We start from the raw sequence: 276,563 nt of genomic DNA on the forward strand, positions 1-276,563 counted from the left end.
GGGAGGCAGCAGCATCCAATCCCCCAGCTGGCATCACCTACAGCAGGCATACATACCTGTACGCATAGGCTGCAGCTGCATGTCCTGTGCTCTTCCTGCTGACCTGGCTTTTAGAGAGAGATGAACTATAGTCACAGCAGTAATAACCAGTGCAGATAAGGGAGAACACTGCCTTTTTGTAGGGTGGGTGTAAGTGCTTCCATGTGAAAGGAGGAACATCTTTCTCCTAGGAATTTATTCCTCAGTGTCATAACCAAAAATGGAAAAACTCACCTTTGCTTCTGGTCTGGGCTCCCACATAGGTCAACTGGATCATTGCTGGCAGCTGTGAATTCATTGTCCCCAAGAGACAGGCCAGCTGTTTTCCTTGATCTCCACAGGGCCCACATGAACCCTGTGATCTTTCTCCTCCAAGGAAAGAGTAAATCTGCTGTAATCAATATATGCATCACAGAATGGCTGAGGTGGGAGTGGACCTCTGGAGGTCATCTAATCTAAACCCCTGCTCAAGCAGGGAGCGTAACCTACACTTGGTTGTCCATGTCCATGTCCATGTCCGTCTCCATGGATGGAGAGTCCACAGCCTGTGCTCAGTCACCCTCACAGTAAAAAGATACTTCCTCTTTTTTTTCTTTTTTTTTTTTTTCTCTTTTTTGGCCGGGGGGGGATGTGGAAAGGGAAAAAATGAGCACAAGGAGCATGATTGCTGTTACTCCATGCTGGCTGAGACAGAGGAGGCATAAAGCTGGTATGGCCTTCACCCTTGAGTTTCTCAAAGAGCTGGCAGTTTAGGATGCATGATTGCTAGAAGCTTGTCTTTCAAGTACAGCACCAGACACTGTACTGGAGAATCCCCTACCATATGTTAATGAGAGTGTGTATTTTAATATATGTGTGATAGGTTTTCAGCCACTTGAGATTTTATTTGGGACCCAGGTTTGAGAAGGATGCCAGGCACTTGGAACAGAAGATTGTTCAAACATGGGAGAAACAGACAAGCTGTAAGCCAAGCCCTCATTTGCACAAACTCTGTTTGTGCAAATGTTTGCTGTACTGTTTCTAGTACAGCAAATTATTCCTTTCACTTTTCTCATTCTTTGTGACTTTCTCTTTTTGCTGGAGAGTAGCAGAAATGCCCCATGACCTGATCCCGTGGGTGTGTGGGGTTGACATAGACCCCAACCCCAGAGCACTCAGATCATTTACTTGGTGAGATGGGGACTGATTTTGACTCAGCTTCTGTTGTGTGCACTGAGCAGAGGGTGGGTTTGATGTGTTTGCATTACTTGACATTGCTGACTTGCACTGGCCCTTTTAAACCCCCTGGAGTTCTCATCCCTGCAGGTCTCATGCCCACAGAGCTTGTGCTGCCACCCATGAGTCATGGTGGCACCATGCCAGCTTTTCTGGCAGGGAGCACAGCAAGAAGGCAGAAGAGCTTCTTATCTTTTCAGATCTACCACTATGGATATGTATGACCCTTTCAGGACATAAGTATTAAATATGTCACTTAGTGCCAATATAAATGGTGCTTGGGAAGTTCTCTGTTTTAATTAAGTGGATGAGTTTGGTCCTCAGAGAGCTCAACATGTCCTTGGGTGAATAAATGTTTTAATAATTCAACTTTGTCTCTCATAATCTTATAGTTGCAACCCACAGAAAGCTTTATGTTCCTTGACACTGAATACCAAATGAAGAACACTCCATTTAATTCCTCTGCTTTTTGCTTTCTGCCCTCAGATCCAAGCTCTCAGCCAGCCTCTCAGACCAAGGGAAGAGCCCCACCACAGGACCCACATGCAAAGCAGCCCTGTGCAGAGCTCACAGGGCACAGCCATCAGCTGCATCCTCCTTGGCTCTCCTCCCTCCAGGTGCTGCCTGTGGAAGCAGTGTCACCTCTGAGCCTATCTCGGAATAACAGCTGTGCATCTTCCAGAGTCCATCTGCTTCACTGACCATCACCTTTCCCTTGCTGGTGGAAAAGGCATTCAGCTTGCTGGCATAAAGCACATCTTCCCCTCCAGCTGGCTCCTCCTGTCAGCAACCCGAGACACTTTTTGGCGCTTTAGTTTTTGGCACTTTAATCTCTCTTCTTTTTTTAAATTCATAAGATAGCTAAGGAGGTGACAGCAGGCCCCCGGTGGGCTGTGGGACAGAAAAGAAAGAAACTCAAGAGTCTGAAAGTTGTGCATTACCAGAACTCATCTCTCACTACAGAGGCTATCCTTTGTGTGCATTCATCTGAACATACCCATCAGGCAAGGAAAGGTGAACAAAGGCTGGGCACTGTTCCCTTACATGAGAGGGTCCTCAGTCTATATGGGGAAAGGGGAGGGCAAACAGAGGTTCACCAGACTAGAAGTTGCCCTCTATAGCATGTGCCCAGGGCTGTATCAGCCCTACACCTATTGCTGTCCTTGTAGCTTGAACCGCAGCCCATGACAGGCCACCGACCAGAGCCCCTGGTTTGCTCCATTACAGGAGGGTGCCTGTGGGTGCAGGCTGGGGCACAGCAGGGGTTAATTTCAGCTGTGGCCTTACGTAACTTTTAATTGCCTGCATTTGACATCTGTGAGGCAAAGGTGCTAACAGCCGCAGTGGAAGTGCCAAGGAATAAGTCCGTGAATAATTCCTGGTTTATCCCCAGCTTGTATCGTTTACCTCATTACGGGACTGCCTGCAGCCTTCAGCTGCTCTCTGCTCCCCCAGAGTTAATAGATTTTACATGCCTCTGTGCCATGTCCCTCTCTCCGCTGAGCTCTCCACACAGACACAGCACAACCTCCCCCTATGCCTGCGACGGTGAGTTGGTGTGAAGACAACCCAAGTGCTCTGTCACAGGGATGCAGCAGCTGCTGTCCGAAAATGAACGATGTTCAAAGAGCAACCCTGGCCATGGTGCTTTGCTGTGATGCAGCAGTGGCTGAGACACGAGTGGCAACGCAGGAACAGCTGCTGCTTTCAGAGAGCAAATAACAAAAATGCTGCCCGTGCTGGAGAGGGACAAATTGCGAGTGTGCTGCAGCTCACTCAGCTCAGACTACAATCACCCTGGGCAGGACATTTTGGGCCCCTCAGTACTACACAGTCATTGAGATGCTGGAGTGTGTCCAGAGAAGGGCAGTGAATCTGGTGAAGGGTCTGGAGCATAAGTCTGGTGAGGAGCAGTTGAGGGAGCTGGGTGTGTTTAGCCTTGAGAAAAGGAGGCTCAGAGGGGACCTCATCACTCTCTACAGCTGCCTGAAATGAGGCTGTAGCCAGGTGCAGGGTGGTTTCTTTTCCCAAGTAGCAAGGGATGGGACAAGAGGAATGTACTTGTGCCAGAGGAGGTTTACTTGGATCTTAGGAAAAAAATCTCTACTGAAAGGATGGTCAGGCATTGGAACAGGTTGTCCAAAGAGAAGAGTTCAAAAGGCACATGGACGTGGCACAAGGGGACGGTTTAATGGTGGACTTGGCAGTGCTGGGTTAACAGTTAAATTCAGTGAACTAAGAGGTGTTTTTCAACCTAAACTGTTCTATAATTCTATGAAACAGCCCCTGTGTGCTGGTCTCTGCCTGGGTTTGGGGGAAGCAGATCCTCACAGCCAGCATAAGCTCGATCATCTGGCACCCTCCTCTGGAATCCACGTCTTGGTATTAGGGGCACAGAATGTGTGGCTTTCCTTAGATCCCCCCATTGCTTGTTGCCTTTGTGCTGCAAAGGGCTGTGAGACATCATGCAGCTCCCAGAGAGGCAGCTTCTGCCTGGTGGAAACTGCTGTCTCCCTTGATGGAAACCCTGGTGCCTTCCAAGGAGCTCACGCTGGCTGAGGAGGTGGTCTCTGGCATCTCTGGAAGTGTTATGGACCACTTTTCAGACCAGAAGTACCAATTTAAAACTAATTCAGGATCCTCATCTGGGTAATTGTGGAAGTATTTGAAAACCTAGAGAGCACAAAGGAAAACCTACTTTCACTGCTCAGAGTTTCCTGACATGACACTGAAGGCTAACTACTTGTAGCTCTCATGCTATGATGTTCACTTGGCTTTCTGGGGACATATTTAGCTAATCATTATAATTTAATACATTTGTATCTCTAGATATTGCTGCACCACTCTTGTGCACACTCATTTCTGCTACTGGCTGCTATCAACTCTCTTTCCATTTAAAACAGTGGAGTCTGCAAACTACAGAAATTTCAATTTGCACTTTAAGAAAATGCAAATTTTCTTCTCTACTCCTTCAGGTTGTGAAGCAAACTTTGAAATCATGTCCTGGCTGCATTGTGAAAAAGCTCAGCAATGAGTGTACCTGGTGGTTTTTAAGCTAAGCTCACAGCTTCGTGGGGGTTTACATGCAATTTTGAATGTGAGTAGCTATGAATAATAATAGTATTCTTGAGGCAACGAGGTATAATAGGGCAAACAATATGAGATTTTCCCACTGCGTTGAAATGAGACTCTTTCAAATCTTTTGTGAAATTTTGACACAGCTCAAAGAAATGTTTTCTGAGGAGCATGTGGGCTGTAATATTGGGAACAAGTTCTTCCAGTGTTAACAAGTAAGGATACCGCCTCAGAAATTACATCCAAGCATTTTTAGAGTTGAGTATCTTATAAATATATTCTTTATGTTCTGACGTGTGAGATCAGGCACTGGAGGGTGCATCTGTTTTCCAGCAGAGAGGATCTGAATTATGTAGTGCAAAGAGAGGAGCTAGAGCTCAAAGAAGAAGTCTTGCTATGATGTATCCTACAAAACAAGAAAGCTAGACCAAGATTCAGAGATATTTGGGGTGAGAGGAATGCAAATCACACCGGACACCAGTGACTTCAATGCAGTGGCATGAATACGAGTCCCTCACAGAACTCACGAGTGTCCTTTGTTTCAGACACTTTTTGCCCACATAAAGACTACCTGAGATGCAGGCTCTGAGTAAAAATCATCTGGGGCAATCAGCAGAATTTCCCCTTGCTATACTCTACCCATTGCTTTGGCATTTTGGACCAAATGTGTTACAATATTTCTAAAATCCCATCTTGAAACTATCAATAAGCAGTTCTTCATTGGTGCTTTCAAGACGCCCAAGTTCAGCTGGCTGCCTGTGTGCACACAGACCAACTGATTTAAGCAAGGATATATTCTTGCTTGCACCTTCTCCTCCTCTGTCTTTTCATGCCCCAAGTTGGAAGCCTAATGTGGCCAACTGTGTCAAAACTGTGTGAGGTGCTGCACCTGGGTGAGGGCAAACGCCATTACCAACATAGGCTGGAGGATGAGCAGATCAAGAGCAGCCCTGCTGAGAAGGACTCAGGATTGCTGGTGGATGAGAGACTGGGCATGAGCCAGCAATGTGCACTCACAACTCAGAAAGCAAATCCTGTCCTGGGCTGCATCAAAATCAGCCTGGGCAGCAGGGTGAGGGAGGGGGTTCCACTACTCTGCTCTGCTCTGCACTGCTCTGCTCTGCTCTGGTGAGACCCCACTTGCAGTGCTGCATCCAGCTCTGGGGTCCCCAGCACCTTTGGAGCAGGTCCAGAGAGGGCCACAAATATGGAGCATCTGTCCTACGAAGACAGACTGGGAGAGCTGGGATTGTTCAGCCTGGAGAAGAGAAGGCTTCAAGGAGATCTCAGTGCAGGCTTTCAGTACTGAAAGGGGGCTTATAAGAAAGGTGGGAACAGGACCTTCTGGGATAGGACAAAGAGTAGTGGTTGTAAACTAAAAGAGGGTAAATTCAGGCATGATATAAGGAAGAAATTTTTTACAGTGAGAGTGAAGAAATACCAGAACAGGTTGCCCAGAGAAGCTGTGGATGTCACATCCCTGGGGACGTTCAAGGCCAGGTTGGACAGGGCTCTGAGCAACCTGGTCTAGTTGAAGATGTCCTTGCTTAATGCAGGGAGGGTATTAGATTAGATGGGCTTTCAAGGTCCCTTCCAACCCAGGCTATTCTATCATTCTATGAAAAACATCATAGGCCCTGAAGCTGAGCTTCTGCACCAAGTTGATTTGAAGCATAAATTTTGAAAATATAAAAATAGGCTTTTAGCAGCCTGCCTGACAGAGGCAGAGACATTGTGTGGGCAAACTGTTCCAGAACACGGCTGTGCAATGGTTATTAAAAGCTGTACTTCCATAATAACAGTGCTGGGAGCTTTCCATAGTAAAGAATGATAAGCAAGTTTCAACTTCTTCCTTGCTGAGACCTGGAGGCAGCACTGTGCTTGGTTAGGTCTGGTGCATTATCCCATAATAGCTAAGCAATATGCTTTGAGTGAAGGTTGAACAATAGAGTGTTTTCTCTCCCCTCTCCCCCCACACCACTTTACTTTCAGAATAGCATCTTCCATTGTTGGTTATTGTCATTATCAGCTGATTTCCCCAACAACTACTCTAACCATCATTTCCTAGCTTCTGGGCATTAAGCAAAGATCACTGCAGCATAACTGGATTAATTTAGAGACTGACTTTGAACAGCATAATTGATTTGAATTTTATTCTCTTTTCTCTAGCCACTTCTTTCGCTAAGAATAACAGTGCCTGTGAGCCAGAGAAGACTCGAGTCTTCTACAGGCAAAGCCTTCATGAGTGGGAGCCCCTTCTTGCTAAGGGGGTGCCTTCACCTGTGCTCCATGCACCCCTCCACTGGGGAGGGGTTCCTGCTGGGCTTCATGCTACTTCCTTCTGCCACTCTTTGCAGGGATTTGGGTGGGAGGGGAGTCATGAACCAACTCACTTATCCACCATCCCTGGGGGGTTGCTTCATGCTGCAGGAAGGTTTTTGTTCTCTGGCACAGAGCCTGTCACTGCTGTGTCACGGGGTGTGGGTGATGCTGCAGCCAGGGCTGGCCTGTCCTGGCTTCAGGGGTGCTTTGTGGCACACTTGGTTCTAACACCACAGGGGCATTTCCAGGCATTTAGCTGCTGCCATACTCAGCACCGCAAACCTTGTGTCCTGCCATGGTTTCTAACTGGGTTTGATTTCTGTGTCTCATAGATGCAGGTGTGGAGGGGGACGCTGCAGATGCTGTACCAGGGCCCATGGGTGCCTGGTCAGGTCCCTGAAGCAGCATGCATTCACCAGGGGTCCCAAAAATACTCCTATTGTCTCACTCCTGAAGCTTTCTTTTTCTATGCAAAACATCTCTTGGTTTTCACCACACAACTTCACTGATTGTTACAGAATGAAAAGACTTTTAATTACAAATTAGAATAATTATGAAAATCTCGACTGAGCAGCATGGCTGCAGTCCATCCTCCTGGGTATCTCTGAGGTCCCTGTGCCATTTCAGCTCCTCTTGGCTGCCTGTAGAGATTGGCAGAGGTGCTCAGTGTGTGCCCTTCCTGCTATGGGAAGAGGTTTGTCTGGGACATTTGGGCAGTTGTTACCTGGAAGATACCTACCCAGGGCTAGGATAGGATCCCAGCACGAGTCAGGCTTGTACTACCTGTCACAACTTACAGTGCATGGGACCTTTGCATTCCCACCCAGCCCAAGGTTGCCATTCCACTAATTTCAGCAGAGCTGGGATGTTCCTGACATGCCTTTGGAGAGCACCTGGCTCTCATATTCATCTTTGGCAGCACACTGCTGTGACCACATCCCATCACGCTGTCTCAAAGTAGAAAAGGTAAAGGGATACAACTCTGTTACTGCTTCCCACTCCAGTGCCAAGGAACAGAACTAAAAGCAGTGTTGGTACTGAGGGCTACTGACCTTTTTCCTTCCTATTGTTTTAGTGAAAGTGAGTGACAACATACAATTCAGTTCCTCTGAAAGCCACCGCATTCTGTGCCTACAGCAACCTGGTATCCTCTTTCCAAATAAATCAGAGATGGAAGAAATGGAGACAAGCCAAGTCCCATTGCCCAGTGATGCAGGGCGGTCCCTTGGAAAATCAGCTGCCCCTCAGCTGTCAGCATCTGCTTCAGGCATCAGCCTTGGGGTGCACACACCCTACCTGCACTGCTGCCTGCAAGTGCCACAAGACAAAAAAACACCTGCCCTCCTGTTTTTCCATACAAAACTGCATATGTGGACTTGCAGGTGGAGTTCACGTCCTTTAGCACAGAAAGGGCATGCTCACTGTTGAAATGTTCATAAAAACATAGTTGCTACAAGGCACACAATAGATTTCCCACTTCTTCTCCTGCTTGGTATTGTCTTGTAATAAATTTCTCAATGATTTCGTTGCATTAGTGGAAATCCACACCAACAGCATTAGCCTTTTCCTTAGAGTAATGTTTTGGTGGAGTAACATCGAGCAAACTGAAGCCCAGGAAACTTTTCCTTCCAATATTTGAACAACAGTTCTTAGGAGTCAGTGTTGCCAGCTTTCACTAACCTTGCTGGTTGTACTCCTCAAATGCCAAGAATGTTACAAACACTTCAATCTTCTGTGCTCTTAGCTCTCAGGCTCTGGTAGGAGACATGCCTTTAATCATTTGCCTTTTGGGTTTTGCATCCAGCTTTCCAGGTTCTCTCTGATAGCACCAAGCCAAGAAGAGAAAATGGGACTGCAGAAGTGATGCTGTTGGGTACATGCAGTGCCCCACAAAAATTCCTCTTCCCAATGCCTGGAAAACTTTATCCCTTGCTCATATTCACCTACTCCTTCTCTTCTGTATCAGTGTGTTGGTTTGAAAACAAACCAGTGTGAGATCACAAGTCAAGACTGAAATTAAAAATAAGTGAAATAATACAAGGAAAAGCACTGACAAAGTCAGATACAACCTAACACCCAGTTAGGGTGGTAGTAGCAGTCCAACTGAAGTAGTCCAGTTGAAGCGGTGATCCTGTGAAGGTCTAGTCTCCAGCTGAAGATCCAGTGGTAGCTCTTGTCCTCTGGGAACCCAGTAGACAGGGCTAACTCAGGCAGTTCCAAGGCTAGGTTATATCCAGGTGGGAACACCTGGCTCCTCCCTCCTGGGCAGAGCATCCCACAGTGAGATGAGATAAGTCCATGAGTCATACGGTGGGTCCCTGATGGCCCATTGCCTGTCATGCGGGGTGGGTCATTAGCAGCTGATAATAGCTAACGGATGGCCCATTGCCTGTCATCCGGAGTGGGTCATTAGCAGCTGAGAGCAGCTAACGGCCCACAGCTGGTGGTAATAGAATACTTAAATACATCTATATTGCAACCTAGGACAATCAGTTAGTCATCCTCACATGCACACTTCTTCCATGCAGATGTTACAATTGTGCAGGCTGTAATGCACTGGAAGATTTCTTTTCCCTCCTCCACAAATATCTAAACTTATCCCAAGCTACCTAGATAATCCGTTTGTCAGATACAAATGTGCCCAACATTTGGGGGTGTTTGGGTTTGGGATCCTCATTCAGGCTTATCTAGAGAAAACATTGAAAGGCCACTGTGTTTTAATTCATCCTGCAAATGAAGGTTGAAGGCACTCAGTGCTACTGTAGGAATGTGCTGCCTGAAACCAATATATACTTGCAAACCTGGTGTGACTAACTCGGGTCTGAAAGAATTTTATATAAGTATTGTTTTAATATTCTCTTTACTTTTCATCACTTCTTTAAATTCCACCTAAGTCAAGCTTTCTCACAAGATGATGCCTTGGCACACTCACTCAAAGATACTGACTTCCCAGTGGCAGCAGGAGAGTAAACCAAAAGATTAAACTGCCCAATCAATTGCCCTCCTGCCTGTGTTCTGTGTGTTATTTCCCACCATGCGCATTCAACATCACACTCTGTGACCATTAGCGCAGTGGGTGCTGTTAGACAATGAAATGTTAGACAGCAGCACACTAATAAAAGGTTTAATGAATAGCATGATATCCTTACCAGCAGCTACAGAAGAGTTGGTCTGGGGAAGCAGGGACTGTGTGTGCTGGGGCATGCTGTACATGAAACAGGCATGTCTGTGCTAATAAGCGAATGCTCCTTTATCACAGGGCTGGTGTAAAACGTCAGCCTGGAGAGAAAACTGAGTTTGAGGGAAATAGCCCCCTGGATTAGAGAGGTGAACAGAGCAGGCATTACCTCTCAGCAACTCGCTTTTTGATGCCATATGGCTTAACATCTCAGCAGGACATTATTGCCAAGAAATTTAACAAGTGTTTTTCTGCACTGCCAGGTTGCTAAGTGCTACTCCTTGCTCCCCAAATTTGCCATTCAAATCTTGCCTGCTGCTCTCCTCTGCTTTGTGAAACACAGCACAAAACTGCACTTCTTCCCAAGGGGAGGTTTCAGCTTTGCAGCTGCCCTGTTAGGGCCTCTCACTTCCAACAGACACCCTTTCCCACTGCTGCTCTTGTACTTGCCAGGCTAGAGAACTCCCATGGGCATCTGCTGGACAGCCTGGCTTTGGCACAGCTGCATTTGTGAAACAAGCAGTGCCATTCTTCCAGCACAGACTCATTGCTTGTCCAGGAAAGACTTGAACCAAGGAAGGTGAAGACTGACTTCTGGTGGGATGGAAACTAACTCATGCCTGAAAGAGTCTCATAGGGCGTAAGCAGCAATTACCTAGCCATAGGCAGGGCAATGGCCTACAAATGCCACCAACCAGGGTCTGTGCATACAACTGACTTGGTTCTGCCTCGTGACATCCCTCTGGTGAGAGCTGAAGGGCTGAGGAAGGGCAGGTGGACATCAGCCACTTCCAGCTGGAATCTGCCCACTCTTGACTGCTCTCTCTTGCACATTTTTTCTCAGGTTTTCAATGGGCCAAGTGGAGTTTCTTTCGTTATGTCTCCTGCGAGATCACTGTGCAAGTTAATGGTGTGCTGTTAGGAAAGGGACTTTTGACATATAGCCTGACCTCTTTTCCTAGTTTCATCTATTCATTTATGTTTGCTTTGAATTAGCTGGTGAAGTCCCTTTATCAACATTATTTATAGGTTTTACGCATTTCAAGACTGCTGCTTTGTTCCTAGGCTGTACTTTTCCCTTAATCTAACTATCATCTAATACGTTTTGAAGTCTTTTCATTCTTCCTCATAAATCAAACTTTGGACCTTGATGAATCCATTTGCTGTGCTGATCTGAGTTCTCTCTCTTTCATCAGATCTTCTTCATCTCATAAAGCAGTGAACAGGCTATTCCAGGTGTGCCTCTGAAAAGATTTCATCTATATACTCCAGCCTCATTACATGTTTTTCTGACTATTTTACCTTGTTACCCTGCATTGCAAGTACAGCCCCCTAAGATTTTTTCCATATTGTTTCTTTGCAGGTTTATTTGATAGCACATGTCTTAGATTGTTCTATCCCCTTGTGAATTAGAATAGCTTTTCATTTTGATTGTGTTTTAATCCATAAATAGTATCTCATTTTCTCACTTTCTCCCTGTATTTTTTATCTGGATGAGTTCCATCCTATTTTTTTCACATCTTCTTTGTACTAGTAATTTCCCTCAATTTAAGATATCTGGGACTTCAATTAATATATACTTTATTCTCTGCTCTAGATAATTAGTAAAAGCGTAAAAGAACAGATGCATGTTATTTAACAAATGTCTCTGCTAATGCCCCTGCTGACCTTTAAGTGGTTACTTCCAACATTTGTTTCTAATGTTTAAATTTCCTTATAAAATATGTGTGATCATCTCTTAACCCTAGTAAATTATGTTGAGATGAAGATTCAGTGGACATTCGCATAAAATATTCTACAAATAACTCCAAATATAACAGTAGGTGGAGGTCATATGAGATGAGCATTGCAGTCTCGTCTGTATTACATGTATTGTTTTCCCAGAGTTGTTTGTTCTGTAATTTTGCTGTTATCTATTAACCTTGACAAAAAGGGTACTCAGAAAGGCGTGGCATTTCTGTGCTTTACATTGTTGACTGTTGTTTTATTTTTAAATTAAATTTTGTGGTTCTGAAAGGACATTACCTTTCAAAGGAAAAATAGATGGTCTTTCTTCTGTGACAAAACTACACCAAACTACTGGAAACTTAAAATTACTTCTTCTAGCCTCAGAAGCTCAGGAAAGCCTTTTCATTACTACCTTTGCTTACAGTTGTAGTTTAGGAATTTAGGGCTCCCACTGAAACCACATGCCACTTACTCACTTCCCCTCTCCCCCTCCAATTCTCCCCTGTGGCAACTGGAGAGGAGAATTGGAGACACACAAGGCAAAGATCACTGGTTGAGATAAGAACAGTTTACTGGAAACAGCAATGAGATAAGTGAACAAACAGTAACAGCAACAATATTAATAACAAAAGTGTGTGTGTGAGAGAGAGAGAGTGATTCACATGCAAAATGCTCACCACGGAATCCAACCCAACTGTTCCATGCTTCGACACAGAAAATTGGCATAGAATAGTCTCCAGGCCCTAGCCAAGCCCCCTCCTGGCTACTGCAGAAATCAACCCTGTCCTAGCCAGAACCAGGACACTGCTGAAATGAGTCAGAAATCCATTCCATCTGCTATGGAATTCACCCTCATGAAAGGTAAAATACTGAGGTTTACGGCATAAATCAGGGTCTTGGTTTTTGAAACATGATTCAGTTCTTCCAATAACTTCTTGGAAAACTATTTAATCCCTCTGTAGATTTTCTTTTTACAAATCTTACATACAAGCATAAAAAAATTTTGGAATGCACTGCAAGCATACTGTCCCAGAACTGCAAAAAGGGGTCATTTTTCTGCTTCAAGAGGAAAAAATTGTCTCTGTTTCTCCATTAATCCTTTTTATAAACAACGAACTGGTGGATAAGAAATTACTCTTATATTGCTTCAGTTTATCTCCTTCTGATTTTGCGGCACTCCCTTCTTACAACATCCCAGACTTCACACTAATCAGAAATGGTCTTTAACCTTCTAGAAAGCCTTGGGCCTTGCCAAATTTCTAAAGTTTACATCTGTGATACAGTTTCTTAGCCCATACTACCAGAGACCAGTTGGGTTTCACTGATTCTCACCATCTAGTTGGAGAAGTAGGATACTTTCAGGTCCCTAGGACACACCTCCCATCCCAATTCCAAAAGACTTCTGCAAAATCTCTAAGCACTTGCAAAACAATTCCTTATAAATATTTCTTTAAATAATGAGGGGAGAGGGGGTCTTGTTCACTTAGAAACAGACTAAAACAGCCCACACATCTCACATTACTATTATTTGCTTATTTAGAAATCACACCTGCATTTTGTGGAAGCAGCGCATGGATACCACACCTTTCCTTTGCCCCTTTTTCTTTGCTATGGAAGATTTTTCTATGCAGCTATTCAGCATCTCAGCCATTCTCCATTAATTTTATATCCTTTGTAACTTGTAAATAGCATCACAGAATTGTTTACACAAACAATGTAAAAATGATGATTCAAAGTGCATAGAAGTCTCAACTGAGTATTCCCTGTCTGTAAAGACAGTTGTGCTGAGGGTAGTTTTGTAGGCCATAAAAGAGCATCAAATATTTCCAAATATTTGCTTCTGCAAAATCAAACTCACTGCAAAAAACAGTGTCAGAAATGCCTTTAATTAATGTAAAAGAAACAGTGAGACTGAAAAAAAATGTTATTGTAGCACATGATTGTCAATACACAACTAAAGTGGTCCATAGGTAGTGAGAGACTGTCAGGGTACATACATTTGTTTTAGACTTCAATTACACAGACCAAGTGGATAGGTTTGACAAAAAAGAGAAAACAATTGTTCTCACTCAATTCAGTGAGTATTTCCCACTGAAGAGATGTTACTAAGTGATAGTGCATAATTTTGCTAGGGGAACTTGACCTTTTTGCTTATTTCTCCCTGGTTATAAGCACAGCCAATTAATCCTACATGTTGAGCTGATGAGTAATGGTTCTTTGTAGGTACAACGGTGTCATATGCCAGTGCATACATCAGCATTGATCTCTGTTAATCACACAGAGAACCCTGACAGTTCATTGAATTTCATTGTTCAGTAGGCTCCACACCAAGCCCCTAAACTGCTAAAACATTGCTCAGGAAACAGAACACTGTAAGTTCAAGAAGTAGATGGAAAATCAGCCATACTACACACAGACCTGGCTAAACCTGTGCTGAGCTTCACTTCCAGCTCCACACAGCTTAGTGACTGATTTGATTGGAAATCTGAATCCCTCTTCCTCTGAGGTGCCATCTCACCCGTCTGCAGGCTGTCTTGTAAATGCAAGTGCACTCCTTGGCACACAACTTTTTTTTATTGCTCACATGCTATCCTTTTTGAAAATAGTAAAATATTTAAGCTAGAAGAAAGAAAATAAATGGAAGCACATTCACTAAAACTCCAGGAGCTGGCATATTCCTCTTGCACATTGGCAGATATTTCCCTTCTTACCTCCACTGCAGTGAGCTCCTTTCAAATGTGAATCCTCTTCTGGGTGCAGGGTGCAACTACTGGCTAATGCTCACTTGGATGGCTCTTTCTGGCAGAGCTGCAAACACCAAGTCAGAAACACCTGCAGGATCTCAGCTTGTTGTTGAAAACACGGGGCATGGGAAAGTGCTCTGCTAACCTGGAGTCAGAGAAAGGAGAGTGGTGGTCACAAAAAGAAGGACATTTTAAGTACAGTTGATAACTTTGCATTGCACATGGAAATGGCTGGTAAGTCCCTTATTCCCCCAAGGGATGTTGTGAGCTGCTCCAGGCACACTGCCGACAGCTGCTGCTTCCCAAAGCTCATCCATTAACTCTGTAAGACCAGCAGCGAGTGGCTTTGGAAGTGAACAGTCAATTTGCTGTATCAGTTGCCCTGACAGTCTGATAATTGCAAAGGTGAAAACTGAGCCAGGGGATCCAGAAGGGATTTTGGAATAGGCTTTCAGCAAGTTTCTGACTCCTGTTGTGGAACACCTTCAACATTCACAAAAGAGAAGTGACCTAATTGTGAAAAGCTGCTCTCAAAGGCCCTGTCTCCTGTTTGCTGTTTCATGTCATTTTGGTGAATTCTGCTTTAAAGGCATTTTCTTTCCATTCTCTTGTAGCACTACTCTGGCTTTGTACTTATGCCAACAGCCTTTGGGCTTTGTCTGCACTGAGTCTAGAAATCTTTCATTCCCCTCTCCCCAAGCCAGCCATGTTCAAACACAGCCCTTGTGGAGAAGTGGTAATGTGCTTTCCCAGGCCTCTTCAGACATGATCTAAAAGCTGGTAGTTAAAAGCATAACACAGAGAAATGCATTTGCAAAAGGATACATTTTTCTTCCATTTGGAGCAGAACTATCTAATTTTCTCTGAGAAACTGAGCCAGAAGTCATTTGACTTTGTGCATACTAGCTGAGTTATAATTTATTTGAAGATGTATTTTATCTTTTTTTTCACTGCTGTCTGTGATGGCTCTACTTCAGACTTTACCAGGCTCACCTCATGTCCTCTCCACCTGTGGATCAGTTGTATGACTAATGTGTGATGCATACTGAAACTGGAAGTGGTTTAGACTCCATTTGGAAGATGGTGCTTTTCATTTCAGAAATAAAACTTTATCCTAGTTTTTCACTGGCAGCTCTAGATTTTCTGTACTATTCAGCTCTTCAGATATTTCATTCTTTCTTCTGAATAACTCTTTCAGACAATACATTTTTCTGTCTGTAACTACTTTCCTGTTTAACTCATACCTTAATATTCAGTTTTCTGCAGAAGAATGCTATTCTATGGTCAAGTGTTCAACTTCCAGAGATTAAATAATCCATTCTTCCTTACTTCACTGAAGGCTTGGTACGAAGTGAATTCCTTTCTTTCCTTCTACACCTTTGAATGTGATGACACTATTTTTTCTTGGGCTGAAGCTGTTCTTTTGCATTCTCCCAGCTGCAGTTGCACCTACCTCTCTCCAGATCCTTGATACATTGTGCTGAGGAGTTGAGCCAAGCGGCCACTTAATGACATCTGTTTTGGTGACTTAGTATTTTCTTACCTGCCTTTAGCTTTTGGAGATAAACCTGATTCCTTTCATATTCAGCCAATTGAGTCAATGTTTTGGTGACTTGCTACTGTCTCAATCTGGCTAACCCAGCAGACTGAATACAGTTTAGCCTGTGCTGGAGCTTGAGACAGTGCCTATTAGGTCACAAGCATCTTGTGTTGCCACAGGAAAACCACTTAAAATGAAGAAAATGAGACACCTATTGTTGCGGTTTTGAGGATGTTACAGCAGACTTTACCCTAGAGCTTCTCTACCCAGCCCAGTTCAGCGCCTCAGTGCTCCAAACCCTCTGTCCCAGGGCTGGACACTGCGCTCTCACCGGCCGGGGAGCCATATGGCTAGCTCTGGTTCGTCTGCTTCCACAACCGGCGATGATAAAGGAGGCGAGGAGGGTCTATGCGTTGTGTCCATGGAAGATGCTTATTCGCATGGTGCAGCAGAGGCCAACGACCTCCCCGAGGCAGAGATGCCTCGAGGGCGAAGGCCTCACACGCACAGCCACATGTGGAGCATAAACACACGTGGAGCATAGACAGCAAGATGGCGGAGGGTAAGGGGTTTTATAGGGAAACAGAGAGGGGCAGGGACAGCACACAGGCCCAGTGACCTCTGGGTACAGGGGAGGTACAGGGGTGGAGTTAGGAGTACAGGAACCAATAGGGGAAACCTGAGAGTGTGGCCAGGGCCACGTGGGGTTAGGGTATAGGAACCAATAGGGAAAACTGGGGGCGTGGCTAGGACTATGTGGAGTAGGGAAGGTAGGACAATAGGTGACAAGTACAGTCGTTAAGAAAGGGGTGTGGGGAACTTGCAGCCATTATCACAATAACCTATATGTTTAGGTGTCTAAATCTCAACACAAAACCATCAGCTAGAATCCTCATCTGAAACTCTTCTGGCAATGAGCAGGTCTGAAGGGCCGGTGCTGAAAAGTTAAGCTGCAAATGTTGTTGTAACACTTTCCCTGAAACTAGTTTTCTTCAGGTTCCGGAGTATGTTGAGCCTGGAATAGAATAGGTTGTACTTCCATATTAAACACTTTGTAATGCAAAGTGGAACAGTTTGGAGACGATGCCATCTGTACATCTGTACACTAAGAAGTGATGGAGAAGTATCTTCCTGCAGCCCCTGTTTCTGTAAGCTGGTTAATCAGACTTGCTTGACTGCATGAATTTCCCAGGCATTCTCATTAGGCAAGCATCTCCACTGTCCCTTTTAAGGTGGCTACATGGCACATATGTGAGCAGATACTGCTTAATTGGGAGTTAATATCCCATAACTTGTATGCAAAAAAGAGTTACTACAAAATATTTGCAGATAGAAATAATTTTCCCTGCTGTAATGATCTTCATGGGTTTATGTCACAAATCATACAGTACCAGGGAGAGTGCCTTGAGTGCAAGGTTTTAATACAGATGTCTTTTGTTTGATAATGGATTGAGTGGATGTTATTCTCAAAGGAAAAAAAAAATTGTTTGGTTTAGTCAGCAATTTACAGAGTTAAGTTACTTCCTGTATATGAACATGTTCATGATCCTGGGCAATTGCTACATTATTTTAAAATGAATTAAGTAATGGAATGAAAAAAAGGGATTTGGATGTGCTTTAGATGTGCAGAACATACAAGAATCTTGAGCTTTATTATGCTGCATTTTTTAAATTGCTATCCCCTCCGAATGGTTTATTTTTCCCACTGGCAAGTGAGTTGCTACGTGCTGTAGTGGCACAAGGCTGTCCAGCCATGGGGCTCTGACCCATGATGTTCTTTAGATTTAACAAGGTGGTATCTCCTAGGGCTTTGGGTCAGTGAGAAGATTAACACCTGACAGACTGATAATGGCACAAATTCCCAGTCAGATAGCTTGGACCCTCTTCCTCAGCTGTGGGAAGTCTTTTTTTCTCCCACAGTAATGTCCTAGGCAGAATGGCACAATGAGAAACACACAGAAAATTGGTATCACTCCTCAGTGTCAGCTGAGCGAAACCTGTTGGCTTCAACAGGGTTATAGCAGAGCATGGTATTTATCTCACAAATAGAAAACTAAATAAGGAATAGTATCTTTGGTAATACCATAAATGCAGGGGAGAAAATTAAATATATTTGTCTTAAGTAGAAATTATCATTAACTGTGGCTTTTTTTGGAATAAGCCATGGGAAGATGGGTAGGAGGAAAAATTGTAACCCTGGAGGGCGAGTGCATTGAGGTTGTCATCTGATGGCTGACTGACAACCAGCTACTGTAGCTACTTCAGCCCTTTCCAGGAACAAAGTCTGAACCTCAGATCATCATGGTAAATTCCTGAACACCTCCAACTCCCCTGCAGCTGACAGACTTAGTATGGCATATGAAGAGCAAAGGGTGTCTTTTTCTCTGTGCTACATTGGGGTAGCCCTTTCTCATAGCAAGACCTAAATGCCTTGTTTTCTCAGTATTTCAGCTTCAAAGTTAGTGGGTACCAAGAGATTAAAATGCAACTGTTTGCTATTAAGAATAAAAATGAAAAAAAAGAAAAAAGAAGAAGTAGATGGAGATAATTGATCTACAACCTCCTTGCTTACAGTTCAGGAATCCCTTGGAGAATAAAATAAGGGTGTCTGAGTAGTACTGCCTTGAGAAAATAACAGAATGCGTGCACTGAGTAGTCACAGAAATTACAAATATTTGGAGGATGGATGTAGAAAGAAAAATATTGTCCTTGTTCCACTGCACTGACTCCCCTAGCAACACAGGAGAAGTTTCCAGCACCTTAGCTGGCTTTCTGTTCTGCACTGGAACAATACTAATAGTCTCTCAAAATCACCAGGACTGTCAACCCAAAGGTGCCTCCCACCCACCAGCAAGGCATTGATTCTAGAGCTTTGACCAGGGAGCTCTAACCATCCAGCTTCATGTGTAACATGGGAGTGAAGCCTGCTCAAAATCCCCAGTCAGCATCTTTGTAAACCAGGACATCCTTCTCTGGACTCCCTTAGGGGTGAGAACCTGTCAAATTTTTTAGACCAGCATTTTTAACTTCTGAAACTACTCATGCTCAATTTTCATGCAGCTTTGGGCAATCTATCAGGTGTTTCATTTATTTTAATTTCTGGTTGGACTTTGAAAGGGTGTTTTGCAAGGAAGCACCATTGAGCTAAAATAGTGAAATAGGATTTAACAGCAAATTTACTATAATAAAGATGAAATTTACACATCTGCTGAGTCACTTCAAGAGACAATTATTTAAAAGGAAAAGTGCAAAGGTTGCTGGTGACATTTAATCCATCACCTTGGTTTTAATGAAGACAGATAACTAAGGACAGGAGAGAAGACCTGATGTTCTTCAGCCAAGCAAACTCCCTACTCCCATGCTGTACCCAGAGCTGTCTCAGCTGGAACTCATTTGAATGTTTCACGCATGCTCTTGGGCTCTAATTGAGCTGCCACTTCTACATTAAAACCAAAATTCTCAAAAAATGAGTATGAAAAGGATTGTTGGGTTCTGTTTAAATTAATAAAACTTCATGTCCAAAGTATCTGAAAGAGGGCAGTGGAAAATGAGTGATATTTTTTTACCTGCAGTGATTCATCTCATGAAAACCCCAGTATGAAGCATAGTTAGATCTGCCTGGTGTGAATGCAGGCAATCAGGTTATAACATGGATAAGTAAGTCCATTTTGTGCTCCCAAGCAGTTTTGTCTCTGTCATGATCATTACATAACAAAAAGTATTTTGCCAGAAGCAGCCTTATATTCTGGCTCAGGTAATTATTGGTCAAGGAGGAGCACCTCCCAAGCAGCACAGCACCTACTTCTTCCTGAGCTACTTTCCTCTGAAACTGGCTGCACTTCAGAAAATGAGCTGAAGACACCCAAAGAGGCTGCTGCTCCTTGACAAACTGCCTCCCTCCCTCTCCTTGCTTGTCCACCCTTCTGGTCTGAAACAGTTTTTTTCCCCAGCGTGAGAGTGAGAAGCTTCCTTCATCACAGTGAAGGAGAAGGAGCTGAAGGCAAACAGCTCTTTTGTGACATCCCCTATTGATGCCACCCCCACCAGTGCTTCTGAGGGATCACCTCAGTCCTGTGAATTCTGTAAATCGTTTTGTTTTGGTTTGGGCTTTTTTGTTGCCAAAAATACCATTGACAACTCTGGGCATTCATTTATTTGTAATTCAATCACTCAGCTTTCCTGACAATCTTTTGTTTGCTTGCTGTCAGCAGCTCCATTGCTATTAAGCAGTAAATGTGATAAGCAGCGCAGCTAAGACATCAGTCTTGTTCCTATCAAGACTAAACACTGTGAGAAAAGCTCCAGTTATCACACAAATCTGCTTAAAGAATTCTGCAGGTCCCATCCCATCACTGAAATTACTCACGTTCTTCAATGAAGTGGCTTTGTTCAGCTTTGTGCTATAGCTCAGCCACTGGCATTGAACAAAAATAATAATTTAGAAATCATTCAATTTAACAACTGATGTAACGTACACCAGACCTCCCTTTACATCCTTGGCAGCATCCTATTTTATTTTTAAAGACATACTGCTATTGTGAGCCAGGATGGAATTAATGGGGTAACCACATTACCTCCCTCTCCTCCAAACCACCCTCCTGTGGACGTCAGCACCTGCACCATGATCTGCAAATTCTAACTCTCCCTTTTTAAAGAAATCCACAACTGACAGAGTTCATGGATGACAGTGGCCATATTGCTGCCCTAACCTCCTCTTTCCATCAGCCACTCCCACCTCTATCCTCTGCTATTTTCATAGGCAGTAAGAGGTTAGCATCCATGTGAGTAATTTACAAACAGCCCACTGGTTGTTCCAAGGCCACCTGAATCCCAAAAAGTGACTGTGCCTTGGGTGGATATTTGAGGTTTGTGTACAGCTGCTTGAGACCCACCTGTAGCCATCTGTTTTTCTCTCAAGCTTAATTGCTATGCAACGAGCAACAGCACTTTGGCAAACCTCACTGTTTTCTCTAAGCTATGTTGCAAACCGCTGGAACGGTAGCTATGTTGTTTTCTTATGAAAGAGATACCACGTATACTAGCAACATTATACTAATAGCAACATGAGCAAATCATTCACCTGATTCCTGTCTGTTGGGTGGTTAAGTGGAAGCCAAAAATAGCACATCCCTTCCTGACCCTTGAAATCTGTTTCTAAAGCTCTTCAGTAACTTCAGCTCCCACTAAGAAGCTGGAAACATTATTAATAATATAAAGTCTTTAAAAAGAACCAGTCAAATTCACTAAGCCCACTGACCTCTTGCTTAGTGAATTCTTTGGGCTGCATGCTCATTACACACAGGAGTCTGGCGTTTCCGATGCTATTTAATTTACTGTTTGTCATGGCAAACAGACTGGGGCAAGAACAGCTTCAGGGCCAGTTCTCAATACAGGCTTTATAATGTGGCCTTCGCCACAGAGTGCTGTGCAGAGTTAGTTCTGAGTCAAATGCCGTGACAGACTGAATGGTGACATAGGCATCAATCTGATGAGTGCTTTTCTTCATCCTTTTTTCCATAAAATGAAAAATACTGACCTCTCTGCTAACTCAGGGAGTCCCCCAGCCACTCTCTAGTAGGTCCCCAGGACACTCACTGGTCACCCGAGACTCACAGCACACCCAGGTTGCCATCAGATTAGCCCTTCTGTGAAGCCCTGCTCTGCTTCAGAATATTTACACTAGCATTGAAGTTCAGATTTTTCTTGATTCTCCCCATTTAGTGTGAGTTGCTCCACACTTCCCAAGTAGGATCTTTCTGCAGAAGCAAAACTTGAAGCTGTGCTTCAGTCACTAATGGGCTTTGAGTCCCTGGGAAAAAACTGCAGCTACTCTGGAGAAAAAGCTCCTGAAAGACAAATGTTGGACCCTCAGCACCGTTTGCTCCTAAAGCAGACATAGCCATCCTTCACTGATTGGGCTCTGATCCATTTTGTAGCCCAAGTGCTGCAATATGTGCACAGCAAGATTAACAATACATGAATTCTACCAACCTGTATGCAAGCCTACAGAGGAAGTTAGTGTGAAGTTAGTGAGTGGGACTGGGAATTTACTGTACCCTAACTCTTCCTGTACACCACTCCTAGTGATGTCACTCTTTCCTGAGAAAGGCATATTTTCCTTCCAAAAAAATTTAAATGCTATTTTATAGACATTAAGATTCCCATGCTCATAAGCCTCCAGACAACAGGAAGGCTGGATGATTAAACATTAATCTGAATGAACTTTCAGAGTGATTTCATTAAACTATTTTAAAATTCTGTGTATTGACATTCAGAATTAAAGGGGATATAATATTTTTCCAAAATAAGCTACAGTTTACTGTTGAAATCTTAGTTCTGAATCAGACAGCCAACACAAGAACTTAGACTGGTTTAATGATCCATTTCAAAAATCTGAAACTAGTGAATTTGGCTTAATTTTTTTTCTGAAAACAATGATGCAGATTAACCCCACAGAAATCATTCTGATATTATTTGTCTCTCACTGTCCTTGATTTTCAGCCAAATGGATTAGGAGAACCCTTCAGACCACAAGGCCTGTATCGAAGCAAATATAATACTTTGAGGTGAGATGTTAAATTGACACAATGAATTGTATTTAAGAAGCAATTTTTCCCAAAGCAGGGCAGGATCAAGCTTAATACCACTGAATTCATTTTCCATTTGTCTGGCTCCCTGACTATGTCTTTATTCAGTAAGTATGGTTTAATCTCAGAGCCTTGGGTGCTTACATTTGGCTTGAGAGACAAAATATTATTTCCAAATTGCCTGCAGTTTATGGTCTGTATTTCTTCCCATTTATAGAATGTTTTCTGCCTTGGTGTTTTGAGTGGGCAAACCCCCACACTAGCAAAATGTCTTTTCAGCCTGAGCATGGCAGCTGGGATTTGTTATACCAACATGGAGGCAGACATACATTGATTTTTCCTCCAAAGCTTTTGTAGACAAGCAATTTCTGAGCACGTGGCCTGCAGCCAGTGCTAGACACCTGGGTTTGGCAGTTGGGTCAAATCTCTACACAGGGGCAGTTTAATATTACAGGTTTGCATCTGATCTGGAAAAAGCTGAAATCTTTATATATATGTTATTGTCATAAGGCTCCTCTTTTGGTAAGTGTTAATATGCACACCAGGGTCTCATTTGCAAATTGAAGAGCCAGGAAGCTGAGAGATTCTTGCTTGGCAGAGTTACTCTCCCCTCCACCAACCCCAGGACTCTGGCAATAAACAGACCCAGAACATAAACACCTTTGTGCCTAAGAAGCTTAGTGAGGTTTCTGGTTTGGGGTAGATTTGCATATACTATCTAAAAATTCAGTTTAGCTGTAATTGGAAGGTGACTTGTATGCTGTTTGTTATGACTGTGCTCTTGCAACTTGATGCAAAAGATTACAGAGATACTAATTCATTGCTCTGATTCTCAGCAAAGCTACAAAAACATAACCTGATGTCTAATAGGAGAGGAAATGCCAGAGCTGTAACTCACAGGAATATTATTTCCACACAAAAAGGATTTAGAGTGTTTATAAGCCATCAACACACTAGCTTTACTACATCTTCGGTTACTTTCTTGATTTCCCTTTTTTTTCTTTAACTCTTGTGATTTTCCAACCTGGGTAAATTTCCCCTAAAATAATTTGAAAAATCAGCTTTAACATAAAAGTACATCTCTAGGATTTAATTCTGTGATATTTGGTTATGAGGATGGGATGGAAACAAGAGATCTCTGAAGTCAGGTTTTAGAGCATGGGGGTTTATTGTGAAAGAGCATGGATGTGAGAAACTTGCTAAGGCCGCACGACGCAGCTCAAAGCAGGTCAGAGAAGCAAGAGAGAGAGAGTGAGATGCCAGAGCCAAGAGAGATGTAAGAGCAAGAGAGCGATTTGCCATTTACAATACAATAAATCATCTGTGTTGAATATTCTAATTCTCATTAACCAATCTAGAACAAGCTACAAATCCTACGACATTTACATACAACCTATAAGAATCATTGCATTACCATACGGGGTTATATTTTAAACTCTAAACACTGCTTTTTGGACCCTCTGCCAAGCAGGCAGGGTCTGCTTTTACCCTTGGACCTGCCTGCAGGCAGAGGGTATTGTTCCATCAAGAAGGAGGATTACCTTCAGTCAGCTATACTATTGTTTTCTAGCTGTTCAGTAACTCAGAGCTTGTTTTCAGCATCTTTTGCCAGGTAATCATAAAAGCAAATATATTATAAGGCTTTCCTATTTCATCTTCCCCACCATACATCCTGCTTGCAACAGGTCATATAATTTATATAAATAGTTGGCAGAAAATTCTAAATTCTCCTTCTTATACAGAAGAACATAAATGCCGCTGTTGACCCGCTAGCAGAGAAAAGGACCCAAGTTCTCAATGTGGCAAGAAAGAGGGTTTATTATTTTGATTTCAATATATATATAGACTTTTCAGAGGTCGCCCAGATTGTTCAGCCAGAAACCTCCCCCTAGGCCTGATTGGCCAGGCCTGAACTGTCCAAATCTCGAGACACTGTTTTAAAAAACATCCAAACTTTATCTTTGTTTATAAAACACAGCAAAATGTTCTCACGAGAAAGACCTGTGCTAGCCACACATAAATACATAGAAAATATTATATTTATGTAATATATACACATGGCCATATTTATGTAATGTATACACATGGCCACTGCTCTAATAGGTCATTAACATTTTGCACACACACACGACCACTTTACTCACAAATAACTTGAGTGGAAAACTACTGCATCTTCTGGACTGCTGTCATTGATACAATTATATTATCCTTCCCTACTGCATTGTTACCTGCAATTTAATTTCTTAGCTCTGAGAACTTTGTTCCCATCAGCTGCCTCGAATGGAGTTGGCTGCAGTCATGTGAATAGAAGTTCAGCTTAATTATTTTCCTGTTTGAAAAATCACTTTTACCTGAAGCAAGAAATGCTTCATTTCCCTTTCTTGTTTTCCCACTATCCCCTTCCCTCCCTTCAGCTACAAAAATAATCTCCATGACAGGTACCAAAATTTTGCTATCTGCCTCTCTCTCCCTTCAAAAACACACTCAGCAGTACTTTGTGACAATCGATCAAAAGTATTACAATAATAATGCTCAGCACAGTCTTCACAGACACATTCACTCACCCATCTCTGGGGTTTCTGTCTGCTATGAGAGCTGCAGAGTGGGAGTCAGGCTTCCAGGAGCTTCCTGTTGTTCATGCCACCGTATCCAAGGACGAAGTTTCTATATCCATCTCCCCAGTCTGCTCAAAATTCATGGTCACCATCACCTTTTTCTCCCTTTTCGTGACACCTTTTTTTAACTAGACTCCTCATTTTAACACACAGAATTCACCTCCTGCCTGATGCCACTGTTTTTAGGCAAATCCTCTGCAAAAGCTTCCAGTTCTCCAATAGGTCCCTTCCAGACTGATGGAGATGACTTTTTATACCAGTTTGCGGCTAAAACAACTTGGCTGACTGGGGCACCAGGGTGAAACTACAAAATTGCAACTTTAGTACTACAAGTTCTTACTGCCTCCAGCCATGTCCTGTTTCTTCGGTCATTGGTGAACTAATTTAACCATGGTGGTTCAGCTTCTCCTTCTGTAAAACACCTGTACTAATATGTGCATAAACACTTATCCTTAACATTACTTATCCCAAAAGAGTCCTGAGAAGCTGAGTGTATTTGAAGAGTGCTTATTGACACTCAGCTGAAACATCCTATTGACCTGTAAAAGCCTTTCTGGATTAGATGACACAAATCCTAAACCAAATTCCTCATGGCAGTATAACAACTGAGGTGCTAAAATAATTCAAACAAATCAACAACAACACAATGCTAGGAGTTATTCTGCTGTGAGTCGAAAGGAGAAGGTATCCTTTCCCCTCTTCACAGCCAGCTTTTCTCAGATTTCAGATTTTGAAGAACCCTTAAAGTATTGCACTTAAATCTGCTTTTTTTGCTCTATGAAAGTAGGTCTTGGTGAGAAGGGCAAGCAAGTGGCTTTGTGCTTATTACTTTTTAAAAACATTTAGACATTATTTAAGAAATTTTAGACTAATTGAAGAAGTTAAACTGAGGTGGGCCATGTCTTCCATGTTTGCCATGTCACTGCCACTGACGCTGCCATCTGTGGAACAGAAGCAATAGCAACACTAGTGGGATGGATCAGAAAGAAAGGGGTAAACACACCTGCAAAGCATTTAATCATATTCCTCTTAAACTGCTTGGACTTCAGGGAGTGATTTCATTTGGAGCAGGACCAGGTCCAAATAGAAAATGAATTTTTTTAACTGGAAGACTGATGAGGCTGCACCCACACTCCTGTACAAAGAGAGCTCCTTAGAGAAAACCATATTAATGTGTTTTTAATTGGAATAGAAAGGCTTGATTGTAGACCAAACTAAATTGTATTTACTCCAAGGAAGCCTAGGAAGAAGAGTAAAAAAAGGAATGGTAGCTGTCCCACTCTTTTATAGGCAAGGGCATGAAACAAAGCAGCCAATTTACCATTTGTGGCCCACTTCTGCTGTGAGGGTGTTCAGGAGGATTGGAAAGGTGCCTGCAGCCTCCCTGCTGCAGCTGTGGGTGCTGTGTGAGTTGGTAATGGAACACATGAGATGGCCTTCAAGGAACAAGAGCACGAAGCACCACCAAAGCAACAGCACTGACTGAAGAAGGCTGGTGCCAGAGACCCAGTTTTCAACATCAGTTCTGCCAAGACAGTACCAATTTGATCCTGTCCAAACCAGTTAACTGCTCCATGCAACCATCTGTTTAGAAAACTGGAATTGTATTTTTTTTAATGGTAAGTGGTATGGACCCCATAAATAGCATTCTGCTATTGACCTTCAATATTACTCTTCACTACTATCAGACCTAGTGCACCTAGTAAAGAAATTACAACTTAGTGGAACTGGGAGGTGGGGGAGATGGAATACTGATTCATATTTTGGCATTATTTAAAAGTGGAATTACACCTGTCCAGTCATGCTCACTATTCATTTCTGGGGATGTACAACAAATCTCCAGTTCAAGCTGAAAGGTAACTTCTGAAGATAATAGTACCACATTGGTTTGTGAATAGAAGTGGGCTCCTAAGCTCCATAGCCTTGTCAAATTATTTATTAGGAATTAGAGGGGGGAAAATGCATACATCTGTGTATTTTAACATAGATTATTTTGAGGAAGTACAAGCTATATATAGGTGAAGGTAAATGGATAAACAGAACTGGCACAGAAAAGTAAATGCATGAAAATCTCGTGCCAGTGGAAATATGTTCCAGGCTATCTGTGCTGTCAAGCAGCAAAAAATGAAAATAAAAAGATCTTGCTCTATGAGAAAGACAAGTGGTTTCAAATAGTACTTTAATACTGATACAAACAAGGTCAGATGTTGTGATGCCTGTCTCGCTTCCAGACTTCAGTGGAGAGCAGAGGGGAGTGATTCATGGAGAGCATGCTAGAAGCAGTGCCGAGATGGAGCTGAGAAGCACAAGAGCAAGGTCCTCTTTGTTTGTCTTTTCATAATGCAAGAGAAACAGAATATGATATGAAATTAGAAGGCAATATACTTAAATTGGCAATTACTTTTTCACTGCTTACTTGAAAACCAAATCATTCAAGAGCAATGGATTGTTTCCTTGAAACTTCATAGATTTTGTAGTGCATGTAAGTAATAATAAGTAAAGACCATGAAATGTGTATATATGTACAAAGACAAGCTCCCTAATAGCTACAGATAATACAGGCAGAACTATGTCCTGCTTTCTCTGAGACAGAGCTGGCTCCTTGCAGAGACAAGGGCCTGCCTGAGACTGACAATTCTTACCAAGTTTGACCTAACAAATTCTTGCATCGAGTCAATCCACTAACTGAGAAAAGAAACTAATTAATACACACATAATCTTTGCTTCAGTATTAAGAGGCAAAACCCATGGCAGATGCCAGAACTAGCCAGAATTTTCGCCAAGGGGAAGGAAAGGAAATATTTTTAAAATATACAAAAAATTAAAATTAATGAATGCCAGAATCCACACTAAATAAAATAAACCAACATGTGTTAAGACTGACAAACATCTGGAGTCAGGTACTAGCCACATAGGCATTTTGAAGAAGATGGCAGGAGATAAAAGAGGCACCTCAGGAAATATATTTCTATCCTTACAAATAGGTTGTAATTTGGTACCGATGGGGGATGGGAGGGAGAGAGCGGGGGAGTTTGGATAGAGCATCCTCCTTTACTAAAAACATGTAAGTTATAGGTGTGATATGCTTTTCTGTTTGCCTGGTGGAGCGGCATCCTGCGGCGGTGCACACGCTGTGTACGCGCGGGCACAGCCCGACCACACAGACCGGCATCCAAAGACTTGACACTCCCCAGAGCGCCCGCTCGCAGCTCGGAGACATCAGGCAGGGTAGCGATGTCTCTGCCCGACCGTCTGTGAACGTCGCTCCCCACTCTGCCCGCCGAGGGGTCCTGGCAGCCCCGGCACATGCCCCCCGGCGCTCGGGACAAGGTCCGAGCCAAGCCGCGTTCTGCCGGGGCACCAGCCCTGCGCGCTGCGGGCTGCCGGCGCCGCTCCCGCCTCCCAGACAGGCTCCCGGCTGCAACCGGGCTGGGGCACAAACTCGGGGAAAGGACTCTCCCCGCCTTGGGAAGCGCCAGGCACGCCCCGCGAGCTCGCTGACAGCGCTCACCTGCCGGCTGCACGGAGCCACCCGCGGGCTCGGAGCGGAGCGGGACACTCAGCCGGGACCGCAGCGCGGCCAGCACAGGTCCGGCCCAGGGAGAGCGCGTTCGCTGCCCGAGAGCGCGGCACGGTCGGGCTCGGGCTGAGCGCTTGGGCAACTCACGGCCCTGCCCGGGCGGCGAGGCCCGCGTCGCCCCGATGAGGGGAGGGGGCTGCTGGTTAAACACATGAATGAAAGCCGAACGCCGCTGCGCGGCCAGCACGGTGCCCCTCTGGGGCTCCGCGGGCGGGCTGGGGCAGCGCTGCCCCGGCGGCAGGCGGCGCTGCGGGGCTGGGAAGGGCCGTGCCCCGGCGGCAGGCGGCGCTCCGCGGCTGGCGCTGGGGCTGCGGCAGCGGCGAGCGGGGCCGCGCCAGCCGGAGCGAGGCGGGAGCCGGGAGCAGGGTGCGGCGATGGAGCGGGGAGCAGCCTGCGCCGTCCCCGGTCCCGGTAGGGAGGAGGCAGTGCCTGAGGTGAGAGGAGCTGCGGGCGGGGGGACCAGGGGCGCCCGCTGGGCGAATGACTGGCGCTGGCCGGCGGCACCGTGCGCGAAGTTGTCGCGTCCCGTCCCTGCCCTGGACCGGGCGCGGAGCGAGGAGCGCTGCCGGAGCCGGGGCGAAGCGCGGCCACCTCAGCCCGTCCCTGCCGCCCGCCCCCGGCCCGGGGCGCTGCCCGCGGCGGGTTCGGCCCTGCCCTGCCCTGCCCTGCCCTGCCCTTGCAGAGAGAGCGCCTGGCGACCTTGCCCGGCTCCGCGCCCGCGGGAGAAGGTAACGGGGCTGCGCTGGGGCGGCGCCGGCAGCTGTGGCGGGGCGCAGCCGCTGCCCTGCTCGGACTGCCCCGGAGCGCTTCTTTGTTCGCTTGCCTGCTTGGGGTTTCGGGGTGGCGATTCGCTTTTGTTGCAGAAGCGGGATGTGCATAGCTGTCACTGGAATGACGGTGGTGTGCCCGTGCATGGAGCTGCACAGGAGCCCAAGATCCTGTCGTTTTTGCTTAGGCAGAGCTCCCGCTGGCTTCCCCAGTCTTTCTCAAGGTTTACACAAAATTAAGTCTTTAGTCGGGCTGCAACATCTCCTAAATAATACGTTTAGCTGAAGTGGTTATGGATTTCAGTTTTGATCCTAAGCAAAAATTGCTCTGAATAGGCATGGCAGTCATAGTTAATGTTTGCTAAATGCATTACTATCAATTTGAGTGCATATTATTAGTCTGATCAGACCATAAATTCTGAAGGAATATGAAGGAGCTGTCTTGATTCAGATCTACACCGTGTGAATTCAATATTGTGGCTTCAGTACTGGCCCTGAAAATAGTTGTTAAGGTTTGTCCCAAAGAAGAAGGTACTTGGCCGTAAGACCCTTGACAAGCCTGATCACTTCTGGAGGAGTCTTTCTGAAGAGGCAAGCTCTCCTTTCTTTGAAGTGCTTGTGCAGGAGTTACTTTTGCAAGATGAACTTCGTACCGCATCTTTCTCCCCAGGGTAGAATTGGCTGGGTACATAAAAAGTGGCAAGCCTCCACCTGAGGGCATTTTTTAGTTTAGCTTGAAGCACCAAAGTTACTTGAGAAGAAAAGCTGTCTTTTGAATCTGCTTATCCCTCCTCTGGCTATTTCCACAGTTCTGAAATGACTTGAGGATGACCTTCAGAGAAATAAGTCAGGTTTGCTCAGAGGATTTCAAACCTTCTACTTGCCCCTCTTAAGGTTTCTCTGAAACAAACAAGCAGAGCATTTGGATGGAAACCTATGACTGAATATTCAGCAATGCATTTCCCTTGGGTAAAAGCTGATAGATGTTTTCACTTGTTTTGGAAAGGTTTTTAGCCAAGCAAGAAAGATCTGATTTGACACTGCTGAAGTAAAACATGAGGTAAGGCAAAGGAGGGTAGTATTTTTTTGGTACATCACTCCTGATGTGGGGAAACAGGGATTAGAAACAGGGTGAACTGTTGCAAGGCTTTTTCCATTACACTTTTATTTTGGTGAGTTAATCAGTGTACCAGTTTCTGTGAAAACTCAAGACTTCTGCCTTTTAAAAGACATTAGCAATATCACCGGATATTTTCAGGCAGTACATATCTGAGACACTATGGCACTCACCAGGAGATTAACAGCACTTGGCCTTGTGCCTCTGGGCTTATGCCTAATAATACATCGCAGGAGCACTGCATTAACTGTCGAAAAATGTTTGCCATCACTTCGGGCTTAAGTACGGAATGGCTCTAAAACAGCACACAAAGAAAAGTTTCAGCTCAATTTTTAAACGTGACACAGGCCTTTGTATGAGTAACTCTCACAGTGCCTGGATCAGTTATCAGGGTCCCCATTAATATGGCCCAGCTTTGCTTACGTGGCTTTGGTTTTGAAGACCTAAAACACGAGTTTATTTCTTTAATTTTCCTTTAGCAGCTCCATGTTGATAAAACAGATGAAAGAAGTTTCATTAGAATTGCATTTCTTTGCTGAACAGGATATTTAGGCAGGACTGTGATGATCTTCAGATACTTCTTATATTTCTCTTTTCTTTGTCACTGTGTTTGATTCTGGGAGAAATCCTTTAAAACACCTGACTGCGATTTCAGGACGCTCTAAGAAATTGCACCCAGGTAATCAGATTGTTCCTTGCACTGAACCCAGCACTGTCTGCAGTCAGACAGGATCAGTAATCAAGCTGGTGCTGGATGGAATTTCAGACACTGGAAACCCTTGGACTTCTCTAGCACGAGACCAGTCTAACTGGAGAAGCTAGAGCCAGGAAAGCTGGTGGGAGCTGACAATGCTGTAGCTGTCCCTGTGCTAATAATGTGCACTGGTACTCTTGGTACTGGATAAGTACCCAGGTGGGGAATTATTCCACAGTATTATCTTCTGAATGCTCAGCATAGCTTTTGGCTTGTGAACTTGCATGCATGCAGCCATTTGATTGCTTGTTTTGAGCAATCAGGGGAAAGACTGAGATGGATGTGATCCCTGTGTCAGACTGTTTGCAAGGAAGAAAAAGAGGCAGCATTTTAAGACTGAATGGATGATAAAAATAAATGTTTCATTTAAATGGCATTAAGAAAATAACAGAAAACTGGAAATAGGCTCCTCACTCACTTAGACCTTTACAAACTTAGGAGTTTTCACTTTCTCTTATTTTAAAAATTACATTGGCAGTCAAGGACCAGAGTGTTAAATGTATGGTACAGATGGGTTTCGGTAGAGGCTTAAAAAACTTTCAGATGCATTTAGGTGATAAAGGCTGAGGTTATTTCTTATCAAATATTTTGCAGCTCTGCTAAAGGAATGAAAAAGCCTTACCAGCTCTGGTGAGGTACCTCTTAAATACTCAGTGTGCCTCAAATTGCATGGAGTAACTTATTTGCTCAGATAAGACATTAATTTTGAGTTACCTGACTTGCTTGTTTCCCTACTCAGATGCATGTCTTCATCGAGTTATAGAAGGAGTCATAATCAATCGAGTTTAATGCTTTGTTTGTGTCAGGGATTTTTAAGAATCAATTAATTAAACTTGATAACTTCAAGTTACTTGGTATTGCTTTCCTGCTGTATGCTGCTTCTGCACCACACACAGATTCCATTTCAAGAGGCAGTTTAGCCCTATGGAAAGTCAGACTGTTGCTTCTGTCCCACTTGTGTAGTGTTTTGCCTGTGGAAGACTTTTTTCTTGGTCCTCACTTTTTTTGTTGTTGTTGTTCTTCAGTGGACTAAGATACAAATGCAAATTAAGATTCTGTGCAGTGTAGTTATATGGTGAGCTGAATGGAAAAAATAACATTTTTGAAGGCTTTGGTGCTGATCATATTGCCTGATGAAAGACAAGTCACTTTTCCCTGACTTCCCAGCACAGTGGGTGGACACTCCCTATGTTTTTTAAGACGACAGAGGGGCTAGAGTCACCCTGCTTTCTTAATATTGTCCTTCTGCCCTTGCCAACTCAAAAATCATCTGTGATGGTTTACTGAATGCTTACGTGCTTTAGGATGAGTGCTTTACATCTACAAACTTCCAGTGCTTTCACTGCATGAAATTGCATGAAGAGCAATTTCTGGAGCATTTTTCTTCATATTAAATATTTAAAATCTGTTTTTCACCCTGGAATTAAGATGAGAAGTATGCAGTCTCCCAGCTTCTTGACACGAACTGGCATCTCTGATAATTGTTCAGGTTCTACCAACAAATTTGCCATTTCACAGCCATTCAGTGATAAAATCTAAAGCTTAAAAGCAAGTCTGAGATTTGTGGTATTTTTTCCAAGTGACAAAAAAAGGTAAGGAGAAACTACAATTACTGTAATTGAATCAAGCCATTCTAGTGTATTCCTCTTACTGAGTAGAAAAGATCCCAAATGATTTCTTTCTTCTTCTCTTTCAGGGCTCTAAATAACTACTTCAAAAATAAGGATAATTAAAACTGTAAAATGTGATGCCAGCTATTGGTCAAAATAAATGTAAAACCACTATGTTTGCAGGATATCTGCACAAATAATGGTTCTCCACACACTGTACTACTTGGTTAAACAGTGTCTTTCTGAGCTCTTAGTAGAATTTGTGAAGTTTGCTGAAAACAAGAGATCCAACTAAAATGGGTTAAATTAGAGTTCTGCACAAGTTGCAGGAGGAAAATCAATGTTTCACAAATGGGAAAGAATATGAGCATTTAAAATAAAAAATGTACTCAAGATTCTAGGGATATTAAAGCATCTGAGATGAAACAAAACCAAAGTATTAAAAATTTATCCTTTCAGTGTTGTTTCAACAAGAATTACACATGTTGGTGTTTATGGAGATTATTCTCATCTTCTTTTTCAGAGCTTTGTGTTTCTTGGAGAAACAAAGCGTATTTAGACTGAGATGGTACCCACAAAGAAGCACTTTGTAAATATTAATGGTGTGGGGGATTTTTGGCAATTGAGCTAGAGCCGTTTGTCTCAGCCTTCTGTAAATGGTTCTGTGAACACAATAAATAGAATGCTATCAACTGGGCAGGGAGTAATGGGTGAGATCCATGTTTATCTGTGTGCAGAGTTGTGCCAGCATGCCCAGTGCTCACCCTTTGTGAGTGACGCCTCCATGGGAACAGCTGGGGCCATGCTGGTGATACCCTTCTCTGCCTGAACTCCATCACTCCTTAGGGAGAAAAGGCAACTGACACAGCAGAATCATAGAATCATCTAGGTTGCAAAAGACCCTTAAGATTCTAACTGTTAACATTACCAAGTCCTGTACTGCGCTGGCTTTGTTTGTTACACCTGGGATTTGCGCATTGTCTTCTGGGAACTTTGGAGAGGATTTTTAAACGTGTTTATTTGTTTAATATATATCTCTTGCTATCTTGTGATGTTTGTTGGGGTTTCTTTTAATATTTCTAGTCAGACTCATTCTTGGCATGGACTGACAACAAAGTTTCCTAGTTGTACTGTAAAGGAGTTGTGTGTTGGCTGTGAAGCAGATTCCTCACATCATCATTTTATGCATATTTGCCCCACTGTCTGAGTTACAAGACAGCTGTGATTTTAAAATGTTTAAGGAGAAACTGGACAGATTAAGGGAAGAGCAGGAGAAGTAAACTAGATTTAGGATAAACCATCCTCCAGGGATTTGGTACAGCTGTGAGAATAATTTTTTCGTGCCTAGCCTTGTACCCCTGAAAACTAAACCTAAGTTCTTCAAGTCTAGCACATTTTTGAGACTTTGGGATTTAATCTATCCAGGGTGTTGAACAGAACTGAATCCTAAACTGGAAACTTATTTCCACTCACTTTTTAATTTCTCAAGTTAGAACTGGACCTAAGCTACTGCTTTTAAATGTTTGTCACATCAAACCAGCTTTGAGTCGAGGAAAATACTGCTTGGATACTCATTTGTCTGAAAACAGGTATCTCTTAGTGCAGATCTGCTTACTGTGGTGACTTCGAGGGTATGAACATTTGCATCATCAGTCTCTCCCTTTTGCCTTCCCTTCCCCCTCAGTCCTTCCCTTCCTATGGTAGCATGGATTGTGAGCCCTGGTTTCTGTGCTGTGTACCACTCCTCGTTCAGGTGGCTTTGGCATTCCGGGGCTGTCACTGGCCTGAACTGCAAGGAGTTCATTCACGAGTAAACTGTTTACAGCTGAAGCAGCACTGAACTGCATGAGCAGTAATATCAGGACACCACATTCAGAGTCAACAACAATGGGAATGTGCTGGTTTAACCACACAAATGATGTAGATTATTGAAGAAAACAATATATGATTCCCATTAATGGGTCGAGGTCATGTTGTTTGCACAAATGGTGTGAGACAGTGTCAACCAGGGACCTGCCCCACTGTGTGAAGGTGGTTATCATAATGATGGACAGATTTTTTCAGTGTATAGAAAAAAGGCTACAGGGTTTTGTTTGATTTTGGACTTCAGGGGTGATTTGGGGTGGGGGGGTAGTTAATATGTTTCTAAAAATAGGAACATCCTGCTTTGGAAATGAGATGGAAACAATTGCTAGAGAAGTGCATTGTCAACACTGAATAGTCTAATTAATAGGATGAAGGATAGACTGAACTTGAGGGAGGATAAGGGATTTTTGAACTTCTCAGAGTGAAGTGTAAGAGAATCCTAGGTACTCCATGCTGAACAGATTGTAATGGACAGCAGAAAAACAGCTGTTTTCGTTCAGATTATCAGTGCAATTTTTTTTTGTCTGGTAAAACCAGGAAGCTGGAGCCTCTATGGAGACTCTGCAATCACAATATAAATTCATTCAACAAAACTCTGAGGGAAACCCAAGCCTCTTTAGAGTTTTTCAAATATTATCCCAAGGCTAAAGTCTGTATGGGTTAGAATTCTACTTTATTCTGACCTGTCAGGATGAAATTTTTACTTGGTTCTCACAAATGAATTCTCTTCCCTCACAAGCTGCCTTTGATAATGTTCCAAAGTTAAGGAAGAAGTACTTGAAAAAGCAGATATTTCCCAGGACATGGAGCACATCTCATAAATTTTAGTTTCTAATTATAGTATCAGAAATGATTGCTTTTAGAGATCACTGTAATGTGCTTCTATTTAATGAAGATTATGGTAGACCATGAAGACTGATTTTTGCAGTGAAATTGCAGTTATACTTTGATGGCAGAGACCTGCTACATGTCTCAATGGACAGTCTAGTACTATTTTGTTGCCATCACTGGACCTTTTGCCATCTTTTCATACTGCAAGACATTGTTCAGTTGAGCTGTTAAATTTGATTACAATAATGCATGCTGATGTACCATAATGCAGGTTGATTGCAATAATGCATGTTGACGTATTTCTGAACGTACCTCCGTGCTCAGAATAGTGACCAGCCTTACCTGCTGGGCTTAAGCAATTGGCTTGTCTGTGCATTCTGTTGATGTGTATGTGTATGTGTATGTGTATGCTAACTTTGAAAGGTATCATTTGTGTGGTGGCTTTCACAATACAGAAGCACACAGTAAAATCGTGATCCTGTTACATTAAATCAGATGCAGTTTCTGTGGCAGTCCTCAAATGAATATATTCTAAGTTCCCAGCTAAATTTTAGGGTTTATTTCCAGCTTGCATTCAGCTGAACATGTGTTCATTGTTTAAGGGAAAGTCATATCAATTCCTTAGGGCAGTCTCCTCTATTCAGCCTACAAGAAGGGAGGAACAACTCTAGTCACACCAGTTCTGGTTCAGATAAAGTTGATTTGCTATAAATTTTGTACCTAGAATAATCTTATTGCTGTGTTCTGGTCTGTTGTGTTTTTAAAGGTAATTTATTCAGACTTTGAGCAATAGTTTTTAATGTTACTATGTTTGTAAAGTCTTTAAAGGTGTCTCAGGAAGGACTTTTCTAAGTATGACTTTAAAGTCTGCAAAAACCTTCACAAATATATATGAATTAAGGAAGCTGATCAGGGTTACATGTGAAAGAGAGAAAAAAGAAATTTAAAAAAGTCTTTTCGTGACAAGTTTAAGTTGTCTAGAAGCAGATTAAAGGCTCCATTTCATATCTGCTGGTTTAGAAACAAAAGGTTGAATTCTGTGAGGCTTGGAAATGCACAGCATGCACAAACTTTTTTTTATCCACCAGGAGCAGAAGCAGCATATTCTCCATTCTTTTGAGAGTCCCAGCATTTAGTGATTGCAGATTGTGAATATCCCATTTCACGCGTATATTCTTCAGTGTAGATGTCACTAAAATATTTCTCAGTTTAGCATTACATTTAATGTTTCCCTAAAAGCCTTACTTTGAGTTCAGCCTGTCCTAATGGTTGTATGAGGCTTCACACCATGAAGGCTTCCTCTAGCAGTGGAAGAACTGAAATTTGTTCTGCAGACTGCTGTTCAGGGCTCTTCAATGGGAGCAATTTCTGGCTGCATAGCAGGGAAATTGTTCGTCTTGGCTGTGTTGAGGTAAATCAAAGGAGTCTGTCCAGAACTACCTTTGTGTAAATGAGAGCATGCCTCAGTCATAGGTGTTTGTACTTGTATTTCATTTTACTTGTATGGTGGTCTAGCGTTAAAACCCTCAGAGTTGTGGATGAATAATACATCATCCTGAGACTAAGCAAGAGTGAAACTTCTGATTTTATTTCTTTTCTAACTGAAAAATAAAAAATTGTGAGAAGAGCTTACATTCAATGTCTAATCCTGCCAGACTTCACCCTTGGAATCATAGAATCATAGAATATCTTGAGTTGGAAGGAATCCACAAGGATCATTGAGTCCATGGCAACAATTTGTTCTATGGCTTCTCAATTTCCACTGCAATCTGCTGGTGTTCTTGTCTAATTACTTTTCAATTAAAATAGGTGATTCTCACTTGGCTTTCTTCCTCCACTTTGAGTTCCAAGATGATGGTTCCTCACTTGGGCCAAGCAAGAACCACCTCAGGACTGCCCAGCTTGGTCTGTTTGTAGACTTGTATGATCAGGGATGCACGTTCCATCTGGAAATCACTTTGGCAAGCTCTGCTTTGCTATTGCAGGAAGGGAATCATCATAAATATCTCCAAAACATGCACTAACTTGGGCTTGGCACAGCAAAACTATGTTTTCTGTAGGTGAAAATTTTAATTGAGCAATTGCAATCAAAGATTGGCTGCTTCTCTGCACTACCCCAGTGCCACCAGATAATAGAATAGTATGAGGGAAGGGACCCTTCATGAGTAATTCACACAAAGCAACTACTGAGTACATCAGTGTCCTGAAGCTGATGGACTCAGGAAGAGCAAGGGGTTTCAAGAGTGGGTCCTTCTAGAACATTTAAAAGCCTTTTATTTATCAAATCTCATACATTCTAATGACTAGTTCACAGTTCTTGTGCTTTGTCATGTTAATAAGTGTGGTGAATCATTTTTAATAACCACTGTGTCTCTCTGTAAGCTCTGATAGCATCTGTGGGAGACTGTGACCAATAATACCTGTTCAAATGCTGCACATGTGGATAAGCATGCTTTTTTGTTTCATATCAAACATGGCTCCTTGTTCAACAACCTACAACAATTCTAAATATGGGAATTTATGTTCTTTTTTTAAGACTATCTAGAATTCATTTATTCCTCAAATGAAGGGATCCACCTTTATCTTAAGTGAGAGAAGATTGGTGTATGAGCCAAAACTCATACTTTGATACTTTTAATAAACTGGATTTATTGCGTTTCTTATTAAAAAGTGTTACAAGGGGGGCACATTGGTATATGTGTCAGTGTGAAAACCAAAGTCAGATGAGGATTTGTCATGTATAGTAGCAGCCACCTGATTCTTTTCTGAAACCTCTGGAGTCAGCATTTCTCTGGGTTCTTCTTTCTTCCTTCTTGGTCAACAGTATTTTTCAAGCAACTATTGAAGAAGTTCAGCGACATGATTCCTTCCCCACCTTTTTGCTTCCTTGGCATTCTTTTTACCACTCATGGCATTCTCAGAAGTGGATCATTATTAAAGAGAAAAAGTAATTGTAGCACAGAAAGATTCTACTCTACAATTTTTAATTTATTCTATGCATCACTGTAGATTTCAGGGGAAAATCTTGAAGCAAGAGACACAGCTGAAATTAAATTAAATAGCGTAAGAAAAGTATAAAAGAAATCACACCATTTGTTTTCAGATGTAAGTGAAAATACAGTGTTGGGGTTTAATGGCGAACTGCTCCCAAAGCAGGATACATCATGAATGTGCAGTATGAGGTTTTTTAGAACTTCCAGTGAAGTGTTCTATTAACTACTGATTTTTCTATCCTATTTCCACTTATGAAAGCTAGTAGCCATGGTCCAACTTTGAGCCATGCATTGCTGGAATTTCAGCTGGCCATTAAATGTATTCAGATAGTCATAATATAAGTGTAATGATCCACTTTCATTTAAAATAAATCAGTGTAAAATTACCACAGGCTGGTGTTTTGACTTAAAGTAGTGCTAGGTCAAAGCAGAACAACAATTTTCAGGGGTTTTTTATTTGTACAGTTGGCATTATTTTCTGTCCTCTGTTGTCACAAGCAAGAGTTTTGCTCTGTTCATTTTGTACATTCCCCTATGCATTCACAGGGATAACAGAGGTCACCTGAAGTAGTTTCACAGTCACCAGCTGCAGATTCATAGCACTGTCTCTGAATTAAGGTGTGGGTCCTTACCAGCTAGGATCAACAATGCCTGATTCATGTTTCTGAAGGAACTCCTCAGCGCCAGGTAGGGGCTGGATGAAAGGCAAATGCGAGGAGGGAGCATGACATTGTGCTCCGCACTGGTGGTGGCACGGAGCTTGTGTCTCATACAGTGATAGTGAGGATGGAAGATAATGAATGCATGTGATAAGAAAAAGAGTATCCCTCTGCCTTTTCCATAACTTCATCCAAGCCAACTGGCTTGGAATGCCAGGAGACAACATGTGGGTTTCCAGGGATCCAGTGGCAGATTTTAAAACATTTTTATGTTGCTTGTTTGCCCATGTTACATTTTTGCTACACCAGTGGGTTCTCAACAGCAATAAGTATATTAGTACAGTTACCGTTGGGGCTTTGTAATTATGTAAAGGCAGTCTCATTGACATTGACATTATTTCTCACCCACATTCCATCCTTTCTTTTTTATTATTTTCTTGAGTGGAGTGGCAGCCACGAGTGTAAGAGGCAAGGCCTTTTGAGATTTGCAGAGGCAAAATGTGCAGCAAGTAATACCAAAGTCCCTTTGGAGAGGAGGACCTCAAGGCAGGCAGCCGCAGAGGTGATATTAGGAGTGTCTGCTGTGAGCTGGCATGCCGGATGTGGCCGGAGAGAAGGCTTAGGTGAGGCTGCAAGAGGGAGGTCTTGGCTGGAGCTGCATTTTAAAGCTTTTTGATCCCAGGGATGGGCTGGGAAGCTAATGGTTGTGTGCTTCCTTAAGCCTCTTCCTGTAAGAACTCTATTACTGCACTAAACAGTGCTGACTCCTTATGGGCACTGGTGTCACAGAGCTCTACGAGGAGTCTCTCTTTGTGCAGGAGGTACTGCTCAGCCCTAATGACACGTGCTGAAGCCATTGTTCTTTTTCACATGTTACAGAGATAGATTTAGGTTGGGTCTAGCAGAGCTCTTCTCCTATTGCCTATCCCCCTTCTCCCTTGATGCAGTGCAAGTGAACAACACTGTGGATTCCCTCCACCTCCTCAACCCTGTGTGCTTCTCACAAGAAATCAGAGACAAAAAGAGTGCCACACAGAGAGCAAAAATCTGTCACCTCCCCCCATCAACTGCTTCGTGTCTGTGACTCAGCCTGCCACAGACCCTCAGAGGATCATATGTCCCTATGGCATCACCTGGTGCAACGTGTGTGGAAAAGAAGCATCTGCTCCTTCGAAGGGTGCCTAAAGCACCAAAAACGAATTTCAGCACCTTGGGGTGGGGTGAGAAGACATTAGCCTGCAACTAAGTAAAGTGCACACCATTTTGTGGAGGGCTGAGCCAGTGGACTGAAGAGTGCAGAGCTGGTTTCCTTCAGAGAGGATGTGAGTGAAGGAGGGATAAGGCAGCAGCATATGGCAGTTCAGCCTTGAAAAGGCACTGTGGAAAATGGCACCTCCATATTTAGCAGACCAGCTTCCTCTGTGGGTGCCCTGATTGGATTTTGTAGAACACCTAATTCTTTCCTTGATAACTGAATCGATTTGGTCTGGAAATAGAGAATCTCATGGTGCCTCTAACTGAAGGTTTTTTCCGAAGTGGAAAGACACTATCAACTTCAAGGCAAATAACATATGTTTGAGGAGAATTTTAGGAGGCAGCATATCAAGATTTTAGGCCAAACCCCAAGAAAACATTTGGGAAGCATTTCAGAAGTAAGTAAATGCAAAAGATAGAATCATGGCGGGGAGGGGGGCAGGGGGGCATGAAATGCCCATTTACTTTCATCTGCTCCTTAGCTGGACAAAATCAAAGGAGAATCTTTGCTTGATCATGGACACATCTTGGAAACACCTGCAGGCTGATGTTTCAAATAACCTCCTTCCTCCTGCTCTAAATGTTCTGCAGGCTGGAACGGGAAGCACAGGTAGGATGAGACTGGGGCTTAGGAGGAAGAGGAATTATTTGGTCTGGCAAGTTGCACATTTTATTGTCATTAGAAGCTACCTTAAGCTCAGCCTCATGCTCTGTGAGTCACATAGAAGTCATGGAGCACTGCCAGGAGTTGACAAGCAACTTGATAGTAAGTCACTGACTTAACTAGAGTGATGTAGTTGAAATAGACCCTGAAGGCCAGATGTGACAAAAATTGCTCAATGTAACTGAGAGATTTTATTTTCCTATGCACTTCTATGGCCATACGCAATTATTTTTCACATTTCAAATAAACATAAGAAGTACTAATTTTCAAAGCAAAAATTGGAGCAGAAGGCATGCAGAATATTTCTTTAAATTTTGACTTTGCAGCATGTTGCTAGTCTAGTATAAAATTTGCTGGCCTAACCCTCCAGAAGAAGAAAAGAAAAGATGTTGAAATAATCTATATCCATTTGCCTTAGGCAAAGCAGTCAGGTAATGTCACTAAAAGTAGTTGGAAAAGTGATGAGGAGAAGGAAAATTTAGAAATGTTCAGGAAATGGAAAGAAGTATGTATTTTTCTAGGGAAAGAATTCACTTTTGGTTTTAGGGTTTGTACAGTACACCCAAGTTCTACTTCTAGGCATTGAATGACAGATGAAGTAAGACTGGTCAAGGCTAACTAGAGAGGTGTGCTCAAAATTTGTGGTTATCTCTTGTCACGTGAACCTTACTTCCTCTTGCACTAGTATTGAATTTCAGCAGTCCAAATTTTGAAAGGTTTTAGAACTGCCAAGGATAATGAAATAAGATAAATCTGTGGAGGGAAAAGAAGTGGAGGGATCATAAAAAGTGCTGACAGTTAATTTAGAAAACTGAAAGCCTAAGGGGTACACGTGCTACCTAGCAGTAGGAAAGAAGCCTAATCAAAAGAAAGGAAGTTTTATACCAGTCCTTGTCCTAGAAGGTAAACAATTATATGAGAAAGAGGGCCATATGGAAGGTTAATATGAGAAAGAGGGCCATATGGAAGGTTAAATGTAACTATTGCAGATAGTTGTTGGAAGTTTCAAGTGGTGAAATACTCAGAATTAAACAGAAAGAAATGGGAGATTTAAGATAGCCTTTATTGGAGCATAAAATAACACATTGGAAAATGTTTTGAAAACAATAGGAATATGTCAGCAAAACAGAATGACTGAAATAAATTATGAATATATCTATTATACAGGTTTGCTTGTTCTTTTTGTGGAAGCACTTTCTGCATTTTATAATAGCCTCTGACCAGATTTATTTTCAATGGATCAAGTGTTACTCTTTTCATGCAGAAACTGAAAATGTATAATGGGATAGCAATAATTTACACTGCTGCAACTTAGAATACATTTCTTAATATGCAATATCCTCTAGATTAAATAGCCAAATCTTCATTTGGCTTGTGGCTTGTTTACTGTCATTCAGGTATGAAAAATCTACATTTTAAAAGATGTTTGAATAGCTGCACAGTTAATTAGCTGATACAGGTACATGGACATATTTTGTACATACAAAGAAGGAGGTGGTGAAAATGTAACCTTAAATATAATTTTTTTTGCCACTGTTTTGATAATTGAAAGAGCTATTAGTAACTGCTTATTGAAAGCATCAGGAGGACTTCATCTGTCTCCCACGTATTCCCAGCCCTGTTACGCTGGCACACGCAGCAGTGAGCGAGGATGGGCATCACTGCACAGACCCAGACATGAAAAGCCAGGGTCAATCTCAGCTTCTGAGCCAAGCACCAAAGAAAGTTTGCCAGATGGAAAGGTAATTAAAGTATTGCTTCAAAAATCAATTTCAAGGCCTGTGGGGATGAGATCACAATACCTTTGAAAGTAGGACTTAGGTGAATAAATTACAAATTATTGTTTCCAAAATGCAGCTTCAGTAATCCGTATTCAGTCAGCTTTTGACTTTATGGCTCAGATTTGATGGCTAAAAGTAATTGGGATGAAGTTTTGCCATGGATAACAATTGCAGGTCAATTCTTTAGAACGTATGACAATGATGGCTGATTTATATAAGCTATCTCACATAATGTAATTATGTAGGTGTCTGCAGAAGAAAAAATGGACCTGGTAATGTGGAGCTGGAACTGATGCATGGTGGGTTGATACTGCAAGACATTTATTTGGGTTGAAAGCGTCCTTAAAAAGGGGAAAAGTATGTTGGTCTAGCAAAGTATAGCTTGGAGAGACAGTAGAGAAACTACTCAAAAGAAGAGATCTGCCAGATTATGGGAGGTAAGAAAAGATACCACAAGTGACTCCTTTGCCTTTTCAGTATTAGGAAAGTAGCAGCAATTAGGCTACTGGATGAAGGTGTTTTATTTGTGCTTTAGGAAAAGGCGGAGCTCAAGATTTGATTGAGGGGATCACTCATTCAACACTGGCACAGGCATAAGAGCAGACATCTGTAAGGGAGGTACTCAGCAAAGACTATGACATTTTCAGGAGAGTTTGGAATGAAAATGTCTGTAACTTGTATAAAATTCCTCCCCACTATCTGTCTGTGATGGCTTAACTGGGGTTGTGGAGTCTTCACTGCTCTTGTCTTTCTGGGTTGGAAATAGAGGTGTTAAGGAGTGTGAAATGGGGTGGAGATGAGGCAACATGTTGTGTATTCTCTCACCTTGTCCCCATCTTTTCCTTACAATCTGGGACTCGGTGCTTGGGAAGGCTCCTTTGCAGTGGTTTCTACTTCCTTGCTTCCTCTTCTTCCTTTCATTTGGTGGAACCACATGGAATCCACTAGGTCTTGCTGAAGCAGAGGAAACACTGGGTCTCTGTGTGTGAAATCACTGTCAGTCTGAAAATCTTAACAGGTTTACATGCAAAAAGACATCCTGTATTCCTCTGTATCGAGAATTAAAACACCTTCTTAATTTAGATTCATATTAGCCTGGCCGTACTGCAAGACTTCATCTATAGTTTGTAGCTGTGTATTTGTAACACTTGATGACAGTCTGACAAACACACAATATCCAGGGATTCTGACACAGCTACAAAGAAATGTTCACATAGTGCCTGTACACATATTACGAAAAGTAGCTTGCTTAAATCTCATAGACTGGCGAATTAAGTGGTGTGATTTTTCTGTCACTGTAACAAATTCCCAGTTATCTCAAGTCAGTGGGAATGCAGACTGTGTGTAAAACAGAGGCAGGAGGACAAAAGCATAAGATTCTAGCACAGCAAAAGGATTTCTAGGTGGTTAGGTTTCATTTATTTTTTATAGCCAGACTTTGGTTTTGTATAAATACCATGAGTAGTAGAATTTCTAGGGTTTGGAGGAAACTGGGACTTTTTTACTGTGGTTCATGGAGAATGTACTTTAGTTTAAAATCCTTCTATTTTACTAGTCCAGGATCAGGAAGGCTGTTCGCTGTTTTTAGAAAACAGTATTTATCCAGCAGCAGAAGAGGTAACACCAATTGACATTAACCCTTTCACTGGCTTCTCTTTTGCTATTTGGCTCTTGGGTGTGTGTATGTGCCTTGGAAGGGCAAGGACATAAGGTTTTCCATAATGACATTGTGTGACCAAGGTATCTCCCTCTGGAAATAGGGAGTAATGTGCTGTTTTTCAACTTGTATATGTGTTCATGCACACATTATAACTATGCACAGACTTATTTCCAGCTGGTCCCCATCATAAGTACCTTTCTGTGAGCAGACACCTGATCAAGCTACAGACACTGGAAATTTGCATGCACAGGCTAGGTACGTGCAAAACCAGGATCTACAGTGATCACATTTAGCTTGAAAATTAAGGGGTTATGCTCCATAATGCAAATGGCTGAATGTTTTCAGCTTGGGTAAAACAGGGAACATACAGTAATAAATATAGCTGCCTAATGTGAATCTTACGGAAACTTTTTCCAGGATAGTGTTTAACTATAATTACAGAAATTTTCAGGTTTGCGTGCACCAAAATATGGTAGAAATCCACTTTTTTTTTTTTTTAACAGCACCTCTGCTGTTTCAGTGAGTATCTTATCGCCATGGAGAGATCAGTTGGATCTGCAGCACTGACTTTTGATGTAAGAGTGCCATACTTTAAAAAGTTATGAATATGGAGGATCTTTTGTCGCTGCCAAGAAATTAAAAATAAATCCCCAAAGGCTCTGTGTGCAAAGATTCCCAAAGGACCTGTTTACCTAGGGCAGTTGTGGTGGTCCAGAGATGGCACTTTTAGATGTACTAGCACATCATGCTTGGCATCCAGCTGTTGCGGATGTGTTGTGTTTTGTCACATCTGCTATCCCCAGATACCCCAAGGTGTCTCAAATTTCAGTGGGTGCCTCTGTACAGGCACCAGATTTGAGCTCCTCATTTCCACTGGAAGCCAGTGAGAGCTGATGAGTGATTTGACCCTCCTTGGTGCTTCCTGGGCTTGTGCTCCTGAGGGTTGGTTTTGGAGACCCACATGCAATTCATGTCACAGATCTCATGTCTGTCATTTCCCTGCCTGATGAGGGGAATGTATGGAAATCTGCATAGATATGCATATACATGGGGGAAAATGCAGCATTGTCTAGGGCAGTGTTTATATATATTTTGATATATTAAAGCATGGGCTTAGTACCAGTTATGTATTTACTTGGTAATGGTTTTCTTAGATGATACAGCAGACTGGGATCCTGATTCTGAGAGAAGCTGAGAGCTTCTTACAAGCTGCTTGGCACTTGCTAACTTACATTAAAAGTGTAGGGATTCAGCATATGCTTAAATTAGGCTCTAAAATAATGAAGTATCTGCTTTATACCATATTGGTCTCAATACTTTTATCCTTCTCCTCTTCCTTCACACTGTAAATTACATGTTTCTTTTTGATTTAGTAGTTGTGAGCATAAAACCACCAACTGATTTTTGTTTATTATCATATTTTATCTTAAAACAGTACAATTTACATTTCTTAGCTGACCACAAGAGGTTTAGCTAAATGCTTTCTCTCTCCCACTCTCTTTCTCTAAACCTATCTGTGTTTGCTTATGTCTCATATTTATTTCACACTTTGCTTCCCTTCTTGATCACAAAGCTACTCTTTACAGCAACAAAAACATCTCTATAATGATGACAGAGACACAGAAATTCATCTTATGAGCTGGGTAGCTGTACAGCATTGGTAGGCTCTTTCCAGTTCTGTCCAGCAAGCCTTCCCAGGGGCACCCTCTACTCCAGCCCCTCAAAAGCCTGAGGAGGGACCTCTCTAGAACCCAATCCCATAGGCCCTCAATTCCTGTTGATTCAGTTGAAGCTAGGTCTTGTGGAGTATGATGATACACTTCAGAACAGGGTTTCTGAGACCAAATGGGGCTTCAGGTTGCTGTAAGAATGTAGAAGTATTCACCAGACAAATAAAATTTTGCTGTTGGGAAGGGAACTGATGGAACTGAAAGTACAGCTGCTTATCAGAGTTCAAGCAAAATGATTCTGTATCAGTGAGCTACTGAGACTGAATGCATTAACTAAAATAACGTCATTTGAAGTGTAAAATAAATAATACAAAAAAAATTATGCAGTACAAATCAGATTACATGCATTCCTTTTGAGCATCTTCATAAAGTAGCTGTTAGCTACTTATTTGCCAATCTTAATTCAGATTTTTTAGATGCTGATATCTGTGCTTACTTTTTATTTGATGAGCAAGCAAGTTGGATATGAATTAATATTTTGTGAGCTGTGTTTTAATTAAAAATTTTCAGGAGGAGAGAGAATGGAAGTTACTTTGTTGCTTATTTCTTCAGTGTGTCTTTTGTGTTAACAATAAAGGTTGGTTGTTGGTAAAAAACCGGTAATAGAATAATGAAGTTTTGTTTGAAAAAAATGCTGTAGGATAAGTAAAATTGAGGTAGATAAATCTAAGGTGTTCTGCTGTATTGCAGGATACAAATATTCAGAGCTGCTGAGCACAAAAGCCTTATGCTGTAGAATCACTTCTGTTCACTGCTGTCACTGTGGAGGGAGACAAAAGGGTTTTTGTAGAGACCACGCTCCAGATTCTTCAGTGTAGTAGATAAACCTAATATCTACCAAAGTACAGGCTTGGAACAGAGCTGGAGCCCAGTTTTTAATTAGTACCTATGAAACTCCTCCAGTCTGTGATCTTTCTCATTTAGTTGAACATCCAGCCTTGCTTCTCTGACTATGCCAGTGCTGCAGTGCCCTAGCAAACATGACCTGATAAGTTAGACCAGGTTATTCTTCTGTAGATCACCTTCCAAGGCACCTCCTTTGGCACTCAGGGAGCATAGTTGGAAAGAAAAAGAGGTGCAAAATTATTCCTACACTTGCCAGTCCCTAGCTTCTTTGAGACCGTGTCAGATCTTATGGCAACACAGGAAAGTAAGAGCAGCTTTCCATTCCTCAAAGTGAAATAGTCATGGATATCCTCTTAGCTGGACAATGAACTGGCCAGTCAGGTAACGGTGGAATAAAGAAGCAACCTCCTCAACTCTGCTGGCCCTGATCACCATCTTGGTCACCTTCCTCTTTCCATTAGTAATGGAATTGCCAGAGCCTGCTGCCCTTTGTAGGCGGAAGTTACAACCAATGAGGCAACCATAAACAAGGCCTGGAGTGAAGTCTTAAACACCTCCTGAGCAAAGCCCTTGGGTTAATTACTTCCTAGATGAGTTTTTTAATTGTGAGCACCACAGACTGTGCAGCTCGTGGAGCCTTCCTCATGGAAGGGAAAAGCCAGCTGGCAATGAAATGAAGTAAATGGAAATTCCTCATCAGCTTTCTGATGGTAATAAGATTTAAAGCATGACAACACAGGGGAAGAAACCAGCAGCTTTGGAGTGTGCCAGAGATGCTGGGATCTGGCAGTGATTTATTGTTTGTCACACTGGCAGAATAATGTATGCCTGATGAGTAACAACATGTCCTTTTGCTGCATGAAAATAACTGTTCAGAAACAAAATCCTGTTGGTAGTGGCAATGCTGTAAAATTAATTCCATGGTGGTATTTTATCCCAATGTTTCTGTGTATTTGCTGGTATTGCAAGTAGAATGTTGGTGAGCAATCTGGCAGAAGCTAAAGGAACTCTGAACAGAGGAGAGCTTTTTCTTGGAGAATAGGAGTTGTTCATTTGATAGCCCAACTGCAAAAACAGTGGATAAATAGCCACCCTGAGCATCATGTAAAGGTTTGGATTGTTTTTGTAGTGTTGATGTTATTGCCCCAAGAGCTCACCTTACTCAATGCTACATATAAACCTATTGGGTCAAAAACCTATGGACAGCAGGGGCTGGTCTTAAAATTGAGGTTCTCGCACTTCAGTCACTATAGTAGTGCTCTGGAAATACTATATCAGAGTGTGTCTTCATGACATCTGATCTACCAGGGTTTTCCAGCAAGATGTCAGTTGAAATGTTTTCATCTATTCCATAAATGAATAATTAGCCTGTCAGCATCCCTCTTGTATCTGTTCCAGTGTTTTTGAAAGAAGAGGTGATTTATGAAGGATTCAATATGATTGTTGAAGATATTGCACATAACTGCATCAGTCATGTTTTACCTGATTTTAAAGCCATCATCTTCACAGTGGAATCCATTCATTCCCACTGCATTGTGTAGATAAGTCCATTGAAATTTTGTAGAGAACAAGGTCTTAAAAATGCTAACATCCTCACTCTGTGAGCTGACTGAAATAATTGCATTAGAGTAAGTGCAAAGTTTTCTGGTAGTTTTGATTCATTATGTAACATTATCAGATGATCCTTTAAGTGAACGAGTGTGTTCAACAAATTTAAGTGTTTCTCTAATGAAAACAGCAATGGCAATTCAGTGGAGGGGGAAGTGGGTTGCAGGTGAGAGAAATTACAGAGATGCCTTAGACTATTTCAGGTCATTTTCATCTTCTTCAATAGCAGGGTAAGAATGTGCAAATGTATCTGTAAACTCAAACTGCAAAAGGCCTCTACTTATTTGAGGGGGAAAATATGAACTGTCTCCTGCCTTTCCAGGAACTAAAAGAATTTGTGCTCCCACAAAGGTGCTGTGGCTTTATCCTGTCAGCTTTTGTTGGAAAGGTTGATGTTGCTACCACGTTTATCTAGGAGGAATTCAGGACAGAAAATTCTGTGAAATTGACATTTCGAAACAGAATTTTGTGTTAAATTGATATAAATACATGAGGGGTTCTTTGTTAGCCCTATTAATTTTCCTATTTAATTTAGCACAAGTTTTAAATTTTTTATTTACTTCAAGCTGCTGCTCCAGTTCACCAAAACTGCTATTTCCAGTTCACCACAACTGAAAGCTGCAAAATATAGATGTTCCTGGGCAAAACCTGCATAGAATAGAAGTGAAGGGCTCGGCGAGCTTCCCGCTCCAGGTAGTGATGGTCATTCCTTGTGGAAATGCAAGTTGTGTACAGGGAAAGATCTGGAGCACCTTCTCATTTAAAAACACATCTGGAGAGCAGGATTCCTGAATTCTGTCCACGGCGGGTAGGGCAGGTAATGCTTGCTGCACCAAGCAGCAGTTACTAGCACTGTGTCAGTATTCCCAGTGCTCAGTGTGGGCATCATGCCAGAGGGTTAAAAACCCCCCATGTTTAGGAGTCACCTCATCCAAGGGCTCTGGAACCACAGCCATATTAATCTCGTGTCACTGTGAGTGTGGGTAGGGATATTGGAACAAACAAGGCAGAACAAGCTTTGGAGAAACCAGATGTGCACAAAGACAGTGATAGGCTAAAGCGGACAGACTTTAGACCAGGAGCTATCCTTTAACCAGAGTCTGAGACAATTCTACTGCATGTGGAGTTTTGTTTGATCCAGTTCCTGTTAACTGCAACCATGGATTAAATACACAGTCTTAATGAGTCAAAATTTAAAAGGTATTCCGTGCAATTATGTTAATAATTAACTAAAACCATGTTAAATTCAGAGGCAGTATTGTGTTTAAGTAGAGAGGAGAATATTTTTGAGGTCAATGCACAACTGACTTATGAAACACACATGAGAACAAGAACATCATCTGCAAAAAAACAGTGAAAACACATAAAATGCAGTGTTCACTAATTCAAGCTAACAAGAGAAGCAAGATGCATCTGTATACAATTGTCTTGGTTTGAAAGACAGGTGTCTGCCAAGAGAGGTTGAACCCTCCCTTAGAACAGAGAATGTGATTTTTTTTTTCCCTCCCTCCGAATTATTTAATTTTGTCAATCAAGGGCTTTCAGGCAAAGGTATGGGAAAAAAGGAATATCAGTTATTTACTAGTATCTATAAACAAACAATAACAATAATAGCAACCACAACTAGAACCAGAAAACCAATAGCAGATAACTTGTGAGCTGCCAAGCCCTTTCCCGTGTGGTGTAATCACGGTTGCAAGCAGCAGGGGCGCTGTTGAGCTCCCGGCTGGGATGGGCAGGTGCGATGACTGCCGAGCGGCTGCAGGTGGCGCTGTGGCGCAGCTGTGCGTCCGGCAGCTGCAATGGCGGGCAGGCTGAGAAACACGCAGGGCAGCGAAAGCAGCTCGGAGCAGTGAGAAAGCAGGGCAGCAGGGGCGGGCGCTCTCTCTCTCCGGCCAGCGAGGCAGCGAGGATTTCTGCAGTCACAGCAGACGCCGCGGTCTCGTGCGGCAGAGGGCAGGGGCAGGCAGCAGAGGCCGCGGGACTCTCCCGGCAGCAGCCGCGAGGAAACGCGGCCCGGGGGAAAACGTGCCCTTCCCCGTGGGGAGAAAGGTTGAATCAAAGCTCACCCAGCCAGGAGAAGAGAAAAAAAACAGGGCACAGTTGGATTCCCTCTGGTCGCAGACGAAGAGCAAAAAAGAGCAGCCTCTCCTCTCAGCGTCCGAACCACAAGAGAGAATTCCAAGGGCTGGCTCTACCCTTACCCTGCCCTGCCCAAAGCCCAGCTTTTGTCTTTTACAAAAGACTTGATCGCTCTAAACATCTAACTATTTGTTGCTTAGTAACAGGAATGGGAAGAAATTCTCAACCCCCGACAACAATTTACCTCTTCTGCAAAGGATTTCATGTGGAAATGAAAAGGAACAGACCTACATCTAAAATCTGTGAGCAGTTAATAAGAGCATTTATTCATAGAATCATTTAGGTTGGAAAAGACCTTTAGGATGATGGAGTCTGACCGTTAACCCAGCACTGCCAAGTTCACCACTAAACCATGTCCCTAGGTGCTGTGTCTGCAAGATCTCCAGGGATCTTGACTCAACCACTTCCCTCAGCAGCCTCTTCCAATGCTTGGTAAGTCTTCCAGTGAAGAAATTTTTCCTAATATCCAGTCTAAATTTCTCCTGGTGCAATTTGAGGCTGTTTCTTCTCATCCTTTCGTACTTAATCATATGTATCTAACAACCATTCATACAAACCTGTGAATGGCCCTGAGACAGACACAAGGACAGGTACAGTTATTAGGAAAAGTGCCCAGCAAATCTTTAGGAAACTCTGAATGTGAAACTGGGCCAAGAGTGGCATCACAGTCAAACCTTCTTATTTCTAGTCAGAAATCTAGTTGCTATATTCTGTACAAAATCAAGCATATTAATCATCTGGGTGGGAAGCTGCTAAGTATAGAATTGCAAAAACCAGTAGGATGGATCAGAAAGAAAAGATCAGTGTTAGAAGAGGAGCAGAGCTCATGTTAAAAGCTGCTTTTCCCCCCTACAGTGATCTGCAGACCAACTGGAACACCTGACAGATAATTCTGTGATTTTCAAAGACACCAAAACTTGTTTGGTTTTTCATGCTTCCAGAATTTTGGCAACAGAAAGGAGACAATCTGTTTCATTTCCTCAGTGAGAGGGATAAACAATGCTGTTTTAAAATACTACACAGTCTGTCGCTTTTGCATTTGATAGTACCATTCACATTGTACCTTAGGCCAGCGGTGGGTATGTAATTATGACAGGAACAGGCCTTTTATAAACTGGATTTTGATGATTTTTTTATTCTGAAATACAACAATCTAAGAACAGGGAAAGAAATATTTCAGCTCAGCAACTAACTCAAATTGCAGTACCTTATCGGAGTCTCTTAGACTGGTTGATTAAACAGGATGCTAAAGGGATTAATCAGTAAGGCTCCTAAAATAAAGCTATGTGTGATTCATGGAAGAATAAATACTTCACCATCTAGTGGCTGCCAGTAAGGGTCAAAGGTACCTTCTTCACAGGGCTCAATCACTGACCAAACAAGTGCAGACAGAACACATTTTAATTGTAGGCTCTTGACACTAAACATTTAATCTAACACTGCAGTTAACAGGAGCTGGATCAAACAAATCTCCATATGCAATCTCATCTTCCCAGAGTCTGGGTGGTACAGCTCTGCTATGAAGTCTCTTCTCTTTAGCACATCACCCACATGGTGCACATGTGGAGTCTGTTCAGGTGTTCAGGAAATACGAACTGAGGGTGAAAGCACATTTTACAATGCTGTTTTTCTTGTAACCAACTGAGGGTCAATTCACCTAAGCAAATACAGCATGGTTTGAACATGATGCTCCATTTTATTGTAATAATTGTGGGGAAAAGCTTTTTTGCCTAATCCTTCCAGTCTCTGCTTCTTTTTTATTTATAGTTCTGTTTAAGTGAAATACATGTTTTAGGACCTTTGTGAAATATTGAAGCTCGCTAACCTGAACAGAATTCTGTAATTCGGGGAAGAATGTATAAACAAGCAGTGCTTCCTGTGTCTGTATTTACCTGGCATGTCTGCCTTTGTCTGCTGTGCAACTGAAGTGTACAAATAGCTTCATAGAAATAATAGTTCAATTCTATTTAAGGTTCAAAGGCACCGAAAGCAAGCTTTGGAAGTGCAGAATAATATTGGTTTTAGCCATGAAGATACAGGATCCCGTACCTTCATGTAGGTAATTGAACTTAATCTCTGATTTCTTAAAGATATCACAATGTTAATACTTTCACTGGAGAACACTGGCAAGTGCAGTGACACAAGATAACTCATAATCTGTCTAATGGAGACAAATAGCTATGGATGCATGTCAAAATAATTAATGTTGAGTCAAGTTCATTTTTTTCATTTAACAAATTGAATTGTTTCAGCTAATTATGTAGTATGGCATAAATGTGATGAGGGATGTTCGGAGAAGAAAGTTATTACTTTTTTCCTCCACTAAATTAATGAAAATATTAAGGAAAATATACCCTCAGAGTGTGCAACAATGTCCAGCTTCATATGCTGAATTTTGCAGCCTTCATTACAGCATGAGAATCCTGGGCTTCTTGGACTGACTAATTTAGTGTCCTCCTCAAGGCCCCCAGAATACTCTCTGGAGAAGACTATCTTGGATATTGTGCTCCATATCTATACAAGAAACTCTTCTTTCTCTGCTAAGTGGGGTCATCTCAGCTAGGTGTGTATAGTGGTGTCACTTCTTCCTGTTACTTTGATGAAGGAACAGACAAAATGAAGTTTTGTTGAAAGTTCTAGTACCTTTTCTTGGGCTATTGCCTTCCTTGAGCAGTGGCTTAAGAGGTTAGGGATATTAAAGTTTACTCATAATAAATACAGAAATATGTAAAATTCTACTTTGTCTGGGTTGTAGTTCCCTGAAAGGATGTTGTAGCAAGGTGGGCTTCAGTCTCTTCCCCCAAGTACCAAGTGACAGGACAGGAGGAAATGGCCTCAAGTTGTGCCAGGGGAGGTTTAGATTGGATATCAGGAAGCATTTCTTTGCTGGTAAGGTGGTCAGGCATTGGAAAAGGCTGCCCACGGAAGTGTGTGAGTCACCATCCCTGGAGGTATTTAAAAGACCATAGATGTGGCACTTTGGGACATGGTTTAGTGGTGGACTTGGCAGTGTCAGGGTAATAGTTGTACTCAATGATCCCCTAAGGGTCTTCTCCAACATAAGTGATTCTGTGATAATGAGTATGTATATCATGTTAAAATATCAAATAATTGTGTTCGGTGTGGACAAACTCAGAAGCTAATTCATCAAATCCCATAGAGTCTGCCTTCTAGGCTAAGCTGCATCTGTTTTACCGTATCCTCCCAGTCTCCTTTTCAGTTTTGTTTTGTTGGGGCTTGTTTTGTTTTGTTTTTAAATATGTGTTAAATGTATTAAATTTCTCACACCCATCTGTTCTGCATTTTGTAAACCTCATCGGCAGGTGCTGTCTCCATGTTTCCACAGTGACTGCCAGGGACACATTATTGGGAGTCTAAGTTCTACTAGATTATAATAACTACAAGAGTAACCTAGATCTCCTGAGCCTCTTTGTCCACAGTGTTAGCTGTAATATCACCAAATGTATGGTCAATTGCATGTGTACAATTTAGTATTAAAGTGATGTTGTGTGCTGTGATTTATAAATCACGTCACTTTAAGAAGGGGTAATTGCTTTGGTCCCAGGCAGTGATGTCAGGTTTCAGCACATCTCGGACCACAAATGGCTGAGCACTGCAGAGTAGAATCACTGACTCAACTCTAAGTGGAATTGAGAGAAAAAGTCTTGTGGTCACCCTAATATATGTTTCATGTTTGTGGCTTTAAATTATGACACAATTACCTGTTCTCTGTCAAAATGTGTTTCATTTCACAAAGGAAATCTTAAAACATTAATTACTAAAAGGTCTCATGGCTTCCTCTTGCTACTGTAGCACAAATGTAAATCTTCAATACTTTGCAATTTATAGCAGCAGTTAAAAAGAGACTGTTCCCGAAATCACGGACTAGTTGAAGTAGAAAGGCACCTCTGAAGTTCATCTGATTTATCTCCCACTGCTCAAAGTGGCATCAGCTGGAAGAGGTTACTTGGTACTATGTCCAGATGGGTCTTGAATATCCCCAAGGATGGAGACCCTACCATCTCTAAGCATTCTGTTTCAGAGTTTGACCATCCTCAGAGTACCAGTTTTCTTCTGCGCAACCGCACAGAGACCTCTGAATTGTTCCTGTTTTCCCCCCTGGCTGCCAGCATTAGTGTACAGGCCCTTCAGAGCTGCCTCGTCAGGCTGGTTTCCCAGAAAAGGTGTGAGCACTCTGCCCATGACACTTTCCTGTACCCTCATTTATCAGCACGTGCTTTATGTGGGCACCCTCAGGAGGTCTCTCCTGGCACCCTGCAGTCTTTGCTCTACCAGTGCCTCCCCTTCATCGCTGTTTTCAAACTCTCCTCACCAGGCTGGTCAGACTGTTGGTAGGGATGATTTTGCCCCGTTTCTCATTCTTATCCAAGGCAACTTGAGGCCAGAGGAGCCTCATGCAAAATCCCATATGACTTAGATGCAGCACTACTGATAGAATGGGATGAGTAATGTTTGTGGGAAGAGCAGTTCTGGGAGCAGGCAAAGTGAAAAGGCAGTAAGCAGGGAAATAGCCCTCTCTCCATTGAGGAAATAATTCAACAAAAAGAAGAATATGAAGCAGTTGTGAGTTTCTGACACTGAATCTTTAAAATCTTTGATGAGAAATACCTGTGTTTTGAAGATCTCAGCTGTCTGCTGTTGATGGAATGTGGCTGAACTTGTGCGTGTGTAGACATATACATGTACATACACAGATGGCCAAGGAAAGTACTTAGTGAATAAAAATTGTTTGACTATACTTAAAAAAAGAAAAAGAATTCAGACTGTGTATGACCCACCCTGTATATGGTCCTGAAACTGAAATATTCATACAGCATTTCTCCCACAGCACTTCAAAATTATGAACAACAAATATAGAGTCAAATTCTGTCCTTCATCCCTGTGATGGGCATCTTATTCCAGACTGTGTTTTAATAGTCTTTCATGCACTCATGTGTCAGATTAAATAGTAAAAATGCCAACTGGATGATAATGTTGTATCATTTCTGGAAGTATTGGCTTTTAATGTTAATCTTCAATGGGATGCTTTACTGCAGGCATGTGCATACATTAGATAACCCTGGAATGCAGAGAGTATTTTAAGACCCACATAATTTTGAGACACCCTTTAATATTTAATGAAAGTCATGATACATTCCATGCACATAAGATCAGAAGCAGACCTTCCAGGCTTGTTTTACTTCTCAGGATAGATGCCAAATTGGGAGCCCACAGTATTTTGTTTTTCTGTAGGACAGTTAAAGTGGCACCACAAGCTGTTCCACGGACATCTGAGCCTGGTCTTGGGCAGCCAGTGCATGAGGTGGATGTGCCAAGGAGAATAATAAATACAACTGTCTTCACATGCTTATCTTTTAATCTGAGATTAAATATGAGATTTCCAAAACAAATGCTGCCAGCTATTATGAATTCTGGGATGTTGAAATGTGATGTCAGCTGTAGATTTAACCAACATCATTTTTTTTTCATTTTATATCCACAAAATAAAAGACTAACCCTCTGTAATTCAGAGATTTTGCAGCAGATAACATGCTTACAGATTTTCACATTGAGTTGGCTGCTAGTTAGAAGGAGGAAGAGGTGCATGTAAGATTAGATTCAAAACAGTTCTGTGAAATGTATATAGCCCCTCTATGCAACAACTTGCTACACGGGGGAGAGGGGAAAAACAAATCCTGGCATTAATGTCAAAACAATGTAAACTCCTTTTAGTATGTTGACTTGTGGAAGAAGTGAGGCACAAAAACAAAAGCACAGAGCCCTCAGTAGTGACTGAATATTTTATCTTACCAAGAGAAAGCAACAAGAGACCAAATCCTTAAAGCATATGCTGTGCTGACAGTGCGCTCTCACTGTGACAGTAATGGTATTTGCAATCCCAGCTGCACTCGAGCCTGTGCTGTAAAAGCACCCATTCCTCAGAGTGCATCTTGCCCTTTACTGGCCCTTAGCCAGATGAAGGAGCTTTTCTCTGTTGCCTTTGTTGCCCTGTAGAAACGGATGTTTAAACAATTATTTCTCTTCCCCTAACTGAAATTGGAGAGATTTTGGCATCCTTAGCTCTTCTGAAATTTTCACAGTGCTGAAAAATATCTTTAAGTGACTGTAGCTTTTTGTACATAAAACCAACCATTCTCTGGCTTTTTACAAATATCCAGTGTAAGTGTTCTTCTGAAATTCGGGGACTGGATCTTCATAGAAATGTTGAAGGAATACCACGGTTACTGCAGTGTTTTTGTTTAAGAGTGATTTGCAAGAATATTTAGAGGGTGATTCAGGGCTCTGAGTAAAAGGATTCACCACTCTCTTTCATAGATCGTTTTGACTAAGTCTAATGTGTTAAGAGTTAGTGAGCTGATTAAAGATAAAGGAAGATGCTCCTCTGGGAATGTGTTTGAATGTGTGTGCTCTTCAGTTTTCCCTAGCACCCATTTGTTTGTTGTTCTCTCCCAGCTGAGGCATGAGATTCAGAGGGAATTGGAGAATGTTGCTTATAAATTATGCAGTTACTGCCTCATGATTACCATTCTGTCATCAAAAATGTCAGTTTATCCTTCACTAGTCAGCTCTTTCTCGGTTTCTACATCCCCTGCTTAAAATTGTTCCCCATCACTGCATCCATTCCCAGTCCTGGTGTTTGTGTGGATACATAATCATCCTGCACTGACTTCTTGTTTCCTACTTAGTATTTGAGCAATTCAGGAAGTTTTGGGTGATTCTCAAATGCGATTACATACCAGCATTTCCAGACATTTGGAGAGACAGCTTTGAAGAATGCATGTGATGAGCTTTAGAGAAAGCAAGGAAGCAATGTGGATTGTGGTGTGGTAAAGGAGGGGTAAGCAGGAGGCACAAATTAAATCCTGGAATTATACATAATTCCATCTGAGTGTGACGAGTTGGGTTCTGTGCTATCCAAAAGCAAGAGCAGCAACCAGGTCACTTCCAGCTCAGCTTCATTCTGAGGTTTTGTCTCCTGTTTCAGAGCTGCTCCCAGGCTGCTTGGAACCCTATTCACCACTGCAGCCAAGCCCACAGCAGAGCCTCCAGCAGCTCCAGGGTCCCAGGCAAGCTCTGGTTTCACCTCAGATCCAGCATGCTCTCAGCTCCCACATATTCATTGCTATTGCTACCTAGGCTTGGTGAATTTATTTTGGGAATTACCCACATTTCTGCCATCACATTTCTGACTGTACTATAAAATACCCATTTTATCGTCACCCTATAGGCTTTTGTAATAGGAACATTATGTAGATGGACCAAAATAATCAAAAAAACATTTGCAACTAAGTTTTTGTATTAAGTTGCTAAAATGTAAATTGCCATTTATCCAAATGCCTAAATTTCTCTTCCAGTATCCTGGGTGATGTCCAGGATATTGTGGACATCAAGTGATAGCTTGAACTTCCAGAAATTTCTGACAATGCTGATACACTGGTTTTGTTTCTCTTCAAGCACTGACTAAACCCTCTAGAAGTATCAGCATGGCTTCTGAACTGATTGTAGTGTAAGTTCTTTCCCCAAGTGACTGTCAAGCAAAGGTAGTCCTAAAATAATAGAGGGAAAACTAATGCCATAGAGAAGAGTTTCTTGGGAGTCACAGGATAGGATTGTTTATCATCTAACAATGCCTTACTTTCCTTGAAATTCTAAAATTCTGTTTTACAGGTAGACTTTCTGGTCAAACTCCAGATTCTTTTGTTTGAGTAGCCTCAACCTCCCTATGGACTCAACAGATGTACCACGAAATGGCATTGCTTACTGGGAATGCAGATCCTGAGTTCAGCTCCCGCTCCTTCAACAACTTGGAAAACCTATGTGAAGTGCAAACCAAGAAAGGATTCTTCTACAAAAAGGCCAAACTTCTGCATCCTGGAGAAGACTTGTGCTGCTTAGCCCGCTTGGATGACCGGTCCAGGTTTGTGATCATCAATGTAGGTGGTATTAAGTACAAAGTTCCCTGGACCACCTTGGAGAACTGCCCCTTGACCAGGCTTGGGAAGCTAAAATCTTGCAACAATTACGATGAGATCATGGACATCTGCGATGATTATGACGTTAGCTGCAATGAATTTTTTTTTGACCGTAATCCTAGTGCCTTCAGAACGATCATGACATTCCTGACAGCTGGGAAGCTGAGGATTCTCAGAGAGATGTGCGCTCTTTCATTCCAGGAGGAGCTTGTGTACTGGGGGATAGAAGAGGACCACCTGGAGTGGTGCTGTAAAAAGAGATTGCGACAGAAAGAGGAAGAGGCAGCTGAGGCCAGGCTGTTTGAAAGGGAGATGGTGTTTAATGAAGCTATGCAATGTGCCTTCCAGGACAATAGCCGACTGAGTTTGTGCATGAGAAAGCTCAGGGATATGGTGGAGAACCCCCACTCAGGGATCCCAGGAAAGATCTTTGCTTGTATTTCAATCTCTTTTGTTGCCATCACTGCTGTCAGCCTCTGCATCAGCACCATGCCAGATGTCAGAGAAGAAGAGGATCGGGTAAGTGCAGCTTTTCTTGGGGTAAAGGGTGTTTTGCATTGTTGTCTCCTCAGAAAAGGTGACAGGCAAAGTCACTCCAGCAGATATGCAGGTCTTGTGTTCAGTACATTTGATATAGAGGGCTGGCTGGGTAGAGCACAGAAAGTGTTATGTCACTTAAAACTGAGGGAAGATTAGGCCAAACTCTGCCCTGCCAGCCCAGCTTAGCCAGTTCACACCAGCACATAGCTTTACCCAACAGATTTGTTTTCTGACATATCTAACCAGATGACAAACTAGCTACTCTGGGGATATAAACCAACCTTTTTTGTGGCTTAATGTTTTGAGGTTAGGTTTAGAGCTAACAGATTGATTTTTCCTAAAGGTACTTTAACAATTTGAATGAACTCTCAGTGCACCAATATAAAAACCACATCTAAAGTATTTTGATGCTATAGGGTGATGTAAAGGCCAGGGAAGCTGAGGCAGCAACTTAACAGCCGAAACAGAGTAACCCAATTTTCAGACCTGCTTAGTATTCTTAAGCATAAGCTGTGGATGATTCATGCCCCTGAAAATCAAGTCTTACAGATATTTTGTTATTTCTTTAGTTCATCAAATTTCCTAAGGGTTTAGTCCCTTTTTTGTGCAAGCAGTTCACTTTCCTAGGATTAATTGATGTAGGCTACTGAGAGCTCATCTGATAAACTGTAGAGGACATTCACGTTTTCTTCACCTATGTGCTGAAATGCAATCTGAGGGGTTGGGGGTGTTTTGAAGAGTTCATGGCCTTTCTAGTTTTACCCAAGTCCAAGCTTGACACTAAATGTTTGGGCTTATTTCCCAGCCCCACAGTCATTAAATGTGGCTGTGAACTTCAGCTGCCAAGACAGTACTTCACCCCATGGAGTGCTGCCTCTGAGCTGAAAGCTGAGCTCTCCTGGAAGCAACTCCTCCTGTGTGCTGTCATCTGGGGGCTGGATGGCTTGTCCCCCACTGCCACGAGCAGAAAAGAGGGTGATCATCGTCAGACCAGAGGCATTTACTGTTATGTCACCTTGAAAATAAAATGCACGCTGATGGAGAATGGATCCAGCCGCACCAAAGGGCTCCCTGCGTCTGACTTGAGCACCCGGTGTACAGCAAAACACACCCTTTGCTCGCGAGGTCTGCTCAGGTTACATCTCAGCTGAGTAGTTTCATCTGGAATCAGACTCATTCAGGAGCAGACAGGAAAAAGATAAAATGTTTGGTATGTTGACTGATGCGTGATTTATTATTAGATCTTCATTTTAAGGGCTTTTTCTGATTTAAAATTTGAGGAAGTAGTACTAGGTACTAGTAAACACTATGTTGTCCTAATAATTTTGTTCTAAATATAATTTCCAAAACACATGCCTTTTACTGTAATGAACCATCAGGGCTCCAGTATCCTGAATTCTAAGCACAAGAGATATTTTACTGTTGAAAACTGAGATGTATTTAGTGTTTAATTGTTCCTGGGTTTAAGTGAGAGCTGAACAATTGGTTTTAGAATTATGAGAGTTTAGGAACCTTGTTTTTACTAATGGTCTGAACAAAAATAGGGGCTCACAGTAACAGACTAATAATATTTTTTGGGTGGAGCAGGATAATAATGAGGATAAAGCAAGCACATGAGAGAAACCTGGATTTCTTGGTAAGGTGGAACCATTAAAAGGAGCACATTTTCATAGTCAGATGCAAAATTGTGCAATAAAGATGAATGCAGGCTTGCTCTTGTAAAAGGAGGGACTCTTGTTCCCAAAATTAGGCTCTAAATAAGACTTAGGATACAAGAAACCATAAGATCCTATTGCAGCATAAAGTCAGAAGGTTTAATGCCATCCTTGAATATCTAAGCTGGGGAGTATTAATTAGAAGCTGGAAGACTTTTTGTGCCTGTATGCAGCATTCGTGACGCTGACACTAGAATACTGCAGTCAGTTCTCACATCCATATTTTTAATGGTATTTTGAAAAATTGGGAGAGCGTGAAAAATTGATAGATTATTGGAAGGAAGGTGAGTGGATTAGGCACATAAGTGTTATTTTATGAGGGGAGGAGAACTGTATCATCTAAAAAACCTTTAAATTAAGCAGGGGGATGATGCATAGATAAAAGCTGAATCCTTATAAATTCATATGGGAAACTACATGCCAGTATTTAATACCAAGGTAATTAATTACTGGGACAGACTAGGAAGAGAATCAGTGGATTTTGTACTTTTAGATATTTTCGGTTATAAGCTCAGTACCCTTTTGGAATGTAGCCTTTAGCTAAACACACTCTACTCCAATCAAAAGAAAAACACCAATTGCAGATTAAGTTGCAAAGGTGAAATTATTGCCATACCAAGAAGATCAGGATAAATTATCCTACATTCTTCAGTGCCCTTAAATTCTAGACGCACAGAGCTCCTGCAAATAATCTTTGTTCTGTCCTTTGCACACGGAAGGTCTGTGGACAGACTGGAAATGGTTATTTTGTTTGAGACAAAGGTGTCTCTCTTGACCAAGGGACAGGTGAAGGATCACTTCTGGCAAGGCAAGGAGTCAGGCATCTGTCCACATGGAATCATTTGTAGGGTCAGAGACCGTGGCTGCAGACTCCCTGTGTGTTCTCCCTACACAGCTTAGCGAACCAAGGCAGCTCTTCAAGTAGCAGATGTGGAGAGCAGAGAGCTTATATGAATTCAAATTCATGGGAATCATCCTGAGCTGTATCCCCAGTATCTAGATTAAAATTTGTGCCCAGGGATAGCTCTTTGGTCTGGCTTTGCAGTCTCCTAACAAGCAGAAAAAGGATGGGCATCCTTCCTGACTAAGGAACAAATAAATAGTAAATACTGTTTCAAAGACTCACCATACTCAGTGTGCACATTTTCCCGGCTTTCTGGCTGGCATTACTGTTGTTATGGTTCCATGTCAGAGCTGTCATAGGTACTCTGACTAACAAACAGTGGCCTTTTCCTTGAGCTGGCATTACTACAGAAAATAAAAGCTCTACATGCCGTCCATCTGTCCTGTTACTGCTTCAGGAAAAGACAGAGAAGCCGATCATGAAAAAAACCCCACATTGGGGAGTAATTTCCATACCCTGATCCTTTAATGCCGTCTGAATGGACCAGCTGTTACACCCAGTGATGTCCTGTAGAGGTGTAAATGACCTCACACAAGATGTAAGTGTGGGATCTTAAAAGTTAGAAGTAATTACCAGGTGGGTGAGGAAATTATTTTAGGTGCCTGCCTATCTCTTTTAAAATAGAGCAGAAGACTCAGTCATACATTTTGTTAACTTCATTAACTGCTCCAGGTGTTCTGGATGACAGTGGCAATTCCTAGTGGTTAAACAAGAGTGGGAAGGCTCATGCTCCCCTGTACAGTAGATGTTTTGTTCTTACTAAAGGTCACCTTGATTCAGCTTGCGTGTAACTCTTTTTTAGAAGTAGTATATTTCAGATGCTGCACAATTGTCACTAAAGTTAACAGAATCAGATCCTGAACTACTTTTTACTTACCAAAGCAGGATATATCTTTAGTAATTTTTTTCTCATTTACCTTTTATTTACTGATTAAATGAAATAAAATCCACCAATCCAGTAAGGTGTATAATAGCTCCTTCTGGAAATTTCAGGAAAGGGATACTTCAAGTATGTGAAGAAAACAAAAGTGTAGATGGTCAGATTCTTCCATGTAAAGTAACAAGATAAGGATAAACTTTTTATTTCAAAATTTTCAGAATGGGAGATTTCAATGCAAGATTTAAATTTAATGGTGAAAATTCTCCTCTAAAGACAAAATCTGCTGAGACAAAATCATTGCAGGAGCCCTCAGGCACCAAGCTCTTTCAAGACCACCACAGAAGTGATCTCCAAGAGACATAAAAATGGCCAGAGGCATAGAGTATCCTCAAGGCATTTTAGGCATATGCTACCTTTAAGTGGACTTCTCACCTGTCTAAACAAGTGGTGGGCATTAGGTGATTCAAGGAAAGCAGCTAATACATCAGAGGAGGCTTAAACCAGTTGGGGATACATTACAGCAAAAGCTTCAAGCACACAGTAAGAGCTGAACAGCCAAAAGACATAGATTCAGCTGAAAGCCAGATGGTCATCATATTAAACTCTTCATTTTTTTCTTGGTGAAAACAGAAATGTCAACCATTGCTATCTGAATAAGAAATCTCTTTTTTTGTTAGACAGCAGCCTTTGTCATCACAGAAGACAAGGTAGAACTTAGAAAATAATACGAAACATTCTGTCCTGATTCACAAAAGTATTTGTAAGGCTGAGTCTCCCTGAGCTCAGTCATTTGTAGCAGCTGTCCTAGGTTGCAATATAGATGTAGTTAAGTATTCTATTACCACCAGCTGTGAGCCGTTAGCTGCTATCACCTGCTAATGACCCACTCCGGGATGACAGGCAATGGGCCATCCATTAGCTGTTACCAGCTGCTAATGACCCACTCTGGATGACAGGCAATGGGCCATCAGGGACCCACCGTGTGACTCATGGACTTATCTCATCCCATTGTGGGATGCTCTGCCCAGGAGGGAGGAGCCAGGTGTTCCCACCTGGATATAACCTGGCCTTGGAACTGCCTGAGCTAGCCCTGTCTACTGGGTTCCCAGAGGACCAGAGCTACCACTGGATCTTCAGCTGGAGACTAGACCTTCACAGGATCACCGCTTCAACTGGACTACTTCAGTTGGACTGCTACTACCACCCTAACAGGGTGTTAGGTTGTATCTGATTTTGTCAGTGCTTTTCCTTGTATTATTTCACTTATTTTTAATTTCAATCTTGACTTGTGATCTCCCACTGGTTTGTTTTCAAAACAAGACATATTTTGGCGCCCAACGTGGGGCTCGACCTGGGGAAACTCAGAAATCCCATCACCATGATGCTCAGCTTATCTATATGGGTACTGTATCTCGCTCTCTATATTTTTCCTCAAATGGGATACTATCTGCCCGTCATATTGCTTCTGTTGCGACCAGGGAATGGCATGAGAATTGCTCTATTGGTTTATTATGCCTATGGCATGGTTACCTGTGAGGCAATGAACACCATTCGTTATATATACTCGACTTTGTCTGCCTGGCCTAACCTGAGCTGCTTTGTCTGGGACCTCCTCAGCAATCGCACCCACCCTCTGGGGCTAGGAAGAGAGAGCGGTTTCTTCCAACATTTCAGGTCAGGCACAGCCGTCCTTGACAATATTGAGTTCTCCCTGGATGCTAAGGATGGCATAATTTTCCTGTCAGTTCTGTTTTCTTTTTTCTCTGCGACCAGCACCGTGTACCTCATGCTGAAGATCAGAACAATACTTTGTCTTCTTGAGGAGGAGAAACGAAGCAAATCAGCAGGCAAGAGGAAAAGAACCAAAGGAGCAGTCGACGTCTCAACACAGACCATCACCAAATCAGAACAGTTGAAGCCGGTAGCAGTTGCCCCCGTCCAGAAAAAGAAATCCAAGAGCAAATCAGTCCGCATAGTGACTGACGAGGATGCGGCAGGACCATCTCACCCAGCAGAAGAGACAGAGCCGGAGATCATCACTCGCTCTCTATCCCTGGGGGAGCTGCGGGACCTACGGAGGGAATTCACCCGGCAGGCAAACGAGTCCATCTTAACCTGGCTGCTCCGCATCTGGGATGCCGCCGCTAATGACACCATTCTGGACGGAAGTGAGGCCAGGCAACTGGGATCTCTGTCCCAGGATGTGGTTATTGACCAGGGGATTGGGAAAACCCAGGAAACTCTCAGCCTCTGGCGGCGATTGCTGGCGAGTGTACGGGACAGATACCTCTGCAAAGAAGACCTCCAGATGCACCAAAGAAAATGGAACACAATAGAACAAGGTATCCGATGCCTGAGGGAATTGGCCGTGCTAGAGATCATTTTCTCGGACAATGAGAGATTCCCCAAGAACCCAGATAATGTCCAGTGCACTTCACAAATGTGGCTAAGATTCGCACGGCTCGGACCAGAGATATACTCTCGTTACCTGGCAACACTGCAGTGGAGGGAAGGCGAAGACAAGGTGGGCGTGTTAACAAACAAACTGAGAATTTATGAGGACACTGTCACCGCTCCACTACGCACCCAGGTCTCATCAGTGGAAACAAACCTGGCCGAGCAAGTCCGGAGCTTAATTGAAGAGAGCCTCCAGAAACTAAGGAAAGAGTTCAAGGAAGGATTTTTCCATGTCACACCGAAACCAACCCGAGTCTCTGCCATCAGGAGCAGACGTCCCCCAGCCAGGGAAAGAAGACAAACTCCACAACGTGACCTCTGGTTTTTCCTTCAGGAGCACGGGGAAGACATGAGAAAGTGGGATAGGAAACCCACCTCCTCCTTAGCAGCCCGGGTACGTGAATTGATAAAGAAACATCCACTTCAGGAGGCTCATCTAGGTACAACACTGCCCCAGTCTCTTGTGGACAGAACCCCCGACAGAATGGAAGTGATAATATGACTGATCCTCTTGAAGGGACCTCAGGAACACATTTACAGGAGAAGAACATCGTGCACCAACAACAGGATTAGAGGAGCCCTGCCTCTAGCCAGGTAGAGGAAAGGGATAATCGGATCTATTGGACTGTGTGGATCCGATGGCCTGGCACGTCTGACCCACAAAGATACACGGCTTTGGTTGACACCGGCGCTCAGTGCACCCTGATGCCATCCAGGTATGTGGGGACCGAATCCATTTCTATTTCTGGAGTGACAGGAGGATCCCAGCAGCTGACTGTACTGGAAGCTGAAGTGAGTTTAACTGGGAATGAGTGGCAGAAACACCCCATTGTGACCGGTCCAGACGCCCCATGCATCCTCGGCATAGATTATCTCAGGAGTGGATATTTCAAGGACCCGAAGGGACATCGCTGGGCTTTTGGGATAGCAGCCGTAGAGACAGAAGACATAAGACAACTGAATAGCCTGCCTGGTCTCTCAGACAACCCGTCTGCTGTAGGACTACTGAGAATTGAAGAACAGCAGGTACCAATCGCTACAGCAACAGTGCACCGCCGGCAATACCGCACTGACAGAGACTCTGTGGCCCCCATCCATAAGATGATTCGGGATCTGGAGAGCCAAGGGGTGGTCAGCAAGGCTCACTCACGCTTTAACAGCCCTATATGGCCGGTGCGTAAGTCCAGTGAAGAATGGAGACTGACGGTGGATTACCGTGGCCTGAATGAAGTCACACCACCACTGAGTGCTGCTGTACCCGACATGTTGGAACTTCAGTATGAGCTGGAATCCAAGGCAGCAAAGTGGTATGCGACCATTGATATTGCCAATGCCTTTTTCTCCATTCCTCTGGCAGCAGAGTGCAGGCCTCAGTTTGCTTTCACCTAGAGAGGTGTGCAGTACACATGGAACCGACTGCCCCAGGGGTGGAAGCACAGTCCCACCATCTGCCATGGACTGATCCAGGCTGCTCTGGAAAAGGGTGAGGCTCCAGAACATCTGCACTATATTGATGACATCATTGTGTGGGGGGACACAGCAACGGAAGTATTTGGGAAAGGAGAGAAAATCATCAGAATTCTCCTGGAAGCCGGTTTCGCCATCAAGAAGAGTAAAGTCAAGGGACCTGCCCGAGAGATCCAGTTCCTGGGAGTAAACTGGCAAGATGGACGGCGTCAGATTCCTTCTGAGGTCATCAATAAGATCATTGCGATGTCTCCACCAACCAACAAGAAGGAGACGCAAGCTTTCCTAGGCGCCATAGGCTTTTGGAGAATGCACATCCCTGAGTACAGCCAGATCGTGAGTCCTCTCTACCTCATAACCCGCAAGAAGAACGATTTCCACTGGGGCCCTGAACAGCAGCAAGCCTTCACCCAGATCAAACAGGAGATTGCTCATGCGGTAGCCCTTGGCCCAGTCAGGACAGGACCAGAGGTAAAGAATGTGCTTTACTCTGCAGCCGGGAACCATGGTCTGTCCTGGAGCCTTTGGCAGAAGGTGCCTGGCGAGACCCGAGGTCGACCACTGGGATTCTGGAGTCGAAGTTACAGAGGGTCTGAAGTCAACTACACTCCCACCGAGAAAGAAATCTTGGCAGCTTACGAAGGAGTCCAAGCCGCCTCAGAGGTGATCGGCACAGAAACACAACTTCTCCTTGCACCCCGACTGCCAGTGCTGGGGTGGATGTTCAAGGGAAGGGTTCCCTCTACTCACCATGCCACCGATGCCACGTGGAGCAAAGGGATTGCCCTCATCACACAGCGCGCCCGTATTGGAAACCCAAATCGCCCTGGGATTCTGGAAATTATAACAAACTGGCCTGAAGGTGAGACTTTTAAATTATCTTCAGAAGATGCAGAGGAGCAAGTAGCACGTGCCGAGGAAGCACCCCCGTATAATGAACTGCCAGAGAGTGAAAGACGCTATGCCCTCTTCACCGATGGTTCCTGCCGAATTGTAGGCACAGATCGGAAATGGAAAGCTGCAGTATGGAGCCCCACACGACAAGCTGTACAGGCTACCGAGGGACAAGGTGGATCGAGCCAGGTCTCGGAGCTTAAAGCCATCCAACTGGCTTTGGATATTGCCGAACGAGAGAAATGGCCAAGGCTTTATCTCTACACTGACTCTTGGATGGTAGCCAATGCACTGTGGGGATGGTTAGATCGCTGGAGAAAGGCTAACTGGCAGCGCAGAGGAAAACCCATCTGGGCCGCTGAGATTTGGCAGGACATTGCCACCCGGGCAGAAAAGCTGACTGTGAAAGTTCGACACGTGGATGCACATGTACCTAAGAGTCGGGCTAATGAAGAGCATCGTAACAACGAGCAGGTGGACCGAGCTGCCAAGGTGGAAGTGTCACAGGTGGATCTGGACTGGCAGCACAAAGGAGAATTATTTCTAGCTCATTGGGCCCATGATGCGTCTGGTCATCAAGGGAGAGATGCGACATACAGGTGGGCTCGTGACTGAGGGGTGGACTTGACCATGGACAACATCTCACAGGTCATGCACAGCTGTGAGACTTGCGCTGCAATCAAACAGGCCAAGCGGGTGAAGCCTCTGTGGTATGGGGGACGATGGTCAAAGTACAGGTATGGGGAAGTATGGCAAGTTGACTACATCACACTTCCCCAAACCTGCCAAGGAAAGCGCTACGTGCTGACCATGGTGGAAGCAACCACGGGATGGTTAGAGACCTACCCTGTGCCTCATGCTACTGCCCGGAACACCATCTTGGGTCTGGAAAAACAAGTCCTGTGGAGACATGGTACCCCTGAGAGAATCGAGTCTGACAATGGAACCCATTTCAAGAATGGCCTCATAAGCACCTGGGCTAGAGAACACGGAATTGAATGGATATACCATATCCCCTATCACGCACCAGCTGCCGGGAAAGTTGAACGGTGCAACGGACTACTGAAGACAACTTTGAAGGCACTTGGCGGAGGAACCTTCAAAAATTGGGAAGTGAACTTAGCAAAGGCCACCTGGATGGTTAACACAAGGGGTTCTATCAATCGAGCCGGTCCTGCCGAGTCCGAACCTTTGCACACAGTGGATGGAGATAAAGTCCCTGTGGTACACGTAAGAGGTTTTTTAGGAAAGACTGTTTGGATTAGTCCCACCTCAGGGAAAGGCAAACCCATCCGTGGAGTGGTTTTTGCCGAAGGACCTGGTTATACTTGGTGGGTGATGAAGGCAGATGGGGAAACCCGTTGTGTACCACAAGGAGACCTTATCTTGAGTGAGAACTCTGTAGATGGTAATAGAATAAGGGGTGGATAATGTCCTAGGTTGCAATATAGATGTAGTTAAGTATTCTATTACCACCAGCTGTGGGCCGTTAGCTGCTATCACCTGCTAATGACCCACTCTGGATGACAGGCAATGGGCCATCAGGGACCCACCGTGTGACTCATGGACTTATCTCATCCCATTGTGGGATGCTCTGCCCAGGAGGGAGGAGCCAGGTGTTCCCACCTGGATATAACCTGGCCCTGGAACTGCCTGAGCTAGCCCTGTCTACTGGGTTCCCAGAGGACCAGAGCTACTACTGGATCTTCAGCTGGAGACTAGACCTTCACAGGATCACCGCTTCAACTGGACTACTTCAGTTGGACTGCTACTACCACCCTAACAGGGTGTTAGGTTGTATCTGACTTTGTCAGTGCTTTTCCTTGTATTATTTCACTTATTTTTAATTTCAATCTTGACTTGTGATCTCCCACTGGTTTGTTTTCAAACCAAGACACAGCACAGTGCAAAACAGGAGAAGCAGATCAGAGATTTCATTCTTCACCTTGCTTCCTAACGTGTTGGGAAAAGCTAGCCTAATTAAAGATGCTGTGATAGGAAGTTACAGTTCAATAACCTTCAGCTGAAGAGCATTACAACAAAGAGAGAGACTTATAAATAATGAAGTTAATAATAGCTCATAAAGAAGCTGAAACTATTTAACCTTCTAAGCTCAATTTACACACTGTGCTTCAACTTCCATAATGGTGAGGATGGGGAATAGGTAAATTGTGAATGTGCGTTTTAAACAATCTTGGGACTAAAGGTTTCATTTTACAAAGGTACACACAAAAGTAATCTCAGACAAGGTTAAGAGAGTCTTGTATAATGATTCTCAATAGCTTTTCATAGACAAGGTGTTCTGTAAGAGGCTGGATGAGCAGACAGTGAGGTAGACTGAAAACTGGCTGAGTGGCCATGCCCTGAGCATGGTGGTCACTGACACGAAGTCTAGTTGGAGGTCAGTAACTAACAGAGTGCCCCAGGGATCTGCACTGGGTCCAGTCCTGTTAGACATCTTTGTTAGTGGCCTAGAGGATGAAGCAGAGTGTACCTTCAGCGAGTTTGCTGATGACACAAACTTTGGACAAGTGACTGACAGACCAGGCAGTTGTGCTGCCATCCTGAACGGCCTTGACAGGCTGGAGAAATGGGCTCAGGAAGCCTGTGGAACCTCAGCAAGCTCAGCAAGGAGAAATGCAGAGTCCCGCATTTGTGGTGAGGAACAGCCCCACAACCACTACATTTTGGGGGCCACCCAGAAGGAAAGGAGACTGGTAGAAAAGGAGCTGTGGGTCCTGGTGGACACCAAGTTTGCCATGAGTCAGCACTTTGCCCTCACTGCAATAAAAGGTACCCTGGTATCAGTATCCTGGGCTGCGTTAGGCAAAGTGTTCCCAGCAAATCAAGGGAGGTGCTCCTTCTCTTCTGCTCAGCGCTGGTGAGGCCACACTTGGAGCAGCATCTTGTGCTGGGCTCCTCAGCACAAGAGAGATACGGGCATGCTGGACAAAGTCCAGTGCTGCTTGTTATCCTAAGATGGCACTCTGCTTGAGACTCTGGAATTACTGGAGAGCTCATTTTTATGTCTTTCTCTCTTTTCTGACTGTTCAGTTGTTGTTTTGCATGTGATACTGAGACCTTAATTTTAACTTACTGCCACATGTGATGCATAGATGGTTTGTTTTCATGAATGAAAATATTAATAAAATTGCAGCTTGTGTTTTTACTTTCTTTGTGGAAGAAAGTGTTCTAGAAACTACAGCACAGTCAACAAAAAAACGTGTATTAAAAAAAAAACAACTCCCTGCTGGTATTACAGATAACTATTTATAGTATATGGGCACTGAGGGTGACTTTTTATAAAAAGAATCTTGGGGAATTGGACTCACTAATTTCCGTGGGGATCATATGAGAATTTTGTATGCCATTCTCTCAGCTCTGCTGTTTAAATGCAAAAATCATAAACTGTAACAGTATCACCAGGTTTTGCATCTGAACTGATCTGCCTTACTTGTACCCTATATTACTGTGTTGGTTTGAAAACAAACCAGTGGGAGATCACAAGTCAAGATTGAAATTAAAAATAAGTGAAATAATACAAGGAAAAAGCACTGACAAAGTCAGATACAACCTAACACCCTGTTAGGGTGGTAGTAGCAGTCCGACTGAAGTAGTCCAGTTGAAGCAGTGATCCTGTGAAGGTCTAGTCTCCAGCTGAAGATCCAGTGTAGCTCTCATCCTCTGGGAACCCAGTAGACAGGGCTAGCTCAGGCAGTTCCAGGGCCAGGTTATATCCAGGTGGGAACACCTGGTTCCTCCCTCCTGGGCAGAGCATCCCACAATGGGATGAGATAAGTCCATGAATCACACGGTGGGTCCCTGATGGCCCATTGCCTGTCATCCAGAGTGGGTCATTAGCAGGTGATAGCAGCTAACGGCCCACAGCTGGTGGTAATAGAATACTTAACTACATCTATATTGCAACCTAGGACAATTACTAATTTGCATTTTGTGTTTGCTCCAGACTCTTCAGGCCACAGCTGGCTGGAGGCCAGAGAAAGACCAAATGACTGAGTAGCAATTGTCACCTGCCTTTTCTATATCATGCACAAGAAAGTTCCTGTAGGCACATGAGATTTGTATTCAGTTTCCCATTCACATGTCCTTGGGATGTGGGACTCAGAGCACTGCAGAACTCTATTTTAACTAAAAGTAAGGTGTTTCTTCTTTTTTTTTTCCCTTTCATAAGCCTAAAGTAGGTTTTCTCCTCAGATAGTACTTAAATCAAAATTATAACATACACTCCAAATTACAAGCTTTGAGTGCATCCTTCATTCACAGCTTCAGTTATCAGCAATAAGCAAAAGTTTGCTTTCTTCTTGTAGTTCTCAGCTGGCCTCATTTAGTTCCATCACCTGTTCTGTGTAGTCCTGCCCTTAGATTGTGAAAGCTTTGGGACAGAATGTTTTAAACACAGTGTCTATGGCCATCATAACAACATAATAACTCAAGTCTGAGTTATCCTAGTGTGGTCTCCCAACTGCTTTCTGATGGTCAGAGACATATGCTATGCAAGCTGTTTTTCAGACAGCTCAGGTTTGTCTGAAAGAGTGGGAAATTATGAGGTTTGGTTTTGGTAAGTGATGTTGCTTCTGTGTGTCACACAGACAGCGTTAAAATCACAGAGCAGCCAAGAATCTGTGCAGTGCTAAATCTAAACCTTAAATGTCAAGTTCTGTGGGGCTTTTTGAGTGATGTGCATCTTTTATCTGACTCCCATGGAATTTATAAGTGTGAGACCAATGGCAAAATGTTCTTTGCAAATATCAAGAAGTGGTGATCATATCCTCTGATCATTTTCCTGGGAACTGTCTGTGAACCATCTGAATGATACTGTCCCTAATGTAAAAGGAGACATTTATTTATTTATTTATTTTTGCTTTGTGAATCTGAGTGTAAATACCTCCTTTCCTGGCTGTCCAAATCCAGCTGTTATAGGAAGCATATATCAGTATCACTTTATTTGGCCAAGTTCAGGATTGCTGTATTCACACACTGAGACACATTGGGTACTGGGAGACCCCAGCATCGCTGTTGCACAGCTCACTGCCATCTGCACCATCTCTGCTCACCACTGCCCAGGACCCCAGCTGCCTGCAAAACCCCTGGTCTAAGAGCACAAAATGTGCCAGCTTTGCCAGCTCTTTAAAGAGAAGCTCCTTCCCCTTTGCAAGGCTGCCTTAAGCTGCTAATTAATAGAAAATGTTGGAAGGAATGATAGGTTGTTCTTGGTATTGGTTGTGTGGACAGAGTGCTGGATAACAACTGGCTGCATTTAGTCATTACTACATTTGGAGGGTTCTCACCATTTCTTCTCCTTGGCTTGCTTGCTCCTCTTGGGAAAAAAAGAAACTGCTTTCTGCAGTCCTCCCACCCCTGAACAAAAACAAAAATCCAGCCTTCCTCCTTCATTGAAGCTCTCTAAACTTTAGCAGGCATACATAGTTGTTCCATCATGGCAGCTGCTTCAACAGAAGATAAAGGAACCATGGTCCCAGTAAGAAAATCATTCTCTGTTGTATCAGGAGGATTAGCAGGAATGTTGTATTTTCTTTCACTAAGAAATGCTGTATTTCTTTCACTAAGAGCTCTACCCTTAGATTGGGAGTGGGGACACAGCACTGTGTAACAGCTTTTCACTGAGTCCTTTAGTGATCATGCAGACCTTCTGCTCAAAATTCCCCCTCTCAGCAAAGCCACCACCTGAGCTGTCCATGCCTGGCTCTTCCCAACATTGGGTCTCACTGCAGCACCTTTTATTGGGTTGCTTTTCCCAAGTAAAGAGAGAAATCCTTATGGGTCAAGGAGCTTACCTGGAAGCTTTTGAGGACAGTTTACAGTATAGACTTTGGAAGCCACCTGAGACTCTCTGCAGTGTTTTAGGCTTAGAAGTTAAAAAATGGGCAGGGCTTCTCTGCACTGTGTGGGAACATGGAAGAGTTGACTAAGATAGAATTAATTTTGACTTAATAACTTTATTCTGTGCCAATGAACTCTTTCAGTCTGCAGGATATCTTCTCATTAATAAACAGCAAGCTTGGGTCTTCCTTTAAATATTATATAAATATGCTGCAATGTAACATTAGTGATAAATAATTAAACAGCTAAAACTGTTTCATAAAAGCATTGGTAACTTTGTCACATTGTTAACTGGTTTATATTTGGAGCAGTGTGGCTCACCCAGCAAAATATGGACCATGTTTAATTTCTTTTAATATCTCTCTGGTTCTACCGCCATAACTATCTATACCTATACCTATCGGTGGGTTTATTCTCCACACTTCCATGTAAATCATCCAGGGAGTCTCTGAAGCAATCTGATGATAATAGTTGCTTGGCTTCCAGATATGTTTGTAAAATTACTACAGCTACTCATCAGAGCCTAATATCCTGGGGGTACAGCACAGTTCCTGTATTCCATAGATCGCTCCACTTCCTTTTGTGAGAGAGCTTGGGCTCTGTGGGCTTATTGAGTACTGTCCCAGTGTTCTGAAAGAGAGAACTCTTTCATTTATTTGAAATGAAAATATCATCTGGAAATTTCATTTCAGAGCTCCAGGATATGTTGCTATCAATTCTGGGGGTTTGGAATGAAAGAAAGCAGGCAGATTTACATTTGGCTAGACCTCATATAGCTAGGCTGAGGTAATGAGCTGATTCATGTGTACGGCACTTAGAAGAATTGCATTAAATCATTCAGCATTATTAATGCTTACATTTCATTGCCTAGAGTGTGGCAATGGAGATGAAATATAAGAGTTTTTGAAATTGGGGGATTTTGCACTGTCCATGGAGACATTTAGATTCAAGACAAATTGAGTTAGAAGAGTGGTATACAAATGAAGAAAAAAAAGGTTGTAAGATTTTTTGCAATTTTTTTTTAACAAAGGCTTGAGAAAGGACCAGGAGGAAACTGTAAAGCTGTTGGATTTTCTAAAGGTAAGCATGATATTAGTTCCAAGTAAAAACATCAAAAAGATGATACTGAGTACATTCAGTCACATTTTTGAAGACACCAGCATATTTAATTCTAGTCTGTGTGGAACACCACTCATTATTCAAACTTAGCATAATTTTTTTTAGGTTATACAGTTTTCAGAAGAAAAGAACTTCTGATGTAGGTACTTCTGTAAGACATTTGAATTAGTGCCACGCAACATCCTTCCTTAATAAAAAGGCATTTTTTAAAAATTAACTTTCTTATTGTTTAAAAACTTTCTCTCAGGTCTCATAGTAGCCGAAAACCAAAAAAAGACATTGTGCGAGACTTGAGATACAGTGTCCAGATTGATATCCATTTGGCAGGCAAATTGAAAAAAAAAGTCTAAAAAATTGTTTAAAATCTGAAAGTTCTGCTTTATAATGAGACACTAGAAGTGAGTGAAAACCATAATAAGAGAACTTCTGTGAGCAGCAGTGAACTGAAATAACTGAAAGCTGCAGTTGGACAAACTCATGCTCTGAATTAAAGTGTGTTACAGTGTGGGTAATTAACAATGGAAACCATTTATCTAGACGTGCTTGTGGGCATCCCACAGAGTTTTAAAATACATTCTGTCAGTCCTTCTAAACATTACAACTCAGCTCGGTTGAAGCCATGCATATGATTCATGAGCCACTTGGCAAGGTCCTCTGCTCCGCAGGGGATGAGCTCAAGAGCCTCTTCTGACCTTCAGGGTGGTGAGCCATTGCCATCCTGTCCCTGACTCGCTGGTGCTGGAGGTGCCAACAAAAGGATGCTGTATATCTTCTTGCTGTCTGGGACTTCCTTGGCCCTCATGAATATTGAGATCTGAAGGCATCAGTAAGATGGAATGAGAAGTGCCAGTTCATAATTGTGATTAAAGGCAAGGGCAGCCAGAAAAAGCTCAGAAGCCTGGAAGCTCTCTGAAGAGTGAGATGGCATGATTCTGGTCCCATGAAGGCAGCATCCTAACCCGGGTGTCTTGTCCAGCACTGAGTGTGTTTGCAGGGAGTGCCACAGGGGCTGGGACACGCTACCGGTGGAGCTTAGCCACAGCCAGAAGAGGCTGTTGACCAGGACATGTGCCCGCCCACCCCTCTGGTCATTCACTCACTCTGTCCTCACCCTTCCGTAAGTCACACACACAAACGCTCCCTTTCCCTCTGCCCCAGCTCATTTCCTGAGCCTGGATTCAAATAGTTTCGAAATACAGAGTGTAGTGTGAAGGTCCCAGCCATCCAGTAGATCCTGAGCTGTGTTGGGAACTTGGCACATGCTACACGGGGTAGAGATGATGACAAGAGAAATTGCAGCACTCTCCCGCAAAGTCGCTGCACTCACTGACTGAGCAGATGCTGCAGATTTTCCCTCAATCTGCAGCTCATTGCCTTCATACACAGTAGAAATGTTGGGTATTTTAAGGTAAGTTCTTGTATGCTGCACTGCTGTCACAGAAAGTACTGTTTTTAATATTGCCTCGAGCAGAAAGAAAGAATGTGAAAGCATGCATGGTTTCGCCATGGTCACATCCACTGGGTAAAAATCATCACAACTTAGAGCCTTTCCATTCAAGGGCACTGTGGGAGCTCACTGCCAGCTGTGCCTGAGCTGCTACCAGCAGGAAAGCAAATTTTCCCACAGGCAACACAGGCAAATCCTTCCCTTGCTCTCAGATAAGAGAATAAAGGGAAACTGGGGGGGAGGAGGGGCGGCGAGATACAGATTTGGAAAAAAATGTGAAAGGAAAACAGTAAGCTTGACTCTGTCCTCCTTTACTCCAAGGGAAAAAAAAAGCCAAAACCAAAAAACCAGACACCCCCAGATCTTATAGCAGGTTACAGAGTTGCAGGACCAGTAAAATTAATATGGGTCAGTAAAACAGAGGTGAGTGGCAGGCAGGAAGAGAAGTGTTTCAAAAACTGCTTGAAAGAAGGGAGAAACAGGAAAATAAGAGAAAAAATGCACTTTAAAATGTTATTAAGAATCAGTTCTTTTAATATGATTAGCAAGTGAGAGAGAGAGGGAGAGCAAGTCTGAGATTCATTTTTAGTGTGAGGCAAGCTTGAGGAGAAGGAGAAAATGGAGAGAGTATCTAGACAGTGTATATCTGCAGATACCTATGAGCACAGCCAGGTGCCACCACATCATCTTTTCCCAGGTATTGGGTAGGTGTGAAAGTGTTGGCAATGCCACTGCTTTGTCACACACCCCGGTCTCTCTTGGGCTGGTCCTTTCAGAGGAGCTGGTCCCATTCCGTGGGCGAATTGCTCGAACTGCACCCAAGTGCTGTTGGCAAGAATCCAGCCCTGCTCTGGTTCTGCAGATTTATGCTGGTTTGGTTTAAGGGAGATAGCCCTCATCTTTATTTCTGTAATCCTGCCCTGTCTGTGAGGAGCAGGTGTGCTGCAAGTTACATTGCTCAAGCTTTTCCAGGTGACAACTGAGTCTGTCTTGTTTTTAGAACACTAGGATAAAAAATACAATCCTTCAGAAATCATGTTAAGTTGCAATGTAACAGGGTTTCTTCTTCACGTGAAAGCTCAGCATCAGGCATTTGGTTAGATTTACAGATACTGGAGTTTTTTTTTAAAGCATTGTAAAGTTCTAATGCGTCTATCAGAGCTAGAAAAGAGTGGGGCTGAGGAGGAAGATTTCTAGTTCATGTAAAATCAGGGGAAGAGGGCAACACTTGTGAGCAAGGATGCTTCTGGTGCTTTATTATTCTTTTGGGGTTATTTTTACTTTCAATTTCAGTGAAAAAATGGGCAAAACCGAAGTAAAACATTCTGGAAATCTCGAAATAGAAAATTCCAAGGTAATTTTAGTCAGAAATACTAAGAACATCTGTGTTTCTAAATTGAAGCTGCACTTTGGAGAACACCTTGTCTTGGTGAAATTATCGTTCTTTTTCCTGCCTTACTGCCTCTGTTGGTGGCAGTGACTGTCATAAAGGAACCCTCTGTGCTGAGCTGCCTCCTGAGGCCAGGCTGGGCAGGTTGTGCCTGGTCCAAGCACGGCAGGCTGTGCAGGAATTGTGGGCATACCTGGACCCCTGTGTCACCCGTGGGTGTTTCCCGCAGAGGGGTCAGCTGCAGGGTAAAGACAAGCAAGCCATATGGGCTGTAGTCTGTGAAGTCCTGCCTCAAATGCCATGGGAGTGGATGAGTTTCAAATACAATACCTTGTTCTGCAGGACATGTGTCTTCCTGTGTAGCTATTTGTCTTCAGACAATTTCCCAATGGCACTGAGTAGTTGTAAAATTGCCAAAGCAGACCCCAGGTACAGAAGTAGTGTTTTGACTAAGAATATTTGTTGATGCAAATGGCAGTAAGCCTATTCTTGTACATAGAGATTGTGATTCTCTAAATATTAGTAATAGCCTGCTTATGCAGGCTTACATTCATGCACAGACAAAAGCTGTGCACCAGCCAGGTGGGGATCTCATCCCGAGGGCCAATTCCAGCAGCACCAAGAGATCATTTCCTTTGCCAGCTGAACCTTATGGGCAGCTAGGACTTGGAGGGGTCCTCTGAGGTGAGTGCAGACCCCTGTTGCCATGGGAATTTCATCGCACCACCAGCCATAGAAACTGAGAAGCTTCATCTTAAAAGGTCTCTGGATCTTCCCTGTTCTTGCATGGGGTCTTTTTTGGAACCTCACATGTCTTCTAAAGTCCAGGTTCTGAAATCTGGTGTGGCTATTTCTTCTCTGGCCAACATTGTCGTGTCAATTAGCGATGGCTTCCCTTTGCAGGGAAAAAGGTGTCAGTTAAATAGGTCTCAAAACTCAGCATTTATGGCAGAGAAACCTGAGGCCTAATTACGGCATCTAATTTTGGTTGTGCAGTTTGGGCTGAGATGGTCCAAAGCAGTAGCTGCCTGTGGATTGGGCAGAGTAACTCAAGGAAACACAGCTGGTTCCCTCTGCAGCTTCCTGGATCAGGAGTGCCATCCGTGTCTGCTGTCTCTTTAGTGTGCAAGGGTAGTCATAGGTAAAGTCCTCATGCGTGTGGTCTTCTCTTCCTTCTCATTGACTCCCAGACCCTTTTCCAAGCTTTCCACAAACACAGCCATCTGGCTTCACAGTCACAGGTCAGAGGAGCAATTTGAGACAGAAATGAAAGGCACATGCAGGTATCTCAGTATAACCCCTTGGCTGCGTGATTGCAAGCGAACAGCACAGCATGCAAATGCCACAATGATTAGACTCTGGCTGGGTATTTTAGCACACCCTGCAGTTACCTTCTAGCAGTTGCCATAGTCTTTTGGCATCTCACTTGTTCCTGTTGGTGTTCCATGTTTATTTGCAGCTTCACTGGCAGGATAAAAATGGTGTCTGAGAGGTTTTGAGAAGTGGTGATTTGAAGCTGTGCTGTCTCAGGATCAAGGGAAATCCAGAGAGGTAAGCAGGGGTAGCTCCTGCCCATCTCCTTTGCCCTTTCTCCTCAACAGACACAAGTTGTGCAGGAGCTGTCTTGTGTCCATAACGGGGCTGCAGAAAGTTAGCAACACCCCTTACTTCGGAAGGCCCTGGTTACCTTTGCTGGCAGCTGGGCTGAAGATGAAGCACGAACTAAGCTCGAGTTACGGATGAAAGTGCAAATAGCAAGAAGCAGAGGACTCTTTCATGGCCTTTAGTGACGTTAAAAACAGAAACTGGTACTTTGACTTCACAGCCAGGCAGCTTAGAGGACAGGCTGCGCAGTTATCTGAATCATCTTTGTTCGGGAGCACAAGGAAATATTCGGAACAGGCTGACTGCAAGTTCAGCCTGACCCCAGCGTTAAGGGCAGAAGTATTGAGCTGCAATCAGCGTGTCTGTGGGTGGCCAGAGCTAGTGGAGCGTGCCTGTGCCCCAGGGCAGGGTGGGATGCTGCCCTGCCAAGGTAGGTCACATCGCAGGAGTTGTGCACTCATCCCTGCTGTGAAAATTATCTGGATGTTTTCACCAGAAAATCACTTTTCATCAGAAAATTGCCTTTCATCAGAAAGTGCCAGCATGAGCAATATCTTTGAGTTTCATTGGTGAGGCATGTTTCTGGGAATATTGCTCTTTTGCTGGAATTTTTCTCAGGGAAGGCTTCTTCATTTTACAGTAACAGGAGAGGGCAAATGACCCAGAACCTGATGTTCCAGGCACTCCCACACACTGGGACAGAGCCAGGTGCAAGCTTCCACCCTGCTCTCATAGCAGTAGGAGCTGGGTCTGTCCCAAGCCCAGCAAAGGCTCCAAGTGTTGGGCTGCTGAATAATTGGCAGTGGAGGAGTGTCTGTCCTGAGTCACCCTGCAGATGTCCATTGAAACACGCAGCTCAGCCTCCCACCCAAATCCGAGGGAAACACCCGAAGCCTCTGGACTGGGAACTGTGGGCAGATTTACCAGCAGCCTCAGGGACTTTGTCTGCAGGTCCCTTAGCACAGATCTCTGATGCATCATAATTTCAAGTTCCACATTGTTGTTAAAAAGATTTTGATCTGATATGTGCAGAGAAACACTTGAAATGTGTGACCCGAATGGTTCAAGTAACAAGGGACAAGTGGACGTGAACAAAAATACCATTTTAGAAATGTCACTATTTTCAATCTTATGTAAGTACTTTTATATGCAGTGCCTCTCAGATTGGGTTTTTTTTTCCTTAACATATAGATTTGACAGGGAGGGAAATCTTCACTATAGCGTCAAAGTGGGCAGCATTGAAACTTCTTCCTTGAAAGTGCTGTGGAGCTGCTGACCTTACAAAAAAGCACATGGAAAGCAACACAGGAACTGGGGCAGTTAGAGGTGACGTGGCTTTTGACATCTTCTAATGCAGAGGGATTAGAAGATGGCGTCAAAGCCTGCGAGAATCTAAGGAAGAGTCACAATTTCTTCCCAGGAGACCAGAGGACAAAGGCAGGGCCAAGAAGTCACACAACACACCGTGGAGAATTTTTCTGAGGTTCACTGTGGGGAAGTACAAGTGAAATGGACCCTGCAAGCCAAACCGAAATGTTTCTGAAAAACATCTGCAACTTTTAGACAGGCCATACAGAACAATGGATACAGGTGGGTTTGAACTCCAGTGATGCTGGTTTTTTTCTTTTTGTAATTTTCCTTTTGCCAAAGGAATTTTTGGCTAAGAAAACTTTTCTCCAGAAGAAAGATGTTGTGGTTGGATTTTTGACAGCAAATTTCCATAGATCCTAATGAAGGGGACTCACTTTAATTTGACTGTACAGAATTACTCACTGACACCTTTCTTACTTTCTTTTCTTGTGCCCTATGTTGACATTAGTATGTAGCCCCAAAATCCTGTGCAAGTGCGGATTTTTCCCTACTCAAGTAATTTCTTCCGAAAAAAAAAAAACCAACTCTATTCACTGTTTGAAAGAAACAAATGTACACAGATAAATAAATATACCTTGTGAAAAACAACTGTTTTCCCTGTGGCTCATCAATCTAAATATGGAAAAGTAATGATAAAAATGTATCCACTGTATTACAAGGTGAAGAAATCCAGTTCATTGATATGAGAGCTGGCTGTTTTAAAAAGTAAAAAGCAGTGTGTAGTTGTTAATGGACATGTTTATGGCCACAAGTTGGTATAGCTTGATAATTTTTGAGAACATACATATTTGATGAAGACCTATTTTGGGCAGGATGCCCCATTCTGTTAGGACTTGTTTTTCTTATGTTCCAATGGCTGATTAATTCCTGATTTATTTTTTTTTTCTATTTGTGTGTGTGCCTTTCTGAGAATTTTTGCTTTGTTTTCTTGAACGGAAAAAAACTCAAAAGCGTAAGCAGAGTTACCGCATCCAGTTGGACTGGAATACATAGTTAGAAGTCCTAAAAAGAGAAAAATTGCCTTTTTTTTTTTTCCCCCAATTAACCAGTGCTGTAGTCAAGTAGGAAGAAACCTGCAAGGAAAAGCAGCTGCAGGTGAAAAAACAAACAGCTAAGAGCATGAAATACATTTTTGCTGTTGCTGTTTTTGATATCATGTGAGGAAAATAATAGGTCACACCTAGATGACATTGAAACATGGTCCAAGGGACAAGAAGACATTTCATTAGTGGAAAAAAGAAACCTCTAGTAGGTTGATTGATACACAGATCTGTTTTCTAAAAGCCTCTTCAGACCCTCTTTCTCTCTCAGGACAGCCTTTGGACAGAATTATGGTTTCAGATTATGGTGCAGATTACGATAAGTTAATAAGGATACTGAGCAGTTCCAGCACTTTGCTGGAGATAATTATGCATTAGCTGGAAGGGGGGATTGTTTCATTGTGTTGAAATCAACTCTGTGTAGCAGAGCATTATCACTCCACTCTACTGAAAGTTGTCGTAATAGTTGTCAGCTGTGGAGAGTGGGAAGAATGGAGAAAAACCAGGGCCCAGCATTGGCTCTGGATGGAGGAGATTCATCTCCTCATTATCTTGATGGGCAAAGATGCAGCTTGATTCTGCTGCATTGAATTATCCAAGCTCCAGATTCCACCAAGCTTCTTGAGCTTGGCTTAACAAAGGTTGCCAGGCTGCTCCCGCACTTGCATTTGGGATGATGCAGGAAGATTGAAGACATAAATAGCAATGCTTTAGTTCTGTGAACCTACACAGGATAAGCCTGTCAGAGTGTGGGAAAGTAGAGTCTTCAGACAGTCATATTCACTGGTAGCCCATTAGTGAGGAACAGTTTTAAGCCCTGTTTGCTCTTATACCAAAACGCATACACAGAAGCACCTTGGAGAGTGTTCTCTCCATATGCAGCTGATAGAAAGTGCTGGGGGAATTAGGTGCCAAATTAGCTATTAACCACCTTGTAGTGACTTAGTAGGGCTATTTCAAGGCCAAATTCTCCATAAGCTTCATGGACTTGCCTAAAACTTTTAGTGGCACGAAAATTCTATACATGTACATCAGAATCCAGAGCCAGATAGGTCTCTTAAGGCAATATATGTCCAAGGTTCCATAGATGGTGGTCCAAGTAATGGTGCACCAGTCAGAGAAAGCAATTTTGCACATTCGATTATTTACCTTATTGCTGATGCTTTGCTCAAGCCATAGCTAGTGTTCTCTGCGTTGTCATCTAACACTCAACCTGATCCTTTTGAGCACCTGCAAGGAGAGGATGAAGATCTGCAAATCACCTGCAGCCTCTGCCCTTAGGTGTGAGAACAAGCATGTCCTGATGAGAGATTCCTGGGCAGCAGAGCTCTGGGACACTGTTGGTCTGATGGCTGGTTTCTGGGTCATAAGGAGAGAAGTTACAGTGCGACAGGCAGAGTCCTTCCACTGATTTTGGGAGCTTTGTCTCTGGCTCACAGAGCCAGATTTGTGCGGTGGTGTGAAAGCATCTTGATTCTGTATTTGATAGGAGAGCCTGACAGCTTAATTATACTGTGATAGGAGCAAAGTTCTGAGAAACAAAATTGTATGTGTTACGATTGTGACAAAAATACTTGCTTAAGACCAAATTAGTTTGGTGAGGCAGATATAAATTAAGCTCCTTCTAGTGTTCACACCTATCAAAATTAGGAAGTTAAAAGACAGTCTATCTGAGCTACGATACTGGTAAAATAAGACTTATCATTCTTCCCTGCAATATGCTTAAAATCTTGACAGTAATTTCAGTGGGACAAGTAGTTTTTCTCGTCATATCAGCATGACCCCCTGGGAAACAGTAGGAGGTACATCATATGCCAGTTGAAAGTGGAATACAAAACAAAAATCCATAAACACAATGCATTACAACTTTTTTACTGTGGTTACTACAAGGACCATAAATGCTGGCTCTGAGGATTCCTTTTCACATCTGTTTTTCCTGTTGACATCTCTTTAGTTACTGTCTCAATCTCTTGTTACGTGTAAGATGTGCAGGGTGTCTCAGCATTTTGGTTATCATATTGAAGTAACTCAAGGCTTTGTATTCAATGTGATGACACTGCTCTCACTGCTGGCAGTGCAATAGCCCTTGAAATGTATCCAGTCCCTCCACAGCATTTTGGGGAAGGCTGCAGTTAGCAAAGAGGGCAAAAGCCTCATCACTCTTTTGCTGCTTTCTTTCCCAGCAGGGGAAAAGCCTCTGCACTTCAAGAGGGATAAAGTTAGGATGTGGTGCTGTGCAGTAAAAGTTTTCTTGGTTCTTTGTAGCGAAAGACACCTGTGCTTGAGCATGTGGGCAGAATTGTTAATAGACATGGCAGTTCCAGTGGAGAAATGACGACCAGCTTGACACAGCCTCGCTGCTCTCAGCTGGTGCTTTATTGCTATAATTTGGCATAGGCAAGTAAAGTAAGGTTGGACATTGGGACCTAATACCTGTTACATCCAGTGGGAGTCACATACCCTACTAGCATGGATGGACTCCTTACAAGAGTTTTCACAAACTGTTCAACCTGGCACACTGATTATACACTTCCCTGCAGTAAATATACACTTGCCTTCCACACAAAGCCCCCAGAGCATTCACACTTTTATGGGAGCATTTACAGAGGAAACAGCACTAGCCCTATAATTGTCTACATCAAAATCTGTTTCTTTAGAGCAGTTGTTTATTATTCAGCTGGAGGTACCAACAGTGATGTAGCAGAGAATTGCCATGGCATTAACAACCGAAGAGTGGCCATCACCAGCATTATTGTTTATTGCTTTTCCAATGCACTGAGGCTGACTTATTTACAAGCATCATAACCAAAGAGCCAGAGTTCTCTTTATTTGCCACCAAGTGAGCCTGCAGGGAAGAGCATTGGTCCCAGTGTCTCAGAAAGCTTGGGGAAGGCATTGTGGTCACTAGTTGTTTCAGGTGAGGTAACTAAAAGCACTTATCTCTCCATACCCCACTCTATCATGTGGTGCTTTTTCTTTTAGAAATGCCTACATTTATCAGTACTTTATATAAGCTTTTCACTGTAGGGGTTGTGTGTTAATAAATGTTCACTGGAATATAAAATGTGTACTGTATTTAATGAATAATAGATCATACATATCTGCAGGCATATCACTTTAAATGCTGTAGGTGTTTAGGAGCCATTAGTAAGCAATTTGTTATTGATCAGGAAGGGAAGGAAGGATCACACATTTATTACAATCCATGAATCCAATATTAATCCTTTTTAAAATGTGTTAAAGTCTTGGTTAGTAGCAAAGTGTGGGCCACTGGCTGTGGCTAGCACAGGTCTTTCTCACGAGAACTTCTTCTGTGTTTTATAAACAAAGATAAAGTTTGGATGTTATTAAAACAGTGTCTCAAGATTTGGACAAGTTCAGGCCTGGCCAATCAGGCCTAGGGGGAGGTTTCTGACTCACCAATCTGGGTGACCTCTGAAAAGCCTGTATAGGTGTGTTGGTTTGAAAACAAACCAGTGGGAGATCACCACAAGTCCAGATTGAAATTAAAAATAAGTGAAATAATACAAGGAAAAGCACTGACAAAGTCAGATACAACCTAACACCCTGTTAGGGTGGTAGTAGCAGTCCAACTGAAGTAGTCCAGTTGAAGCGGTGATCCTGTGAAGGTCTGGTCTCCAGCTGAAGGTCCAGTGGTAGCTCTTGTCCTCTGGGAACCCAGTAGACAGGGCTAGCTCAGGCAGTTCCAAGGCCAGGTTATATCCACGTGGGAACACCTGGCTCCTCCCTCCTGGGCAGAGCATCCCACAATGGGATGAGGTAAGTCCATGAGTCACACGGTGGGTCCCTGATGGCCCATTGCCTGTCATCCGGAGTGGGTCATTAGCAGGTGATAGCAGCTAACGGCCCACAGCTGGTGGTAATAGAATACTTAACTACATCTATATTGCAACCTAGGACATTATCCACCCCTTATTCTATTACCATCTACAGAATTCTCACTTAAGATAAGGTCTCCTTGTGGTACACAACGGGTTTCCCCATCTGCCTGCATCACCCACCAAGTATAACCAGGTCCTTGGGCAAAAACAACCCCCCGGATGGGCTTGCCTTTGCCTGAGGTGGGACTAATCCAAACAGTCTTTCCTAAAAAACCTCTTATATGTACCACAGGGACTTTATCTCCATCCACTATGTGCAAAGGCTTGGACTGGGCAGGACCGGCTCGATTGATAGAACCTCTTGTGTTAACCATCCAGGTGGCCTTTGCCAAGTTCAGTTCCCAATTTTTGAAGGTTCCTCCGCCAAGTGCCTTCAAAGTTGTCTTAAGTAGTCCATTGCACTGTTCAACTCTCCCGGCAGCTGGTGCATGATAGGGGATATGGTATATCCATTCAATTCCATGTTCTCTAGCCCAGGTGCTTATGATGCCATTCTTGAAATGGGTTCCATTGTCAGACTCGATTCTCTCAGGGGTACCATGTCTCCACAGGACTTGCTTTTCCAGACCCAAGATGGTGTTCCGGGCAGTAGCATGAGGCACAGGGTAGGTCTCTAACCATCCTCTGGTTGCTTCCACCATGGTCAATACGTAGCGCTTTCCTTGGCAGGTTTGGGGAAGTGTGATGTAGTCAACTTGCCATACTTCCCCATACCTGTACTTTGACCATCGTCCCCCATACCACAGAGGCTTCACCCGCTTGACCTGTTTGACTGCAGCGCAAGTCTCACAGCTGTGAATGACCTGTGAGATGTTGTCCATGGTCAAGTCCACCCCTCAGTCACGAGCCCACCTGTATGTCGCATCTCTCCCTTGATGACCAGAGGCATCATGGGCCCAACGAGCTAGAAATAACTCTCCTTTCTGCTGCCAGTCCAGATCCACCTGTGACACTTTCACCTTGGCAGCTCAGTCCACCTGCTCGTTGTTACGATGCTCTTCATTAGCCCGACTCTTAGGTACATGTGCATCCACGTGTCGAACTTTCACAGTCAGCTTTTCTGCCCGGGTGGCAATGTCCTGCCAAATCTCAGCGGCCCAGATGGGTTTTCCTCTGCGCTGCCAGTTAGCCTTTCTCCAGCGATCTAACCATCCCCACAGTGCATTGGCTACCATCCAGGAGTCAGTGTAGAGATAGAGCCTTGGCCATTTCTCTCATTCAGCAATATCCAAAGCCAGTTGGATGGCTTTAAGCTCTGCGACCTGACTCGATCCACCTTGTCCCTCGGTAGCCTGTACAGCTTGTCGTGTGGGGCTCCATACTGCAGCTTTCCATTTCCGATCTGCGCCTACAATTCGGCAGGAACCATCGGTGAAGAGGGCATAGCGTCTTTCACTCTCCGGCAGTTCGTTATATGGGGGTACTTCCTCAGCACGTGCTACTTGCTCCTCTGCTTCTTCTGAAGATAATTTAAAAGTCTCACCTTCAGGCCAGTTTGTTATAATTTCCAGAATCCCAGGGCGATTTGGGTTTCCAATACGGGCGCGCTGTGTGATGAGGGCAATCCATTTGCTCCACGTGGCATCGGTGGCATGGTGGGTAGAGGGAACCCTTCCCTTGAACATCCACCCCAGCACTGGCAGTCAGGGTGCAAGGAGAAGTTGTGTTTCTGTGCCGATCACCTCTGAGGCGGCTTGGACTCCTTCGTAAGCTGCCAAGATTTCTTTCTCAGTGGGAGTGTAGTTGACTTCAGACCCTCTGTAACTTCGACTCCAGAATCCCAGTGGTCGACCTCGGGTCTCACCGGGCACCTTCTGCCAAAGGCTCCAGGACAGACCATGGCTCCCAGCTGCAGAGTAAAGCACATTCTTTACCTCTGGTCCTGTCCTGACTGGGCCAAGGGCTACCGCATGAGCAATCTCCTGTTTGATCTGGGTGAAGGCTTGCTGCTGTTCAGGGCCCCAGTGGAAATCGTTCTTCTTGTGGGTTATGAGGTAGAGAGGACTCACGATCTGGCTGTACTCAGGGATGTGCATTCTCCAAAAGCCTATAGCGCCTAGGAAGGCTTGTGTCTCCTTCTTGTTGGTTGGTGGAGACATCGCGGTGATCTTATTGATGACCTCAGAAGGAATCTGACGCCGTCCATCTTGCCAGTTTACTCCCAGGAACTGGATCTCTCGGGCAGGTCCCTTGACTTTACTCTTCTTGATGGCGAAACCGGCTTCCAGGAGAATTCTGATGATTTTCTCTCCTTTCCCAAATACTTCCGTTGCTGTGTCCCCCCACACAATGATGTCATCAATATACTGCAAATGTTCTGGAGCCTCAACCTTTTCCAGAGCAGCCTGGATCAGTCCATGGCAGATGGTGGGACTGTGCTTCCACCCCTGGGGCAGTCGGTTCCACGTGTACTGCACACCTCTCCAGGTGAAAGCAAACTGAGGCCTGCACTCTGCTGCCAGAGGAATGGAGAAAAAGGCATTGGCAATGTCGATGGTCGCATACCACTTTGCTGCCTTGGATTCCAGCTCGTACTGAAGTTCTAACATGTCCGGTACAGCAGCACTCAGTGGTGGTGTGACTTCATTCAGGCCACGGTAATCCACCGTCAGTCTCCATTCTTCACTGGACTTACGTACTGGCCATATAGGGCTGTTAAAGCGTGAGTGAGCCTTGCTGACCACCCCTTGGCTCTCCAGATCCCGAATCATCTTATGGATGGGGGCCACAGAGTCTCTGTCAGTGCGGTATTGCCGGCGGTGCACTGTTGCTGTAGCGATTGGTACCTGCTGTTCTTCAATTCTCAGTAGTCCTACAGCAGATGGGTTGTCTGAGAGACCAGGCAGGGTATTCAGTTGTCTTATGTCTTCTGTCTCTACGGCTGCTATCCCAAAAGCCCAGCGATGTCCCTTCAAGTCCTTGAAATATCCACTCCTGAGATAGTCTATGCCGAGGATGCATGGGGCGTCTGGACCGGTCACAATGGGGTGTTTCTGCCACTCGTTCCCAGTTAAACTCACTTCAGCTTCCAGTACAGTCAGCTGCTGGGATCCTCCTGTCACCCCAGAAATAGAAATGGATTCGGTCCCCACATACCTGGATGGCATCAGGGTGCACTGAGCGCCGGTGTCAACCAAAGCCGTGTATCTTTGTGGGTCAGACGTGCCAGGCCATCGGATCCACACAGTCCAATAGATCCGATTATCCCTTTCCTCTACCTGGCTAGAGGCACGGCTCCTCTAATCCTGTTTTTGGTGCACGATGTTCTTCTCCTGTAAATGTGTTCCTGACGTCCCTTCAAGAGGATCAGTCATATTATCATTTCCATTCTGTCTGGGGTTCTGTCCACAAGAGACTGGGGCAGTGTTGTACCTAGATGAGCCTCCTGAAGTGGATGTTTCTCTTTTCAGTTCACGTACCCGGGCTGCTAAGGAGGAGGTGGGTTTCCTATCCCACTTTCTCATGTCTTCCCCGTGCTCCTGCAGGAAAAACCAGAGGTCACGTCGTGGAGTTTGTCTTCTTTCCTTGGCTGGGGGACGTCTGCTCCTGATGGCAGAGACTCGGGTTGGTTTCGGTGTGGCATGGAAAATTCCTTCTTTGAGCTCTTTCCTTAGTTTCTGATTCTCTTCAATCAAGCTCCGGACTTGCTCGGCCAGGTTTGTTTCCACCGATGAGACCTGGGTGCGTAGTGGAGCGGTGACAGTGACCTCGTAAATTCTCAGTTTGTTTGCTAACACACCCACCTGGTCTTTGCCTTCCCTCCACTGCAGTGTTGCCAGGTAACGAGAGTATATCTCTGGTCCGAGCCGCGCGAATCTTAGCCACATTTGTGAAGTGCACTGGACATTATCTGGGCTCTTGGGGAATCTCTCGTTGTCCGAGAAAATGATTTCTAGCACGGCCAATTCCCTCAGGCATCGGATACCTTGTTCTATTGTGTTCCATTTTCTTTGGTGCATCTGGAGGTCTTCTTTGCAGAGGTATCTGTCCCGTACACTCGCCAGCAATCGCTGCCAGAGGCTGAGAGTTTCCTGGGTTCTCCCAATCCCCTGGTCAATAACCACATCCTGGGACAGGGATCCCAGTTGCCTGGCCTCACTTCCGTCCAGAATGGTGTCGTTAGCTGCAGCGTCCCAGATGCGGAGCAGCCAGGTCAGGATGGATTCGTTCGCCTGCCGGGTGAATTCCCTCCGTAGGTCACGCAGCTCCCCCAGGGATAGAGAGCGAGTGATGATCTCTGGTTCTGTCTCTTCTGCTTGGTGAGATGGTCCTGCCTCATCCTCATCAGTCGCTATGCGGACTGATTTGCTCTTGGATTTCTTTTTCTGGACGGGGGCAACTGCTACGGGCTTCGGCTGTTCTGATTTGCTTTGTTTCTCCTCCTCAAGAAGACAAAATATTTTTCTGATCTTCAGCATGAGGTACACAGTGCCGGTCGCAGAGAAAAAGGAAAACAGAACTGACAGGAAGATTATGCCATCCTTAGCATCCAGAGAGAACTCCATATTGTCAAAGACGGCTGTGCCTGACCTGAAATGCTGGAAGAAACCGCTCTCTCCTCCTAGCCCCAGAGGGTGGGTGCGATTGCTGAGGAGGTCCCAGACAAAGCAGCTCAGGTTAGGCCAGGCAGACAAAGTCGAGTATATATAATGAATGGTGTTCATCGCCTCACAGGTAACCATGCCATAGGCATAATAAACCAATAGAGCAATTCTCATGCCATTCCCTGGTTGCAACAGGAGCAATACGACGGGCAGATAGTATCCCATTTGAGGAAAAATATAGAGAGCGAGATACAGTACCCATATAGATAAGCTGAGCATCATGGTGATAGGATTTCTGAGTTTCCCCAGGTCGTGCCCCACGTTGGGTGCCAAAATATGTGTTGGTTTGAAAACAAACCAGTGGGAGATCACAAGTCCAGATTGAAATTAAAAATAAGTGAAATAATACAAGGAAAAGCACTGACAAAGTCAGATACAGCCTAACACCCTGTTAGGGTGGTAGTAGCAGTCCAACTGAAGTAGTCCAGTTGAAGCGGTGATCCTGTGAAGGTCTAGTCTCCAGCTGAAGATCCAGTGGTAGCTCTGGTCCTCTGGGAACCCAGTAGACAGGGCTAGCTCAGGCAGTTCCAAGGCCAGGTTATATCCAGGTGGGAACACCTGGCTCCTCCCTCCTCGGCAGAGCATCTCACAATGGGATGAGATAAGTCCATGAGTCACACGGTGGGTCCCTGATGGCCCATTGCCTGTCATGCGGGGTGGGTCATTAGCAGCTGGTAACAGCTAACGGATGGCCCATTGCCTGTCATCCCGGAGTGGGTCATTAGCAGGTGATAGCAGCTAATGGCTCACAGCTGGTGGTAATAGAATACTTAACTACATCTATATTGCAACCTAGGACAATAGGTTAGATTCAAAATAATAAACCTCTCTTTTCTATGCTATGCTGAGAATCCGGGTTTTTCTTCTCTGCTAGCGGCTCAACAGCGACAACTGGCTTTTTAGCTGTGGGCTCTGTGCAACAGCTGATGAGATCCCACCAAGTTGTTGGCAGCTTTGGGACACTCCAGAGCATTGTTGACCTGTCCTGCAGCTAAATGTGTAGCCTCTGGTTTTAGTACCTCTCACCAGCCATGATTTTACTTTGCTACATCGCACTTGGTATCAATTTTACGTGGTGCTTTCTTTTAAGAACTGACACTTTCTTTGTTTTACTCCCTGGCTAAATCTCTTCCCCCTTTGATGTGTTTCCTGCTCCTCTTCTCCCCAGGGTGAATGCTCACGAAAGTGCTATGACATCTTTGTGCTGGAGACGGTGTGCGTGGCATGGTTTTCCTTTGAGTTCCTGCTGCGATCCATCCAGGCAGAAAACAAGTGCGCTTTCCTGAAAACCCCACTCAACATCATCGACATCCTGGCCATTCTGCCTTTCTACATCTCTCTGATTGTGGATGTGGTTTCCACAAAAAACAGCAGCAAGCCCAGCGGGGGAGCTGGGAACAAGTACCTGGAGCGAGTGGGGCTGGTGCTGCGCTTCCTGCGGGCGCTCCGCATCCTGTATGTGATGAGGCTGGCGCGGCACTCGCTGGGGCTGCAGACGCTGGGGCTCACCGTACGCCGCTGCACCCGCGAGTTTGGGCTGCTCCTGCTCTTCCTCTGCGTCGCCATGGCCCTCTTCTCACCGCTGGTGTACTTGGCTGAGAGTGAACTGGGAGCCAAGCAAGAGTTCACCAGCGTCCCCACCAGTTACTGGTGGGCTGTGATCTCCATGACAACTGTTGGCTACGGGGACATGGTGCCTCGTAGCATCCCTGGACAGGTGGTAGCCCTGAGCAGTATCTTGAGTGGAATTTTGCTGATGGCTTTCCCGGTCACATCCATCTTTCATACCTTTTCCCGTTCCTACAGTGAGCTGAAGGAGCAGCAGCAGCGAGTGGCCAGCAGGCAGGTGCGCCAGTGGCAAGAGAACACTGAGCTCCCGGGTGGTGACAGTACAAGGGGGCTCAGTGCCACATACCCGCCAGGTGGTGCTGGGCGGGAGGGTCTGCCTTTGGTGGATCAGTAAGCCAAGAGTAGTTCTTGACCCTGAACAGCTGAGAACATATATTGGCAGCACAAGAAGCAGTGGACAAGGGATGTCAGTTCTGCAGGAAGAACCCCAAGAACTGCATAAATGAGGGGCAGACACACATATGGTTGTCTCTAAAGACCAATTTCTGATCTAAGAGACCTCTGAGAAGTACCCCCAGAAACTCTGCCAAGTACAGCTCTGCTCCATTGCTTTTCTTAGGGCTTTTCTATTGAGCAAGTATTTTTGGGTACGCCCAAGGAGCAGCCATTGAACATAGCCAGCCAGCAGAATGTAATGTGAAGCACAGCCTGTGCCAGAGTGCCATGTGGCAGAGCAACCAGCATGCCACCTCCTCCCTGCCCTGCTCGATGGCACTCCTGTGTGAGGGGCTGAGCTAGAGGCTCACCTTGCTGCAAGTCCCCACAGCATGTTTGTTTTGGCAGCCCCTCCAGGAACACAAGGAACACAAACCTCAGACGAGCCAAGGGGTGAGGGCAAGAGAAGAGCAGAAGCATCCCTTCAGCTTTACCAGGGGCTTGGTTTTGTCTTCTATGGATAAAGAAGCGCAGCTGGAGGTGCCAGCTCTGCATTGTGTGTGAGCACAGTTTGCATTATTTAGTAGAGATGCATATTTACCATCCTAAGCTTTGAATCTTAGCCCCATGACGGAAATATACGTACAAAAAAGTCTTTCTGACTGTGGTACTGAATGTTAACTTGGTTTTTTTCCTTTGCTAACAGTCAAATATAACAAATACCATTACCAATTATGATGTTTCTCCACTTTCCGTTAACTATTTCCATCTCTCATGTATCAAGATATGTATTTAACAGGCAACTGAACCAACCTGAACTACACGCAGCCCAAGAAGGGGAGGGTGATGTTAAACCAGCAGTGACTCCCAGCTCCCCATAGTCTTCCTCAGTGGTGGTGGCACTGACTGCTTTCATGTGCAGACAGGAGCAGAGAAGTAATCCAAACCCAGTGAAGCCAGCAAGACACCTTCAGTGGCCTCTGGCCTCGAGTTGCAGTGCAGCTGCTGTTCTCTGCATTAGGAAGTAGCCTTTTGGTTTTGCCCTCCTACTGAGAAAAAGACAATCCTGTCATTATAGTGTTCTGGCTCTTCTTCCTAGTTCTCAAAGGATTTAAGTCAATTTAAAGGGAAAATGAATCATATGGTGGCATCTGCATGTTTTTTTATTGATGCCAGCCCCATACATGAGCTTTCCAGCCCCCACCCTCGAGGAGCTGTGTAGCTGGTCCAAGTCAGGATGCTGTGTGGGTCTTTCAGTGCTCCTATAGGTGGGATGTAATTAGGGAATGGAGGGAGAGGGAACCCAACAGTCTCTTGTACCTACACCTCTATTTGTACTAAAGCCATGCAGTCTCACCCTCTATATTCTCCTCCTGCTAGGAACGGAACAAAACCTGATGTATTGAAGATGGGATTTATCTGGTCTGTTGTTTGGGGTTTTTTGTCTCAGCCTATCTTGTAAAACCAACCGTACATTAGCAAACACTCATATTAAGCCATTCCTTATAGGAATGAAGCAAGGGAAATAGAAAGGTTACACTCTTATTTTAATAAAAGTTAAAAGCTTTGTTGCTGACTGTGTCTGGTGATTTGGGCGTGGCGGGTGGTGTTTCACCGTGCTGATGTGAAGTAACTCCTGCTGCTGAGCACTGCAGGAGATGGAGGCAGCAAAACTGAGCCCCCCTACTCTGCAGGATGCACCTGGGTCTGCAGAGCCCTGGCTGTACTGAACTGAAAGCAAACCAAACACAGGTGCTCACACCAGGGCTCTGCCCATCCTTCACAGCCCAGCAGCATTGGAAATACATCCACTCCTTGTGCCGGAGAGGAGGGCCAAGGGCTGGTGGCTGGTGCCTGGGCTGACTCAGACTCTGGCAAAGCAATGTCAGCACTGGGTTGCTGTGACCCATTAAAGATTTTAATTTTATTGTTTTTTTATTCCTGATCCAGGCATTTCTTTCATTAAGGTTTATTAAAGTCTGACATCAGGGATGCAGCTTTGCAGCCGGCTGATTGCAAACCATCAAGGGAGCAGTAGCAGGGGGAGAGTGTGGTGTAGTGCTGAGGGCCAGCACTGCATTTTCTGGTGGCATTCAGATGCTCAGTCTTCAGATGACACCCAACAGACTCACCAGGTGAACTCACAAGTTCACTCCTCATGATGCTTTTGTTCACGCACACTCTTATAAATTAGGTCTCAAAAAGCCAATCAGAGACGTGGATCTAATTAAAGAATTTATTAATTAAAAAGCAAGCAGATATCAGCCAAACAGCGCTGGGCGGGCTGGGCGAGTCTCCTGCTGCACCCACGGCACCGCGCCCAATAGTTACAAGTAACCATCTTTTATAGTCCTTTGCATTCTCCTCCCTTTGTGTCCCCTTGTGGGCTTTGATTGGCGTCTCTTTGTGAGTCTTGATTGGCCGCTGAGTCGTCTAGGCTGGTGTGCTCTGCATTGCGGTTGTTGCTGGGCATAGTCCTCACTGTGGGGTTGCGCAGGCTCCTGGTGGGGGCTGTGCCAAGGCTAGGCTGCCTTGTGGCTGCCTCGTGGGGGGTTGTGCAAGGCTACTTACAAGCATAACAGCTTGGTTTAAAACAGAAACTATCTTTATAAAAGCAGAACTTAACAAAAGTAGAGAACTGCCTTAGAGAGGATTAGAACTTATTATCTTTCTTAAACGATTTGTGAACTACACCACCTGTGACTTATCACACACACCAGCTGTGTTTTATGCTCCAATGTCAATGAAGTGACCACTGCTAGTGTGCATGGAGGGTGCAGAATGCATCTCCTCAAGATGGTGAAGCCCACAAACTGTCAGCACCCTTACCTTACTACTAGAAAAGCCACGCTGGAGTAGACATCTTCGAAGAATGAAGAGTTTCATGCTTGCAGTGCTAGCAAATAACCATGAATCAATGCTGCTTTTGGCCTTGCAGCATGAAAAAACAGCACTGGGACAGCAAACTGCAGCTCAGCAGCTGTGTGGAAAAACAGAGTGATGACACACACCATATTATTGCTGTTCTCCATCAAGTTGCTATTGTTTTACAATGGCAAGTTCTTTGTATTTTTCAAAAGGCACATAATTAATTCTAGCATGCACAGAGTTTTAATAAAGTGACAAAACCCACTCATTATGTCTCCTCGTCAAAGCCTGGCTTTTAATAAAGTTTCATTTCATCTATTGGGATGACAGATGAGGAAACAAATATAAACCAGGAACCTTTTAAACAAATTATTTTTGGAAGCTGTATAAAGTTGTGATGCACAATTGCCAGACATAAAAGATACTCAGAGGAGAATGAGTTTCACCCAGGGCAGCTGTTGTTATGGGTAATGCTTATTACTTTTGATGAGCTGCTGGAGAATGTTGGTTTTGTTGTGTATGGTGGATGGTTTTCTTTGACATAGGTCACAGATGATTTTAAGGCCATTTATCTCTAACTATAATAAATGCCACACTGCTGTCTGTAGGCACACCAGTGCCAGTGGTAGTTACCTGTTTCTTTGAACAGCTTAGTGCTTCACAATTGTAGCACACTAGTTTTGCCTCAAGGAAAAAGAAAAAAAGGAAAAAAATATTCCTCTCTCTCATATGGGACAAAGACTCAAAACAGGTGAGCAAAGCCACATCTTCTACATGTCCACTTTGGTGGCAGCGTGCATGGACCTAGAAATACAAATTCTAGCAGCTGGCAACAATAATCATAAAAACATAAATCATAAAAACAATAAAAATCAAAAAACCCATAACTTAGGAGAGTTAAGGATGTGTTACCAGGTAAAGGGACACAGTTAAAGAGAATGGCACAAAGTCAAACACAACTTCAGCTCATACAGCGCATGTGCACAGCTACCTCCTACCTCACAGCAGCCTCAGGTAAGAAAAATCAGTAATGGGTAGGAAAAAATATGACACTTGTGTCATCTCCTCAACTGTAAGCCAGAGGCTGCTGTCCCACATGGCTGAGGCCAGAATGGGCAAAGGCTATGGCAGTCTCACAGCAGATGCTTCAGGGGACAAAACATCCTTGGCTTTCCTTGGCACCTACAAGCCACAGCCTTTGAGGACTGTGAAGCATGAAAGAGAACAGAGGTGCCTGGAAGGGCTGATGGGCAGAGAAATCCCTGTGTGGTTCTGCTGGCCCATCTGAGGCTGACTGAAGCCCCTCAGTCTCCCAGCCTGCACATACATGAGCCAAATGCACATAAGCCAGGACACAGAAGGGCCAGATGGGAGTCTGAAACGCTGTTTGCTGTCAGGGCATTTCTAGATCCTGACATCCACTTGGGACTGGCTGCCTTACAAGGCTGTTTACAGGAAGATCTGCCCCCTGCTCCAGCGTGAACGTCACATTGTGTTCTAGTCCCTGTCTCTTATTTACTCCTGTTGGCACAGGTATCCAGGCAGTGTTTATTGGCATTGTTGACTCACACATTGATGTCTTCTTTCTTACAGAAAGCCTCCAACAAAGCTACAGTTGTCAGGTCCTTGAAGCCTGCTTGGCTCTCAAACCTAAGCTAAGGATCACAATCAAATTTAACAAACAACCTGTGGGCCAACTTTTGCTTTAATACCCAGTGCCGAATGTGAGCTTTATTTTATGCGTTAAAATGTTTTCAGTAGCACCTAACTGCATGCATCTCAAACATCTAACCATGACGTTTCTCCCTGTACGGAGCTGCAGTGCAGACCACTGCCCGCCATGCACAGCAGAGGGAGAGATTTGCCGAGGGAGGCCTGGGGCAGTGCAGCACCAGCCAGCAGGACACAGGCCGGGCCGCTGCTCTGGCTGAACCCAGAGATAGAGTTCCCCATTGTTTCCTTTAGGGCCAGCCCCACCATGGGCTACCCCACAGTGAATGCCAAGCAGCAGCCACTACTGTCTGGGAGAGAAGGTGCAGCCACTGCGAGTGACCAGCAGACTTGACTGCTGTGAGAACTGCTTGGGTCTGCACTGCCAGCAGACAGCAACAGAGCAGGCAGGGTTTACTTCCCATCCTCACATTCCTCCTCCTTTGTCCCACACTTCACCCTTCAGGTTTTCATTTTCCTTCTTTCCCTCCCCTTCAGGAGTCTCTCCCTTCAGCCCTCCATTTGAGCAAGCTCAGTCTCTCCCACATCTCGCCTCCTGCCCTTCCCCACCCTCTTTCCTGTGTCTCCAGCCCTCTCTCCTCCACAACTCCTCTTCTTCAGCTCCCACAGCCATTGCACACAGCAATAGCAAACCACCTCCCCATGCCAGCCCCACATCCTGGATCAGCAGCCTGGCAGGATCCAGGAGGTGCACAGCAGCTGCAAGGCTGCTCCTAACAACATTGGCTTGTTTTCCCATCCAGAATGAACAGCGAGGGTGGCCAAGACTCCTCTTGGGGCAGCAGTTGGCCACAAGATGACAGACTCAGTGTCCCCATCTTCTGTGCTGCAGCTGCCAAGAACACATCCCTCATCTATGTCCCATCTTCAAACCCATTCTGCAGTTTGCATGAAACATGGTTTTTTAAAAGCTATGTAATAATCTGTTAGTAATTTGTTTTTTACTGTGAGCATTGCAAACAAGTTATGTGGTCATGAGGGTTAAGTTTACCCTAGAATGTATGGAAAAGCAGGGGACAGAAATCCAGAATCCCCGTTGTGCATCATGACTTCAGGACAATTTATGCCTTGTGCTTACCCACTCATCAGAAGGAAAAAGCATACTAGTTATTCCTATCAACAATGCTCCTCGACAATATGAATTATAATAAGAGTTAAGAAGCACACATTTTGTACCTGAACAAAACAAAGCAACACTGCAATTCATATATAACAGGTAATTTTTATTTAAAAAAACATTGCAACTGACAGAAAAAATAAAGTCCATTAAATGTGCCATACATTCAAAGAGATGTATTTAAAGTAATTGATTTCTTATTCTCTGAGGCGATCATTGAAACAGATACTTCCTGACAATTAGAGAACAAAATAGAAGTTCTGTAACACTTTGTCCCTAAAGTACCTTGCAAGAAGTTCTAGAGTTCCTGGCCAAGAGTCCTACTTGCAAAATGCCACACATACAGAAGATGACTTGGACGTGGTTCCACTGACTTCTCTTCCAGCATTTGCTACTCTGGTGTGAATGAGACTAGTCTGCAGAGCTTGCTGGTTTGGGTACTGATGACGAACTCAAAAACTGACCCAAGGAAGAGTCCCAAAAAGAAAAAACAAATTGTTCTATCCTCAGTAATACCTATAGTTCAAAGCCAAAGAGGTCAGAAGTGTGCACTTGCAGGTGAAGCTGTAACATACAGAAGTATGTTTCTCATGAACCATTAATTTCTTACATGCCCGTTTCGCAGAATGTTAGAAAAAGACCACCAAATACAAAAATCTTACCATTACAAGTTATTAAAAAAATGCCTCAGACCATTAAAACACACAAGAAAGTGTTTGTTTTCAAACAGTAGAAGTACAATCCTCATTAAAGCAGCATACCAGAGAAGCCAGTTGTTAAGCAAGTTTTCAATTAAAAAAGACAAAAGCCCAGATGTTCCTGTAACGCAACCAGAACACTGGAGAAAAGAGAGGAACAAAACATTCATAGTCTGCCATGCTGAGTACATTGTCTTTGTAAGGTCACTTCAGGCCTAGAAGAGTATGGTATCGAACAAAGAGCATGGAGTCATTTCCTGGACAGAGTGTGATTCCCCTCCACTGGACAGTTTGTCACCAGTGAAGACAGTCCAGACTCAAATCATGAGGTTCCCAAAGAAAGCACAGTAGGGGAAGTATCTGACACACTGAAGTTATCAAACCTCAGACTTGCTGCCACTGGTAAGAAAACAGCAGCTCTTGGGCTATTATTGGAGAAAAAATTATTCTGAAAAATCTGTCCAACACTTTGCCTGTAGCCAGACAGGGTTCACCCAGCAGAGGGACGAAGCCTCATGAAAGAAGCAGTACAGGCATAGCTGTTCCTGGGACCAAGAGCCTTGCTACTGCCTACTCACATCACCCAGGACAGTTTCATGACAGCAGCTCCATGAGGAAGCCCAGGGCCTTGGTCACAGCCCCCACACATCCACACCACCAGCAGATGCATGTAACACACAGCGCTCAGACAGAGCACAGTGACCTGTGGTGGCAAACAGCCTTTAGAGATAACATCTATGTAAACTCTGCTCTTTCAGCTTTCTCAGTCCCTCTAAGTACAGGCTGCTGATGCATCTAAAAGAGAAGACTCTCTTCTTTAAGAGCCTAAAAGTTCACAACGGTGAAAGGAAAATGTGGACTCCTTCCTTGTTGGGCCAATGCAGGAAACACCCCAAAACATAAAACTGGTTCTTGTTTGGCATTGAACAACATGAACACAAATCTCAGCCTCAGCAAATCAACCTGTCACATGCTGGTCCTACTCCAGGGGATACAGCTTTTTCTCTGTTTCAAACTTTTTCATTTCTGAACCAATGAAAGTGGACCTGCTTCTATCTTTGTGGCTCAATCACCACCTAGAAATACTTGCTTGACAATACTGGCAACAGCCATCTGCTGGCCCCTTGGTTTGGCAAAGACACCCTGAAGCCCAGCTCTGTCTTGTGCACAGCTGCAGGGGCAGTGCTGCCCCCCAAGTGCAGACCAGGCTATTCCTGCACCCCACAGTTTCAAAGCACGACTGCCTAAGTTCCCTGCAGTCTCCTGCTGGCTCCTCCTTTTGCCTGGAGACTTGACTGGCTGTGCCAGCTCTAGACATGGCTCCAGCACTAACAGACCCCCTCCATCATCTCCTCCAAGTATCCTCCTGCATCGGGGGTAAACATCTGCTCACTCTTTAGCTTTACACCATCTGTGGCTGACTCATTTCTGGCTGTTCACCTCTTTGCAGGGGCTCCCACCCCCACCCTCTCTGCTCACCAGACACCCTTATGGAGAAGAGAGAAAGCTCCTGGATTTGATCTTCAATACTTCTTCCTCCATCGTGGAGACACTCAATGCTAGTGTATGCCACAAACTTCCCAGCAATATACAGACTTTATATTATATAAATAGGTAGAAGTTTCAGACAAAATATCCTATAATTTCTGTGGTGTAATATTTTAAATAGCATTAAAAACACAAACCATCCAGCCCTTGTGATTAAATATACAAACATTTGTGAATTGATAAGGCTCATAGGTACATATGCAAAAATAAAGTGCCCCTCCCCCCACCAAGAAACAGTTCTGTACAGCTAAGTCTGAAAACAGAGTGAGCAGGTTATTTAACAGAGAACCTCCTGAGCTGGAAGCGCAGCCATATTTTTTATCCTTGTTCTAATTTCTGCTTTCAACTCAGCAACACAGGAGTATTTACAAGTGGAAGAAGAGATGCCATGGCTGACTCTGTTGACCTGCAACCTGTCCAGCCTAGGTCCTCACAGGGCCTTGGTGCTGGCTGGGTGTGCAGTGTGGGACACAGGCTTCTGAGGGTAGTTACTGTACAAGTAAACCTGCAACAGGATAGCGATGTCCACGAAAACCTGCAAGAGTCCACAGATGGAGAACTGGAAAGGGGCCTGATTCAGGATGAAGTAAGCAGTCTTGAATGTGTCCCCACTTGTCCACATCAGCACCATCTTGATGCTAAAAGAAAAAAGGAAAGAGTGTTTACTGAGAAGAACTTGGCTTTGGATTAGACCTACTGTGCCAGATGATCCCACATACTTCAGCTAGGATTTATACCCAGCAGTGGGTTGGGACTCCCCTTGACATGGACAGATAGCGTGCCTAGCCAAGACAGGCAGCCCTGTACTTGGAAGGGAGGATCAAATTCTGTGCTTCACAAACTGCAGTGCTCTTATCTCAACAATTACAGCTCCAAATACCTGTGGCTATGAAGGTATCCAACATTTTAAAATATCCAGCTAGGACGTTTGACTCAGTGGTGCTCTGTAAACATGACTGCCACATGCTGACAGCATTGACCATAAACTGAAGTAAAACAGTGCATGGAAAAGAACATCAATTTATCCCAGCAGTTACTTCTTGTGCATGGCATTCTGTGCTCATGCAAGGTGAAGCAACACACAGATTGCTCTCTCATGCATACCCACTTTTTAGCATCTGCTGAAACAAACAAAATAGATAGAAGAAACCACTCCTTATTGCAGAAAATACATAACCAAACAAAGCAGAAAGAAAGATTGTCCAGTAATACAGAAAGAGGAGCAATTAAATGCCTGCAGCTGTTACTGGAAGTATGAACAGCACTAGGGATTTTTATCAAGAACACAGATCAAAAGCAATGCTCAGAGTTCCTTTTAAATAGCCAAACTTGCTTTCATCTTGCTCATCTGCTGAGCATTCCTTATCCTGTGGTCCAGCTCCTGCTCCCCTACATCAAGAGAAACTCTGGGGAATAGAACCAAGTTCTTCAAACAGACCAAATTATTTTCAGTGTCCTCAACAAAATGTGAACAGCAAAACCTGGAAGGCTGTTTCTGAGCTTCATGCACTTTATCAGGAGAGCTTTTTAAGTAGCTGGATAAGCAGCAGTGGACAAAAGCTTTGTAGTTCACAGTATGAGCACTACACATGATTTGTCATAATTACAAGCAATTTACATTTTGCCAGCACAGACACACATTATGGCCCATGCAGCAGGGGAGGATTTAATGTTCATTTTTCAAACACTGAGGCAGGAGCTAGCAGGGTTTGTGTTTTGGACACAAGCGTACAATGCCATTGCAAGCCAAATGCTGCAGCCCATTCTTTGCCCACGTGGGAAGGCCAAGAGTATCATTTGTACAGCCCTATCACACTGTGGAAACACAAGCCTTTTGTAACTCGGGTCATGTGGCTCAGAGCACAAAACAGGTCTACAGTCAGGACCTTCCAAAGAGTCTCTGCATGGAAGTGCAAGCAAGGACATGGGGTTGAATGAGCAGTCATTCCCCACTCAAGTTCATTCTAAAAACATAAATAATCAGAGAAAGAAAACAACTGCTGAGCTCTGCATGTCATTTGTGCCTGGTGCAAACACCCTGCACCACCTGCCGTGTGCATGTTCCCAGTCACACCAAGTCACCTTACGTGACACTTACAGGACATTTATAGATGCAGGTGGTGGTCAGGATTGATTGAGATTTTAATTAGGAGGGCAAGAAACTGTGAGGGTAATAAAACTGGCACTTTGCTTGCTGGCAGTCAGTTTTTCTTCTTTGATTTTAAGCTTATTAGTGTGTGCTAGGCAACTGATCACAATTTAATTGTGAATCTGTCCTGGCATGGTTGGGAACCCTCACTAAAAGCACATGCTCAACCAGGCCAATCAAACTAACTGTTCACTGTTGACAAAAGGGCAATTCAGGAATACCATGAGATAGCTGAATAGAATGGAATGGAATTTAATACGCAATGGATATTTGCCACACATTCCCCATGGAGAAAGCCAGCTGGGTTTTTTCAGTGACCCTACAGTGCAGCGCAGGTGTGGAGGAGAATATACACAGTCAGAAGATGTACAGCCTACAAAAGAGTTAACCCCCTCAAAGAAAGAACAATCAATCACTGAGGGAAAAATTAAGGACACCTGCAGTTCAACAGTACCACAGGAGCCAAGCACACCTCAAGCTGTGCCACATGCTGTGCCAAGTGTGTCAAAGCAAGTCTGTGTTTTGCTTGGAAGCCACCTGTGCACTCAACAGTCTGCAATACTGGCTGGAAAATTTGGTGCATGTTCTGACAGCTTTTGCACGTTCCAGAGCTCCCGCTTCAGCTTATACACCTGACACTCAAGGACATCATCATCATGCCTGGAGTTATCACTAGGACAACGTTCTACATATACAAAAATTTCAACTCATCCTTCACAAAAATGATCTTTAGAAGTGCTACAGACAGTTTAAAGAGCTAATGCCACTGGTCTGTCACTGTACCAAATAATATACATCCCTCTATGTCCAGTAGCTTGGACAAAAGAGCAGAGAAAACCTACAAATCACCAATGTACAATAAAAAAGTAAACACTTGACATCCCACAAAACTTAGCACTGCAGCTGCACCAAGCATCTCAGGGATGATGCAAAGTAGTGACTGTGGGAGTGTCAGCTGCTCTCCCAGAGAAGAGGCTGAGACTGGACAAATGGATCATGTCCAGTACAGACAAAAAGGTGGATGGGGCAGTCACAAAGAGCTTAGCAAGGAAACTGGGACAGTGTCGTACAAGAGATGAGAAAAGGCAATGAAGGGCCACAGAGGAAAGCAAAGGAGACAGCAGAGGAGCCAAGAGGTTGGTCAGATGAAAAGGGGATAGAAATAAAAGACTGGAGCAGGACAGAGAATGACAGAAACAGAAGAGAACTGGAAACTTGATGCACAAGTCTTTGAAAATGACCTGAATTTGGGGTGGAGAGATTGTGTGGCAAGGTTTTGGTAGCAGGGGCCAAGGAGGCAGGCTACAAAGTGACTTTAGTGAGAAGCTGCCAGAAGCTTTCCCTAAGTCCAAGAGAGCCAAAGCCAGCTAGCTCCAAGATGGACAAGCCACTGGCAAAGGCCGAGTCCATCAATGATAGTGGCAGCACCTCTGGGATAATGTATTTAAGAAGGGGAAAACACTGCTGCACTACACAGCAGCCAGGTCAGAGGAAATGAGAACATATGAGTGGAACAGCCCTGCAGACACCAAGGTCAGTGCAGAAGGCGGGGGAGGGGGTGCTCCAGGCACTGGAGCAGAGATTCCCCTGCAGCCCATGGTGAAGACCATGGTGAGACAGCTGTGCCCCTGCAGCCCATGGAGGTCAATGCAGGAGCAGAGATCCACCTGCAGTATGTGGAGGAACCCACCCTGGAGTAGGTGGATGCCCAAACGAGGTTGTGACCCCATAAGAAGGCTGTGCTGGAGCAGGTCCCTGGCAGGACCTGTGGGCCCATGGAGAGTGCAGCCCAATGCAGCAAAGCTGGAGCACATTTCTGTCAGTACTTGTGATCCCAGGGAAGACCCATGATGGAGCAATCCATTCCTGAAGGACTGCACCCTACAGAAAGGACCCATGGAAAGGACCCACACTGGAGCAGTTCAGGAGGAACTGCAAGCCATGGGAAGGACCCACATTGAAGAAGTTCATGAAGGACTTTCTCCCTGGGAGGAATCCCAGACAGAGTAGGGAAAGAGCATGAAGTGGATGGAGTGGCAAAAACAACGTGTGATAAACTGACTGCAACCTCCATTCACCGTCCCTCTGTGCCATCTGTGGGGAGGATGTGGAGAAGATAAAATAAAATTGAGCCTGGGAAGAAGGGAGAGGTCTGGGGAAGCTGTTTTAAGATTTGGTTTTATTTCTCATTATCATACTCTGATTTTGACTGATAATAAATTAAATTAATTTCCTTAAGTCAAGTCTGTTTTGCCTGTGGTGGTAACTGGTGACTGATCTCCCTGTCCTTATCTCAACCCATGAGCCTTTCGTTATACTTTTCTATCCCCCTGTCCAGTTGAGGAGCAGAAGTGGCACAAGTGGCTTGGTGAGAACCTGACATCCAGCCAACATCAATCCACCATGAGGGTAAAGCTAGGGAATGAGCAAAGAGGTGTGTGCTGGCCCAGGAGCCCACATCATCACTCTAAGCACCCCAGAATGCCCCCAGCACCCTCTCCAATTCAGTACATGTCTCACTTCTCCAGTGCCCACTCCACGGAAGTGAAGACCTACAGGTGCTGTTGGCTCCTTCCCATCTCAACCAGCACCCATTTGCACAGACAGCCCCAAAGTTTCAGTTTGCTGAGAAACCTTTCATTGAGTGTCTGTATGGCATCTCGGGGGAAACAGAGCTAGCCCTGCCCCCACTGCCACACCACAGGCCTGTGCTCCAAGAGGCTGGGAGATGGGCTGGATGAAGCTTATACCATCAACACAGCTTCTGTCAAGTCCTAGTTTTCAGATGCTCAGTGCAATAGTAATGGTGCCCCCCAACATGAGATTTGCAATTTCTCTGTCCTTGCTGCATATGCAGATGTCACTTGCGATGATGCAGCCGTGCATGTATGACTATGAGTGATGCATGGCATGAATACACCATCACTGTTCTCATACTTCCAGCTATTGCATCACTTCAGGATGCCACATTGCACAGAAAAGCCAGTTTTTGTCTGCAGCTTCTCAACTTTACCCAGTCACCTGGGGAAGAGATGTAATTCTTGTATTTGTTCTTACTTTTGGGGCAGACAAGAAAGACACCAATCTAGCTTGGGCAGACAGCTGCCCCTTACCTGCCCTGGTGGAGAAAAGAGCAGTGTCTGTGAGTAAGGGGGTGTTTTATTGCCCAAAAGAAATGGGAATTTTCAACTGATTTTGGGGAAGAAAGAAAAAGGGGAGAGTACACCTAAGCCCTTGCTGTTGTAGCCTGTATTTGCTGAGTGAATCATAGAATCATTAGATTGGAAAAGACCTCTAATATCATTGAGTTCAACCCTGAACCTAAACTCACCCAACCCCACCAAGTCCACCTCTAAACCACGCCCATAAGTGATCCATCTGCACATCTTTTAAGTATCTCTATATTCAGATGGCTATCAACCAGCAACCCCAGGTCCTTTTCCGCTGGGCAGCTCTCCAGCCACTCTTCCCCAGGCCTGTAGCTTGGGCTTGTTGCAACCCAAGTGCAGGACCCAGCATTTGGTCTTGGTGATGCTTGCTCAACCAGCCTCAGCCCATGGATCTGCACCTTTGCCACGTGCCAGGTGTTGTGGGATGGCAGATCATAGCCCACTGGTGCACCAGTCTGGCCCTTGGCTTCACAAAGAGAAAATGCTGCACTGCTAATGCAGAGGAGGCTTGGCTACAATAGGCAGTCAGGGCCCACCATCAACACTGCCTGAGACTGGAGAGCATGGCACAAAGAGGCTGCATGTAGCAAAAATTTCCCAACCTGTCTCACAAAGACCAACTTCATCTTCCTGATATCTGCAAAGTCACACAAGCCAAGCTGTTCTGTGCAGTGCTGGCTACACAGCAAAGCAGGACTTAGGAGTAAATATTTCTCTCCTGAAATAGCCCAAAGCTCAGCTGGGGAGATGAGGAAGGCGGCAAATGCTCACCTTGTCTATATGGAAGATACACTCTAGTAGGACAGCACAACTGCTCTGAGCACAATTGAGCAAGCAGGTTAGGGGTGAGCAATGCCAGAGAGCAACCTGGGGATGCAATAATAAACAAATGGCAGCATTTGTCTGTGTGACAACAGAGATGCCAACTGGAGAGGCAGGAGGCAGGAACTGCGTTCAAATAGCTGGTATTGCCAGAGGCTGAGGCAGACTTGCAGTAAAAATAGCACTTCCCAGTAATATACATCAGCACCACAGTATCCAATGACAACAAACTTCCTAAAAAGCGAGCTCCTTCCTCACAGCAGAGCTCAATAGAAGGAGTTGTTAATGTAGTAACAGCCAGTGCCAGGTCTGTGTAAATTGCAAATGACGACAAAGAGGAAAAGCTGGTATTTTTTCAACAGTTTTTAAAACCTGAAAGAGCACTTATTTATTCTACTGGAACTAATTCTCAGAGAGACACCAGCCCTTCTGATCAGATACTAGACTAGGAGTGGGTTGCTAAATGCTGGTTTTTCATATGGTAATATGAAAATGCCCTATGGCGCTGCTGTTCTCTACCACTGACAGCAGATTTGATAAACAAGCTGTACCCATCTTCATTTGCTAAATAAATAAATTACATGCTAGACAACTGCATTCACTTTTCTCATGGAACAGCTTGCTTCATTCAGGTTCCCTGTATGTTGTATATTAGTCAGGAAGTGACAGCAACTAGAGGTAAAAATCAGCTATCAGTAACACCGTATCTGTAGTCAGCCAACAAACCATAATTTTTACAGAATTATTTCTAGAATTATTTAGATGTAGAAAGAGCTTGTGAAGTGCACTCAAAAAAGAAAAAAAAACCCCTCAGATAATTTTCTGTTCCTTCTTTTTGTGGAACTATACTAGAGGCTAAGTAATTTACAAAACAATGATATTAGCCAGATTTTCAGGTTCAATCTGCCTTATCCAGGAACAATGCTATTCTAATCAAAGCTTTCAGCATCTTCATTCCTTCTGCTCAAAACCTGTCTGCAACAGTCTCAAGTCTCTGATTTTCCATCGGAGTCTTTGCACATTCTGCTCAACGTTAGTCACTTCTGGGTCGTTACACCTTTCTTCTTCCTTCATCTGAAAGAAACTACCAAAAAGAAGAATCTTGTAAAAAAATATGAGATATGAAGCTCTCCCACTAGCCTGGTGAACCAGCCTGTCTTTAGTTGCAACCCTCCATCCAAACACCTTACAAACAGCAGCAGGGCTGCAGAGCAGCAAGCTGCAGAACACAGGCTGGCACTGAGCACAAAAGCTGTAGAAGAAAAAAAGTCACAGCAGTCCTCGCTTCCTGTTTGCACAGCAGATTTTCTCACACTGATGTTATGACTCTGCATGTTGTTAGCTTAACACACAAGCCCAAAAATACCCTGCATGCTGGAAGACACAGAAAGAATCAGACATTAGATGGTGACTTCCATTGAAAATCCTGTAGTGGTTTGAGCAGACGTTTCAGCACAAATAGCAACAGGAGGTACATGTTGCCCTGATGTAATTACATCCTGCTACAGTCACAAACTTAGGGCTAACTGTGCTCAGACACTTAATGAACACAAAACTTCTAAGTTATTTTCAATAATAGAAAAAAAAGATAATTTATTAACCATTATCTACCTTGAAAGTTTTGTTGTTTGTTGTTTTTTTTTTTTTTGTCTTTCTGTCTCAAGCAAGAGGAACTAAAAAGAAGAGAATTAGCCTGGACTCTTTGTTCAAGAATCAGTGGAAGTTGTCCACAACTTCCACATATCATGGCCCCACATTACAGCCAACTTCCCCACATCTTGGCCATGACAAAGGTTTTACCAAATCAGAAAATCTGATTAGACTGTGACAGTTTCAGACATTTCATGTATTAGCACTTGACTTTCATACAGGTTAAAACACAGTGACAGTTCTTTGAATGATGGGATATAAAAGCAGAATAAAAAAAATCTAAGACCTGAGAATATAGTATTTCATTCAGGAATAAAGTCCACATGAAAACAACCTGTCAGTGAGTATTTTCAACACTGCATTTGGTTTTGGGAAGTGAGGAAGAAGGTGCAGAAGGTATCTCTCCTGCAACCTTTTAAGCTGCTACCGCCCACAGGCCATTTGCATGGCAATGTCTGGAAGAGAAAGCACATTCAGTTGTAACATCCTGTCTTTGGAAAACTTTCAACTCCCATTTGCAGCTCCAAAATAGTCTACTTAGAAAAGACAGCAAGCATCCATAACACTGCACTTCAATCAGAGGCTGGCCTGCCTACAGCAGTGAAACACAGACCAGAAAACATGAAACACGAATGCCATGTTATTTTTAACACTGCACAAAACAAACAAAAATTAATAAATAGAACATTTGTTTCTAACAAAATGCCATATGGCTTAACAAAAAAGGAGTTCTCATGCTAACCAAATTGCTTAGTCGCCAAAAATTACTAAAAGCAAAAGAGGAAAAAGAAAACACAGGGATCAGATATCCAAAGTGTCTGAAGTTTGAAAATATGGAAACTAAGTGTGAATACCCTAAGACAGGTCCTTCTGTGGGAACAAGCAAAGATCTTGTTTTAAATATTGCACAGCCAGCTGGGAATCCAAGCATGAAACTCTTCACCAGTCGTACATGCCCTGCTCGGTGTGGGTGCCTTACCTCACTTCTCAGCAATTCCTCTGAGGCTGGAGCAGCACTGACCATCTCCAGAGAAAGACATTTGTCCTGCCCAAGACTCCTAGCAGGAGTTAAGAGGAGCATGCAGCAAGAGAGATCCAACATTTATTTTGGATCTCTGTAACCAAGCTGAAGCAGTTGAGCTAAAGCCATATCCACAAGCAATTGATACCCCAGTGGGCTGCAATCCAAGAGCAAACTGTCTGAAAGTTCTTGTGATTTTCAGGAACTGTACTTATCACTGAGGAAAGATCAAATGCAGGATTTCACTCTCAAACACCATCAGACAAACAAACACAAAAAGGTGCAGTTAAATAACAGAGTTTCATGGAAGAACAGGGTAAATGGGTATTTGTCAATTTTTTTTCCTGAGTATCTGTTTCCTTCACTCCCAAGAATGGCAGGATGTCATGCATTTTGACCCCATGTAGCATGCCCACCCAAAAGCCAGTATGTGTTAGAATACATCTATGAAATGATAGTCAAGGGGAAACTACAAGACATGCCACACAGGGCCACTGGATAGTCCAGATCACTAATATGGCCTCTGGCTATGCCAAGCAGCTGTACCTGAAGTTTAGTCTGTAGAGGCTCAGAAACTGGTAAGCCTTAACAGCTACAAAGTACTTCTAGTACTCTACAACTTGTGCTGCAGAAGGAAGGGCAGCAGGTCTTAAACAGCCCAAAACACTCCAAGTTCTGTGAAGCAGGTATGAAAATAAATCTCTTCTGTGGATCAGAGGAGAGATTTGAGCCACAATTCACACCAGTGCCCTTCCTGCCAGGAGACACAGATGAATGGTAGCCAGACTGCAAAGCTCAGGTCTGCTCAGACATGTGGTATGAACACAGATCAGATAGGGTCTGCTTCAGCTGCTGGTGAATTGGGAAGCTTGAGACCTACTGCTATGGCAGAGAACAGATTTCCTCTGGTGCAGAAAACCAAATCCTGCACTTCTTGCAATAATATCAGCTGCCAACACACATGGTACTGTCAACTTAATGAGAATGGTGCAGAGCACACCTAAATTACACCATCCTTCAACATCTCACTTGTGAGGCTGTTCCTGAGATCTGTCCCTGCTTCCCTGTCTCCCACCACCCACTCAAGAATTCCAATTGGTGGAGCTGCAAGCACAGCTGCTGGCTCATGCTGCTCTAGATGCTCTCATGCTGCCCATCTTCTCTCCAGCCACTTGGCACAGCCCACCCTAGGGGGTTGCACTGAATCACTGCACATCATGCACTGAGAGGTGGGTGATAAAAAGACTTGCTGCCATGTAAGGGCACAGGGAAACAAATCCCAGGAAGCAACGTTCATTCCCATGGCTCACTTCCCTGAATGGCAAGATGACCTGCCACATCCCAGTTGTTGCAGCCTGCCTGATGCTAGGAGGGACATCACTGCTATGTCCTGCAAGGCCAATGCCAAGAGATGGCAACATAATGCCCCTGTGCAACACCAGTGTATTTCCTGCTCTAGTTCTAAATAACTTGGGACACATTCAGTTTGAAAGGTAATAAAAAGACAAGAGAGAATAGAGGTTTGCTTCAGCACAGCTGTGTATCCCAGGGCTCAAAGCAATGCTTTTAAATCCTCCTTTCTTCCTGCCCTACACAACGAAGAGATCATCAGACTCTTCACCCACATCAACTTCAGGTAATTTGAGCACATTTTCCCTTCATAAAGTAACCAGTACGTAGCCTGAGCACATTTCTTGTATTCCACTTCAAGAACTGCAATTACCTCTTTGGTCAATATACACAAGGTAACAGCTCCAGCTCTAGTGCTTTCTTTGTTCTAGATGGCTGGAGTTCAGTTGTCTTCAAAGCCAGCATCCACACGGACAAAATCTAATGATGTTACAGTCATTACCGTTAATGAATAATCACATCCTTCAGTTAGTAAAATGCTTCTCACATGCTAGGAAAACACTGGGGAAATGAAAACCTCAAACACACTAAGAGTGATCACTCAGGGACAAAGTCCAGGTTACTGTCTGGAAAGAAGTTACAGATATTTGCAAGAACAAAGCTTGCATTCTCCTCCAAGAAACCTTAGCACTATAAGGAAATAATGGTGGCACTGGCAGTTTTAGATCAATGGTTGGACTCAGTGACCTTAGAGGTTTCTTCCAACCTTATTGATTCTATAAAATAACCCCTTGCAAGCTCTATATGAAGGTATTTCACCACCTAATTCTTCATCTGAAATACCAGGTTTATCCCCTTCCTTCCACATGCTTATGTGCACACAGAGGTGCAGAAGTGAAGTTACTGGTTGCAGTGACTCACCATGCACCTGCATGCTGTTTCTCAAAGCAAAGCCCAGTAAGAAGGCTCTGCCACCACAAACCAAACCTTTCTGAGCCACTTCCCACATGCAGCATTGCCACTGACCCACAGTGGCTGCAGAGCTTTAAAGTCCAGCTATAGGCAGAACTGAATGCTGTAGGGGGGAAATAAAAGCATCACAATCACATCCCACACATACTAGCATGAAACAAATCTTAATGTTTCAGCCCAAGTAGGGTCTTTGCTGTTCAACAGGGATAGACATCCCCTAGCCCATCTTCATTCCCAAACTCTTGCCATCTGCTGCCTTGCACACAATGAATTCTGTTTTAGAAAATTCTCTAATACAAGACTTAGTATCTGAAAGGACAAGGCTTCCACAACTACCCTGAAAGTCTGCCGGACAATGCCAGGACACCCAGCTTGACATGTAATACCCTTATGTGATGCAGACATTCCTAGCCTTTCTTCCCAGAACAAATAAAAACCCTACCTTTCAGCCTTGTTAAAACAGGTTCTTCTGACATCAGTATTTTTTCTTCCTATATTCCACTCAAGGATACTATGAGCACTTCCTCCCCTGTGTCAGTTTTTGGGCAGTTCGTTCAGTATGTCAGTCTCTACACTTCTCACTCCTCCTGTTTGCTTGCTCCTCTGTGTCTGAGGACCAGGGGACCAAATACACCATTACAGGTCAAAGCTGAAACAGAAAATCTCTCTAGTTGACCCACTCGGATCTGGCCTACTCCCATCCTCTATCAGATTCTTCTTAGTAGTCTTTCTGGACCACCCTGCAAAGTCACTTCCTGGCCTAAGGTCCTTTGATCTTTTATTCCTGTTGTTCTGGCTCATCTATTAACTACTTAAATTAATCAATGCTCTGCTGACTTTACAGATCTTCATCACAGTCAGTATTACCATTATGGTTATTTGCATCCTTGCATCTCAACCTACATTTCTTCAAACTGAAATCTCAGTTTATTTCCATTCCATATTTCTAATCCCATTCAGTCCTACTTCACTATGGAAGACAGTTCTACAAGCACATAAGCAGGTAACACATCCCACTTACACACCTGGCTTTGTGAACTCTGACAAAACAATACAGGTGCTGGAATTTCAAGAACTAAGGCACTTTTGTTCCCAAATTTGTTAGGTAACAGAGGAAGGAACAACATTTTTAGAAAACTTTCGTCTCTCGGATGTCTTCATGACAGGTTCATTTCCCACCTTTTGTGCCTTGACCTGACCTTAACTATGTAAAACACCTTGCATGACACTTCCTTGCCAGAGGAAGATGGAACACCTAAACTTAATGGAATGGTTTTGTAACAGAAGTACAATAAATTTTTTCTTGTAATTCAAATTTTCAGGGCACAGAGAAAAGCACCAACTGAGAGAGCACTCATTAAACATGCCAGCAGAGCTTTATTCCTATTACTGTACAGAAGCCTTGAACTATTTGTAAAAGATGAATGTTTTTGGTTTGAAGTCATTTGCTTTGAATTTACTTTTTGAACTGAAGGGATGAGGTGCCAGGGGAAGAGAAATGAGAAAAGGTTCAGTATGTGCAAGAGCTTTAGCAGTCCACACTGTGCTACAGCCTCAGAGAGGCTTAAGGGAAATGAATACTACTGCTCACGCTGTCAGAAGTGCTGGGAGAGTGAGGGAAGGAAGGTCTCCCTCCTGGATTTTTCCACCTGCCTCTTTCTTCAGTTCCTGAAATTCTCAGATGTGTTGAGTGCCCAGGGCACAAAGAACTGTCTTTGGAGCCTCATGCTGTGCTGCTGCAGGTCTTGAGAGAACAGCTCTGCGGAGACACAGCAGGTGAGCAAAGAGGTGACTGCAGTGCTGACCCCGGCACGGCAACCCACAGGTCATGGATCTGCAGAGAGTCAAGCAGAAAGTGTAGGCCCTTGAACCTGGGGCATTGATCACAGGTCTGCTCCAAGGGAAAGGAGGGTCTGGAGATGAGGACATAATCCACTTAATTTCTAGGAGTAGAACAGAATTGTTTCAGTCTATCTGTTCATATGCTGATAGGACTCTGCCCTCATCCTGAGTGCACTGAGATCATGCGTGTTTATCTTCCTGATATAATAAAATTTCCAAGGGAGAAGAAACTAGAAATCTTCTGAGGACTACAGATGACTTTCTTCAATCACATAGCCTTAAAACAGTAGATTCGGGAAGGGAATCTGATGTTCCTATTGCCTATTAGCACCACAAATGAAAAGGTTAAGAGAGAAGACAAGCTGTTTGTGGTAAGCCTTACAGTTGCACAAAAACCTGGCTCATCGAGTAATGAAAATTGTTCACTGACTACTACGCAAACCTGGATGTGTATGCAAAGTCTGTAAATGAAAAACTTCTGAATATTTTATATAAAAGCCACCATAAAGGACAATAGCAACCAGTTGATCAGTGCCAGTAGCAGAAGAGAAAATGTCAGGAAAGTAAAACAATGAAACAAGTAAAACTTCCCCAGAAAACTGTATGAATGCTGGCTGGAGCCTCAGAACCAATGACAACAATTTTTGTAGACCCACAAAGAAAACTAAGGATCTGAGCAGGAAGAGCATTTAGGAAGACAAAAGAATACAATCACAGAACTACAATATATTATATATATAGTTTAAAATAGGCAATTTCTAAGCACAGTGACAGTTCTGATTAACTTAGTGCAATAGGAAAAACAGTGAAACTAAGGAATAGGCTATACAACTGTAAGTACAAACCACTTTTAAATAGAGCTAATAATTATACATTTACCCAATGTAGTTCTGGCTCATTCTTAAGACCTAAATTTCTTTATTTGCCACAGTCCCAGATTGAACTTTTAGGTCCTAACTAGTGCCTTGAGAACTATTTTCTCTTTCATAATGGTGTCCCTATGATTGTCTGCACAATGCTTTTATGCAATGAAAACCTGCTTCTAAGTTGGGTCAGATGATTTGAATCCACAAAGCTATATTGGGGGAGTGGTTTTCTGTTTGTTTATAGCTAAATGGCCCTCACCTCCCATACCCTCTTCCATGTTCTCTGTTTTGTCTGTTAAATATATAAAGCAGCTGCTATTTTAAGAATAACAGTAGACACTGCTTAATCAGCACCTGAAGGGTACAATTCCAAAGCCTGAGGGAAACAGTTCCCTCTCTATTCAGCATCTTCCTTGGTGGTAGTTCAGGATCGGACACCATGTACTCCTAACTCAGGTTTCCACTGTACTGGCCAGTGTCTGCTTTGTCTACGTGTCATACTCAGAAAAGGAAATCGTTCACATAAGCATCCATTATCCCTACTCCTATTTCTTTGATTTTGCTCTCATCCATGCAATTTCTGACAGTGAGAAACAGAAGCTGGAGGGAAAAAAAAGTAACATTCAATATTGCCATTGCCTGCATTATTCTCTTTTAACTTCCCTTATTTTTAGCACTTTTTAAGTTCTTTTCCAGTTAATTTCTCTTACTCCTTTACTGAGCCTCCCCAAAGAAGCACAGATGTGTAACAAAGTTGCCATAACAGATGTGAATTGCCTCTCTTTTTAATGGAAATAAATTTATTCTTAAGAAGCTAATACATAGTTAGTGCCTGAGCAGAAACATCCACAACCCTTGCTACTTTCCTCTAGCACAGGGTTTTGTTTTATTTTAAATAGCATAAAGGAAGTAACTCAAAAGTTACTCCAAAGGAAGTAACTCACTGAAGCTGTTTTACATATTCACAAATAAAAAATTGCCTCAGGCTAGAAAATCCCAAGAAACCACAGCAGTGGCGTTTTTAGAGCACTTGCCTGATCTCCTTAAATCTAGAATCTCACTAAAGGAGGTGACCAGACATTGCCAGTCCTGAATAAAGCCTCCTACATCTGTTCATCACAGCACCTTAGGTTAATCCAAGACAGGAAAAAAAAATGTAGCAGCTTTCATTAATCTTCACAGCATTCGAATAAACTGAGGATTTGTCTCTGGGACAAACACTGTTCTGAGAAGTCAGAATTTTCTCCTGAAAAATGATATAAAGAGCTGCATGTCTCATAAAAGAAAAAGCTATAGAGCAGTATTCAATAAAAGCACACAACAACAAAATTTTATCTCCCTAAGAAACACTGCCTTCTAGTATTTTTTAATATTATCTATAGAGGAGAAAAGTAAATAATATATTTAATATATACACATAATAGAATACATTTAATGTAATTTATTTCTTTCATACATATTTACACCACACTCATTTCACTGGATACATTTCAGATAAACACTTGCTCATAACTAGCTCACAGCTGCAGCACACCTTATAAAACATTTCTGAATGAAAATGCCTTCTTAAAATTTGCAGCTCCTGACTCCAGCAGCTTCTGAGACAATAAATGCCAATTGTTTCTCCTTCAGTGATCTGTGCTCTTTAAAACAGGATAATCACTGTGACTCACCCAGCACAGCCACAGGAGGAGCCAAATTAATATTTTCGTTCATAGCACAATAACCTGATTGAATGAAATACTGAGATTATCCTCATTCAGCCTTTTCAGACTAGATTTCTCGATCTTTCTCTGTCTCAAGACAGTCTCCTATCAACATATAAGCAGAGAGACTGATTGTGTTGGCTATCTTCAGGCAGTGAAATTCTGAGCCCCTGACCCAACATCAGCCAAACATGACAGTCGAAGTCATGCAGAAAGGAGGTTCCTTCCAAGCAAACTGAGAACTGTCCATAAGCAAGAAAAGAGATCTGGGAAACTGCTTGCAGAGGGACGACACAGGCCTTCCCTGGTTGTGCCCTTCTGACTCTGCAGCTGCATGTGCAGCCCTGAGGCAAGCACAACAAGGGCCATCCCATGCCCAGGATGCAGCCGGGGAAGAGACAACAGTGCACATGCATCAGGACCTCAAACACTGCTGCAAAAAGACCTTGCTTTACTGAACCCACATGTTTACAAGCCAACAACTGATAGGCACATTTGGGTATTTAATGGACTGTGGCTTCCGAGATTTCAAGCTCAACTCTGTCCTACTGCCAGACCTCTTCCTTAGACCTGGGGAGATTCTGCCATGCAGCAAGCTCTGACTGAAAACAAACTGCTTCTCCATGGGGTTGCAGCAGCTGGCAGTCAAAAGGGCTTACTGCCAGGTGATTTTGAGAAGCTTTTGCAAAAAACTTTCAATTAAGGGCAGTTATTTCTTTCAGGAGCAGGTCAGGCCAGCAGACAGGAATGAAATATTGTCCTGGAGCAAATCAAGCCTCGTGCAGTCCCAAGGTTAACATGGTCCTTGGGTAGGACCACACACCTACAACTTGGTCACAGACCTTAGAGAGGAACACCCTCCATCCTCCTCCTTCGGTGGAGGGTGGTCAGATGGGACTATGATGAGTGCATATTAACAGCAGTGCCTCCCTCAGAGGCTCTCCCCACACCAGCACAAAAGCACAACAGCCCCCCTACAGGAGCTCCACAACAGCTGTTGTCCACACAAGGATGTGTTTATCTCAATGCCCTGATCTCTGTGTGCAGCAGTGCTGCTGCCAGATCCAGAGCCAACCTTCCCACCCTCCCCACTGTCTAATGTTGAACATGAGGCCCATGTTCACACATGCCTTTTCTCACAAATGCAGTTTTTAGAAAATGACTGGGAGGCAACTATCCTAGAAGGAGTGGGGATGCAAAGATAAATGACAAAGTAAGTTCCTGCCTGTATGTTGTCACAAAATAAAAGCAGTTAATAACACAAGGAGCATCAGATCCCAACTAGCACTCAGCAGCTCTGCCTCCAAAAAGGTGATAGAGGGGAGGTGTTCTGGATGTCAAATCTTGAAATATTTTGCTACATAATATAAAGAAAATTTACAAGTGATGAACAGTCTTTTATTGTCATAATGCCTTTTTTTCTCATATACTCTAAAGCTCTCTAACTTTGAGGCAGCTTTTGTCGTTTTTTCTGCCATAATCACTTATAATTCTAATCTACCCCAATAATGAAAGTAATTAAATTACTCTTTTATTAGGTGACCTGACAGAACTAGTTTAGTTCTTGAAAAGAATGGAAATTAAGTGATTATTTCTTTGATAGGTATTAACACAATTCATTACAAAAGCACTTCTGTCAAGGTTAGTACCATAATTTATATAACTGCTACTGTACTATTTAGGTTTGCAACCATTTAAAAGTACTTAAACAGAGCTCCAAGTTTCCATAAAGCACTCACTCCAAAAGTAATCAGGTGAATTGTCAAAGAGAACATGATAAAAATTTCTGTTCCTTTGACTAGCTTAGTTGTTTACTTAATCATAGGAAAATTTCCACCCATCAATCATCAGCCCACCAGGACATACTATACTATCTTCACAAAAGCCGTTACTCAGCAGGCATCTCCTTTCTACTTTTATTGTTTCCATTTCTTTCCTGCTTCTCCTTTGGTCTTCCATTCTCTCAGAACAGAGGAGGAAGCTACAGGACCTAGAAGTAATAATCCTACAAAAATAATGAAAATTACAGAAGAAGGGAAAACTTAAACATAAGATCTGAGGAGCTCTATCCAGCAGAACAGAGATATCAAAGAACCAGCAGACTCATTCTCGGGAGCACTACAAAGTACGTAACAGTGATTCCTTCACTCCAGCCATGCTCTATTACAATAAACATAACTGACTAAGCTGCAGATGCCCTCTGAACATTTACCTGAGACATGGAGGACATTTTCAGTAGGGGACTTTTCAGGCAGTAGCAGATGGAAATACAGAGGTGAGCTGATAGGACGCTTACCACAACAAATTCCTAAAGGGTATCCTGCCTCCCACTGCAGCCACCTGTCCTACTCATCTCTCCCACGGCCCCTGGTCTCCAAGTCTGTTTATTAGGAAATGACTGCTACCTCAAATATGAGATGTCCTCAATTTTTCACCTGAACAGGTGTGAGTGAGGGGGAAGGGTTGCGGGTGGTGTGGCCTTTTTTCAGAAACAAGAGTATCAGAGGAGTCTGGCAGGATACTCTGATCAGATGGAGTCACATACTGTAACCTTATTCTCCATTTCTCTTCCATCAGTTAACCTTTAGGAAAGGACTTCTTTACTAAATAGGCTTAATGTATCAGCTGTTCTGTCCCATTCTGTCCCAGTTCAGAGATAGATGCATGTTACTGCTTTTCTCAGCCAAGCCATGAGGACCTGTGAACAACCCCTTCTCTGGCAGTAGTAAAGGCTATGATCTTTATCAGGGACACAGACTGCACTCCTGCACCAGGTGACAATTACTGCGGTTTAAAAAGTTACCACCTCCAACCAGGATGTGATGATTGACCAAAAGGTCACTAAATAGAACAGCTTAATACTCATTGCTCTCCTCCTTATGCCTAAAGTCATAGAGACACTTGAAACTCACCTCTTTTACTTTGCCACTGAGACTTGCTAAGAGCATGTCTGGCAACCAGCCATATTGGCCCAGATCCCCAGTGCAATTGCTTCTGACAGTGTAACCATCCACACACGTGGTTATTTCTGCTGTGAGTTGTAAATAACTGCATAGAGCAGTAGCCATCTCTGTAAATACCCATGCAAGTAGCCTGGCTGCACTGTTACACACTCCCTTCAGCGTTTCCATGACTGGGGTCTCTTCTCTGTTGTGCTTTTAGAGAAGTGGGCACAGGAAGGGGAGTTCAGGCGAAATACTTCCAACAGCTCCTTCAACAGAAGGCAATACACTGGCAGGAGTCACTTAGCCTTACAGGAAGAACACCCAGTAATGCTTGGAGAACATCCAGTCAATTTAGGATTGCATGGTACTACAAAGTCTGTGTGGTACCTGCAACATATATAAAACTGCAATTTAACCTGAAAAAAAGGAAGAGCACCAACACGTGCATGAACATCCTCCCACTGCAGCACAGCAGCACAAAGTTGTGCATTGCCTCATCAGTCCCCAGATGCACTGAGGTCCAATGCCACACAAAGTACTGCTTCAAGAGTGGAACCAGAGAGAGGAATGCATTCTGGAACTGTGTGCACAAGTGATTAGGAGTGTGGATATCCTTGACCTGATTCTGTTCCACAGCAAGGGAACACAAGCTTTTGTGCTATTTTCTCTTGACAAAACACAGCACTCTTTTGCCAAGCAGTCTTAGGTGAGAATTCTGCAATTCTATGCTTAGCAGTTTACTAAGAACAAAGGGGTTTTTTTTAATCCTTTTGCTAATAGCATAAACAGGAAATAGGAAAACTGAAACTCAGGTCCCTAGGAAAGAGTTAAGGAAAAGCAAAACACTACCTGCCAGTGGCCATCATTAATAAGACACGATTCACAGATGAAAAACAGAAAGGGAGAAGTCAAACCAGAGCATAAAAAAGGTCTAGCAGATAAGTTGCCTTCTGGATATCACAAGTACAGAATTTTCCAAGAGAGTGGGTGCATGAAAAATACCCCAATATTTTGGAAGCAAATCCTGACTCATTCCGTACCAAAGGGGCTCCCAATCAGAAAATGCCTGAAGCATCAAAGCAAATTACTGAACATTTCAACATTTCAAGTTAGAAAAGATCTCAACAGTAGCTAGTACAAGCATGTTCAAGCCAAACAAGTAAAGGGAACAATGTGAACAGAGGACAGAATTCCTTTGGTTTGGGGATGGCATGGTTATTTGTTTTGACCAAAGTAGAATTTATCCCAGCAAATTCAAAAGCAATGCACAGAAGTTGTAACAAAACAATGAAAGAGAAGACAGTCACAAATGATCACAGCACTCTGTGAACTGAATTTGCTACTGTATTTTTACAGACCAGTGAACTGATGCACCACAGTGAAGCTTTCCTCTCTCAAAAAGCTTCTCAAGTTGCCTTTGGAATCTTAGTGTTATCATTTGAGTTACCCAGTAAACAGTGTGAAAAGATAATCTGATTTAATGACTCAAGGGTGGGCACAAGATTAAAGTTTTCTGTCCAACATTTTTTTACAGAGGGTTTCCCAGTCATGACTGTAAAAGTTTCATCTGAGGTTTCTTAAATGTCAGTTTCAAGCTTTGACACAAAAATAAATACTGATGTCATTTGCTACAAATGTAATAATGGATTATGAAGAAGTGATGAGTAGATGTGAGAAAAAGCTAATTATACGAGTTACACTGAGTGTTATAGGCTGCAGGCTCAAAATATTTTCACCCTCTTTATTACTTTTGATATGCAAGATCTCTTTAGTCCATTTCTAATTACCAGTGTAGCACAGCTTGAGCTGAACTGAAACATGTTGCTAATGGCAACAGCAGACGTTTCGCATGTTTATTTCACTAAAACATGTTTCACCTTGGAACTGTCCAGCTGGGCTTGGATAATAGGTCAGACCTCAGAGGTGTAATGGACCTCCCACTGCCTTCAGCAGTGCTGCACCAGCTCCTACTGACAGTCTATTCTGACTGCTGCTGTGTTTTCAAGTAATAATTAGAGAGATGACATTGCCCTTCCTGGAAAAGCATTCCCACACTACACAGACACCCCACATGAAGGCACACGCACGTGTTTGATGTAGGACAAGCACCATACCTCATTCCTTCTGTAGATCTGTTCTGGTAGTTGCGGTACAGCTGGGGGACGCCCAACATGGCCTCAGTGAACACAGCAAGGAAGCCCAGTGTTTCCACAAAGAGGGAGGAGTCCAGCCACAGGTAAGTGATGTAACCAGCCACACCAGTGAAGGTGAGGACGCACTGTATGTAGTCTGTAAACTTGCTCCAATGCCAAAAATAATTCAAGTCAAAATCTGCAACAGAACAGGAATGCAAGAAGAATCAAACATGCTTTCCCAACCAACTCAAAGTTAATCAGGGTGGAACTGAGAACTGGAAAGCATGAGGGAGCCACAGTCAGTCTTTGGAGGCAGGGTGTAGTATAAAATAAGGGATAGGATTTTAAAAATCAAAACAAAACAACCAAACAAACACTCTCACCACTACGCCACCACCCCCAAAAATTCCCCGCAAAAACTAGAAAAATAAAGAATAACAGTCCTGGTTTCAAAAACATTTTTTGGAGGGTGTTCAGTAAAGAAACAATTAAACAAAGGCTTGCATGCCAACAAAATATTTACAAAGTTAACTTTTTAAAAGGACGCATTTTAAAAATACCTTCGTATATCAAATATGAAGGACTCTGGATACTGCTCTAGTGGAGCATGCATAGGAAATGTTTTGCAAAAACCTTCCCCATACTAATAACATGCCCCAAGCACAGCAGTGCAAGTGTTCTTTCTCTTAGGTCATTATCTCTACCTTCCAAGTGCTTCAATCCAAGCTGCTTAGAAGGTCACCTGAAGTCCACAGCTCTGCTCCCTGGTGCAGTGCAGATGCCTGTGGTGAAGGGCAAGTTGCCAGTGCAGCTGTTACAGTTTTACTAAGACAGGTACAAGACTGTGGCAAGATTTTCCCTGGAATAAAAGCCTCCAACAGACGTCACCACTTTCACTCCGAGGACAAAACGCACTTTACTGTTGCCTTTGCCAGCACCAAGGAGGGCAGGGTGAGCACCCATTTCTGCTTCCATCACAACAAAATGCTGAGCCACAAAACACAATATCCTCACTTGAGGGGAGTCAGAACGAACCAACCATGGCATTTGCTTGGCACATTACCAGCATATCACTGGAAGATATGTAGCTCTCTTACTGATGAATAATAAAATACACAACCCCATAGCCATTGACTGTATAGCAAAACAACTTCATTTTTAACAAAAATGCCACCGTAACTGTTCACTAGCAGGTGCTGTTACTGCCTTCCTCTCTTAGAAGCACTTTAGGTTAAAAATACCTGTTTCAGACCAACTGGACTCTGTTAACTACCAAGGCAATGAACTTCTGTCCTAACAGGTTTATTACAACCAGTCCAAAGCCGTGCAACGCACAACACATCACTGGAAGATTTCTGTTGCTGCCACCTCAGAAGCAGTAGATAAAGTTACAGAAAAGTCCCATTGCTAACTCAGGCAAGGAGGACATCAACCTCCACTAACACGAACCGCAAATTCAGTGAGATGGGAATACAGGCACTTAGCTGCCTAAGGATACATACACATGCTAAGTGATAGTTTCATTTTCTGCCTCTCTTCATACCTTTATATCATTATCAGTCTGGCCCTCAGACACCCTTTACTGACTAGTCTCCTCTTTTTAGTACTTGGCAAACCCACACCTCAGGATACATCCTGACTGCACTCAGGTGAATCATTTTACTTTTTCATCCAAAGGGGAAGGAAAAACTGGCCAGGAGCCATACCCAATCTGCAGCATTGCCAGCCATCACCCAAAATTGATTAAATGACCTGGGGCAAAACCACTGTCAATGTAAATGTTGCCTTTCAGTATTTTATGGTAGTGGCTCCTCAGCCTCAGAATTCAGGGACACAAGACTAAACAAAAGTTAGACCCAGTGCTGGCACAGGCCAAAGCATGTGAGCTTCATGCATTTCTAGAGCTTTTTGAAGGCTTTCCTTTCTGGAGATGAAGGGCTCATGGCCCTTCACTCATTAAACCTTCCTACCAGCTGTCAGATCCGCTCTGCATACACTGTGTTTTCCCTCCTGTCTTCTACACATGCTCACGGATCCTTTTTCAAATACCCATCCCTGGACACCAAATCTATATTTCCCCAGCTCATTTTCATAACAGAAATCAAAGAACTACAACTACATGGAAGGAGCAGAAGTTTAGGAAGTTCATGAAAACAAAAAAGTAAACATTCCCACAGCTACCACGGTGCAAGCTACAAAATCCATGGATCCATGCAAACACGTGAGCACAGATGAGAAAAACACTGTGTGAAACAGGACTTCAGCTGAAGCAACAGAACTAATTACTAGCACAGAGATTCTCTTTTGCTCAAAACTATCATTATGCTAGATAACCTCCACTGTAATAGTTTGTAAGTTCTAGTTTCTGCTATAAATTTTGCTTGGTAATGTAATCAAGAAAGAAGGGAAGACAAAAGAGGTAAGAGCAATCATAATCTTGGTAATAGCTTTGCAGAAAAACATTTGAGTTACTGTAAAAACATCCCAATATATAATCACTAATTGCTCTACTTAACAGATGTATTTTCCAGATGCAGAAGTCTATTTTGGGGCACATCATGACACTCTGCATTACATCAAAAAAAAAAAAAAGGGCAGAGAGTGACATACCTGACTTTCCATAAGGGTTGTAATTTCTCTAGCCCTTATTTGAACTGCTAAAATGTTTTGCCACATGATTGCTTCTTTTTAACCAAGGCTAAAGTTTATTGTCTTTAACAAATGGTTTCAAAAGTTCAGAGGGGGAAAAAAATCACATAACCATCACTGCAAGGTCTGGAAATAAACTGTGACTCATTTTTCCAAGTGGCTCCCTTCTCAAGGGGCTCCAAACACATTACATGCAAAAAAACCACCTTTTAAATGCTTAAGAAAAAAAAAGTAGCTTTAAAAACAGAACAAAATTCATGTGTGTGCAAACCAGTCCCATTCCAAGAAGACAACCAAAGGACACCAATCAGTGTCCCAGATCATGTCATCTGAGAACTGAACAAAGCTATAAATACTATTGCAAGCATTATTCATGTTTGAAGAAAAATATTAATAAAAAATGTTATACTGGGATTTTTCAGTGGCATCATCTCTTTTCCTTAAAAGGACAAAACAAGAAATTCCACTGTACCACCATTTATTTCCAGAAAATGTCTTAAAAACTGTCTAAGTTAAATGCGGAAGTATATCTTCCTACTCCCTGAAATGGGAAGGCACAGCTTGCACAGCTCACTCCATCCTGCCCAACGAGAAATCCCTGACATGGGTTTGTAACCACACTCAGCTGATGCAGTTCAAGCACTAACTCCCAGTCACTAACATCCTGTGTGGATCAGAACTGGCATTACTGTGGTGAAAGGTACTGTATTTTATTACCCATGGCTGAGCCCTTTAATCTGCCCAGTGAATTGCATTTTAAGCATGTTAATCCATTGATAGATGAGAGATTTATGTTGGAAAATCCTATTAATGCTGGGGGAAGGAGCAGCTTGGTAGGATTTTTCTGGAGAAAACTCTACACATCTTGAGGGTGAAGGAGGATGAGATTAAAAGACCTCCTCTGGGAGGCACTTTGCATGTCAGATCTGAAAAATGTAAAGCAGGCAGAGATGGCATTGTAAATAACAATGATTATTACCAGTTGGGCTAAGATGCAAGTAGTAAATTCAAGATTCTGGTGTGGGATAGATGTCAAGTGATATAAAGAGTCCACAGTGTCAATTTTCACTTGAGGATGACACAGAGGTCCAAATAGTTACATTATTTTTAGTCAAGAAACATTTTATACCAAGCCAGCTACCATGCTAGTTCCTTTTGGGAAAGTGAAGCAAAGATTTTGACATCCTAAAAATTATTTACTGTAGCTCTCAATTTCTCTTACTAGTTGCAACTTATTTTGTGCCTTGACCTTTCTAATTTTTTACCTAAATACTTGCACTACATTCACTTACACTTGTCCTTAGACATTTCACCCAGCTCCTCCTTTCTGGCTGGTTCCTTCCTAGTTTTGAGGTTAAGGAAAAGCTTGCAATTTCCATTGCTTGCCTTTGCAAGGTGGGAGAGTTTGCATTTGAGCCCTCTGTATAGCTCTGTCAAGGAAATAAACTCTTTTCTTCTTATGAAGGCTAATGGTTTTACTCTCTCTCCCACTCCTTATGAACGCCATTACACTCCAGTCACTCACCCAAACTGCCTCCCATAATTAAACTCTTGACCTCCTGTATGAAACACACTGCTCACTACCTCCTTCTAAGAGCATGCTGGACAGTCTCTACCCCTGAGCACCCTTCTAAACAGATGACTCAGTAGCTAATCCTCCCACCCCTTGGTACACAGCTAATTCTTATGTTTTGAGAGACTGTGGTGCTGTTCAAAGGATGTCCAATTTCCATCATCTGGCAGTGAACCACAGTGCGTGCCCACCCGACCTGTTCCTGCCGCATGATCAAAGGGGTCCAGCCCAAGTAGTCAGATGTCCAACATCTCCCTTAACAACACTGCAATCCAAAACCTGAGGGCTTAGATGCTGTGAAAGAGCCTGATAACAGTATGTACTGGTTTGAAAACAAACCAGTGGGAGATCACAAGTCAAGATTGAAATTAAAAATAAGTGAAATAATACAAGGAAAAGCACTGACAAAATCAGATACAACCTAACACCCTGTTAGGGTGGTAGTAGCAGTCCAACTGAAGTAGTCCAGTTGAAGCAGTGATCCTGTGAAGGTCTAGTCTCCAGCTGAAGATCCAGTAGTAGCTCTTGTCCTCTGGGAACCCAGTAGACAGGGCTAGCTCAGGCAGTTCCAAGGCCAGGTTATATCCACGTGGGAACACCTGGCTCCTCCCTCCTCGGCAGAGCATCTCACAATGGGATAAGTCCATGAGTCACACGGTGGGTCCCTGATGGCCCATTGCCTGTCATGCGGGGTGGGTCATTAGCAAGTGATAATAGCTAACGGATGGCCCATTGCCTGTCATTCGGAGTGGGTGATAGCAGCTAATGGCCCACAGCTGGTGGTAATAGAATACTTAACTACATCAATATTGCAACCTAGGACACAGTAATATATCCAACCTGGAACAGTTACAAAATGCAGCCATGGCTGGGAATTATTTCACATTATTATCCATGGTCTGCTTCCTGTAAAATGTACACACTTTGAAGATGCAGAAGCTTCAACCTGCAGCTCTCTGTGCTGCCTGTGGGTCTCAGCCACTGGGCTACAGTACAACACTCTCCCCCACATTAGCTTTTTTGCTCATCTCCAGAACTTGTGGTCTCTGCTGTAAAAGGGGTTCAGCTCTGAGCTGCAGGCAAATATGATGCTGCTCCTCATCCCAGCCCAGCAGCAAGGGCAATTCTTTGGACAGTTTGAAGAGGCAGACTTGTATCCCCAGGCTGACAAGAGAAACTATCTCAGACACTTCACATCTCAAATGAGTGCTCTAAGCTATACACAGGTCCTGCACTCAGCAGTGACATCTTAAAATTAAATTTTGCCACATTCTCTGAAGAGGACTTGTGAGGCACCTGCCACAGGAGTTTGGACCCAGGCACTGGATTCTGGAAAGAAGACTTTTACACTTACAGTTCTTCAGCTGCGGCAAATCCTCAGACATTTGCCTCAGGCATTATCTGTCTCCCTGGCAATCCTGATTTCAGCTGTCCCATGTAAAAACAGCAGCAGGATTGCAGAGAAGCACGCTGGCTAGCACTCCTCACCTTGCTCATTCTGAGCAGCTCCCAGTCAGAACCTGGATTTCTCTGATGCTCTGTTCTGCAATTTCTGCATACCCCACAGGGCACCCAGGAAATAACTGGGGTGACAAGAGCAGCAAGGCTCTGCATGACTTGTTACTGGGTCATCCAAAACCTTTTCTCTCACTCACATCATCCACATATCCAGCTAGGCACTTTCTTCCTTCCTTCCAGAAAGAAGGAAGGAAGCAGCATTACAGACAGACAGTGAAAACTGATACATTTAGATTTTCTTTTGTCCTTTTTTAAGAAGTGATAGAAACCTGCAAATGATGTCTGAAGCCAGCATTTCTTTTACACTCACTGGGACTGAGAAGGGACTTGTAATCTTTCACTCATGGTGCAAAAGAGAAGAAATAAGAGCTTAGCACCAAAAAGTTCTGGCTCCAATCCAAACCACTGTCCTTTTGAAATGACTCTGTTTGCAAAGAGACAATGTTCCTCATCTCCCTTCCTTCAGGCCCATGACCAAGGAACTTCTCAAATTCTGAGTACTTTTACCTATCTGCTCAGCCCTTTCACTGCAGTACTTCAGCATCTCTCAAACATTCCCTTCTAACTGGCCTTCACACTGGCTTGTACACAAAAATTGTCACTTTTTACTCTCTAGTCCATCCAAGACGGGAGCAAAATATTCCAGAGGGTCTTGAACATCTTCTGAAAATATCACCCCAGCCTATACAAAACAAATTACTCTCCTCCAATGAAATCCATTTTTGACATCCCTTCTCTTGGCTACATCAAGACTAATGTCAGATCATTAAAGCAAATCCTCTTAGTATTTGACTCTCATTAAAGGCCCAGCATGACTCCTTTAGTTAACAAAAAGTAACCAGCAGATTTTCATATGAGAGGGGGAAAATGTGAAATCTTAATTGCAGAGAAAAAGGCTGAAAGCCTGACCCCCACAAAACTTGAAGATTCATACAAAGAACTTTTGTTTTTAACAGGTCAGTGGAGCTTTCAGTACTTCAGGGGGACAGAACACCTGAGATAAGAAGTTCAAGTCTGATGAAACGTCCTCTACATCAACATTATCCCCATCTCCCCTCAGTTATCTCCTCTAGTTTGAAGTCAAGTACTTGCCTTGGTTTTCTTTCTTTTGTTTTATGTAGTGTCACAATCTTCTAAAATCTTTTATGGTGGGTCTCTGTTTTGTCACATCAGGTTCTTATTTTTTCCCTCCCATCAGGATTATTACCCACTCTTCTTCCTCCTTCTAAAAAAAACTACCAATCCATGGGCTGACATTTTTTCAGCACTATCCTGCCCATCCAGGGCTTCTCACTCATATTCCATACTGTCCCTCAGCACATACCTACAAGCATCAGCAACTGCTCTGTCCTTCCTCTTTGGGTCCTGCAGGGTCCACTCTACCTCCTTGCCAAAGAGAATTAGCAATTGCCTTGTTAAGAAACACGTTAGTTACAACTACTTCAGAAAAATCTGACACAAATGCACTAGTACATATGAAAATGCCAAACAATCCACACTATTTCTCAACACCCTGCCTTTCCCAATAATGTGCTGTTTCCCTGATTTTACTGCCTTTAGTTTAAGGGAAACCTTTGAATACCATTTAGCACAGTGGTCCTCACCAGAGATAATTAGCAATAACACCTATCTTGACCATTTTTTGACCATTATAGAACAGCAATTTAAAAGTTACAATTTAGTCTGAAAGTTTTACCCCTGCTGCTAAAAACACACAGGACAATAGGAATAAAAAGCTAAATAAAAATATTCATACCCTGGGCACCTTCTGTGCAGCTGACAGCCTTTACTGTGCTAGCTGCAGTGTAATTTGCTTTTTTATACAGCTTCAGTTTATGGGAGACTCACAGTGAAGAAGGAAAAAAAATTAGAGAAAAATGCAGTTATATAAACCCACAAAATTACGCTGACCTTTACCTCATCTTTCAGAATTTTCACTGTCTTACAAAAGGATGTAGAATTGTTTACATCACTTGTGCTGCACTGATACCAGCCCTGTCAACATTTTGTTTGTTTATATATATCCCTAAATATACCTGCATACACATACATGCCTCTTCCTCACAGGACTGCTGATGTTATATGCATTAAAAAGAAAGCAAAATTATAAAGGGCAAGCATGGGAGAACAAATATTTTTTTGTTCTAATACAGAGGAAGTTTTAGCAAGTATGGTATCCCTGAATAAGGTTCCAACTGTTGGGCTCAGAGACTGCTGGTGAATGCCAGCTGAGCTGGGAAATCCACATGGAGCAGTACAGCTCAGCCCGGATGTCTCTACACATCCCTGCAGAATGAGTGTAACCAACTTGGGGACAGCCAGAAGCAAAATCCTACCCCAGTCCCTCCCACAAAAAGCATGCAGAAGAGTACTCTGGACTAATCTTTCCAAAGCAAAGACATTTCTTGAGGTTCTCCAGATGGAAGATGCTTCTGATGCAATCTTGCAGCAGGTACACATGCAACCCCCCTATAATGTACCTTGTGCAACATGAGCTAACCAAACTGTTTGCTTCCCAAGCCCAGCTGAGAGAAAACACCAGGTCTCTGCTCCTGGTGTACTAATAGGCCAGTAAGATTTGGAGAAGACAAAAAGACAACCACCACCACCACAGACACAATTGCTACTAGGGCAAGGCACTTAACTTAAGGCTAGACATATCTAAATCAAGGTAGTTATAGCAGTCTATCTGTAAAGACTGGCTTCCCCAGTAGCATCCCTACTGAAACTCCCAACTGTGTTACTGCTACTCTTGGCTGTTCAGTATAGAAGTCTCTCCCCTTTCCATTCCAATGTATTGATTGTTCTCAGTCATTGTGTCCATGAGATTGTCTCAACAGCAGGCAAAAGCAGAAATTAGCTGACTTATGACCAACAGAGGAAAACAGCCTAATAACTAGGCAGATCATGTGGCTTGGAAAGCCACTGGAATAAGGTAGCTGTGGCCCAAAGAATTTAGTGCCACAGAAAATAAGCTCTGTATTTGAAAGGTGGAGTGAAAGCAGCATAAGCAGCTTTAGAAGCCACGTGACTCAGAGCAAGCGTGGACCTTAGGAGGAAATCCTCCTCTAAAGTTGCAGCATGGCAGTGAAATGGGAAGCCCAGGGAATGCCACAACAGAGTTTTGACTCTGGGCAGCCTTCGCTTTCACTACAAATACTCCTAATTCTGCTCACCTCCTACACCAAGAGCATCAAAAACCCTAGAGTAAGTCAAACCAAAGAAGTGCCCCAACCCTTCACCCACAAGCAGAGCTGTGAAGTCAGGCCTTTGCTCCCAACTGTGCCAATGATGGAGACGGCAGATAAGAGATAAACTCACTCTTCTTTTGGCCAGATACGCCTTCCTATGCTAACTATAGAAAGAGACTTCTTATTCTGACAGCAAGATAAGCAGGGATCACAGCAAGAAGAACTTGTAGTAGCAAGTTTCTATTTTTACAATAATTTTAACAATATTTTACACTGTCCTCAGCATGGTTTATCAAAGCTATCATCCACAGCCCTACAAGGCAGTATAAAAAGGCCTCCAAAAAAGACTAAAATGGAGTAAGTTAAGCATTGCAGAGCAGGCAGCCTTGACTCTAAAATTCTTGCAGTTGGGAGTTATAAACTCTCTATGAAAACAGTTTAATTTATTTTTAATAGTACTGAAACTTATTCTTTGCAACTTAAGTCTCAGAAGATATCAAGACTACTATAATAGAAACAATATGTCCTTTCTCATTCAAAGACTGTAATTAAAGAGATGAATAAAAGTTCTAAACATTACAAAACCAAGCTGTGCATTAGGCCAGATGCAGGCTGACTCAGATTCCACCACGCCAGGGATTACAACACCAGGTTGCACTTATAATGCAGCAAATTACTTCCAGAAACTCTGCAAGTAACTGCCAGGAAATACTTTACCACCTTTTGAACTACACATCTCTGAGAAAAATGCTGATAAATGATCCCTCTCTTTTCCAGCCTTGTCTGAACTTGACTTGCCTGAGACCCTATCTCCTCTATTGTGAAGACAGCACAAAAAGAAGGCATTTCTGATTTTTTTTTTCAGATACCAAAGTCAGACATGCATAAATGCATGTTTAAGTATGTATACAACACAAAGCTAAACACTCTTCATAAAAATATAAACGCATCTCCTCATTTAGGATTTTTGGGGGCACATTGTTTCCTAGGTAACCCACCACCAGCCAAGACAAATTCTAGCCCCCAAACTGGCCACTAATTAAGCATCCAAACAGAACAATGCCTTGTGCCGCTGCCTCCTTTGCTAAAACAATGTGATACGACCTGCTAAGCATCTCTTGGCAATTACCTCTGTTAACCTCAGAATACCCCATTTTACTATTGATAGTTGAATGCTTCAAAGTCATCACAAAACATGTAGGAACTTGCAGGAAGCTTCTGCCTCTTTTTTCACTCACCTCTCTCCTCTGCCCAGTCCCTGCTACACACACGAAAATGTCAGACATGTTTTCTTTGATTGTCTGAACTACATTACAGATACTAATATCTCAAAATGATGGCACAGTCTACTCCATTTCATGCAGCTTCCTTTCAAATATCTATTATAGGTAATAATAATAGGGTAGGCTGGTGAACAAGAACCCCGCTTTCAAAAAAAAATTGTATTTCTGGATTTTTGTTCTACACTGAAAAAAAACCAAAGACTTTGGGAAATCTGAGGGAGGATGAAAAGAGAGGCAAACATACAGACGGGATCTGGGAAATAAGTTTAAACTTTTAACATCTCTGACTTGAATTATGGACCTTCCACCTAGGTTTTCCCATACCCTATGGCACCGGGTCATGAAGCTATTACCCACTCAGGTCTGGAAGCATCTCCTACATTCTGACCAAATTTGACCAAATTAATTAAAATAATTTATCTATGTGTGTTTGTGAAGATGTGACCATTCGTCAGTGACAACCTTTATCACCAACAATCAATTCATAAATTTCTGGCCAGCAGTAGCAAAAAACCCTCAACTTATAACTTCTCCATAAATACCATAAACATCATTTAAGTACATAGAAACATGTAAAAGTGACTATGGAAATTCATCTACTGTTAAGAAAAAAATAGGTAGATAAAGTTCGCAATAATTCCAATCTCCATGCAACTTTCTAGGGAAAGGGGAATAAAAGGACTTCTGGTAGCAGAAGGTTTTCCAGAACCTCCATGCCTGCAGTGTCTCCTCACAACCATTAAACAAAAACCCATTCTATTTACAACACGTTTGCACAGATCTAAATTACTGTATAAGGACATCAAACAGCAGGAATTCCCACACAAATTACTGCATTAGCAGAAAGAATTTATAGGATGGGAGACCAGTAGAGAGTTTCACCTGAGTGCTTGCAGACTGCATTACTGATTACAGCACTTGAAACTGGAGGAGCCAAGCAAGACAGAGCTTCCCTGAAACAGAATTTCCCCTTCAACTTCCCAGCTGTTCAGTTTGACCATAGATAAATACCTGTTTTGACAAGACCAATGGTTTTTATGTAAGGTGCACTTCTGAATACCACATTGTGCCTGCAGTTTAATGCTCCAGAGTTAACAAATCTTGAAGTCAGAACAAAAGGTAATGGTAATTGATTTAAGTAAGTGGGCTCTGTCATGAAGAGTTTGGTGGTGACATAGGTGTGCATTCACAAATTGTTCACATTTCCCAGCAGAAGTTTAAGCCCCTCTCATGCCCCTAAATCTATAACAGGACAACTGTTTAGCTACCTAAAGCATTTCTCATTGAAGCCACAAAATGTGGGCTTTTCTCCTTCTTTTTTTAAGATTTTACACACACAAAAAAAGAACAAGCCTGAATTTTAAACCAGATCTGTTCATTTATTTGGTTCAAAACATTATCCCACAAACTGTTCTGTCAGCACAACTGAGGGGGCAAGAATGAGTGGGGGGAGAAAAGAGGATCAAGAATATCTTCAGCAATGCTGCTAAGCATCCTGGCACCCAGCCATTGCTAGAGGCAGAAGACTTTGGCTATTATGCCCCTTTATAAATATTTTTACATTTAAAAAGGACAACAAAAAACCTCCAAACCAAAACAGGCAGAAGACAGCGCACTACAAGTGTTCACCAGTGAGATGACTTTACCACGACAGAGCACCATCCTTTTTCTCCCTGGCCAAGTGATCCTGGGATTTTCCCTCCACTGCTGTGTCCCTTTCACATCGTGTACTCAGGAGTGCAGGGGATGTGGAGAACGACAACAGGTGAACCATAAACAATGAGCTGTGAACAACAATTCTCTCCATAAAATCCTCATGACATTTCTGAGTTCTGCTATGAAGAAAGAGTGAAATTTCTTTGAAGACTGATCAGCTCTCTGACATCCACTGTACACAGAAATTAAATGAGGAACTTGTGGATAAGACTATTTTAAGCCATTTCAATATTAAGTTTGCTCTATTCCTTAAGTGCACGGTTACTTGTTCTACTACAACCTACTCTCAACAGGGGGTGAAGAAAGGCATTAGGGAGTAAATAGCATCTCTGAAGGCACAGTAAAAAATCTAAGGCAAAAGACATTTTCTCAAAATAACTGCTCCTGATTTTTACATGCCAAGGGGTGCAAAGACAAGAAAGAGCAGCAGTGGAAAATACTGACATAAGCAAGGAGTTACTGCAAGTTTGTCATGGTTTGTGTAAATGGACCAAAAAAATAGGGGTGATGGGAAGCAAGGAATTTCAAGACAAGCAACTGTTTTTTCCCGAAGGCTACACAAACTGGAGATAAGGAGGGGAAAAATTTACCTAGCAACAACTGCAGTTTGTGACATTCACCCAGCAATCTCCTAAAAAGCTACTTTAAGAAAGGAAGGGATGGCATAATTTATATTATCATAAATAATCGTCAAGTTTTAAAGATTAACTATGCACACGTGCACACACAAAAAATGCAGCAAGCTTGCAAAGGCTACTGAAGTGTGTGTCACACCAAAGCAGTCTATGTATTTTAGAAACAGCAGGAGTGGTCCTGATTTTGATGGGGAAATAATCCTGACAATAATATCTTAAGCAAAAAAACAGAGTTGTTCTGAATATTTAAAATACTCCATCTACCAAATTCTCTTCAGACTTTTGAGTTGCAATGGGTAATAGTAAAAAAGACAGCTTTAAGCAGCCTTTAAAAATAAAAATGTTTCCCTGAAATACTCAGGCTCTGTCCTCCTTTCACAGATTTCTATTTCTCCACGGAATCAGTCAGGATGAACAAGACCCTTTTTTGTAAATGTACAATGCAAGTAAAAATAAATCTGTCAGAACTGAATTCTGGGATTTGGATTTTTTCCCCTACCCATGGGAGGGGACATAGGATCCCAATGCAGTAGATGTAGTGCATACTGATCACGGAGCAGAGCCAAGAGAAAGTAGGGCGTATAATAAATGCATCTGCAAGGAAACCTTCATAACTTCAGGAATAATGCTGGTATAGTTGTTCCCTCCACATGGAGGGAAACATGCTGATTCCTAGTAATCCAAATGTTTGGAGGGAGACTGTAAACACCCTGCCCCTCACCATAAATTCACGATTCACCAAAAAATAGCACCTTTTCTGCTGCTGATTCAAGATGATAGAGGAAGCAGCTTCTCAAGAGGAGCCAAGTTACATCCTTTCTTCCCAGCCTCACTCAGTGTCACCTCCTCCTCCAGTCAGAGACTGTACACCATTCTCTTAGTTACAAGATGAGATAACATTCTGAAGCTAAAAACATTTGCTCTGAAGCACAAAACAAAATCAAATTTTGAAATGTGATTGTGTACACTTCTAATGAGTCCTATATTTGCCAACCTATTAACATCATTTAAATCACTACTGCATGGCTTTAACGAGTCAAATACTACATCTGAAGAATTACTAGCTAGTGCACTGGAACCAAAGGTTAGAAGGCTTTGTCTGCTTCTGCAAGAACACTTTATTTTTTCAGTTTTGCTTAGTAAAAATATTTCATTTATTCTAACAAGAAGAAACTGATTAGAGCTGAATAACACCTGCTTTGTTCTCGTGTTTTTGAATGGTGACTAATAGATAAAAGAATGAGAAAAAAAAAGTAAATAAATTTTACTAAAAATCTATCTAAAAATAATATCCACTTGATTTGTTTTTAAAAAAAAACATTTCCACAAAATGAACCTTCAGAACAAACATTCCAGTTCATTTACTTTTTTATAATTTAAATTATTTCACACTTTCATTTTAAATAAATTTTCAACCCAAACGGCTGGCTACAAGTAAAGCAATATTTGATCATTTAATTTATTTTTAAAATGATAAAAAATGTAATTTGAATGGATCATTACTAAAGTATAGTTATTCCATTTACACGTATCACCACATGAACCAAACGTTCTTTAGTAAAGACACAAAATAATTTATTTTACTCCCATATTTCTTGCTGGGTAATTTAAATCATTATTTGCAAAGGCAGCTCCAACAGTAACCTTTCTTTGCATATGGAGAAAAAAAACTTTTAAAATATAAGATTTCCTCATCACAGCTTTAATGAAGTGGTGTTTGGAAGTCAAAAGGAGATAATTTAGGCCTTAAAATGGGAACACTTGTTTGTGGGACAAGACTCTGATGTGAATTCAGGAACTGGTATGACTTGTAAAATAATCCTTCCACCTTAATTCTGTCTCTTCCTTGACACAATGTCCTATACAACCCTCCAGCAGTCCTGCTTGCAATCTGGAATGTGGCTGCAAGCCAGCACTGCTCAATATTACTCTGTGCTGTCACACCACTAAATGTCTACATAACTTGTCCCAATATCTAATAGATCTCCTCTCCTGAAATAATCTATTTCCGGTGCATGCAACAGTACAAAGTATCAAGCTGGACGGCAGGTGTACTGCCTGTCTTTGAAAGTTGACTGTCACGGCTCAGTGAAGATGAGCATAGTCGATCCATAGGCCAAATCCGCTCCACTGCAGCATTCCCATCAAACAGCTCTCACACTTACACCCAAGGTCTGTGCCATTTTCCATAACAATGCACACCTCCCCAACACTCAGGAACAGGACTGACAAATAATTGGTACACAAGTTTCTTTTCTTCAGCATTTGTAAGTTACTCTCTGGGCACCTGTTAACTGCCAAACATCAGAAGTGGCAACTTGGCATCCACACCAGAAGGGTGTTTGGTTTGGCGTTTGTTTTTCAGCACACCTTGCACCGGCAGGTTCATAAAAACTTATTCAAAAAATAAACACAGATAAAGCCAACTGTGAGCTTACTGTTACAAAAGAAAATCAGTCAGTAAGTAAAACTTAGTAAGGCAGGCAGTTTTCCCTGACACAGTGCTGATCTCAGCACCACAGAAGGCAGCATTCATCTCATCAGACTTGAGATCTGGAGTCCAACTCAACAGACTGAGCCTGGGATTCAGGCCCTTTGCAATTCATGGAGAGAGCTTGCCTTCGTCTTTTGCAGGCCACTCAATGAGTCACACATAGAACCAGACAGGATGTTTTTTTCTTTTATGGAAAACACTGAAATTTCAGATGTTTCTCCATCCAAAGTCAGGAAGAAATCACAATCACACTAACATGAGAAGAACGGCAACCAGCAGTACCTAAACAGCCTCAGGGTTAGGATGCTGGCTTCAGGCTTCCATGAGGGCTCTCTCTCTCTCTGCCTGCAGCCTGGGTTACCAGGAAACCATTAGAGCCACTTCGCTCACACTGATACACTCAGAGTTACCTGTGCGAACAGTAGCCTCCACCTCAGTCTCTCATACCCCACGTTAGCACCATGATACTGCTTTGCAGCCTGCATAACTGGAGTTATGCAGGCTGCAAAGTCTTTACATGGCTTTACACGGCTCAGCTCCAGTCTTTACACAGCTAAAAGCATTCAGGGGCAGAGGCAGACACAAACTAATGGGCAATGAAGGCTAAACTGAGCCAACTGCATGCACCTTGTTGTGGTGGCAACAGGGGATCAAGAACACACCTAAGCCCTCTGCCCTAACTCATACTTGCTCCTTAGCACCTAAGCCTTCTGCCCTAATTCATTCTTGCTCAGCACTCCCACACAATACTGACACAGAACACCTACGTTCTACTGCTTCATCTTCTTTCTTCAGAGCTGGTACACAAAACAAAACTTCCTATGTCATCTCTCAAAAGCAAACAGCCAAGGGAGACTGGCTAAGATCTCTCTTCTCTCTCACTTAAAACATCCTCCTAGAGTTTGAAAACCCTTTCCCAATGAACCTTTGGTGCATCACTGCTTGCAAAGTGGGAGTGTGGAGTGGGGAGAATAAGGGAATCTTTTCATCAGATAAAGCTATCATCTAATTGTTTTCAGTCCAGGATGGTCAGTGTACTGCATTACAGGTCAAAAGCATGACATTTGTGTTGAAATATAAAAGGGTTTATTTTGTTTTCCCTTGATACAGCAATGAAAATGGCAAAGCACTGATGCTTCAATGATAAGTGCCTTTCAATCTCCAGCAAAAAGAAATGTCTTGTTAAAATGGTATTATTTATAAGAGCTTCAGAAGCATTGATTTATTAAATATATTCCCTATTTCTAGCTTACTAGAAACTACCAATTTTATATTCCCAGTGAATTTTAAATAATTAAATGAAGCTAATAAAACATAAAGGACACAAAATGTAGTGAAAAAATAAATCAGGCTGTGTACAACAATCACGTTGTACCTTGAGCATGACCTCCACATGCAGTTCCTGGAGAAAATTCTGTCAGCTTAGACGTCCAACATGACACCTGCCCCTTGCAGCATTTTAATTGGGATCAAGTGAGTGCTGCCACCCAGCTCAGCACCTCAGGTCACCCCATTGTCCATTCCTCCCACTGCATACAGCCAGTGGGTATGGTTATCTCAGAAGGTTCATTTCCAACAGGAGCAAAACTCCTGAGTAAATAATGTTCTCAAGGCCCTAACATATCAAATGAGCAGCTTTTCAGAGTGACAAAATCCACCCTTCCAATGCAGTGCATGTTGGAGAGTCAGCAGCAGAAAGTGAGTGCAAGCTGTGCCCCATCTCCTGCACAGGACATAACTTCAATGTTGACAGATGTTGACCCTGATGACAGGCTCATGTGTTGAACTGTTGATTCCATACCACTTACCTAAATGCAGAGATAAGGTTCTTTAAGAATTCATGAAACCTACAAAATCTGCATGTACCATAATCTATAACAAGATCCTAAAAATGTGCTGCAACCAGAATTTTTTCCCCTAGCAAGCTGTCTAGACAATCCATTATGTCGGAGCAGGCAGCACTGGGCAACAGTGCTTCTTTAAGCACACACCATGCCAGCCAGTGCTACAAGCCACTTAGGAAAATAAAAAGCAAGCAAGTGTATTAGTACAAACAATTACAACCCCCTCGGCTTGAAAATTTATTCTGAAATCTGTGGCGAGTTGAGTCACACTTTAAATATTTCTTCACTTAAATCTTTTGCACTGAACTGGCAAATTGGCCATCATCTAGAAAATCATTGTTTCTCTTCTCACCTTTTTGCTTATAAAAACTGAAAGAGACCTGGCATGCAGCAAAGCTGGACATCACAGTGAAAGCCAGATAACTAATTGTCACCATGGCTCTTAAATCACCTCTTGCCTTCTTGCATTAATAATGCTTTAAAGTGTTTTCACTGGTGAGGTCTGCCCTCTACAGCTCCTTAGCCCTGCTAGCAAAGCTGAAGGAGTGAAGCAGTACCCAAAACAGGAAAGTAGGAGTCTTGGAGTACCTAAATTTATGCATGTGACACCAATGGGATGAATGTGGGGGTGTTGAGGGTGCAGGCTGATGTCTTTGTAAGGCTACTCTATCATCTCTGAAAGATCATGGTATTGGGAGAGATTTTCTATTACTGGGTATAGCAGGAAGAAAAGGTAAAAAAATCGCAAGGAGGAGATCCAGAGAACTATAGGCCAGTCAAGATAACCTCATCCATGGGATGGTTATGGAAGAAGTCCTCATGGAAGTCACTTCACAGCACAAGAAGGACAAGAAGGTGAACAGGACAGCCTGCACGGCTTTAACAAGGGCAAACTGACTGACCTGACTGACCTATATTGTGAGATGGTAACCTTTCAGTATCTGAAGGGAGCCTACCAGGAGCTGGAGGAAGACTCTCCAGCAGGAGCTGTAGTGATAGGACAAGGAGTAATGGGTACAAAGTGAAAGAGGGGAAATTTAGGTTAGCTACTAGGAAGAAATTTTTTTTACTGTGAGGGTGGTGGTTGTGGGTTTTTGTGGTGGGGTTGGGTTGTTTTGTTTTTTTTGTGTTTTGTGTTTAGGGCAAGAGGAGAGCAGTGGATGTTGTTTACAGTGCCTTTAACAAGCCTACTGACAGTCTCTTGCAGTGTTTTTATTAACAAATTACTGATTGGTAAGTGGACAATAAAAAAAGGTAGAAAACTGGCTGGATCATCAGGCTCAAAGAATTCTTCCTATCAAAGGAAAAACAATTTATGACCAGTTACAAGGCAGCGCAGAGTGATGAATACTAGGGCCAACACTCTTTCATATATTTTATTAACAACCATGATGATGTTGAGCTCATGAATAACAAATTAGGGAGAGTGAGCAATAAACAACTTCCTCACAATGGGAAGCAGAAGGGCAGACACTGATATCATCTCTGCTGACCAGTGTCAGCCTGATGAAATGGTGTGAAGCTGTATCAGGGGAAGTTTAGGTTGGATATTAGGAAAAGGTTCTTCACCCAGAAAATGGATGGGCACTGGAACAGGCTCCCCAGAAGAGTGAGCGGTCACAGCATCAAGCCTGACAGAGTACAAGAAGTGTCTGGACAACACCCTCAGGGTCACAGTGTGATTCCTAGGGCCGTCCTCTACAAGGCAAGGAGTTGGGCTCCAATGATCCTTGCGGATCCCTTCCAACCCATGATATTGTATGATTCTACGAACTGACGACAGTACTGCTATTCAAAGGAATCTTAGTCTGGGGATATGGGCTGACAGGAATCCAGTGATGTTCAGGGTTACTGTGCATCTGGAAAGGAGTAACCACACACCACAGTACCCATGCAGAGGGTATGCATGGAGGGTTATTCTCACTGGAGAACAGCTTCATAGAATAGCAGAGGGTAGCCTGGCAAGCAAGTTGATTGCCTTTACTATGGGAATACACTTTTTGACTTGTGCTCAATCACTTTCCAGGCTGTATAGTTGAGCAAACATGCGGCAAGCAGATGGATGGAGCGTTTATTCCTCTCTATTTAATGCCCACAAGGCACATTACCTGAAGGGTTCATTAACCTTCCAAGTACAAGAAAGACTGACCTCCTGGAGTTACCCACTGAACTGCACTCTCAGCAAATGACACCAAGTTGGGTGGGAATGCTGACTCACTGGAGGGTAAGAAGGCTCTGCAGAGGGATTGGGGTCAATGGGCCAAGGCCAAGTGCATGAGGCTCAACAAGGTGAAGTGCTGGGTCCTGCCATTCAGTCACAACCACAAGCAGTGCTACAGGCTGGGGGATGAGTGGCTGGAGAAACAGCCAGCAGAACAGGACCTGGGGGTGCTGGTTGACAGTTGCTGAACGTGAGCCAGTGCGTGTCCTGGTGGCCAAGAAGGCCAATGGCATCCTGGCCTTTATCAGCAATAGTGTGGCCAGCCGGACTAGAGCAGTGTTTGACTCCCTGTACTCAGCAGTGGTGAGGACACACCTTAAATCCTGTGCTTAGTTTTGGGGCCCTCACTGCAAGAAAGACATTGAGGAACATGTCCAGAGAAGGGAAATGGAGCTGGGAAGGGGTCTGAAACACAGGTCTGATAAGAAGCAGCTGAGGGAGCTGGGGGTGTTAAGTCTAGAGAAAAGGAGGCTCAGAGGTGACCTTATCACTCGCTACAACGGCCTGAAAGGAGGGTGTAGCCCAGTGGGGGGTCAGTCTCTTCCCCCAAGTAACAAGTGACAGGAGAGGAGGAAATGCCCTCAAGTTGGAGAAGAGGAGGTTTGGACTGGATATTAGGAAAGAATCTTCACAGAACAGGCTGTCAAGCACAAGGGTCAACAAACCAGCTCTGTTTGAACATTTAGATGTTTCATCACTGATATTATTAAGGCACCTAATTATTCTGGCTCCCACAAAGAAGGAAAAGATTTTCCCAACACCTCTGTGTATTCACTATTTCCCAGCCCTGGAAGCGAGATTAGCTTCCTCTACAATGTTCCAGCTGAGTGGCTCTGCAGGCAAGTTTTGGAAACCCCAGAGCACCCTCATGTGGCTAGATGTTGCTAGGAGCTCTACTTCCTCCCCTTGAATTGCATGCAGCACAAGCAAAATTCACATTTTTATTCACAAGTTTATCTCCCCACCACACCACCAACTGGGCGTAGTGCTTGTGCCACAAATAATATTTCTGTTGCCACACAGCTCTTCCAACAGACCCTGTCTCAGTCTCTTCTTCCCACGAGAGCACAGCTGGATGATAGACCTGCTGGAGGGCTGGGCAGGGGCACCAGCAGCTGGAGTAGGCACCCTGAGCAGCACACTCCGGAAACACAGCACTGAACTTTGCCTCCTGTGAAACCTCCAGGTATTACTGCTCATGCCAGGCTGGGGAGCAACCTTCACCACCTCTCTCTTTCCTCCCCACACTAAAGGACAATTTTACCTGTCCACTTAAGGTAACATTGAAATTTCTTGGCAACAAATAAAAATTGTGTTCCTTTTTCCTGCTCACCATTTGCTTTCATTTGTTTTTTTTAAATAAAGACAGGCTGGGAAAACAAGAGCCGCACTGCTCCCTTCCAGCTCTCCCCAACCACTGCAGCGTGCTCTTCGTGCTGCGTGGCAAAGGCCCCCACACTGCACCTGCCTCCCTCAGTCCACCTAACCCATGCCTGCCTGTCCATCCCCTTTCTCCTTGTAATGGGTAGGCTTTTGGAACAGGCATGGGCCCTTCACATGCCACATTTAGCCCGGCAGATCCTCTTAAACTATAAACACAAGCACTGTACATTAGAAGTTCATGAAACTGCATCAGAAGTTCATAAAATGAATGGCCTACCCACGTTTTCACGTCAAAGCCATCAAAAGCAGCAGCAAGGCTGGTGCAAGAGAAAGGCTCAAAAGGCTCAGGTACAAACATACTGCTCTATCACTAAATAACATCTTACTGAAGTGATTCTCACTCAGAAGAGATTTTACAAGTCTGTGGTTGGTTGTTTCCCTACTGCCTGTAAGATAAAAACATAAAGGGAGCTAAATAATTTTTAAAAGCAGTAGCAGCAAAACCAGAACACTGTCCTCCAGGTTCCCTGCCCTGACAAGAAGTAAACACAGGTAATACCTTCTGAACTTCCAGTTTTAGAGGTAGAAAATATGTACATTGTTTCATTACCACCAATGACAGGAGACAAATGAATTAATATTATACAAAACATTACAAAGCTAATACAGCTGACAGAGGAACTTAAAAGTATTTTATTTACAATCCCACAGTAGTTTGGATTGGAAGAGCCTTCTGCAGGATGTCTAGTCCAGTCTGTTCAAAGGTAAACTGTTAAAAATTCAAAAACCGAGGACATTTCACTTTACCAAGTGGTACTTTGAACCTTTCCAATTAAGAATGGGTAAATTTTTAAACTGTGATGAAAAACCAGTTTGACTACAAGTTATTGTGTGCACTACAATACAACATAAGGAAAATGATATTGTCCACATTACATGAGATCAGAATAACCCCTTCAGTCATTAAGGCTTCAAAGGATTCAGTTTCACAACCAAAAGAACTTGCAGGTGGCAGTTCCAATTTCTCAAGTGTTTTGAAAGAGTACTTTTTACAATACAGCTCTCAAAGCACAGGAATGCTACTATATTTATCACTGAATGCAAAATATTTCATTTAGTGCTGGTGCAAAATGTGTGGTTTATATGAAACAACCACTGGTCACCAACTCCCACATACAAAGTCTACAGAGAGTTCTACAGAGAGAAAATTTACTAGCTCGATAGGGTTTTTACTGTGAAAGGTGCCACCTCTGATCTCTGACGTGAAGCCTCAAATAATGAATTCTTTTTTGTCAAGTTGCCAAACAAGAAGCCTGGAAACTAAAATTCATCAATAGTTATCAAAAATTACAGACTCTAGAACTGTTGGCTTCATTGCCTGTTAAAAATATAACCTGAAATGTAGCTCATCCATCCACATTCCATGGTGGGTGTTCATTCCATTCTCCACCCCACAGGCAACAATGACCTGACAGGTGGTAACTATTCTTCTTGCTTAACTGGTCTAACTGATCAACAAGTAAACATGGAGAAAAGCAGTTTCCAAACTGAATGGAGCTTGAAGCTCACTGCTTCTATGTCAGACCTGCACAAGAACTTGCACAGCTGAAAACATTTTTCCCCCAAGTTGTCTGTTAAAGGACATTACCTCTCTGCCTACCAATCCTAGTTTCATCTTAAATGCAACATGCCATGCATTCCAAGAGTGATCTGCCCACCTGGATCCCTCACCACTACATCCATAAGTCTGTGATTCACTGCAATTCTCCCTCTTCCCTCCTTGCTCCTTCCCTCCAGAGCCACATGGCCCAGTTGCCTCCAGCACAGGGAAATGGGAAGATGAAAGAAAATCAAATCCTAACCACTGTGGTCAGGAATGTGTTTTCACAGCACACAGGCATGCAGGAAACAGACTGGCCTCATGCCAACACCTCACTGCAGAGGATGTCTATTTCTGGATGTCTCACCTTAAGGAAACTGCAAACTGCCAGAGACAAGGATCAGAGCTGCTCAGAGACCTCAAAAATCATTCTTTGGGTTTCTCCCTTCCCAACTGTCTTTTCTGAAAGGAAAAGGTCTATCTGGAATACAGAATTTAAACTTATCCTTCCCTTTTATACCTTCTGAATAAAATAAGATAAGCCTGCAAAACGGTATACCCTCCTACTGAATCACTTCCAACATTTTTAACAGGAAGGAAAAGCCACAGCACTTTTCATTCGAGGCCCATTAACCTGAAGGGCTGAAGAAAGATTTACACTGAATGGAATTTCAAAGCATGAAAGAGAGAATCTACTGGGAAACATAACACTGGTCCCAGAAAACAGACTGATCCAAACCCATTTTTCTCATGTTTTTTGAAAGAAAATTATTTTAGTCTTGCAACGCTTCAGGAGAAATTCCCCATGAAAATAAAAGGACAGCTTTTTAAATAAAACTATTCCCTCTCTCTGTCTCAGTAATCTAAAAAAAAAAAGGTTATCTGTTCAGTACACAAACAATTTCTGAAATTATTGTAAAGAGAATACATATAATCCCAGGGAGATGAGATCTAAATCCTTCAAGAAGCACTTCCGTATTCAGTTATGCACAGACAGAAGTGGTGACAGCTCAGCAACAACTCTGCTTTTGCTGTTCCATCTGTACAGGGAATTCAACTACTGGGCAGCACAGTGCAGAAGTCAGGCACTTTCAATGAAACCAAGTGCTGCCCACAACCAGCCAAGGAAAGCTGTGCCTCCGCTGTGTCTCCAGCTCTGCTCAGGGTGTGGGGCTGGACAGAGAAGCACATTGTGCATGTTACTTACAGAACACCCCTGGAAAAGCAGAGCAGTTGCCTGCAAACTGTGCAGGATGCCCTGCTGAACCCAAACAGACCAAATACTCTGAACAGAAGACAGCGAGCTGATTAAATTACATTTACATCCTTCATGGTACATGTAATGTATTAGTGCTGCTCTAGAATATGTCAACGCTGCAGTGTTGTTGAACAACGCAAGCCAATTGATGGCCCAAGTTAACTAAAGACCACAGACAAAAGGAGAGGTGGAAGTGTGAGTTATTCACCAGGCTGTCACACTGCCAGTGGAAACCATGCAGCAGATGCCTGCACCTGCTAAATTCACATTACTACTTTCTCCTCATTATTATGCAGATATTAGTCTGTGAAGTCAACTACACACACATTTTACATTTTTTTCCCCCTAAGAAATGTAGTTTAAAGTATTTCGCAACAGGTATTAGGTGAATCTCAGTTTTTGCTGTTTCATTACCACTAGTTTTTATTACTCCTGTTTTAAAATTTAATGTTATTTGATGAGTTCTTGTTGAGTTAAAAGGTTCAAAATTCAGTAATACAGCAAGTTTTAAAACCATCTTCAGAGAGGGAAGGAAACCTCAGAAATGTCTTTCAAAATGTTTAACCATCTACTTAGAAGGGGGAAAAAAAATCCAACAAGTCCCATCCACTTTGAGACTCACCTGCCACACCACTGAGACCACTCTGAACAACTTCAAACAATACAGCCTCTTTGGAGCAATGGTTAGTGTTCTGTTACTTCTTTAGTGATTTTGTTACCCCAACAGTCTCCAACACTCACAAGGCTCAAAATATATCTATGGAATTTGTATTTTGGCAAAACAGATTAATACACTTATTCACATTTGTTCTAAAACATATCATCATGAAAGAAGAAATAACCAAAAGCCCAAACTTCACTCAACTGCAGCTTTCCTCAGCCTCAGCAATTGCCATGATAGCAGGCATGAGGTAGAACTAGATACCTGCATTAGAAAAAAAAGGGAATGAAACATTACTCCTTCTGAACTGGAGTTACTTACTTCTTTTTAATCTTTCCTTTGCCAAGAAAAAAAAAGGAAAATTATTTTATTTCTGTATGGAATCAGAAAACCCTACACTCTGGGGCCAACCATACTGTAAATTTTTTAGGTCACTCAAACGGCAGCAACCTTCCACGACACCCTCAACTCTCTCTCAGTACTGACTGATAGAAAGTCACTTTTCAGAGTCATGTGACAGAGACAAAGGCTTTTTCAGACAACATGTGGAAAAACAGTGGCATTAAGTGGTTTCTTGAAGCACTGACAATAAAACAAAGCTAAAAGCAATCCCAGGAGCTTAGCAGGAGTTCAGTTCCTATTCAGAGAGGCACCAAACAAATACCTCTGTATTTATCTAACAAGTTCACCTAAAATGTACTTGTAGCCCTACCTAAAATGTACTTTTTAAGATTAATTGTTCAACAGCTCTATAACAAAACAGCTTCCATAGATCATCTTCAATTACAAAAGTAATTTACTACATGACCAGAAAAAAATGTAATATTATTATTTTTGAAGCCTAAAAATATATTGAAGAACATTTTTTAAACCACTGAAATATCCAAAGGAAATTAAAAAAACAATTTGGTTTTTTTGAACAGAAGTTTCAATTAAAATTCATTAAAGGACATAATGAGAATGCACTAGCATAAGAAAGTATGGCAAATATTCCCCTCAGTTAATCTCTTAGTAAGCTTCCCCAGAACTGTAACAAAACACAGCACTGCAGGGCATAGCTCAGTTATGGCCTCTGTAAATTGAATATGGCATACGCTGTGACATAAAGCACTGTGCACCCCACTTTTTAAACCACCACCACGTACTTCTGTACGCACATAATACACAAACAGCTCAAAACATTTCTTATTTCTTTATAGCAGTGAGAATTGTCACATTTCGAACTAGCCCACCCAGTCTTTAAACTTCTGAGCAGTAGTGTAAGGCTGTCTTGTTCCCTACTGATAGTTCAATTTATCCCATTTTGCTAAGCAATTCCAAAACAAACACCAAGTAATACCTATTAACTAAATGTTTCAGACTTAGATCAGCAGGATTACCATGTGTGGTGCCTTACTCCACATCTTTTAAAACTATCAAACTACTAAAAATTACTTTTTAACCAAAAAGACAAGAAAAAAAATTTGATTGAAATAAGTAGAAGGTCACATTAAGTTACTTATTTCTGTTTAATTTTAACCACTTGAAGCTGACAACTGTTTCTAGCTCTGACCCTGTAAATAAAGTATTGCTGAAAACTAGTAAAAGACAACAGGAATACAGACACAGGAAGACAGAACTGCTTAAACATTACATTCCAATGGTTAGTGTTGCAAGCCAGTGAGAATGACCACACAAACTAAAGACAATCAGAAAAAAAACATAGTTTGATACCAAATCCAGTAAAAATAATGTTTGGAAAATACAAAAGGAAAAGGTGCTTTGCAAAAATACTGGTATCAGACCAAAAAAATTTAAATTTCCCAAATAATGGATTTTGCCCCTAAATCTGAAAAGGGAGTTCCATAAGATGAATCATTAAAAGAGAGTATATTTAACCTAAGCAAGGAATGGCCTCATGGCTTCAAGAAAGCACTCAGGTTAATACCATTCTTGGGTAGTGTTTCCCAGAGCTAACTCTAGTTTAATTAACTGTGTACTGAGAAATACAGAGACTCTCCTTTAGCTGCAGTAACATTCTTCTTTGGCCTGGATATTTCCAGTTGATCCTTCACTAACTGAAGAATTGAAATAGAGCACAACTGGTACCAATGGGAGATTCTGAAAAAGTTCAGCTAAAACCAGTCTAAAAGTTGACTCTGGAGAACTTCTCTATCTCTAGTCAATGTAATTTCTTTGATGCAACACCCTAACTAATTTAAAACAAAATCACAATTATTTGACTAAAACTGTCATTTCAAACTATTAAGGGTGCTAAAAATACCGCAAGGCTGGTTTGCACCTAATATTTCCTGATCATTAGGCAAATTAAACAACACAGATTCCAAGTCTGAAATTGGAAGACTGGAAGCTCTCACCTTGGGCATTACCAATTCCCAAAAAAACAATTTTTAGGCTGCTCTATAATAAGAAAGAGAGGAACATTCACAAGGATGCAGGCACTTTGCTTGAGTATCAAGTGTTGCGGGAAATTTCTTATCTAGTATTCTGAACATTGATGAAAGACACTTCTGTATCCTTCATGGTTTCCTCCAGTGTTAGAGCTGAAAGAGGACAACTGAACCTGAAGAGGTGGATCTCTGTATCATGTAATATTTTGCTTGTCCAGCTTGGGGAAGGAGTAAGGAAGATGTCCTTGAGACACACAATGCGGTCAATTCAAGTGCCTTCAAAGAACTTGTTTCTGAAATAGAGCTGAAAGAATCTTTTCCTCTATAAAAGTTAAAAGTGGGCATGTCAAAATTTAAAAAATAGAAATTTAAAAAAAAATCAGACATGAGGTTTTAGTATGTCAAGAAAAGGTAATGCAAACATTCTCTATAGAAATAATTATGCAATCATTTCCAAAAATTATCACAAAAAGTAGCAAATCATGAAATATGTAGTTAAGGGGACAACTTCATGCAGAATGGGTTTGTACAGTACATACCCAGATAGGATCTCTTGGGAGGTGCTTTGATTTCTTCATCCTTACTATCTGCAGCTACATAAAAAAGAGTTGAAGGGAACAAAAAAAAGAAAGACAAACAGACTTTTATGATTAAATGTAACTGTGGTTATTTGAGTTACAGTTTAGTCAGTTAGTACATTTGACTCATTAAAAAATAATAGCCAGACCACAACATGCCAGGGATTTCAGTCCCCGTGCTTTTTATAAGGCTCCCACCCCATGATGTTTAGATGGGATTGAGCAGTAGGAAGTCCCAGAACAGCCTCAGTGCACAACCCAACAGCAGTATAGCTATGAGGGGAAAATTAAGGCTTGAATACAATGAAACAGACAGCTTGATTTTACTTTAGACTATACAAACTCTAACTTTTTATGATCAGAGAAAACAAGCTGTTACCTCAGCAACAGGGGGTGTGTAGATATGTATGTATAAACAGCTGAGAAAATAGCTGCCTTGCCTCCGGTGGAAAATGCCGTTCAAAAACACTGTCAAAGCCCAACATCCAGAAGAAGAGAGCAGACCCCATCTGCAACCCTGCTGCATACTAAACTTTTTCACTCTAACCTTCCTCTGCCAGTTGAAAACCGTGTATTGCACAAGAGTGATTTCCAGCGCCAAAAACAAAGCTCTTCAAAGGATCAGAGTGCTATAATAAGATACAAGTTAGAAAGCAGATTAAATCAACCAGCAAAATTGGATGAATGACAAGAGGAAATAATCTTCATGTAAAAATACAGGAGCCCATGCTCTACCTGTGGAGCCTGGGCTGCACAACTAAGGAGATACGTCCAAGAGTCTGCTTTTAACAAATGCTGTCCACTGGTTTTCAGTATAGTTCATACATTCAGGAGGCTCAAAATCTGTCACAATGTCTTGGACATAACTAGAATTAAATCTTTGCTGGAGAGAGGTGGGAGGCTGATTTGGAGAAAGAAAAAGAAGGTTCTTCACAGTGTCTGTCTCTCCAAGAATATGAAGAGACTGCTCTGGCCCACCAACGTTCCCAAAAATACCCAGACGTTTTCAGCTGTCTGTATCTGTGACCATCTTGCTTCGGCCACCTCCTGGTTCTCAAGAGACATAGCACACGCACATTTTGCATTTCAATATTCAATTCTTTAGCATGGTAGCACCATCATGCCCCAGAAATACTACAATACTTCGAACAAAAACAACAACAAAATTAACAAGAACCCTGGCCCTTTCTGTACTGAGACAACAACGCAGCATATATATGGCTGCACAGGCACAACTTTAAAACTCGGGAACAAATATGGAAAGCTATTGTTACCACAACAATGGTACCAGGAGATCTGCATTAGAGCAGTTAAAATAAATACAGGATAAAAGATGAAGAGGTATCGTTCATGAGTGTTGATTTCACCTGCAGACTCCTTCATGTAGCTTTCAAAGCATTCATACACAAGGGGGAGAACTGTCGTATCACTGGAGGTTTTAAAACCAAATTGGGGGTATTTGTTATTTTCATATTTTGCCTGTTTTGGGTCCTGTCTTTTCCCAATTTGAACTGTTAAAAACAGGCTACAGAGTCCATGTTTAAAAAAAAAAAATAGAATAGTTGGATATATGAAGAGGACTTACTCTGTTTTAATCAGCATGTACTATGGGATAAAGTTTATATATCCAAAACAAAAATTCAGAGAAAGCAGCAATAGCACAAGAGGGGTTCCATCATTCTCAACCTACTTTCATTCTGCAATACTAAAAGGGAGAGAGAGGAAAATCCCATAATTCAGGCGTAACCAACAGAAGAGACAAAAATTAAGAAAACTCACAAAATATTTTTCACTTCTCAATATAGAGTCTGAAAAAAAATTATTAGGAAGTCTAGAGCATCTACATTTTTCATGTTGACAGTTACCCTGCAAATCAAAGTACAACCAATTTGACTGAATGGCTTTATATGTTCTGAACAGTTATTGATATTTTGGGTATTTTAAGCCAGTAACACCACAAAACAGGCTAAAGAATATAGAACAAGCTTGTCAGGATTTAAGAGATTGCTTCTTAATGCCTCAAGATAGGAAGCAGATTCCTTCTGAACTAGTTATTACTTAAGGGACCTTATTTGTGAGAAAAATACAAAGAAAAGAAAAAAGGCAACTCGCACATAACTCAAAACACACTGGTAAACATATACTTATGCCACTTGGAGGAAATATCACATTTAACGATAAAATAAGAAAACAGCAAACTCCCTTCCACTAAAATATTCTGTTCTTTCTAAATATTTTGCATTATTTTGCAAAAATATTCAAAGGGAGGACAGAACAGAAAAACGTTTAAAATGAAGACCAGCCGTATGAGAAATAATAAATTACTTTATCATACAGAAATGGGGATCTTCCCTCAGGATTCTGCAAGGTTAACCAAAAACAAGGACTTCAAACCTAGCTCTTCACTGCCCCAGTAAGCTATAAGGAAAGAAAGTAAGTATACAGATTTATCAGCCTGCCTATACCACCATAAAACTTTAGAGATTAGATTAAGTGTATGATTAGAAACACAGTCCTCACTTCTACTCATACTGTGCTTGAAACCTATCATTCTGCCCAGCTTGAACAGAGCTTTGCATGCATCTGTGTGTTTATTCTGAGCCATCAGAATGTCCAGAAGTTGTCCTTAATAAAAACTAATCCCAGGTAAGAAAAATATTCTAACTATTCTCGAGGTTTGTGGGAGGAGGCAAGCCTTTCAATAAAATTAAGATCCACAAGCAGGTAAAAATCAGTCTCTCTAGCAAATTCCGTAAGACAAACTGAGTTTCAGGAAAAAGGATCAAATAACACAATGCAACCTTAAAGAGTGTCTATAATCTGTCAAGGGAAGGACTGATTATCCGTTAGGAGGCTGTATGTCTTTCAGGAAGAGTTGCTTAAAGAATGCTACATACCAAACTGAAGAACCTCCCTTTTTTGTCCAAAGGTTACTGAGGGAGCCTTCAAGTGTGCATGTGTAAATGTGCCCAAGAACAACTTCCTCTCAGAAAGGGCAAACAAAGAAACCTCTCTGTCACTCCACAAAATGCTAGCACAAACAGTAGAGGAGGAAGAAACCATACATGCCCCTCCGAAATGCTTCCTGGATTTTAACTGCTGCTAAATCTGGCTGAAAGTACTTTTTAAGTCATTCATCCTGCCAGACTGACAACCCCTGTGAACACAGCAGCTTGTGTTTGGAAGCTGGAGTGCAGCTCCTCTTCCACATGAATTCACTTACCTGAATAGTTTCACACTACACTCCACAATGAGCAGGAATGGAAGTATCTTCCTTAGCTATTAGATAAATTACCCTACTGCACAGCCAGGAGCTGCTGCCTTCTAATGAAGGCTGTGGATATCTGGAATTGGATCAGACCCTCAATTATTAGGCAGTGTGGAAGAGAACAGATGGAGAGAATAAATTATACATCCTTAATAGCAAAACAACTGACAGAAAGCTGACAGTGTTAATGCTGTTCTTGTTGGTAATAAGGTGTAACATAAAATATTGTAAGTCAAAGTCAACACAGAGAAACAAAAAACTACCCCTTCCCCATTTCTCTTCTGCAGGGGAAAAGAGCAAGTACTTTGCACAAAGACCAAACATTTTATTAAATACAGAACAATGGTCTGACACAACTGAAATGATCAATGCCTAAAAACTAACAAAATTAACCAAAATAAAAAATACGGGGACATTCCCATAAAACCCCAACCAATCCCACATTAAAGCCCAAGGAAACGGTAGATAAAAAGATAGTTTCGCAACTATGATAACACAGCACCTGTTTTTTTGATAGTCAGTAACTCAAGTAAGTAGAAAATTATTACCTACCAAAGCAAATGTTTGCAATTGCAAAAAGATATTTCAGATAATAGTGCACGATCATAACTAAGAACTTGGTAAAATGTACAGCTGAAGAAAATAACTTATTCCAGCCAAGATCTTTTAAAAAATCCAGGCTAGCACAACAGCATAACAAACAGCTCTATATTCAGAGTGTGGTATGAAATATTAAGGAGAACTCAGATTTCTAGACTGAACCAAGACCTGTCTGAAATAAAATTTCGGTTGTACATTTTTATCTGGAAAACAAGCAGTTTCAAAAAAACAATTCAGAAGGTGCTGCAGTGGGGAGACAGGATTGCAATTAGGACAGAACTTTTGTACAAAGTTAGCATACTTTCAAAAATATTTATCCTGTAGAAACCATTTTCCTTCACTGACCTGAAACCATTTTTCTTCACTGACCTGCAAAAGAGCGGCGTTTCACATTTAGCTCATTTGACACACGAACTTCAGTGCACAGTTTCAGCATCAGCAACATTGTAATGATCATGATAATGCTCTGCCACAAAAGAGGGGATTCAAAATGCCTTCCAAACCTACAAAAAACCCAAAAAAACAACGGAACATATGTAAAACATCTAAGCACCTGGAAGAGGAAATGCTATCAGTAACAGGTATGAAAGGCTGAGGAAGTCAAAGTCACCAGACAAACCTAGTTGCACATAGAGTAGCTCAGAGCAGGAGTATCTGAGAACCTTATTTTGACATTCCAGTGAACTGACCCTAGAGATGCTGAAACAAGAAGCTTAAGTCTTTGCTTCAAAAGCCAGCAGCAAGCCTATTCTTTTCAAAGAAGCAGCACATTCATTAAGCAGTAAGCCAGTACAGAGAGACCAGAGAGTTATGCCACATTAACACCAGTTATATGTGCTCTCCACACATACACTCCAGAGATTTCAAATGGGCTTCCATGCAAAACTTCCCTCTCTCAATTTTTCATTTTTAAATGAAATCATAGAAACAAAAGAACTTGCCTTATAAAGAAATAAATACCCACGGACCTGTCTAGACATCTGAGTGGAAAGGCCAGGTCTGCAGAACACACCAATTACTTCACCAATTTTTGTCTTATTTGGACCAAGACTGGGAGAAGTAAGGAAGTACAGATGATGTGTGATGGGAGCTTCTGAGCACTTCCTTCACACAGCAGGGAAGGTGAACTTGGATTGTGGCCAGTCTTGACTGAAAAGCTTACTCGTAAGTGATTGCACAAGATTCTGTCACAGGAAAAGGAGAACCCTTCAGTGTAGATCAGTGATGCTCCAAAGCTCCTCTTCCTACACTACTTGATTAAAGCTCAACAGTCCCCACCACACACTCACTAAGTGCATTAGGGGTAAGCGTGGAAGCTTTTCACACGCAGCCCTCGAAGTATATTGCATTTACAACAGGAAGGTTACACACACATCACAGTGAGCTGCTTCTCTGTGCTCAGTTCTGCCAGGTTTTAAGCCTTGAAGACAGCAATGTTGAGGAAGTGATTTGGTCAGAACATATTGCTGGGCTCCCAAGCTCCCTTGCCTGCACCCTGAGGCACACAGGCTTTCTACATTTTCCAACAGCATAGTTACTAAGGTCAATCTTTGACCATATCATGCTGACTGAGTCCCAAGCCTTACAGGCATGGCAATTATTGCCCTCTTCTTGACAGTTCCTGTTTTATAGCACCCTGGCAAAATATAATTTGTTATGCTTGGGCTACTTTCACAGCAGAGCTCCATGCTAGTAAAAACCAGCTAGGTTCACCATCATGGTCCCACACGACTGCATTTCCACTGCAGCCATTTCACCAGAGAAGTATTTTTTGTTACGAGTCAACTAATAAGGAACAGGAGAGAAACTGGAAAATCCTTGACTAGCTTCCTTGGAAATTGTCCTGTGCAGAAGAGCCAAGCAGCCCACATCAGTAAAAACGGCCAAGTACTTCCTGCCTAATGGGACAGCTGAGGAAAAGTACAATGCCTTGAGCCTCCACACCACTGCCAGAAGGCCCACAAGTAACTCCTGCAGGAATAGCAGCTCTGTGCACCTTAGTCCCCCACTTCTTTCCACTATCAATGGAGCCACTGTAACAAATTTGGAGGACATTATGCAGAAGGAAATAAAGAACACAGCTGGTAAGCATAATCATAGGCAGTGTGTGCTCTGGATAAGGCTTTCACTGCGCTAGTCAAAAATGCAAAGGAAAAGAACAAAAGTTAGGCCTAGCGTATGCCCCAGGCTCATGATTCCAGAGCTCATTCAGCCTGTGCTGCTGACTGTGGCCAAGTTCCCCATATCTACTGGAATTCAATACTATTACATTTGTTTCTTACTCAGAGAATAAGAAAAAATATGAGAAAGACTTACTGAGAATTACAGAGTAGTTAAGTATAAACCAGTTTACATGAGGTTTAGAAAAACCACCTCCAATTACAAACATATCTGCATGTCAAAATACAGTAATGCATTTAAGAGGGGCTGAGCTAGCAGCACAAATTAGAAGCTATTATGACAGTAAATCCAGCCACAGGTCGCTGCAAGGTTAGTTTCTCCTTGTTAATGAGATTATTGGCCATTCATTAATGGGTGCCTCACAAAAGTACTGCTTGCAGTATAAATATCCACTCACTACAAACACAAATAAGCATAGCCACCTGCTGTCTGGTCATAACAATTTGTCATGAGATTCAAGCACTGCTGCAGACCCTCTCCCCTTAAATACTACGCGGTGGGGGGAAGTAAAACAAAACTCAAACACACAAGAGAGTTAAATGGAAATTTAAAAATTCTTATGGGAACTTCAAACAATGCACACCACCTGTAGGGTTTTTCACAACCATCCAGTCAAAGACAACAAAGGTTATACAACAAAACATACTCATGTGAAATGTACCTCCCCAAACACCAATCCCCAATATGAGTCTCGCAGGCAACACAACCCTCTAAACTAGGTCACATATACAGGAAAACAAACAGCTGCCATGGAGACCAACAGGCAGAGCAAACTACACCACATGGATTATACCACACTACCTGGACAGCAAGACGGAAGGGAATACCAGTGTCAAGGACCACTGTTGGGTTCTTGAAGCTGTAAAAGTAAAGTCAGAACACTCATTTTGCTCAGGATCATGGACACAAACACCACTGCGAGCTGCTTACCCTACTTTGCATTGATATCAGGGCCTGCCAAAGCAACACTAATGCAGTTTAAGTTTAAGACTCCTCAGGCCAGCTTGAGCCAGGAACACTGAGGGATTTAAGCCCTGAAGGGAGACCGTGCTATTCCATGTTCTGTTTCCTTTCTGCCTTGCAGAAACTGAGCCAGAGCCAGGAGAGGAGGAACATTAAAGTAATGAAAGCACCTTATGAGAGAAAGATGAAGAGCCTTCAGATACTAGAACAGGCTTGTGGAAAACAACATCTTTGAAGCCCTGGGGATGAGGGGTCACCACCATTATTCTGCATTTTCACCTCATAAGTACAATGTTGTGTAAAAAAGTGAACAGTGACACAGTATTCAAGGAACTCAAACTTCATATATCAGACTACAAAGAGACAAAGAGCTTTTCCACTGTTTACCTCATTTGTAGAAACAAAAGAACTCTTTATTTCCTGTACTAGTAAAATACGCAAATAAAAGGAGGGAGTGGTTTACACTGTATTAATGTTTCCACAGCCTTCAAATTACTAATGCAAGTTCAGGGTGATGAAGACAAAAGAAGCGCACATTCAAGCCAGAGCAGGGACTGACTAGTCTTTGAGAAGATAAGCAATTCCATTAGTACAATTAATTTCTGTTGCAATAATCCTGCTATTCCAGTCCTGGGCCTACTTGAAACAGCAAATGCCAATTGTGAAAAAGAAGCCTAAGCTAGACCAAACATAAAAGGTTTGCTTATTGCTTTTCCTAAGACATCTTTGAAAAGAAACTGACTGCAGTTGGTGCAGCCAGATCACCATCACCTTGATCACTCTGTTTTCTCCTACACTCCTGGATGCTGTTCCAGCTTTCATCCGCTGGCTGCTATAGATTTTTTCAGCTCTTTGGGAAGTTATACATTCTAGGCAACATGGAAAGCACACAGGATACAACGCACACCACCAGGATCACAAAAGACAACCCAGGAAAGCAGCATGGCAGCTCTCCTGAAAGTCATGCCTTGCAATTACAGAATTTAACCTGTAGGTTTTAAGAAGGAAGAAGAAGAAACAGACTGATTTTGCAACAGGATCTTTTGATACGAAGTTCATCTTGACATGTAAGCTCCCAAGACTTCATGAAACATCCCAAACCAAGCTCCTCACTTGGGCATAGAAAATTGTACTTTACTTTCTGCACAAAAGATTAGTACATTTTATCCCTGCTCTCTGGCACTTATAAAAAGGAGGAGGAATTGCATAACACTTTTGCTCTCAATATCTGAGCAAGATTCCACCAGCAGGCCATATGTAAGGCAACCTTTCAAAGCTGTAGTCACTCTGTCAGCTTGATTTATAGCACCATCCCACGTTCCACACATGGTAAAACCTGGCAAGATCCATTTTAGTAACAGAAGCCTCAGAAGCACAAGTTTCTCTTTCTCATAGAAAGTCCTTCAAACAGACATCACTGCTCCACTTCTGGAAGCCAGAGCAACACCAGACAGCAGGGGCCCAGTCCATGAGCGGTAGGTGTTACAGGGTAAAAAATATATAGGTATCTACCCCTGACAAGAGTAAGTTCACCATTTCTCTGTTAATTACCTCCAGCTGCATACTTGAGTCTCTACACCTCCATTCCTCAACAGGGAGCTTATTCCATTGACTCCAGCACAGAGGGCTCCCAGTTCTATTGATATTGCTGTTTTAAGAAGACTTTTTGTTTCAGGTCAGCTGATGTGGAATGTGTTACCTTTGCTCAAAAATAACACACTCCATAGTCTCCATCCTTTCCCTGGCTGTCAGAACTTGTTCTCACAGTTTGTCTTAAGGCAACTATTTTCTGAGAACAACTCCAAAACTGGATGATTTTATTTTCTGTTGTTTGGATTTCTGCGGCACTGCTGTATGAGTTTTAGGGCAGCATCCAACAGAATTGGAGCTCAAAACCTTTGGAAAGAACACTGCCTTCTTGGAAAATATACCAACTATATTATATAATGACATCCATTTTACAAAATGCAAAACTGAAAAAAAAAGTCAAAAAACTTCTGGGGTTCACTGGGAACATAAGTACTTTTGGCTGCACTTAGTCAAGATACAAATAAAAATGTCTACTTCTGATTTCTAAGAAATCTATAGTTCCTTTTCCTCTAACTACTTATTCTGGTTTTAATGTTAGAAGAAACTGTAATTTATCTCATCATAAGCTCTGTTTTGAAAAAGGATGGGTGAAGAGAGAGAGGGGGAAGAGAAGGAGAACTCACAAGTAAGTTTTTCTGCATCCTCCACCCCCAACTGGTTACACAACTCTCACCCGCCTTCTCATTCCTGTTCTCGATCATGACAATGCAAAGCTACTCAGCTGGCAGCCTGCAGGCAACACCAACCCAGAAGATGTGTGCACCTTGGTCACAACTGAGTTCTGGTGCCACAGGGCACTCTGAAGCCATCCCACAACTTCAAAACAGCCTAGGACAGCTTAAACAGGTAATTAATCACCTCAAAGCTCAGGGTATCCCTTGAGGAAGAAAACATAGCTAACTCAAGAATTTATAATAAGACATAAGGCACAAGCTATCAAAAATGATAATTAAGTGTTTAATTAAAAATGTAGAGGGAAGAAAATGGCTATGAGATTTTTTCTGGAGCAGGCCATACACTTTCATATGCAGCAGAATTACAAAGGCCTGGGGCTCTGCACTGCCTTTTGATCCCTACCCACAGTGAAGACCTTCCCTAGGCTGAGCAGTCCAGAGAAACAATGACCTGTGCGGCTGGAGAAGAAAGGAGAAGCAGTACTGACAATGGCAGGACTGAACCAAGGAGCAGCTGATGCAATCATAAATCATATCGAGCAGCTACACTGGCACCCCAAAATAAATATTGCTTTGACGTGTTAGATAAAACTGTAACAATAGATAACTACTAAAAATAAAGTTAACTTGGTATCAAATCTAGTACAGCACAAAATCTGTTTTTCACGCTGGTAAACAGAGACTCACTTCCATGATGTTGTGAGCACAAACTACTTACTTTTCAATTTTATTTTTTTTAAGAATCCTCTTTAGAAGGGCAAAATACTCAAACTTGGCCAAAGTTCTAGTTTCTTTTTCCTAAACAAAAGCCATACATGCATAAACCAAGTGAAGTAGAATCATGCCCACTGCTATCCCTACCCAGTCTTCATTCTTGAAGACCAATCCCTTTCCAATGTTTTTACATAAGGTTCTGGCACATAACTCATTGCTGGAACACAGCAAGGCCAAACACAGACAACTGAAAGCAGAAATATCTCTTTAAATATGACATTTTGAGACACTGTGTGAAAGAGAAGCATGAAAAATTGATACCATGTTACTGCCATCACTAGCAAACAAAGTTCTTTGGGCACACCCTGATATTAAGTGATTAGATGCAAGAAAGACAAGGAGGAGAAGCGTTGCACTGAGCCCTCTTGACTTTAAAAGATGGCTTACCATTGGAGACAGTCTAATTGGAGAAACAGAATTTGTGAAAAAAGGTAACTGGCAACAGGATTGTTATCCTTGATCTCAGTAGTACTTTGTTCATTGGCTACTGTCACAGTGCAGTCCACCAGCTGAAATTTTATTGACACACAAAACATACCAAGAATAGGAAGCAAATGTTCTATTTGGAGGGGAGACGAAACGTCAAACTTAACCCACTGCAAAACCAGACATTTTAATAAGAAAGGACAGACTCCAAAATAAAGATCTACAGTTATAGGAGCCTGTGGAATCTGTCATCCCACAAAGACAATGTGAGGGAATTGCCTTCATAGCTGAGGCAAACAAAGTATAGTAAAGCCACAGGAGAAAGGTGGGAGGTCTGGGTCTGTTATGAGTGACAGAAATACAGAAAGACCAGAACTACTCAAGAGCAAAAATATAGAGGAAACATGGCATAAAAGGCAGAACAGTCTGTCCTTGTGAGCCTCAAATTCAATACACGAAATTTCAGGGAAAACCTGGAAGTAACAACAGAAACAAATTATAGAAATGTCTTTGAAGTTAAAAACAAAACAAACTAGCAAAAAACAATAGAAACACCAACCGTCCTAGGAAATAACTAAGTCCTGAAAAGCAACACTATTAAAACGTCAACGTTTTTAAGACCTAACAAGTTAAGAACTTATTTTTGGATCAGGGTGGAGGGGAAGTCAGGAAAAAAATTACTCTGGCCCAAATCATGTGCTTAATAACCAGGGATAACTAAGAGAAACCAAATGAAACCAGTAGCTATCTAGCAGTAAAGTCTTCAGAAGAGAGACTTGGATTAAGGCTGGATTTGCTAAAGGGAATGAGATGTCAACTGGTACTTGGGGAAAAAAAATATATACAGACAAAATTACTTGTTGGATCAGTTCTGTCCCAGCACCAGAATGGATTAAATTATTTAATAAATATAAAACAAAATAAACAAAAACCTTTCAATTCCCTCCAAAGAATATTACATACACAATAAAAATAATTCCGCTGTTTATGTCATTATCGACAGCATTGCATCCCAGATAACTCGTCAGCCATAGGTGACATTAACCAATTTAATGAAAAAACTAAATTGCCAAGATGCTCTGTGGGTGCATTTTAACCATGTTCACAGAAATCATAGGCTCTTGCTCTACGATTTTCCTTTAATCATCCATATGACCACGGATAACATCCACCATCAATGTTATTTTCATAACTTACTGGTGCTTTTAACTACCAGGGATGCCTAATATTTTAAGTAGACAAGCAAAATATTCTCTCCAAGGGAACACTGAATTATCATTATGCAAGTATTCTTTCGTCTTTTAGTTCAGCAGAACTAGAAAGAGACAATTCATTGCAAGTACAGACAGACAGGTTTCTGCAGGCTCCTGCCTGCAATATTTCCCCAAAGAGTGCCTGTACCACTGGCCAGCAGCAAGCCTTGCACTACTCCTGCAGCCGGACACACCTGTAGACGTGCTGTGGGAAGCCATTCCATGCCAAGCTCCAAGGTGACCAGAGCCTGCACAGTGCTTATACGTGTCAAGGAGTGACACTATTAAGTGTCTTAAATGCTCACAGTAAAAAAATTATATAATCCTATCAGTGTATCTGCATTCTCTCTCTTTTGAAGAGTTGACAAATCTTTTCACATTGGTATACATTGTAACTTTTCATTACTTGCGTTATTTATACTTTCGCACATCTCTTAACCAGATGTACTTAAAATCAACTCAAAGATCTTTCAGTTCTTCCATAGTCTTCTCACTTAACAGATGCACCCACCTGTGTTACCTAGAAACTGCCAACATCTCGATTCAGGTGTAAGTCATTTGTATATTTTGATTACCTCCAGTAAAACAAAAAATTAGGCTATTTCCCTTTCTCAAACTGTCAGCTCAGACTTTCCACTTCTCCTCTCCCTGACAGTTCCTCTACTTCCCTTCTGCTCTCTACTTTCTCCATACACTTCTCCCCAGGAAAACACAGTTCCAGTGCAACAAGTAGCTCTGATCTAGTGATGACTCCTCAGTTTGATCACCAGTTTGTGGTGTCAAGAAAGTGTCTCCTGTTTTGCCACTCCAGCACAGAGTTTATACATTACATTATGCTGTAGCAGAATCCAGGAAGCCATTATACAGAGGAGGTTTCTGTAAAAAGAGACTGGAAACTAACAAAAGGATGTAGCCTGTTACCTATCAGTTCTTTAGGGATTACAAAGCATTATTTTGTAGTCAAAATCCAATCACAGAATAACTGTCCTTAGTTGCAGTAATTGCTCAGACCATTAATCTTTGGCTTCCGAAGTACATTCTCAGTGGTGTACCATCTATATAATTAGAAGTAACGAGCAAGATGTTAATAACACTGATTCACAGAAATCCTGCCCCAATAGCATTTTCTCTCTCCAGCAGCACAAGACCTAAATATGGAAACAAACTTGCTCTTAAGTATTGAAAGTAGTGTTGAAAGCCAAAGAGATTTGCTTTTGAAAGGCAGCATCTTTTGCCTGCTTATCCAAGAATGAGTACTTTCATCTGTAGTTGCGCATGAAGATCTACAAGTGAATCCCCTCTGAAGCCAGGTGGCATCCCGGGAAAACACAAGAACATACGGCAAGTGTTCCAGTGACGTTAATGCCAACTACACACTAGAATAAGTGTGTGGGACTGAGGCTTTCACTCTCAGAATGGAGCTAGAGGGGCAAGAGAAATGTAAAATATAGACAGCAAGAAGAAAGACTTGACTTAGCATAAACCTCTTTACCAACAAGTTAAAAAGTTTCATCTTGGAAATCAGAGCACTGATAATCAGATCTGGCAAGGGGAACAGACCATGCTCCCGAGCCCAGCTCATTCTACTTAAAATAGACACACACTGATGGAAAGACGGCATTTAGATCTTCAAGAGAAGGGAAGATGTATGTAAAACATCAATTCCACAAATATTCCAATCAGAGCTTTACAGTTAGCAAGCAAGCAAGAACCTTTAGAACTGAGCAGGAACACAGCTAACTTACCAAAAAAGTATCCGCAGAATGTTTGCGACCAGCAACACCAGGCAGACGTAGGTGGAGAAGCCCTCCGCGTTCTGGGTCCGCCGAATGTCCCGGTACTGAGGGATGTAGGGCACGACGCCGCCGAACACCATGGCCCCCGCGGCGCCCCAGGACACCAGCTGCTGCATGGGCACCAGCAGCCACTCCAGGCCGCCCGGCTCCATGCCGGGGGCGCGCGGGGAGGCGCTCAGGCTGAGTGATGCCCTCAGGCTCAGGGTGCCCCGCCGCAGCTCTCCGGCCGGGGCCGGCTCTAGCCGCGGGCGGGCTCCTGGCCGGGATGCGGCACCACGGCTGCGCCCATTCCCGCGGGACCCGGACCTGGGGAAAGGGACGGGGCGTGAGCCTGGCTCTGCCGAGGGCTGCTCCGGCCGCTGCCTGGCGGCCGCCGAGGAGCCCAGACCACCGCCCTACTGCGGGCGGGTCGGGGTCGCTCCAGCCCGGCGCTCCACAGGGGAAGCCCGGCCCCGGCACGGGGGCCGCGCCACTCCATCGCTGAGGAGAGCGGCCAGCGGCCGGGCAGGGCGCGGACACGCGGCGCCGCTGCCGCCCCTCCCGCCCGGCCGCCGGATCGTGTCTTCGAGGGGGCTTCTCTGCCTCCCTCGCCCGCCCGCGCTCTCCCGGCCCCGCGGACACGCACGGCCGCCCGCCCCGCACCTGCCCCCCGAGCTCCGGCCGCCGCCGCCTCCATCCCCCGGCGCTGCTCTACGCGCGGGCAGCGCCGGCCGGGGGGGCCCGTGACGCACCGCGAGCGGCCGCGCCTCTGCCAATGAGCGCGGGGGCCGCCCCTTCCTGCGGCGGGGGCGGTGGTGGCGGGCGCGGCACCGTGCCCGCGCCCGGGCCCGTTCCTGTTGCTCCCTTTCTACCTGGATGCCGCTCGCCGGTGGTGCCTGGACACGGCAGGCGGCTCGGCCCCGTCCCCCGGCAAAGACGCCGGGCGCACCTGGGAGCCCTCCCCTCCGCGGGCTGCCCTGAGCTGCCGCCCCGGGTCCTGGTCCCCAGGAGTTAGGAAAAATTCCGTCACGCCTCGTGAACATGGGGGAATGGCTTTAAACTGAAAGGGAGTAGATTTGGATTAGATATTAGGAAGAAATTATGTACCGTGAGGATGGTGAGGCACTGGAACAGGTTGCCTGGAGAAGCTGTTAATGTCCCATCCTTGGAAGTGTTTAAGGCTAGGCTAGATGGGACTTTAGGCAGTCTGGTCTAGTGAAAGGTGTCCATGGCAGGGAGGTTGGAACTAGATGGTCTTTAAGGTCTCTTCCATTCCAAATCGTTCAGAATTGAAGTGGCTGGGGAGGGAAATTGTGCATCTTCTGCCCAAAATAACCAAGGAGTCTGTACTGCTGCTTGCATTGGGCCAGCAGAGAACAAGTGTTGCACACAGATGATGTGAGGAGAATGACGGTATGGACACTGCATCCACCTCCTTCAGCCATTCTAGAAAGGACGGATCATCCACTGTGCATCCAAGTGGTTGCACAGCTGTCCTCAAAGCTTGTTGCTTGGGCTCCCCATAATATTACCCCAGACACACTTCCTTTGGCCTTGTTAGTGCCCCTGCTGCTCATCCGACAGGTAGGAAATGAAACGGGGTTTCACGCAACTGAGTGATGTATTATTTTGTGTCCTATAGCAGCAACTGCAAATGTTTTTCATGAGTCTTAAAGGGGAAAAGGAGCTGAATTAAAAATAGAAATATCTGTTTCAGGGCTTTGGAAGCCTTTTGTCTACTTCCTGCATAGCAGCACCTTGCTGAGCTGCAACCACTTCATCCACTGGGCAAGTTCTTGCAACATATGTGCAACTCATGAACCTTCATGGTACTGCAGAATGTATTTGTCAAAGATATTCTTGGAATACCGTCACACAAACATCCAAAACAGCCTCCTATGTAGATCAGGTGTCCCACAATAACATTGGGACTTTCCTACAAGGAAGTAGCAGCTCTGCTACTTGAACAAAACTCTATTCCATTTCACAGACCTGAAAGTTTGATTGCCAAAGTTAAAAATACACTGGATGTTTTGAGTTCTGGTTTTTGGATGAGGATCCTGAAGTTCCTGTTTTCAGTGCATCTGACTCATTCAGAGAGAGTCTAACAATCAAATTATGTATAAACTGCATTATTAAAAACATATTATTTAATGGCTCATAGTTCATATATCACTTGTGCATTGTTATGATCATGCAGTTATGCCAACTTCTTTCCACACTTTCCTTGGAAGCCCTTAGCACATTATTTTTCCTTAAGCACAAAGGTCTAACCAAGCCTCAAGCTCAAAATAAGAACAGCCCAGATTAGGAAGTTTTGTTCATGTAAATACAAGTATTTTGAGAAATCATAGAGAAATTAGCTTGAGAAAATAGGTATTTTGAAGTAATGGTTACCTACACAGAAGAAACTGCTGAGGGTGGCACCAGATCTCCAGGTTATCTTCCAGAATTATTCCAGGATGCTCTTAAGTCTATGCAATAACAAATTGCATACAATATTAAGATTCTAAAGTACTCAGCTGGAAACAGGCAACTGCCTTTACTTAGGTTGTTTTCTCTTACCTGAAGCTGTAAGGGTAAAACCTCTGAATTACAGCACGTTTCTGTGTGAATACAATTCAGTTTTAGTCACTGAAAAATGTCCTAGCTGTTCAGGAGTTAATCTGTGGACATAAGCTAAACTGACCAGTGACACCAGACACTGGGTTGGAGGAGGAATGACAGGTTGGCTGAACTGCTCTGGCTGAGCAGCTACCCGAAAGCATGTGCCAGCATCAGGGAGGGACCCTTCAGGTCTCAGATATTCTAAAAAGCCAGGGGCAGGTTTTTTTTGGTAGTGATACCATCCTGAGGTGCTTGCTGACTCCAGCATAGGCTCCTGCCTGGCACACGAACATCCACAGCAGACCCAGCAAGGCTCCAGTAGCTGGAAGAAATTTATCTAAACCTGGGGTGATAAAAGGTCATTGAAGAGCGTCTTGCATCATCGATGAAAAGTTCCGCAACCTGCAGGTCTGAGTGCAGTCACATAAAAATGAGCCTTGTGAGGCTTTGTATCAAAGTAGATTTCTTTATCTGGGAGACAGTGACTGTAAGGGAGGTCAGAAGGACCGATCTCTTGGTGTGAAAGCAGAGATTACCCTAGAAACAGTACTGCTTCACTGCCAGACAGCAATCCTCTCTTTCAAGTGAGGAGAAAAAGAACAGGTGTATTTATTTTTCCAAGCAGACTGGCAAAATTCCCCCATTAAAAAAAAAAACAAAACCAACAACTCTATTTTATAGAACTACATTACCCATTTAGAAAACAGAAGCAGACAAAGTTTCAGATCTCTGAAGATTAAATTAATCTTTTTAGGACATCTGCTGTAGGAGAATTGAAATTGATTATGAGAGCAGCTCTAGCCACCTACTTATGAGCTAGCTTCTAGCAGTTAACGTTTTGGTGGCAACATAGTCCCCAAACCTCCAAACATAAGAAGTTTGATTTATTTTAGGTTAAGAAATCTGATAAGAGATGTTCCTGAAGTATCTTTGGATATTGTTTAAGCTAGCTGAAAGTGGTGAACAGACATGGGAAGTTTTCAAAGGGCTTTTAACTTTAACATTGGTAGAGGTAGTAAAAATTATTATATAAGGTTTCGTTCTCACAAATAAATCCACCGACCTAGTAAGCAGAGCCCCATTTCTGCAAGTGGTTCCATACGGCCATTTCCTGTCAGGATGACACTGGGACCAACAGGACAGAGGAATTAACCACCCAAGTTGGACCAGTTTCAAGACAAGCCTTAGCTTAGCTCTTTGCAGTTTTTTACAGGAGGAGAAGGAGGAGGACAGCTGTTGGTGCTTCACTTGTAATTACTGCAGTAGCAAAAATAGCATATTGCTGCCAGTCTCCCAACCAGTCTGTTGTTCTGTCAATTGATTTTGAAAGATGAGTATTAAAACTATTTTCTATTCCGCATTAGAGAAATGCTGTTGCACAGAAGCAGGCATAGGAAGTCCCTGCAAGACATAGGCTAAACTGCAGATAAATTCTAAGTCTCTCTTTAAACACATTGCACAGTAAATGTTGTCATAAGAATAAAGTGAATCCCTATGGTAGCCAAATTCCCTTCAATTATCACATATATCTCATTCTACAATTACGGCCATGGGCAGATTAAAAAGAAATATTCACTGTACTATTCATAAAACAAGTAAATGGGTCTTAAGTGCCTTGAAATTGGCCATTCCTACTGTGTTGGTTTGAAAACAAACCAGTGGGAGATCACAAGTCAGGATTGAAATTAAAAATAAGTGAAATAATACAAGGAAAAGCACTGACAAAGTCAGATACAAACTGACACCCTGTTAGGGTGGTAGTAGCAGTCCAACTGAAGTAGTCCAGTTGAAGCAGTGATCCTGTGAAGGTCTAGTCTCCAGCTGAAGATCCAGTGGTAGCTCTTGTCCTCTGGGAACCCAGTAGACAGGGCTAACTCAGGCATTTCCAAGGCCAGGTTATATCCAGGTGGGAACACCTGGCTCCTCCCTCCTGGGCAGAGCATCCCACAATGGGATGAGATAAGTCCATGAGTCACACGGTGGGTCCCTGATGGCCCATTGTCTGTCATCCAGGGTGGGTCATTAGCAGCTGATAATAGCTAACGGCCCACAGCTGGTGGTAATAGAATACTTAACTACATCTATATTACAACCTAGGACACCTACCATAACGTATTATCACTAAATCAGCTGTCCTCTTCTCTCCATTTTTTTATTTTCCTAAAGCAACTCCACTGCAACTGGTGGCAGAAGCTACCTCCTGGCTCCTTCTAGCACTGGTGTGCCCCTGTTTTGGCAGCTGATGGACAGAATCAAGCTAGCATTAACGGGAGAAATGGTTTTATTGCACATCTTCACCACTTTTCCTTTCTCCTTCTGTGCTGGTCTTTGCAAACTGAACAGTGAATATAAGCACAAGTAGAACACCTACCAGCACACAGAGGAATGCCCTCTCCACTTTCAAGGAGGAGCTCTGACAAACTGCCCAAGCCTACAAGCCCATCCCTGGGCAGTAGACATCTGCTTTGCACTGGGGAGCAGGAACCAGGACCATGCAGGCTGGATGATTAGATTGCTCTCTGTACTTGGACTGCTACCATTTCCACAGACAAATGGAGAAAAAGCCCTAAAGCAAACACACCAGAGCAGGAATCAGCCTGACAGCTGGCAGAGATACAAGAACCCTTCTTCAAATCATTACAGCTTTGTAAACAATGGGCAAAGTTCAGAGTGGGGAAATAAACAAACAGCAGTCCTGGTTCAACTTCTTACCTGTGTAGCTGCTTACTCAGGCAAGAAGTTGAACCAGGACTGCTTAACTTAACCACAGCCTGCTCTTCTGTCAAACAGGTCCAGCTGGCTACAACCATTTCTTCCCCACCTGCTCTTGGGATGCTTTTGGTGTGTCCCATGGCCTCAAGGTCACCTCAGCAGCTGGCTGCAGCAGAGGAGTGTGTAGGCAGCTCCTATTCCACCTGCATATCCTTGTCTGTGTCCAACAATGCAGCCAAAAGTTCTCACCTCAAAAACCTTCAGGAGTAAGTGGCTTTCTCTTAAGAAAATATGTGTATTTTCTAAATTATTTGTGTTCATCTGTATTTCTATAAGAAATAGAGGAACATCTCCACAGATGGGATCTGCACAGTGTGCCATGGGAAAATACATGGGAAAATGCAAGCTCTATTCACTGCTGAACCAATGCATGGTGGTCAGCATCAGAAGGGACATAAGGTCTAGTCAAGATCCAGATTCCTCTTTTTATCCCATCTTGTTAAAACATCTATTTTATTAAGCTGCTTTTTGTTGGATCTTTCTTGATAGGATGCAGAAAGAGCCTTGCACCAGCTCCCTCTCTCATGCACTTCACCCCTGCTGGGGGCAAAATGCTCACTAATTACAGGATCAATTGTGTTCCAAAAGAAGCTGCTGATAGCAGAGAGGGAGCTGGAAAGAGGGAGTGTGGTGGGTTGATCCTAGACAGCAGTGAAGCCCCCACTACCACTTGCTCACTCGCTCCTTCCTGCAGGATGAGGGAGAGAATCAGCAGGGTGAAACTGTGGGTTGACATAAAGTCAGTCTAGTAAGTGAATAAAAAGAACAAATATAAGTGATGCAAAGGCAACCACAAACCACATCCCACTAACAGACCAGCCAGTCTCCGAGCAACAGCTACTTTGGAAGAAATTTCCTGTGCCCAGCCTGGTTTTATTGCTGAATGCAATGCTATGTGGTCCAGCATGGCCCTTTCATCAGCTGGGGTCAGCTGTCCTGGCTGCTCCTCCTTCCATCCTCTTGTGCACCCCTAGGCTGTTTACTGCTGTGGAAAGGCAGAGTGAGAAACAGAGGCAGCCTTGATGCTGTGCAACCACAGTTCAGTGACAGCTTGTCTTGGTTTGAAAGACAGGTGTCTGCCAAGAGAGGTTGAACCCTCCCTTAGAACAGAGAATGTGATTTTTTTCCCCTCCCTCCCAATTATTTAATTTTGTAAATCAAGGGCTTTCAGGCAAAGGTATGGGAAAAAGGGGTATCAGTTCTTTACTAGTATCTATAAACAAACAATAACAATAATAGCAACGACAACTAGAACCAGAAAACCAATAGCAGATAACTTGTGAGCTGCCAAGCCCTTTCCCGTGTGGTGTAATCACGGTTGCAAGCAGCAGGGGCGCTGTTGAGCTCCCGGCCGGGCAGGGCAGGTGCGATGACTCCCGAATGACTGCAGGTGGCGCTGTGGCGCAGGGTCAGGTCAGCGTCCGGCAGCTGCAATGGCGGACAGGCTGAGAAGCACGCAGGGCAGCGAAAGCAGCTCAGAGCAGCGAGAAAGCAGGGCAGCAGGGGCGGGCGCTGGCTCTCTCTCTCTCTCCCCGGCCAGCGAGGCAGCAAGGATTTCTGCAGTCACAGCAGACGCCGCGGTCTTGTGTGGCAGAGGGCGGGGGGCAAGCAGCAGGGGCCGCGGGACTCTCCCGGCAGCAGAGGCCGCGAGGAAATGCAGCCCGGGGGGGGAAAACGTGCCCTTCCCCATGGGGAGAAAGGTTGAATCAAAGCTCACCCAGCCAGGAGAAGAGAAAAAAAAAACAGGGCACAGTTGGATTCGCTCTGGTCGCAGACGAAGAGCAGAAAAAGAGCAGCCTCTCCTCTCAGCGTCTGAACCACGAGAGAGAGAGAGAGAGTTCCAAGGGCTGGCTCTACCCTTACCCTGCCCTGCCCAAAGCCCAGCTTTTGTCTTTTACAAAAGACTTGATCGCTCTAAACATCTAACTATTTGTTGCTTAGTAACAGGAATAGGAAGAAATTCTCAACCCTCGACACAGCTACAACATGGGTGTGCTGCCAGTGCTGTTTTGATCACAAATCAAACACAGCACCACACGGGCCACTATGGAAAAAAGCTAACTCCATCCCAGCCAGAGCCAATACAGGACATGAAATGCAATTTGAGAAATCCATAAATTGGCTTTATCTCTGAAGAATGCTTGAGGGTGCAAATGCAGTGTCTAAAGTCACAGGAAAACTATCCCTAGCCTGCTCTGACTCATTTTCTCTCCCTTTTGATGAAGCTGTGGAGTAGACTGGAAGCAGAGAGAGAAAAGAAAAATGACAGAGAAACTACTACAGCTTCATCGTGATTCAAAATACCACCAGGTGACTTGGAGTCAGTAGCATTACAGCACCCCAACTGTTTTTTCTTTCTCTGTTTGAGGACAAGGACAAAGTGCTTCTGGTGGCATTTACACACCGTAGTACACACCTGGCTTATTTCTTTTAGATAAGCTCAACATCTCCGGTACACTTAAAAACACAGCAAAACGAAATTTCTGCTCTCCTTACCATGAGCAAAGAGTGCAGAATAGGGAAAGAAACCCCAATGACCAACTTTATTTTAAGAGTTACACTTGAGGCCAGGATAATAATCTAGATGAGACAGAAGCAAACACTGCAGACTGATTTTTCTGAAACCCCAAGGAGCTGCAGTTACACCTGCTTTTGATTAATACAGCATTTATCCCAGAGAGAAAATTAACATCCTCATGTGTCCTCTGAGCCCCTCTGGCCTGCCCCAAAAGTGGGAGCAGCCTTGGGGGCCCATGCCACTGCACCCCTTCCCCAGTTGTGGAAGGCCAAGTCTCCAGTGCTCTTCTGCTCAGCTGACACTTGTGCTACCTATGCTGGCAGTGTCCCTTGGCACCCTCTGGCCCCTCTATGTCCTTATAATTTCACACGCCTTTTGCAAGGCATGCTTGGAATATGCACCCAAATGTCTCCTGCTGGCAAACACCATGTGGAACACTAAATGGAGCTGGGTTGGGAGGGCCTCCTATGGCACCCAAGCTGCATAAAATACCTGTCATAACTCTTAGCACCTCCCCTCTGCCACAAATGTCTCAAAGAAGAAGCAGGCACGCCACTGCCAGTAAAGGTTTCAGTCTTAAGAACGTATTTGCAAAAGATCTTTGTTTCAGATGAGAAAGGGCAAGCTTTATCTCCCCCCCCCCAAAAAAAAAAGCCAAAGAATTAGATTACTGTCCCGGGTTAATGATAAGACTCTCTCCTCCGAGAGCGAAGGGCCCCGACACCCCCTCCCCCACCCACAACAGAACCTCTCAGATGAAAGTGAAGAAAAAACTATTTATTTAACAAAACCACGCAGAGTGCCCTACAAGGCACAGGGGAAGGGGAAAAACAAGGTGAAAGGCAGTTATTCAACCTGATTAAAAAGTCCTTTTCTCAGACGCAGTCCCTCTCCTCCTCGCCCCCACCCGGGGCCGGGTGGAGCTCCCTGGAGAGCTCTGCTGTCCTCTGGCCCTCCTGGGTCTCCGGGTGGCAAAGCAGATCGAAGAGAAGGGGTCCAAACGAGGAAAAAGAAGAAGAATGGAAAAAACGGGAACAGAGCTCACTCCGACCCCCGTCCAGCACGCAGAGTCTCTGCCGAGCGACGAATCCTCCCCCGGAGCGAGGCTTGGGGAAAATGTTTTCAAAAAAACCCGCGTTTTCTCTCTGCGGCTGGGTGCAGTTAAAGAGACAGGACCACACATTTTTACACATTTTTTCTTTCTTGGGCATATAAGCCAACGATAGGGGATAAAGGATTATCATATCATCAATCCAAGACATTCCACCCCTTATTCCATAGCGTTGGCTTAAGGCCCACCTTAACATCTTCCAACTTCAAACACACACATATATATATACACATATATACATATATACATATATACATATATACACATAACTATGTACAAATAATGTCACGAACGGTGAACGGTGGTATGTTGCCATCCCAACCTTACATGTGGCCTTCACCCAAAATTAAATTTCCCTGAGGGACACATTGTGTTTTTCCATCTTCCTGCATTATCCACCAAGTACAACCTGGTCCCTGAGCAAAGACAACCCCACGGATGGGTTTGTCTTTATGTGAGGCAGAATCAATCCAGACAGTTTTCCCTAACAAGCCTCTGGCATGTACTGCTGGGACCTTATCTCCATCCACTGTATGTAGAAGCTCAGATTGGGCAGGACCTGCTCGGTTGATGGAGCCTCGGGTATTGACTAACCAGGTGGCCTCTGCTAAATGTCGCTCCCAATTCTTATAAGTTCCCCCACCCAATGCCTTTAGGGTGGTTTTTAACAATCCATTATACCGTTCCACTTTGCCAGCGGCTGGTGCATGATAGGGAATGTGGTACACCCACTCAATGCCATGGTCTCTAGCCCAGTTGTTTATGAGGCTATTTTTAAAATGAGTTCCGTTATCTGACTCAATTCTCTCAGGGGTACCATGCCTCCACAGGACTTGGTTCTCAAGGCCCAGGATGGTGTTACGAGCAGTGGCATGAGGCACAGGGTAGTTTTCCAGCCACCCAGTGGTGGCTTCTACCATTGTGAGCACATAGCGCTTGCCATGGCGGGTTTGAGGCAGTGTGATGTAATCAATCTGCCAGGCCTCTCCATACTTATATTTTGACCACCTTCCACCATACCACAGGGGTTTCACCCGCTTGGCTTGCTTGATGGCAGCGCATGTTTCACAGTCATGGATAACTTGAGAGATGCAGTCCATGGTTAGATCCACCCCTCGGTCTCGTGCCCACTTATAGGTGGCATCTCTGCCCTGATGGCCTGAGGCATCATGGGCCCATCGAGCTAGGAATAAATCTCCTTTATGCTGCCAATCCAAGTCTACCTGGGACACCTTTATCTTTGCAGCCTGATCTACCTGTTCGTTGTTTCGGTGTTCCTCATTAGCTCGGCTTTTGGGGACATGGGCGTCTACATGGCGGACCTTCACAGGTAGTCTCTCTGCCCGACTAGCGATGTCTTTCCACTCTTCAGCTGCCCAAATTGGTTTTCCCCTACGCTGCCAACCAGCCTTCTTCCACTTTTCCAGCCAACCCCACAGAGCATTGGCTACCATCCATGAATCAGTATAAAGGTAGAGCTTTGGCCATTTCTCTCTTTCAGCACTGTCCAGGGCTAACTGAACGGCTTTGAGCTCAGCGAATTGGCTCGATCCCCCCTCTTCTTCCCTAGCTTCTGCAACCCGTCGTGTGGGGCTCCACACAGCTGCTTTCCATTTTCTTTTTGTCCCTACAATACGACAGGAACCATCAGTGAAAAGAGCGTAGCGTGTTTCATCTGCTGGCAGTTGGTTGTATGGTGGGGCTTCCTCTGCACGGGTCACCTGTTCCAGCTCCTCTTCCTCAGTCAGACTAAAATATTCACCTTCAGGCCAATTTGTAATTATTTCCAAAATCCCAGGGCGATTCAGATTTCCCATACGGGCACGCTGTGTGATAAGGGCAATCCATGTGCTCCATGTGCCATTGGTGGCATGATGAGTAGAGGGAACCTCTGCTTTAAACATCCACCCCAGCACCGGTAGTCGAGGTGCCAGGAGGAGTTGTGCTTCTGTGCCAATTACCTCTGAGGCATCTTGGACTCCTTCATATGCTGCTAGGATTTCTTTCTCTGTTGGGGTGTAGTTGGCTTCAGACCCTCTGTAACTTCGGCTCCAAAATCCCAGTGGTCGACCTCGGGTCTCACCAGGCACCTTCTGCCAAATGCTCCAGGACAGGCCATGGCTCCCAGCTGCAGAGTAAAGCACATTCTTTACTTCTGGCCCTGTCCTGACTGGGCCAAGGGCTACTGCATGAGCAATCTCCTGCTTGATCTGGGTGAAGGCTTGCTGCTGTTCAGGGCCCCAATGGAAATCGTTCTTCTTGCGGGTTTTGAGGTAGAGAGGACTCACGATCTGGCTGTACTCAGGGATGTGCATTCTCCAAAAGCCTATGGCACCTAGGAAAGCTTGCGTCTCCTTCTTGTTGGTTGGGGGGGACATTGTGATGATTTTATTGATAACCTCAGTAGGAATCTGACGCCATCCATCTTGCCACTTCACTCCTAGGAACTGGATCTCTTTGGCAGGCCCTTTGACTTTGCTCTTTTTTATAGCGAAACCGGCTTCCAGGAGAATCTGGATTACTTCCTTTCCTTTCTCAAATACTTCTTCTGCTGTGTCCCCCCACACAATGATGTCATCAATGTATTGCAAATGTTCTGGAGCCCCACCCTTTTCCAGTGCAGCCTGGATCAGTTCATGACAAATGGTGGGACTGTGTTTCCACCCCTGGGGCAATCGGTTCCAGGTGTACTGCACGCCCCTCCAGGTGAAAGCAAACTGAGGTCTGCACTCTGCTGCCAGAGGAATGGAGAAAAATGCATTTGCAATGTCAATAGTAGCATACCACTTTGCTGCCTTGGACTCTAGCTCATACTGGAGCTCCAGCATGTATGGCACAGCAGCACTCAGAGGTGGAGTCACCTCATTCAAGGCACGATAGTCCACAGTCAATCTCCATTCTCCTTCAGATTTTCGCACAGGCCAGATGGGGCTGTTAAAGGATGAATGGGTCCTGCTGACCACCCCTTGGCTCTCTAGCTCACGGATTAGTTTGTGAATGGGAATCACGGCATCACGAGTTGTCCGGTACTGTCGGCGGTGCACAATCGAGGTTGCAATTGGTACTTGTTGCTCTTCCCCTTTCAGGAGTCCTACTGCAGATGGGTTCTCTGACAGTCCAGGCAAGGTGTTCAATTGTTTTATGCCCTCTGTCTCCACAGCAGCTATCCCAAATGCCCACTTGAGTCCCTTTGGGTCTTTGAAATATCCATTTCGGAGGAAGTCTATACCCAAAATACATGGAGCCTCTGGGCCAGTCACAATGGAATGTTCTTTCCACTCTCTTCCAGTCAGGCTCACCTCAGCTTTCACGAGGGTCAAGTCTTGTGATCCTCCTGTAACGCCGGAAATAGAAATAGGTTCTGTCCCCACATGTCTTGATGGGATTATCGTGCATTGTGCACCAGTGTCAACTAAAGCCTCGTATTCTTGTGGCTCTGATGTGCCAGGCCACCGAATCCACACTGTCCAAAAAATTCGGTTTTCCCTGGCCTCTACCTGGCTAGAGGCAGGGCCCCTCTAACCATGGTGTGTATTTGTGTTAGAGGTTCCTTCAACGGAATCAGACATATTGAGTAGAGCTACTTCCCTTCTGGTGGAGTTCCTTCTCTGAGTCTTGCCCTCCTTCAATTCACGCACTCGTCGTGACAGGACAGCAGTGGGTTGTCCATCCCACCTGTTCATGTTTTCTCCACTGTCACACAGGAAATACCACAACTCATGTCGAGGGATATATCCAGTTCTCATAGCTGAGGAGCGTCTGCGAGGGGTAGCAGAACCTCTGGTCTGTACTGCTGAGATTTGGAGAAGGCTGTCTTTAATCTCTTTACTGAGTTTCTCATGATTCTTCTCTATCTTATTTTCTAGTTTCTGCAGATTTGTTTCCACAGCTGAGATTCTTGCATTCATTGGGCTATGCACAACATCTGCATACGCTCGGAGTTTCCTTGTCACATCACGCACAGTCTCATGCCCGTCATCTTGCTTCATAATGGCTAAAGCAGAAGCATACCCTGATGGCCCAAGCTTTAGGAGTTTCCGCCACATCACAGGTGTACATTCTATCCTATCTGGGTCTATAATCGGATCTGGGTTTGCTATGTCCTCTGGGAAGACAATTTCTACCACTGCCATTTCTCTCAAGCGTTGAATCCCTTGTTCTATGGTTCTCCACTGGGTTTGTTGCGAATAGAGATCGTCGGGATGTAGGTATCTGTCTCTGCAGCTCTGATAGCTCGTCTCCAGAGGCTGCTGCAGTCAGGCCCATCTCGTATAGTTTGGTTGATATCTGGGTCACGTGACACAGTCCCTAAATGCCTTGCCTCAGTAGCATCTAGAAGTGTAACATCGCCTGCAGCATCCCAAAGACGGACTAACCAACTAATCACAGATTCATCATCTCGTTGGACATAATCTTTTCTTAGGCTGTGAAGGTCTCTCACATTCATGGATTCAACAATGACCTCTGACTCAGTTGCTGGCCTTGAGGGTCCCTCCCCACTGTCATCTGGGCGATCAGTCTTAAATTGGGCTTTCCTGCTCCTTGTAATAGGAGCAACTGCTATTGGCTTAGGCTCCCTTACTTCCTGTTCTATAATATCTGACAGTGTACGATAAGCATATGCCAGGGCCCAACATATTGCACTGCAGTTGTCTCTGCACTTCTCTTTCAGATACTTCCCCACCTCAGCTGGTCTTGGGATTTGTCCAGGGGGAAATTCCCAGTCTATTGGATCAGAGAATTTCTTTAAAGTTTTACCTATGTCCTCCCATACTCCACACCATTCAAATTTCCTCACATCTGGATTAGGTGCCTGCTCCTGCTCAGCCCCTCTGGACTTCTCAGCCCTCATTCTGGTAACACTGAACATCATATACACGGAAACTCCTAGGTAAAGCACCTGTACAACCAAGTTAATGGTCTCTTTAACATCCAGGGGAAACTGAATATTCTCAAAAGCTGATATACCAGATTTAAAGGGAAAGAGATGGGTGAGGAGCCAGGAAGCTTCACCCTCTACTTCTCTAACATGTTGGGTAATATTACTAACAAAACTCCAAAACAGGTTACTAAAACTAGAGGAGGAAACTAACAGAGCATGTACATCTTTAACTGTTTCCCATACCTTCTTACAGATCGTCAGTATCACAAACATTACTATAACAAGCCGGAGTCGTGTCCCTGATTGGTGGAAATTATACATTAGGGACAGGATTGCCCCTACCTGTTGGTAGGGAAACAAACCTATGTGCCAAACAGACAGTATTACATCAAACAACCTCCCATCAAACAGCATAGTGACTACTGATGGCTGTAATTCAATACCAAGCGATTAAAACCAGAATGCAATTATTAGGGTTTTTTCTTCACTTTCTCTAACCCCACAAAAGGTGTAGAACAAGTAATCAAGGCCCCACGTTGGGCGCCAAATATGTCCCGGGTTAATGATAAGACTCTCTCCTCCGAGAGCGAAGGGCCCCGACACCCCCTCCCCCACCCACAACAGAACCTCTCAGATGAAAGTGAAGAAAAAACTATTTATTTAACAAAACCACGCAGAGTGCCCTACAAGGCACAGGGGAAGGAGAAAAACAAGGTGAAAGGCAGTTATTCAACCTGAATAAAAAGTCCTTTTCTCAGACGCAGTCCCTCTCCTCCTCGCCCCCCACCCGGGGCCGGGTGGAGCTCCCTGGAGAGCTCTGCTGTCCTCTGGCCCTCCTGGGTCTCCGGGTGGCAAAGCAGATCGAAGAGAAGGGGTCCAAATGAGGAAAAAGAAGAAGAATGGAAAAAACGGGAACAGAGCTCACTCCGACCCCCGTCCAGCACGCAGTCTCTGCCGAGCGACGAATCCTCCCCCGGAGCGAGGCTTGGGGAAAATGTTTTCAAAAAAACCCGCGTTTCTCTCTGCGGCTGGGTGCAGTTAAAGAGACAGGACCACACATTTTTTTTCTTTCTTGGGCATATAAGCCAACGATAGGGGATAAAGGATTATCATATCATCAATCCAAGACAATTACCACACCCTTTGCTTTTTTTATTACTGTCATTTCTCACTGAACAAAGTCTTGCTGTTAAAGCATGTGTCCTACACCTGATGTTCCCCAGTGTCATTACCCATATTTGCCCAAATCCACTCATGTTTTATGCAACCATACTAAGTGCTTTCCACTAATTCAAAGTGAATTTAAAGTGCCTGTACCAGGAAAACACTCCAGTTGCCTTCTCTGGGAAAAATTGTCTCTGAAGCTGCAAGGAAACATTAGCATAACTGCAGTTTGCTCACAGGAAACTTTACCCACAGTTCTTTACATCTTCTGGAAATGCAAAATGTGCACTTTCAAATTAACCACTCCCTCCTTTGCCCAGCTTCCAGCCTCTTCAGCACACGCTCTCTTTATCAAATATTTTAGAAAAATACTCTTTCCATCACACACTGCAGGACATGCCATGTTTAATATCTGTGTACAAAATGCACATTCTGCTCTGGACCATGAGGCCCCTGGAAGAGAGCCACACCAGGCTGTGGGATTTGAACACGTGAGGTCAGTTCATTGTCTTTGTGCCACAGAGGTTGCACGTCCTGCCCTCATGCCAGAGCCTCGCCTGTTACACACTGTGTTTTCTTCAAGGAAGCTCCTCTGTGTAAGGAGCAGGGCCACAGGGTGGTTTGAACACAGCCCCCAGATGCCGTGTCAGGCATGCCAGCAGCAGGCCACCAGGCCAGATGAACAGACCCTGCTCCCTCTTCTTCATCCTAATTATCCAAAGACGATAGAACAAGGCTGGAGCAGAAAGAAGCATGGGAAGCAACATCTCTTACCAGCCATGTTGGGGAAACATAGCTGGAGATTTCTGGATCACCACATAATAATTCAGTCACCAGCAGCTAAGTGGGTGATTTCACACAGCTCTTCACAGAGTCGAAGGATGCCACCATCACACCAGCCTCTGCAGTCACCTTTCTGCTGCTCCTGCATTTATCCCCAGTGCAAAACACAGGGAAAACTACACCCTGTGTTCTATTACAGCTACTTAGCAATACATGATGCCCACAGCACACACTGAACTTTTGATCAAGATTATCCTTAACCCTGTCCGTTTTCTTTCTGGAGAATCTTGCAGAAAGGGGCTGACTGAAATATTTCACAATAAGGGGACTTGTGAGCAGCAGTCCTAAAATAGAACACTTTTATTAATGGCAGAGCACCTCCATCAGGGATCAGGTTTCCCAACAGCTGGAATTACGCTTTTCTCTTCAAAGATACAGAACCTGAAATTTGAACCGAGCAAACACCCCAGCTTTTAATACTCACCTCAAATGACTTTGTCTTTCAAATGAGCACCAGTTGTCAGACACTACTGACCCAAATGCCTTTTCCCCTGCCTGAGGCATTTGCATTTCACTCACCAGGTCTTTCCATACTTTTTAATAACAACAGCTTGTTCCTTCTACTGATGTTACCATATGAAAGAAAAGTGATGCCTTCACCAGGATGTATTCCAATGGAACAAGCTTTCAGTGAACTGCATTATGCTGAATCAAGAGATTGGTAAATGTTAAAGTTTGCTGCAAGAACCATCAGCACCATTTAGGATTGCTGCATATAAAAGCTGATGACCAAGCAAAGCCAGATGGTTTTTTTTGCACATTGTGTCCCTCTGAATCATGACTACAAAGTGACACAAGAGAAGCTACCTGAGAAGGACCAAGCACAGCATGACTCAAAGACCCAGCCCTACAATTTGTTAGCAGAAACATCATGATTGTGATGCAAGAACTAGCTTGCATCTAGCCCTTTTCTCTTCCAAGAAAACTTTTAATATTGACCATGTCTCTGCCAGGAAGAAAAGAAAGCAAACCCACAAAATTTGCAGTGCCATTTGCATCACGCCTTCTGATCTGCAGCCAAACAAGCTGCCATGTTGGCCCAGGAACACTTGCATCCTTGTCTCCTTCCAGGACTAAATTTCCTGTTTTCGTTCTTACTACACATGTAATGTTAGACTTCTCTTTGAGACGTCCTCTCTCTGACCTCACCTCCATTCCAAAGCGACCCCAAGACAGACATGCTTGGAGTACATGACCACAGGATTCTTTACCCCTGGTATATAAAATCATATTTGTCAGCAAAGAGGAGGGAAAAGGACTCTATGTGATATCCAAACAGCAAGAGTAATGCATTTCAACAGTTATTCTGTCTCTCCACACCACAGGCTTTTACAGCATGGCAGTGAACTTGGAGTTTAGGTCTTATAAATGTTAAACATGCTTTTATTTCCTATCCTGCTACCCTGACTGCTCCTTCCAGCAGTGGAGGGACTGAAATTTCCCTAGGAAAGAGCAAGGGAAACATGCTTTTGATACCATTTCAGTGCACACTGTGAAGAGTTCACAGCACAGGTCTGCAATACTGAAATAGGATGGAAGCAGATGGCACCCCAGCCTCAAGGTCACCCTATTTTTTATTTTTACTTCATGTCCTTCATACCAAGAAGACATATTTAGACTGAAAGTGACTAAAGTCTAATCTTTTCGCTGAAAGAAAGTAGCATAGAGGTCATTATGGCATGGAAAAAGAATTTATGTTGTCAAATCTCCGCTTTTACTCCTTTCTCAAACCCCCTCAGGACCTGTTTTTGTATTCATTGCCAAAACGAACTTCTTTTGGTAAATTAAGCATTCTTATTGCAGTGAATACTTCATGAGCACTGGTTTACTGGTTCTCAGCTAACCCTTTGCTTTTGAAACAAAACAGAAAGGTCTTTGCTCAACTTCCCTAAGCTCATGGGTGCATGCACAAGATGGACTATACTTTTAAAATATGGCTTATCTTACATCCCCAGATTTCAGACCCTGGAAATGTATGCAGCAGCTCAACTCTGAACTTCTAAGACTGCCGAGAAGGGAGAGACTAGAGGGCATCAGAGCAAACCCAAGCATGCCGGTTCTATTATAAGTAAATTCATTGTTAAGCAAAGTCTGTTTGGTCTTGCCATTTGTCTCTTCTATTCTTAGGCTTTCTGAACTTTGGAACTTTTCCATGACCACTTTTAGATTTAAAGACACTTCCATTTTTATTTCATAAAACCAGCTGTGCACTATTGGCCTAATTCCGCTCCAGATCTGAATTAAGAAGGTCATTCACATTAGCTGCAGAGCCCACAAAGTAAAAGAACCAGACCTTTGAAGGGGGAAATGCATGGTGAAATACTTCCTTTGGTCTCTTTCACACTTCTAAGTGCCTGTACCAGCTGGGTACTTTATTTTTTTTGTTCTGACCACCCTGAACTACCTCACAAAAATGAGGAGCTAGTGAGGGTTAGCGTTAGGAGCTAGTTACAGAAAGCCTTTACCAAGTCATGCCTGTTTTCATTTAAACTCTAACCTGGCCATTGCTAAAATGTGGCACTACAAAGATGTAGTGGGATTCCTGCAAATTGTTTGGCTGTATAATACTTGCTCTACTTTATTTCCAGCTGGTTCTTTATCCTTGCAAGCTTTTCACTACAAATAGGACTCTGTGGTTTTGTTCAAGATAACAGGACATAAGCAGACAGAGCTGCTTCAACTGCCTCCAGGGGAAAATAGTGCAGTGTGAGAGGGAAGCTTTTGTAGCTCTTCTGGACAGAGGCAAAACCAGGAGGACTATGGCTGTTAACAGAAGTAAAAATGCAAAAATAGTACAGCTCTACGACCTAGCTCTAGGGGAAAGAAGATTTATTATTGACTACTAAATGGGTAAGAAGTACCGATTGTTTCTTTTTACTTATGCAACAGGACAAAAAAGCTATGTGGTTGTGATGTCTTAAATTGCTAGAAAAATTTTAAGACGCAGACACACAGTATGGGATAGGGGTTTTACCTTGGTTTAATAAGATCCCAGATGCGCACCGACGAACAAGCAAGCCCCAAAGGCCCGCAAAAAGCCCCCACGTATACAATTTATGGACAGCCTAGATTAGAATACCTATCTAAAAGTCTCCAATAAGAAGTCTAACAAATGAAGTAATTGCCCCCTTATTTAGATTGCAGCCCCCCCAAAAGATTACTACTTAGTTTACAAAAAACATGTCTCAGTGATGGGGGCCCTGTTCAAGGTTGTGCATCATGCTTTTGAGATTGAGGGTTTGTTTCATCTTCCCAAAGGATTCTGAGCAGGGCAAGGGGTACTAGGGTGATAGACATGTAAAAAGTACAGGAACAGGGAAGGGTAAAAGGTTATATATAAAGGATAGATATAAAGAGAGTATAAAAGTAAAATAAAAAATACAAAAACCCATCAGGCATCAGTTGCAGCTACTGGCTACATACAAAAGTGAAGCCTATCTACCTGTATAATGATTTTCAAATTGTTTTATCTAGAAGCTTTATAGAGCAGTAACACTGCTAGAACACTCAAGCTTTGCAAAACTTGCTTGATTTTTCTTTCTACAAGGAGGACAAGTTGCAAAAGTGAGAAGATAAGATTGTACAGAGAAGCTACAATTATAGGAAGTAGGCAGCAATGCAGAGCTTGGCTTTGATGCCGGAATTTCAGCTCTGATATTAACACACCCTCTCAAATGAGGTGGGGAAGGTCAAGAAGGAAAACAATTAAGTTTCTTAATAAAGTTTCTAAGTGGTAGGCTTACAGCAACTGAAGTCATTCCTGACTCCGAAATTTCTTGTGGATGAAGGCACATGTTTGGCATATCTACAAAGTAATTGACTAAGTTAATTTATTGCCCAACAGGGATATGCTCCAAGCATACAGACACGGTAAACTGAAAACCTCTTCACTTACATCAGGCAACAGTCCCAGCATCCAGGTCATCTGCACAAACAAGAAGACACCTCTGCAATAACTGCACCAGGAGCTTTTTACACTGTGCAGCCCAAAAGCCAGGGATGACCTAGGTGCTGGTAGGGCTGCAAGAGGCACCGCACAAGTCTTGCTGATGCCTTTGGTGTTGTGTCGCTCGACACTGCAGTGCAAGGAACTTGAACCACCACGGTATTTCTACCACTCCATCTCACAAAACTATTTACACGGGGAAAAGGAAACAAACCTTAAAGAAAAAAATAACAATTGTAAGACCTCTGGAGCTCAAACCTCTACATCCGTATTTAGTTACTGCCGTGCGGAATTACGCTTTTTCGGCAAATAAAAGCTTACTATTTAAGGATTCCCCAGCTCCCTGCGGGGCCTCTCCCGGCCGCCTGCCGGTGCGGGCGGAGCCGTGCGCTCGCTGCCCGCCCCCCCGCACCCGCGGAGGCGGGGGAAGGGTCGGGGCTGGAGCCGCAGCCGATGGCAGCAGCCGAGCCGCCGGGAGCCGTGGAGCTGCCGCAGCTGGTGAGCGGGGCCGGCGGGGAGCGGGGAGCGGGGCGGGGCTGGGAGCCCTGGCTGCGGGGCTGCTATGCGGCCGCGGCCAGGGCCTTCTGCTTCCCCTGTCTTTATTTCTCCCCCGCAGGCGGAAAATCTGCTCTGCCGGCTGCAGGAGAATTTTCAGGCTCTGACGGAAAAGTTAACGCTGAGAAATATCCTCTTTGGAACGCGGGGTACCCGCCGCGCCGCAGGGATTTGGGATGCCACGGCTGCGGTCCCCTGCGCACTGATGGGTGCGGGCGGGGTCTTTCCTTCTGACAGAAAATGTTTTACTACAAGTAGCAAGGTAGTCTCTGTGCAGCAATTCTGGCTTTCAAGTAAAATAAGCATTGAATTATGTATAAAGATTCTGAAGGTGCATTTAAAAAAGCATCCGCCTTCAAAAATGGAACTCAAATCAGCCACTGTTTCTGGTTTAAAAGCAGCTGTTGGCCTCCTGAGCATGAAAAGGCAAGCCTTCGAAAAGAGGAAATAAGACCTGAAGCTCTGAGCTTTCTTATTACTTGTAATTACACAACCTGCCTCTGCTTTCTGAAGCATTTATTACATTTTCTATTTTTTCCAGAAACTTGACCTTTCAAGAAGCAGTTGCTTCCTGAATAATGTTTTAGTGGTACTCATATTCTGATTGTGTAGGTTAACTGTATGGCATCACCTAAAACAGTTCCCCAAAAAGAAAACAATCTCTTAGACACTCCACTCATGGGTATTTGTAAAGATTTTTGATACTAAGACTTTGAATTTATCTATCACAAGAGAATGTGGGATTGTGTTCTAACAATGCCACCTTGTGCATGCCTCATCTTGCATTAAATGTGAATAAGTGGAAGAAAGCTGCTTGTTCTTCCTACAGAAGAAAAAACCTGTAAATTTATAGAATTCTTATTTATAAGTAAGTTATCTTTAACTTTTTACTGGAAGAAATGGGCGAGCGCATCAGTGACCTTGAGAAGCGTGTTGCTGACCTGATGACAGAGGCTGGGGTAGAAAACAGCAATGAAGAGTTGAGACTAATGACACTTACTTAAGTTTTTCTGTATTTTATGTATTTCCACTTAGTTTTGAGTGATGGGCAGCAACTTGCATGGAAATTATGTTTACATATTTATTGTACTTGCATTTTCTTGGATGTGAAATTGTACTTTTAAAAAACGTATTTAAAATTAGCTTGGATTTATTTTTGCCAAGAGCCAAAGAATGTGACCACTTTTACAAAAGAAAACCTGTATCTTGCTGCATCTGTTCCAGCTGAGTGCCATATACAAGGGGGGTAGTGCTAACTCATCCTGAGTATGTAAACTGAGGCTGTCTATTCAGTATCTATGAAATGTGTGTGGCCTAAAGTGCTCCTGCCCACCATTCCTGTCCCTCAGGTATGCTAACCTAGCGGAGGATCCTCGCTGGTATAAACGGATGTACATCTGCTTTTAAATCTGCTATAGCTTCCCAGTGTGGCTCAGAGTACACCTCTCACACCTGCTCACCCCAAACAGCAGTAAATTACAGTCAATCACTTTATAGTATAAAATCATGCTACATTTCAGGATTGTGTGCTGGGTTTTGTATCAGTCTGTTGCAAATGCCACCTCCCTCCCTGATGGATGCCTGACTCCGTGCTCTTAGTATTTATGAGGCAGCACTACTTCCGTGGATGCAAGTGATGTTGTCTTCCTATTGTTGCATGCTTTCCTGATTCAAATAGAGACATATCAATTATTCTTGACAGTGAAACTGCTTAGCCAGTGCAAGACAGGAAAGTCTGTAAATATTCTGAAATAATTTAGGTATCTATTCATTTTGATGCCTTTTGCATAAGCTATGCAATAATTTTTCAGAAATACAGAAAGACAATCCACAAAGATGTATTTAACTGTATAGAGATCTTCCCATCTCCATGCTGAATCACATTCATGAATAAATCACTAACCTACTTATTCACTGTATCTTTGCAGCACTGAAATGAGGATGTGTTCAAGAAAGATTAAAGGCAGAACAGCACCCCAGTTGAGATTTTACAATCAAGTGTCGCATTGACAAAAAATGTTAAGGGAAAACAAACACGTTTGCATCATGTCATGACGGAATCTTGAAATTCTTTTTTAAACTATTGCCCCAGGAAGATAGTAGAAAGCTGGGTTTATTCATCTAAGTGTGGAACTGTATTTCCTGAAGCTGAAAAAGAACTGTTAGTTTCAGAGAAGGCGAAGCCACTATTTTGGATGGAAAACTATATCCTATATAGTGAACTTACCTAATCACAGATTTTTTTAATGTATGAAAATGTATTTAATATTAAAATAGTAAGGCTTGTTGCCTTTTTTAATGTTCTTAGAATAACAAGATCCTTCTATGACAAAACTTCTATTTTGTTGCTTCTTTAAATGTTTTACATCACAAAATGCACCTTACTTGATGTTACTACAAAGGTGCCTTTGCAAAACTTCAGAGGTCAAATAACATGAACCATCCTGTACTAAAAAAATGGCAGTATTTGCAGACTACAACTGCTCAGTTATTGCTCTTTTCACAAGCCCACTCAAAGCTGTGTGCACACCAGTGCAGATAACATCACCCAGGTATTTATATTGTGAAGATTTCAGTTCTTTTATGTTAGCTGTTTTGATGAAGGGAGTTTATTTTAAAGACCTGGAGATAGAGGAATTCTAGTTACCAAACATGTCCAGAAGAAGAAGCTGGTAGTCAGAAAAAAGGACATCTGCACTAAATTTAAGGTGGTTGTACACCAAAACATTGGCACTTTTTACAGGAAAGATTTAGTTTGAAATGTAATGGGAACCTTTTACCATAAATGCAGAAACTGAAGCATTGTCAGGTAAACAAAATACCTCAATAAATGAGGGAGAAATGCTTCTATTACAGCCTTCATTATCAAGAAATCAAGTCTACACCAATCACAGTAAACTTGCAAGCACTGTCAGACTGTGAGGAGAGGTTGCTGTGCTGGAGGACGGGCAGAAGTGGCCTAATAGGACCTTGACAAAGTTCAAAGGCTGGCTGGCAGTGCTTTGCAGGAAACGTATCTGGTGGAGAGGCTGACTGAGCCAGCAAGGTGCCCAGGCAGCAAGGGCTGCAGCAACTCACTGGTCAGCATTAACACTAGTAGGGCTGGCTAGTCATTCCCCTTCATTTACCATGCTGGGAGACCACACCCACAATATTCTGTCAATCTGGGGGCTCCACAGTTCAAAAGATGCAGTGGTGTGAGGGAGATCAAACAGAGCCACCAAGGTATGGCAGAGTACAGAGGATACAAGGGTTTGGGAGGATTCTGTTAGTTCAGCCTTAAGAACAGACACTTGTTGAAGGTGTTTTACTCCAGAGTTACTAGAGACAAGCTGAAACAGAAGACTTCAGCTAGATGCAAGGAACACCTTTTTCAACTATGAAGTTGCTCAAATAGCAAAGAGGCCCTCCAGAAAGGCTGAGGAATCTCCATCCTTAGAGAATACAGAATCATCAAGGTTGGAAGACACCCTGAAGATGATCTAGTCCAACCAAGTTACTGAACACAGGACACAATCCTGGGCAATCTGACCACGTGGAACCTTCTGTGACTGGGAGGTTGGGGGTCCCTTCCAACATAAAGGATTCCAAAATTAATAACCACTGTAAACCAGATTAACTTAAGCAGAAATTGGGAGCCTTTTGTTTTACTTCCTCAATGCTTTCTAAATTCTCTAAAACACTTGGTAGTAAAAGTATATTCTGCTTTGTCTTGTGACAAACTGGATTTCTCCTTTCTGGAGAAAGGAGCCAGCCTGGCTTGGTTTTAATTAATCTTGTAGATATGCATGGATCAGTTTAAAAAAACAAACAAACCCCCACACAACACCAACTCAGTTGCCATATAAGTTGTCAGAAAGGCAAATGGAAATTTCAAAAGCTATGCCACAGTGGAATCCTATCCAAGTCTCCCAAGTACATGTGCATTTTGATACATCATTAGACAAACTGGAGGTCACGTGACAGCATGGCTTGTGGTTTCTTCAGCTGCTGACTGCAGCCAGCCCCAGAACTGCAATTATGCTTTGGCACTGCAGAATCCACCAAGTGCTTCAAAGAGCGTCCTGAGTGCACAACCATCATGGAAAAGGAGTCTGGCACCACAAGTCCATTAAACTGATGGAGGTGTGGTGGTGAGCAAAGTCATGGGAGTTGTTTTCTCTGAGCTTTGCTAAATATTAATAAATGCACCTTGTTTTATTCACATTTTTAGTGGATACAAGAGACTAGTATGATACGCGTGGAAATCCTGACAAAAGTAATAAGTCTTCATCTTCAACATTATGGATTTGAATCCAATTGCACCTGTTTTCATACTCAAATTTAATTAGCTGAAAAAAATTAAGGTAAGTGGAACTCACTTTATTCTTTTAAAAATGCTGTAGCATAGTTTTCCCAGATAGTTGTGTAACAAAAGCAAACAAAACTGGTTCAAATCTTTTTCTGTAAACAGGCTTTCTGTGTACAAAAATACATAATACCAAAAGGACAACAAAGGATAAAGTCTTTAAAAAATAAAACCCCAAAATTCAGATACAATATTACTGCAGTCAAGATAGTTCTAGTCTTGAAACAGAATTAAAATCTTTTAAATAATTCAAATTATGGTAAAAATTCAAGAATTTGTAGGGGGTTTTTTCTTTTAATATACATATATGTACACACATACACAGAAATAAATTTAAGTGGACATTGGGTTAGGAAAAAAGGCAGCCCAAAGAAACATCAGTATCTGTATTTAGTGGAATAATCTTTCGGTGATACCACCAAACCTCGACCTTTGCGGGCTCCTCTATAAACAGTTTCTATAATGTCAATCATCTCCTGCTTATCTTCCATTGCCCAGTTGATCTTGTTGTTATTACCTGTACCTAAATCAATCATGATGTGTTTGTTCCTTTAAAGAGAAAGAGCAAAAAAACAAGTTAATATGGTATTATAATTCAGAAAGAAACCTTATATCCACACCCAAATGCTTTGTACGATCAAAAGCAACAGGCTTGCAAAACAAACATCAGAGTATCCACTCCTCTCACTCAAGCTGGTATTTTACTGCCCATTTTTAAAGCAAGAATAAGGACTCCAAACATGCATCCAAGATGGCTACTCAGTGCAATTACCCTTCAGCATAGTCCCTTCTCACTACTGTGTATCTCCAGAGAGACTTCCATGATTGTCAGTAGAACACTTTATGCCATCAACGTAGGAACCTTAACTCCAAAAAAACCTTATTACTTTTGATTTATCTTGAAAGCAAGTTTGACAAGCTTGACTGCTGTATTACTACAGTATTCTCTACAGGGAGTTTGAGATTTAAAGCTAAGAACAATGGATAATAAACCCAGCTTTCACGATCACTAATTTGCACTCTTTTATCAAACACTGTTACCAGCCTAATTGGAAAACAAGGCATTTTCCTATTTAATCAGTTTACTCTTTTGTGGAGCAATGAAAACATAGGCATCAGTGTACTACTGTGCATTTGGAAATGATCTGCTGAGACACTGTATTTCACAAAAAGGAAGTTTAAATGACTTACATTCTAGAGCCATCACATACCTGAAGAAAAACATGACAGTACAGGGATCGTACAACTCATACATCTTGTTGAAGTCTGGTACTTCAGTGATGTCCACGAGATAAATAACAGCAAAGTTTTTAACCTAAACAGAAGAAAACAAGCAATATAAAAGCAATATGTATTACCAATTAAAAGACATAAGCTTTCAATATTGTAACTTTTATTTTCCAAATTATTAAGACATGAAATCACAATAAACAGCCTTGCTTTTGTTTTTAACCACAACAACAAATTAACATGGAAAATATTTTTAAATGCAGCTACGAAGCTCATTTCACATCCAGTATCAACTGGAAAGATACTGTGCTAAACCAACATCCAGAGAAACAAATGCCATTTATATAGAACTGAGAATTCACAGTGACATGCACAGCTCTAAACAAGTAGAGTAACTGCTTTGTGCAAGCCAAGCTGACACATTTTGCCTCTGTCATCAGTTGCTTACAGACTTCAGAAAATTAATGATCTACAATGCCCTAGTGCCTGCCTCCAAGCATTTTTCCCCGTCCATAACATCCAATTTGTCTAACAAGACTCATTAAATGAAAATGAAACTTTTAAATTAGTTTAAAAACTGGTAGCTTTTTTTGAGAGGTGCAAAGCTAAAACTTAAAAGTGTAATTCCTAATGAAATAAGACATTGATGAGAAGCTATTCTCTGGACAATTCTGGTAAAACTGGCTTTCATTTTGCAGAGTTACTCAATTAGATAGATGCACAAGAATCCTTCTCCTTTAGTGTCATGGTTAATGCCTTCATTCCAGCAAGAAAACCAGGTCACATTTTTGTTTCCTAGATGTAGCACACTTAAGTGGAATAAGGGGAAGGTCTGGTTTCTAAACTTAGCTCGTAAAAGCACAGTAGAAATTAATACACTCACATACACTAAGTCAGCAGTCACCCAAATTGCACAAACCTTTAACTGTAAGGTACACTATCAAATGCACATGCACTATACCATGAGCACACAATTGTGCCTCCCCATCCTTAGTTACACACTAACACAATTTTGGTCCCTCCCATTTGACTGCCCAGAATTACCAGCCTGAGGTCAACAAACATGGTCTAAGATCTGTGGCAAACTTACTGTCATGACAGTACTTCCTCCCTTGTTGATTTTGCTATCAAATGTCTGAAAATGCTATGGTGAGTAAAATATCTGCCAGATAGAACAATGTTTTATTTTAGTTCACAGAGCAGGATTAGTTTCTATGAGAAAAATATTATATATTCTGTATCCTGTACTTATCCTAGCAGGCACTTTAACTGAAGAAAGTATGGAGATACTTGTTTACAAAAAAAGCCTCAGAATTGCAGAGTAAATAAATTTTTATGGACTTCTGCTTCAAGACAGTCTCAAAACTATAAAAAATAATCACACTTCAAGGATATAAGTACTACTAGCGAAGAAAGTAAAATCTCTTCTGGAGTGAAACAGCATTTCCAGTTTTTACTGTGCTTTTATGGAGCCAGTTATAGTTCTAGATTCAGTCAATAATCTAATGAAAACATCCCATTTAAGCCATGTTTTAAATCAGGCAAGAGGCAAAGCCTTGTAAACCGAAATCAGTCATAATATCAAACCCTCTGAAGGGATCCTTCACACCCATTTCAATTTTACATTAAGGACTTCTAAGAAGCTTAATGGGATGTTCAGAGTCAACACAATTTATCCGAGAAGTGACTGAAGTTACTCCCTGGTGAGCCCTGGTGGGCAAAAGACAGTTGTGGAGATTTTGGTACTTTTTATAGAAAACAAAACACCTGAAGAGCCATTTTCATTTTAGCCTACTATTACTTCTTCCACCCTGCTGGCGTTTTTAGCATCAGCAGCACACCTTCACCATGTGGGAAAATTTCTACAACACATTCAGCAATTTTGACAGAGCATACAGTCTTTAAACAATTACTTAATTTGGAGCTTGGAAAATTATTTTAAGGTAAACCTAGTATTAATAAAACATTCTTAGGACCTGCTTTGTTTGGTGAAAGATTAGTCCAAGGAGATTTACATGTTGCACCGGAATGCCACTACAAAAGCACTCCTAAACCAAAATTTTACTTTCAAGAGCTCTGTACTCCAGATAGTACTGGAACAAAAAAACCTTTTAAAATTAGTTTGACATTATATACATTTAATTTGGTTGAGCTGTTGCAGAACCAGAAATGCTTCTCACTAGCAGTGATCATCAACAGCCTAGGATTTCATACAAGAGAAACAGACTATAAAAGTCTTAATTTGTTATACAACTCTAACTAAAAAGGACTGGATCACTCAAATCACCTTTGCACAGCATATGTGCACATCATCACCATAATCCAAGTATCCAAGACATCAATTAAATCTTCCTTCTCTCTGACCTACTTTTACAGAAGTAAAACTGATGACTGCTGAAAAGCTCACGTAAAGTCTAAAGAAATTAATTTGAATTTAAAACTTTAAAAGTGGCTCTATTCTTTACCCCTCGCCTTCCTAAGTTCAGATCTGGCAAGATCACCACTCCAAAATGAGTCAGCTTGCAAGCACATTGAATGAGGGTGAGCTTTGTTGAGTTTGGACACTGGCTGCCAAGGATAGCAGCAGGAGGTTGGAATTCAGACCTAAGGAGGGACTAGATAAACACATGGAGAGGGTGATGCAGAAGAATTAAGAACTGCAGTGGCCTATTTAATGTTTAGGGGCTGTGCCATGCTGGGCAAACTTGTCACCAAGAGACATTTCATTTCAACACAAGCTCTGCAGAATTACTCAAATGTCTCTTTTTGCACAGTATTGACTGGTCTTATAGCCTGAAGAAGTGGTTCCTGTCTCAGACAGGAGCCAAGACAGCAGCAGTACAGAGCAGTATCTGAGCCTGCTTCACACACAGCTAGCTCCACTTCATAAAGCTTTAGCTTAGGCTTTGATTCAAGCAAAATCAGTTGGAGTATTTATGGATTCAGACTGCTATGGATGTGCATGCTTTGTGGAGACAAACCAAAGGTTGACCTCTCCCTGTTGGGATGTGAATCCACTGCTCAGACAGAGCTGTCTGTTCAAAACCTACATTCCTGTACAAAACAAGGTTTGCTATCCTGTCAAGGTAGTGGTTGCTAACAAGTTTTCTCCCTGACTTTTCAGTTATACAGTATGGAGACATCAAGAATAAAATACAACTCTGAGCAAGCAAACCATACTAAATACAAGTAGTTGCAGTTGTAACAAGGGAGATTATACTGAGGTTGTTAATATAAACCGAAATTTTACTGTAGAGACAGTAAAATGAAAATAATTAATAATAATTAATTAATAATTTTTTCATAAGTAATATGAAAAAAAACTTGTGATATTTTAGAAGTTGAACACATAGTAACACAAGTTTATTCTGAAAGTGCTTAACCTCATAATATACACTAAATACAGTATAATTACAGTATATTGTAAACAAAATCAAAACTCTAGTGAGAGATTACCTTATGGACAGCACCTCACTCGTGCAACAACAGAAAACCATTTTCAGAGACAGATATTAACTATTTCTGACGCTCCTGACTTCCTTTATCTGTCTGTCAATTCAAAACTTTCTCTGCCTTACCAGGCCGTTGGAGCTGCTGTTCATGGGGACAGGGTAATGTAGGAAACCTAAGTCAAACAGCAGCATGGATTCCAAATTTCATTACTTGCTTTCACTGGTTGAGCTTCAATTTTGCTGGTTGTTTTCCCCCTTCTCCCCAGTGATGTTAGCTTCATAAATCAGCCTACATTACTCAACACACATGTAGAAAACCCAAAAGTACATTACTGCCTGGTCACAGTTACAGGTTTTTTTAATACTTCACAGAACTGTATCTGCCTGAGGACTACTCCGAAATCCTTAAACTGAATGGCTCAAGACTATAAAGCAGTGGACTTTTAACATCAAATAAAGATTCTGTATCTTCATGCTTTGCTAGTAAACAGGAAACACAGATGTAGAAAAATCATATGGCAATAGGACTGATTTGTCCTCTGAACTTCTCCCCCCTGACTTTCTTCATTAGCAATATCCATCTAAAAAATAAATAAATGCATTCCTACATGAGATTGCCACAGAAATACAATTAATGACTAGGATGAATGACAAAAATTGTGAAGCTTCTTGGAATTTCTGTCTAGTTAAGTAATATTCTTTTTTTAGTTGTTAAGATTTCAGCTGCCTTTGAAAAGCAAACCTTACAGCCCAAATATCTAAGGAAATCTGAGATGAGATCTAAGATTTCATCTTCTCATCTTCCTAACCCGTTTCTAGACAATGTTTTTTCTCTGTTTAGAAGTCTTTATGGCCAAGAAACTCACAGGAAAAAACATAGGAACTGAGACTAGCTTTTGCAACAAATCACTCGAGTTGAAGGTGGCTGGCAGACTTGCATTACCGAACTGAACAGAGCAAGTACAACCTTGAAAGTCTGTACTGGCAATATTTATTTGAATTTTTTTCTTGTTAATTATGCTGTAAGTTTGGGTGATAAATTTCTAGGGGAAAAGAGAGACATTACCCTGCCAAGAGCAACACTTACAGCTAATAATTTTGAAAACTACAGACATCAGTAAATGGATAAACTTTGCTCAATTTTTAATTACAAACACCAGTACTTAAAATACCAATATGCTTTTTTTAATAGCTACCTCTTTCCCTGCCCCACCTTCTTTTCCTCTCTCACTTTTCATGTAATCTTAGCAGAAATGCAGAGGCACAACTAATGTTTGAGGAAAAGCCACAGCTATTCACACTTCTGATTATGGTTAAATAAATGCACAACATTTGAACAATACTCCCTAAACCCACACTGATCCAATATAACAGTTACCTAATTTACTTAATTCAGTCACAGATAAATAATTTATTGAGCAAAGTCTATTAATTTAGCAAACCAATCCCTGTATTTCAGGGAATAGGTTTTTATAATTATGATTTCCTTTAAAGAAAAGAAAACAGTATATTTGTAAAAAAGGTGTTTAAGATTAAATTCTGAAACTCAGTTCTTGTTTCAATCAGAGTTTGATTGAAACCCTGACAAAGCAAATAAAACTAACATCTTACAATTATGATTTATTTTGACATTCAGTGAAACCTTGCTTCTTTTTCATTTAACACTGGGGAAAAAAACCCAGTCAACTGCAAGTAGAGTACATTTCAGTGAAAATAATCTTCTTGGCACTTTCACACAGCATTCTAGTTTCTTTTTCCCTGAAAGGATTCAAACTGAAAAAAACGGTTTTCCTATCATAAAGTACAGATAAATATTTCTGCTACCCAAAAATATGCTGCAGTCTAAAAGAATATTCCACTATAGTAACAAATGTAAAAGATAGCCACATTGTCTTCAAATGTAACCTGCAACTACAGCATGTCAAATTCTGTGTAATTCTCTAGTAAAAACACCTGTACAATTGGAACTTTTACTCACTCTTTAAAACAGCAGAGATCCAAACATGGCTTGTAAGCAAGAGGATGAGGTAGGATCTCCCCCTTTAATTTGTCATTTCTGCAGAGGGAGATTTTTAAATAAGAAGTTACTTTGTTCTTTCTTCCCCCAATCACCCCTAGCTGCCAACAGGTCTGCCAAACTGCCAAGCATCCTGCCACAAGTCCATACTAACAGTATCTGAGCATAAGACACCCACCAGGCTGAACACAAAATGACTGAATTAAAACGTCACGACTCCTTACTGCACTCTAATGTCTTAACACTTGGCTGTGGGTATAGATCTTTCATTGTGGGGATTTTCAAGACACAAGTTAATGTATTTTAAAAAAACTTTAGAGTACACCACAAAAACAGCTCCATATCAAGCTATGCAGTATGCACAGAATTTCATATGAAGGCAGCAAAGTTGTGGATGCCCCATCCCTGGCAGTGTTCAAGGCCAGGTTGATGGGGCCCTGAGCAGCCTGGTCTAGAGAAAGACACAACAGGAGAGTTGGAATGAGATGATCTTTAAGGTCCGTTCCAACCCAAACCATTCCATGATTTCTACGATAGCTGTCACCTTTTCCTACCCAAGTTACCATTTCTGATTCACTTTTTTTTTTGCTTCTTTCTTCATGGGGTTCAATTAAAGAGCTGTTAATATTCTACATCTATTGCCATGCAAAACCTTTAGCAAATATATGGAAAGGTAAATTATAGCCGATTGTGTATTTTAACAGTCTAATTTTTCTTTTGTAGGTACCTTTCCAAGTTGTTGGTAATCATTCAGTTTCCATCTGAAAACAGCTTTGGAGTTTGGCTCTTAAAATTTAATTCAGTCCATGCAACTCAGAGGAATACTATGGGTCTCTACGAATAACATCACTGATAGATTAATCAGATTAATATTACTGATAAATTAATCAAAATCATAACAATGACAGATTATGCAACACCATCCTGCACATTTTAGCACCTCACCATTTTACAGAGCCAAAATGAAAGTAACTTTCCAAGTTATTAAAATGGAAACCTGAAGGTACTACACATTTCCACGGTAAAGTGAGAGTGCTGCATTACCTGGGGCCACAGCAGCCCTACCACCAAGCACTGTTCCTGCCTGAATGCCGATGCTCGTTAAACGATGAGTTACTAACAGGAAGCAACCTCGTTTTCTGAACATCAGCGATGCTCTTTTCACCCCCTAGAATATTGCAAACATCAGGGCAGGCAGTGACAGTGACTTCAGGTGACACTCGTGAAAGCAAACCACACAGCTTTCTCGCTGCCCCCTAAAACTGGGATACCTCTCCAGAACCCGAGTCACACCCCGCCCCAGGCAACACTGAGCGCAGAATAAGCAGAAAGTTCCTGTTTACCTTCTCGGCGATGCTGTACAGGACCTCATCCATCTTCATGCACGTGGGGTCCCAGTCGTGCCCGAAGCGGATGACCACGACCCGGTCCTCCTCCGACAGGATGGCCTGGTCCACCTGCCATCCATTGTGCAAGTGCGGCAGCATGTACGACATCCTGGCTGGCGGCTGACGAGCCTGCGGGGCGACAAGGATGCCCGTGGAGATGACAGCCCGCCCGCTCCCTTCCGGGCTGCCGGCGGGCACCGAGCGCCGGCTCCGAGCCCCCCCCGGCCCGCCCATGCCGCCGCGGCCCGTCCCCGCCCCGTCCCGTGCCCGTCCCCTCCCCGTCCCGTCCCCGTCCCGTCCCCGTCCCGTCCCCGTCCCGTCCCCGTCCCGTCCCCGTCCCCCAGCGCACCCCGCGGGCGCCCCTCCCTCAGAGGCACGGGGCGGTGGCAGCGCCGGACGGACGGGAAGCGGAAGGGCGGGCACGGGAATGCGCGCGGGGCATAGACGCGATTCCGGCACGGCGCGGGGCGGGACATCGGGACATCCGGACAGCCCCGGGTCCCAACGGGAGGAGGCACCGCCGCCCGGGAAACGCGGGCGCGTCCAAACGGGGTGGACACGTGGTGCCCTGGCCAGGGCCACCGGCGCCCCTTCTCGCAGGGGGGATATGGAGCCGTGCCGTGGGGATCGGTGGTGCCGGCTGGCACGGGGAGGAGTAACGGAGGTCATCAGAGCCCAGATCTCCGACTCTCTGCTACTCACTACTCTAGGACGTTAATACAGTCCCTGCACCTCCATGGGATTTGATCAAGGACATATGTCCAGAGAAGCTGTGGATGCCCCATCCCTGGAAGTGTTCAAGGGCAGGTTGGCTGGAGCTCTGAGTAACTTGGTCCAGTGAAAGGTGTCCCTGCCCATGGCGGGGAGCTTAGGTCTAGATGATCTTTGAGGTCCCTTCCAGCCAGACCATTCTGTGGTTCTGTCCTATTGCAACCCCTGGTTGTGGAAGGTTTTTGTCAAGTGTGTTCACCCACAGCAATGACAATTACCATGCCCCACCCCAGACACGTTCCCCTACCCAGACTCGCACCTGGGTACCCTGAGCTCTCCCATCGATGGCTCTCGAGATCGAAATGCCACTACAGGAGCTCGCTGGGCAAACGTTCCAGTCGAAGTGGTCAGCAGCAAAACTAGCGCATTTCAGCACTGGTTTCCAGAATCGAGTTGGCCATTGGGTTAGGGCATCCCAGACCAATCTGTTTCCTTCCTGAGAGGCATGGATATTATTCTACAGCAGAAACACATAGAAATGGTTCGCTTGCAGCAGGCGGGGAGAAAAGCATAGCTTCCACTATAAAAAATCCACACGAGCTGCAGTGGCTGTGGAGAATAACGTGAATATGTAGAAAAAAACTTTGCCCCAGAATTGCAGAGCTCTTAAAAAAACTATCGAAGTCCTCGTTTTGCTTTATCTCCTTTCTAGGACGTCCAACGCCGGCGGCGGGGGGGGAGAGGAGGAGGGAGAGGAGAGACAGCCCGGTTTGACTGCAGCCAAGAGCCTAGGCGGCGGGGACAGTGATCCCCACGCCGGATCTGCCCTGGAAGCCGCCAGCCCCGGGCGGGACAGGGTTAAGCGGTAGGGGCTGGGCAGCAGCGGCTGTGCCCGAGCCCGAGCTGTGAGCTCCCGGCTCTTCCAGCTGCTGAAGGATCGAGCTGTGAAAGGCACGTCGTCAGAAAGAAACCAGCCCTGGTTAGTGCTTTGATTGTTCTTCAGATAATTCGTCTTCTTTAGGCAAGTTAGTGGGAGGAAATTCATCCTGGATAATGCAGGCAGTTTAATTGAAAACAGAGCTAGCAAAAATTATGTAGGTTTATTTTGATGATTTGGTGTCATAGTTTGACCCTGGCCAAATGCCAGGCACCCACGACTACTGCTCACTCACTCTTCCCTGCCACTGCTGGGCAGAGGAGAAGAAATAAAAAATTTTAACGAAGAAGTCGTGAGATAAGGGCTGTGAGGAAATACTCGGAAGGCAAAACAGGGTCATCTTAAAGTTACAAAGTGAATTTATTACTAACAGTGACAGAAGGGGATAATGAGAAGTAAAATAAGCCCTTAAAGACACCATTCTTCCCCCCAGCCCCTCCCTCCTTCCCACCGACAGTGCAGGGAGACAGGGGTAAGGGTTTTGGTCAGTTCATCACCAAGATCTTCTTCCGCTGCTCAGGGAGAGGAGTCCTTTCCCTGCTGCACCCTGGGGTCCTTCCCATGGGAGGCAGTTCTCTGTGAACTCCTCCAACATGGTTCCAAATCTCACGAGCAGCAGTCCTCCCAAAACTGCCACAACGTGAGTTCCCCCCACAGGCAAACAGTCCTCACAGAATGCTGTGCCGTGGGTCACTCGTCCATGGGGTGCAGTCCTCCAAGGACAGGCTGCTCCAGCCTGGAAGCAGGAGGCCCCTTCTCTCCACTGGGTCTTCCATTGGATTAGCCTCCTCCAGGCATCCACCTGTTCCACCATGGGCACCTCCCCTACAGACTGCGGGTGGATCTCTGCATCCCTGTGGACCCCATGGGCTGCAGGGGGACAACCTGCTTCACCATGGTCTTCACCACAGCCTGCAGAGGAAATTCGGCTCTGATGCCTGGAGCATCTCCTCCTCCCCTTTCTCCACTGACCTTGGTGTCTCCATGTTGTTTGCCTCACATGTTCTCACCTCCTCCTCTGGTTATGAAAAACTGAGTGTGTCTTTGTTTTGATTTTCTTCTTAAATATGTCATCACAGAGGTGTTATTAACATCTCCAATTATCCCAGCCTTGGCCAGTGGCATGTCCATCTTCAGAGCCATCAGGGATTAGCTCTGCTGGACATGATGAAAGCTTCGAGCAGCTTCTCACAGAAGTCATCTTTGTGGCCCCCCTGCTACCAAAAACCAGGCCAAGCAAAACCACCACATTTGGCTAAGTCCAAAGTGATACAGCAGCACCAGCCAACAAATCTGCAAGTAAGAAGTGAATCAAGTTGCACAGATGAAATAAGGCCAGCTTCAATTAGCAGTGAAGTTAATACTTAAATGTAGTCCTTCATATTTGCCTTGTTGTCTCAATCTAAGTAATGTTTTCAAAGTTTTCTCTGCAATGAGAAACAGACCAAGAAATTAGTACATTTACCTTATATCAATGTGTTATGTATGATTATGGCTGTTTACATACATAGAAGTATATAATCTTATGTAAGTACAAAAGGAGGAGAGACAGCTTAAAAAAAATGGAGTTTATGATACTGGTCCAAAACCAAAATTGTCATGTCCTTGTGTCGGGGGTTGAGAATTTCTTCCCATTCCTGTTACTAAGCAACAAATAGTTAGATGTTTAGAGTGATCAAGTCTTTTGTAAAAGACAAAAGCTGGGCTTGGGCAGGGCAGGGTAAGGGTAGAGCCAGCCCTTGGAACTCTCTCTCGTGGTTCGGATGCTGAGGAGAGAGGCTGCTCTATTTTTTTGCTCTTCGCCTGGGACCAGAGGGAATGCAACTGTGCCCTGTTTTTTTCTCTTCTCCTGACTGGGTGAGCTTTGATTCAGCCTTTCTCCCCACGGGGAAGGGCACGTTTTACCCCGCCAGGCTGCGTTTTCCTGCAGCTGCTGCTGGGAGAGTCCCACGGCCCCTGCTGCCTGCCCCCGCCCTCTGCCACACGAGACTGCAGCGTCTGCTGTGACTGCAGAAATCCTCACTGCCTCGCTGGCCGGGGAGAGAGAGAGAGCCAGCGCCCGCCCCTGCTGCCCTGCTTTCTCACTGCTCTGAGCTGCTTTCGCTGCCCTGCGTGCTTCTCAGCCTGTCCGCCATTGCAGCTGCCGGACGCTGACCTGACCCTGCGCCACAGCGCCACCTGCAGTCGCTCGGGAGTCATCGCACCTGCCCTGCCCGGCCGGGAGCTCAACAGCGCCCCTGCTGCTTGCAACCGTGATTACACCACACGGGAAAAGGCTCAGCAGCTCACAAGTCATCTGCTATTGGTTTTCTGGTTCTAGTTGTTGTTGCTATTATTGTTATTGTTTGTTTATAGATACTAGTAAAGAACTGATATTCCTTTTTCCCATACCTTTGCCTGAAAGCCCTTGATTTACAAAATTAAATAATTCGGAGGGAGGAAAAAAAAAATCACATTCTCTGTTCTAAGGGAGGGTTCAACCTCTCTTGGCAGACACCTGTCTTTCAAACCAAGACACCTTGACAGGTGTTACATTTAGCACACTGGACAAGCCATCTGATATCTGAATAATTATGTTCAGGAGCAAAGCATTCAGTCTGTTGAAACTGATTCCCTTGATGTCTGGCCAGTCAAATTTGGCTTACAAGTTTATTCATCCAGTTATTGCTTCTCATGGACATCGCTGTCACAGAAGTGTGATTTACAAACAGAGATACAGGACACACCCCTGTAGTGCTGGGAGACGAACAATAAGTGCTGAGACCAAGGTTGGTATCTGGAAAGCCTCCTTCCTTCTGCAAAGTGCCTTTAAGTGTTTTTAGTTTCCTGCTATCAGTGTGATTTTTTAAGATTGTACCTGGGACGACGAGCAGAACAGCAGTTCTTGAACCAGTGCTGCAGGCTATGAATGGTTCATGTGTACCTGAAACACGACTGGAATGGTGTCAGGCTCTGCAGGGCCACACTGATGAAAACATCCATCACGTGCAACTTACTGGTTTCTAGTGCACCCGCTAGTTTATTTATAGCTAGAGGCTTCCTGGTGGGTCATCTTTCTGCTCGTGAAGTGTAGGAAATGCTTCCAAAATGAATGCAGGTCTGGCTCTGTTGCCAGATTTGTATGAAATCAATATTGATTCAGCACTAAAATGAAACTATCTCAGAAGAACACCTTGTGGAACTGGATTTTGATGTAAGAGTGTGGATATTCTTTGGTGTTATTCTAAATCAGCGCTTGGTAAAAGTACTTGTAAGTTGTCTGGCGTACCACACTAGTAGTAGTATAATCCACTAGACTGTGGATTATAAGCACTCTTGAGTTCCATCAGTTTCCTGGTTTCCCCATGTGAATTGGAATAACTTTTAAAGGATCATCATTGCTCCTTGAAGGATGTTCTCCTAAACAAAGTATATCTTCTATTACCCCTGTTGCAGGTCATGGCAAAGGAAGAGTTGCCAGGTGTTTTGATTCTGGATGTAGGAGGAACTCAGGGCATGCTAGAAAATCTTGCAGCACTTTTGAAGAAACACTTTCTCCTTGTCACCATGAAGGAATTTCTTGGAAACAAAGAAGAAATGAGCAAAAAAATCCAATCTGTTTTCGTGTTTGAGTGCAGGCCAAAAATTGACCGGGAGCTTCTAGAAAGCCTGCTTAATTTAAAGGTAATTGGAAACTCTGGGGTTGGAATCAATCACTTAGACTTGAAAATGATCTCGTGCTTTGGTGTAAAAGTGACCAACACCCCGCATGCCGTGGCAGACCCAACAGCAGACGTAGGAATGGCCTTGATGCTGGCCTCTGCCAGAAGACTAGTGGAAGGTAATGTTTTAAATTTTCCTGGACCTACTCCTTTGGTATACCTCACTTTTGCTGTGATAGAGAGATAACCTGTCTGAATCAACATTTGGGTGCTTTTACAGGGGAAAATTTTCAGAGGCCTTAACTTTCAGAGGCATTCGCTTTTCCTGTGTCCTGCTTCTTTTTAGGGCAATAGTGACAAGAATAAGTCTTTGTCTAAATTATGCACTTGAAAGTCTTGTGTGATATCCTGTTTGGAATAATGTATGGGTCTTAACTCTCCTGTGGCTCTTCACTAAGTGGGTTGTTTATTGCTGTAAAAACTGACTACAGAGTGCAAACTGAATGTCATCACTTTCCACTGCCCCTTGAAAGAAGTGTTAGGAGCTACAGAAAAGTACGAAACATTAGTGGCCACATCTCCAGCTCCAGAGCAGTAATTAGTATAACTTCTTCTTTTTCCTGCCTCTGTGATGAGTTTGTGTAAACCAATGGGTTGTATTTCCTGAAGAGCATCAGCATTATTTTTGAAATAGCTGATAATTCTTTTGACAGAGCTATTTCAGACTACCACCAACACTAGTTTGTGTCCCTAAAAGCAGGTTCTTTTGCCACGTCCTTGCTATGCTATGCCTTTCTGGGGAAGTAAGGTGTCAGTAGAGACTATCACAAGAAGCTGTCTCTGTCTTCAGGGACTCATAGTCTTGTCACTGCTGCTCCACCCCTGAGCATGAAATAACTTCTCTTTCCCCCTGATATCTTCTCACTATTGCATCTTGTTGAACCTGAAGTTCTTCATAGAGAAGCTCACAGAGATCGTTGGCTGTGAGCTGGAATTTGAAACCTTCACCCCCACCAAGCAGTGAGGCTGCTTTGGGCTGTGATTCAGGAGAGAAATGGTGAGATTTACCCCAGCTAAAAAAAGTGAAGTCAATGCCTGCAGGGTGGTAAGTGTCAAAGAAGCTATTTTTGAACTCCCAAGAAAACACACCAGCTGTGGAAGAGTTAATTCCCCAAGGAATCATTCCTTCCAGCACAGTACCCACTGTGTTACTGACTTCAGGCCTGGCTGCAGGAATTGGCACCATCCAGGCCCTTCTATAAACTGGTCAAAATCAACAAAGGTGTTATGTAAGGGATGCTGCAGAACCCCCGTGCCATGATGGTGATAAACTTTTTATTTCCCCCAAACTTATGTTTGTGGCTGATTTGTACCTATTTGGCATGTATTTACATGCAGGCTGCCAGATTGCAGTGTCTCCAGGCACAAAGTATTTTGCTGTTGACTGGCTGGGAGTGGAAGTAAACAGAGCAACGCTTGGGATCATTGGGATGGGCAGCATTGGGTACAAAGTGGCTCAGAGAGCCAGAGCCTTCAACATGAGGATCCTGTACCATAACAGAAACCAGAGGTAAAGATATCTGATTTTCTGTGTGTAACGGTTCAGGGGGCAGTGATGGAAGCCACAGCTCTGCTCTGTCCCCAGCTTTTCTATGCACTTGTGGCAGTTCTAAGCAGCCTGACAAGCACTAGAGTGCCACCACTCCCTCACTTGGGCTCCCTGCTGCTCCCCTCAGGAAGTAGTTCCCCCTCACCTCCTGCACTTGCCCTGCCCTGGTTAGCCACTAGCAGTTTGGAACAAGGGCCGTGTAATCATTCTGAAGAGGCTGTCCAAGCAAACCAGCTCTTGTGCCCTTGTGGTGTCCCCTCTTCTGTCAGACTCTTCTTCAGGTTTCTGGCAGCATCTCTATTCCTCTCAGCCAGTCTCCTCAGCCTAGCCAGATCACTCATCACACCAGCACTAATGACAAAGGTCTTAATTTCTCATGGATTTGTAGTTCCCCTTTTTTCAGACTTCACTTCGTCTTCATTTCTTTTCAACCACAAGTCCTAACTGGCACGTCAGGCAAGGAAAGACTCCACAGGGATTGGCATGGATGCAGGAGAGAAGAGTGGGGTCTGACTACACCCCCAGCCTCCTAGCCTGGTATTGCCTGTGCTTCACTTTCAGACATATATCACTCCTCCACTGTCCCACCACTCCTTAGCCTCTTCTCCCTCTAGCCCACATCCTTTCTGCCTTCCTTCCACCATCTATGCCTATCAATGTCTTGTCCTTTATGTTGGCCTCAAACCTCTCAGTCTCTGTGCTGTTCTGGAACTCTCCTAGGGCTAATTGATTGTTAAACTCAGAAGTAGTTATGTTAGTTTGGGGGTGTTTGCATTTTTCCTTCAGAAGAAAGGAGGAGGAAGAGGCTGTTGGTGCCCACTATTGTGCAAAGATGGAAGACTTGCTGCAGCAATCTGACTTTGTTATGTTGGTTGTGAATCTGACTGCTGAGACTCACAAACTGATTGGGAAAAAGGAGCTGGGGCTGATGAAACCCACAGCTACCCTTATAAACATCAGCAGAGGTAGGAGGATCTAAAATCACTGTTTGTGGCTCCACACTTAAGGTTGTGTTTTGTCTGATTATGTTGACATTCCCCTCCAACCTCAATCTGTGATATCCCTCTGTTGTTTGAGTTATGAAGTAGCTGGCAGTCTACAAATGGGTGACTTATGTGGATCATATCCTGTGTCTTCGAAGGTTGTGGATCATATCCTATGTCTTAAAAGGTCCTATGGAAATTAGGGATGCTCAGCAGATGGTTGGTTCTCTTTAGCCTTATCCTAAGAACAGCAGTTTTTAGTGGAAATAACTGAAAGGTTTATCATCAGTGAGGAGAATGAGGTACAAGGGAAGAATCTGGAGCAGCAATGTAGAAAGGAAACCTCACCTGGCATGGCAGATCTGTTGGCATTGAACAAGCATATGAGGCAGATTATCACTTCAGTTAGCAAAGCAGAGATAAAAGAGTGAAAAATTCGCAGAGATTAAATTACTTGTCTGTAATAATACAGAAAGTGTCAAAATGAAGAAAAGACTGAAACTGGTCTCATCCCAGGAAAAGCCTTATACAGTGGACCATAATCATCCTCTGATTAAAGTTTAATAAATAAAATATTTGGTTTGTTTGGTTAATGATTATTAGAAAGTCATTCTACTTTCTAAAAAGATTAAGATCCTCTAATTTTTCTCACTAGACCCTTGAGACCTTTCCTCCCTCCCAGGTAAGAATGTGTTCATTAACTCATTAGGATATCAAGATTTCATTTCAATTCAGGTGCAGTTATTGATCAAGATGCACTGGTAGAAGCTCTCCAGAATAAGGTTATTAGGGCTGCAGCTCTGGATGTGACATACCCTGAGCCTCTGCCAAGGTAAAGAAACTTGTTTCCCATTCTGTTAATCTGAAATGTTTTAAACTGTGTTCAAAGTGTGCTCATAATCTTGATTTCCATGAGAGGCTCGTTGTGTAAGGGCAAAACCTCAGCCTGTCTTGCACAATCAAAAATAAATAACAAGCTATTCCCCTTTCCCACATCTGCCCGTTCTTGGCCAGCCTGACTCACAGGCAAGGCAATGAGTGAGACCAATGGAGAGGAAGAAGAAATGTGTAAGCAAGAATCCCACAGCTTTGTGCTCATTTTGTGCTTGTTGGCCTTTAGTCTAAACATGCTATTTCTGTTTCCTGAGGTTCAGTTTTTTACAATGGAAAAGCAGCACAGTAAGTTTACTGTGCAATACATTCTGTTCTTTCTGTTTCTTACAGAGATCATCCCTTATTAAACTTGAATAACGTCATCATAACCCCTCACATTGGAACTGCAACAGTCCAAGCCATCCATATGATGGCAGAAGAAGCAATAGCAAACATGCTGGCTGTTCTCAATGGCCAGCCCATTCCAAGTGAGGTGTTTCCCAAATGATGAGTGCTAGATGATGCCACTAAATCTCCTGTGTATGGGAAGGCAATATTTCTTACAATACCACTTTTAAGCTAATAAAAAAGCAACCTGTTCCTGCACTGCTCATCATGACACTGCGTAACTGTCACCTCACTAGACTTGATCTGTTCTGTAACTTACAATTCTGAAAAATAAAGTGAAACAAATAAAAGAGATTTGTTTTAAGATTTTAACTGAGCAGTTCTGCATTTTGATATCTTCAGTCTATTTCAATGAATACCCATGTTCTGTTCCCAGTTCTTGCTGCTACATAATGATAAGCAAGTGCACTGAGCAGTTTGCGTAACACTCTCAAATCTGTTAAAAGTGAATGAGCATTGATTCCATGCAGAAATTTGGCTGTTTCCTGAAACATGTTTCAGCCAATATTCTAATACTCTATTTTTTATCAAAACACTGAAGAAATGTCCTGTGAAGTGATCATAGGCCTAAGGTTTTCTAATGTAAGAAGAGCCATCCTTCATCTACCTATTAAAGCAAAGCCAGTTGATGAAAAAGTGTCTTTTTTTTCATGAGGGGATCCTTTGAAAACCAAAGTAAATCCCAAGAGATTTAGTTCCTCCAAGCAGACAAAAATGATGTTTTTATCTTGACTGGCCATGAAACAATGGTAGCACTACCACCAGAATCACATGGGTGAGGACATAACCTAAAGCAAAATTAGTGATCTGTCTTGACTTGCAGCCCAGGACCTAGCTTTTTCTTACATTCTCTTTCCTATTAGCAATCAACAATTTCAGTAAATTCAAAAAAGTAGTTGTCACCTCCATAAAATCAGGAAGCCTTTCCATTATTTTTCAATATGGTTGGGCTCCCTGAAGGGATGGCAAAATGAAGTTCTAACACAGGAAGTGTAGACAGGCCAAGAGTTAGACATTCAGTTGGAAATAGTGAAATAATACTAACAAGGCAACAGAATTGCTACAGGATTACTATTTCAAGATCTTCAGCCCTTGAACACTTTCCCCACAGCTCTTCTCAAAACTGCTATAGAAAACCAAAGGTAGCTATAAATATTCAGTATTCAGTCAAAAACTCCAAAATAAATGTAGGTTCACAGACCCTCTCAGGACCAAAACCAGATGGTCAGGATTCCTGAAAAAAAACCCAAACCAAACAATATAGTCCTTCTTGGGAAACACTTGCCTAAGCATCTAGTATTTTGATATTTTGTTAACTTACAGTTGACTCAGGAAAAGGCTCTGCAGTCACTAGGGTCTCTTCAGGACAGGAGGCTGCAAAAATCTCTGCAATGAAGCATTTAAAAATTAACCTGGTAACTCAAAGTGATTTAGGGGGGCTAGAAGTTACTAATTTAGAGGGACTAGAAACTGGATAATAATATTCTGGAACTGATTTAGAAGGCCGGAGGTTGGATAATGATTTACTAAGAGCTGCTTGCTGAAGACAATGTATGATTTGCTTAATGTTAATGTGCCTACCTAGTAACATGGAGGATACAGAGAAGAAAGCCAAATAATTGAATGAAAATTACTCAGTGTGACTGAACATCCTGCTCTCGGATCCCAGCACTGGTTCAAGTTAGTTCTAAGCTTTGGACTTGGACCAAGAACCAAGGGAGCATGCGCAATGAGACAAGGAGAAGAGGTCATCCCGAAGAATACTCTGGTTACTTTCTCCCAAACCTGCCCACGACCCCCCAGCGACCAGTGCCTCAATTAATTAAGTGACATTGTGCTTGCATGAGCATATTGAAGTGAACTTTGAACTCATTATAATACAAAGCGGGATAGGTAATGAATATGTTCAGGGGCTTTGTGTAACTTCATGCTTATGTAATCTGTAACCTGATACAAACCAAGTGAAGTGCTGCTGACGTTATGCATGCCTTTGGAGGGGCTACCCGCCATGCACCCCAGCTGGAATAAACACATACCTACTTCATAACTGTCTGAGTTGTGGAGTCAATCCACGCCTCAAAAGTTCATGATGAAGCTGGGCAATTTATTTTCATTAAGTAGATTTTTCTAAACTACTTAGACAGGGTAATTTGTGATTTCAGAGTAGCAAAGGAGATTTATTGCACTATTTACTGCAGACTATTGATGGGCTGAAACTAAGTAATTAACGAGAAGTAAGTGTTGTGTTTTGATCATCATGGAAGTAATATGAAATCTTAGAGATCACAAAGGACACAACTTGTTGAGACTGATTATGTGAATACCTGTGTGTGTGTGGACCTCTGTGTGTATGAGTGTAATTGGTAGTAAATTTAAAAGAGCTGCTTGCTTGTCTTGGTTTGCTTATCTTCCTATGTGGTTTGTAGGATCTCTTGTCATAAATGTCATGAAACAGGACATGACAGTGATTATTCTTTAAAATGGCTGGAAATAATAATAAGTATTGATTCCAACACTTTGTGTCTTTCTTTGTGCAGATCATGGAAGGAGGAGAACTACCGTGGCTTTTGGTAGATGAAATTGGTGGCAGACTTGGAATACTGCACAGCCATGTGCCATTCCTGAAGAAAAATTTTCACCTCATCACCATGAAGGAATTTCTTGAAAACAAAAACACTGTAGGTAAAAAGGTCCAAGCAATCTATATGTGGTGGCACAAACCAGTCATCAACAAAGAGCTCCTCCAGAGCATGCCAAACTTGAAAGTGATTGCAAATTCAGGAGTGGGGATGGATCACCTGGATCTGAAGCTTATAGCTAGCTTTGGTGTGAAGATGGCTAATGTTCCACATGCTGTTTCCAGCACCACAGCAGATACTGGGATGGCTTTGCTGCTAGCATCTGCTAGAAGACCAGTGGAAGGTAACACCTCAATTCTTTTGTGGCTTCTAAAAATCACACAAGATTTACCTGCCATTAATTTAACTTTTCTTAGAGTTATCTGCAGTGCACATAGTTTCACATAAAATGCAAAAATCTAAATATGTTGCCTTGGCAAATAGAATACTAGGTATTTTCATATATATTTTACGTACAATAAGTATACTTAAATTACTACATTATACACAGACATACATAATATATATTTCAACCAGATATAAATAGAATGTGAGGGCATTGCTATGCTATGACCAAAAGTGAAGGATGCCAAAGATCAGATGATCACTGCAGCCCCAGGCTAGCACAAGAAACTAGTGTGGGAAGCAACAATGGGGCAGAACAAGGTGATACAGAGTCATGGAATATCCTGAGTTGGAAGAGATCCACAACGCTGCTAGAAGCATGGGCATATTCTTGGAGACTGAAATGGATTGGTGCAGAATTGGGGCATTTAAGGGGCATTAGAGAGTAATAGGCCAGCCTACTCCAGTTTTTGTTAACAGCATAGTTTCTAGTTTCTTCAACAATTTTTTCTTGCTATTTTGCCAAATGGACCTATGCCTTGGTTAGAATGCCTCCTTCTTCAGGAAAATATCCTTCAGATTTATCCTGTTATATTTACCTGACTTTGGCTTGCCATCTGTACCACAGGATTCATAAAACTCAAAGGGGACTTGTGTCCCTCTAAGTCTGCTTCTACCTCACAAAAAGGAGACATTAAAAAGGGAGATAAATTTCTTGTTTCCATCTACATAAACTATCCTTGGTGGCATTTCTGATAGCTCTGTCCTAGCATGAATGAGGTTTTTTCCTGAGTCATTGTTTTATCCTTTCACAGTATTCTGCTTGTGTTTTAGAAAAGTTGGCAGTATCAGAAGAGTGGAATATCAGAAGCCTGTCACCTTGCTAGCAGTGCTGACTGTGTATATAACTGTATTTTATGTGTTGTAGAACTATCCAGAATTTGCAGGTTTAAAAGGTAATTATAGAAATTACCAAGTTGTGATTTTTACAGAAGTCACACTTTTCTTTCCAAGGAGAGTGGCAGACATGAAGAGGAAACCCAGTAGCTGGTGTTGTTCTCCAAATGACTTTTCCAAACTCTGCATTGCAATTGGCAATAATCATTTTGACTGTTGATGAGGAACAGGGCAATATTTTCAAGAGTCTAAACCAGTAAAAAGATTTTTGGACAGATTACATTAAAAGGCTTTTTGTAGTATGGTGAGAATAAATGGGAGTATCACATATACATGTAGCAGGGAAAGATGATACATTAGGGAGTTTCCTAGGACATTACAAAATCATGTGTTTGTAACCATTAGAAGTGTGCTATAGTAGCACAACAAGTCCAGACTCTTTTGCTTTGTTCCTCCGTGTTGGATCCCATTAATTTCTAATACTTACGTGTTTTTCTTGCAGTCCATAACATTTCAATTTCTCCAAGTATGGACTACTGTGAAGCTGATGTTCTGGGAGTTAGAGTTGCTGGAGCTACTCTTGGGATCATTGGCATGGGCAGGATTGGATATAAGATTGCTCTGAGAGCCAAAGCATTTGAAATGAACATTTTGTATCACAACCGGACACGGAGGTAAAGACATGTTTTGACCCTAGTAGCAGCAAAACTCTCTTCTATATATAAGTATTTTCTTTTCAAGAAATTATGTCATAAGTATAGCAAAAAATGAGGGAAGAGGGCCAAGATTAAATCAAAAGAAAAAAAGAAAAAAGGACAGTTGCCTTAAATCAATCCTGTATAGAGTTTTTCGGTAATCAAACACTTGGAAACTTAATTTAGGTTTTATATTAGAAATTTCAAGGTTTTCTGCAGAAAAATAGAAATCAAGCTCATGCTTTTTTTATTGTTATCATATTGTACTATAGTGACACATAAGTCTATCTTTTGATTGTTTTTGTCCCATATTTTGAAGTTCAGGAGGGATATTGTTGAAACTCAGTGTCTAGAAAACTAGGAAGCACATACTTGGCACAATATGATTGAGAGGTTCTTCTTGAGAAAACCTTGTTTCTTCTTAAGCCAGTAGGAATTTTAGCAAGTATTTAACTGGACTTCACCCTTTATTTCTGGCCCTTCCTAATTTTTGTATCTGTGAATCTCATCCTTGTTAGACATTCAGCATAGTAAGCAAGACCCCCATGAACAACTCAAGGCCTTTGCAATCAGGCAAGGTGCAGATAATGAGCAGAACAAATATTTACTGGATAAACTGTGACCTACCCTGAGAGAACTTTACTCCTCTGTTACTGAAGGGAGAAGCTGCAGTGCTAGGATGTAGCTTTCAGGGATTTTCTCCATAAGCACACTGCAGAAGGAGGGTCACTGCTTTAGCTAGCCTGAGGAAAATCATGAGGATGAATGAGGCCAGAAATTTTTAGTCATGCTTGGCATTCCTGTTTCTTCAGAAAAACAGCTGAGCAAACTCACATTTAAAAAAAAGTAATCTTTAAAATCTTTCAGAATTTCTTCACAAACCACAAAAAAAAGATAAAAAAGCACTAATCACTTTATTCTTCTTTTTTTTCAGGTATGTCATCATTAACTCCCACTGTTTAATGTTTTTCAGTCTTTAAAGTAGTATTTATATGAGTGCTGTGATGAATGATCAATGCATAGTGCAATGGATATTTAAAACCTACTTATTTTAAAGTACATTTACACTTCAAGCTTGTATGCTGAATCAAGATGAACTCTACATGCTGCAAAACTGGCTGCAGTTCCTGTCTGGCTTTTTCCCACTTATTCTCTGGTCATTGACCTAAAAAAAACAATGAAGTGCATTTGCTAGGAGATACATGGTCCAAAGTTACATTGAAGTTATTTTTTTAGTGTGACCTCTTTATTTCTAGATGAGGGAGGAGATAAAGCCCTTCTCTTTCAACTAGAAGCAGATTGGACACATGATCTTCTATCATTGCTTCTTTATTTCTTAAAGTTCAGGCAGTTATATTTACAAAGAATGTGAGACATGGCAAGTATTCTTTTGCACTGTAACAACACTAAAAATCTGTCTACTTTGGTTACTTTTTCTGCTGAACACTTTATTCTGTGAATGTCCTGGGACAGCCAGGAGCTTGGCAAAGAGCTGCCATGCTGATTTCTCTCATTAGAAAGTGGTAGACTTACTCAGTGTCAACAGGATGAGGATTACAGGCATGTTCAGAGCTTGCATGGACAAGTTCTGGTGAGTACCACTCCTCTGATTTGAGCAATGACTGCATCCTGTGAGGTGCACAGGGGATCCTGAAGAATGGACTGTATGTTGCCATCTGCTCCAGTGCTCAGCCTTAGTTCATTTGCAGACTTTAGATGAAGCCCCTGGGACTCTACACTGCGACCCACTCACAGTGGCTGAGAGGTAGGCATGCAATCCATCCCCTGCTGTAGGGCTTGAAGCCTTCCAGAAGGATCTAAACACCCAGCTGAGAGTAAATTCACCTTTGTTTGCCACCTCTTTGCTACATGGATGTGATAGTCAGATCTTTTAGTTTCTATACTGGTGACATCATTGAAGAAAGTGTTTCCATGACTGAAATGTTTTTTTCCCCACTAGGAAAGTGGAAGAGGAGCAAGCTGTAGGTGCCACTTACTGCGAAAAGATAGACAGCTTGCTCCAGCAGGCAGATTTTGTGATGGTGGTGGTGAGCCTGACACCTCAAACACACAAACTGATCGGGAAAAGAGAGCTGGAGCTGATGAAACCCACAGCTGTCCTCATTAACATCAGCCGAGGTACCATCTGGATCCATTGGCTGGCCTCAAAGCGTGGTCCAGCTCCTGTTATGTTCCATGCGGCACCGTGCTGCATCCAGCACAGCTGCTGCACATGCCAAGGATGATCAGGCATGGTGGAAATCCTCCCTTCCCCATCCCTTCTCTCTTCACTCTCAGGGTGCACTCAGAGACACCCCTGTTTCACTGCAGGTGCAGTAGTTGACCAAGAGGCACTGGTGGCAGCTCTGCAGACTGGTGTTATCAGGGCCGCGGCTTTGGATGTCACCTACCCGGAACCACTGCCCAGGTTGCCATCTCTGCTTATTTCTCGGGAAGGATGGGTGATGCCTGCCAAGGCCAGAGGCATCCCTGCAGCAGGCAGGAAGCTGGCCGAGGCAGCCCCCCTGCCCCTGGCATGGGAATTTGGATAAAAGTGCCATGAATACGAATGGGATACAGCCCAGATATTGGGTCTGATAATAGATCAATGGGAAGCCTGGTAGCCAGGAAACAGCAGGAGGCAGGGAAAGCATTAAACCTTGTCCTTAGAATCACCCTGTGAAGCTGCAGCAGTGCTTCACTTGCAAATTGCTTTATTAGAAAGTGCAGCTTGCCATTAATGGGTGGAAACCCCTTGAGGCCTAAGACCTGCTGCATAGTCCCGAGGTGTCCTTCCCCACAGGCTTCTTTCCACAAACAAGGCTGAAGTACTGCAGACCTCTTGGGCCCAGAGGCTGCTTAGCTTCTGTAAAATGACCCCTCTACCAGGATGGTGCCTTTTGGAGTTGACGGTGCTGGCTGCATTTTATGCTGGGGGGAGTTTGGTCTCTGCCTAGGTGCAAATAACTATAGTCCAGACTATTGTATAGGGTTAATGTGTCAGGAGGGCTTAATCCTCTCTTCTGACTAGATGAAATTGCTGCCTAATGGCAGAAGTGTGTTTCTGAAGAAAAGAGCATGCTATAAAGTCTTTGCATGTCCTATTACAGTCCAAAATTACTTCAACACAGGTGACCAGGTTCTGTGGGTCTACGTGGGACTTGTAAAGCTATAACAAGTTAACTTTAAATACAGTGCCAAAGCTAAAGTAGGACTCCTCTTTATTTGGATGAACAACAGCAGTTAACTCTTTTTTCTTTTCTTCCAGAGATCATCCATTGTTAAAATTAAAGAATATCATTATAACACCTCACCTCGGCATTAAAACAGAGAAGGCCAGCTACATGATAACAGAGGAAGCAGTTGAAAACATACTGGCGGCTCTAAATGGTCTCCCCCTACCCAGTGAAGTGCTCCCCAGCTGATGTGTTAAAGGATATCACATCTCTTTTATTCTTCTCTTTCCCTCTCTTTTTATCCTTATCTTTCCCCCTGTATCAGCTCTAAAGATATTTTCAAATAGAAGAATGTCCATCCACCTCACTAAAGCTGGGAAGGAAATCCTCTCAGTTGTGCTTATATACTTCCTGTTGTCTAATACAAGTCCAAAAGACAAATAAACCAACACACAAAGTGGCAGTGCTGTGCCTTTTATAATGTAGAATGACTTTTTGAAAAGTGTGATTATTTAATATATCAGTAAAATTTGTAGCAAAGTTTTTGCTACATTTGCTGCAAATGAAGTGCAGCTAGGATTTTACAGAGCCAACTCCACTGCCTTAGTCTTGCAGATGGTTGTCACGGGTGCTTGGCAAAATATGCTTCCTCCCACAAGTTTAATGTATGATGATGTTGCCAGCTCTTGCAGCTCCAGGAAACAAGAAATCGCAGCTTTTCAGGCACAGTGAGTTGGCTGTCAAGAAGTTGTTGCGAAGCAGACAGGCCTTGCAAAATGAGGGCCTTGCAAAGTGAGGGCCTTGTTGCCCTTGTAAAATCCTTGCTCACTTCTGTTACTTTGACTAACTAAAAAAGCATTCTGGGAATGACTCAGCTAAACTAGAGGTGAAAAAGAAGTTACATAATTGTAAGACAATTATTAGAACCAATAAGTGCTCACACCTTGGGGCTGGTGATTGGTTACACCTAATGCCTGCTCCTATTGCAGTCTATGGTAGTTGATTAAGCACATTTATTGTGCCTCATGAATATTAAGAACTCTGGATTTTTGCAATAAAGTGTCTTCACCATACCATCGTGGAGTCCATGTGTGTCCTTAAAGAACACTGCAAGAATTTCAAGACTGCCTCAGGTACCTCCCAGCTCTCTGAGGTACAGGTGCCCAGTACACTTTTCATTGTGACCTGTATAATCTTGAAAATATAAGTTAAATTTATTCTTTCTAAAAAAAAAAAAAAAAGACTAAGCAATAAATTACAGAGCTGAAAAACAAGGTCACTACAAAAATAGAATAGAAGAGAGAAAAAAATACCCTTTCTTAGATAATATCCTAAAATTGAAAAAAACATGCAAGGTTTTGTACATGCAAAGTTTTCTCCAGATGTGAAGAAGCAAACAAAATCAGATACAGTATTTCATATCACTTCTGCTTAAAACAATTGAACAAGTTTGGCATTTGCTTGGAGTTTTATTGCTACTTCTGCAGATATTTGAAGAATCTGTGCTGATTAGTTTCAGAACTGCTCCCTGCCAGTGGGGTGCTTTAGAGGGGAAGACACAGCTGCCTGTCAGTCACTGGAGTGATGGGTTGACTCACATACAATACCTTCAATTTCATGTTTACTAAAACTGGATCCAAACATGCAGTGGCCACGCGAGCAAAGAGATGATCCATCATCATTCACTCCATTGATCCAGATTTAAAAAAATATTTTGGTGGGCAAAAAGTATACAATCTGGAATAAAGTGCTGTTACACTAGACTACAGGGAAAACTGGCTTTACCTATAGCAAGCAGTCAGGGAAGTGATAACACTTTAAAATGGCTTATAGTCAGTAAAAATAAATGCATCACTTGGTTTGGCCTTGCCTGAAACAGCAGACTCACGAATAGAGATTTCCTACCTCAGCTTTCTTTGTCTTACAAATCCCATGTGATGCTGCCTTACAACACATAATGTAGACATAGGAAATGTATGTTCTTTTCCAGCTTCATGCTCAAGCTAGTCTATACAACCCACCTGGGAAATGTATACATTACATTATACAAAAGTCATTTAGGGTAACACTATACTTCAAAAGCTGAATCTTAAGAAACAATTATTATGCAAGCACCTTATTACCACTGCAGGCAACAGCTTGCCCTGCACGATTACATGGACACCAATGGCAATATTTAATGATGGGGATGAAGTCCACAGTCTACGCAATACTTCTCTCTACATACCCATAGACCTTACTAATTTCAGAGTGCTCTGTACAATGCAGGTATATCGGATCCCTTTCTGTAAGAGAAAACTTGCACACAGCAACGATACACACACAGTGTATTTCACCTTAACACACTACATGGATGTCTATAAGGTACTCTACAAACTAAATCTACTTAGAACATTATAGCACACGGGTGAAACTGATTTCTTCTGTCACATATGTTGTTATACAAATATATCTTCTGTAGAGATGTATCAGCTTCTGAACTTTAGCCTGAAAATTGGATGTTCAAGTTGTACAAAAAAACTTTGAAGCCATCTGATTCTCTCCACATCTAACAATGTAACACACCCATTTTTTTGGCATTAGATATGTATGTCGTAGATTATTGCTTAGAATAACATTCCTTTGTTATTTTTTTGGCTCCTCTGACTAATTCCTCCTTCATTTAGTTCAATCAAATTCCATTTGATTTACAAAAGGAAAATCTACTGTGTTGCCCTTCCAGAGATTTTTCTTTACTTCAAGACTAAAATGTGGTAGGCCTCTGTCCTCAGTTTGTAAGAATGACTTATGTCTTTGAGACAGACTTTACAATGGTCCTTTGATCTCAGGTGAGCAGTAAGTTAAAAGATTACTCATTACATCTTATCAGCAAAGCACTTTGGATACTTCTCTTGTGAAACAGGCAATGTATAATCATTTTATGTTTGCTGGGGAGGGGTTTAAGGAAGAAAATGCAAGAAAACTAATAATCCAGTTAATATGCTATAACTCCATATTGCCCATTAATTAATTTTTGCTTTAAAGTTTAACTGTCTGAACTTGAAATTCATGTAAGCAACTGATACTCTAAAATCATAACCAGTATAACAAGAACAGTTTATGGGTTTGTGTAATTGATATTGTTATTATATTTTACATTGAATTGTATATTATATTATATTATATTGAATTGTTATAATATTTTAATTTTTAGAAGTAATTTTATAGAGGGTTGCTGTTAAACTTGACTGTCTTCATGTTCAACATATCAACATGTTTTTGACAGAATTCAAGAAGACAGGATTTCGTAACCAATTCTTTTGAAAGGTACAACAACAGTCAGGAGAGACACAGCAGCAACCCACAGCTGGTTATTCTGTAGTATGAAAGGAGAAAGGTCCCTGGATGCTCACAGCAGTGATGTGTCCTGGCTCCTGAGCTGCTCTCACCACAGAAGCCAGGCATCCTCCCCTGTGGACGCTGACCACCTGCACAGCAAGGGGAATCACTTCAGCACAGCTTTTGTGAACTCAGTACTGAAGCTGTACTTCCCAGTCCCCGTCACTGGGGATGGAGGTCGAGGGAAGTGATTCTCTCCCGGTACTCTGCTCTTGTGAGATCCCACCTGGAATGCTGCACCCAGCTCTGGGGTCTTCAGCACAAGAAAGATGTGGACCTGTTGAAGTGGGTCCAGAGAAGGCCACTAAGTTGATCACAGGACTGCAGCATTTCTCCTATGAAGACAGAATGTAAATCTGGCATTCACACTGGAGAAGAGAAGGCTCCAAGGAGACCTTATAGCAGCTTCCACTACCTAAATGGGGACTAAAAGAGAGCTGGAGATGTACTTTTTACAAGTGGTGATGTGACAAAGGGAAATGGCCTTGATCTGAAAGAGATTAAGTTTAGATTAGATAGTAGGAAGTGATTGTCCACTTTGGGGATGATGAGGCACTGGCACAGGCTGCCCAGAAAAGCTGTGGATGCCACGTCCCTAGAAGTGTTCAAGACCAGGTTGGATCAGGCTCTGAGCAACCCGGTCTAGTGAAAGATGTCTCTGCCCATGGCAGGGGGCTTGGAAACAGATAGACTTTAAGGTCTGTTCCTACTGAAACCATTCTGTGATTCTATGATACGGGCCAAGTAACCTTGTCAGGAAAGTTCTCACACATTTCTCAGCTGAAATGGGGGCACGACAGCCTGTAGCTGGGATAACATCTCAAGTGTCCAAGCACCGGAGCCTGCTCCAGTTGCTTAGCTCTCAGTGAGAGTTTTTGAGGGTATTCCTAGAATCACACAGATTGGAACAAACCTTTATGTGTGCAGTGACAGCTGTCAATGATGTCTGCCAGTCAGAGACAACTCTTCATGTTATGTTGACTCACGTGCATGTAGTGTTATGACCAACTGAGAGACCAGACCACGTCCAGTCTTCAAAGACAGTACGGAAAAAAGAGTATGAAGGACGTTAATGCAAAATCCCGACTATATTGAAATCACAGAAACACTTCTACGAAAACACACGATACCTTTCAGCACCCGTTGCTCTCTCTCGGCTCCCGGAGAGATTGGGGTGCACGTGCCGTGCCCTGGCACCTCCTCTCCTCCCCACTGGCCCCGCCGGCGAACCGGGCGGGGTGCGGACGGCCGGGCAGTGCCCGGCTCGGTAGCCGGTCCCGCTCCGCCTCCGCAGTCCGGCGGCAGCAGCGGCAGCGAGCGCGGCCGGCGGGGTGAGTGCGAGAGGCACCGCGGGACCCCGCAGGGCGCCGGGACGGCCTCTGCCGGGGGCGGACAGGGGCTCCCGAGCCCCGGGGCCGCGGTTCCACGGGGACTCGGCTCGGTAGCACAGGACGTGCGGGGCACGGGGGCTCCCGCGGTCCTGCGCTTCCCGCCCGGGCTGGGAGCGGGAGGGGTCCCGCCCGTTCCCAGCTGTTCTTCAAGGTCGGACAGAGCCCTGCGGCAGCTGCTTCAGTTCCCTCCTGTCTTTAGTCCCAGCAGTAGGCCCCCCGGGACTGCAAAAGCCTCAAGCCAGGCCTTGGCAGGGAGCCCTGCCGCGCTGGGTAGGGAGAACTCCCCGGAACACCTCGCTCCGGAGGTAGTCGCGAAGGAGAGGGGCGTGCCGGCCCGGCGGTGCGGGAGCGGTGCGGGGGCATTGCCTCGGGCTGAGGGGCAGCGTGGGGGACTCCCGGTTTAACCTGAGATCACAGCCTTGCCTCTTCGCAGAGTCAGCAGAGTGAAGAGTTGGCAAAAAGCACGGAAGGTGACCGAAGAAAGAAAGGGTAAACTTATGTTCATGGGTAACTCCAAAGTTCATAGTTGGCAAATCATTGCTCTGTTACATTAAATGAGATTTTTACTGAGATAATCTCATCAATGATGATTGCTTAATATAGTGCAGAAATGGCAGAACTTGCAGGCTAAAGGATACCCTTCCACTCACAAGGCCCCATTCTTAAATTACCAAGACTTTGGCTTTAAATATTGAACATTGAACAGGAGTAACATCTGATTGATAATTTATTTAAGTGTTAGCATAGTTGGTATGCCAGAAATTACGTTTTCTTTTCTTATTAACAAGATTACATAGAAATTGAACATCCTTCTGAATAACACAGGGAGAACCCAAAAGAGTTCTGCATGTGGGAGTGGTTATCTTTAGACAACTCCTTCATCAAGTGGGAAAACAGCATGTAAGTGAGCCAATCAGTCCCCGGGTTTTAGAAAAAAAGGTATAATGGATCACTTCAGACCATGTCCTTTTGGTTCTCTGCTTTTGTAGGGCATGGAGGGTCAGGAACTGCCTTATGTGCTAGTTGATTGTATAGGAGAGAGGTATGGTGTATATGAAGACCATGTTGGATTTCTGAAAAAACATTTTAATCTCATCACCATGAAAGAATATCTTGAAAACAAGACGTTTCTCAGCAAGAAGATCAGAGCTATCTATATGTGGTATCACAGACCAGCTATTAATGAAGAGTTGCTCCAGAGCTTGCCTAACTTGAAGGTAGTTGCAAGTTCTGGAGTAGGAATAGATCACTTGGACCTGAAACTCCTCTCCAGCTATGGTGTGAAGGTGTCCAATACTCCATTTATTGTTTCCACTGACACTGCAGACATGGGGATGACTTTGATGTTGGCATCTGCCAGGAGACTTGTGGAAGGTAATAACTGAAATGGTCTTAGTCTTTTCATAGAAAAGATGACTTCAAAATATGCAGAAAATGTGTGCTGATGCAAAAGTAAGCTTAAAACTAGAAATATGGAAAATAGAGGTCAAGCAGAAAGTTAAAAACAAATCTGTCTTGTTGACAATAACTTGCATTCCATTTCCTAACCAGCATATTGGCAAGGTAGAGCTGTTTCTTCTTTGGACAGCCCTAAATTCAAGCCTCCTATCCCTCAACCCACAGCCACCTATTCATTGTACTTGTTCACTGCAGTCTTGCTTTTCAAGTTATAATAAAATGGGATTAAAAGAAGATATTTTCAAGGAGGCTTGAAGCTCATCTTTGCCAAGCTTCCATGTGTCTGAGTCATTATGAACAAGCTGTCCAGAAATCTGTCCACCATGCTCCGTGTTTCTTTTCCCTGCCAACCTTGGCGTATCTGAAAGGTAACTGCAAACTGGGTGGCCTTACTGCTGCTTTGGCCGTTCCTTCCTTTCCTCCTTGCCTGCCAAAGAGAGGCTGGGTATGTTTCTTTTCTAAGCAAGAAAGCGATTTCAGCAGTCATGTGTGCAGTGCAGCATTATTAACTTATTGTCCAGAAGCAGGATGACTATATATTACTGCTTCTGTGTTCCTGCTTTGTCCTACGATAAAAAGGGGGGAAAGGGAAGTAGCCTTCCCATGCTAGAACATACTGTATATGTCATTATTTTCTTTTTCCTCCGCCAAGGCCATGAGATGGCAGTTTCCCCTGACACAGAGTACTTCCCTGCTGACTGGTTGGGAACGGAGGTTTCTGGAGCGACCCTGGGGATCGTGGGAATGGGTGTGATTGGTTACAAAGTGGCTGAAAGAGCCAAAGCCTTCGAAATGAAGATTTTGTATCACAACAGAAGTCAGAGGTAAAGCTGGTTGCAGCTCCATGGCAACTCTATTTTGTCAGTGCTTTTATGTGTTATTTGTACTTTTCACTGTGCTTTCACTTTTTATGGTGCTCTTTATTTTAAGCGGCTAAGTACATACACTTGTTTCAAGATGGTCATTGATTTCACAATTTATACAGAAAAAAAGGCAGGAAGGAATGGGAGAGTTATATCTATCTCACTGTTCTCCCCATTAGTAAGGGCTCCCGAGTTCTTCCTGTCAGGGTGGTGACATTGCAATGGACTGAGGAAAGGAAAAAAACGGTGGGACTCAACTTCTGTGACTTAGGTGAGGCAGGGATTCAGGCAGAGACATCTCACTCTTCCAGAGCCACGTGACAATGAAGGGCCAGACTTGACAGTCTGTTTGCTGTCTTCTACATGAGGTGTGCGTGCCCTGTGTCCCTGTGCTCCCAGCAGGTCCATTTCGTTCTTTTCTTTTGTGGGAGTTTGATGAGAGCCAGCCAACCTCATCCTGATACAGATCAAGTGCACCAGCAGGTCCTGCAGTATGTGGTTTCAGTGAATCAGCACTGATGCACAGAGCAATCAGGCTGTTGCTGACATAGATTTGGGAAGATTTAACCCCTGCCCTGTCTTGTGTGTTGCCTTAGTAATTTTCACATGACTTACTTAAAGTACATAATTTTCACAAGACATCAGTCTTGGTTTAGGGTAGGAAAAGAATCCCCACTACAAGCAGAATTTTGACACAATTGCATTTGTTTTATCATTTATTCAGTGCATTTACATGATACCCATTGCTTACTTTCCATCCCCACAGATGTAGTACTGCACGTTTGTGTACAGTTCACTCAGTATCGTAGGAAATAGCTTGACCTTTGTCTTTACTGAATTTTAGTCAGATACCCAGCTAACTGCTTTGCACTACAAAGCTAAGATAATAAAGAACCATTTTTCTCTACTGGTGATTTGATCTTTCCCTTTTTTCTTGCTACTGCAGTTTAATTTTGGGATTTTCCCCCCAGAAAAAAGGAAGAAGAAAGTGCCATTGGAGCTGTTTACTGTAAGAAGATAGATTATTTGCTCCAGCAGTCAGACTTTGTGTTGCTGGCTGTGAACCTAACTCCACAGACACACAAACTGATTGGGAAGAGGGAGCTGGAGCTGATGAAACCTACCGCTACTCTCATTAATATCAGCAGAGGTAAAGTGCAGAATAAACAAATCTGCATTAAGGTTTCCTGTTATGACATGTCCAGGGAAAACCTCTAATAAAGGGTCGGTCCCTCTGAAATTTTCCATAAATTCTCTGATTACTAGTTTATTTAGATGCCCGTGGTCATATTTCAGTAAAACATTTAAGTGTTCCCATAATAATGAAAAAGTAGGTCTCTGGAATGTTAGTGAGCTTGGAGTGTTAGAACCTCATGTATTTATATAAGCCCCTACTTAAGCCTTTTATTTCTTTAACGCAGTGTTGTTGCTAACATATATTAGGGTGGCACAGCCTACTCTGAAGCCTGGCGCTTCATGTTGCTAATTCCCTGATGCACGCACCCAAGCTTCCTCCTCCCACTCCACCCCACTCTGCTGCTGCTTCTTCACTGTTCTCCACTGTGCCTGCTCTGCTGTTTCCTGACCACTGTGCCCAAAAGAATGCTGAGATAACAGTACAGAACATGAAAATAAACATATCCTTCTTACTGTGACCCAGGTCTGGTAGTGGATCAGGATGCATTAGTGGAAGCTCTTCAAAATAAAGTTATTAAGGCAGCTGCTCTGGATGTGACATATCCTGAACCTTTGCCAAGGTAGGACATGCATTTAAGTTTAATATAAAAGAGTATGTGATGTTCAAAATGAGTAAAATTTTGTGAGCATGTGAGAAGTTGCATAATTTTGTTTGTAGGAGTACATGATGTGTGTGCACTAGTCCTGCTTAAACCATGTCCCTATTCCTTCTGTTCCAGACAAAAAAAAAATTCACACTCACTCATTTGGAGGATTTGTTGCATAAAACCCCAGCAAGCCTGGCAGCACTTTGAACTGCTCTGAGTATTGCTTGGGTTATGCAATTGGTTTTGTTTTATTTTTAATTATTATTTTACATATTTTCACCTGCCTGCAGGTGATGAAACACCTGATGAAACAGGTGATGAGTGTGCTGTGAGTGACTAGCTCAGTATTTCTTTTCCTCTCCCAGGGATCATCCCTTGTTAAAGATGAAGAATGTTATAATAACTCCTCACATCGGAAGTGCTACCAAGAAGACACGCTGGGTTATGATGGAGGAAATGGCAGAAAGCATAGAGGCAGGCCTGGCGGGTCTTCCTATCCCTCATGAGGTGCTGCATTAAAGCGGCTTGCACTTAGTGTCAATGCCATCAGTGCGGAAACAGTAATGTGATCATTTTTGTGTAATTACCCCACAAGTGGTATTCAGATAAAATGTATAAAGCATAGGTTTATTTAAATATCCAACGGCGATTCTGCAGTGAAAACTGCTCTATTTTGTATTGATCTTCAATGGAAAACTCGACAGCCCAAAGTCTTGCCTCAGTGTCATGTATTTTTCTCGCATTCCCTTACAATTGCCCAGCGATGCAGCCGCGAATTGAAAGATACGTAAATCGTTGTCTTGAGCCACCTGGCACAGCCACAAGAGCAGCCAGCGTGTCGGAGCGTCTCTTCCCGCTGCTCCAGCAGCAATCCCGGCCTTTGGATGCGCTTTCCCTCCCCGGGCCAAAGTGCCGAAGATCCGAACCTGTGTACAGGCTTTCAGTGGGTGCGAGCCTTGCTCAGCCTAAGGGCGGCTCGGCCTCTCTCCCTCCTTCCCTCTCCCGCTTCCTGACCTCCCTCTCCGGGCCCGGCCGGCACAACCACAGGGCCTCCGTGCCGACAGGGGGAGCCGCAGCCGGAGCTGAGGCCGGAGCTCCGCGCGCCGGGCCGTGCCGGGCCGTGCCGGGCCGTGCCGGGCCGTGCCGGGCCGTGCCGGGCCGTGCCGGGCCGTGCCGGGCCGTGCCGGGCCGTGCCGGGCCGGGGGACAAGGCAGCAATGTGGGGCGCCCGGGCAGTCGCGGTGCCGCGGTGGTGCCGGGCCCTGCACAGCTCCGCCGCCCTGGGCGGTCCCAGGAACCTTCTGCGGAAAATGCTCCGCAAGAACAAGTAGGTGCGGGGCCGGCGGGAGCGGGGCCCTCCCGGGGTGGGGGGCCCTCCCGGGGTGGGTTGTGGGCGCTGGAACTAGGGAGGGGACAAGGCTCTGGGGCTCGGGGCCCTCCTGCGGCCCCGGTGGCGCGGAGGCGAGAGACATCTGCCGCACGGGCAGCGCCTCCAGAGCCGTGCGGCTCTTCTGGCCAGGGCGCTACAGTGTTACGCCGAGTGACCACTGATACCAGCTGGTCGGCAGCGGCTGAGCGTGTGCCCAGGTGGTCACAAAGACTAGTGGCATCCTGGCCTGTATCAGCAATGGTGTGTCCTGCCGGACCAGGACAGTGATTGTCCCTCTGTACTCTGGTGAGGTCACACCTCGAGTGCTGTATCCAGTTCTGGGCCTCAGTACAAAAAAGACTTTGAGGTGCTGGAGCGTGTCCAGAGAAGGTCATCTGTGCAGGGTCTGGAGCAGAAGTCCTATGAGGAGTAGCTGAGGGAGACGGGGGTGTTTAGTCTCGAGAAAAGGGGACTCAGAGGGGACCTTATTGTTCTCTACAACTGCCTGAAAGGAGACTGTGGCCAGATGGGGGTCAGTCTCTCTTCGCAGGTAACAACTGACAGGAGAAGAGGAAATGTCCTCTTAGTTGCACTGAGGGAGATTTAGATTGGATATTTAGAGAAATTTTGTCACTGAAAGGGAAGAAAGGTCAAGCAATGGAACAGGATCCCCAGGAAAGTAGTGTAATCACTGTCCCTGGAAGTGTTCAGAAAACATGTGGACGTGGTGCTTAGAGACATGGTTTAGTGCTGGATTTGGCAGTTATGGGTTAATAGTGAGATGATCTTAGCTGTATTTTCCAACCTTAATGATTCTATGCATCTAAAGAAGCCTCAGAGCTGTTGCTTTCCACCCCTTTGCTGTCTGTGTGCAGTGTCAGCTGTGGATGGGAAGCATTGTTCCCCACACCCCAGCTGTAGGGACAGCTACTTACCTGAGAACCTGGGTGTTGTGGTGTGCTTTCAGGCAGGTGGAATATTAATTGCACAGGGAATCCTTGTTTCTCTGAGCTGCTGAAAGGCTGATTTCCTTTGCTTTTCCCAAAAGAAAGAAGTTCTGGTATGACAGCCCTACCCTGGGATCGCAAACGGTAAGTGCAAACTCTCAAGGCAATGTGTTCCTCTATGTCAGGAGGAACAAACATGTGCTTTTGCCATGGATTCTAACTTTGGGAAAAGCATTTTCTAATGGAGAGATGGCAGGATTTTGTGAACAAACAGTAGGGCTCCAGTTTGACTGTGACATGCCAGGATTGCCATCAAGAGAAGCCATTTGTCTCCCCATGGCTGTTTCCTCTTCTGTGCTGATTTTTCATCTTTGCCAGCATCAATGGTCTCTTGCACACTCCTCAGTACTGATCCAGACTAAAACTTCTACGAGCTTAGTTTAGTGACATTTTTTTTAATATTTGGTTTTTCAAACAAGCAAAGTTTTTCAGTCGATACATGCTGTATTTGAGAAAACAGATCTATGGAGCTTCATAACTTGCTACAAAATACAAAAGAAACATGAGAAACTTTGACTCTAGTACACAAATGTCAAAGATTTTGTGGACAGAAATACTCTTTATTGAAACGCTTGATACACAGCACCTATATAAAGCCATCACAGCTGCAATAATTACATAAGAGCATACTTAGTAAAATGCATGAAACTGTATATAGTTGCCTAATACAAATGTGTAACTACTGATTAATGTGTTGTTTGTTTCTTTTTAAAGTTGTATAAACCAACCAAGTTGGACGTTTTAACGAAAAATAACCTGACAAAAACCAGGAAAGATAACATGCGCTGCAGAGTCTTGAATGGTCTTATTCATAAAGCTGTGTTAGAGATGGCGACTACCTGTGAAGTCAGTCAAGAATTTTGTGATCTCAAGCTGGAAATCTGCAAGGCAAGTGCCAAAGCCACAGCTTGTGGTGAGCCACTCTGATTACACTGTAAAGTTGACATGGACATGCCAAAGGAGCTCCCATGGGTGTTGTGATATGTGCAAGAGGAGTTTTACTGCGTTGGTTCTGATGTGGCAGAGTGTAGCAAGATCAGGCTCTGGGGTACAGACTAGGAGAGCTTTGCCACTCCTGGCTTAGGAGACCTCTAATGCAAATGCAGCTTAGGCCAACTAAATGGTGATTCTCCTGGTATGACTTCTTTTTTTCTCTTACTCAGACATAAACTCATTGCCTTGCCTTTTCAGAAGGAGGAGTCTGATTTTACCAACATAAGTGTGTCTTTCTAAAAGTCTTTTCTTCTTGCAGATGTGAGAGAGTTGTTACCTCCTTGTGTCACTCACCAGTGACATTACAGGCAGAAGACCTAAAGTGATGCATGAGATTAGTTAAAACAAAAGGACAAGCCTAGGAAAATGTCATTGTCAAGCAAGATCTGAGAAAGAATTGAGATTTGTATGTAATTGTAGCTAGAGGTGTCATAATTTGTGGATTTCAAAAGGGAGTTAGAGCTCTGATACAGGAACTAAGTCAGTCTCCACATTCTTGTTTATTGTCTGTAGTTTTTATCTTATACATTTGCCTTTCTGTAAAGATTAAATTATACAAGTGTTAGGCTTAAAATTTTGGTGGACTTAGCTTTGATATTAGAAACATGGAAGAAAACTGGTACCTCATAGCTGCATCTGACAAAAGGTTTGTCATTCATGACTGAAATAGGTATTTTTGACAGCTGAATTCATTCTGTTGTCAGACCAGTGATCAAAATTACATGGGCAAGATGAGTCTTTTGGCTCTTTATGTGCCGTATCCTTCAGAGAGAATTTCCGTCTCTCTAGGGCTTTGAGGATTGCTTGTCTGACTCTGATCATGTCTGCACGTGAAAATGCTGGCTGGTATGGGCAAGGCACAGCACTTTCAGGAGGCATTGCTGTAAATTAAACAACTTAAAACATGAGAGAGGGAAGGAAACAGCCTTCTTGCCAATACAATACAGATTTTATGGCTGCATAGTGTTTGTGGTGCACTGGAACATGGCTGGGAATAAATCAGTCCTGCTTTACTCATGAACTGATTCTGGTCTGATATCATTACTTCTGTTATAAAAAGAAATTTTCTAGTAGGTTTTCTGCAATCCATCAGAGACTTTGTTGTATATGAAGTCTGTGTGTGTATAATTTTAAAGATAGATTTGCCTTTTGGTAGGTGTCCCTGTCATCCAACTTTTCAGCATGTCGTGTGTACTGGAACCCTGCTTCCACTATGGAGAAGGAAAGTCACGTTGAAAGTGTGCTGCGGAAGAGTGCTCCACGTCTACGGTACTGCTGTGGGATAGACAGGCCACTGCCTTAATCCAGAGCCATTTATTAAGTACCATTCTTAAGTGTTTCTGACCTGACTTATTATGATGCTTTAGGTTTTTAGTTACTTGGAGTAGAGTGTCTCCTGTGATGAGGCTCCCAGGGAAGGGTGGCTGTGTTAGACCAGCTGTGTTTCCTGGAGCATGGCTGGCTTAGTTGGCTTCTGTGCTTTCCCAGGGCTGCAGTGGGCTGAGCAGAAAGCAAGAGGAGTCTGGGTGAGGGTTCACTCCATTATTGTGGTGTTGGTAGCTGGACAGGCTGTGCAGGACAGTAGCCCAGAATGGGATGCTGCACAAAGGACTGGCAACTGCAAGGATCTCCTTGCAGATTCACTGGGCAGTTCTGACCACTAGGGATGATATGGGCCTCCAGAAAGGATGACCACTATTACAAAAATTGTTCACAATACTGGCAAAAAAAAGAAAAAAAAAATCAGAATGCTACCATGTATTGTGATGCTTTTGCCCATTTTTCCAACAGAGTCCAGTGAGTCTTCAGGGTTATCATTGAGATTTTTGTCTCTTTCTCCCTTTCCTTGGCTTCCCCTCTGCTATCCAGCCTGAACTTCTGCTGGAAGTTCAGGACTTCACCCATGTGGCATAGAAGCATACTTGTAAAGCTATTTCCTTTCTCCCTGTTTCCCTAAGCTTTGTAATTCCTGCTCCAGCATAATGCTCTCTTCTACTCCACAGCTTCCACTCTTTGAGAAGGAAAGTTGCTGGCTGGGAAGAAGACAAGGGGAGCCCTGTCAGTCCTTCCTGCAGATACCATGTAGGATAAGTTGTCTTGCCCTGCTCTGAGGGCTCTATCCTCCGCTTCTCTTATCCCTAGAGTGGGGATAAGGATACCAAATGAAGTGGGGAAAGACCTGTGCCAGCCTACGTATATAGATACAGACAAGCTTAATACCATCAATACTCAGTTGGATCTGCAGCCAGTAGTTTTTGTATACTATACATTTGAAGTTGGGGTTCTGCAGTGGTGTACTGCTTAGCACTAACCTGAATAGCTCCCCATCAGCCTGTAAGTTTTGCAAGCCATATCTTTAAATGTACAGTACTGCTGGATTTAATTTAACACCGTTTACTTGTCCTGGAGATGCTATAGTGATACTCATGCTGGTGAATGCTGTATTTTTGCCAGGTATCTTCTGAAGAGTCAGCAGATTGTAGGAAATGTACCCCCAGTAGTATTTATAAAAGACAAAGAAGCTGCAGCTGTGAAAGAGGTAATTCTAATCTTTGACTTAATGTACAAATATGGTGACTTAGGAGAGAGCTGATAATTTAGTTGCTCTACCAATTTACATTAAAAATCAGTCTTTCTCTATAGTTGCAAAGCATTTTAACAAACAATCTTGAGTAAGGTTGATGCTTACATAACATGTAGAAGAATTGTAGGCTGTATCATTAGGCCAATGAAGAAATTCTAAAAAATTAAATTACCATTTTAAGGAATAATATAGGGTTGCCTGGTGTACATGATTATAGAAACGAGGTTGGAGGAGCTGTTTTCCACATTTTAAATGTTACGTGTTTTTAAGATTCAATTGAATAGCCAGTGATTCCCACCCCCCTCCCCCCGTATCTTTTTCCATCTGTGAATTGTTAAAATGTTTCTAGAAAAGTGCAGGTCTTTGGATAGGGAATAGGAAATATAAGCTTACTTATACTACATTTATTCCCTTCACTTTTAAAATTGCCTTTACTATTTCATGTTTCCTGTCAAGGTGTTGATAGTTTCACCTAGTTGACATGTTACTAGAATAATGATGTTTCCTAGGAATTTGCTGTCATTGGGACTGTGAAGTGAGATCTCTAAAACATTGAGATTTCCAGCAGAGAAAGATGACACCAATGAGTAGAATTTAATGAGAAATGTCTCCTCAAGCTGTTGATGTGAACAGAAGTTGAAAAGAGCATGTTCACATTTCTGTGCCTCAATGTTCCTTATTATTTATAATAGAGTTACTGTTACAGCCAATTACTATTAGAGACTTACGGGCTCCTGCAGTGTGCATGACCAGAGCTGGAAGGGATAAAAAGAAATTTTAGGTTCTCTAGAAGTACAGTGAACTGCTTGAATTTTCTGTGGTCAGAAAAATTCTGAGTTTCAAAGAAGGCAAGTAAAAGCCCTCCTTATATCACTTCTGTCAGGGAATGACACTGGGAGGCACTTGGATCATTTTCTCCCACTTTCCAGTTTGTCAGATATATGTCAACCACAGATTCAAGTAACACAGCTGAACTTGATTTTTAAGTATTATGAGTCAGGGAAAAAGCATCCAAATAAACTCTTAGAATAATATACTGAATTAGAAGGGAATTAATGTAAAGAAAAGCTGAAATAATTTCAAATGAGAGTACATTTTCACAATGGTGTACAGACTGTAATCACTGGATATACTAGATCTGCAGCATTTACTGTTTAGGTGCCATATTAAACGGGAGCTGGGAGTGCCATACTTGCATGTAAGAGAAATGCAGACTCAAAGAAAGGGAGAGGAAATGAAAAAAATCTCACTCTAAGGATGTAATGGAAAAGGATTTGCAAGACTGAGGTAAGATCAAAATAAACCAAAAATTGCATATGTCAGACAATCCCTAGCCAAGGGTTCATAATGCACATAAGGCAAAAACTTTGTAGGAATCTCTGGATGCATTACACTATTTGACAAAAACATCCCAGGCAAGAAGTATAAGCAATTCCATGTAAATGAAGGAAAAGGCTGTTTTGAAGTGGTTTTGCTAAATATTCCAATCATAGAAAAGAACATATTTGCTGTTAGATACTTGTCTGTTTCTTGTGTAGCTATGAACAAAGTAGATTTAATACAGGATCCTTAATATGTGTTGCTTTCACTTGTTTACAGGTCGAGGACTTACTGGCAGTTGCTAATTTTGGACCTCCAGAAGAAGAAGAAACACCTCAAAATGATTCCAGGTGGGCTTTTTGATTCAGAATCGTGTAAGTGTCCATTTTCATCTCTGTTGGCCAACTTAAATTGGGTATTATTTGACATAAGAGAAAGTATATTTGAGTTAGATGTGTACATTGTTATTTGCAGACCCAATACTTGTTCTGGTGTTAATATCTTAATTTTTATGAGGGAAATATATGTAGAATTTCTAAGATTTCAAGACTTGATGTGTTTATGATATTCAAAATTTTAAAAATGCTCTGCAGCTGTAATATTTGTTTCTTGCTGGTAATTATCTCATGAGGATGAAAACTCTGCATTTACCATTATGGCTCTATTTGTCCACTTTTTTCTGATACAAGGTTGGTTTGTTTTACTGGATTGCAAGTTTACTGACAGATCTCCCTAAGTTAATTTAACATTCTTCTGTGAGGGATTTTTGCTTATTGAGAGATAGGGCTGAACAACCTATTGGAATGTGGTTCTATGGACTGGATTCTCTCAAAGCCAAGAGCCTTTGCACTTATGTGCTGCAGTCTGTTGGTAGGAATGCCTTCTGTGCCTCCGTATCTCACAGGATGGTTCATCAAGTGCGAATCAGAAATAACTTCCTGTGGAAAGTCATTGCTGTGACAGATCTCCAAAAGGGCACCTAACATCCTCTTCTGTGTCTTGGGGAAATAGTCAAGTCTAGCATAAGGTCTCACATCGCTCTGATGTGTTTTGGGCACAGGCTGTTGCTTCTCACTTCTTGGAAGAGCTGGGAGAACTCTTGAGTTTCTTGGGGCTCCCAGGTCCAGTGCTCACGTGTGTACACCTTTTCACAGAGACAAGCAGTTTCATCTGGCATGTTGTTGCTTTATTGGCTTTCTCCCATTAAATCTGTTGAAACAGTATCTCCTTGGACTTGTGATATGGTGGTATCTCTTCTTCTGTAACATAGGGAACACAGGGCATTAATAAAGTCAAACTGAAAAGTCCTGGGGTTTTTTTTATGTTGCTCAAGTTGTCAAAAATAGCATTACTCTTTGAAATATGTGTAGGGAAAAAAACCCCAAACCAATACTTGTTTTCTTTCCCACAGTAAACTGTTCTCTTCAACAACTCAATCTTCAGATTCACCCATGCGGCCTAATCTGTTTGGTATTGATCATGAACTGCTGAATAAACAGATAATGGACTATAAAAAAACGAAAGTGTCAAGACATGTAGAAAGCACTGCCTGGACAGAGAAACAGGAGCAGCAGGTTTCTAAGATTCAAAAGGAAATGAAAAAGAAAAAAACAAGGAATCCTCCTGATGATGATGACATTACACCACAGAAACACTTACTGGACAGATATGAAGCTGATTACTGGGATGATAACACTGAGTCAGTCTCAGACTATGAGCTACAGGATGAATTACAGGAAGAGGAGAATGAATTGGAGGTGGATGATGGCAAAACTTTAAATCAGTCTACTGATAAACTGAAATGAAGTGAAAAAGCCACTCCCTTCAAAATGGAGGCCGCCAAAAGCAAAAAAAAGGATGACTGCCATAGAGTCTGAAAGATTTATTTTGTACTGCCTGTTTACCATTTCCTCATTCAAACGAATAGATTTGCCACATGTGATGAAGTTTGCTAGCATAAAGTACGCTATTAGTGACGTTCTGTTAAGCAGCCTTCAAGCTGCTGCAGTTGAGGGATTTTGAACTAGAGAACACTTTTGTAATAAAATATACCCATTGCAGCACTGAGTTAAAACTTCCTGCAGTTGTGTTGATCATTTCCAATAAAATGGTTTCTATGTTGCAATAATTTCTTATTTTTAGTGACCTTGATAAAAATTATCACAAAGTGATGGTGTCTTGGTGTCTGTCATTCTGTGATCAGGAAGGAAGAGGGAAGCAGAATAATGACAGTGGTTCTCAGACTTAATCACACAAAGACCAGGGTCTTTTCTAGAGGACCAGTCTAATGGAAGAACTCTTTCTACAAGAAACTTGAAGTTATGGCCAATAAAGTTATAAACAGGAAAGAAAATTAATTTATAGTTGTGCAAGGGGAACTGCACTCAGAAAAAAAATGAAGAACTGTTTATCTATTGGGTAAAATCAGGCAAAGCATTGACTGTGACTTAAAAAAATGTATTAACAACTTGAAAAGCAGAGAAAGAGCAGCAGGGAAGAATGTCCCAGAAACAGATTTGAAAATGAATAGGGAATTGCATAAAAGGCAACAAACTTTCTGACTCAAAGCACATAAAAGATAATAGCATGACTTCTGTAAAGTCAGAAGGCTGCAAGCTTCAAAGAAATTATAATGAACAAGTTAGTGAAAAAGAATTCTATCAGAAATCCTGAAAATTTAATTCTAGTAGTTAGTGGGGAAGTAAAGAAAGTCAACACAGGGGAGGTTGCACTGCAATGTAGCAGAATCACGAAATGGTTTGGGTTGGAAGAGACATGAAAAATCATCTAGACCTGAGCCCCCTGCCATGGGCAGCGACACCTGGACCAGGTTGCTTAGAGCCCCATCCAACCTGACCTTGAACAGTTCCAGGGATGGGGCATCCACAGCTTCTCTGGGCAACCTGTGCCAGTGCCTCACCACACCGATGGAACAATTTCTTCCTCATATCTAATCTAAATCTACTGTCATTCCATTTAAGACTGTTATGCCTTGTCCTATCACTACATTTAAAGAACTCTGCAATCACCAGTCATAATCAATGCATATTCATAAAAAAGAAATTCTTGTTTAAATAATTTAGCATCCCATAATAAGATCACCTGCCTACCAGATGAAGGGAATGTGGTGAATGTAATTTTTCTGGGTTTTTGTAAGGCTTTTGGTACCATATGTCACAGCATTCTTTGGGACAAATTTTCCAGCTGTGGGATGAGTGGGTTCATGGTGTGCTGGGTGAATAACCGGCTGCAGGGCAGAGCTCAAGGGTTGCAGTGAACAGGGCCACAGCTGGCTGGTGACCAGACCCCAGTGGTGTTCCTCAGGAATCAATTCTAGGATCAGTTGTGTTCAGTATATTTATCAATTATCTGGATGCAGGAGTTTAATGCAACCATGAGCAAGTTTGCTGATGATACCAAACTGGGAGGTACCGCTGACTCTCCTGAGGGACAAGAGGCCTTGCAGAGGGATCTGGCTAGCTTGGAGCATTTGGGCAAACATCAGTGGCGTGAAATTGAAGAAGAATAAATGCCAGATTCTGCACCTAGGAAGGAGTAATGGCAGGCACAAGTCTAAATTGGGAGAGAAGTGGTTGGAGAGCAGCCCTGCAGGAGGGGTCTGGGGGTGCTGGCTGGCAGGAGGAGGCTCAACGAGAGTCAGCAGTGTGTGCCTAGGCAGCCCAGGGGGCAAATTGCATCCTGGAGAGCGTCAAACACAGTTCACCCACCACTCCAAAGAGGGGATTATCCTGCTGTATTTGGTGTTGGTGTGGCCTTACGTTGAGTGCTCTGTGTGCTTCTGGGCCTCACAATTTCAAAAGGATGGGAAGGTCTCTGAATGCATCCAAAGGAAGGCAAAGCTGTGGAAGGGGCCCGGCAGTATGTCCTGTGAGGAGTGGCTCAGGACTCTGGGGTTTTCTTGTTTGAAGAGGAGGCTGAGGGACAACCTCACTGGTCTCTACAACTTTCTAAGGTGAGGAAGGGGAAAAGGTCCCTTTTTTCCCTGGTACCCAGTGCCAGGTCATGTGGGAATGGCTCGAAGCTGTGCCCCTCAGAAGAGGTTCAGACTTGACATGAGGAAACATTTCTTTACCCAGAGGGTGATCAAACCCTGGAACAGGCTCCCGAGAGAGGTGGTCAATGCCCCAAGCCTGTCAGTGTTTAAGAGACATTTGGACAATGCCCATAATACTATACTTTTTCTTTTGATTAGCCCTGAAGTAGTCAGGCAGTTGGACTCTATGATCATACCTTCCAACTCAGCAGTTTGATTCAATTTGATTTGAATTGATTTGATTTGATTTGATTTGGCTTTTGTTGCTTCCCCCTTCTTTCCCTACCACGACTTACTGAAGAAATCTTTGATGACATTTCTTCCCAGGCCCACACTAGAAGAAACGATGGAATGGGCAGTCATGTCCCAGCCTGGGCATTGGCTCTGTCAGTTTGTAGGAAGGAGGTATGTACCTTCTGATGAGGGTGAGAGCTGTGGATCATTTCGAGAGCATTTGATCACCTGAACGCATTTGCGAAAATGATGTGGAAACTGAATTTTTTGAAAGTCTTCTGTGTATTATCCAGTTTAGCTGGGCTTCCTCAGGATGTCAAACCCCCACATCTCTGACACTCAGATCAAAGATCTGGGCTTTAAGATCAATCCCTCAGTCTGGAGCAGGAGGTTCTTCAGAACTAAATGGTTACAAACTGTTTGATGTGAGCAAGACATGTTCATTTCCCTGTAGATTTTATTTCTCCTTGTAGTCAGCTGTAGAAATGCCTGAGTCGTTTCCCTTGGAAACACCTGTTAAAACACAAGATCCAGGGAACAGTACTCCATCAGAGCTGAGGTCCATCTGGCCCGAAATTCTGTCTCCAAAGTAGCCAACAATCAATGTATACAGGAGAGCACATAAGCAGTGCAGGTGTTCTCCTAGGATCCTGGCTGTACTTACAGGCTGCCCTCCCTTCTCTACCTCACACTCCTGCCCAGGGCTCCAGGGCCATGTTCCAGCTCAGCCTGAGTGATGATGTAGGTGTCTCTGCCCTGTCTCCTAGATGGGCCTGGGAATTACTTTGCAAAGAGCTGCTCTCCTGGATGGAACACTCAGGCCTAGGTCATAGCTTGACATGCATGACTCTGGGCATAACATAACAGAACGGTTCTATTCTATTCTATTCTATTCTATTCCCTATGCTCACCATGAGCCAAATAATGATGAGACTGTTCTTTGCCTAAAATACCAGAGCTTTTTCATCTTCAAAAACATGTTCAAGGACACAAATCTGAAAGATTACAAGGGCGAATGATATTTTATTTTTATGTCTGAATTTATGTAATTTTTAAAATTTTATGTTATTTTTCTGAATCTGTTTCTTAGCTGATGCTCACAGGCATTAACACAAGGCATGTGTAGCCAGGAGCAGGCTGGTGCATTCTTCACTTTAGATTGAAAAAACATCCCTTGCAGTCTGGCAAAGAAAAGCTAAAGAGGCACAGAGAGCAGCAGCAGGAATATAGGCCAAGAAGTCCCTGTTTCCTGAATAGTGAGGATGAGAAGAATGAGGACTGGTACTGACCACACACAAAAGAAGAAAGCAAAGAGGTGTGTGGTAACATGGGACATCATCCAAAATATCGATGACAAGCACAATTTTTGCCTTCCAAAATGTGCTCCACTGTGCTTCTTGGCCAAGGATGAATGAAATGTACTCTTGTGCTTGCCCCACACTTGTATTATCCTCAGGGAGAGCTGAAAAGTGTCAGCTCTGGATGGGGCAGCAAGCCTGGAGCCCCTCCAAGCAAGGAAGGAAGCCTTCCAAGGCTGTTCACCAGAAGCAAGAACCCCTGGGGAAATGGAGTGAAGGGCAGAGCTCACTCTTGTCCCAGGCTTGCAGTAGGCAGGAGAATCAGGGAGATCCAGGGCACCAGTGGTGCCTGGGAAGTGCAAGGGCAGCAGGCAGGAACAGAGCTGTAAGGGCCCAGAGGAGCCCTGGCAAAGGGCTGTGCTTAGTGCTGCAGAGGCAAAAAAGCCTGCTGGAGACACTTGCCAGCCTGCCATGAAAAATAGCCTTCCTCCCTTCAACTGAAGGGCATGAGAGGCCATCTTCGAGGTGCATGAGCAACCTGGAAGAAAGGGACTGGAGAGCCTGGAGCAGTGGTCATGCTTGATGCTGCCAGGAAAGGCACAAACCCCCATGGACCAGTGCCAATCTGTCCTGGGGGAAAATTCCTTCCTGATCTCAGTGTTGTCAACTGGCAATTTCCTGAGTGTGTGAGCAGACCTGCCTCTTCACTGCACAGGCTGGCCACCTCTCCCAACAGATTCCAAAGCCTTGTTCTCCCTCAACCTGGAGCCATCACTACACTTTTGTCTCAAAAGCCAAAACGTAACAAAATGTACTGCATTGGCTGGGATGGATAGTGCCAAGAGACCATAATGGAAATAACACAGGCTCTGAAAAACAAAGGGGAGGAGGTGACACTGGTGTGGCAGAAAGGCTGGTTCTACTTGGATCCATGCACAAAGCACAGACAGGCAAATTTTCAAGCTGTAAAATAGCCCATCATTGTTGTCACCCTCACATTCCCTCTTCCCACTGAAACTAATCCTCCCAGTTGACTGTGTTTATAGGGGATACAAAATGTGCTCCATCCTCAGGATAAAACTTTCAAAGCTCCTTGGTGACTTAAACCTTTCTGAAAGTTGTTTCTCTACCTTCAATCATGTGGAAATGTTCAGAACTTATACAAAAGCCTGGTAAATCTCTTCTTCCTTTAGCATTTTGTATTTTGAGCCTTGAAAGAGGAAGTAAGGTACTATTGTAATTTTCTATGTTGGTGCCAAAATTGGTATGTACAGACAATGTAAATAAGGGCATTTCTACCACAGACTCTCATCTGACTGTGGTGATGCCAGAGGTGAAAGACAGGGTTTTGGTTCCCTCTGTGGGAACTTTGCAGAGGCATAAAGAGCATGAATGAATGATTTCCTCACCATTCTTGCCAATACACTAAGGGACCATTTGCTACTATCCCATTGATGGTGAGGTTTTCCTTTTGTAAAGAAGTGCTGAGTTGGTTTGCGTTCTTAACCATCGTTTTCCTTCCACTTCAGTAGCTCTTTTCCTTCCATGGACTTCATCCTTGCTATCTTTCTTGAAAGTCATGATAGCCCTCTCAGCTTTTGTCTTGCTCCTGCTAGTAATCTTATTCCAGAAGCCCTCCACGCCCTTATTCAACTGCCTTGTTTGGCTTCACCTCAGATGGAATTTCTCTTACTCAAACCTGAAGAATGAGAAATGTCCGCAGTGGTAAAGGTGAGTTCTCACCAGGGCTTTGCACACTGTGTGCCTTTCTGACAAAAATATCTTACCTGGCACACAAGAAGGCATTATGCACACAAGAAGGTAGTTATATATAGAAACAATGTGCAGCTTAAGGCTTAAAGAATGTCTAAAATAAAAGAGAAAAAAATTAGTAGTAAAAGAATGTGGATACTCTATAGAAATCAGGAAATTAAACTGAGGGCTTAAAGGAATAAATTCAGAAGGTCGAAACTTTGTGACCTTCATGATGGGCCATAGCTGGTCTCATGGATTCAGAGAATCCAGGAGGGTAGATTTAGATTACACATCAGAAGAACCACTGTGAGGGTGGTGATGAAACTGGCAGAGGTTTTCCAGAGAAGCTGTGGATGCCTCATCTGTGGAAATGTTCAAGGCTGGGTTAGGCAGGGCTTTGAACAGCCTTCCTTACCATGGGAAGAGGTTTGTAATGAGATGATCTTTAAGGTCCCTTTGAACCCAAGACAGTCTGTGATTCTGATACACACACATACGCACACACACATACACACACATACACACACATACACACACATATGCGCACACACATACACACACACACGCACACACACATACACACACACATTTAAATGTATGTTGAGTTTATGCACTTTGGAATTGATTACTAGTAACACTCCAAAAACATAATTCAAGAAAGGAGAGTGGGTGTTGAACCACTTATTTACACTAAGTCACAAACTATCTGACAAGCAGGGCAAATGTAGAAGCTGGCCTTGGCTCAGTAGATGATTAGAGACACTTATAAGTCAGTATCAGTAGACATATTCATGTTATCTAGAAAACAACTTTTTTTCTGTGCCCTTTCCTATGTTATCTGACTGCTGTACCAACACTGTTCCACAAGACAGTGAATAGTTATTTTTGCATGGAAGATTGTGGGCAAACATTATCTGACAGGATTCTTCAGAATTTTTGTTTAGGAAAAGACATTGGAAGGGAGACAGTTATAAGAGTGGGGCAGTTATAAGAAAGGGACAAGTTATAAGAGCGTTTGCAAAGCTGAAAAGTAAAGCTATTCTCTATTTCTCTTTAAAAGGTCTGGGTTAAGTACAGCTTCTAAGTAATTAAAATTTCTAAAATTTAGTTTCTCAGTCTTGGTACACAGTACTTGTACACTTCTAATTTTTTCCATCAACAAGAGTAGACCTCAGTGAAGAAACAGTCTGGCTGCCTAACTGGATGGAATAACAGTGCTGCATTAGTGCTGAAATGTGTTAGCAGAGGTGATACTTCTGGGCAGGCTGATTATTTCTGTGCAGCTGATTAGACCATACGAATATGTACCTGACTGGACACATGTTTGCACTGGACCATTCTCTGAACTGGTTCATGCTAGCAGAGACAAATTTGAAATACAGTTTACAATTACAGATGGCCTACTTGCTTCATGACACAGCTGACAACATAAGAAAGATTTTAGATCCTTAATGACATTTTGCATATTGAACTAATTGTGGTGAGAGCCCATGTAACCTGAAAACATGGTTTTCTGTTCATAGATTTGGCATTCCTAATTTGGAAGAATTTCTGATACTTTGTCCAATGATGCAACTCCATCACAAATAACAAGTGGCCCCTCAAAATTTGTTTATATTCCCCAATGATCTGCTGCAGCCAGGAAACACCTGGCACCATGATAGTTCCTCCACAGAGCACACTTCCCTTCCAGTTCCCCATGCAGTTAAGTGCAAGAACAAATGCAAGTGCCCCTCTCAGCCAAATCCCCACACTTCATATACTGGATTATCCCTTTGGTCAGTTTGGGTCAGCTGTCCTGGCCATGTTCTCTCCCAGCTCCTTGTGCAGCACCTCACTGGCAGAGCACAGGAACCTGAAAAGCCCCTGGCCCAGGGTAAGCACTGCCGAGCAACAACTGAGCCATCAGTGTGTTATCAACATCAGTCTCATACTAAATCCAAAGTCATAGTACTGTACTGGTTACTAGGAAGAAAATTAACGCAATCCCAGCCGAAACCAGGACAAAGAGCAAGGTGTTCTACAAGCCCCAGATGTGGAGAATGCCATGAGGGATGCTTTTATCTTATCAAAGAAATTGAAACCCAGTGATAAAATATTGTTGATAAGAAAGCTATACCTTATTAGTCCATCTATTCCCAAAAGTAAACTCTCCTGTTTTAACTATGTCTCATGCTCATCTAGGCTTTTTCTCATCTAGGCTATTGATATTCCTTCTTCTGATTTGGAATAAGGAAAAATAGTCCTTTAGCCTAGATATCCTCAACACGAACTTCCCTGACACTAATTATCTCAGTGATGGTTGTTCAAGCAACTGTACCAGCCACTTTGGGACTGGCAGTTTTGGTACCTGCTTGAAAACAGGACTTTGATACTTGGATTAACCTTAGAAAAAGATCCAGAGTCTTCTAATTAGATGGGAAACACAGCTCCTTTAAGGGGAAATCCCTAGGCAGCTAGGTAGGATGAGAACTCCAGAGAACTCTAAGGAGGCCGAACAAATGATACGTCTGGCGGACCTTCAAATTAGCTTCAAAGACGTTCCCAGTTTTAAAAGCAGGAGCAGAACTAAGCTCCTCACAATCACCCCTAGGTGCAGTGTTTTGAAGTAACAGAGACTTCCTAATCATCACCATGCCACTCCTCCTTTTCTGGCACTGAATCCAACTGAATCTATATTAAGCCAAATTTCACAAAAATGACATATTTTCTCCACTTTTCTTGAACACTTTTTTCTCAGCTGTGAATCTGCTACTGTCTGCAACCTTTAAAATTTTCCTGAGATTCCAGAAGCCTTCATCAGGACCTCTCTAGCCAAACCAGTATGTGGCAAACTATCAGAGTAAGATAAAATGAAGATCCTATCCTGATAAGGCAGTCTTAGGATATCATTTAAATCAGTCTCTTCATCTATCTTCTTTTTAAGCAATACTTAGAATGTGAAGAAAAGAGATTGTATGCACCTAAATTATTCAGAATTTCCTTTGAGATATTGACAAAATCAATCAATTATTTTTCCAACCCACATATTTTTAGCCAAGACCAGACACCAAAAAGTTGTCTCCTTGCTGTCCTACTAGCTGACGTGTATCCGTCTCCTACCCAACATAAACTTAATCTCTCATAAGATATAAGGTAAACATTTCTGTCCATGTTAGGAATATGTCAAGACAAGGCACCTGAAAGGTTGTAGAATGGAATAATCTCTTAAACTTTTTAGATGTTGTGACTTGGATTTATATGTCAGCTTTGGAAGTGGTAGAAGCACCACAACCATTTTTTCACTTACCCAGCTGAAGCATCTAATTTCCAAGAGCAAGTCTGCCAGTCATCAGTGGCAGGCACTGGCCAAGCTGTCTAGAGAGATTGCAATGACTCCACAGTAAGTGCCTTTTATTTCTGGGGGTTTGTTTTGTTTTCTTTTTCTCCAAGCAATGTGCTAGTAAACCTCTGAATCCACAAAGATAAGGGATTGTTCAGGGTGTTAGGTAGCTAAAGTACTCTAATTTTGAATTTAAGTGTCTGGTCTCTTATGCAAACGGCAAAAGATCTTCAACCCCAGACACATTCAAATGGGATTATTACGTTTTTCAAATGGAACTTAGAACTTTTTGAGAATGACCATGAACAGCATATTTGAGGAAAGTGTTAATTATTTTGGACTTGAAGCTGTTGCCTTTCAAATAAATAGGAAAATACCTCTACATGTGAACAACATAAATCAAACATTTAAATATCCACTTAATTATTTCAAGTTTGTGTGCAGCACACAGACTGGAAAAACAAGGCTTCAATTTACTTCAAAGAAGTCCAAAAGCATTGGGCAGGGATTATCCAAAGTCAGCCCTTCTCAAGAATTAGCTGAAATAGGTTGATTTTACACCTGGCCAATGATGAGGCACATTATTTGTTTGGTTAGGTAATTAAAAAAAACTCCACTTAATGTTAAATCTAGTGACAACAAGCCACTAATTATTCTTTTATATTTTAGTCTGCAGATCTGTTAAACATCAATTGTTTTATGTTTCATATTATCTCCCATCAAATGCCCAGCACAGGACACTGAGCCAAGATGGGGTAATCCAATATTGCCTGTCCTTAAAAACTACAGTCTGAAAACTGTGGTTATATGAAAGAACATATACACAAATGTAATTTATTCTAAGAATTTGATAAACAGCATTTCTGAATGAAGAAAAATACTTGATATGTAGTATGTACCTAACTCAGAAAGAAGCTATATGATCCTGGTTTATTGCTTTCTTAGAATGCCTGCATGATGGGGAACATAGGAGAAAGGCTGAGTAAGTGAATAGGAATCTGCATGTACAAATACTTATTTATCACACAAATTACATGTGACATCAAACACTATAGGGAATTTATTTGCTGGTAAAACTTAAACAAGGAGAAAATAGAGGTGAGAAAAAATATAGGTTATTCTTTTGATATCTTCTCCAGTTTAAGAAAGCTAAAAATAATGTACAAATGCTGAAATTCTAGTAGATTTAATTAGCCTTATTAGCCCTACTGTGTGAACCAAATGTGTACTCCTATAGAGTTAGTCATCTACCTTTGGTTTTGGTAGACAAACACCTCTGAATTTCCAGAACAACCTAGGGAAAATTGGATTAAACCTGAAGGGATGCTTGGCTTGGCATTAAAAAGACAATTATTGACAACACCCAATACTTTGTTACTACTGTTTTTTAATTCCTCTTCTAAAAATAGAGAACATCTGCAAAGACAATAACAGGATTGTATGTGCAAAGTGTAGGCAAAAGCATTTGTGATTGTTTCTTTGTAACATTTTCTTGTTTGTGTTATGAGTCTCCAGAAATTATGAAAAGTAGACTGAATTGTATTTTTCAACGCAATTCTTGAAGTATTGCATCTAGTGAGGAATTGATTTCCTGCATTACTGGACACATTTTATAATTTTTTTCAGAGATATTGAAAGTTTAGAAATACCTGAAATTAATTTGAATAATTTTGAGTATGAACTAGTGTCAGAGATCCTAATTAGTGGATGGACTTGGAATGGTTCCTCATTCTTTTCTAGTTTCCTTTACTTCTTAGCTTGTCTGAAAAATTATTGCCTTTCTACAACATAACCTGGATTTTTATAATCTATCTTCCTTTTAGCCAAATAATCACATCATTTTACAGTAATTTTAAGTCTATTTTTTGTAGGTAAAGCCATCTTGATAAACATTGCTCTGTTTAGTAAAGAAAGTGATGTTGCTTCAGCCAGAAGCACAAGTATTTGAGATAAACTTTTCCTCTGGGAATCTTTAGATTTTGCTCATATAAAAATATGCATATTGAACTAATACAATTTTTTGGATATGGTTACTTTTCGCATAACTTGTATGTGCCTGGCATAATGCTTTGTCTATTCTTTGTGCTTTGCTTCTTGGCTTCCTTTCCTTCTTCCAGAAGATAAGCTCCTCCTTTCATGATAAAAACTTGTTTGAAAAGATATTATAAAATAAGAGTCTTTCTAGACTTCAGTGAAATTCGAAAAGTTCTCCTGCAGGGAACAGAGGGGTGGGGTTGCAATGGGAGGCTCAGCATATGGCTCCTTTGGAAACTCTTCCAAAGTCTTGTGTTTCTCCAGAATCACAACAACACTACAAGCAATGAAACACCTTTTTCTGGCAAATTAAACATTCAGACTATGGAAAGGGAGACCTTGCAACTTCTGCTTGTTGGGAAGAGAGAGTGTAAAGTCATTAAATTTAATTCTTACACAACTGGAATAGGCCACTGAAAATGTGCATCAGGCAGTTTTGAAGATGATCAGTGAGACTGGTATGTACTGCAGCATCTTTTTCAAAAGCAAGAGGAATCTCGCTGACATTACATTAATATAAGTTGATGTACAGCAAAGCTGAAGGGAAAAAGTATTGGCTGCAAATCCCTGTTCAAAGACAGAGCTCCCCTCCACCCTCTTGCACTTCCTCAGAAGAGTCGTCTAGGTCAGTCCTGGTTTTGATCTTACTCCAGGACCTGGAAGGCAGCTAAACAAGTTCATTCTCCCGACTTTCCTATAGACTTTGAGGAGTCCCTTTTGTCAACCCAGTTGTTGGCTGTACACCTGCAAGCAGGTGCTCTCTGCTCCCACTGCTGTGCTTGGGACAGCTAATGGGAAGAGCTGATACTGTGAATTTCACCCACAGGAAGAAGAGGTTAGGGCTAAGGCACTCACAAATTGCTGTGACCTGCCAAAGCACTCTCTTGCTGTTGTCACTTCCTCCAGACCTGAACTGCCCAACAATATAAGGAAAGATGTTACTTCATATGTTACTGTTAAATGTAACCTGTCAAGGTAGCTAAACAAATATTTAACTTCCATATGACAGTCAAGTTGCACGTAATTAAAACATAATCACCAAATTTCTAGATGTCCCCTAGCTGGAGAAGTTCATACCTTCAAATAAAGTCCCAAAGCACATGACTAATTAATTGGATTTGTTTGATCAAAGCTATTACTTTTATCTAAGAAAAACTGACTTTTTAACTTTTTACTCTTCTTCACATAGTGTGGTTTTGACTTCTCTTCACTCTGGTGTCCTCAAGAACACATATTTCACATAAAGTGAAATTGCTCACTTACAGGAAAAATGAATACCTATATTACTTCTCCCTCTTAACCTGATCCATTTTTATTCTTCCAAATCCTCCTTTTAAACTGATTTTGCATGTTGCTGTCTTTCTTAGTTTTTATACAAGAGGAGGAATTTGAAGTCTAGTCACAGGTTTCACTCTGGAAAGTCTTAGGCACATGCTGGAGGCTGCTGGACCTACTTTCAATGTCTACGGTTCAACGCCAGTCCTGTAATGTGAAAATGAAACCTCCTTTCCAAAGTGAATGAGCGCCAAGTCCACCTGATTTAAACACGACCTGAGTTTGCTGAGCACACTGCAGCATTTGGCAGCTGGTGATAAACGGGTAACAGATTTACAACTGAAGTTATTATGTGGGTACACTGGATTTACCTCCTTTATAAAGTAGCTCCCATTTTTGCTACCTGATAGAAAACACTGGTTGATCTCAAAAGTCATCTGGACACAACCCTGGGCAAGTGGCTCCAGGTGGCCCTGCTTGGGAATGTGGGATTGGACCAGGTGGCCTGCAGAGGTCCCTTCCCACCTCAGCCATCCTGGGGTTTTGTGGAAATGAGGACCTACCCCACAGTTTTGCTGGAATGTTCAGCCATGAAAGACCCTCTCACAAATGTTTTCTCTTAATCTCTTTAACACATCCATTGTTTGAAACACTCTGCAATTATTGGGTTTGTCACAGAAGTCTAATGTTGATTATATGGGAGCCATTGGGCATTTCCATATTGACAGAGCCATGTTCAATTATTTTACTATATGAATTATTAGACAGAAGTTAACATCTGTTTTAAATGCTACATATAAACTAACTGGGACATATCCCTTCTTGCACTGTGTAGTAACAATTTTTTATGTTGTGGTCCTATATCTACTACGGATAATTTATCTTTCATAGATGGCTGCCCCTTTTTTCTGTAAATGTTTTTACCTACAACATTACTGTGTATACATTGGTGCTGAAAGTACATGGCTAAGGAACTTATATAATTTTTTACTAACAGAAAGAAATCTAGAACTAATTAAGTTTCAATGTACTTATTGGACTGTTGACTACAAAGGTAAATAAATTTTGTGGCCATTACAATACTTTACTGCCAATGTGCATATTTTATTTGTACTACTTTTTGAGAAGATACCATTCAGTCTGCTGCTGTGGCCTTCATAGGTGTTGATGTGAGCTGGCCAACACATTGACCTGCATGTGAGCTTAGTGCAGAACAACAGTGAAATTGTATGGCTGCCCAGACCCATGGCAAAATCCTGCTTCACTTCCATCAATGTGTGTTTTATTCATATGGTGAACGCTTAGGGACTCTGTAGTTGAAGCCATTAGTTTCTGACTCTTTCAGGAATGGCCTGAGCAAAGCCACGACAACCTTGTGAGGAAGACTGAAAGCTCTTCCAGGAAGATGGCAGGGGCACAGGGAGCAGGTCCCGGTGTACTGAGGATGCGATTCAGCATGGTCCTATGCGGTCTCCTGCCACGACTGGCCTCCTGCCTGCGCCAGTGGCAAACGCACACCAGGAGCCTTGGCAGACCAGGAGCCACACCAGGAGCAGAACCCATGCTGCTGATGTGGCCGCTTGTCTTGGTCCTTGTGGTATGGCTTTTTACCTACCTGCACTGTTTGGGATTGGCTCTGTTTCCATCTTATGTCCATCAGGAACCATCTGCCATCACAGAAAGTGCTAGCGGACAGATATGCAGATGTCTGATCGACAGAGCTCAGGGGACAGACTTGCAGAAATATGTCTTCCATCAGACCTCAGAGCCTTGCAGGCTGATGGGTGTGAGAGTGCCATGGGTGTGGCGTGGCAGCACCATGCTTCCAGATGGTGTCACCAGAAGGGCCGCTGTGCTCATGGCCTGCCCTCAGCCTCTGCTGGTCCAGGCCCAGGTACCCCAGGCCAGTGCTGCCATGGTGCCAAGGCATGTGAGCCCCACCCACAGGAGCGCAGCCAATGAGGAGCCTTCCTCAAAGGCCTTGCCCTGCCCCATTGGCTAGTGGGGTGGGCGGGGCCTCCAGAATGCAGCAGATGCAAATAAGCTCCGCCTATTAGCCCATGCAGAACAGGGCTGGGTGGTCGCGTGGAAACCTCGCATGCTGAGCATGGTGTCATCAGACTCCTCCCCCTCCAGGATGACATCACAGCTCTCGCGAGAGTCCTCAGTGCTGCCCCTTGGAGGTGCGAAGGGGCGCAGGTGAGCCCTGGGCTGGGCCCCGCCCCCACCTGAGGTTCCGCCCCCAGCTCCGCCCATCCCGTGCAGCGAGCCAATGGGAGTGTTGGCCGAGTCTCTCTCCATTGGCTGTCCTCCTGGCATGCAAATGAGTCTCTACGTCACTTCCTGTGCTAGGTCGAGCGCCATTTTCTCTTTCTGGCGGTTGATGCGGCGCGGGCGGTGGCGCGGGGGCGGCGCGGGCGGCGGGCGCTGAGGGAGTCGCGCGCGGGGCCCCGGCCATGCCAGCGCCCCCCCGGGCCGCGCACTGAGCTCGGCCGCGGCACCGGGCCGGGAGGCGGGGCTGCGGGGCGGGGCCGCGGGCACGGCTTTACCGGCAGCAGCGCCGGGGGCAGCTCCGGGGGCAGAGCCGGAGCTCTGAGCGGAGAGTGGTGACGGCGCGGGACCGCGGCGGGTGGCGGCGGCGGCCGCAGCAAGAGGAGGAGGAGCAGCAGCGGCGCGGGCTCCCCCTGCAGACCGGCTGGGTACGTGCGGCGGGGCGGGGCGGGGCGGAGGGCGGTGGACGCCTAGGTGGCCGCGCGCTTCAGGCTCGGCGGGCGCTGCGAGCTCGGAGCGGGCGGGGAGGGCCGAGGCGGAACGGGACGGGACGGGTCCGGAGCAGCCTCATCGGCCATCGGGTGAGGCGTTTCAGCACGGGGAACATCCCCCGCTGCCTCGCCGCTGCTGCGGGCTGGAAACCGCTCGTTAGCACCGCGCTTCTTGCGTGTTTGTTACTTAATTCCAGGTTGGACTTCAGCGATGGAGTGTCTAAGGAACCAACTAAATAGGTTGCCTCCAAGTCTGTGGATGAATAATTTTAACTACTTCTAATGAATTGTTTTAATTTGAAACAGTTTGTGGCAAATGGTAGCGTGGGCAGGAACGGCACGCGTGCAGAACCAGCAGCTCATCACCAGTTAATGGAAACAGTTAATGGGATGCAAAATTACGTTAAGTATCCTTGGGGTGCCTCAGCAATGCATACGCTTTAAAAAAAGTTTATGAATAATGTAAACAAATGCAACCCCTGCAATGCAAACCACGAAAACTATTTGAATGCGCTTGCTTTGTGGTTGAGAGCAGGTAATGGGGAATTCTAGTTGTCCTGGTTTGTAAACGGAATACAAGACACGTGTTCAACTTCTGCTGCAGCGGTTCATAGTCCTATACTGTCAAAGTTATGAACAACTCACTTATAGCTGATCAAGTTCTGAGGGGTAAATTATTGGGGAGGAATTAGTTGTTGTCCTTAACAGTTTTCTGTCATCAAAAATCTCTGCTTGTAAAAAACACTTGTAAAGAACTATAGTGAAATACTTGAAAATACTCTTGGGATATTGAATTTATATTCTAGAAATCCCAGTTCTCCTTTTAATAAACTTTCTGATTATTTTTGATCAAGAAAAGGGGATTTCTTTAGCACAACATTTAGAGAAACTGGCGAACAAATAAAGTATATGATAAGCTGTAATAAGACCTATTATAAGGTATACAGTATATGATAAGCTGTAATAATTCCTGTGGTTGGTTTCATGAAAGTTTTGTAAAGTGCAACAACCCCCAGACATTTCAGCAAATCTTTAGAAACAAGGAAGAGTGCACACAGTTTTGTTACGCCTTACGTTTTTCCATTGGGAACTCATCTTTGGGCTGAGTCTTACAACATGCTGGTAAAGCTGGTTTGTGTTTGAGCACTTCAGTCCTTCCTCTGAAACCTGTTGACCAGGCTTCAGTTGGTTTTTTCAGTTCTGTTCCCTTGCTGACTTGTTAAGGTTTTGGATTATCTGTGCTGTGGACTGATTTGTGCGTTTGTAATGTGCAGAGTCATGGGGTCATACTAAAGTGATGAGTGCAGCACAAATGCAGTTGTACTTCTTCCTGGAATAGCTGGGTTCGGGGTGTGACTCTTCTGCTTACACACACATGGGGTTGACAAATCCTGCAGGATTTGAGTGGGCTCCATGCAGTTGGTTACGTCACCTGGGATGAACTTGGATCCTGCTGGGTTAAAGTTCTGGCCATTGCCCAGAAGGAGCTCCTAAGGGAATCCAAGTGTTACGTGAGTTAGTGCTTTTGGAAGGCTCCTTGAGTTTGAATGGTATTTTCCCTTCATTTCTTCTCAGAACTCTTGGATATCAGGGACTTGGTTGTGTGTTAATGAGCCATCACAATAGTTATTTTAACCACAGTCGCTAAAGTTAGTGACCTACATTTGTTTTGGTTTGATTTGTTAGGTAAGATGGAGGTTATTGTGCTGTATCTTCCTCTATATCATCATATGGCTTAATGCTCTTCGTTGTGTTATCAGCTGTTGAATGATGGTCATCTTAGTGTTGGGCAAGATGACCTTTTTAACAGGTGTATGATTTACAGCTGTGAAAAGAGCAAAATTATTGTGACACTAAGAGATCTATGATTTGAGATGCCCAGCGGTTTCTGATACAGTTGCACAAAGAAGAGTTTAATTTTTTTCTTACCTGAAAATTTCTACTGAGTTGCACTTAGACAGAAATTTGAATATTAGAAGATGAAGAGAAATTACTTTGTTGACCAGAAGTAATATTTGTAATTATTGGAATATATTTTTAATTATAACAGATTAAATAGTAAACAAGTAGCATCCATTCTAATCAATCGACTGTTTCAGCTTAGGAAGCTTTAAGCCTTTCTTCCCTCTCCCTTCATAGTCTGGATAAGCTTTGATTGTGCCGACGTACTCATAAATCCAAGTTAGGTCTCTTTCAGAAGGCAGAGATAAGAGCCCAGGAAATGGAACTGACCATGTAATTTGTGGTTGAGCACATACCCAGGTGTGACTTCTTAGAGGACTTGTAAGCTTATCAGAAGCAAAACAAAATTGAGGGCAGTAAAATTGGCCATGGCCAAGCCAAACTTGCATTCTTCTAGGCAGTTTCTCAGTGCACCTGTCCTAGATGCCCTCTGCCATCCAGTGTTCTTGTTCTTTAGATTCTTAGAAATAATAAATCCCATGCTTTCATTACACTTTCAGGAACGAAGCAGTTTTTACTGTTTTCTCAACTAATACTGAATGATCACCTTCTAATGAGTTTACTAAAATGAAAATAATTTTTTATTGGTGCTTGTTGAATCTGATAACTGTTGAAATACAAGTTGGTAAACAAACATTTGAAAATATTCCAACCCAGGTGTTCCAAACCTATGAACCTTGATAAAGGTTCTATAAAAGGTACAAACCTTTTTTAAAGACCAAAGTCTTTATAGAAATCTCTCTCAGTTACTAATGACAGTTACTAGATAAAAGTTACAAAAACTAAGAATTATTCAATTTCCAAGGCTGATAATATGAAAGGATGAAGTTCCATAAGCTTTTCATAATTTCCCTACTCTAAACAGTTCTATGATCAGCAGACTAGTAAAGGCCAACCATGTAGGAACACATCTGGAGGTCCTGCTTCTGTACAGATTGTCTGCTGTCTAAAAGGGTTACATTAAAGCCATTTTCTCTGTGTATCTTCTAACATTTCCTGAAAACTCTAGAAATACCTAATTATCTAGTTTACTGGATTTTGCTGGAAGTATTTGCATGCACATTGAAGGCACATAGGTTCCATCTTCCTTATGCCAGCGCCATACCAACTCCATTTTAATTTGCTTGCAAATGCCTACTTTCTGTAGGAACACAAATGAAAATGGTGCTGATTTCTTTTAAGGAGAAAAGCTCTCACTGTGAACAGTCTGTCACTGGAGGAGGTTGCCTAGAGAAGCTGCCAGACCTGACTGGCCAAAACAGAGTGCCCTGGCTGCAATTTATGGTTGAGCCCACTGGACTGGGTGTCCTCTTCAGGCCCTTTCCAAGGTGAATGAGTATTGTTCCAAGAAGCAGAACAAAGAGGAACTTGGCATTTTGTGATGACTTCTCACTTTGAAGAAGTGCAATGTCAGTATTCTTACTTTTTTTTTTTTTAGTCCAGAGAAATGATAGTAAAAGATAATTACTTGGCAAACTGGTGTCTTTGACTACTAAGATAGTCTGCAGACTGTTACCTTGTCTTTTAGAGTAGCCTTAAAATGCTGCAGTATTGCTGGAAGGGAAGAGTTGTATTTGTGATCTTTGAAAAGCCGAATGTAGTTGAATGTTACAATCTGTGATAACAAATATAGAAATGAAAGGAACCTGTAGTGTTGAATATTTGAATAGTGTTGAATATTACCGGAAATATCCACTTTGTATATCATGGAGATTTTATCTAAATAAACAGTAAATGCTGAAATAGCTTGAGGGATAAAGTGCCTGAGCAAGAGTAGAATGGCCTCTTAGAACTGAATTTGAGATGACAGCTGCTAAAATGATTCTTTTATTTTGCAATAAATGTGCCTTGGTCTGTTTATGAAATGGTATTGAGTCTGAAAACTCAATGGATTATCAGGTGTTTTGGAAACAACAAAAGCAGTGAAGGGTAAATTTTTGTCTTTTAGGTAGGCAGCGCAGTAAAATGACCAAGAGTCTTGGGCTAAAGTAACTCTAGTTCAGTTTTACTGTAGTGCTTTCATGTTGAATTTGCTGGTTAAGAACGGGATGTGGACCAACAAATGGTAGTTATGCATGGAACCAAAGTGCAAACTAAAGCTTGAAGAATGTCCAAAATATAAGAGAAACAAATTGTTAGTGTGAGAATGTGAATAGTAAACTGCATAATAATCAAGGAGTTAAACTGAGGGCTTGAGGCAGTAAGCTTAGAAGTTTGAACTTTTGTGACCTTTTTGATGGGGCATTGCTGGTCTAATGGATACAGAGAATCCAAGAAGGTAGATTTTGATTAGACATCAGAAGAAATTCCTAACTGAGAGGGTAGTGAGGCGCTGGCAGAGGTTTTCCAGACAAGTTGTGGATGCCCCATCCCTGGAAGTGTTCAGGGCTGGGTTGGATGGGGCTTTGAGCAATCTGGTCTAGTGGGAGGTGTCCCTGCCCATGGGAGGACGTTTGGAATGAGATGATCTTTAAGGACCTTTCCAACCCAAACTGTTCTGTCATTTTGTGGTTATAGTGTGAGATGAGCAATTTAAGAGTCTTACTCCCAAGCGGGTTGTTTAAATACCTACTGAATAACCGTGCACATGATGGCCTTTGGATTGAAGACTAACTGCTTGAAAACTGGAAAATAATTTATATTTAAGTTTCTTGCTTGTTATGTTGATTTTTTGGAGTGTTTTTCTTTCTCCTGGATTAATAATTTCCATTTCAGAACGATTACTGGTTAAGAAAACTCCTGAGGTACATGGATATTGCATACTACACCCCTTGTAGACTGTTTCTTATTTGTAAGCCAGACATGTCTCAACAAATGGCCTGCTTCACCTTCTTCAGTAGCATCAGTGTATGAGTTGAAAGACTGAGAGGGGGGAACTGTTTCCAGTGGACCCTAATGTATTGAACCACAACTCCTTCTGGTTGATCTGAGGATGGTGATGTCCAGTGAGCTCTGTTGTTATCCATACTGGACCATGGGGTTGATGTGCATATCCTGCTTCCATAGAGGGACTGATCATAAAGCTTTAACTGGAGACTGTGCAAATTCCTGGTGGACTTCACTTTGAAAAGAGGATTTTATGTCTAATTTTGACTCCTTGCATTTTGAGAGATTGCCAGACCAGTTACTTTGATTTATTCCATTCTATATAGGTTCCTGTTCTACACCTACCCCAATGGTATCAGAATGTCTTCTGGACTTCTTGGTGATAAAAAACATTAGAAAACAAGACTAGCATCTGTCAAATGGGGTTCCCTCTCCATTTCTCTCTACACAGCTTTCCTTTCGGGGGAGAAGAAGCGAAGAATAGTATGTGAGTTGTTTGAATTTTATTTATAAACCCCTCAGTTGTATGTTTTGTACATAAATTAATGTTTGGGGGAGTTGCATACAGACTAGAACTTTTTTTTACATGGTTTGTGGGTTTTGTTTTTTTTCTTTTTTTTGAGGCTTAGCTTGTAGCTGGTGTCTTACGTACAACAGGATTTTGCAACTATTTGTGTGAAAGTCTTGTCATTCATATTAAAGATTTCGGATTGGCAGGGAGCTTGCTTTTTTCGGTAAAGTATAGCTTTTCAAGACATTTGTGACTGTCAAGGCTGAAGTACTGTTTGGAGATTTCCTTCTTTTTTTTTTTTCTTTTTTTTTTCCTCCTGTTCAGCCTTGTCCTGCATGGATGAATTGTTTGGCAATAAGGACTAAGATGTTGGAAATGCTTCTGGATCCTCTGTCAGCTATTTAAGCACCAAATACTGGAGAAGCTTCCAGTGACCTTTTTCAGCACAGGCTTCGGGTTAGGTTTTGCATTCTGTATCCATGGTAGTTTCTTAAAGCTCAGTCTAAATTGCATCTTGCTGTAATCTAGGAAGGAGTTGACCAAGGCTGTTGACAGACTTCTAAAGCTGAGCCCATGGGGGTACCTTATGAGTTTACAGAAGTAGAAGCTTCTGCAGGAAATCTAGATTTTACTAGCAATCATATTTTTAGCGTGGGCATGCATGACAGCAAACAAAATTATAAAAGAGACTTCTCATTTCATGCTAACATTCAAGGTGAGAGGTGCTGAATTTCTCCTTCCTAAATGAGATGATAGTAATTTTCTGAATAGAACTTAATAAAATTTTTGCGTTCATGTTCTTTTACAAAAACCCACAAAACCATTTTTCCTGCCATGTAGATACAAGGAGATCTGAAAGAAAAATTTGGAGTTTTCTTTAGATAGAAGAAATGTAAAGAATTTTCTTTTCCTTCAAATGAGGTTCTGTTTCCTTTAAAATCAGGCAAGTGATCTACTGGGAAATATTAATGAGACCACTTCTTTGGCTTAAGGATTTTGGGTTTTCATATTTAGGAAATGAAATCCTGGCCTGTATTCAGCAATAGTGTGGCCAGCAGGACCAGGGCAGTGATCGACCCTGCACTCGGCGCTGGTGAGGCCATAGTTCAAGTGCTGTGTCCAGTTCTGGGCCTCTCACTACAAGAAAGACATTGAGGTGCTGGAGTGAGTTCAGAGAAGGGCAGTGAAGCTGGTGAAGGCTCTGGAGCACAAGTCCTATGAGGAACAGCTGAGGGAGTTGGGAGTGTTTAGCCTAGAGAAAAGGAGTCTCTGGGGAGACCGTACCACTCTCTACAACGGCCTGAAAGGAGGGTGTAGCCAGGTGGGGGTCAGTCTCTTCTCCTGAGTTACAGGACAAGAGGAAATGCCCTCAAGTTGCACCAGGGGAAGTTTAGATTGGATATTAGGAAATTCTTTAGAAAAAAGGTTGCTAAGCCCTGGAATAGGTTGGCGAGGGAAGTAGTTCAGTCCTCATTCCTGCAGATATTTAAAAGACACATAGGTGTAATGATGAGGAATATGGTTAATGGTGGACTGACAAGTATTTTGTCACTTTTTTTTTTTTTTTTTTTTTGTAATTTTTCCTCTTTTTTCTTTTCTTTTTTTTTCTTTATTTTTTGGTTGCTGTGTTTTCTTTCGCCCCCAGGAAAAGTGCAAAATGTTTCAAATTCCTGTTCAAAACCTTGATAATATAAGGAAGGCTCGAAAAAAGGTGAAGGACATTCTTGTGGATCTTGGGCTTGACAACTGCAGGGAATTGTTGAAGGTAAAGCATTTGAAAGAATGGAAACCAATATAAAATATAAACTCCTGAAAAATATTTCACTTTCTGGTGTATAGATGATGCTCTGCTGCCATAGATCTTTATGGGGGGTGGTCCTTACTTCAGGAATTACTCAGTACTGACTGTTCATATGCCAGGGGAGTAATTTAGTGTGTTAGTATTTAACACTGAAAGAAACTGTATTTCCTAACAACAGGTGTCATGGATGGTGCTGCATATTCTCTCTTAGTAGTGTTTCAGCAAAAGGAAATAATACAGCTTTAGGAAGAAACTCCACAGACTAATGAATTGTTGTGTGCTATATAGCAACTTTTTTCAATTCTTTTACATAAATCACAAGCAGGTGAGAACATGAGTCTCCTCAAAGACATCCCATCACAAATCAAGGGCAAGCCCCTGAAGGGACATACAAATCATCAGCATTTTGGAAAATGGATAAGTCTTTAAACTTTGTGTCCAGGGAAAAATACCAAAATTGTTTTACTGAGTTTAGGTTGGTTCTGCATCTTAAAAAGTATATGCTGGTGTACTGGGGTTATTAAGATGTACCTACTACTATTGTTGCTGCCTCCAGAAGAAAATTCTGTGTGTCAATCAGGAAGAATGCACACCATGAGATTGGAAAGCCTAATATCAGAAAAGGTGTAACACACAGCTGTGTAATTCCATTTCTTAACAAGTGTATTTCAGTGAGCTGGTGCACAGGCTCTATGAGGGTGCTGTTGTGTCTTCTGTGGTGTTTTTTTTCTGAAACCCTGTAAGTGATTGGAAAAAGAATAGTTCAAGACTACATGCATGACTAATTTTGGAACATTCTTTGTTATTGCAGTTGAACAATGTTGGATATATCTAAATGTTGTAATAGCGCAAGGAAAATTATAATGTTTAGTAATTTCTATTTACTTGCTGTTTTTATTGTGTTAATGTTGTTCTATAATGACACTTCTAATTCAGAACCCGAGTCTGTCTTGACCATTTGAAATAGGAATGTTTTGATGGTAACAGGTTTTTAGCATGAAATTACTTGCAGTCTCTGATTATTGCATGGACATCAAAAGTAAATAAGTTGTTTTGTATGTGGTTGGGTTTTTGGGGCTATGCATAATGTGCATTTATTTGGTTTTGCTTCATTTTTAATAACTGGTGGTGGTGGGAAACCTGGCTAACATTTCCACTGTGGAGAAATCTCTATGAAATTTGGGCCAAAAAATACTGTATTAGTTTCTTCTTTTTTTTTTTTCCAAATAATTCTCCTTCAACCAAGTTTGTAACTTCAGTTTGTTTTTTCCAGGTAATCTGGGGCTGGTTTTGGTACAACTTTAGCAGCAGGAAGAATGGTTTCTATAGCTTGATTTGTATTTGGTTCATATGATGATGGTATTTCTTTTTGGTAGCATGGGATGTGTGAGGATTTAATAGAACTTAGAATCATAGAATGGCCTGGGTTTGAAGGGACCTTGAAGACCATCTAGTGAGAAGTACCTTAAGTTTGTTTGTTTTCTCAAATATTAAGATTCATTTCCGGACTCTTTGTGAAGGGGTTGGACAATGTAAGAAATGGATTGAAATATGATATGATATAAACATGACCTGCATCTGGTTTTAGAATTGGTCTTACACTGTTGTAATAAGGCATGATAATGGACAGTAGTTTGTGAGGAAGATGAAGGAATTTCATGTATGACCAGTACCTCTCTGTAGCTTAGAAACCAAATGGGTTAATTTTTAGGCTAATTGATCTCTTCTAGGAAGAAAATATGAGCATTCTGGCTGAAGTTGTGGTTTGATTCTCTAAGTAGTATGTTTAAGTACACTGTAATGTGAGAAGTTTTCCTTTAATAAACTGTTTCAGCTTCTCTAACATATTGTGATCTGAAGATGATCAGAGGGCTGAGGCACCTCTGCTCTGAACACATGCTGAGAGAGTTGGGGTTTTCAGCCTGGAGAAGAGAAGGACTTGGGGAGACTTCATTGCAGCCCTCTGGTACCTAAAGGGGGCTCATAAGAAGGAGGGAGAGGGACTTTTTATAAGGACAGATAGGGACAGGACAAGGGCCAGCAATGCTTTAAACTGAAAAGAGGGTAGGTTTAGATTAGAGGTTAGGAAGAAATTCTTTATTCAGAGGGTGCTGAGGCACTGACACAAGTTGCCCAGAGAAGCTGTAGGTGCCCCATCCCTGTCAGTGTTTAAGGCCAGGTTGGATGGGGCCCTGGGCAACCTTGTTTAGTCGGCGGCATGCCTGCCCATGACAGGGGATCTGGAACTAGGTGATCTGTATGGTCCTGTCCAAGCCAAGCCATTCCATGATTCTGTTCTATGATTCTGTGTCTTCATTTAAACTCTGAGCTTTTTGTCTTTTTGTTCTGGAAAACCATGATAGTTTTAATACAGAGGGGAGAACAGTTCCTGGTTTAAAAATGGTTTTTCTCGTCAATTTAAAAATATCCATTATGCATCAGGATTAGTCAGCCCTCTCAGAGGGCTTTGTTCCTTTCTTGTTACCTTTCCCTTCTCCTGTTTTCTTCCCCTCCTGGAACTGAGAAATGTGGGAAGGGCATAACAAATTAGTGGGTCGCTCTTTAAAGCAAGTATTCACAACAGCCATTTGCACCACTGACTAATGGGTATTGATAAGAATGGTTATTTTTATTAGTAGATATTTGTCTGTAGGAAATAGCTGTTTCAGCAAAATTATCTAGACATGTCTTTGGCCTTGTGGGAATCTGGTGTTTTAGTGTAGGAGCCTGTCTCTCAAAACAAAAACAGAGCGTGTTTCAGGTAAGCTACAGACTTCAAGAAATCTTTTTTTAACAGTATGTAATTCTCTCCAGTATGTTCAGGTGAAAAATTTTTTAGTAAATCTCAAGTCTCTTCATTTTCTCTATCAAAAATAATTCTTGTTACATGCAAGAGTTCTTTCTAAAGTGTTTCTGGGGTTGGTGGGTTTTTTTTTGGTTGTTTTTTTTTATTTTTTTAAGGTTTGGCTGAAGGGCAAATACATGACTCATTCAGTGTCTAGGTGTTGATTAGATTGCAAGGGAATTGTTTATTGTTGCCCTGAGCTTTTCTGGATTCTCCTTGGGCAAACTTGATAGTTGAAAAAGCCAGAAAGCATATTGCAAACTCAGCTACATTTTTCTAAATTCTTGAATAATGAAGTTCAAATCAAATTATCACTGGCATGATGATCTGGTTTACTATAATCTGTTGAACACACAGGAATTCTCATATTTATATGGTGTGGACAAGAGCCTAGTGCAGACAGAGCCTGCGTTAAGTAGGATTCTGTATTTGATTGTTGAGACTTTTTCTCTTTGTTGCTGAGTATTTCTGTGTTGCTGCTAAGTTTCACATAACAAATTTATTAGATTTATGAATTCACTCCATTTGTATGATCATCTGATCTTAAATGTTATTTATTATCTGCTTCTGCTGTTGCAGCGCACTTTGGTGCAGAGATAGAAACATCTTGCCTTCTCTAAGTATCTGCAGAGTTTTGAGTGAAGAGGGATTTGTGACAGGGAAAAATGTAAGGGGAGAAGTGGTGCAAGTTTTCTTTGGGTAAAGCCTGGATTTGTAGCCTGTGTTTCATTCAAGGCACTCTGGTGTGCTGTTCAGTCTAGCCTAGGGTCTTCAGAAATGCCCAGTAAATAGGAATCTAGTTTGTGGGCTTTTGTTTTTAGTTTGGTTTTTTTCCCATTATGTTTGTGTTTAAATATACGTGGGTCTCAGAAAACTGGGGATGCACTTGGTATTTTTAGGATAGTAGCTGACTTTGGCTTGAGGAACATAAACGTCTCTGATGGGATTGGTTAGAAGAGTGCTGTAAGGAAAGTTGCTTCCCCTGACACATTTGTCGGAGACATGATAGTAATGTTGCTTTTGCAGCTTCAGGAAAAGCAGCTCTTAGAAATCAGCTTCTGTAAATGTCTTTCATTTTTCCAAGTTAAAAGTGTAACAATGCTATGCAGATTTAATACTGAAACCTGTTGCAAAGTAAACCATAGTGATAAGTTAATAAATGGAAATAAGCAATGAAATACTACTGATGAAGGAGGAGGCAGTAGGTGGGAAAATACTTTTGAGTGTTCACGGTGAACTTGACTGGAAGCAGTGGAATTAAAGTGTAAATATTTTCATTCTCTGTATTATTTTCAGGAACTATGAAATATTCAGAAATCCTAATCTATTACCAGGCAGTCATATGAACAAATATCTGAGGTAAAATAAATCAAAGATTGTCAAAGGAGTAATTTTTTGAGCACTGTTTTGGGACCAGTGTCTGAATGCTGTATGGATGTCCAAGTTATCCTCTCTTTGTGTTTTTCTTTTTTCTTTTTCCTTATTTCCTACTGAGAATTTCTTTCTATTCAGAACAGACTGCAAAAGTCTTGTTTTCATTTCTTGTTTTTGTTTTACTTTTAGAACCTTAAAAGTTTTGATGCAGGTGAAAATTACTTTTGTAACACTTCATGGAGTGATGTCTCTCCTTGGGAGCCTGTGGTCAAAAGGAAGGTATGTATGTTTGTGACATAAATTCTGGGTAAATGTGTTGTGTGGAGTTGCTGAACTTTACAATTTTCACAAATTGGAATGGAGCTTTTTTATAGTAAAGAAAATAGCATTGATATTTTTTCTAAGTTTTCTAATAAATTTTCTAAGTGCAATTAGTCAGGGAATAATCTTACATTTCCTCTTTGTTTCTTCCTGTAATGCAGCTGGTTACGAGGACTTCAATTGCCATTTGCTGTCTTTAATTTCGAACATCAGTGTTTAGGATGTCACACTAATGTTCTGCCTTTTTAGCCTAATTTAATGTGTAGTCTTAACATGGTTTTATGTAAAACATGGCTCCTGTTTCATTGGAAGGATGAAAATGTGATTGCATAGGTGCAATTATCATTAGTGACTTTGGATGGGGTGGCAGTGTAAAACTTTCCACTTAGATTTGTGTATGTGAAACAGCTTTTAGTTCTGTATAGCTAGACTCTACAGGAAAGACAGGGTTGAGGTGAACAATTCTATAATCATACGTAGTAGCAAGTTTCTAAAAGGCTGTATAGAGCAGAGGAGTATGTCCAGAAAAAAAGGTAGATTTGTCAGTCCTGCTGAAGAGTCTTGGGGCCCCTCATTGCCTCCATGCGGAAGACCTGTCAATGGCATCTGAGCAGTGGTGGGTGGGTTGCTCTTTTAATCTTGAATTAAAAGGTGATGCTTTAGAATAGTGTGGTGGGGGGTTGTCAGGACTCTTTTTTTGCCATCTTTAAAACACCTGCCTTCATCTTTAAAGCAAACTGAGATTTCAAAGTGGAGTAATTTCAGCCCTCAGCATACAGGCTGACCAAACAAAGCCACTTAGTCTTTGCCAAGCTCTCATTAAGTAGGATTCTGCCCTTCAGGACCCTTGTCTGCTTTGTTGCCTATTTTTCCCTTCCTGAACTTGAGTTCACATTAATACTGGAAGTTTATCTGTTCACATGACTTTGTGGATAAAAGAGACAAATTAGAATTTTTGTTTGTGTAGGGATAGATTGTGTGCAGCCTCTTCAGTGAAGTGTGTGCCACTTCAGATGAGACTTACAGTTACCTTTACTGAAGACTGCCTGTAGTTTAGGTGAATGTGATAAATCCTGTTAATTGTTAATGATGGTTTCTCTTGTTCCCCCTCCTTCGTAATTAATTCTTCATTCACATGAAAATGTGAAAATGAAAATTCTCCCTTTACCAGATTTACTGGCCCCAGTCAGCATGTTATTTGAGCTCTGCTCTTGCTGATTCTGTCTCTTTTGCCTTTCCCTCTACCTTCTGACTAAAGAAAGAAGCTCAGTGTTGGGAGATTGTGTTAGATGAGCATGGGAGGTTCCCCTTCCTTCCCAGACATGAAATAGGGAAGAAGAGGATGAAGACGGACCAAGCGAAGCTTGTCTTTCTTCACCAGTCCTTTAGGAAAAATGATTAGCTATTTCAATGAAAATGGAAAAGAACTAAAAATTGTGCATCGGAGAGGGAATCTTCTTTCTTCCCTATTGTCTGGAGGGAAACAAGGCAGAGAGACCTAATCCCTCATCAGAAATGTGTGTCCTGACTCAGGTAGTCAGCATGACCAGTTATATTTGTCCAAAAGAGAAGATTGGAAACTGGTCTGATGAAATTCAGTCTAGACCTGGTAATATGTTGCTGTGGAACAGATTTGCCAAACTGTGTCTTTTGGATACTAACCTTGTTCCTATCCATTTTCTTCAAATAATCACATTTATTGATATATAACATTCACATATCGTGCTGCCCAGATTTGGTAGAAATAAAAATTGGTCCTTCTGGATGCTCCATTCCAAAGTTGTTGCCATAAGGGGAAAACAAGGTGTTTCCTCCTGGAAACGCAGTAGGCTGGAGAAGATGTCTATTTAAATGAATTTGGTGTTTTCCACTATTAGTACTATTTTTAGGGAGACATTTACAATTCTGGAAGAACTTTATTTTTTTGGAGGCTATGTGTCTTTCTGCGTGTCTCTGTGTTGTGTGGAATGTGAGATTGCACAACAGAAAGTGTTTCTATGTTTTGTGGTAGGTTCTTTGGAGGAGGACTAATCGAGCTTTCCTCAATGTCTCTAATAAGCCTTCTTTTGGATTCCATTTTTACTGTTGAAGATTGTGTTGGTCAGTCTCCAAGATGCCTTGTTTTTCCTCAGTGGCTTGTAATTTTTGTTTTGTCAAATTTTCTATAAAACTGGGATACCATTGGTAGACTGTGGTAGCACTTTTGAACAGAAAAACCAGAGGCATGTGCAAGAACATGTTAGCAAAATGGTTTGTAAGGTGTCTGTGGAAGAGCTCTATTTCATACAGAGAATACCAAAGCAGTAGACTTACACATGCTTTTGTTCTGCTGAAAGAGAATCTTTGTCACTTGACTCCTTCAGAAGTATTGAGGTGTGTTTTTTAGTAATGAATTCATGAGTTCGGTAGTGTCGGCGGCATTTCTCCAGGCAGTGTATTTTAAAATATTGATGTGTCTGCTAATTTGCTCTGTTGCTGTTTACTAGCAGCTGAGATTAGATGCCTGAAGGGTGTAAGTAGAAGATACTTTAGTCATACTTTAGCAGTATATTTCTTCAGCAGCCTTAGCCTGTCAGTGGCATTGTCTGACCCAGTCTTTTGAATTTGGAGCTTAGATTTTGGTTACCATCAGGAGACTCTGCTAGTACTGGTAGTAGATGGCTCTCTGGGCTGTCTGTTATGTGTAGATGGCTGACTGTAACCTCCATGGCTATATGACATGATAAAAAAGCCCTGCACGTATTTTATTACTGTTCTTCGTGGTGTGTCAGTGAGATGTGTGTGGGTGATCTAACAGGGCTGGGTGCTGTAGTGGTGGAACAGCTTTTTCCCTTTGGGTTCTGTTTCGTGAGGGGCAGAAATCAGTGAGGTGAAAAACACATCTGAGGGAACAGACAGATTACACTAGGTGCTTGAGAGTACAGATTTGTCACATGGATGTTGCTGTGACTGATTCTTTGGTTTTTCCAGGAGCCAGGGTTAACTTCCTGGGAATTTGATCAGAAAAAATGGTTGATGGGCTACCAGTTTTTCAGAAAGAACAAATAATGTTCATATAGATATGAAAAGTAATGCTGTCATGTGACATATAACTGAGGGAGCAAATCACTGCTAAGTGCAAGATAGGTGTATTCTTAAGCAATTAAAATACTTTCCTGAGAAGAATCTGTATGCTTTATACTGAGAGTTTTTGAGGAAATTTCCTAAAGAAGTTAGTATGATTATGCATGAGTTAATACAGAGAGGTCATTGCTGCTTTATTATGAAAGAAGGTTTTACTACTTTCTATTATTATTTTGGCTCCAGAAGACTGTTTTTAAAAATATTAGTCATTTATGGCTTTGCTGGGAAAGTACTTCTGGAGAGTTTTCAGTGAAGAGTAGGATATTGAAATACAGAAAAAAATCACTGCCTGTTCTCCTCTCTCCTTCTCCAGTAGATAGGAGCTGGCCATGAACTAAATAAAGCTTTAAAAGTGTCATATTAAAAGGACTGCTATTCCTAAGGCTTAAACTCCTATATACAGTGGGATACAAATTCTTCTTGGCTTGTTCTGTGATTCTTGTCTTCAAAAAAAGGCTTCAGAATTACTTGTGAACTAGAGTAGAAGTAAACTCACTTAAGACTTCTTAATAAATTATAATAAAACAAAAAAGGCAAAATGTTTCTGCCCTTAAGTATGCAATTTTTAAATCCACTTTTCAAAAACAGAAGAAACTGAGAAAATACATGCTTATACGTCCAGTAAAGACATTTTCAGCAGGTGATAGTGCAGATTTAAACAGCTACCAGTGGTGTAGGAGCTGGCAGTTTCTAAGTGGGTGTTTTTCTTTTGTTTGCAGAGATACAGAACAAAGCCATACTGCTGTAGCTTATGCAAGTTCTCATCCAAATTGCTTACTTCTTTCAAGAGCCACTTGCATCGTTACCATGAAGACGAAATGGACCAAGAGATGGTGGTTCCTTGCCCAAAATGTACATTTTCTTCTCATCCCAAAGTAGTGGGGAAACACATCCGGATGTTTCATTCATCTAATAAACGAATACAGAACTATACAGTCAGCATTTTGAATGGCATGAAACAATTTAGGACTGACATCATTAACTTCACATGTCTAAAATGTCAATTTACAGATACCTTGTATTACAATATGAAGAAACATGTGTTGATGAACCATTTTAAAAACTTAATAAGCGTGTATTTTGGCGAGAAACGTGATGAAAGTACACCAAGTTCAACTGAGTTCTACTGTAAAAAATGTAATGCTCCTTCAAACAGCCCAGATTCTTTAATGTACCATGTCTTGACAGCTGAAACACACAGAGACCTGGAGAACAAACTTCGATCTTTGATTTCAGAACATATTAAGAAACCTGGACTCGTGAAACAAATGCATATTGCTCCAAAGCCTCTCCAAGGTGTGGCAGTGGCTGCTTCATCTGCAGGGCTTGCTGCTGCCCCCGCAGGTTCTGTGACAGCTCCAGCTTGCATCCAGGTTGCATTTCCACAGAATAATCAAAACCAGAACACGGTGCATACACAGGCAGTTCAGAACACAGTTGGACCAGTGACCTCCCCAGGTGCTTCTGGCAGCCTCCCACAAACCACCTGTGCTCCCACTGCTACGCCCTCACACGTCACTCTTGTGCCCAGCAGTCCTCCTGTGGGTCAGAACAACGTTGGTGTTCAGCCATCACCTTCCCAGCCCATCATTGTTTCCCATGGGCTCCCTCTTAATCATTCTGTTGGCCCCATAAATAGAACTGTGGCCCCTGCAATTCTTCCTCTGAATCAGCCTGTCAGGCCTGGGCTCTTTCCTGTTAATCAGCCCATTGGTACTATAAATGGTCCAGTTCCAGCTGGAATGCTCCCTGTTACTCAGCCTGTTGGCCCTGTGAATCAACCAGTTGCACCAGGAGTCCTCCCAGTGAATCAACCAGTTGCTCCAGGAATTCTGTCTGTCAACCAGTCACTTGGGAACGTGAACAGACCCATTGATCCCAGGGTCCTTCCTGTGGCACAAACAGTTGGGTCGGGTGTTCTCCAGCTTAACCAGCCTGTTGCTCCTGGGGTGGTTCCTGTCAGACAGCCTGTTGGACCTGGGTTCCTTCAGCTTAATCAGCCTGTTGCCCCAGCAGTTATCCCAGTAAATCAGCCAGTTCAACCTCCGGTTTCTCAAAGCGCAGCTTTTTTGACGGCAGGCTCTGTACTGAGGCAGTTGATTCCCACAGGCAAGCAGGTTAATGGGATACCTACGTACACGCTGGCCCCCATCTCAGTTACTCTGCCTGTCCCTCCTGGTGGTGGAGTAGCAACTGTGACGCCTCCACAGATGCCCATCCAGCTCATGCAGTCAGGCTCAGTGACTCAGCTGTCCCAGTCACCAGCCAGTGCTCCCTCTCCTCCGGTGGTTCTGACCTCTGAAAATGTATCTTTACAGGCATCCCCACCAGCTCTTGAAACAAGCCAGGCTGTCAGACAGGCCAAGCAGTGGAAGACCTGCCCTGTTTGTAACGAGCTTTTCCCATCAAATGTCTACGAGGTGCACATGGAGGTGGCCCACAAACCACGTGAAGTAAAAGTAGAAACTCCAGAACCTCAAAAACTTGCAGCTTGCGCACCCTTTCTGAGGATGACAGAGAAGGCAATCCGGTGTTATGCTTGTAAATGTTTTCTCTGTGAGGAAGAGCTCATGAAGCATATCTTCATGCATGGCTTATCTTGCTTGTTTTGCACAGGTACTTTCTATGACTTAAAAAGCCTCATGGAGCACAATAAAAATGCACACAATGGGAGAAAGCAGTTGCATGCAAGTTACAGCAACAGAGGAATTCAGCTAGGTAACGATGCTCAGGGTGGCCTTGTGTTTCCACACTTCGATTTCAATACAGTCCTACCATATGAAGACATGGGTGAAAGAGAAGTACATTTGGCAGTGCTTGTTGGAATATATTCAGCAATTCTTGTCCCTGTTTACATCAAAGTGAAACCTCAGACAGAAACAGCAAACAGAAGATGCACCAGAAGAATGTTCACCTGTCCGTTTTGCTTAGGTACATTTGCTGGTAGAGAAACATATGAAAAGCATTTGAAAGAGCGGCATCATATAATGCCAACTGTGCATACAATTTTAAAATCTCCTGCTTTCAAGTGCATCCACTGTTGTGGTGTGTACACTGGAAATATGACACTGACAGCTATTGCTGTACATTTGCTCCGTTGTAGAAGTGCTCCCAAAGACACCAACTCAAGCCTGAAGATGCAGCTTGAGCGCACCGAGAGGAAAGAGCTGCTGTTTGTGAATGCCGAAAAGCATGTTTCTGTGGTACTGAAAAGAAAGCAATCAGATTCCTGCTTTATTGCAGAAGACCAAAGGAATAAGGAACAGCAGCCTCTGAGCTTAAGTACTGGCATGGCTCTGTCTCCAGAGAACGAAGTGAATTCAGGGGTAGTGCCTTTCAAACGACAAAAGATTAGGACTGAAATGAGGAATCTTCCTTCTAGTGAGGATCTCCGCTTTCTAGCGGTGGATCCTAATCAGTATGATCACAATTCATATGAGGCACAGAAACAGTTTTTGTCAGACTATTTTCACAAGAGGCCATATCCTTCTAAAAAAGAGATGGAATTACTTTCCCTGCTGCTATGTGCATGGAAAATTGATGTTGTGTCATTCTTTGCAAAAATGAGGAATAAATGCTTAAAGGCGATAAAACATCAGGAGCCATCTGTGCTGTTGGGTTTCAGTATGTGTGAACTAAAAAACATTAAGCACAGTTTGAATTTTAAAGATGGACCATTGGATATGTAGCCCAGCTTTTTATAACAGCTGAAAGCAATCCATAATTGCATCCTTAGAATTTAGCAGTTTATTATATTGTTTAACTTGCAGACTGGCCTATTGAAGGGTGCAGTAATACAAAAAGTATTGATCACTTACGACTGTTATTGTGAAAGGCACACGTAGTTGTGTATTTGAAAAGCTAAAACCTTCAGACTTACACATCTGGAATTTGTTTTAGCTTTTCACCTTTTCTGGGGTTAGTGTGTATTTTTTTTTGTGGGGGAGGATTTTTTTTTTTGTTCGTTTGTTTTGTTTTATTGTTGTTCTATTTCCATTTCTTTGTCTTCCCCTCCAGGCGCCCATTACACTTTTTATACCACCATGTAAAACACTTGTCCTGTTAAAACCAAATTTTATTTTATTTTTCTGCAGTGTCGTCTTTTCTAAGTAATGAAATGTGTAATGTTGGTTAAAATAATGAGGTAAACTATGTGAAAAACGTGTATTCGATTCTTTGTGTTTTTGAGTCCTGATTTTTTTGACCTGTTTTTGGTTTATCTACTCAAGAAGTGATTGTGGCTTTTACATCCATTGCCCCTTCAAATTCCCAGTGCACTGGTAGCAGTAAAATACATGGCATTGTTTTTTCCTCAGTCAAAATACCTGTGCCAGTTCAGTCTGGTAACGTGTAGCTCCTGCTGAGTAGTAATGTGATGAGGACTGAGGGGCTTGTGGGTGCCTGTTGGAGTGTTACAATGAACTGACATGAAGTGCTTGTGTTGTTACCTGTTAAATAGATCTTGCTAACCAGAAGTGTTTATCCTTTTTGTTGATGTTGAAGCCTGGTAGTTTAAATACCTATTGTTCAAAGCTTGGCAGCAGCATTTGTTTTACTTTCTTTTTCAAAAAACAAAGCTGCCTTGGAGAGCATCAAATTGGGGAGCACCTCTGTGCACATCAGTTACCTGTAGAAGCCCTATCCAAATGTCACCCAAATTTGGTGAAAAATCCAACATTTTAAATGGTTTTATGAGGTAGTAACTGAGCAGAGCCTACTCCACCGCAGATTAGATCCCTGGCTTGAAGTCACTTGGGTCAGAAATGGTGCAAACTGAAACTGGATTAATTGGTAGCATTAAGACTTTAAACTGTTGAGTACCTGAGCCAATGATAGTCATGTAGTGATTGGTTCTTGTTAGCCTATAGAGAGCATCACAATAGTATAAAGCCCAAACAGACTTACCTTCGATGTGGACTAACATCCCTGTAGCAGATTACAGAAAAGCTGTTGGGAAGGTTCACTTGAGTTGAAGCACAGACTGATGGCCACACTGAGGCTTGTTGAGTAGTGTCCTTACTGGACATGTTTGTGTTCATCTGGCTTATCAAAGAGTGCCTCCAATATTAATATAATCCCCCAAATAGGGGGAAATAAAAATAACCTGTAAGATGTGTTACTTTTATTTCCCCCTATTTGTCCCTCTCTCCCCAGACTCCTTTCTCAGAAGAAAAAAAAGAGTTCACTTGTGCCAGTGTTACAAGGAAAGGGTGATATGCCCAAGCTTTTTTCTATTTTTTAAGGTAGTAAGCATGCTTTTGCCTTGTGCCATAGTTTTAAAAGCAGATACAGAATGTTTTTTCTGCTGTTTCTGAAAGGGTGTAACATTTTTCGCCTAATTTGGTGACTTCATGCCTGAGGTTCTATAAGCTGTTTGGAGTTCTATTTTGGATAAAATCTTAATATTTTGGTATTGATTGCTTGAAAGAGTTTTAATGTGTATGTAATATATGGTTACTTCAAGAGAATCTGCTATTTGGAAAAACCTAGTAATTTAATAGCAATGTTAAACAAACATAAATACCATTTATGGGATCAGTTGTACTCCTCACCCCAAAAAATGTTTAAGAAACAGTGTGTTCTTATTGGCTAATGGTAATTCATTAAAATTTTTTGAAAGAAGATATACTTGGCCGTAGCACAGTTCATGAAACCTGTTCAGAGGCTTTGAGTGAGGCAGAGGGATGCTCTCTAGAAGTTCTCAAATGTAGGCGCTCATTCTTGCTCTTACAGCCTCGGCGCTGTGAGCCCTGCCTGTCGTCTTTCGGTAGTTCTGCTGGTACTGGTGAGACTCCAGCATGGAGGAATTTGACTATGTGCATCTGGGGAAGGCTTGCCATGAACGGAGAAAGATTGTGGAGATAACAGTGTGGCTGTGGAGAGCTGGGAAGTAATTTCATGGTTCACCCATGCTCAAGGCACCAAGGGAACAATCCATTCTTACCAGAGTTTTCCTACATAATTTTCAGTGTTGATGTTAAGCATTTTATTTATTGGACTTCAATTTCACCATTTCAAATAAACCAGATTTTTAACTTTCTCTTTGGTGTATGTGCAAATGATTGCCTATCCTTCCCTTTCTAATACATTCAGAGAACTTTATGTGAACATTTCTTCTGGTGCAAAGTGGCTGTTGAAAGAGACAAAAGTAAAGTAAGACCTAGAACTTGGATCTAGATGCTTCAGGTAGATCTTAGTGCATTTTAATTTTTATTTATGTCAAATATTGATAGCTACATATTTTCCTAGAGACTGATATTATTAAATCTTGGTACTAATTTGCTATCGCTAAATGCTTGTGCTCTCATTAAGTGGGTACTGTAGAAATAAAAACCAGATGAATTTTGAGATGTGGAAGTGGTGACTGAGAATGCAGTATGTTTGTAGAAAGCCAAGGAGCTTGTAAACAGCCAAGCTAAATATCAGTGGCTTTAACTAAATGAGGCTGTTTGCTGTGGGCTTCTCTTGGGTGAAGTCATTTGGGAAGAAAGTGTTAGTCAGGAAAGACACTGCTGCACCTGTCTGGACTCCATGTGGGCAGCATGGTAAATGCCTCTCTGGCACTTCTCTAGGGATAGAGCCTCACACTCCTGGAATATGGGAATGGGAAAACAAAGGATCTGCCCTCTGCAGCAGACTTTGCAAATAGAAGTCCTTGAAGGGCGTGAAAGGAGCTCTGGTCCCCTGTAAAAGAAGCCCAGTTGCAAAGAATTCTGGTTGGCTTGCAGGATGATTATAGCAAGTGCTTGTTTCCTGTGGGACTGAAAAAACCCAAATATGCATGTGTTCTGCTTCTGGAATACATTGGTCTGGAGAAGTGTCTGTGTTTGAGCAGTAATACTTAGTTGTGTCACCTTGAGTTTTGTGCTTGTGAAATAGTGAAGGATTACTGTATTGGTCATGTTTCTTCTGTATACAGTCAAGTGCTAGGAGTTAAGTGATTATTGTTTGGTAAACTGACATTTAGAAAGGGGCCAATAACCAAAACACCTTTGTGGTGGGTTTTCAGTACCGTGTTTTTGAGTGGAACCTACCTTCACTATCACATCAAATTTTTTTTCCCTTCAGTGTTAAAAGTTCAAGAAAGCTCAGAGCCTTATTCAGGTGGCTGTTGAGTATAATATTTGGGTGTGCAATTCTCAACAAAATTATCTATAAAGCTATAATTCTACTGCAGCTGGCTGTGGCATTTTCAGACATACTTCTCGATCTTAATTGTGAGCACCTTTTTGTAAGAAAATACTTGATGCTAAGTAGCAAAGTACAAGTACATGGAAAAAAAGTTGCAATGTAATAGAAGGGGAAAAAAAACAACAAAAAGCTAGGCGACTTTTGACTCCTGTAATATGTATGTGAAAAGGACAAATCAAGCATATTCATGAATGAAGAACTGTATGTGCTGCATTTGAAGTCTTAACACCTTGCTTTATTGCTTAAGAGTCTCATTCAGGCTGTTCAGATCTGACAAGCAGCCTGCAGCTGTGACCATTTCTCTTTTTACTCGGGTATCAGATCCCAAAATGTGTAGCATTGTCCTTTTTGCTCTGCATTTGGCCAGTTTAGCCTACTGAGTGGGAGGGGCTGTCTGTGGTGAGTGTGTGTGTGCTTACGGTACTGCCCAGTGTGTGTGAGGGAATTGTTCTGCGGATAATCAGGAACACGTGGGCCGTGTGCCCATCCTCTTTAGTTCCACATAAACTATTGTTCATCAAGGTTTTACCTAGTGTGTTGCAGAGCAGCTTGTAATAAAATGAGGGGAAGTATAAATCTCAAGTATCTTTGCAGGTACCACACCTTTTTTTTATATTGTCTGCTTGTCCATTAAAAGGGAGCAAGAGCAGTTCCTTCCATCGTTGAAGACAGACTGGCAGGTGCTGTGTGCATCCAGCTGCGCCAAGTAAGGGACAGCTTATTGTATGTGTCATTGAAAACCATCAGCCGTGGACATTGCTGGAGAAAGATCTGATTTTTCGGAGGCCTTATAATCTGTTTGGAAGCAAAAAACCACTAAATTTTGAATGAAGTGAGCAGTCTGTAAGGCAGCATTGCTGTCCATTTGTGGCACAAGGGTGAGACAGAGCCTTGCTGAGGAACACACCTGCTCCCTGGTTCTTATCTGGCCTACTTCTGACTGGCAGCTGCTGCGTGAATAGCTGAAGAGGGATGCACACTTATGGATGGATGGGAAAATGCCAAGACCACCAACTCAAGCACAGTCAAGTACTGTTAATAGATGTTGCAAAAGAAAGAATCCAAAAAAGCACCGTAGATTTTTAGTTGTTCTTTGCAGAAAAACAGTTGAGGGGGTGTACAGTTGAGGGGGTGTGAAATGCCCCTGACAGTTTCCAGTCTGCTGAGCTGTGGAAGACAGTCTCCTCTGGACTGGCCTCATTAGCTCTGCTGTCACCCCTTGTGTGACAGCACAACTAATGTCACCTTTTAGAAAAGGTGATGCAGAAAAGGTGGTGTTGAAGCCTCTGTGAAGAATGAACTTTGGGCCCTTCAGCACGTTTTTCATGTGTTGTGAAATCATTTGCAGGTCACAAAATAGAAGTGCCTGTAGTAACTTAATAAGTAATTTGCATATCAAATAGATGCTGTGTCATCCATCTGCCACAGGACTGATGTCATACACTATGCTAGAGACAAAGGGCTGAATTGCAGTAGTTCAGAGCACTCAGTCTCCTGATGTGGTTAGATAATTAGGGTTGCAAGGGCATTACTTAACCCAAACCAGGTAGTCACTTCTGAGGGCACTGTCAGTGTGCTGTACATGTGGACATCCGTGTGCTCAAGTTTGATCTGATTGATGCTGTAGTGGCGGCACAGGATCCTCAGCAGAGCTGAAAGCGTAAGATGAGCTTGTCGGCAGCAGTCCTGCAGCGTTGTGTTTTAGCAGAGATAGCAGACTGTGAGCAGTACAGCTCAATCTGCTCTGTCTTCTTGTGCATATTTTCTTAGAATTGTAGAATGCTTTGGGCTGGAAGGGACCTTAAAGACCATCTAATTCCAATCCTCTGCCATAGACAGGGACACCTCCCACTAGACCATGTTGCTCAAAGCCCTGTCCAACTTGGCGTTCAGTGTTTCCAGGGATGGGGCATCCACAGCTTCTCTGGGTAACCTCTTCCAGTGTCTCACTACCCTCTCAGTAAAGAACTGATACCTAATCTCTTTCAGTCTGAATCCATGCCCACTTGTCCTGCCCGTTACATGCATTTTTAAAAGGTGCCTCTGCATCTTATAGGTTCCCTTCAGGTACTGGAAGGCCACAATTAGGCCATTCAAGCCTTCTCCAGGCTGAACAATCCCAATTCTCAGGCTTTCCTTGTAGAAGAGGTGCTCCATCCCTCTGATCATGTGGGTGACCCTTTGCATTTTGTAGTAAGAGTTCATTTTGAGGTACCTGTACGGACTGATTAATGCTGTGAGAAGTGTAAGTCTGTTAACCAGACTTGTTAATGGAGGAAGAGGGGCTGGGCAGCATTGGTGTAGAGAAGAACCAGAATATGTGAAGAACCTGAGTGCTGGGACTTCATACAACAGCATCACAATTTCTAAACACGCGTGGATAAAGGTCAGCCAGCGCGGATCCACCTAGCCCACTGCCACTCAAGGCCAGGGGTAGCCTTGGCAGAAGCCGAGGGTGATGTGTGACCACTTGTGAGTTCAGTGTGGGATCATGCAGAGCCAGTGCTGGGTCAGGGCTGTGGGTTTGGGAAGGAACAAGTGTGATTGGGGTGGGAAGACATTTTTGGGTTGATCTCCAGCTGAGGGGAGGTGCGTGAGGTGGCTGCTCCTGGTACAAAGGGGCTGCCACTCGCCAGCACAGCCCAGTGCTGGGCAGTCTCTGTAGGAACCTGCCAAGTCCTGCAAAAATGTCTGCCTTGGGAACAGGCTGAAAGCCCAGCTGACAGGTGTGGGACTCCCACTGGGTCAGCATGGAGTGGTGTTTGGAAGCAGAGGGGCATCTCCCTGTTAAACACTGCACGAGGGATGGCTGCTGTAGGTGAATTCCCGAAACATCTCTCTGGGAGGGCAGTGGCTGTGCTTCACACTCTCTGCAGTTTGTTTGTAAAGGCCTGGGTTTTGCTGAATGTGGCCTTGACCAGGTCCCTGCAGAAGTGAGGAGTGTGACAAGGGGCTGGGGTCCCTGGATGCAGGGAGGCTGTGAGAGTGGGGATGTGGGAGCCTCTCCAGAGCCGCTCTGAGCATGAGACCAAGCTGGTGCTACTGTACCAGAGGGCCTGGGGCTGCCTGGCTCAAGGAGTCTTGGACAGAGACTCATCCTGTCCATCTCACAGGTGATGCTTCTCCACTGGATTCTTCTGATGCCGTTTTTGTTGCTTAACAGGTGAATTAGAAAGCTTGGACTGGAGGCTTTTTAATAAAAATTATTCAACTAAGAAATAAAATGTCAAATATTTATAAAGTATTTTTAAAATAATCTAATACAAATATTAAAAAAATACACATACTGTTCTGAATGCTTTCATTTTGGAGAGGAGGAGGGAACCAGAACAACGACAGCAGCAGTAAAGACCTCTTAATAGTGCAAGGCTCTTGGGGAAACAGAGCTTAGCAACATGATATTTTAATAGGGAAAAAAAAAATTCCTCAGAGCAGATGCTTCCTAGTGTTTCTGTTGCCCTAAGCCACATGTTCCTCTGGGGCAATGAGGTCAACTGTCATAGAAATCCCCAAAAATCTTGGCAAAAATATTGAAATACCCAAAAACTTGCAGTTTGTATACCCTTTCTGTCTGTTTTTGGAGTAGGTGGAAGAGAAGTGGTAAGTGTCTGGCAGGTTTCTGTCACTTGTGTAAAACTTTTGCTTTGTACTATTCTGTGGTTGAACATTTTTAGATCTACTTGTGGTTTTGCTGGAGTATTTGTATCATGCTGAGAAATACAGATTTCTCTTTGGGAAATCTGTAGCCATAGAACCTTCTAAATATAGTGACATTACTGTTAGATGTTTAGCTGCTTGGGCCAGTTCCCTGTTTGTTTAGTTTTAGAGTTTTGGTTAGTGTAATTAGTTTAGTTTTTTGTGATGTTCCCTGTTCCCTCTCTGTGGAAGGAGGTGGATTCTTAAAGAATTTGGAGGGCAAAAATTTAAACAGAGAGCTTTAGACAAAGGAATTCACAAACCCTATAAGCAGGCCCAGCCAAGGGAGGAGGGATAAGTTGTGTTTGGAAATACTATGTTGGTGACAAGTCCTGAGCAGGGTGATAAACCCTGCAAGAGGGAATGGCTGGGTTTTTCCACACCGCCCCCCCTGCCCTTTTCTCCATACTGCTAAGTTAAAATAGACTATTTTTTTTATTCTGCTTTGTATGATAAGTCAGGTGCAAGGGAGAAGCAGAGCATTGGGGTCAGACGTCCAGTCAAGGCTCAGCCCAGAGGCACCCCTGCCTCAGTTTACCTCGCCTGATGGTCATTGTTGGGGACAGGATGGTTGTGTGGTCAGGGCTGGGTCCTGTCCGTGCACCTGGGCTGCTCTCCAGTCTTCCCAGTCCTCCCCTTGTGGAGGCCCCCAGTGCAAGATTAAAAATGGTGCTGATATCTACTGGTTGTTGTTTGGATATTGATGCACTTGTTTGCTTTTCCCTCCTCTTCTGAATTAAGGCAGTAATGCTGAATTAACTGTTATTCGTGATAATTTCAGGTCTGCATGAGAGTTCCTTGAACAACCAGTGTTTTCCTAAAAAAAATTCTTTAAAATATTCACTTCTTTGTTTGCAGGGGCTGAAACCTTGAGAATGTGTCTGTGTATGTACCTGTGTCTGATTTGCCTCTTGAAGTACACAGTTAAATGAACTTTTTAGATTGCTGGTGACAAAAATTATCAGTGTGGATTTGACTCATTTCCATGCCAGCAATTTAATACATCTGTATATGTCCTTGATGTCAGGTATCCTTCTAAACTGGAGAATTACATTCTTGGGGCAGCCCTGAGTGCTTTTTGATGGGCATCTGCAGGAGGAAATAAGTTTACTAAATTAATAAATAAAGCAAGAGAGGCTTAAGCCTGTGCAGATTTGATCTTGAGAATGAAGTGGCACAGAAAATAGAGCTGGAGTTGTAGAAAAGCATTAGCTTTAAACAAAAACAACTGAAAAATAAAAATCCCGAGGCGGCTGCATTCCTTCTAAATCAAAAGCAGCTGAAATGTAATTCCCCTTGTGCTGTGATGTCACCTAAGGGATTTCTGTGGAGAACACAACCCTGGCCACAGTGTTTAGTGTTTTAACCTTAGGGTTGAAGGTTTATTTTAAAACCGCAAGAGCATGATGTGCTCCTGAGTCTATAAAAATAAATGTTTCCCACACTGTACTTAGCTATTTCTGTATTGAATTTCAGGAAAGTTGAATTCCTTCTCAGAAACTTTGATACACTGCTGTCAGCAATTGCAGAGCTGAGCCCAACACCTCATATACTTCCTGTCCACAGAGGCATTTCTAAAATTCCTGGTGCATGCTGGATCTGCCTGGTGAAAAAGTCATCAGAGTAATCCAGTCTGTGAAAAATCTTGTGAGTTACTGTAGTCATCACAGCAATGATCCTTTTGCCTGTGAAATTGATACATGCTTTGTAGAGCAGAGATTTCTGTGTTAAAAGATTAGCATTTTGAAGCCATAATCAAATGGAAACTTCAAAAAATAGATCTGAAACTTTATTACAACTACTCCTAAAACTCTAGACAAGTGATCTGAGTGTTAAGCATTCAAAATAGAGACATCTGCTTTATGGCTGTGAGTCTTGCTAACCTGTGTATTTTGGGCAAGACCTCTAATTTCACAACACAGAAGGCCATAATGTATGAGAGAAGATATGTACTCCTCAGGAATAAGTAATAATGTATGGAATGCACTTTCAACTCTTTTCAAGTACAGAACTACTGTCACTGAACTGTGGGTTGAATTCCCCAAGCAAAGCACAGAGCTCTTACTCAAGCCAGGAGGGCTGCTGGACGTTTAGTAACCACTTTTATCCTGGTAGGGAGGGGCTGGACAAATTAACCCTTTTGCTGAGTGAGTGCCTTTCTTTTCAAGGGTGTCAAATATGTGCTTAGTGGATGCAGGACAGTGCTGTGGGACAGCCACAGGTGGGTTGGATGCACAAAGTAAAACATTTCAAAGGTATTTAGTATTTATTATGACTAGATGGAAGAGGAATTTTTTTTTCCCAATGAGAACAAATAAACATTGGAATAATCTTCCCGGGGAAGGAAGTAGTGGATTCCCCAGCACTTTTAAGGACACTTTTAGGGTTGAGCTGGACTGGGTTCTGGGCCATCTTCTTTACACTGTGCTTTTGCCAAGTAAGGTTGGACCTGATTATGCCTGAGGTCCCTTCCAACCTGGTATTCTGTGATATGTGTTGCTGCAATGGAGTCGTTGATCTGGAATTAACTTGTGAAGAGAAAATACATCATGGAATTCAAATTCAAATACTGGAAATGACCAAGTTTTAAAAATGCAAGGTAAGTGATGAGACCAGCAAAACGGTTAGCAGGTGTAGTGATACTTTTCAGCTACTCAAAGCTTTATTACGGAATTACGCCATTGTTGATGTGGAAAGAGACCACTTCAGACCATCTAATCCAACCTCTTGGAACTCCAATCTATAATCCACCTGGAGCCCAGGACTGTGTCCCATTGTGTCGAGCATCTTCAAGGATGGAAGATTACCTTTGGCCTCTCTAGAAAACCTGTGCCAAACATTGTTTTGACCAATCTCACAGTAAAAGTGATGTTCAGGTGGAGTTTGAGGTTTCTTATTTGTGCCCACTGCCTCTTGTCCTGCGAGCAGGCTCTGCCCTTCCTGTCACTTCCAGATTATGCATATGTCCTTGGAAACCTGCCAGTAATAAAGTAGTTAAAAGTCTAGTGCAGTAGGCAGTAAAAATGTATCAAAGATCAGTGGCAGCTGCACATCCATTTACTAAGAATAAATGTTCCTGGGATGTTGTCGTATGAAGTATCTCCTCTGCTGTTAAAAATCAGAGCATCACAGGGTGGCATAGTTGTTACATCCATGCTGCCAATGCCTTTGTCTGGATGAATTAACCTGGATCAGTTCATGGCTGGCGTACAGCACCGCTGTAAAAAGGAAACTCAGGTGAACTATTCGGTTTGGGAAACTTGGCATTGAGAACAAGGACTGAACAATTGTTTCATTGCCAGAGTTTGGTCCAGTGATGTTAACTCAGTCTGCTTATAATTGTATTTGCTATTTATTTACTGTTGAGTGTGAGTGTGTTGCTTCTGAAAACATAACAGAAAATTAACACAAGGCGTGATGGATCACAAGTGACACCATCAGAGCAAGAAGGGCCACAGTAATGGTTAACATTCTGTGTTTCTGTATTGCACATACCCTCAATGCAGCAACAATGATGTGAAAAGTTCAAAGAGCATTTCCGAGGCTCTGGCCCTTGCTCACACCCATGTTTGCCTCTGAAGTTGTTTAAACACTTGCCAAGAGAAACTTCTCCACATGAACATAACAGATGCTTGTTACTGGATTGTAATCAAGCCTTTGCATATTTTTGAGTGTGCTTAAACCTGACTGAAAATCCTTCTCAGAATAATGAAAAGCATCTCAGTTCCTCCATGTATCGCTGTTGTTACAATCTGGACTGTGTTAGCTGCTTTGCCATCATGACTGACCTGAGAGAAGGGTAAATCAGCTCTCCACCACAGGCCACAACTTTGCCTGCTCTGTTCCCAAAGCTGCAATCTTCTGCTGTGGTCACTCACCAGCACTGACTTGCTCTGCCATCTCCCAGAGCTGGGCTGGGGTCTGTGCTTGAGGTTGTTTGGGATGGCACATCCTTATTACATCACTCACGGATGGAAATAATTTCCATATCTCTTTTCTGCTAGTCCTTGTGATAAACATTCTGTTATATGGTTTAATTCCTCTGACTCTGCCTGTACAGTTTCTTCTGTTGAAACCTTCTAAAGCCAGAAAGGAAAATACGGTAGATTTATTTTTTCTACTTTGGAAATGTGTATTTGCATTTCTCATATCTTCTTTGACTCATCTGGGCCTTGAGTGAGGTCTTAAAGCTGTGGTGCAGGGACACAGTAAGTCTTGCATCACAGTATAAGCAGCACTTAAGAAAGTACTGCAGCCATGAGATGCTGATCCAGAGTTAACATTGCCACTTCAAGCCTGTTAAAGAAGCAAAATGCACAACCTGACAGATTCAACACAAGCACAGAGAATGTGTGTATGACAGCATTTGTTTTCCAGCATGAGAGCCACATCGGCTGCTCATTGTATCTCGTTTTCTGGCCAAGACATGTCCCTGCTTCTGATCTGGATGAAGCTGGTGGTGCCCACAGTCAGTGCTAATGACAGTACAGCCACAGCCTTGCTGGCAGCAGCTCAGTTGCTGCACAGAATTAATGACTGCAAATATTCAAACTGACTCTGTTATGCCAGAGGCTCTGAATGTGATGCAGCATTCCGGGGTTGAGGGCTGTGGCTGACTCATGCCAGAAATTCCACTGGTACTTGGAAGCTACTCTTACTGCCCTGAGCAGGAAGGACCAGAGTGTTGCTACCTCAGAGAAAAATGAACTGCTGCAGGTGAGTGCACTTGAGAATGAAACCATCCAGAGTTATCTTTAACCTTTTTGCATACTTACAGCCAGAAAACACCATGTATAAATTATATAAGTAGGCATGATCCTGCATCGTTGATTGCCATTTGTACTTGAAATTCAAACTTAAAAAATTATTAACCCTTCGTACTTGGATTATTTTGTAAAATAAATTGCTAAATTCTCTACAATTGCAAATGTGCTCTTCCTGAAGAGGTTGATGCGGAACCTGATAGGGCACTGTGATATAAATATATTTATATGCATATATATGTGTATATCTGTATGCATATGTGTGTATGCATGCATGCATATTAGTAAATCTTTAATTATATTTACTGAATGCTGCTCCTCCTGCTGCAGCTCAAAACTTGGCTAGAAAGTAAATTTATACGCCAAAGAGTAGTTACAACCCATCCACTGTTTCCCTGTCCGCAAACAGTGTGGAATTGCAGAACACCAAGCTGAAGAGCAGGCTTTAATTTGAAACCCGCCACCTTAGCACTGGTGAGAACTCCTGTTCTGCTGTATGTCATAACCCTCTGATTGAATCATTTAACCCCCTAGGACTATTCAGCAGTGCTGTAGAAGGAGAATCAGAACTGGATAAAACAGATTGAAAACCCTGTGTATATTGCAAGATGTCACGCTGAGATCTGAGCATAAAGAAGCAAATTGAGAAACCTTGCCAAGTAAAAGAAAAAGCATTTGCAAAAACACAGGGGTGGCTTCTTACAGCCTGGATCTATGGGATTATTAAGGACTCTCAGAGTTACAGAACCATCAACATCCTTTGTCTGAGATTACTCTCCTTACTGGACCTGGTCAAAAGAAGCAGAATTCAGCTTTGAGGAAGACAAATCAGAGAATACTTTGTGGGGAAGAATGGATTTATTTTAAGAAAGGACTATGATCTAATTAACAGGTATCTGTTAATACAGCAAGTTTGAAAGCCATTTATAGGTTCATAGATGTGTTTTATATATGTGCACATACGTACATATATATGCACACACACTTCTAATCGGATTGTTCTCATATATATGATAATCTAATGGAAAATTTAAGGTTAATAACCTTTCTTTATGTAAGTGATGGTGGGGTTACTGCACTATTTCATGAGTTATTGCATCTTCAGGAAAGATTGTCCTTTCTTTATTGTTTTCCTTTATGTCCTAGGGACTGAAAGGCAAAAAAAAGCCTTTTACAAGAGCTTTTGCTTAGCCATTTCACTGTTGCCTGAGAAGATAATCTGGTCCAACCTTTTGGTGCTTCATTTAGCTCCATGTCCAGTCATATCTTGAAAAGCTCCATTTGGGGGTACTCCACCATGTCCCTGGGGAGTTTGTTCCAGAGATTTGTTGTTATCATTGTAAAAAATGTCTTTCTTATATTGAGATGAAATGCTCACCCTTTTTTCCATTAAGCAGTGCATGTACAAATTCTATTAAAATTAAGAAAGTTTTGAGGCAATTGATGTTTCCCCAATTTTCAAAGTAAGCACCTTTGCTTTCAGTGTTGGTCATACACAATTGGCCTTCCATAATGCAAATGTTGGTATTGAATTTGTATAGAATTATAGCTTCAAATATAACTGAAACCTTCAGCTTCATGGTATTAATTAGCAAAAGCTGGTGCACTTAATGCTAGAAAAGCGTATCCTTTTGACTGTAGTTATGATAAGTTGAGACAAAGAGATCTGCTAGGGCTTGGAAACATTTTTCTCAGAGAGTTTTTGTTTGTTTACGGGCTAAGACTCTCTGGCTCATGCAACAGGCTCTGTAAAAGTTTGCAGCCCAGAGAGGGCTGGGAGAGAGCACAAAACAAGCAGTGCCCAAACACTTACATGGGAGGCAGAATGCTTTAGCAGTGGTAAGTGCAGCCACTCTTAGAAGGTGACAGAGTTATCTGCAGTTATCACCTTCATTACTACTCCACATAGAGCAGCTGGAGCCACCATCTCACTGTATAAAAGCACCAGTTCAAAGAATTTGCAGGAAGTTGCAATCAGGTCTTGCACAACCCTGGCAGAGAAATCTTTTTTCCCTCAATGTTACTTTTTGCTTTTTGGGATTCACTTGACTATAGGGCCACCTTACAGTCCAGACTTCAGATATGAAACACTCAGACCACAGTCTTGCAGAGCATTCATGTATTTGTATTTGCTCATGTAAATGCTCCTAGGGCTTCCTAGGAATAGAGATGGTGGGGAAAAGTTTTGAAACAGTCTTTGTTATGTGTAAAAGGAAGAGCTGAAAAAGTGTAATAAACTCAGTAAATATGTATAAATAATGTTTAACCTTTGAATCAAGAGACACACCTGCAAATCTCCAAGTGATGGCACTGGATAAAGCAGCATAAAAGCAGAGCATGGGAGAGGAGCGGAGCT

The 276,563-nt window shown here is 42.9% G+C and overlaps 9 protein-coding genes and 1 long non-coding RNA gene across 26 annotated transcripts; 7 read left to right on the forward strand and 3 right to left on the reverse strand.

Moving 5' to 3' along the window:
* Nucleotides 1–28,920: 28,920 nt before the first annotated feature.
* On the forward strand, nt 28,921–93,668 carry KCNG2 (potassium voltage-gated channel modifier subfamily G member 2). The gene is made up of 3 exons (XM_085051723.1): nt 28,921–29,057; nt 58,595–59,418; nt 91,265–93,668. The coding sequence occupies exons 2-3, from the start codon at nt 58,663–58,665 to the stop codon at nt 92,057–92,059; spliced, it is 1,551 nt and encodes a 516-aa protein (XP_084907849.1). The 5' UTR covers nt 28,921–29,057; nt 58,595–58,662; the 3' UTR covers nt 92,060–93,668.
* On the reverse strand, nt 59,413–62,511 carry LOC146441455 (uncharacterized). The gene is made up of 3 exons (XR_014849922.1): nt 62,281–62,511; nt 60,455–60,600; nt 59,413–59,544 (listed from the first exon to the last, which is right to left on the reverse strand). It is a non-coding gene; the product is annotated as an uncharacterized LOC146441455 (long non-coding RNA).
* Nucleotides 93,669–97,901: 4,233 nt separating the features above from the next.
* On the reverse strand, nt 97,902–161,970 carry SLC66A2 (solute carrier family 66 member 2). 3 transcript variants are annotated; one of them, XM_085051724.1, is made up of 6 exons: nt 161,852–161,970; nt 161,159–161,515; nt 151,922–152,055; nt 147,646–147,699; nt 120,670–120,886; nt 97,902–100,700 (listed from the first exon to the last, which is right to left on the reverse strand). In XM_085051724.1, exons 2-6 carry the CDS (start codon nt 161,359–161,361, stop codon nt 100,493–100,495), a joined length of 816 nt encoding a protein of 271 aa, XP_084907850.1. In that variant the 5' UTR covers nt 161,362–161,515; nt 161,852–161,970; the 3' UTR covers nt 97,902–100,492. The 3 variants fall into 3 exon arrangements, with proteins under 3 accessions (XP_084907850.1, XP_084907851.1, XP_084907852.1); XM_085051726.1 differs by lacking the exon at nt 97,902–100,700 and adding an exon at nt 106,546–107,287; XM_085051725.1 differs by lacking the exon at nt 147,646–147,699.
* Nucleotides 161,971–181,369: 19,399 nt separating this feature from the next.
* Nucleotides 181,370–183,920, forward strand: HSBP1L1 (heat shock factor binding protein 1 like 1). 2 transcript variants are annotated; one of them, XM_085051737.1, is made up of 4 exons: nt 181,370–181,529; nt 181,648–181,714; nt 182,478–182,572; nt 183,515–183,920. In XM_085051737.1, the coding sequence occupies exons 1-4, from the start codon at nt 181,485–181,487 to the stop codon at nt 183,518–183,520; spliced, it is 213 nt and encodes a 70-aa protein (XP_084907863.1). In that variant the 5' UTR covers nt 181,370–181,484; the 3' UTR covers nt 183,521–183,920. The 2 variants fall into 2 exon arrangements, with proteins under 2 accessions (XP_084907863.1, XP_084907862.1); XM_085051736.1 differs by having other exon boundaries at nt 182,478–183,920.
* Nucleotides 183,921–185,927: 2,007 nt separating this feature from the next.
* On the reverse strand, nt 185,928–194,456 carry TXNL4A (thioredoxin like 4A). Its single transcript, XM_085051735.1, has 4 exons — nt 194,371–194,456; nt 193,977–194,150; nt 187,146–187,249; nt 185,928–186,483 (listed from the first exon to the last, which is right to left on the reverse strand). The coding sequence occupies exons 2-4, from the start codon at nt 194,127–194,129 to the stop codon at nt 186,312–186,314; spliced, it is 429 nt and encodes a 142-aa protein (XP_084907861.1). The 5' UTR covers nt 194,130–194,150; nt 194,371–194,456; the 3' UTR covers nt 185,928–186,311.
* A 993-nt stretch (nt 194,457–195,449) lies between these two features.
* LOC146441459 (uncharacterized) lies at nt 195,450–203,495 on the forward strand. Of its 6 annotated transcripts, none has more exons than XM_085051729.1 (7): nt 195,450–195,711; nt 198,196–198,437; nt 199,105–199,489; nt 200,709–200,880; nt 201,709–201,884; nt 202,638–202,734; nt 203,127–203,495. In XM_085051729.1, the coding sequence occupies exons 2-7, from the start codon at nt 198,243–198,245 to the stop codon at nt 203,281–203,283; spliced, it is 1,182 nt and encodes a 393-aa protein (XP_084907855.1). In that variant the 5' UTR covers nt 195,450–195,711; nt 198,196–198,242; the 3' UTR covers nt 203,284–203,495. The 6 variants fall into 6 exon arrangements, with proteins under 6 accessions (XP_084907855.1, XP_084907853.1, XP_084907857.1 ...); XM_085051727.1 differs by having other exon boundaries at nt 195,452–195,711; nt 201,706–201,884; XM_085051731.1 differs by having other exon boundaries at nt 195,457–195,711; nt 198,331–198,437; nt 201,706–201,884.
* A 1,273-nt stretch (nt 203,496–204,768) lies between these two features.
* Nucleotides 204,769–211,377, forward strand: LOC146441460 (uncharacterized). The gene is made up of 6 exons (XM_085051734.1): nt 204,769–204,930; nt 205,721–206,105; nt 207,546–207,717; nt 209,699–209,877; nt 210,070–210,166; nt 211,007–211,377. The coding sequence occupies exons 1-6, from the start codon at nt 204,913–204,915 to the stop codon at nt 211,161–211,163; spliced, it is 1,008 nt and encodes a 335-aa protein (XP_084907860.1). The 5' UTR covers nt 204,769–204,912; the 3' UTR covers nt 211,164–211,377.
* A 4,158-nt stretch (nt 211,378–215,535) lies between these two features.
* Nucleotides 215,536–220,498, forward strand: LOC146441461 (uncharacterized). 2 transcript variants are annotated; one of them, XM_085051740.1, is made up of 7 exons: nt 215,574–215,623; nt 216,117–216,172; nt 216,673–217,057; nt 217,794–217,965; nt 218,976–219,154; nt 219,665–219,761; nt 220,154–220,498. In XM_085051740.1, exons 3-7 carry the CDS (start codon nt 216,676–216,678, stop codon nt 220,305–220,307), a joined length of 984 nt encoding a protein of 327 aa, XP_084907866.1. In that variant the 5' UTR covers nt 215,574–215,623; nt 216,117–216,172; nt 216,673–216,675; the 3' UTR covers nt 220,308–220,498. The 2 variants fall into 2 exon arrangements, with proteins under 2 accessions (XP_084907867.1, XP_084907866.1); XM_085051741.1 differs by lacking the exon at nt 216,117–216,172 and having other exon boundaries at nt 215,536–215,623.
* A 445-nt stretch (nt 220,499–220,943) lies between these two features.
* Nucleotides 220,944–229,231, forward strand: RBFA (ribosome binding factor A). 2 transcript variants are annotated; one of them, XM_085051738.1, is made up of 7 exons: nt 220,944–221,114; nt 222,205–222,247; nt 222,878–223,051; nt 224,313–224,425; nt 225,611–225,695; nt 227,340–227,410; nt 228,472–229,231. In XM_085051738.1, the coding sequence occupies exons 1-7, from the start codon at nt 221,005–221,007 to the stop codon at nt 228,863–228,865; spliced, it is 990 nt and encodes a 329-aa protein (XP_084907864.1). In that variant the 5' UTR covers nt 220,944–221,004; the 3' UTR covers nt 228,866–229,231. The 2 variants fall into 2 exon arrangements, with proteins under 2 accessions (XP_084907864.1, XP_084907865.1); XM_085051739.1 differs by lacking the exon at nt 222,878–223,051.
* Nucleotides 229,232–243,641: 14,410 nt separating this feature from the next.
* ADNP2 (ADNP homeobox 2) lies at nt 243,642–262,729 on the forward strand. 7 transcript variants are annotated; one of them, XM_085051744.1, is made up of 6 exons: nt 243,642–243,731; nt 248,909–249,069; nt 249,934–250,036; nt 250,739–250,858; nt 255,303–255,392; nt 259,277–262,729. In XM_085051744.1, the coding sequence occupies exons 4-6, from the start codon at nt 250,751–250,753 to the stop codon at nt 262,244–262,246; spliced, it is 3,168 nt and encodes a 1,055-aa protein (XP_084907870.1). In that variant the 5' UTR covers nt 243,642–243,731; nt 248,909–249,069; nt 249,934–250,036; nt 250,739–250,750; the 3' UTR covers nt 262,247–262,729. The 7 variants fall into 7 exon arrangements, with proteins under 7 accessions (XP_084907870.1, XP_084907871.1, XP_084907868.1 ...); XM_085051745.1 differs by having other exon boundaries at nt 248,909–249,065; XM_085051742.1 differs by lacking the exon at nt 249,934–250,036.
* Nucleotides 262,730–276,563: the final 13,834 nt, after the last annotated feature.

The sequence above is a fragment of the Lichenostomus cassidix genome, chromosome 2, assembly GCF_008360975.1.
Source record: "Lichenostomus cassidix isolate B80296 chromosome 2, HeHo_3.0, whole genome shotgun sequence".
NCBI lineage: Eukaryota > Metazoa > Chordata > Aves > Passeriformes > Meliphagidae > Lichenostomus > Lichenostomus cassidix.

Bases quoted from the DNA above. Each gene is read 5' to 3' on its own strand.
- KCNG2 (XM_085051723.1), top strand. From the start codon at position 58,663: ATGTACCACGAAATGGCATTGCTTACTGGGAATGCAGATCCTGAGTTC. The intron at 59,419-91,264 runs GTAAGTGCAGCT...TCTTCTCCCCAG, and splicing joins TCAGAGAAGAAGAGGATCGG to GGTGAATGCTCACGAAAGTG.
- SLC66A2 (XM_085051724.1), bottom strand. From the start codon at position 161,361: ATGGAGCCGGGCGGCCTGGAGTGGCTGCTGGTGCCCATGCAGCAGCTG. The intron at 120,887-147,645 runs GTATGTACTGTA...GTTCTGTTGCAG, and splicing joins TCCCAAGAGATCCTATCTGG to ATTTTGACTTGAATTATTTT. The intron at 100,701-120,669 runs GTATGGTGCTTG...TTTTTCTTTTAG, and splicing joins AGATCTACAGAAGGAATGAG to CATCAAGATGGTGCTGATGT.
- HSBP1L1 (XM_085051736.1), top strand. From the start codon at position 181,485: ATGGCAGCAGCCGAGCCGCCGGGAGCCGTGGAGCTGCCGCAGCTG. The intron at 181,530-181,647 runs GTGAGCGGGGCC...TCTCCCCCGCAG, and splicing joins CCGTGGAGCTGCCGCAGCTG to GCGGAAAATCTGCTCTGCCG. The intron at 181,715-182,477 runs ATATCCTCTTTG...TTAACTTTTTAC, and splicing joins GGAAAAGTTAACGCTGAGAA to TGGAAGAAATGGGCGAGCGC.
- TXNL4A (XM_085051735.1), bottom strand. From the start codon at position 194,129: ATGTCGTACATGCTGCCGCACTTGCACAATGGATGGCAGGTGGACCAG. The intron at 187,250-193,976 runs GTAAACAGGAAC...TCTTCTGTTTAG, and splicing joins TGTACAGCATCGCCGAGAAG to GTTAAAAACTTTGCTGTTAT. The intron at 186,484-187,145 runs GTATGTGATGGC...TTCTCTTTAAAG, and splicing joins ACTGTCATGTTTTTCTTCAG to GAACAAACACATCATGATTG.
- LOC146441459 (XM_085051727.1), top strand. From the start codon at position 198,243: ATGTTCAGGAGCAAAGCATTCAGTCTGTTGAAACTGATTCCCTTGATG. The intron at 198,438-199,104 runs GTTGGTATCTGG...CCCCTGTTGCAG, and splicing joins CAATAAGTGCTGAGACCAAG to GTCATGGCAAAGGAAGAGTT. The intron at 202,735-203,126 runs GTAAAGAAACTT...TGTTTCTTACAG, and splicing joins TACCCTGAGCCTCTGCCAAG to AGATCATCCCTTATTAAACT.
- LOC146441460 (XM_085051734.1), top strand. The intron at 206,106-207,545 runs GTAACACCTCAA...TTTTTCTTGCAG, and splicing joins TGCTAGAAGACCAGTGGAAG to TCCATAACATTTCAATTTCT. The intron at 207,718-209,698 runs GTAAAGACATGT...TTTCCCCACTAG, and splicing joins TATCACAACCGGACACGGAG to GAAAGTGGAAGAGGAGCAAG.
- LOC146441461 (XM_085051741.1), top strand. From the start codon at position 216,676: ATGGAGGGTCAGGAACTGCCTTATGTGCTAGTTGATTGTATAGGAGAG. The intron at 219,155-219,664 runs GTAAAGTGCAGA...ACTGTGACCCAG, and splicing joins TCTCATTAATATCAGCAGAG to GTCTGGTAGTGGATCAGGAT. The intron at 219,762-220,153 runs GTAGGACATGCA...TTCCTCTCCCAG, and splicing joins TATCCTGAACCTTTGCCAAG to GGATCATCCCTTGTTAAAGA.
- RBFA (XM_085051738.1), top strand. From the start codon at position 221,005: ATGTGGGGCGCCCGGGCAGTCGCGGTGCCGCGGTGGTGCCGGGCCCTG. The intron at 223,052-224,312 runs GCAAGTGCCAAA...GCCTTTTGGTAG, and splicing joins TCAAGCTGGAAATCTGCAAG to GTGTCCCTGTCATCCAACTT. The intron at 225,696-227,339 runs GTAATTCTAATC...ACTTGTTTACAG, and splicing joins AAGCTGCAGCTGTGAAAGAG to GTCGAGGACTTACTGGCAGT.
- ADNP2 (XM_085051744.1), top strand. From the start codon at position 250,751: ATGTTTCAAATTCCTGTTCAAAACCTTGATAATATAAGGAAGGCTCGA. The intron at 250,859-255,302 runs GTAAAGCATTTG...TTTTACTTTTAG, and splicing joins ACTGCAGGGAATTGTTGAAG to AACCTTAAAAGTTTTGATGC. The intron at 255,393-259,276 runs GTATGTATGTTT...TTTTGTTTGCAG, and splicing joins AGCCTGTGGTCAAAAGGAAG to AGATACAGAACAAAGCCATA.